Raw genomic sequence first — 255441 nt, 5'->3', positions numbered from 1 at the left:
TGTGACCTTCCTGGATTCTGCACCACTGCCTGCGGCTGTGGGAGTCTGAGGAGGGACTTTTGGACTAGTATCAGACTCATGGAGCTGAGCTGAACTGAGCTGAGACGCTTTCTTTGTACATAGTTACTTCTTTTTAGAAAGCTCCCTCGCAGACATGCCTGAGTGTCACTGGATTTGCTTCACTAGTCAACTCAGCTCAACACAGACCACTCTTTTATATGCGTATCTCACAAATCACTTCAACAAAAGAGACCTCACTTCAGCTGGGGTCAGTTTATCAGTGAGAGGAGAGAGAGATCATTCCGTTGCTGCCATGCACCATTGTGCTCAAGTCACCCCAAATCAAAAGATACTCCTATAAGAGTGATAAGCAAACCTTACTGGAAATTCAAGTCAAGGTGGGGGGAGGGGCAGGCATGTCTCAGAAGAGGTTATAATACTTCTGTTGGTGGGTAAACCATGTGAAGCAACCTCCCATTAGGAAAAATTGCTTAACAATACTTCCATGAAATCTAATGGGAGAATATGTCTTGTACTATGTTACACACGATTTTGTTTGTTTAATAATCACAATCCATACATACTTATCACAATCCATACATCCATCCATTGTGTCAAGCACTTTTGTACATTTGTTTCCCTCATCCTTCTCAAAACATTTGCTTTTTACTTGAGCCCTTGGTATCAGCTCCTCATTTCCCCTCCCTCCCTGATTCCCCTTCCCCCATGGACCCTTGATCATTTATAAATTATTATTATTTTGTCATATCTTACACCGTCCAATGTATCCCTTCACCCACTTCTCTGCTGCCCATCCCCCATGGAGGAGGTTATATGAAGATCCTTGTAATCTGTACCCCCTTTCTCCCTCACCCTCCCGCCACCTTTCCGGTATGACCAACTCTCACCATTGGTCCTGAGGGATTCATCTGTCCTGGATTCCCTGTGTTTCCAGTTCCTATCTGTGCCAGTGTACATTCTCTGGTCCAGTCAGGTTTGTAAGGTAGAATTGGTATCATGATAGTGGTGGGGAGGAAGAATTCAAGAATTAGAGGAAAATTGTACATTTCATCATTGCTACACTGCACCCTGACTGGCTCATCTCCTCCCTGTGACCCTTCTGAAAGGGCGTGTCCAATTTCCCACAGATGGGCCCTTGGTCCCCACTCTGTACTCTCTCTCATTCACAATGCTATGATTTTTTTGTTCTTTTATGCCTGATTCCTGCTCAATTTGATGCCTCGTGATCTCACATGTTGGTGTGCCTCTTCCATGTGGGTTTTGTTATTACTCAGCTAGGTGGCCATCTGTTTATCTTTAAGCCTTTAAGACCCCAGATGCTATATCTTTTGATAGCTGGGTACCATCAGCTTTCTTCACCACATTTGCTTATGTATCTGCTTTGTCTTCAGCGATCATGTAAGCACAGGCTGGTATGCTTTTACCATGTGGGTTTTGTTGTTTCTCAGGTAGGTGGCTGCTTGTTTATCTTCAGGTCTTTAAGACCCCATTAATTTGATAGAGTTTCTATTCAGCATTTGGTAACCCAAGCTGCATGCTACAGACTACTAGGATTTTAGATTTTGTCCTTTTGTGATGCACAACATGGTCCATAGGCCACACCAGAAAAATTTTGATGTGGAAATCCCACTAAGTGAACTAGGCTTTACCTCAAACTCACATGTAGCCCTCAGACTTCAGCCCAGTGTGAGAAGAAGCAAGATGGCTGCTATCTCACGGTTCTAGACTTTGGTTCAGATCTCTTATTTTGAAGGTGCTCAATGAATGGTGGCCCCAGACTACCATGTGTTTACCGTTTTAAAGCCCTCCCTGCTTTCTTAAGACATGTATTTATCTTGTGGTCATGGTTCTGCCTTGGTGAATGAGACTTATTGAAAGTTTTCCCCTATCACCAACTGCATTGTTTGTATAAATAGGGTCCAGTCCCTTAAGAGTTTAATCTGTACAAGTCAGTAATTCATGTATTTCTGTTTGAGCTGGCTATAATTGTGTAATTCCCTTTTATCAACAGTGTTTTAAATTCGATACCACTGGATAAATTAATGACCACATCAACAGAATTACTTTATGTCCCAGGGAGTGATTTATAATACTCTTTATAAAAGAATTATAATGATGTGAAAAATTAACCATAGACATATAAAAACATTTATAGATATGAATGGATTTTGTGTTTGTGCTTAATTCTTGCCCCAATCTGAGTAAGCTTTGGTCGTATGATCTGGCCCTACTCAATCCTCAACCTCATGAAAAACCATTGACGAGATGGGCGCTAGGGCAAAGTGTGACGGAGAAACCAGATGACGCCAGCTATCATAAAGAATGACTCCTCCGTTCTTAAAGGTTTGCCTTCCAAAAAGCAGCCATCCAGGTGAAGCACAATTAAGTCGCGTGAAAGGAGCACTCTTGCGTGTGTGATCGATCCAAGGATAGTGATCGGTCAGTCCAGGTCTGAAGGAAAGAGTGGCATCGGAGTTTCAACTGTGAGCACCCCGCTTTCAGAAGGCCATGGGGAGAGCCAAAGTTCCAAATCCATTGCAGGGTCCGCATAGGGACCACACTGACCACCGTCCAGCCATGCAAATAACCGCTATCAAGCAGCACTTTATAAAGTTGATTATAGAAGATGACCTTATCTTTGATCTCCGTTTTGAATTATTTTAAAGTTGTTTCAGTTTTTCATACTTTCTGCTTTCCTTTTCCATTGAGTTTGTTTTATGTTTTCGTCTAGTCACTGCTGCTGGTTTTCGTTCCTTTTCGTGTTTTGTGTGATTTTTTTATCTATAGATGATTCTATAGGCTAGGTTAATCTATAGTGGATTTTTTATTTATATATGATTTTTATATGTATAGGGTTTTTTATATATGAAACCCAGGATAGGTAAATCTAAAACTGGATTAAAAATTACCTAGAGGCATGGCAGAGGAGAATAGTGGGAGATGGGGAGCTATTATAAATAAATATGAGAAGAAAAAGTTCTGAACTTGATTGTGATGATGACTGTACAATAAGATTGAAAGATTAAATGGTATGATATGTGAAGGGTATGCCAATAAGATCCCGCCACACCGAGGCAAAGCACTGGGGAGTGCAGCGGAACAGCAAGGGAGTGGAGCGACAAGGTCCCCACGGAATGCTGAAGGTGGACTTTGGGGCCAGGGCGTGGTACCCCAACAGACTGGGAAATACTGGACTGGGAAACACTCCTAAAGGCCAACAAGCAATCCTTGAACTGACAAGAAAAAATAATTTGGGGAATGTAATAAGAATTATTAAGGTATCTAAATATACTTAATGATTGTGAAATTGAGTGCTATCGTCCTCTTTTCTCCTCTTTGCATCTTCACAACTTTTCCTTTACCAATGATGGACTCAGCGCACGTGAAATCAACAAAGCAGTATTGGATGCTTGCCTCCAAATGAACAAACAAGCAAAACAAACAAGTGAACAAATTCCTAAATTAATAAATCATTGGTAGAAATGAGACAGGGTAGTTAGGAAATACTATTTACTCTGAACAAACTTAAGATTTTATTGTGAAAGACAGAGAGCAAGAACTCAAATATTTCCATGTACTCCCATGGAGAAAAGTAATAGAAATTCCCAAATGACATTTTTGTGATTACAGCTTGCAGATATAAAATTGGTGGCTTTAAGAGATAGTGAGGATTAAGAGGATATTGTAAATGATTGGAAATGAACTCACTATTGTGAGATTAAGTCGGGAAAAGTAGGTCAACTGGAAACACCAGACCGTATAATGATATGACGTAGTTAGAAATCTCATGGCCATCGAGTCAAGGCTGATTCATTGCAACCCCTTGTGGGTTTCTGAGACTGTAACTGTTTACAGGAACAGAAAGCCCAGTCTTTCTCCCAAGGAGCAGCTGGCGGTTTTGAACTGCAGACCATGTGGATCACACCACATTGCGTAACTACTACACCACCAGGTGATCACTGTGATAATATTAGGCCATGCTAGACCAGGAGGGTACCAGTGGTGTATCCTACAGAGGTGGGTTGCTCAGGTGGACTCCATGGATGAAATGAACTAATTCTTCTGAAAAGAACTTTAAAAAGTGGGAATCATCCTCACATCCCTCCAATACACATTGTCTAGTCTGCTTGCCTGCGCCCCCCACCCCCACCCCCACCACTGCTGGGCTCATGAGAAGAAGCTCGTGCAGTGTAAGTAGGTTTGGCAATTGGGCCTGTTCCCAGGTTGTGAGATATTTAGCAAAAATCCAGAGTTATTATTAGATCTAAATGAAGGCTTTTGTCAAAAGGCCTCTTGAACTGTTAGGAAATCAGAGTGCAAATTGATAATGACACACAACACGTCCCTTGCCTGGCAGCTCCCCGAAGGTTGCTGAGACACCCCCAGGAAGAACTTGTGTGGCCTCGTGCCGACAGCATGTTGCTCAACAGTTTTCCTTCTCCCAAGTCAGCTTGACAACTGCATTCTTTCCTTCCTTATAAGAGGCAAGAGGAGTTGGATTAAAGAGGATGTTTGAACTGAGACTATTAATTTTCTTGCAGTGTGTATTCAAGTCAGAGCCCTTTAAAAGAAGCTTTTGTGGTTTCATAAAATTACAACTTTGGCTATTCGGCTGCCTTTTTCAATGTACAAATGTTGGCTTCTAAAGAAAATTTACTTTATATGAAGAAAGAGATGAAGTGAGTATGTAGTTATCTTAAATATATTCATTTTATATAATAGCTCTGTTACGCAAAGAAACAATTACAGTATTAACTTCTTATTAATAAAAGAAATCCTGAAACAGCCTTCACAAAATTTATAAGATTTCTTTGATTTTCTAGAATATATTTGAAAAAAAAGGATCACTTTATTTTCCCCTGAAACATTTTTGTCTTAAATATCTTTTATAGTAATAATATTTTAACAGTTTTATTGACATATAATTCACATAACACTCAATTCAATGGTTTAAATGTATTTTAAAAGAATTGTGTAATCATCACCATAACCAATTTTAGAACATTGTCTTCATTCTTGCATCCTTTACCCCCTACCGTCCCTGCTATAGCCCTAAGGAACTATTAATCTTGTTACTATTCCTAAGGATTTCAAATTAAAAAGAAATTATATAGAAAAAGATCGATGACAACAAAATGAAATACAGTAAAGCCTTTATCCAAAAGAAGAAACTAATAAAAACTAGAACAAATGAAAAGTGGGTTACAAGGTGTGGTAGTTACATAATCTGTTGTCAACTGGAGAGGATTTAGAGTGAAGGGGTGGAGTCTAGCCTGTCAATCAGGTAGTAGCTTGATGGCCTTATTTGGAGGTGATAAGGAGATAAATAGCTCCCTGAAGGTAGGACACACACTTATTTCCTGCAAGACATTCCTGATGAGAAGCCACAAGGAGCTACCCTGATGCAACCAGAGTCCTGGGAGCTGGAACAGCCACGTGGGGACCCCGGCCAGTGCTGAGATGCTTACAACGCCACAGGATCCACAAGACTCCCCCCACCTACTGGTCTGTGATCTTCCTGCATTTGACGTCATTGCATGTGTTTCGTGAGTCTGAAGAGGACTGTATAGATTGGTGTTGGACATATGGGCTAATATCAGACTTATGGATTTAATTTGGTCTGGGCTGGGAAGTTTTCTCAGTATTCAATTGCTCTTGAACATATAAAGTTCTTTCTTATACACATATGAGTGTCTATGAATCTGTTTCTGTAGTTCACCCAGACTAACACACAAGGGAAAACATATGATACTATGTTAAATTCTAAGCTAACTACATCTGCAGTAATCCACTTTCCAGTGCCCTCTGAGGGCAAGACTACTTATATCCCTAGTCAATGGTCTCTGGAAGCTTAATTCCCATGGGGACTCAATAAACGGATCGGGGGCTTTCACGGGGATATATGGCTTTCTGCAAAGCAGGTAGTCACAATGTAAGCTCTAATATACTTCCTTCCTCTGAATTTTGGATTTTATCATTTACAATTTTTGGATAACATGAGCTACTCTACTTTTTTCATATAGACTTAACCACCCCCTTCACCTAGATGGCTTTTGTTTTAAGAGAAGCTTTAAGATTATTGACACTTTTCTTTCCGATCGCTGGGCACTATCTGATTTCATCACCACGTTTTGCTATGACACTCATTTTTTCAATGATCACGTCACATTGGCAAGTATGGAATAAGGACACATTGTCCAAAATACTGGTTCTTAGGTTAGTGCTTACAATTAAATGCCAGCTCAAAATCAATTTGTAAATCTAATATATATATTAGATTCTCCCTGTGAGTCTGTATAAGTAAGGTCAAGCATTTTCACCTCCTTTACCCACCAACAGAAATGAAATCACCATTTTGGAGACAGATATATCAACCCCCAGCCCCCACCCCCCTTACTGATCATGGTGGCATAATGGTTACATGCTCTGTTACCTACCACAAAGTCAGCGGTTTGAAACCACCAGCTGCTCCACGGGGAAAGGACGAGGCTTTCTACTCCTGTTAAGAGCCACTGTCTCATAAGCCCCCAGAGGCAGTTCTACACAGTCCTATAGAGAGGCCATGAATCAGGATCGTCTCAATGGCTGTGAGTTTAATTTTGTGTTAGTTTGTTTGTTTGCTCACTAGTCACAAATTCCCTTTGAAATTCACTGATCACCATAACAGGCGTTTAATTTTCTGTGACCATGGAACAATGCTCTAAAGCAGGTTCGGTTTAGTCCTGACCTGTCCTCCCTAAATAAAAGCTGACCCTAGCTGAGGTGAGGCCTCTTCTGAAGTAGTTTTTTAAGATGTACTCATAAGGGAGTGATAAGTGGATCATGAACCTTAGACAGACGTCATAACATTGGTTGGGAGATCTAATTACATGAACTGGGAACAGTTGGCTGCCTTTGCCATGGTGTTTGTCCTTATAGCAATGGTCTCATACCATACCCGCCCCCTGCGATTTCTTAACGTCACTCGGCATGATATTCTCCAGCTCCCATCCATGCTGTGATGTGCTTTGCAGTTTGGTCGTTGCTTTTGAAACATGCATTGTGTGTATGCACCATCGTTTGTTTTTTTGGCTAATCTTCGACTAATGGGCTTTTAGGTTGTTTCCAACTTCTTGCTACAATGAACAGTGCTGTCAGGATCATGGGCGTTAATATGCCTGCTCATGTGCCTCCTAGTTCTTTAGGGCCGATTCTCAGCAGAGCCATTGCTGGGTCCCATGTGGTTGCCATTCTCAATGGTTTTAGATGGTATCGCATTGCCTTCCACGTTTGTCCGTGTTTAGAGGTCAACAGCAGGATGAAGAACGGAAGTTGGGGAGCCAATTCTGTCAGCATCATTTGTTGAAGAGACTGAGTCTTTCACAGTTACTTCTTGTTGACCCTTTGTCAAAGATCAACTGCCTATAGGTGGATGCTTTTGGTTTGCGGGTTGCCCTTCTGCTGCAGTGGTCCATGTTTCCCTCCTTGTACCGATAGGAGGCCAATCTGACTACTGAGCTCGTGCGATGGGTTTTGAGATTTGGTAGTGCGGGGCCTCCTTCTTTGCTCCTCTTAAGAAGCTCTTTACTATCTGAGGGCTCTTCTCTCACCATATGAAGTTAGTGATTTAATTTTCCATTTCCTTAAAGAGTGAGGTTGGAATAGGGATCTGTTTCTTTAAAGAATGCAGGTAGTTGGCAGGTATCTCGCTCTACTGTGTCCTGTGAGGCCACTATGAGTCAGAGTGGACTCCATGGCAGTGAGGTGTTTTGTTTTTATTGAAAAGTAATATTGACGTTCTCACAATAGTAAGCCTTTTTCCCAATAAACATGGGGTGTTCTTTCTTGCTGGGATGAAGGGATACCTAAGGTCTGCCTTCTTTCCTTGCCGGGAAGTGGGGGCATGTGGGAGTGTGGAGGCATGGGTGCTGGCAAGGTCACTGGCTCTCCTTGCTGCGGTAGGAGAGGGAGGGGGCAACTGTTAAGAATACCAAGTCCTTCCTTTCTGAGTATCAGGGACAGCTAAGGCCATCCCTGCTGTGTTATTATGATGGTCAGGCCCAGCCTTGCTGCAGTGGGGGTGGAGAGCTGGGACAGTAGTGCCCTGCCTGGGGGTGGTGACAACAGATCTTGGTTGGATTGCAAAGGTGGCCAGGGCCTACCTCACCAGGAAGGGGGGCAGTGGAGGCCTTCCTTGACTAGGGAGGCTGAGTCCTTTCTTGCAGGGTTACAGTGATACCTGGGGCCTACCTTGCTGGGTAGCAGGGACATCTGGGGCCTTGCAAAGGAGAGGGGACGCCAGCACCTTCTTTGCTGTGTTGTGATGGCTGGGCTCTCCCTTAAAGGGAGAGTGGGTGGGAACTAACACAGCAGGACCTTCCTCACCTGGTTCCAGAAACAGCTGCAGCCTTTCTGGGAGAGGGTGGGCATGACTGGGGCCGTCCCTTCTCAGCTGACACTTTGTGAATGTTTCAGCCTGCTCTTTTCAGCTGTCTGGTTTCATAATAAATGGCCCTCCTTCTTGATGTTGATCCCGTTAGTCCTTCGTTTTCAGGGGTTCGATCAAAGATCATGACATGCATGGAGGAATATAAGTGCTTTATTTGTTAGGCACGTGTTTGGCTAGTTTGATATGATAGAAAACACAGTCAAATTTAGGTAGCAATGAAGAATGTCAACTTCCATTTCATGTCTGAAGATGAACTCCAGACACGTGGGGGCACAATGAATTTCTACAAGGGCCTTAGTAGTGGCCTCAACCTGAGCTCAGTCCAGGGGCTGCAGGCCTCCCTTTGGTCTACTGCTTATCACCGTGGGGCTCTCCGTGTTCTCAGTAAGGCCATGCATTGGTACCACCAGTAAAGATGTTAAAACACCTGTATTCCCAGGTCCCAACCCAGAAAATCAATTTAGCCTTTCCACAGTGGGTGCAAAGAGTTCAGTAGATATCACCTTGGGGTGTGGACTGTCTGTGCACGTGCACCTTTATGAAGTTCTCTAAGTGATTCCAAAGTATCCCACTCCATTCCTGCTGATCTCACCGCGGCGTACTGTGAAATAAGTACTTGGGTCTTGTTAAAATGCAGATTATGACGGACCAGGTTTGCATAGCTAACATACTATGGATTGTGAGAAGAAGGAAAAATATCTGTCTCAGGAGAGGTAAAGCTGAACTGTTTTTTAGAATCGAGGATGGGGAGACTTTGTCTCATGTATTTTGGACATGGTATCAATTCTATCCGATCACTCGAGAAGGACATCATGATTGATAAAGCAGAGGGCCTGAGGTGTGTGTGTGGGGAGGGGATATAAGACCCTACGTGGGATCTACTGACATGGTGGTTACAGCAATGGGCTCAACATCAGCAAGGAAATGGACCACGACCAGGCAATGTTTCCATCTGTGTGCAAGGAGTCTCTGAGAGCCAATTAACTCTAAGTCATATAATTATAACAGATGACAGAACATTAATTATGATAATAATAACATACAAGAAGCTCCTGGGCTCTAACATACAAGTTCCTTCAAGGTATGGCTTTTCTACTTGTCTCATGATTTCCTTGATGTTGCCCCCACTATTCCCCAGGATAGCACGCTATACCCCAACCATTCTGCCTATTTGTAAGTGCCTTTATGCGCCTGTGTTCCCTGCCTTTGTGTGTTTGCATTGCCCGGCTTCATGTGCTTGTATCACAGGGAGGATGGTTTCCTTTATATGGAACAGACCCTTCTTATTGTATTTAAATGCACCTAGGGAATTACATAATAAGGAAGATGGGAGAGAATCAGTGCATTTGACTTAGGGTGCTGGTGAAGAACATTGAAAGTGCCACACACTGCCACAAGGGCAAACAGCTCTGTCTTGGCAGAAGTACAACTATAATACTCCCTCGAAGCACGGGCAGTCATACTTCAGCTCAAGCTCTTGGACAAGCTGTCAGGAGAGACCAGAGCCTAGAACAGGACACCCTGCTTGCTAAAGTAGAGGGCACCGAAAAAGAGCAAGAGCCTCCAGGAGTGGGCTCGATGCAGCGGCAACAACAACTGACCCAGATGTGAGAACGATGTTGAGGATGGAGTAGGGACAGGAGATGTTTCTGTTGCATGTGTGATCGCGAATGATTCCATGGCACCCAGCAACAGCCACGACAACAACAACAATAACACGGAAGCTACATTAGGCTCAAACATAACAATGATTTTGTGGATGGTACAGTGGGTTAGTTTATTGTGCCAACCTGGCCGATAAACACATGTGGGTTTAATTGAAGGGTGGAGGGATAAATGGCTCGGTGAGCCTTGCCCTTCAAGTTCTCCAGTCTCTTGCTTTGTGATGGTCCCACCAGGGTGCAGCTGCCATAGCAGTTCCCTGTCTCAGCTTGCAAGACTGACTTCCTACAAGACATCCCCAAGGAGAAGCCACAAGGACCTACCAGGATGCAGCCCTGGGTGCTGGAGCACCCGTGTGGAGACCCCTGCCAGCACTCATATGCTTACACATTCACTGACTCGGCTTTCTTCTTGCAGTTGGCATCATTGCGTCTGTTTTGTGAGATGGATGAGGACTTTGTGGATTGGTATTGGACATATGGGTTAATGGGTTAATGTTGGACTCATGGGCTTGGGCAGCACTGGGTTGGAATGTTTTCTTGATGCACATTTACCCTTTATATAAAACTCTCTCTTATACATGAGTTTCTGTGGATTTGTTTCTCTGAAGTACCCAGACTAACACACAGTGCTAGGCATCTTTTCTTCTGTTGGTTATAGGGTTGCAATGAGTCAGCATCGACTCAACAGCAATTAGCAACAGCAGCTTCTATGTCAAGTGTTCCTTCCTCCTGTATCCATTATGAGTACTGACCATACAGAATTCAAAATACTCTTTAACCTTTGATTCCCTTTCTTCACAGTTTGAAGATCCTTGTGTGTGCTTCATCCCAGTCTATATTGTTAATTTCTGGAATGCTAAAGGCATGTCCTGCTCAACTTTGTATCTCATTGCCTATCAACTGTCCATGTATAAAGTATATATTTTATTTTCCAATGTAGCTTCCAAATAGTATGGAGAATCCAGTTAGTCATTCTTGCCAATCTGCTCTTTCTGTCATGAGTCTTAGCAACAGATAAATATACAAGTACCAGTGAAGAAGGATATCCTACAACGGTGAGGTGCTAACTCTCTCTTGTGTCCTCAGAACACCTAGGACATGTGAGCTTTCGAATGCTCAGACCTCTCAGAATAAATTTGCTTTGGTTGCCTATCTTCAGTCATTGTAAGGTGTGTCCTTTACAATCAAGTACGACCCTTAGCAACCCCGTAGGACAGAGTTTGACTGTACCGTCGACTTTCCAATGTTGTCATCTTCTGGGAGCAAATCTCCCAAAGACTACCTGGTAGATTAAAATCACCTACCTTTTGATTTGTAGCTGAATGCTTAATCACTGCAAAACCAGGACTCCCTAATAATGTTGAGTAAGTGAACAGGATACTCACTCACTTGAGTTCAGTGTTGTTTACATTGTTGAAATAAATCAAAATTGCCATTGCTTCCCACAGGCCAAAGGGAAGAGAGACAAAATGAATCCTTTTCTTTTGCCTGGTGGCTCTATTAGCTGTTTCCCAGGCTGAGCACAATCTGCATCCTGTCCAGGCCCCATAATTTCTGGCAGTTAAAGAAAGACGCATGAGTATTGCCAAAGCCTGGTGAGACTTGTACTCAATGTAGTGTGACTTGCAGGATGTGGGAAATGTGAGAGGGCAGTTTGCTTTGATTTTTCTTCCTGTGTCCCACGCAGGAAATGTCCTATGTAAGGGGAGAGCATTGAGCAAGAGTTAGCACTCAGTTTAACTTTAGATAAAAAAATAGAGAACACGTACATTTAATCCAACTCATTTCTGTCAGCTATCCCTTGTGGGTGAGGACTCTGCGTTCCGTGTTAGGAAGATGAATTTAATGAGTCATAGATTTTTCTTTCAAGGACCTCAGAGATGTGGTCAAGGAAGGCAGGCAGTTAACAGTTAGCCAAAGAGTATGGTGCCGTGAGAACAGAGGAGACAAAGCCATTACTTATATGCTAGTGTTGTACAAAATATGATCGCGCTCTCGTGGCAAAGGAAACTTCAAGAAAAGGAAGACAATTTCCAGAAAATGGGCAAAGGAAGAGATCCAAAAGGAACACAGTCTGACAAGTCAAAGAGACAAAGCAGCGAGTGGTGCACCTGTAGACACGGTCCCCAGCCGGGATGCGGAAGGCATGCTCCTCAAATATTTGAATGTTATATTTGGAATTATTTGAAGCTGGCCTAAAAGTTTATGTCATTAAACAAGCTGTGCTTCGTTGTCTGACACCTGCGGTGCTCCTGCTGATCTCGAGTTGGTTAGGCTTGAAGCCACACGAGTCAGAAGAAGCCTCCAGCTTAACAGATGGCCCAGAGAACATGAATCGCTTATAATAAACCTGTACGAGCCATTTTCTTGATACGAATCTCTTTTTCTCTCGCTTTCATTTTGCTTCTGTAGAGAACCCTTCTTAACACAATTGCTTTTAAATTTTAGCCACCCTCTAAAGACACTTAGCTGTTGGGGTGCTAAGTAATGATGAATATTTATTTTGGTTTAGGCTCCATTCACAAGATGCTGTCACTGTTGTGAGGTTTAGTCGAGTCAACGATGAACCATAGCGACCGCTCATACAGTAAGTAACACAGCTGCTGCCTCCGCCCATGCCATCCTCACCCTCGATTCCATTCTTACAGCCGTGGTTTCAACTCACCTCATTGAGGGCCAGCTGCCCTTCCACTGCCCCTCCACTTTGCCAATGATGATGTCCTTCTCCAGGGCCTGGTATCTCCTAACAATAAGCTAAAAGAAATGTAAGACAAAGTCTTAATTCTTGCACCTAAGGAGCACGTGCAGTACTTCTTCCAAGACTGATTGGTTTGACCTTTAAACCGTCCACGGTACTCTCAATATTTGGTCTTCCCCAGAACCACAATTCAACATCCACACTCACATGCACGAAGCATGTGAAAATACCGTGGCCTGGGTCAAGCATGTCTTAGTGCTCAAGGTAATCTCCTTGCTTTTCCATACACTGAAGAGGCCTTGTCCAGCAGACTTATCAAATGAAACACTTCCTTTAAGAGTTTGCTGCTTCCATGAGCATTGGGTATGGATACAGGCAAGACAAAATCCTTGACAACTTCAAACTTTTCTCCATTTATCATGACGTTACTGATTGGTCCAGTTCTGAGGATTTGGGTCTTCTTTACATTGACCTTTAATCCATACTGAAAGCTGAAATCTTTGACCTTCACCAGTAAGTGCTTCAAGCTAATCAAGCATGGCTGTGTTATCTGCATATTGTACATTGCTAATAAGAATTCCTTCCATCCTCATGCCATAGTCTTCTTCATATAATCCAGATTCTCTAATTAGCTCAGCAGACAATTAGAATAGGTATGGTGAGAGAATAGATCCCTGGCACATATTTTCCTGAATTTAAACCATTCAGTGTTTCCTTGTTCTGTGTGCCCAACTGATTCCTGATCCATGTACAAGTTCTACAGGAGCACAATGAAGTGTCCCCAAATTCCAATTCCTCTCAAGGCTATCCATAGTTTGCTATAGGCTACACTGTTGAATGCCATTACAGAGTCAATAAAACACCAATAAACAAATTTCTGCTACTTTCTGCTTTCAGTCAATATTCACATGACATCAGCAATGTCATCTCTTGTTCCTTGTCCTATTTAGAGTCTGGCCTAAATCAACATCCCCTGCCATACTCCCAATGAACCATTGATCCGATTACTATCTCTATAGATTCATCCATTCTAGATTTCACATAAAGAAAAACATTTAAAAACTAATAACTATAACCAAGTAAAACAGATAAAAACCTCAATGGAAAGGAAAGCAGAAAATATTTTTAAAAACCAGAACAAATTTAAATACATCATAAGAGAGACTAAAATCAGGATGCTAAATTCAAAACCCCACTGCATGTGCAACACTCCTTCTTCTGTGGTATTCTGTATGATCGCAAGGTGGTTCACCTCCCTGGCTATGGACAGAGTGGTTCAGTACACTGGAGGATGAGTCCGTGTGTCCTTCCCCTTCCCGTGTTTTTTAAAACTGCAACAACTTTAAAATGGGTCAGAGGGAAATCGAATGAAAAGATATTACATTTTGACCTAGCTGTGTTTTCTGTAATGGACTTTCCAGCGCTCACTGATAACAAGGGTATTCACGTCCCTCAGCTGTGATCCGAGGAGGTTTACCAGAGGCTTAATCCAGGTGTGCACCCTGCAAACGGATCGTGAGCTTCTTCAAGCCAGGTGTTCACAATTTAAACTCTGACACCATTCCTTCCTTTAAACTTGGATTCTGTTAAGTACAATCTTTGAATCACAAATTCTGGTGTGCTTCTTCCATTTAGACTTAGTTGACATGTCACTTAGATGGCTGCTTGTTTGAAAGTAAATCTTTGACACCCCAGATACTGTTCATTGCATTACTCTCTTCATCACCCTTTGTTATAGCACCCACATCTTCAGTGAACTCTCCGTGAGAGTGAGCATTGAGTACGACCATGTCATAAGAAATAATTGTTCTGAGATTTGGACTAGAATTAAGTGCAAGCCCCAAATCCATTCATGCATCTGTGGTTCAAGTATGTCTGTGGTTCACCTTAGTGGTACAACTGCCATTTATGTTGGAGAAAATTGTCAATCAGCTAGCTGGGACAGCACTTTCATTGCTATCGGGTCAGTGCTGACTTACAGCAAGTCTGTAGGGCAGGGTAGAAATGCCTTAAAGGAAGCTCTTTGGAAATAGTTGGGTCCCTCCCTGTTATCCTGTTCTCTGGCTCCTATTTGAGGATATTATGCTTGCATCTATTTCATCCATCTGTGACCAACGTACAGCTGATAGCTAGCAAGAACAATAGAGCCTAGTTCATTGATACCATTATTTATCCTTCAGCGTAACCTACCTACAGGCCTCCTGCTCTTTGTGATGATTATCTTTTCTTCTTACGTCATTGTGGTTATGGTGTGTCACGTGCAGCAGAATGCATCATAGCGAATACACTGGAAGAATTAACCCCTAGGCATATGATGAAAGTATATTTTCACTTTAGGACTAGAAATGGTGAGACCTTTACTTCTCATGCACTATTTTGTAAAATTTTAATTTGTTTGTTTGTTTTGTTGTAGTTGCTGTTATTTTCTTAATCTGATTTTGGGGAATGCACCTGAGGCTTTATTTCAGTCCACTGAGGAAGACAACAGGAAAGGAAGTATTGGCTGTATCCCCGAGCAGTGAAGGAAAGTCTCATGATGCTGGTATTAAGCTCGGACATCACAACCTCTCTTGAAAACTATCTATAGAAGATTGAGAGTTTTCCGGGAATTGAATAAGTGACCCAACGATAAGGGGAAGTGAATCAAGAGAGAAAAGGGTGAATAGGAATATTGGGGACCTGAATCTCAGGGAGGGAGGTAGTGAACAAATAGGAAAGATTTTGTATAAATATAAAACTATATTGTTGTATGGTAATAGTTGAGACAAATTGAGGGCAGAGAACCTATTTTATCCTATAGGACTGTTCCCCACCTCAGAGTATTCCATACATCATACACAAAACACACATATATGAGATCACAACAGGGCAGCATTTACCGAAAAACAGAGGAAGAATGGAAACAGGAGTCATGGGAAGGAAATGGGATATGTGATATTACATTACGGGAATGGCAATTAATGATCTGAGACAAGGTGTGTATGAATTGTCATATGGAAAATGGATTTTTGTCTGTAAACTTCAACCCAGTTCAGAATGAAAAAAAAATCTTAAAACAAACAAACAAACAAAAAAGACAATGTAAACCACATGGATCCCAGGAGACCGTTGCCTAACTGACTTGCTTTGGAAACATCTTCAGAGGATTGCTATTGGTGCACGTACTATTTGGTGACGCAGCAGGCTAAGGAGGATGAAAGCATCTCTTACCAAGATGGATTAACACAATAGCTGGATGGATGTCCTCAAACATGCCATGATCTTGATGACCACACACTGGGTGGTGACACTTAATTCTGTTCTACATTGGGGAGTGGGGCATTGGAGGAGTAGAATTGCCTGCATTTACCTACCTATTTACCTAACTACTTGCCTGCCATCTCTCTATCTGTCATAACCATGTAAAACTCAACATACAAAATCAACCTTGCAGCAAATTATCAAATTTTCAGTTGTGGTTGCATGATAAGTGAATGATATGTACTGACAATGTAAAATCCGAACTCACAGTGGAGTAAACAACTGAGAGAAAAGAGAAAGGTGCTTGTAACCCGAACTTGTGATGTGGTGGTAAGCAGGATGCATGAGCACTGATTGAATAAGAAAGGGATGTTTTGTATGCGACTTCATGTGACTAAAAAAAACACAAAAGAAAAATACAATAGCAAATATTTGGAGGTTTAGGGATGAAGAATAGTTTACACAAGGGACTTTTACATAAGCATGTTACATTAAAATAGCTTATACAATTCACTGGCTTGATTATTTATCTTTTAAATCCCTCCTCAGATTGCTGTCAAATCTTTAAAATCTTCAAGTATTTTCTGCTTTCTGCTGCTCCAGATTGCATTAGTCCCTATGTTCCTGCATGTCCCACTCTGGGCATTATTTAATCCATCTGTCCATTCACGGAGCTTCCTCAGGTGCTATTCTGTTGTAGACTCCATGGTAGGAAGAGCTGTTTGGTGTAGTGCTGACATGTTGCCATCCAAGTGGCCAGCAGTTTGAAACCACCAGCAACTCTGTGGGAGACAGACTGGGTGGACTTTCCATTCCCTTAAACAGGTACAGGCTTGGCAGCCCATGGGGGATTACTGAGTCAGTATTAACTCAATGCCATTGAGATTGTGTGTGTGTGTGTGTGTGTGTGTGTGTGTGGTAGTTACCTCATCTGGCATCAATTTCAGGATTCAGAATGTAGGGGTGGAGTCTAGACTGTCAATATGGAGATAGCCAATGAGACTTCTGTGTGGGCATGACCTTCTCCTGAGAATTCTGGGAAATCTGGTGCTTCCTCTTTGGAGGCAGAAGGCACCTCTCTCTATATATTACTCCCTTGAAGACATTGCAGAAGACAAGCCACATGGATGCAACCAGACTTTGGAAACCCGAGAAGCCACAGAGAGACCCCTGCCAGTGCTGAGATGTTTGCAATGACACTGGATCCAAAGGCTTTCTACTCACTGGCCTGTGAGCTTCTGCATTCGGTATCATTGCATGTGTTTCATGAGTCCGAAGAGGAGACTCATGAACACAGTATAGATTGATATTGGGAATATGGGCTAATATCAGACTAATGGACTTGATCTGGACTGGGCTGGTATATTTTCTCAATGTTCAATTGCTCTTGTATATAAGTCTATTTCTTATACACGTATGTGTGTCCACGGATTTGTTTTTCTAGTTACCCAGACTAACACAGTGTGTGTGTGTGTGTGTTTTAGACAGTTGTAAGTGTTAAAGATACAATGTATATATAAATAACAACCTGAGTGTGCCACATGGGTTGTGGAAAAGCCATGTGGAAAAGCAGGCAAGCAGGGAAACTGCTCTCTCCAGGATGGACTGGCAGTCATTGAATGGCAGGGTGGAGGTTTGGAACAATTATGTGGTGAGATGAACAGAGTGCATGGCTGGGAGGTGTGTGCCATGCTAAAAAACAAACAAACAACGAAAACGACATGAAAGTCCCATGTGGTTGGATTATAGACTATGAGGAAGAAGAAAATGTAAGAAAATACTGGCCAGGGAAGCAAGAATAGCATCTTATGGGACCTTGAAGCCATGTTATGTATTTTTATTTTTATTAAGGTAAGAGAGAAGTCGCTAAGCATTAGTTTTAGTGAGATCTGTTTATAACTAGATCACGGATGAGAAAACTCTAATGTGTGATCAGATTGGCCCACTACCTCTTTCATCAGGAATAATGTTTCATTGGAACACAGCCCCATTTGGTTGCGTATGGCTTCTGACTGCTTTCAGACCAACTAAAGGAGCCAAGTAGTTCTGACAGAGACCCAATGGCCACAAAGCCTCGCATGTTTGTTATTTTGCCTTTTACAGAGAATATTGATTAAACCCTAGGATATTCATTTTTAGATAATGCAGATAGGTGTTTAGCATGTACTCTCAGACTATACTGTGTTCAAACCATCTCTAGACTTATTTACCTCCCATATGATTCGACACAGGAGCACTGGTGGTATAGTGGTTAGCATGGGGCTGCTCGCCACAAAGCCAGCGTTTCAAAAACACCAACTGCTCTGTGCGAGAAAGATGAGCTTTTTGCCCTAAAACTAGTGAGTCTCGGAAAGCCACCGGGGCAGTTCTGCTGTGTTCTGTAGGCTCACGACACGCCAGCATCAGCTTGAGGACCGTGAGTTTGGTTTGCAGTGTTGGTGGAACTAGGCTAAAGATGCGTGGTGGGACAAGGGCTAAGTGGTTCGGTGCTAACGGAAATGTCGATAGTTCATATCCACCACTAACTCCATCGGAGAAAAAATGCCAGCCATCTTCTCCCATGAACATTAAGCAGTTCTACTCTGGAAATCAAGATCCACTTGAAGACATGCAACAATATTATTAGACTGTGAGGCAGTATTAGACTTAATTTGCCTTAGTCTCTCCAGCTCCTGACACATTATTAGTATAATTATTCACTTATTGATTGAGTCAGTCTTGTTCATATACCTCATAAATCATCCGGTGCGCGTCTTAATATAACTGATTCAGAACTTAAAGCCAAGGGAGGTTAGGTCATCTCCCAAACACTCGGCCATTCGGTAGTCACATGAGATGTCCAGTCCAGGTCTCCTGAATCTCATGCGTGCCATCTTTGACCTTCCTCAGATTCAGTTGTCCAACTTAGTCTGAACAATTAAACATGACTAGAATCAGGAGGCCAAGAGGCATGGGTCTATGTATAGAATCATACTTTTAGAGCCATAGTGGCTTATCTCGGAGGAAAAAACAAATGTGCCCAGAAGCTTAGTCTCAATCAGTGTCCTAATTGCCTCTTTGTAGCAGAAGTTTAGCGAGCGGGGCTGAGAGAAACACCCCAGAACGCCGGAGACTGGGAGTTCTCCCCGAGGTGAGCAAGGGGAAGCGTGCTGCAGAAACCTCCTTATTGCAGCTCCACATGCCACTGCCCTCTCTATTAGGAGGCTCGAAATATAATTAGGAGACAAGCAGCACAGATGCTACAGTTTACAATATCCAGAAGAAACAGCCGAAATGGGTAAGACATGAAAGGATAATTTTGCTTATACAAAATAGCAGACTGAAAACTAAAACCAAGAAAAACAAACAGGCAGATGGAAAGAGAGAAGGCATTGGCACAGCTGTGGGCATGGTTTAGACACCCAGATGCGACATAATGTGTCGGTGGGGGTGGGGCGGTGGAGAGGAAGAGATTCTGAACAAAAAAAAAATTCTAGATTAAAAAAAAAAGACACTGGAGAATAATGAGTTCCTGAGCTCTCCACCTGCAAGTGGAGCTTGCAATCCTCTCCCCGCCCTCTCACTGTGGACGGAAGTCATTCCTTGGGGGAGGGAGGAAGAGGAGTCAAGGACAAAAAAATGCTAAATAGAGGCCATTCCTAACATAAATAGAGGTCAGTTCCAGGCAAGAAGGAAGCAGCCGTCAAATAAAACTTGCCACGGTGGAAGAAAGATGTGGCTGCTACCCAGAGAGAATGAATGGTGGGGTGTAGTTTCATTGTCAGCCTTGTGCCTTCCAAACCGGCCCACGGGCCCGGCTGTCTTTCCAAGCAGTGCTGTTGCATGGGGAGGGAAGAGAGAAGATCCTAACGCACTGAGAGCCGACCGTGCCTGGAACACTACCAATGCCAAAGACGAGCGGGGGAAGATTTCAGCGGTGTTGGTTCTCTGTGGTGAGCGGTTAGGACAGGGAAGAACTGAATGGAGTTGATAGTTGGGTCTTCATCATACCATAGAGAGTGTCCTTCCGCCCACGGAAGTACAGACGCTAGTTGGGTGCCATCTGAAGGAAGAAGGCCCCCCTGTTTCCTAAGATTAAAGACGCACCGCTGGGAGGAGGGGTCAGTTCTCTGGAAAATGGTGACACAGAAAGGGCAGCTGGGTGGCCAGAGGAGACACGGGACAAGGGGGGCTTAATCCTGCCGTGTCTCCATAGGACTCCTTTTGAACGTTCAGTATGTACCTGGGTGTTAACATCACACCTGGCTGGCTGTGCAATTTTATCCTCACTCTGTTGTGAGCGCCGAGGGGGCAGACCTTGCCCACCAGCCTCGTGTGTTCACTGGGACCCCTGAGAAGCCTGGTCCTGCTCTCGAGCTGCCCAGGAGGTCTGCTTACATGAAGGCAACGTGAATGGCTGCTGTTTGCCATCGATTCCACCTCATAGGATTCCTAAAGGTCAGAGCAAGGAGCCCTGGTGGTGTAGCGTTGCTCATATTGGGCTGTTAAAGCCAGCGCCTACAGTTCAAAACCACCAGACTCCCGTGAAGAAAGACCGGGCTTTCTACTCCTCCGGTAAAGCATTGCATTCTCAGAAACCCACAGGGGCAGTAGCCTGCCCTACAGGACCCCTAAGAGTCGCCATCAACTTGAGGACAGTGAGTTTTTATTGCTCTCCATATGTCCTTATCAATGAGAATAAATCGGGTTTCCACTCCCCCCTTCTCCCCCACCCCCAGATTCCCATAGTGAGCAAGTATGTCTATAAAGACATGTGCATGTTTGAAAGCATGGTCCTGCTCCAGCTAACAGTTTTCAAGATGTTCTTGGTCTGAAATAACCTCTCCATGTCCTATTTATCAGGGCACTCTGCTTGATGGGCTCCCCCCCCCCCCCCACTACACACTCGCCACAGGTCTATCTACCAGGACGGCATTCATCCCAAGAGCTATTTCCATCGTGGCTGCTCTTTCTCAGCTTCCTTTAAATGCGCTAGTCAAGTGAAGTGAGTGTGTGTCTCGAACAAAATAATTAGCTCTTTCTAAAATGAGATTTCCTTATCTATAAAGGCAGATCACAAAGCCATTTCTACACATAATAGAGACGAAGTATATTTTCTCCTTCATCTTTTTAAATTCCTTCCCCAAAGGCAGAGACTAGCACAGAGCTGAGCACACAGTATGAAGGGGGCATCTCTTCCAGGGCCCCCCCTCTGCCTGCTCCTGCCAGAAACAAGTCACATTTCCCACGTCGGCAGGATATGGCTCTTCGTGGGAAGAAAAATCCTAGCTGTGCATTCCAGTCCTGGGGTCTTTGCTCCGGCTCTTTGGGGGTAAAGAGAAGCCAGGTTTTACAACAAGTTTCCCAGGGAACTGATGGCAGTGTCAGCCGTTAGACTACGCACACTGTGACAGCAGACGAGACACGGACTGCAGGCTCTTTTATGAGCCCACAACACTCTGCATGGACGGTTTATGGAGACCACAGGAAACTCGAGAGACGATGGCATTTGTACCATTTTCTGACATGGGAGAGGAGCAATCATTGCATCATTTTTGACATGGGAAGCTACTGCTGGAAGTCATGTCAAAGTCAGCCTTGTTCAGAGAGTGTGTGACTGAAAAGAGAGAGAAAGCTCCAAGCCAAGTAGCAGTGGGCTTGATGCCCACTTCCTTCCAGAACTGCAAAGAAAATCTTCCTTTTTGATTCCAGGGTTCTCGGCAAACAAGCCTTTAGAGAACGCTGTTCTACTTAAGTCACTCAAGTTGCAACGTTGCATCGGAAATCTATGTAAACTGGGCTTATTCTTTCATCAAACGACAAAAATGAAGTGCAAAAAGCTTGAGAAACCTGCATAGACCCGCCAACAATAAGCAAGTGCAATGAGAATTGTCTTCTACTGTCTTTCCCTATTGCCCTTGTAGGTGCAGAGATGAGGATTTCAGGTTTGGAGAAGAAGAGGAAGGCATGTGTCCTAAATAAAATGAAATCTTGCAGATATTCATTTAGGCCTACTACCTGAGCAGAGAGAATTTTCACTGAAAAACACGGTGTTTTTTAAGGCATCGATCCACAGTGAAATGGAGGGAAGTTTACAAATTCCTGGTAGTTTGCTCTCTGCCTTCATAGGATTGCCTGTTTCCCCAGGAACCCTGGGAGAGGGAAGGGGCAGATGGTCCCTAATGTTCCTGAAATGCAGAACTTTCCTATTTACACTGACATCTCGTGGTAGTTCTTTGTAATTGCAGTCTTCATTGTTTAACATTCAGTAATTTCGATATTTATTTTTCTCATTCCTGCATCAGTAAGGATCCGTGTTGAATCAATGGGCTAAGCCTTGCACTGGTAACTCCAAGATTGGTGGCTCTCAGAGAACAACACCAGCCACAGGAGAAAGGGGAGCTTTTGGCAATTCTGTTCCGTTCAATTGGGTGGCTATGAGCCAGAACTGACTATATTGAAGTGAGTTTTTTTTGGGGGGCGGGGGGATGTTGGTGGATTATGGGTTAGTGAAAAAAAATTCGAAACACCTCCTAGGTGCTAGGCATTCAATAACACTAAGCCTTGCTTACAGAGGACCAAAGGAAAAATGGTCAAGATCAAAGGAAACATTCTTAGAATACCTCCACTGTGATGAATAGTGTAAAATCCACGACTGCATGACCACTTTTATCCATCCAACCCACCCACTACCTTCAAGTCACAGCAACTCTGTAAGACAGAGGAGAAGAGTTTCCCAACGTTTCAGAGACTCTGACCTTTATGGAAGCAGATTGAATCATCTTTCTGTGTGGAATGGTTGCGGGTTAAAGCATCAATCTTGGGCTTAGCATACTGACATGTAGCGCACTCCGTCATCAGCAGCCCACAGCACCTGGTGAGTGAGAGTCAATAATGACCGCGCTGGCCTGTGGGCGTGCGCTCTCTTACTGGAGCCTCACAATGGGGAATGGGCACAGTCTATTTTCAGAATTGTGAAAAGTAAAATCATGAAATCCCACCTGTCATCCAGGTTTAACTACTTCTTAAATCGTGAAAGTGGTGTTAATTCCTAGCTATGTAAACAACCATGTGACAAAAATGCAGGAAGAGGGGTGTGTGTGTGTGTGTGTGTGTGTGTGTGTGTGTTCATGCATGGATACCCCCTCCAAAGACATGGGGAAACGCTCCTCAGGGCCGAGCTTTCGTAGAATGGATTTTCCCCTCTAGGTGAGCATTGAGCGCGCGCTCTCAGAGCACCAATGGAGTCCCCTGGGAGGGTTTCTCTGGTCACAGTGAATTTTTTCCTAAATGCAGTTCACTAGAACCTCCTTGTTTGTGAGTGCCGATTTAAGAGCATGGTGTTCAGCTGTGAAAATCTGTTTCCGGCTCCGTAAAAATGGTGCAGAGACTGTTGTCTTACATGGACAGAGTGATGGGAGACACTCAAGCGTGTGAGTGGTTTGCTAGTTTCCAAAAAGGTGAAATGTCCGTTTATGACAAACCTCATTCTAGATGTCAGTCAACTTCGCCAACGGACGAAAATGTCAACAAAATCCGAGCACTGTGCCTTGAAGATAATGGACCAGTGAAGAGATGAGAAGTTGTCTGGGTTACTTTGGAGCTCCATTCAGCACATTGTAACGGAAGCTTTGGGAATGAGAAGGGTCGCTGCGAAATTTGTGCCTTGCATTCTGACCGACCAGGAAAAAGAGTGTCGAGTGGAAACATGCCATGCTTTGAAAGAACAGCCCTGAAGTGACCCAGACTTTTTCCCAAAGGTCATTACTGGTGATAAGACCTGGCACTATTCTTACAACCCTCAAACAAAGATCAATCAAGCCAGTGGAAGACGCCATCATCACCCCCCACCCCACCCCCAACCACTCCCCCACCAAAGGCTCATCAACTGGAATCAAAGATCAAGACGTTGCTTATTTGTTTTAATTTGTTTTTTGATATGAATGGGATAGTGCATTTGGAGTTTGTTCCAGCAGGTCAGATTGTTCATCAAGCTGTCTATAGAGAGGTTCTGAAAAGATTGTGTAACAGCGTTCGACAAACAAATGCCTGATTTGTGGCAGGTCGTCTTTTTGTTTCCGTGAGTGAAGAGGGGCACGAAAGGACAGTGATTTGATGACATAGAGGAGGTGAAGAAAAAAAGGAGGAAGGTGCTGTCAGCCATCCAACTAGATGAGTTTGAAAAAAATGTTTCTAGGAATAGAATCACTTTACAGGTTTTTACAAATGTATTAAGTGTAATGGAGAGAACTTTGAAGGTGATAAGGATGCTTGGTAAAACTAAATAAGTAAATAAATACATTGCTTTGAAAAATTTGTGTGTGTGTGGGGGGGGGCTACCTACTTGTAATCTTCTTGGAAGAGATGGCATTTGAAAATGCTTCTACGATTAATTACGTTTACTCTACATAATTTAATCCATTAAAAACCAGGTCATTGCACGCCAGATTCCTATTAATTCAATTATATTCCGTTCAATTCAATTGACTAATCCCAAACATGCACTACTGACACTATTGCTTATATTGCTGTTAGGTTCCTTTGGGCTGGGTCCTCTCTTGATGCCCCTGTGTTAACAGAACAAAGCACTGCCCAATACGACACCGGGGTTGTTGCACTTGGATTATATGAAGTAGCATGAAGTTTAGGATGGGAGAAAGGCTCATCCATAGCACTTGATATGCAAATGTCACAACCTTGCCTGCTGAAAGTCAGTAATTTAAGCTTTGGGTAATGAAGATCAAGGATTGCAAAAACCCAGTGTAAAGAATACCAGAATTCTTACAACTGGACAAATAGGTAACATCATGAGAAATGGAGAAAAGATTAAAGTTGTTAAGGATTTTATCTTGCTCTTTGGGATAAAATTCCAATGGGTGCTCATGGAAACAGCTGTCAAGAGGTCAAAAGATATATCATATTGTGTAACTCTTCTGCACAGACTTTTAAGGTGCTGAGGAGCCAATATGTTACTTTGAGGACTAAGGTATTGTATTAGGCCAGTTCATGAGAGAAACAAATCCAGTGACACTCATATATATATATTTTAAAAAGCTTCATATCAAGAAGTAAGTGTATGTCAAGAAAGCATACCAGCTCATTTCAACTGCATGAGTCTGTTTCTTCAGACTCATGCAGCCACTTGCATTGATGTGGAATGCAGGAAGATCACATTTGATCCATGGTCCCCTGGGAAACAACAAGTCTCCAACAGCTTTCAGGGTCAGTGGCAAGGACATGGAGGGGCAGCATGAGGGGCAGTTCCCAGAGACTGCCTTCTAAGAACATCACACCCCTAAGGAGACAGAATTAGGCCGTAACTTAAAAAAATCATTTTGGGGAGGCCTCTTACAGCTCTTACCACAATCCATCCATGTGTCAAGCACATCTGTACTTATGTTACCATCACCATTTTAAAAACATTCTCTTTCTACTTGAGCTCTTTGTATCAGCTCATTTTTCCCTCCCCCCACCCTCCCTCCCTCATGAATTCTTGATAATTTACAGTTTATTATATTTTTTGGGTGTTACACGAATCACTCTCCCTTCACCCATTTTTCGGTTGCCTGTCCCCTGGGAGGGGGTTATATGTCAGTCATTGTGATCTGTTCCCACTTTCTCCCCCCACCTTCCTCTTACCCTCCTGGTATTCTTATTCTCATTATTGGTCCTAAGGCGTCTCTCTGTCCTGGATCCCCTGTGTTTCCAGTTCCTATCTGTACCAGTGTATATAGTCTGATCTAGCCAGATTTGTAAGGTAGAATTGGGGTCATGATAGTTGGGGTGAGAGCATTTACCAAACTAGAGGAAAGTTGTATGTTTCGTCGGTGCTATACTGCACTCTGACTGACTCATCACTTCCTTGTGACCCTTCTTTAAGGGGATGTCCAATTGTTTATAGTTGGGCTTTGATTCTCTACTGTACCTTTCCCCTCATTCACACTGAATAATTTTTTGTTTTGGGTCTTTGATGCCTGATACCTGATCCCATCAACATTTGATTACACAGGCTGGTGTGCTTCTTCCATGTGAGCTTTGTTGCTTCTCAACTAGATGGCCACTTATCTTCAAGCCTTTAAGACCCCAGATTCTATATCTTTTGATAGCCAGACACCATCAGCTTTCTTCACCACATTTGCTTATGTGCCCATTTTGTTTTCAGGGATCATGTTGGGTAGGTGAGCATCACAGAATGCCAGGTTCTTAGAACGAAGTGTTCTTGGATTGAAGGAGTAATTGAATGGAGGACGAATCTGCGTCTGTTGCCTGCTGCCTTAATACTTAGCACAAAAATTTATGTACGAAGGTCTACTTCCCTATCATTTTATATACATATAAACTTATATATAAATTTAGACTTCTACAAATATCCTTTGCCTCCTAGCCTTTTCCTCTATTTCCTGTTACTTTCCTCTTGTTCCACCATCATGTTTGGCCTTCATTTGGGTTTCAGTCATTCCTCTTGTTTACGTTTCCTTGATGAAGAACCACCAGGCATCCACGCCCTCCTTTCCATCGAGTTTTGATCACTTGTGGTTCCTTGTCCATGGGTTGGTTGGCACCCCCTTCCTTTCCCCCGCCTCCCCCTCTCCTGTGTTCCCCTGGAATTGTTTGTCCCATTATTTTCCCCTCTAGATTCTTTATCCCACCTATATTATTTAGATAGACACGCAGAGACAATACTAAGCACAAAACAAGACACAGCAAAACAAAGGCACAAAAGAAAACAAAAGAACCAAAACAAAACCAACAACAAAAAAAGAAAAGCCTATAAATAGTTCTGGGTCTGTTTTTGACCCTTATGAGTATTTCCAGTTGAGTCTTATGGGGTGCCATTCCCAGGCCCCAAAGTCTATTTTTGGAATTCCTCAGGGTCTTCATTGCTTTGCTCCCCTTGCTGCTCTGTTGCATCCCCTTGGCTCTGATGTGGTGGTCAGATCCGGCACAAACCCTGCACTGGGTCTCCAGTGCTGTAGCTTCATTGATAGGTTGTTTCCATCCCTACATTTTTATATACCTTTGAGTTAACAACATTTTCTAGCTGCCACAGGTATGCTGTACCCAGCCATGGTATTTTCAATTGCTTCCTATGCACGTGGAAGTTGTACTTTCAAGGAAGAAGACTGAGGAATTGCATGTGAACTATGCTCCTGACAAAGAATATGGAAATTACCATGCACCACCAAAAAGCCCCAACAAATCTGTCTTGGGAGAAATATTGCCAGAATGCTCCTTAGAAGCAAGGAGGGCAAGTTGTCTCATGTACTTTGGACATGGTGTCAGGAGAGACTAGTCCCTAGACAAGGGCCATAGCGGTTGATAAAGGAGAAGGGCAACCAGAAGAGGTCGATTTTCAAGGAGACGGTTTGAAGCCATGGCTACAGCGATGGGCTCTAATATAACATTTGTGAGGATTGTGCTGGAGGGCGTGTGTTTCATTCTGTTATAAACAGGCTCACTGCTAGTTGGAAGCTAACATTTTATATATATATGTTAGCTTCCAACTAGCAGTGAGCCTGCATATATGTAGTACTTATAAAGAAATTACCACAAATATAATATATAGGTAAAACCAAAAAACTATGAGCTCAATAATATCCATCCATTCTAAATATTGGAGTGTTCACGATTTTCATACAATCCCTTCCCTTGAAAATAGTTGCTCTTTGAATTTATTTCTGTAGATTTCTTTACAGTTTATACATATCTAAATACCTACTATTTTTCCACTGACCTACTTTTCTACTGGTGCAAATATGTCCATGAGCAAATATACACACATTCATGGCGTCTTTAGTAGGTACAAATTATTTAAGTGCTTCACAGGACCCTGAAAGTTTGGAGGGTTCCAGCCATTCAGAAGTGCCCTGGAAGAAATGTCTGTTGATCTGCTTCTAGACATTCACCTATTGAAAACCTAATGGAGCCCCTTTCTACTCTGACAACCATGGGATACTCATGAATAAAAAACAACTTTATGCCAAGCCCATTTATATTTAGTTAAGTTGCTTACTCTTGTATATTTACTCCCAAATCATGATAGACCCAGTCGCATGCCAAACCAGCGATCAGTTGATTGCACTCCTTGATTTTCATATATAATTTGCAGCCCTCAATAGATTTCTACATAATGTTGCTACAAATTAATAGCCTGAGGTATTTCTACAAGGGTTAGACTAAATATCCTCACCAACATTTGAAAAAAAAATGATCAGGAGCACATTAGCTTGGTTTTGTAGAGCAAACCAGTGACATTCATATATATAAAATAGAAAAGTTGATATAAAGGAATCAATTTATGATAAGCAATGGCCCATAAATACATAGAGCATCAGGTCCAGTGCAGTTCAAGTCCATAGGTCGGTGGCTTAGCTGAAGGCCCTTCCTAACTCACACAGCTGAGTCAGAAATCCAGGCGATGAACCGGGAAGGAGGATCAAGAACCAGGATGTGGAAAGACCCCTCCTCACTGAAGGCAGAGCTGTGTGTATTCAATATTGTCAAACAAGGTGACAGGCCAGAGAGAGCTCACAGGGTTGCCAGGTCACATGCAGGCTTTGACCCAAGTCTTAAGAACTCAGACACTGGAATAAGGCCAGCCAAAAGGAGAAAGGCTGTCTCTGAAGCACCCGTGTTATGGATAGCAAACAGGCCACACCCTCAAGGAGACCTCATTCAGCTGCGACCTCAGTGAGACGTCTGATCTGCTCACACCTGCTTGCAGGTGCAGCCGAGTTGACAGAAAACTACTACAGGAATTCTAGGCAACTGATTTAAAAAAAATACTTTCTTCCAAAGTGATCAAAAAGGCAATCAAGATGCACAGACAACTATTGGAGATTGGAATGAAAAAGGTGGAAACAAAGTGGAACAGTAGTTGAGAAATATGACCTTGGAGAACAAGCACACCAGCCTGTGTGAGCATGAGGTATCAGGCATCAAAGAGCAAAAAAAAAAAAAAATCATATCATTGTGAATGAAGGGGAGCATGGAGTGGAGACCCACAGCCCATCTTTGGCAACTGGACATCATCTTACAGAAGAGTCACAGGAAGGAGACGAGTCAGTCAGGGTTCAGGGTAGCAATGATGAAACATACAATTTTCCTCTAATTCTCTAACGCTTTCTCCCCATCCCCATTGTCATGATCCCAATTCTATCCTATAAATCTGGCTAGACCAGAGCATATACACTGGTACAGATGGAACTGGAAGCACAGGGAATCCGGGACCTATAAACTCATCAGGACCAATAATGAAAATAGCGATACCAGGAGGATAAGGGGAAGGCGGGGTGGGGAGAAAAGAGAAACCAATCACAAGGATTTACATATAACCCCCTCCCAGGGCACAGACAACAGAAAAGCGGGTGAAGGGAGACATTGGACAGCGTAAGATATGACAAAATAATAATAATGTATAAATTATCAAGGGTTCATGAGAGAGGGAGGAGCAGGGATGGAAGGGGGGGATGTGGAGCTGATACTAAGGGCTCAAGTAGAAAGAAAATGTTCTGAAAATGATGAGGGCAACAAATGTACCAATGTGCTTGACACAATGGATGGATGGATGTGTGGATTGTGATAAGAGTTGTACGAGCTCCCAATATATCCATTCACCTACAATTGTGCATTCACCAAGTGGGGTTATACAGTCATCATTGCTATCAGTTCCCCATTACCTCCTGACCCACCTCATTCTCCCCATCATCCACTGTTCATACCCTCAGGGAATCATTGCTTCATTACCATTTCTGAAGGGTTATCTATCTTGGCTTTCATGCATCAAATTATCTTAATTATACAAATGAACATACACAGGTCTAAGAAGATCAATGAAGTAAAACAAAGACCATAATAATAGGGGGAGACAATACCAAAGAACTAGAGGATAGCTAGATGGCTCATCAGTGCTGTACTGCACCCTGGATATAGCAACCCTTCCTCGTGGCCCTTCTGTGAGGGGCTGTCCTATTAGCTTACAGGTGGGTTTGGGTCTCCACTTTGTCATTCTTTTTGACAATGAATGTGATGCTATTTCTCTCCAATTTGTCACTCCTTGCATAGCACCCACGTGATTATCTAATTCAAAATGGCCAATACCACTTACTTTTCAGTAAGGTCTAGGTTATATACTTTCAAGTATTCCATTTCACATTGGAAAACTCCCGCTTTCCTAGATTCCTGCTCTCTACATGAGGTGATGCGGTCAGTTTTCTAAGCGGAAGGATCTGTTTTCATAGAGTCATTGACACTGTCTCTAACAGTGCGCTCTGAAATTACTGTCATGTAAGGTAGGAACTGGACAGGAGTTTCTGTTGGCTGCCATCTAGTTTGTCCCCACCGACTTGGTGTTTGTCCTGCACCTCCTCGTGATAGTGGGCATTGTTACTGGTGCCACGCATGGTCAGTGTCATCCAACCCAGACGACTCCCCTCTCTGCTCTAAATTACTTACTACTCTGTTATGATCCATAGGATTCTCAGTGGCTAATTTTTAAACAAAGTTTCATTTACTTTATTTTTTGGCTAACTTCTTTAAGTAGATTACCCAGCAGGCCTTTTTCCCTATCGCCTACTGGTCTGAAAGCTCTAGTGACTTGTCAAGCGTACTGGAATTCAAAACAGTAGTAGGATAGTTCTCAACGGCATAGCAACATAAAAGTCACCACAGTAAGACAAACTGACCAACAGGTCATGGAGGTCCGGATATCCCAGTATGTATTTGCAGTGTCGTTGGACAATTGTGTGTGAACCGGTGGCAGCTATCATAGTACAATGAGAAGGGTGATGGACAGAGAAACAGGATTTGATTCCAGCAGAGGTGGGACCAGCTTGTCAACTAGCTACACATCAGCTATGTAATCTTTGCGCATCAGATTGTCTGTCTGGAAACACGGATAATATTCTGCCTGCAGACTTGATGTGAGAGTAAATGAGGTTGAAATAATATATTAAAAATGCCTAGCTCAGTAAGGGGCACACACAAAGTGCTCAAACTGTTTGGGTTTCTCCCTAAGGATTCTGAATGCCAAACTTCATCCACATTAGCGCCTCCCACTTAGTCGCTTGGGTTTCAAGCCTCTGAGAGCATTCGGGGTCCCAGGGCTCTGCCATCCTTAATGGTAAAGGTCCCGACTGAGCGTCAACACAGCCATTGGTTTTACTGTTCTGTTTCTCGCTAGAGCGCCTCATACTACCCCAGAGCCCCAAAGGACAGCAACAGCCAGCTGGAAGCTGCAATGCTGGAATTATATCCCGTTGTTCTGGTCATCAGGGTCATTCCCTGGCCCAGCTAAAACAGATGTCTGTCTGTACGAGGCATGGAGGTCTGAAAGAGATGCTGTCCCTGGCTCTGGATTGCAGCAATGGTTTAACGGCAGAAGCATCAGCGAAACACTGAACACCACTTTTTGTTTTCCTTTCTGTGGCAAAGACAGGCTAGGGGGTCCAGAGGCCCCACTCTGAACAAGGGGAAGAAAAAACAAAAACATGCGTACCCTGAAAGCTGACCATGCCGCTTTTGACATCAGCTTTCATTACACAGAAACACAAACCCGCAGGCATGCACCCATGCAAGACTCATAGAGGGACAGACTGAAAGAGTATACAGAATAAGTGATTTCATCCCAATCTTTCTTTTAGCTTTTGCGGATCTCTCATGTTTCCATGACAACATAGGGTGGCATGGATAAAGCATGATGTCAATTCCAGGGAGGTCTAAAAAGCCAGGCGGAGCATTCCCAAGGTTCCCAGTAACTTCCAGGAACTTCAGTCGTCACTGTGTTCCAGAAAGTACTACTGAATGTGAACTTGGACAAAGCCACTCTTTAGCCGGGAAGAAAGAGATTCCCAACTTCTTTTTAGATTTGGGATTCCAAAATTAGCAATTGGAGAGAAAGACTTAAAAAAGACCCACGCTATTTTTGCTTAACTGGTAAGATGAAATTTCCCCAAACAAATGACTGGTCTAGTTGTTAAAGGAGAAATCAGATTGCCTTTAAGAGCCATGATCTAACAGCTGGAAGAAGAACACAGAGACATCTGAGCTTAATTCTGTGTTCTCAATGTGATAATTGGCTCTCCATACTCTTTTCGTGCTCATGTTGAGAACTAAAGAGTGTGCCCTTGAGTGAATAATTCTATTTATGGAACATCCGAAAGGGTAAACTTATAATACTAGCCAGCACACTTCAAAGAATGCTATTGAAGGAGAAATTGGCTTTCAGAATACTAAAAACAAATTATGACGCTATCATAACTCAGAGAGTGAGGAGATCACCCTGAAGAACCAGAGCCATGAAATTCTATCGACAATCCAGAATAGAACAATTATAATCCCATATGATCCCTTATGATCCATTTGTTTTATCTTCCAACTAGTGACAGGTGAAATGACTACAATTGTGGAAAATAAAGTGAATCCTGAATTTATGATTTCCCAGTTAATAATTTCCCTTTTTTAATGGGAATTCCCATACTTAAAATAAATGACATACATAATATATAAAATGTAATATAATTATATAACATAAGTGAATAAGTTAAATTTAATTATAATGATATCATTAAGTTTAATTTTGGAAATCAATAGTTTTACTATGCAATATATATGTATCTCAAATATGTGCGTAGAAAATAGATGATTAATACGTAGTTATCCCAAGTATACATCAGAAGCAAACATTATAGAGTAAAGCAATAATGAATTGGATTTTAAAAGACCTTCCATCTAGTCAAAGTTGCCATAGATGAACTTGAATGACAAGGGCTGAATTTGAAAATGTAGCATATAGCATATAGCAATGTAGTTGTTTGTTGTTAGGTTCGATTGAGTTGCTCCATCCCACGGCAACCCTGTAACTGCCAATGGACACACTGCACCATCCTGAGCCCTCCTCACAGTTCTTGTTTCTATGTCTGAACCGTTGCTGCGGCCACTGTGTCAGACTCTCCTTAAGGGCCTCTCTTTCACTGCCCTTCTGCTTTACAAACATGATGTCCTTCTCCAGAGACGAATCTCTCCTGACATTACATTGAAAGTACGTAAGACGAAGCCTTACCTCTAAGAAGCTCTCTGACCTTCTTCCAATGCAGATTGTTCTTTCAGGCATCCATGGTACTTCCACTGGGCTCCAGCACAACAATTCAAATGCCCCGAGTCTTCTTCACTCTTCCTTATTCACTGTCCATCTTTCTTTCTTTCTTTTTTAACTTTTTATTAGGGGCTCATACAACTCTTATCACAGTCCATACATATACATACATCAATTGTATAAAGCACATCTGTACATTCTTTGCCCTAATCATTTTTTTCTCCTCTTTTCTTTTTTTACATTTTATTAGGGACTCATACAACTCTTATCACCATCCATACATATACATACATCAATTGTATAAAGCACATCCATACATTCCCTGTCCCAATCCTTCTCAAAGCATTTGCTCTCCACTTAAGCCCTTTGCATCAGGTCCTCTTTTTTTTTCCCCCTCCCTCCCTTCTGTCCCCTCTCTCATGTGCCCTTGGTAATTTATACCTCGTTATTTTGTCATATCTTGTCCTATCCGGAGTCTCCCTTCCCCCTTTCTCTGCTGTCCCTCTCCCAGGGAAGAGGTCACATGTGGATCCTTGTAATCAGTTCCCCCTTTCCAACCCACTCACCCTCCACTCTCTCAGCATCGCCCCTCACACCCTTGGTCCTGAAGGTATCATCCACCCTGGATTCCCTGTGCCTCCAGCCCTCATATGTACCAGTGTACAACCTCTGCCCTATCCAGCCCTGCAAGGTAGAATTCGGATAATGGTAGTTGGGGGGAGGAAGCATCCAGGATCTGGGGGAAAGCTGGAGAACACCAGGGTTGGGTCAGGTGCAGCTCAGTCTACAAAGTAACATCCTTTCTTTTCCATAGGCCAAAGAGGCCTTGTGCAGCACATTTCTCTAATGCCATATGTCTTTTGATCTCTTCACTGCTGCTTTCATGAGCATTGATTGTGGATCCAAGCAAGACAAAATCCTTGACAATTTTCATCTTTCTTCCATTTATCATGTTGTTACCTATGGGCCCAGTTGTGAGTGTTTGGGCCTTTTTAACATTGAGCAGTCATCCACACTGAAGGTCTCGATTCCTAAGACCATTGGATATTGTGTTTCTGATGGCCATAGGTGACCCTCGTGAAAGGGTCATTCAATCCCCAGAGGAGTCACGACCCACAGGTTGCGAACCTCTGTGTTAACTTAACGACATGCACCCTTCAAGGCAGAGGGTTTTCTCCAGTGAGTACCATAAGTGACAGATGAAGATAATTCGATAAGCATGCAGTTCTCCACTACAGATGTGGAGCCACAGTTGGCAAGGACTTGAGAGCAAATTCTAGGACCCGACCAGTTCCTGGTCAATATCCAGCAATTAAATCAGGTTCTGGCTTCTACAATCACACCCGTCCTGCAGTGTTTCCCCAGCCTCCATGCGCTTTGCAGGTGATTCTCCCGAAGAACAGACATGGTAAGAAGCAGTGCCAGAAGCTGAGCTGCCAAGTCCTAAATTACTTCACGTGGGCCTGACGGGAGAGCAGCTCTTTGAAGGTGGAGTCAATCATGACATGGGTAGAGTAAAGCTGTGGGAACGTCCCTTTGCTGATGGTTCGTGAAGCAAAATGAGAAGAAAGAGATGCAAATAGCGATTAGTACTTGGGACTTGGACTGTACAAAGAATGAGTCTAGGAAAATGGGAAACCTTCAGAAATGACATGGAACACACAAATAGGCATTAGTGAATGGAAATAGACTGGTATTGACCATTTTGAATCAGATAACTATGTGGTGATGACAAATCCAAGAGGAAAGGAGTTATATTCATCTTCAAAAAGGACATTTGAAGATCTATCCAAAAGCATAATGCTTTAAGTGATAGGATAATACACATATGCATGCTAGGAAATCCAGTTACTACAACTATTACTCAAATTTGTGTACCAACCACTAGATAAAAACAAAACAAGCAAGCCTCCTTCTAATCAATTTTAACTCATAGTGAACTTACAGGAGAGTGTAGAACTGCCCTTTTGGGATTTTTGAGATTGTAACTCTTTAAGGGAGTAAAAAGCCTCTTTTTCTGGTACTTTAAATTTCTAGAGAATTTTACCAACTTCTTCAGTCTGAATTTGAACAAGCATAATTAATATGCATTGTTAAATATTGACAGTTGGAATGAAAATGTTGGATACAAAGGGAAAGAAACAGAAGTTGGAAAATATGGTCTTGACCTTAGAAATGAAGCTAGAATTGTCTGATAGAATTTTTCAAGGTCAACAACATCTTTAATGTAAATATCTTTTTTCAACAACATAAACAGAGACTGTGAATGCGGATTACTCCAGGTGGAATACACAGAAATCAAATTGCCAACCTAAATAAGTAGTGTTTAATAAGTATAGATACAACCTTGGTCCACACCATTTTTGATTTTACTTCATTCAAACACTTCTTGATTCATATACACAATCTAGGCTATCCATAGTTTATTATGGTTCACACAGTCGAAAGCCTTAGCATAGTCAATAAAACAAAAGTCAAAATCTTTCTGGTATTCTCTTTCAGTCAAGATCCATCTGACATTAATATTGATACTCCTTGTTCTTCTTATAAATTTGACCTGAATTGCCCTTGAATTGCCATTGGCAGCACTGAAGTCAGGCATCATAAAATCAACAGCCTGGATATAGACAGATGCGAGTTAGAGAGGTGAGAGGTTGAATGCTGCTGGTTGACCGAATCTCGTAAGCAGTGGGTATATGTACAAGACATCTATTTTGCCTGGAGTTCATCTTCAAAATCCATGTCATTGAATCAATTCAGACTCATGGGAACCCCATAAGACAGAGTAGAACTGTCACTTTGAGTTTCTGAGACTTTAAATCTTGACAGGTGCAGATGATCTCATTTTCTACCCATAGAATAGCAGGAGGGTTTGAACTGTCCACCTGGCAGTTCGAAGCTCAATAGCTGATGGATTTGAACTGCTCACTATGTGGTTAGCAGCCAAATGCTCTACTATTAGGACTTTCTGGTGAGTGACTGTGGGGATACTGGTACAATTAGTTTAAACACGGTGATGACTGTTGGAATTCTTCAGTTAGTTTTACTAGGCAGTTATGGCTTATACCCTGGCTACCACTGCAGTTTGGCCATCAGAATTTTCTGCAATGAAATGTGCTCTCAGTTGCTTGTCTGGTAGCACCACGGACTTTAGTAAAAGTCACCTAGCTGTTCAATCATGGAATGACTTATTGATTTTTGGAAGACCTGCATTTCTTGTGAAAATCTCCTCAGGCAACCAAAAACATTGAGCACTGAAAAGCTTTTGTTTGTCATAGAGAGCTCAGCTGATATCAGAATTTCTTCACGATTTATTGTTTACTTAGGACCTTAAAGTAGGAAATAATTAGTTCTGTATATTTATATCTGAAGATAACATGGCACAGGCAGAGAATAAATCTGGAGTGGCTATCCAAACAGGCCCTCTGCCCTTGAGTAGAAAACTCCCCATAAATTATGCCTAATCCAAGTTACTTAAACTCTGTTAGGTGAGACAGGTTAGAACTCTGTTCCTCACAGGTGTTGGTGATGGAGTGGGTTGCTCTATATGAAGAACAGGAAGTGGGTAGGACTAACCTTTACATCTTGATTGCTATCTGTATAGGCCAGGTGTGTGAAGCACTCCCATTACACTCCATTCTCTCTCTCTCTCTCTCTCTCTCTCTCTCTCTCTCTCTCTCTCTCTCTCTCTCTCTCTCTCTCTCTCTCTCTCTTTTCCCACTGAGCCTGACTCACTGGTTCTTTAGGAGCACAGCAACCTATAAGAAGGTATCTCCGAGGTGTTATGTCATTGAAGGTCACCCTCTTAAAGTTGTGTTTTACGTTTTTCTGTGTGTCCACATACGAAATCCAGGATTGATGAACCCATAGGGAGAGCAATTTTTTAGGGGGGTACAGTGGTAGTGGGGGGGTTGTACATTGGAGACAGTGCCAAGGAGTGCATGTCGGTAAAAAGAATGGAAACTGATTTTGGTAGCAATTGTACAAGTCTGCTTGACATGATTGAACTGTGGAATGGTATGATCTTTGTATGAATTCACAACTAATCAGAAATTTTAAAAAGAGAAGGAACCCCAGGTGCTGATGAGTTATCCTATGCAGGCATATTGCTCGCGCTCTCCCTCCCTTCCCCTTGACTCCTTCTGTTGCCCCTTCTTCTTCTTGCCTCTCTTCTCCTGTTTCTTTCTGTTTACTGCTACTTCTGCTTTGATCAAAAGTCCTAATTATTCTGTTTGGATATCTTCTGCCTTGCATCATTTTAAGTAATTTGATATTTTTGGTATGATTCTTTGATTCCTCCAAATTATGAGTCTAATCTCCCTTATGAGCTCTTTTATCTTGGAAATATTCCAGAAGGATGATTTGCCCTGAGGTTGATTAAAGGTTCCAAGCTCTGGCTTATCCAGAGGCTTCACACCTACCAAGATTCCATGAGGGGATTGTCCCATTCTCAAGTGCAATACTCAAAGGTCTCATCTGAATTAGTAAAATGCATCTTTTTAAGAAAGTTCTATGTGAGATCAAACTGCTAAGGACAACTCAAAAGGTTAGATGAGAAGTTTACGGGGTAGTGAATTCAAGATAATGGTGATGGCATAAGATTGCAAATACTTGAATAATATATGTAACTGAACTCTGTAGAAATTGTTAAAATGAGGTATCTTTGGTTGTCTATACTTTCATGTGTGAGATATATATATATATATATATATATATATATATATATATATATATAAAATTGCTATCAAATTGATTCTGGCTCATAGTCTTTCTATGTATGGTTCCTAAGACTAAATCTCTGGGGAAGCAGATCACCGCATCGGGAATAGCTGGCGAGTTTGAACTCTCAAACCTGTAGTTATTTGTTCAGCACCTCATCACAGCCCTACCAAGCATGTATCCTTAGTAGGACCAGCTGGTTCATTATTTTTTCAAGGCTGTTAGCAAATCAAAATAAAACCATTGTTCTTTCCTCTTACATTAAAATTAGTTATTCATGGAATGAGTGGAGTCAGATTACTTCACCTCCCACACCCCCTCCACCCAGGAAACAAAGCAGAGCAAACAGAATGAACAATAGATGCGTGAATGTGTCCCTGTTCATTGGTGCACCTGGGGAATCACAGTAGCACTCTGTGATAGAGAGCTGTGGGCACATGTTAGAGATGAGGTTGGGGCCAGAGGAGCTCAGTGCTGTAAATGACAGTGACCTGATTGATGACTCTGTGCTGATGATTGTGACTCTAGTTGACCTCACTGCCCCTGGCTATGCAGATGTTAAAGAATGGGAAATGGCTGGTGGGAAGGTGGACTCATCAAGAGGCATTTCAATGGAAACTGTCTGAAAAACCATACTCACTGCTGGTGAGTTGGTGCTGACTGATAGGGACCCTTTCGTACAGGGTAGAACTGTCCCTGTGAGTTTGGAAACCTGTCACTCGATCTGGGAGGAGCAAGCCCCATATTCTCCCGTGGAGATGCTGGTGGCTTCAAACTCCTGGTCTTCACTTAGCAGCCCGATGCCTAATCTCTGGACATAATTAATAAAGAAACCCCATTAAAAATATAAAGTTCCAAATTCAACCCACTGCCATTCAGTAGAGTCTGACTCATAGTGACCCTATGTCGGATTTCCAAGGATATAAATCTTTCTGAGAGCAGAGAGCCTCACATTTCTCCCAGGAAGTGGCTAGTGGGTTTGAACTGTTGCCCTTGCATTTACCAGTCTAAGTCTTACTCAGTAGAACCACCAGGCCTCTATTAAGAATGTAACTTAAATAATACTTTATTTATTAGATGTACACTTTTAATACTTGTACATCTAATAAATAAAAGCAGTGGGAGGAAACAGATAAGGAAGAAAGAAGGTTAAGTGTGGTATGTGTTTTGAAGAAGATTGCCCCAGATGATGTGGTAAGAGGCCTTAAGGGTGGAACAGGGAATCACCTTACAGCCAGAGGACAGAGTGCCAGCTGCCGTTGAGAAGACTGCTTGTCTCTACATGTGTGCCATGAGAACTGGCCTCTGTCGGGTTCTCTTTCAGTGCTTGCATCTGGATTGCCAGTCAGTTTTCTGAGGTGCCCTGGAGTGACTTGAACAGACAAACTTTAAATTAGCTTCTGGGTGCATTAATCATTTACCCTACCAGAACTCCAGAAGAATAGCATAGAGCTCTTTTAAAAAAGGTAATAAAACCCAACCTTAGAAGAACAATGGAGGCCAAGACACGCTAATCTGAGGTCAAATATAGTGCAAAGACCACGGTTTTGAATCCAGCTTTTGAATGAAAGCTGAATTGCCTGAGGAAAATTGTATAAGATAAATGAGTCTTCCCCTCAGAATCCAAACATGGAGACTGTAAGGTAGGAAGTATAATGTCATAGGCAAGTAAACTAATATAATACATGAACAAAGACTTGGAGTTAGAAAATAAAAAGGAAGAACATATTCATTCTGTTGAAATGGTTCAGCAAGTCGATGAAGCACTGTAAGCACTTCCTTGGCCATGTCAGGAAAGTTGGAGCACAGCCACTTGGTCAGCTGACTGAAAGGGATCCATATTTGTACCCATTCCCCCCAAAATATGACCCAACAGAATGCACGGATTATAGAACGATATCATTGATCTCACATGCAAGTGAAATCTTGCTGAAGATCATTCAATAGTGGTTGTAGCAGTGCACAGGGAAGAAGCTGCCAGAAATTCAAGGTGGTTTCTGAACAGGATGTGGAACCATCGATATCATTGTTTCTATCAGATGGCTCTTGGCTGAAAGCAGAGAATACTAGAAAGAAAGATATTGATTTGGGTTTTTATTGGTTCTGTGGATCATAACAAACTATGAATAACATTGAGAAGAATGGGAATTCCACATCATTTTTATTGTGTTCTTTCAGAGTCTGTCCATGGACCAAGAGGCATTCTTTCAAGCAGAACAAGGGAATTCTGCATGGTTTAGCATCAGCAAATGTGTGCATCCGATTGTATCCATTCTCCATATTTATTCAGTCTCGATGCTGAGCTGGGTCACATCAATAACAGCTTGAGGAAGGCTTTTTAACAACCTGTGATATGCAGAGGACACAGCCTTTCTTGCTGAATATGAGGAGCTGACACACTTGCTGATGAAGGTGACGCATTGCAGCCTTCAGAATGGATTGCAACTAAATGTAAAGAAGACCAACATCCCCAACACGGGACCAATGAATGACATGAGGATAAACAGCGAAAACATTGAAGTTGTCAAGGATTCCATCTTGCTTAGCTCCACTAGCAGTTCTCGTGGAGGCAGCAGTCAGCGCGTCCAGCAATGCGTTCCAGTGCGCAAACCTGCTGGACAAGAGCTCTTGAACGAGTCGAGTGCAAGAACATCACTTTGAGGAGGAAGGAGCCCTTGTAAAGGTAAGGTGTTTTCCATCACTTCACAGGCAGGTGAAAGCTGGACATTGAATAAGGAGAACCAAAGAAGAATCAATGCATTTAAATTACGGCGCTGGCAAAGAATTAAAAGTACCACAAACTGCCAGTAGAACAAACAGAGCTGCCTTGGAAACAGGGCAGCAAGAATATCCTTAGAAAGAAGAACAAGGAGAGGCCATCTTCACCGACAGAGGAATGGATTGGCACAAAGGCTGCAACAATGGGTTTGGCGTTCACAGTGGTAAGGGGGGCACAGGGCTGCGCAGGGCTGAGTGCTGTTGTGTTGAGGGTCCCTGTGAGCTGGCACAGATCTTGCAGCACTGGACAACAACAATAAAGGTTATGAAGATAAAATGTAATTATAAATATTTGTATATTAATGAGGCATAACAAAGCTAGTCAGTACAAACTGTGGGAAGAAGATACTTTTGAGTATTGACTGTGTGTAAAATTTCTGCTCTAAGATTTGCACATGTTCATCATGCCCTTTAATCCTTTAATCGCTAAGTAATGCGGGTCTTATTTCCCTTCTAAAGATAAACGAACTGCTTATACTGGGAGGAAACTAAGAGACTGGGAGATCTGGCTTTTATTTCCCACATTACCGATTCTCCAATTCATTTACTGATAGATTCCGGACACGACTGCATCTGTAACTCAAGCATCCAACCACAAAGCAGCCTGGGGTCCATGCTCCATGCCTCTTTGTCTAATTCCTGTCCCTTCTCCTGCCCAATAGCTCACCTTCCTTCATTCCTTCTCAAATCCATAGCATCACCATTTTCTGAATCCTTTAACGTCCCTCAGGGAGCTGTGCATCTTTGGTTTAGGCAAATGAGGACCTTGATAGCTTGATTGCAGCCAACTTGTGGTGTGGATTGCCTGTGAGCAAGTTTGGGAGGTAGACACCGCTACAGCCCACAGACTGTGCCTCAGGTTCAGTGGCCGAGGGGGGCAGGTGTGGTCTCCCTGGACATTTGCTGAGTAACTGCTTTAGGCTGTTTCCTCGCACCATGCTGCATATGTCGTGCTGAAGGAGGGATCCAGCCCCAGCAACTAGCAGTGACAGCTGGTGGAGTAACTTTTGTTGACATTTTTGTGTTATTTGTAACTATTTTTGTATTTTTAAACTAGAGCTTTTGTGAAAAGATTCCAACTGAGTGGAGCTTGTTGGGTACATTTAACCACACACTATAGATCGCAAGCATTAAACAGAGAGGCTCATTCTACACTTTGCTTTACCCAAACCACTAAGAACCCTAAACCTTTCAGGCTGAACTGCTGCTTCTCATTCAGTCTGGTCAAGGTGGCTTTCCACCTGTTGTCACAGGAGGTCTCATCTGCACGAGGGCACAGGCTCCTGAGTTCAGGGACTTGAATTTTAGTTTTGCATCAGCATTGCCCATGGCCTCTTCTTTATGGCCTGTGTGCATTGGCTGATCTGTACTAAGCTTTGCTCTACACACTGTTCCTTCAGGCCTTGTGAAACAGCGACACACACTCTCTCTCTCGCTCTCTGTCTTTCTTTCTACCCCAAACCCTGAATTTTCTCTGCAGGATCTGTAATTTTGTGACCAGGAGCAGTAGGAGGGACATTTTATACCTCCCTCTGAGGGGAAACATCACATTATCCTAAAAGTCTGAGTAGGTGAGCCCCCGGATACTTCCTTTGAAGCATCATTAGACATTGCCCCAGCAGCGGCTGCTCAAGGGTAGTTTGGGGGTATTCTTGTTCATCTTTTCGTGCCTGCTACCATCTGGGCTACATTAGAAGCACTTGTAGCCTCCCCAAGTAATAGAGTCCATCCCATGGGTTTCTGGCCACCTTTAGGCCAGATGTCACCGTGTCATCTAATTCTTATGTGGTACAGACGCAAGCTAGGCTGCTGTGAGTTGCAAAACTCCAGATGATGGACATCTGTCCTGTCTTGGTGAAGATGCTATGTCAGAGAGAGAATGAAGCAAGCAGATCTAAAAAGTGACTCCAGACTTGGGAGTTAGGCTGAGTGTTGCCCATGTGGGCTAATTATCTTTAGGGATCAGTCACTTCTCCCGTGCCTGACAGCTAATAGACTCAGACTCACTTAGCGGGAAATGGCTGGTCCTCTTGTCTTAGGGCCACAGTGCCCAGGGTGGCTGAACTAGTCAAGGTCCTTACAGACCATCTGGCATCTGCTTAATGGTTGAGCATTTTCCTTTCAGCCTCACTTATCTCCAACTAGTTTTAATCTTAACATACAAAAGCTGGCTACCATCAGTTGGACTACTATGGACAGAGTCAGCAACGCGAAACCTGCTACTGCTCCACAGGAGAATGTCGAGGCTTCTCCTCCAGTAAAAAATGTGCAGTTCCCAACCTCATAAGACCAGTTCTAGACTGGCCTCAGGCTGGTGTGTCTCAGATTGACTCGATGGCAGAGTTGGCTTTTTTTTTTTAACATACACACACACACACACACACACACACACACACACACACACAGAGAGAGAGTCCTTTTTCATGGAGGACGTTATTTGGGTGCACTTGTGCAAATAAACACAGACCTTTGAACTCTTTAAGGTGTTTGTGTCTTAAGAAGGGGTGGGATGTGTACATAGATGATATATTGAAAGAAATGTACATTTGCAGTCCTGTTAATTAGAACATTTTCTTTGGAGGCTCAGCTCATTCGGATAACACCAGATAAAGGAAAACATCTGAAAGAGTAATGACCTTCTTCTTTGAAAGTCTGGCCAGAGAGAAAATAGGAAGTGCATACATCATGCTTATTGCGTCGCAACGTGTTTGGCTTCCGTGGGATTGCATGTAATTTGATTGTTAGCTGTTCCTCTGCATCACTCTGAGTCAAGAAACACAGAGCTGAGGTGATGGATGTGATAATTTTCTCCCCATGTAGAATTCAGCTCAGCCTTCATTCTTCATCTAGATTAGGGGATGATGTGAGTAAGAGGGAAAAAACTCTATGAATTTTGGAATAATCAGACCTTGGTTCAAAATCTCAACTCCCCAGCATACCTCAGGATGGTTAAATTATTTATATTTTCTGAGATGTTATTTCTGCTTCTATAAAATAGAGATATAATAACACTTAATGGATTGCAATGACTATTAAATGAGGTAAAATACTTAAGAGCCAACTATAAGTATGAAAAGAGTAAGGATTTTTTTGCCTCCCCAGACATATCCTAGTGCTCTATTGCAGTTTTGCTTTGAAGCTTCTCTCCTATACACAGTTAGAAACCTTGGCAATGCCCTGGTTTAAGTACTTAGCTATTAATCCAAAGGTCAGTGGCTTAAAGCCACTAGCTACTCTTAGGGAGAGAGAGGTTTTGGCCTATTTCTTTAAAGATTACACCCTTGCAAATGCTATGTAACAGTTCTAAGTTGTCTTAAGGAGTCACACTAGAGGGTTTTAAATATATATATATTATTTTAGTGACTTTCAAAATATTTTAAATCTTCCATAAGTTTTGCTTATTTCTCAGACCTTACATATTTGGAAAAATCTTGCTAGCTGGCTTTTCAACTTTCCCTGTCTACCACCACCAGACCATCCTTCCAAAGATAGAAACATTAATTTATTATATTCTGGTCCAAATAGGCTCTGGTCCTTGCCAACACTAGCAACTTTGGAAGTGGTCATTATTTCATTCTCTGATTCATTAGACCAGTGGGCAGGGATATCTTAAGACAAACACACCCGTGTAAAGTACTGCTTGAAGCACAAATAGGAAGATTATAAGATTACAATTTAGTGGCAAAACAACATGCAAGTGACTAAGAATAACATAGTGGGATAAACACTAGGGAGGCAATATTCTCTCCCCAACTTTCAATTCCCTGCCTGGGAAATTAGAGTTTAAACTACTTGATTTCTGCCAACTTTTCTCACTAAGAAGAGTCTGGATCGAGGTTCCAGAAATACTCCGAATCAATGACAAGCAACTATCAACAACTGCCTGTTTGCTTTTATTTTTTCTATAATGTGCAGGTTTTAGGGCCAGTCTAAATGCTCAGATTGTGCTGGATTTTTCAGGTGAATGAATGCAGAATGGTGAATGGAAAGAGTTGTAAAGACAAACGTTGACTTAAACCCCGGTTTTGTCAAGTTCTAACTGTACGACCTTCAAATGTCCCTGACATTCCATTTTCTTCTGCATAAAGTGAAGCTGATAACCTACTAGTCAGGGCTGTGTTAGTCATTAAATGACTGTAAGTTAGGTAAGGTGTCCTGGGTGGTTCAGACAGCCAACACCCCTGGCTTCACACTGCAATGTTGGCAGATCAAATACACCCAGAGGTGGGTTCTGAGTGAGACCTCAAGATTCAATTTTGAAATGTCAGCCTTTGAAATCCCATGGAGCACAGTTTTCCTCTGACATCTAGGGGGGAAGCTGAGTTGGAATCAATTCAACAGCCACTGTTGTTTAGTTGGATTATTTCTTCTTCTTTATTTTATTTTTTTAGGTAGGTCTCTAGTTCAGGGCTCAGCACACAGTTGGGACTCAAACCTCATCTGTATCCTTCATACTCTCTCCCATGAGAAAAGTCAACAAAGTAAAATAGGTCAAACAGAGATCATAAAGCGTAGTATGTAACTAGGAAACTATTCATCACGTCTTTTCTTTGTCCACCTTGGATGGCTAGATTGCTAGCTATCATCTGATGAGAATGCATTCAAGGACGTTTATCTAGGAGCTCTGTGTACCTGAAACTCCAGACCCCGGAACCAAGAATCAGCAGACATGCTGGTCTGATCTTCCATTCGGTGGCAGTGAGCCTGGTTTTCTTTTCTTTTCTTTTTTTAGTTTTTTGGTTTTTCAGTTGTCCTCTGAGGGAAGAGGATATCACTTGACCTAGTGGTATAAGGGATTGTTTAATTAAAGAATATTAACCATGTCCTTTTTCCTGCATGACCTTTTCCACTTTGCTTTTATGCCTTTTATAAAAAAAGATTGGGTGAGACTGCCTGTTGAGCCAGGTGCACACCTCTTTTGTGCCTTTCTTCTGATTTCACTGAAATGCTAACTTTGCCTCAGGCATTCCAATAAGTTAGCATTCTCAGGAACCTCACATTCCTTTCAGCACAGGCACGAGGAAGTGACTGCACTGTGTATCTAAGGAATTTTAAAAAGTGCTTTCCAGTCAGGGGGCCTTCAATTCATCTGGGAGCCACAGAAGAGGATGTGAGACCGGATGGGCCCTGATCCTTTTCTAGGAAGTAATTCAACCATTCTATACCATCTGCAATGGAAGCAAGGTATTTGGAATTTCTTTATCAAACTGGCTTTTTGCTATTAAAAGCATGTGTATAAACAAGGAAACCAGGAAGTACATATTTTTATACCTTACCTTTTTCTTTAAGGTTCGTTCCCAGAGATTCAAATATTAAACCCATAAATTTTCAAATAGAGACAGGATGAGGCCCGGGGCTAGAAGGAAATAGACTGCCACCTGGCTGGAACGGGGGCTCGTCTGACGAATGAGTTATTTCTCTGTTGAGTCTGGTCTCTGTAATGTATGGTTGAAAGTGAAGTTAAGCAAGTCCAGAGGGGGGGAAGAACATTTGGTAACTCTATCTGCCCCAAGTTCATCAGAGATGACCTAGAAAACATGTCTTACCTTTTATCTATTCCCTCCTCCTATAATGACCACCGTGCTTTCACTCTACGGCAGGCACTACTGAGTGGCACGCACTCTGCTGGGGAGCGTAAATGCAAGGAGGGACAAAGCTGAGAGACAAGGCTTAACACACTCAACTAGGGCCTATTTTCATTTTGAGATCTGAGACAAGTGATAACAAAGAAGTAGCTCTCAAAGGCACCTATAGTATATGGAACAGGGGCACTAAGATGTAAACATATGGAGAAATTCAAGACAGAACGGAAGAAGGTCCCTAAGAGCGAGCTCACGAGTTTGGAGACTTGGCGTGCTTTGACTTCCCAATCATTCCAAACTAAAGTAAAATAGCAGGGCTCTTTGCTGAGCTAATCCTGTGTAGCAGAATCCCAGCCCACACAGGGGTCTGGCCTGGGGTCTGGGAATGGGTCTTTAATGGGTCTGTGTCTTTATGGCAGCACTCACTAGCTCGCTCATTGCCATCAAGTCAATTGTGACTCATAGCGACCTTGAGGGCATGGTAGAGATGCTCCTGTGACTTTCTGAGACTGTCATCTGAATGGGAGGAGAAGCCTTGGCTTTCTTCTATGGAGCTACGGATGGATTCGAACTGCTGGCCTTTGGGTTAGCAGCCCAGTGGGCTACCACTACACAGTGTCACCTGGTGAGCTGTAAATACTCACCTACCTTTGGAGGAATAGCCTTTGCCACTCAGTGTAACATACTGAAAGTCTGCTTGATACCAGTCACACCAGAGTTAAAGTCTGATCTTGAACTCTGGCTTAATTCAGTTGTTCCTTCCATATAATATTTACATCATTCTGGGGGGACAATGTTTGAACCAAAAGTGAGAATACAACCAAGTAAGGCCAAGTTAGTGGAGTTTAACTGCAGCATTTTAAAATTTAGAAAAAGATGAACAGCTGCCGTAACCCTGGTACCTTAAACAGGGGATGTTCACTAACATACTCTGATACACAGAGAAGTCTTGGCCGCCGTGATGTGGAAGAGAATGAGCCAAGGGAAAACAAGAAGAAACAGAAAGAAATTTCAACTGGCAACTTGCTCCTGGCTTCTGCCCTGCCCCAGACCAACACTAATTATTGACTTGTATTTTTTCCCCCACTCTGAGTCAGGCTTGGAAAATGCACACACACAAACACATGTGCGCGTGCTGGTGCACACTCACTTTTGAAAATCAATTGTTGATCCTGAGTTAAGCTAGTCTTTGTCTCTCAAATTCCAAGCTTGACTTAGTATGGCAGAGATGAACTTTTCTTTCCCAATGTGGACAATTTTGTACTTTGCTGTAGGTAGACTGTAGGACAGTCCATATTTTTGGTTCACCTTGAATGCTGGTTAATTAATTTCATACAGTAATAATCATATGATCCCAGATAACTACAAGAGACTGGAAAATATAGTCTGTATTAAAGAGCTAATATTTTAAATCTAAAATCAACAGCCTTCTTCCTTTAATAATTAAATATGGTATTATGCTATTTCATAGATGATCTGATAAGGAGAATCCTTTGCATGCCAAATCTTTTGAGAGTTTAATATGTTGGTTTTTTTCAACTGTGATTTGTCTTGCTTAGTAGTAGAGGGTCAGTGAAAAACGGAGATCCCCAACAAGATGGGTTGGCACAGTGGCTGCAACAATGGACTCGACTCCTAGATTTTGATAGGATAGTGTTGGGCCGAGCAGTGTTTTGTCTGTTCTAAATACCTTCACTCTAAGTCAGAACCAGCTTGAGCACCGAACAATAATGTTGAACCAATCTTGGAATTCTGAGAATAATCGTCATTTCATCTTGATGATTACATCTTGATATTTTATCTAATATATCCAACACCAAATTCACTGCCATCGAGTCAACTACGACTCCTGGTCATGCTGTAGGAGAGAGCAGAAATGTCCTTGTGGGTTTCCGAGGCTGTAACTCTACTCAGGAGTAGAAAACCTCATCTGTCTCTGCAGAGCAGCTTCTAGTGCCGAACTGCTGAGCTTGAGTTTGACAGCCCAGTGCATCACAACTTCACCACCAAGCCTCCTTAGAGATATCTTGATTTTACTATTTTCTTTGGTAGAAGGCTTTTCATCAATGTCCAGTTATGTCTGAGGGTGGGTTCTCTAGAGGAGCCTTTACAGGTTTATATACAGAGAGCTTTCTCTCAAGGAAATGAATGTCTCACACAGGAGTAGATGTGGGCAAGTTCTAAGTCTATTGGTCAAAAATCAGACTGTAGGTTTCTCCTGACCTGTTTTTCTATAGGAACTAATGAACCCAAGATCAAAAGGTCAGACTTCTGGCGGCAAACACAAATAAATGCAAGATCCACAAGCATGGCGGGAGGCTGATGACAATGCCTAGGATCAGCAAGCAATATGGCAGGTTGCTGGTTCAAGTAAAAACAATAACAACAACAAAAATCTGGAGGTCAAATGACAAGCCATTTGCAGATTCTAGATCCAGTAAAACGTAAGCAACCTTTCCCCAGCATCCATGTCTTTGAAGCAGGACACATCACTGGGGGAACTTCCTTTTTATTGATTGCTCATGGAAGTGATTAGATTACATTAGGGTTCACCATGGAGAATTACTATGACTTAACTGACAAATCACTGAGAATATTGGCCTCTTTAAGTGGACATTCAAACTGGGTTATTTTCCTTCCTTGAAATAGCTGCCTAGTTTTCTTGTCACAGTAATGAAGGCTGATTTAAAAAATATTTGGGGGTTGTTTCACCTATTATAATTTATGGAACAGACTTGATAGAATTATTTTACGCTTTCATCTTTTGGTGAAATTCAGAAGAACTACCTGGGCATGTTGTTTTCTTTGGCGAAATAGTTTGTTCTTCTTGTATTCTTTATTTTTAAATCATTTTATAGGGGGTTTGTACAACTCTTATCACAATCCATACATACATGCATTGTGTCAAGCACATTTGTACATTTGTTGCCATCATCATTCTCAAAGTATTTGCTTTCTGATTGAGCCCTTGGTAACAGCTCCTCATTTTTTTCTCTTCCCTCCCCACCACTCCTCCCTTATGAACCCTTGAAAACTTATAAATTATTATTATTTTACCATATCTTAACCACTCCCTTCACCCACTTTTCTGTTGTCAATCTCCCAGGGAGGAGGTTATATGTAGATCCTTGTAACCCCTTTCCACCCCACCCTCCCTCCACCCACCCGGTATCACCAATCTCAGTACTGGTCCTGAAAGGATCATCTATCCTGGATTCCCTGTGTTTCCAGTTGCTATCTGTACCAGTGTACATCCTCTGGTCTAGCCAGATTTGTAAGTTAGAATTAGGATCATGATAGTGGTGGGGAAGAAATATTTAGGAACTAGAGAAAGTTGTATATTTCATCGTTGCTACACTGCACCCTGACTGGCTCATCTCCTGCCCGCACCCCTTCTGTAAGGGTATGTCCAGTTGCCTACAGATGAGTTTTGGGTCTCCACTCCGCACTCCCCTCCCCTCATTCACAGTGATATGACTTTTTGTTCTTTGATGCCTAATACCTGATCCCTTTGACACCTCATGATCACACAGGCTGGTGTGTTTCTTGCATGGGGACTTTGTTGCTTCTGAGCTAGATGGACGCTTGTTTACCTTCAAGTCTCTAAGATCCAAGGTACTGTATCTTTTGATAGCTGGGCTCCATCAACTTTCTTCACCACATTTGCTTATGTACCTGTTTTGTCTTCAGCAATCATGTTGGGAAGGTGAGCATCATGGAATGTCAGTTTAATAGAACTTGTAATCTATTGAGGAATTGATGTAGTATATGGATGGATGCATGCATGGATGAATAGAGAGATAGATGAGTGTTTGGATGGATGCACATATAGATAGGCAAGTTTGTATGTATATATGCATGCAACAAAGAATCTATCACCAAAATCAAAATAATGAATATATTCATTGCCCAAAAGTTCTTCACGACCCCTTGTAATCTCTCAAGTTCTAAAGAGCTTCATTTGTAGAGTCAGACCATATGCACTGTTTATTTTGTATCTTTTTTGACCAATTATAATTATTTTGAGATGAATTCATGTTGCGTTCTTTACCAATTATTCATTTTTAACTGCAGTAGTATTTCCATTCACTTGTTAGTGAAAGCTTGTATTCATTCCAATTTTCACCTGTTACAAAAAAAATTGCTGTGAACATTCTTCTAAAGGTTAGTGGTGGAGCACATGCTTTCTATTCACTTGGAGAAATTCTTGGCAGTGGAATGACTAATTTGTATGAAAAATGTATTTTATTGTTTAAGAGATTTGCAGCATCTTGCATTCTTATTAGTAATGTTTCCTATTTTATACTAGAAGTTTAATAATTTTATGTTTTCCATCAAGCTCATTAATAATGCTTGAATTCTATTTTGTATATAATGTGCTGTTGGTGTTAGGTACCACTGAGTCAATTCCAGTCTATAGTGACCCTGTGTACAACAGAATGGAACACTGCCTGGCCTTGCTCCATACCTGAAATTGTTCCTGTTCTTGAGTCCATTGATAACCACTGTGTCAGTTAATATCCTTGAGAGAATTCTTTGTCAGTCTCTTTACTTTACCTGGAGAAAGCATGATGTCTTTCTCCAGGGATTAATCTCTCCTGACAATGTGTCCAAAACATGTAAGATGAAGTCTCACCATCCTTGTCTCTAAGAAGGACTCTGAATATACTTCTTCCAAGAAAGACCAATTTGTCCTTTTAGAAGTTCATCATACTTTTGATATTCTTGGACAGCACCACGATTCAAAGGCATGGATTCTTCTTTGGTCTTCTTTATTCAATGCCTAACTTTCACAAGCATGTGAAGCAATGAAAATACTATGTCTTGGGTTACGTGCATGTTAGTCCTCAAAGTAACATCCTTGCTTTCCAGTGCTCTGAAAAGGTCTTGTGTATGAGATTTACCTAATACAACCTGTCGTTTCTATCTCTTTCACAGCTATTTCCATGAACATTGATTGTGGACCCAAGCAAGGAAAAAATCTTGATAACTTAAAACATTTCTACATTTATCATGTTAACTATTGGTCCAATTGTGAGGAGTTTGGATTTTGGTATTCTTTAAATTAAGTTGTATTCCATACAGAAGACTGCAATGCTTCATCTTTATCAGTAAATGCTTCAATTCCATCTCACTTTCAGCAAGCAAATTTGCATCAGCTGCATATCGCAGGTTGTTAATAAGCCTTCCTTCAATCCTGGTGCCATGTTCTTCTTCAAATAAGCCAGCTTCTCCAATAACTTGCTCAGCATACAGATTAAATATGTATGGTGAGAGGATACAACCCTATCTCACACCATTCCTGGTTTGAACCTGTGCAGCATTCTTTGTTGCATTTACACACTGCCTCTTGATCCACGTATGGGTTTAGTTTAAGCACATTGAAGTGGCCCAGCATTCTCATTCTTCTTAAGGTTATTCATAATTTGTTATGATCCACAAACAAGAATGTCTTCGCATCGCCAAAAGCACAAGTAAATATCATTTTGATACTCTCTGCTTTCATCTAAGATCCATCTGACATTAGCAATGACATCCTTTGTTCCACATCCTCTTCTGGATCTGGCTTGAATCTGCCAGCTGCTTGCCATTGTTCAGCTGTAACCATTTTTTGGAGGATCTTCTGCAACATTTTACTTGCATGTGATATCAATGATATTGTTATCTAGTTTGAGCATTCTGTTAGGTCTCTTCCTTTGGAATGGGTAAAATGATCTCTTCTGGTCAAGCTTCCAAAATGCCGGGTATAGATGAGTGAATGATAGCAATGCTTCATCAGCTTGTTGAAACATTTAAATTAGTATCTATCAATTCCTGGAGCGTTGTTCTTGGCCAAGACCTTCAGTGTAGCTTAAACATCTTAGTTTAGCACCATTGCTTCTTGCTTGTGTGCTACCTCCAGAAATGAAGGACTGTTGACAAATTATTTTTGGTAAAGTGACTCTGTGCATTCTTCCTATTTTCTTTCGAAACTTCCTGTACCATTCAATGCATTGCCTACAGGATCTTTCAATACTGAAACTTGAGGTTTGAATTTTTTCTTCAGGTTTGTCAGTTTAAGATATGCTGAGTGTGTTCTCTAATTATAAGTATTTAAACATTTACTTATAATATTTGTGCACATCTTCTAGATTGTCCTTTTGGAATTTTCTATTCAGCTTTTGACTTCATCATTTCTAAATTAATTAATCTAAATTAGTTTTTAAAACTAATTTAGGATTATGAGCAAGTTTCAAAGTCTCTTCTGGCATCCATTATGATCTTTTATTTATTTATTGTCTTTTTAATACCTTTTATTTTCTTCATGAAGATGTTCTCCCAAAGCTCATCAGGTCTTCTGTCATCAGTGCCCAAGGTGTCAAGTCAGATCTTAAGATGTTCTTGAAGTTCAAATGGGATAGACTCAAGGTTGTATGATGGCTCTGGTGGACTTATTTAATTTTCTTCTGCTTTCTCCTGAACGTAGACATGAATAATTCCTGGTTTATTATAGGTAAGTGTTACATGTGTCTTAGAAAATTAGTATTCTGCAAAAGTTAGTTAATATGTTAGGGTTTTTCATGTCATCAATATCTTACTGAGATTCTTTCTACCCAGATTATAAATTACTGAGATAGGACTGCTAATGTGTCTAACAGTGATCAGGGATTTGCTCATTTTTGTTTGTTACTCAACCTCTAGAGTCTATATTGCAAACTTTGTTATTAAGTATGGCAATATTGAATATTATTTTCATTAGTTTATTATTTTGTTATTAACCCTAATACATGGCATGAGGATCACTTGTGGTGCTGTGGGTTAATTATTGGGTTTCTAACCATAAGGTTAATGGTTCAAATACAGCAGTTGTTCTATGAGAGAAAGTAAGTAAATAAATAAATATTTTACATTACCTTTTATGTGTATAAATATGGTTCTAATTTTACATGACCTTTTATGTGTGTATGTGTGGTGGGATCACAAGGAGGCAGGAGGGAAAGGGGAAGTTCAGAAAAAAGTCTTAGAAATAACTAAACATGAGGAAATGAGCCATAGAAGATGAGGACATAGGACCAAGGTCAATGGCATCATATAGACCAGGAAGGCAATGTTCTGTATATTAGGTTTATGAATAGCAACTGTGACCTTAAAAGTATGTGAGCAGCCATCTATAATAAAACTCTCGGTCTCCTCTGGACTGAGAAAAGCACAGTGAGTGAAAGGTAAAGATGCATGGAAACAATTGGTTCAGTGGATCAATGGGCCGTGGGAGCATCAGTCCACAAGCCTAAAAGTGGGAGACCTAGACAGTGGCTGACTCTCACTATGAGCTCCTCTAAAAGGAGTCACAAAGGTACCTGAATGAAATTTGAGAAAATTTGGGGTGAGTTTTCAAATTTAAAAAATTAAGATTATTCAACCAGGCTTACTGGTTTAATAGTAACTGGTTAAATGTCACCAAGGATATTGCATTTATTCACCCTTCAGTTTTTGAAATGAACTCAACCTCAGGGCTCACTTTTTAATCAGTCAAACAATAGAAAGATATAGAAGCTGAACAGAGGTATAAAATAACACTAGCGAGGCTTACCTAACAGAATAATCAACAACTTGAGATAAAAAAGGGAAGCATTTGCCCAAGACAAAGTTTAGAAAAGCAGAAAAGAGTGAGAAATGGAATCAAGGAGCACAGAGTGGAAGTGAGATAAGGGAGAATACTTTGGGAATTATTTAATTAATGATATAACACATACTGGTCACTGAAGACAAATGTGTGTATAAGCAAATGTGGTGAAGAAAGCTGATGGTGCCCGGGTATCAAAAGATATAGTGCCTGGGGTCTTAAAGTCTTGAAGATAACCAAGTGGCCATCTAGCTGAGAAGCAACAAAGCCCACATGGAAGAAGCACATTAGCCTGTGTGACCACGAGCTGTCAAAGGGATCAGGTATCAATCATCAAAAATAAAAACTCATATCATTGTAAATCGGGGTGAATGCAGAGTGGAGACTCAAAGCCCATCGATAGACACCTGGACACCCCCTTACTGAGAGGCTGTGGGGAGGAGATGAGCCAGTCAGAGTGCAGGGTAGCAACGATGTAACATATAACTTTCCTCAAGTTCTTAAATGCTTCCTCCCCCCTCCTCTCCCCACTTTCATGATCCCAATCCTACCTTACAAATCTGAGTAGATCAGAGGATATACATTGGTACAGATAGCAACTGGAAACACAGGGAATCCAGGACAGATGACTCCTTCAGAACCAGTGGTGAGAATGGTGATGCCTGGAGGGTGGAGGGAATGTGGGTAGAAAGGGAGAACTGATTACAAGAATCTACATATAGCCTCCTCCCTGGGGGAGGGACAGCAGAGAAGAGGGCAGGGGGAGATTTCAGACAGTGTAATATATGACAAAATAATTATATATGAATAATGAAGGGTTCACGGGGTGGGGAGAGTGGGGAGGGAGGGGGAAAATAAGCAGGAGATATTAAGGGCTCAAGTAGAATGCAAATGTTTTCAGAATGATGATGGCAACAAATATATATATGTTCTTGACACAATGGATGTATGTATGGATTGTGATAAGAATTGTGCAAGCCCCAAATAAAATGATTTTAAAAAGTCAGGTTATATATATATATATAGATATAGATATAGATATAGATATAGATATGGATATGGATATGGATATGGATATAGATATAGATATAGATATAGATATAGATATAGATATATATCGATATATAGATATATATATAAATATATATATTGATATATAAAATAATTTTATTGGGGGCTCGTACAACCCTTATCACAATCCATCCATCCATCCACACACATGTGTGTCCATGGATTTGTTTCTCTAGTCTACCCAGACTAACACAGTAACTCACCAGAGGACAATGTTCACTCCAGGAGCAAACTGAGTCCAAGTCTGATACCAAGGGTTTGGAAAAGCCCTTGCCCTTCACAATGTGAATGTGTCTTCGTCTCTCAGTCCTGCCTGCAGGAGGGCCTTCAAGGTCCCCTCAGTCTCACTCCTTCTCTGTAAAGATCTTCACGTTGGCTAGGTACCAGCTCTCTAAGCACCTTCAATTGTCTCAGCAGGTGGCCTTCATTCAGGGAAGAGCTACCTGGCATTTGCGGGCAGGGGAAGAACCATGCCTTTATTCCCCATCTCTGCAGATAGCTTGGACAGCTGGGCAAACTAGGATACCCAGGAAGCACAAAGGCAGCCCCTGGACTAGGGCATATGGCCCAGGTGCTCAACCTTCCATTTGTTCAAGCTCCCCATCACCCGCCACCCCCCCATCTCCACTCGGGAGCCTCAGTTCACCCTGGGCCTGTGGGTCACAACCCCCCAAAGGTTGGTTGTAGGTTCAAAGGAGGCGCCAGTAGACTTCAACCTTTTCACCCCACCCTATTCACCCTGTCCTGATAGACCTTTGTATCAATAGTGTCTCTAAGAATTCACTCCTTCTGAGCTTCATAAACTAGGAAACTTAGCAGTAACCATAAAAACAAAGACACAGCAAACAAAAAGTAGACAATAATAATAATACAATATAAATATTAAAAGCACCAACCATGTAGGTTGAAACCCATGCTTCACTACTAAAGCACCAGGGTTCCATCAGTGATTTCAGACAATAGATTCTTTGTCCTTAGTATCTTGGTTTCATCGTAAACATTGTCTTTTTTCTCTCTTGTCTTCAAGGTGTTCTTTTTATATTTTGTAAAAGTCAATTTTAATATGAGATACTTTGGTTTTAATCTTGTTTGAATTCTCCAAAGGTCCTCAATCAGTGGTTGGATATTTGCCACAAATTTCTGAAAATTCTGGGCTACTTTTTTTTTACATAGTCTAGAAATTGTCTCTCAGCGGTCAGCTCTTGGATACTTTTCTCTGCTTCCACTTTTTAATGAATTCTTCTTTTTGCTCCAGTTTCAAGACTTTCTTTTGGCCTAACTTCAAGTGCATCAACCAGTTCCTCAGCTGTATTGAGTCGACAGCATTAATGTATTGAGGATACAGATTGATTGACACAGGGCTTGCAACCATAAACTCAAACATGGCAACCATTCCGAGGATCACACATGTCTGGGCAGTGTTTCCGTTGTATATACAGTCCCTACCAGAGAGTCTGGCGCAACAGCTCCTAGCAACCCTGAGTGTACTAATCCTCTCAGCAAAGCCTTTTTCATCTTGCTTACTATATTTTTATTTTTTTGTTTGGTATTTTATCAAACATCCATATTTCTGCTCAAATTAGTCATCTGTCTGTTTTTATTGTTGTTCACCATTGCCATTATAACCTCACTGCCACTGAGTTGATTCCAACTCAGAACGACCCTATAGGACAGGGTAGAACTGCCTCTGCCAGTTCCTGAGGCTATTGCTCAGTACAGGTCTCAAATGCTACATCTTTCTCCTGTGGAGCATCTCATGATTTCTTACCTGCCCACCTCACAATAGCAGTCCACCATGTAAGCACTATGCCACCGTGTTCACCTTTGATTCCATGTGTGAGAGTTCCAAATCTGTGTGATGAAAGTGCCATAATCTCTGTACATGACACATGTCCATGACACACATTTGGAATGCCTTGGTCCAGGAGACAACTTTGAAACCAGAGGAGGAGCAGAAGATCAGCAACAATACAACCAGGAGCAGAGTGAGAGACAGAGTATGAGACTTACCAGGCCACAGGGCGAGCAAAGCTGAGTGCTTTGGGGCAGGAGGCTGCCTTGTGCAGTGTGGTGATTGTGCCCACTTAATTGGAGGGTCTGGGTTTGATGATCCATGGAGATGAAGTTGAGTGCCTTTGAATTGAAGTTTAGAGTGGAGTGGAATGCCCTTTGGAGATATATATATATATATCACCTTAAAAGAATTTTACAACATTGTCAAAATAGGGCAGAGGCTAGGGTAAGTGGTTAAAGGTCAGAAGACCTCAGCCTGAGCAACTGTATTCTGAACGTTTCTCATCTCTTAAATCTGTTAGTAATCCCATAATTGTGAGTTTTATGTGCCAATTGCTATAGATTTTTTAACCCAGCCACACAAATTGATGATTTTGTGGGAGGGACAGTCAGCGTCCGAATTGGTAAGGATGGTTGGAGAATGGGACAGGTTTGACCTTAGCCTTAAAGGACGTGACCTTGACAGCTGATGCTGGTGGTGATTTCACTTCCCTGTTGTGAAGCTGGGAGAGGTTAGCTGCCACCCTGTGTCACCTTCACTTTTTACAGCCTTTTAATTATTTTTTTCCAAAATCCAGAAATCTTGTATAGATACTGAAGTGAATAGTTTTATTGCCTTGTAATGAACACTATTTTCTATCTGTTATGCTTTAGTGTGGGAGTTTGAGAAAATATAGGCAAGAGTTGAACTTGGTTTTATTTTATTGTTGCTATAGCTACTCTCAGTGTGCCACACTCAGGCTTCAAATTCCTATTGCAATGCTTTGTATTTATGATGAGATTATTCTCCATGTCTTATCCTCCCTCCTCTATAGGAACTGCTTTTATACTATACCTCATAGGGCTTTTAGTAACCTGGCACTGTTACTTATTACAAGTGGAATGATAGCTTGGGCAGAAGGAGAGGGAGGATTTATCTTTGATAGGAATTGTGTCCCTCTGTTTTAGGAGTGTGGCCATACCAGGACTCTAGATTACCCTCTATTGGTAATGTAAGAACAAGTGTATAATGTTTTGCCTTCTTACTAGGTCACAGTGTTTTAGCTGTTGTAGTAGTTACATAATTTGATGTCAACTTGAGACTAGTAAGAGTGAAGGAGTGGTGTTTAACCTGTCAATCAGGTTGCAGCTTGATGACCTCATTTGGAGGTGCTATGGAGATAAAGAGCTCACTGGAGGCGGGACATACGTGCTCTCCCTGTGAGTCATTCCTGTTGACAAGCCAAATGGAGCTATGCTGATAGAGCCAGAGCCCTGGAGCTGGAAGAGCCAGGTGGAGACCCACGCCAGTGCTGAGGTGCTTCTATCACCACTGGATCCACAAGACTTTCCACTGACTGGCCTGTGTACTAACAGATACACTCAAGATTTTGGATGAAACCCTGACCAGATTATCTTGAGTAAACAGGATAAATTTTGTTAAGATAAGAGAGACGGAAAAAGTACTCTCTGTGACCTTAGCAATCTTTATTTTTAATCATAAAATTTACAGTAATAATAAAATTATCATAAATAAAACCCAGTAAATGTAACTGCTAATAATTTTATTATTTTCATTAATATTATGAACAGACTATTATTAATTATTTAATAACAATTTCTTATTGTTGAGGGGGGATCCAGAGTATGGGGGGCATAAAGTAGTCCTGCCAGCGCTGTGGTTAAGAAGAAATTGGGGTCTGCTCCTTTAAAGATTGCACGCTCAGAAACCTGAGGGTGCAATTCCACTCTATTCTAATAGCCTTTGCTGTGGCTACTTCTCTCTCTGTCTTTCTATGGGTGAGAATGGCGACGAGGGCATTCCTGGGCCTGCTTCCGAGAGGCCCTGCCATGTGTCTTCTGGTACAAGGAGGCCATTGCTCACCTGGGGACACACACAGGGTGGAGCCTAGCCCAATGGTGAGAAAGTGTAGGGATGGTAGTAACCTTTGGCAATACCACTCTGAGTTAGAGAGATCTCATTTACAAACTGATATTGCTGTGAAACTAAATGGAATGAAGCGTAGAAGCATGATACCATACTGGAATATAAGAAAACGGTACAATTGACATGTTTCAGTAATAGATCTCTCACATGGAAAAACGGCCACAGAGTAAGATAATGCGCTTCTGAGGATCATCTGGCAAAAATTGGGAAGGTGGTTGTGATACTGAAGAAGTATAGTATAAGTAGTATTAAGTATAAGTAGTATTAAGTATAAGTAGTATTAAGTATAGTATAAGAGAGTATTAAGTATTCTCTCTCGATCTTACATCTTGTGATATGACTGTGTTAACAATCATGAGAAATATAATGCGGCAGCTACTATTTACTTAAAGGTCATCTGCACACAGGACAATCTGCTGGGCTGTATGTGTGTGTATCTATCTAGAGCCCTTACATGAAACTTATCAACACGGTGTTACTTTATTTATTTATAGATAAAGAAATTGCTTCAGGGAGACAAATAAGCAAGAAATGATGGTGTGGGGAAAACAAGCTCCATCTGGCTTTCAAGCTCCAAGTAAGAAGTAGCCACCAAATCCGATGCTGATTACTTTCGCTCTAATTCAATTCTTTCAGTTGCTACCAAGATGTGATGTAAAGATCTCTGACAGGGAGGGAAAAAAATACTTAATTCAACCACATAGTTGATATAAATAACTATAGTGCAAGTCTCATAAATATGGTCAAAAATGACAAAAATAACAACTAGTGGATTCCACTAATTTATTTTTTATATATTTAACCATTAAACGGACTGAATTTAGCCAATATTTCCCCATAAACTTAGCTTAGAAGAAACACCTAAATGTCAGAACATGTAACATCCAATACTGATGTGTTTTTGTTTTCAGATTGTGTGCATACGACCCTCACAGAATTAGTGAGACAACTCTGAACTCGTTACCAATCATTCTGGGAAGTCAAGGGAAGCATCATGGAGGGGGATCTTTGTTTTGCAGGTTAAACAATTAGTCAGTCAGGTAGGGGGTATAAATTTGGGTAGGGGGTATACATTGGAAAAGGTAGTTCTTGAGTCTTTTCAGCTGTGGTGTAGGTGACATACAGTCTAAGTTTACAATCCACCTAAAGGGACCTCTGTGACTAGGAGACCCACAGGAAGTAGTGTCGCCTCTCACCAATGACCCAAAGTGGCTGAGCACAGAAGAGTTGCTGCCCAGACAATATTAGTTCGGTCACCACACATTATGGAATATTTCTGGTTTTTTCACTGCTGTGTTCAGGCATAACGAAGAATCAGAAGAATGTATAGTTTTTGGGAAAATCCCTAATAGTAACTAGTGCCCTTATTCTAACGGCCTTCTGGCTATCCAGAAATTGAGTACAATCTATATGCATCATTGAGATTTGCAGTATTCGCTTACATTTATGTACTCCTCTCACTAGAACTCCCAGTAACACTGCCCACTCTGATCACCAGAGAGCAAGAGAGAAGGGGGTGGGCCTTGCAGCGCCATTTATCTCTGTGTCCTCCTATCAAACTGTGACCTGATTAACCCCACATGTTCCTCTTGGCCATGTTAGCACAATCAACTTATCACATTCCTTCATATAAGTTGGGGCTTTGTTAAATGCATGTATGTTTAAAACAATTATATATTCTTGAAGAATGAATTATGTTATCAATATATACTTTTTTCCTTTAACTTTTATTCATCAGGGAATATATTGATTTCACCCTCATTTTTCAAGGACAGTATTGGCAGACATAAAAACCTTGGTTGATTTTTCTTTTTCCCCAGTATTCAAAAATACCATCTCATTGGATTCTAACCTCTGCCATTTCACGTGAAAAGTTGATTGTGAAAAGTCCTGAGGATTCCTTGTTTGTAATTAGTCACTTCTCTGATTTCCAGATTCTAGCTCTTTAACTTTCAACTGTTTGATTGCGATACGTCTCAGTATGGATGCCTGGAGTTCATTCTATTTGAAATCTTTTGATTATGCCTTTATATATACAAGTTTTATCAAATTTACAAATATTTAAATCTGTAGTTTCTGAAACATTCTGATCATTTCTCTTTTTCTTCCCCCATAATGTATGTGTTTTTCTATCATTGATAGTGTCCCATAAGTCCCTTAGGCTTTGTTAGCTATTTTTTCCCCCTATGTTGCTCTGACTGCTTAATTTCAAATGCCCTGTTTCAAGTTAACTCATTCTTTCATCTGCTGAAATGTTTTATTGAATCCCTTTAGCACATTTGAATTTTGTTTCAACTCTATAAATTGTGTTTTTTCTTTTACATATTTATTTTTCTTTGTAATACTATTTTGATTTTGTTATTTTCCTGAATTCTTGATTTGTCTATGATGCTTTTTATTTTATGTATTTTGATATATTTCAGAGAGTGGTTTTCAAGTTTTTGTCTAGTAGGTTGAGTAACTGGAACTCCATGGAAACTGTTTATGTCAATATATTTTGTTCTTTGCAATGGGTTCCGCCTTTTTTAGTGTATGCCTTGTGATGTTGTTGTTGGAAACTGGATATTTGAATATTGTAATGTATTATAATGTGGTAGCATTGAAAACCACATCCTTTCCCTCCTGTTTTTATTGTTATTATTTTATGGTTCAGTGTATCAATAGCCTCTCAATTTGGTGACCTTTTGAACTCTCTTTTGAAGAACATACTCCTTTTCTGTATGACCACTGAAGTTTCTTCTCCTTTTACTTGTGTTTGTGAAATGTTCTGAGTAAGAACCAAACACACAAATCACAAAAGCCCCCAAAAATTAAACAGTAAAAAAAACCAAACAATAACACCTGCACTTTTCTCAGTCTTTGAGAATTGTTGTGCTTCCTTCAATTATTTTTCAAATTAGAGGTGGAAGCTGAGGGCCTTCTGAAGCCTTCTCTGAGCATATATCTTTGGCTCAGGTATATGAGCATGACACAGGGCTTTTGAAGGCATTTATTTCCTAAGAAGCTGTAGCATCTGCGTGCTCCCCAAAACCTTAGGTGATTTGTTTTTCAACTCAACATGTTTGCTACTGGTGGCCACAGGTTGCTCCTTTCCATTACAGTATTTTTGAAGCTTATTTTGCTTTCATGCTCTGAAAAAGTCCCAGATTACATGAAACAGGGATGGCAATCTTGTTTCAGGCCTCAGGTGGCCATTATATGTGTTAGAAAAGACATATAGGACAATTTTCCAGCAAGGTCTGCTCTGGTCCATCTGAAACTAGGTAATAGGAAATATAAAGCACTACAGTTTTAAGAGTGCCACCAGTTTAGAGAGTGAGACAACCACAAGTCTTCCTATCATTCTTAAATTTCCAGTTCCTTGATTTACTGTTGTTTTGGTCGCTGTAAATCTTAATTGCTTTCCAGAGTTTTAAAAAAAATTAGTCCAGGCAGCTTCTACTTGTTTTTCAACGTTACTATTCAGTGCCGGAAGATTGTAATTGCTCACTTGAACATTTAACTGGTATGATGTATGCTTAATGCTAATGCTATATCATAGGTATGATATTAAACCAAGTACAATCTGAAATGTACTTGTAAATCAGTCTGTAGCTGAGACATATCCTATGATATGGAGATTCTAGAAGCATGCAAAGTTCATATTTTGCTCATTCCATAAAAAGTGAGTATTACCACCTATTTAGAGAGGGAGTGGCCAAGTGTATCAGCAGCAATGATTCCATCAAGTTTTAGAAATCAGATATCCTAGAAAAATTTGGAAATTGTCATGAAAAAAACCCACCTCTCAGTTCCTGTTCCTGAGTAGACATGAAGTAAACTACTAGTTTATAGGCTCATGCAGTGTAAAATTTGGAACAATTTAGTAATAAACTACTAGTTTATAGCCTCATACAGTATAAAATCTGGGACAATTTTCAGAAGGAAAGTAACTATACTTTATTGCATGACAGAATTAAAGAAAATAAAATTGCTTCTAGAAAGAGATATATACTTCCTTTTTTCAGTGTTCTTGTGGGTGGCTGCGTTAGTTACATAATCTGGTGTCAATTTGGGACTTGAGAGGATTAAGAGTGAAGGGGTGGAGTCTAGTCTGCCAACTGAGTCATAGTCAATGAGGCTTCTGTGTGGGCATTGCCTTCTGAGGATTCTGGGAAGCCCCAAATTTCCTCCTTGGAAATGGGAGACATTCTCTCTTGTTTCACTCCCTGAGAGATTCTCTACTGACAAGACACATGGCACTACCCTGAGAGACCCATGTCCTGGGAACTGGAGGAGCCATGTGGAGTCCCTTCCAGCACTGAGATGCTTCTACGCCCACTGGATCCAATAGAATCTGCACCCACTGGCCTGTGGTCTTCCTGCTTTCAATGTCATTGCCTGTGTTTCATGAGTCTGAAGAGGACTTTATAGATTGATATCAGAGAAATGGGCTAATATTGGACTTATGGACTGGATCTGAATTGGGCTGGGATGTTTTCTCAATATTCAACTGCTCTTGTATATAATAAAGCTCTTTCTTATACGCATCTGAGTGTCCAGGAATTTGTTTCTCTAGTCGACCTGGACTCATACAATGGCCAATGCAGTATTAAATATTGAATGCCCCTGGCTGTTACTTTTAACCTATCACTCTATGAACTCATTTTCAGTCTTAGTAAGCAAAGCAGAGGGAATTCAGAACTGGACTTGGGAATGATGATTGGCAGGAATTGGAAATCGTAGTGTCTATTAGATTGTGTGACTTGCACAATACACTCCTCCACCCTTTAAAGGTGCACTTCATTAATTTCAACTTGAAACAGACTTATTTATATTCATATGCTCCAGAACATGCTAGTGGAACTTTCCTTCATTTTAGCCAAATTCTAAGTGCTCTTTTCCGTTTTAGTGGAAAAGAATCTTGAGAATCTGGAGCCTATTAGAGGAAAAAGAAAGCATCCTTGATGTCCGCTTTCCTTTCAGCGACCCTGAATTCAAACAGCCAGTCTGACTCATCCTTCCTAGAAGTACAGCAATGAGCTCAGCATGCCTTCTTCCTCCTCACTCACAGTGCAGCTGAATGGGTTTCTTGTATATTCAGTGGTTCTTTCTTTTTCATTCAGAAAAGTCCATTACTTATTTTTTAAGTCCATTGCTTATTAGTACACAAGATCATATAACTAGAACATATCAAATAAGGAAATGAACAGAGTTTAATACATTATTTTTTTTGAGTCTCTCAAGTTAAAATGGACACATTGGAAGTGGCATCAAAAAGTTCATGGGGAAATGAAATCAAAGGATAATGGGCTTTTTATAAGGACTATTTGAAGGCTTCTTCATCTGTCAATAGCTCTGTGGACTGCTACCTGCAAGGTTGGCACTTCATACCCAGCAGTTGCTCTGTGGGAGAAAGATAATGTGTTTCCTGCTCCTGTACAGATTTAAAACCTCAGAAACATATGCCCCAGAGGGGCATATACACTCCATCCGTGAGAGTGGCTGTGAGTGAGAATCAACTCAGTGGCAGTAGTTTTGTTATATGTGTTAATCTCTCATATGGGTGTGATTATTTACCTAATAAGACACATCCAGTGACCGCACTTTTGAGGTATTATACCAGACTTTGACGATGCAAAGTTAAGGGTGAACATTTCTGTAATCACAGAGAACAGACACAGCTTTTGAAGAAACTGTCATGCTACCAGTTGAGTGTAATCTAAGGAAAACCAAAGCTTTGAATAGTTCTGCCTAAGAGAGGCTTTTACTAAGGAAGGGGATTTTTGAGCTCTAAACTGAAGGGGAGATATTTCTTTACATTAAAAATATTTCTAAATGGAAGAAACAGAATTAAAAAAAATCCAAGCATGGTGAATTTAGGAAACTAGAATTAAAGTAGAGAGAAGCCTCTATCAAAGAACTAGAAAGGAAGATGAGACCCTGATCCCCCCGGGGCACTATCTGCCCCTCCAAACACCTGTCTGTAACTTACAAGAATTGAAGTGAGCTAATATAGTGAGAAGACTGTCCCAGGATAAACTACAGTTGATATAGAAAATCACTTGAGGAGGAATCAAGAGGATAAGTTGACAAGAGTGATCACTTATGATGATAATTGGGGGGAAATGAAACACAACAGCTGAAATGCATGCAATATGTTTTGCAGTGTTCCGCATGTTCAACAAGAGAAGACTACATATGTAAATCTGAATGTACAATGAGAATTTCAGTATAGAGAGAAGACCATCTGAACTGGAGGGGCCATGCTTCTGATATTGTCAATAAAAATATAGCATTGTTAGAGGTGGTGCCAGAATATGAGCCCCTCAGGTCAAATGCACCCAAAACAATGAGGAAGCGCTATCTTCTCAAATTAAGAGTTGATCACTGTAGGATGGATTTGGGGACAAACCTTCAGGATGTTCACTTGCTAGTGCGCATGGCTCAAAATGAAAGAAATGGCTTCAGTCATCTATTAATAATTGGGACTGGAGATGTACGAAGTATGAATCTAGGAAAAGTGTAAGTCATCAAGAAGCACCATGGAGTGCACAAAGGCCACTATCTTAGGAACTAGTCTGCTGAGATGGATTGGTATTGGGCATACTGACTTAGGCAAATGATTTACCATGCTAGAAATGACAGATTCAAAAGAAATGCATTACAAAGATCATCAAAGAAAAAAAATAGAATTTAAAAATCTATCTTGAAGTGCAATGCTGTCTGTGGAAGGAGCATATCTATCCTCATACAAGGAAATCCAGTCAATAGAATTATTATTCATTTTTATGCACTGAGTACTACAGCTAGTGATGACACTGAAGGATTTTATAAATGTCTTCCAGCTGAAATTGATCAAGCATGCAATCAAGATTGGAATGCAAAAGTCAGAAATGAGGAGGAAATAATAGTAGTGGGAAAATATGTCCTTGGTGATAGAAAGGAAGCTGGATATCACATGATATTATTTTTCTTTTTTTTCATGTGTTTTTTGAAATGTTTTATTAGATGCTCATATAACTCTTATCACAATCCATATGTACATCAATTGTGTAAAGCACATCTGCACATTCATTGCCCTGATCATTTTCAAAGCATTTGTTCTCCACTTAAGCCCTTGGCATCAGGTCCTCTTTTTTCCCCTCCCTCCCCGTTCCCACTCCCTCATGAGGCCTTGATAATTTATAAATTATTATTTTGTCATATCTTGCTCTGTCTGATGCCTCCCTTCACCCCCTTTTCTGTTGTCTGTCCCCCAGGGAAGAGGTCACATGTAGATCCTTGTAATTGGTTCCCTTTTTCCAACCCACTCTCCCTCTACCCTCTCAGTATCGCCACTCACAACCCTGGTCCTGAAGGTATCATGATATTATTTTTCAAGCCAATGACTTCTTCACCAAACATACCCAAATGGACTACACACATGGATTTCTCCTGAGAGAATACACGGAAATCAAACGGACTACATCTGTGAAAAGAAATGAGGGAGAAACTCAAAACCAATGGCTAAAACCAGTACAGGGTTTTTCATGGACCATCAATTTCTCATATGTAAATTTCAATTTAAATGGAAGAAAATTAGAACAAGTTTACAAGAGCCAAGATATGACCTTGAGTGAATTCCATCAGGATGGAGAGACTGTCTCCAGAAGATATTTGATGCCTTGAACACCACTGCCAGGAGACCTGATGAATGATGGGTGACATTGAGAACATCATACACTAAGAAAACCAAAGATGATTAAAAAGAAAAGAAAGAAAGAAAAGATCAAAGTGGGTGTCAGAGAGACTGAAATTTGCTCTTAATCATAGAATAGCTAAGGCAAATGGAAGAAATGAAGTTAAAGAGCTGAACAAAGGATTTCAAAGGGCAATTTGAAAAGAAAAAGTAAAATATAATAACAAATGTACAAAGAACTAGAGTTAGAGAATGAAAAGCAAAGGATATACTCAACCAAAGAGAATGAAGTACATCTTAAACTGAAGGAAATGTGGAAAAAATCAAGCTTTGAGTTGCAAGATTGAAAAATTCTATGGGAAAATATTGAACAATGCAGGAAGCATCGAAAGAAGATGAAGAAAATATAGAGTCAATATACTGAACAGGACTAGTCAACATTCAACCACTTCCAGAGGTAGCATGTAATCAAGAGCCAATGGAACTAAAGGGAGAAATCAAAGACACACTGAAGGCATTGGCAAAAGACAAGACTCCTGGAATTGATGGCATACCAATTGCAATGTCTCCATAAGCTGAAGAAGCCTAGATTCCCTCACAATTGTCAATGCCAGGAAACTTAGAGGAGAGCTACATGGACAACTGACTAGAAGAGCTTCATATTTGTACTATTGCAAAGGGCATTGACACAACAGAATGTGCAAATTATAGAATGATGTCATTAATAATCACATGCAAGTCAAACTTCATTGAGTATCATCCAAAAAGGGTTATAGCAGTGCATTAACAGGGAGCTTCTAGAACTTCAGGCCTAATTTAAAACAAATAATATCATTGTTGATGTCAGTTGGATCTTTGCTGAAAACAGAGAATATCAGCAAGATGTCTACTTGTGCTTTACAGTCTATGCAAAGACATTCAACTGTGTGGACCCTAATAAACTATGACTAATTCTGAGAAGAATGAGAATTCTCAATCACTTAATTATACTCACGGGTCACCTGTACATGGATCGAGACATTTATGTGAACAGAACAAGGGGACCCTGCAGGGTTGAAAGTCAGGAAAGAGGTGGTCAAGGTTGTCTTCTGGCACTTTATCCAATCGGTATGTTGAGCAAATCATCAGAGAAGCTGGATTTCACAAAGAACCACACAGCAGGATTGGTGGGAGGCTGATTAGCCGCCTACCACAGGCAGGTGACGTAACTTTGCTGAAAGAGAGGAGGAATTGAAGAACCGCTGAGGACGATCCAAGGACCGAAGCGTTCAGTGTGGGTTGCAACTCAATGTCAGGGAGACAAAAGTCCTCACAACTGAACTGAAAGGTAACATCGTGATGAACTGAGAAAACCTGGAGATTGCCCACAATGTTCTCGTTTGGATCCACAATCAATGCTCTCTGAAGCAGCAGCTAAGGGGTCAAAGGACACATTGCATTGGGTAAATCAAGGCCTATTTAGAGTACTGTGAAGCAAGGATGTTACTTGGGTAAGACTTGGGTACCTAACCCAAGCCATAGTGTTTTCGATCACCTCATATTAATATGAAATTTGGACATTGAATTAGGATGACTGACAAATGATCCATGCCTTTGAATTATGGTGGTGGCAAAGAATATTGAAAGTGCCATGGTCTGCCTGAAAAGCAACATATTTGTCTTGGAAGAGGTATGGCTAGAAGGCACTATAGAAGCATATTTTATACATGTCATCAGGAAAAGTCAGTCCCTGGAAAAGGACATTGTGCTTGGAAGAAAAGAGAAATGCACTCAACAGGATGGGTTAACACAGTGGCTACAATGGGCTCAGACATCAGAATCATTGTGAGCATGGCACTGCACTCTGCTGTGTTTCATTCTATTGTACATCAGGTAGCTATGAGTCAGAACAGACTTGGAGGCATCCAACAATAACAATAATAACAATAACAATACTTATCACTCACTGTCATTGAGTTGATTCGTACTCATAATGAACCTGTAGGACAGGGTAGAAATGCTCGTGTGGATTTCTGAGACTGTTACTCTTTCCAAGAGCAGAAAGCTTCATCTTTCTCCTGGGGAGCAACTGGTTGTGTTGAATTGCTGATCTTGTGGTTACCGGCCCAACATGCAACCACTATGACAAAGACTTACTGAATAATACATATAGAATTCTAAATACAAACTGAGTATTTCAGTATAAGTAGAAAACTTTGTGACCTGGAGAGCCTATACTTCATTTCTGAAATTGTCAATGAAAATAACATGCTATTTTACCCTGAACTCTAAGACACATTGAATAAATCATCTTACTTCATTAGTGTCCTCCCAGATTATTGTTTAGTAGATCTTTTTCTTTCTTAGTCTCTTAAAGACCAATTTTTCCTATGAGGTGTTTTCCCTTTGCCCTTTTCTACACTAGTCCTAACATATGGATACTTAACTGTCAATCAAATGATATTTGGGAAGAGAAGACTGTTAAAGTTCCCTTAATGGGATCCTCTTTGTTATATTTCATTGGCCATAGGCAGGACATTGCTTTTCTCTCTTCCAATCCTGTTGTCATTCATAAATGGCAAAACCAAGCATTAGTTGCCAATTCTTCAAAAGAATCACTACCAGATGTCCCTAGTATTTTCCAAACTTTCTCCAAAAGACTTTTCTTGCATTGATTTAGTCTTTCCTTATTTTCTTTTTTTTTTAAATTATGGGCTCATACAACTCTTATCACACTCCATACATATACATACATCAATTATATAAAGTACATCTGTATATTCTGTATATCCTTATTTTCAATAGGTAGAGTAGACAGCTGAGTGATCTTGAAGTAGAGTAGACATGTGTTAATCTAAATAAGATATGTTGCTGTTAATTGCTATTGAGTTGTTTTGGACTCATGGCAGCCTGTACACCACAGAATATAACACCTGAATAACAGAGCCGAACAGTGGCTGGCCCTGTGCCATCTTCGTGATTGTTGGTAGGTTTGAGACCATTGTTTTGGCTATTATGTTAACTCATCTCACCAAGGGCTTCTTGTTTTGATCACTTGCATCTAAACCAAATATCCTGTCCTTTTCTATCAACTGTCCCTTTCTGATAACCTGTACAATGTAAGGAAGGTGAAGTTCCCCCTCCTTGCTTCTTAGAACCTTTCATGTAAGGCAGATTTGTTCATTTGACTGATATTTTACAGTAGAGTCAATGTGTTTACCAAAACGACTGTCTGAATGCATGAGTTCTGTGTTCCTTTTTTGTGCGGTTTTCATGTGCATGTGAAACAAAGATAAAGCAGCTGTAAAATCAACAGTGATTTCACACATAGAATAACTGTCTTACGGACTACCATAAAGTGGGTGTAATGGAATGTGACTCCTTAAACCAGGTCATGAAAAGTTTTGCAGTGAGCACACATGCTGGATAGTCTCTTTTGACAATTTCAGATACAATTCCCTCTTTGTCTGGATCATTGATTTTGACTATTTTCTCTGTCACCACCTCCTTTCCAGTCAATCCCACAGTGGGAGATCTCAGCAGCATATTGAACCTGGTGAAGAGATTTCTAAGGATTTACCCTTAAAAGTAGTTATATGTCTCCATTAACATTCAAAGCCCCGGCATGGCAACCCTATGACATAGCAGCATTACTCATGGGTTCTATAGTACTGCTTCCTCTTCCCTGATGACACAGTTGTAACTCATTGAAATCACCTGCTGTTCCTCAGGAGAGAGATGAGGCTTCTACTCTCTCAGAGTTACATTCTCAGAAACCCACAGGGGCAGTTCTTCCTTGACAGGGCTGCTATGGGTAAGCTTGATGGCAGTGAGTTTGTTTTTTTTGGTTCTAGTCTCTCCAAGTAATGGCTTCCAGGTATGTCAGATGTTGAGGCTGAGGTGGCGATTGGGCTTCGTCCCTTAGCCTTACCCACAGCTCAGGAGCTGAGCCCTTCATGAAATACTTAACTTGTTCCTTTGACTGGCCATCTGCATTTTGTTTGCATGTTTTTTTTGTGTGTGTGTGTGTATGTGTTTGTCTTTTTGCTGAGACACTGATATAGAGCTATAGATGTCAAGCATAGGAAAGCATTTTGTAACAAATGCACAAGTTCAAGAATTTTGGAGTTCTCATGCATAATTCACTAGACTCAGAACAACACTGTCAAGATTTTATATTATTCTGCCACATACCGCTTTGTGACTTCACCAAAATTAATTACTCTCTCAGATATTGAATGTCCTCATCTGCAAAATGAGATAATACTGAGCTCTCAGGCTTATTACAAACATTGTTAGTCTGGGTAGACTAGAGAAACAAATCCATAGACACTTATGTGTACAAGAAAGAGTTTTATATACAAGAGCAGTTGAATATTGAGAAAACAGTCCAGCCAGATCAAGATCAATTCCATAAGTCAAAAATTAGCCCATATGTCCAATTCCAATCTATAAAGTCCTCTTTACATCCATGAAACACATGCAATGATGCGGAGTGCCAGAAGATCACAGGCCAGTGGGTGGAAAGTCTTGTGAATCCAGTGGCAGTGTAAGCATCTCAATGCTGGCAGGGCTGTCCATGTGGCTTCTCCAGCTCCCAGGGCTCTGGTTGCATCAGGGTAGGTGCATGTGGCTTCTACTCAGGGATGTCTCACAGGGAGTGAGCAGAGAGAGAGAGAGTGAGTGTGTGTGTATCTCTAACCTCTAAGGAGGAGATACCAGCGTTCCCAGAATCCTCAGGAGAAGGCCATGCCCACACAGAGGCCTCATTGGCTATATCTTGATTCATAGACTGGACTCCACCCCTAGACTCTTAACCCTCAAATTGACACCAGATTATGTAACTTCCACAGGTGCCCTGGGGTCAGTCCTGACTCTTAGCAATCCCATGCACAACAGAAGGAAACGCTGCCTGGTCTTGCACCATCCGCCCCTTTGTTCCCATGCCGGAACCCACAGTTGGAGCCACCATATCAATCCATCTCAGTAAGGGCCTTCCTCTTTTTTCGCTGCCCCTCAACTTTAACAAGCATGATATACTTCTCCAGGGACTGGTATTTTCTGATAGCATGCCCAAAGAATGTAAGAAGAAGAAGTCTCATCATCCTTATAAACATTAAATGAGGTTGGGGGGTGGGGGTCAGGGGGGGACACAACAACAGCAAAACTATGGTCCCACGGGGCATCATCTGGAATTTCCGTTTTGTTTGGTCTCTGGACCACGTTTGACATTAATGTGTAGGATGCTTCTACCACCTATGTCCTACTACACAGTTTCACAATATCTCCTGGGTCTTCTGTTTACTTTCATTTTTTTACCCCCCCTTGGGCCCCAAAAGATTATAAAGAGCATCGCTGGTGCCCAAACTAAGTGGCCCAGAACTCAATAGCCACGTTTGTGATGGACCACCCAGGTTGGAAACTACCCACTTTGGGGAAAATATATTTCCACCCACCCTCACTCCCCCTACTTCTCCCTTGCCTCCTCTGTAACCACTTTCTTTATACTCCTTTTCTGAGCTGCAATTAAATGACTTGGTCTAAGTACCTTGTTTAACTTTAAGACTTGCCCAAGTTTTCCAGGAGTTTTACAGGAATACCTTTTCTAGCTGCCTTTAGGTTGAGTCACGGAAGAGTTGTGCTTGCATATCCCCATGCGGACTGATCAGGCTTCCTGCTTCTCTATTCCGTTTACTTGGAGACATCGAAGGAATCCCAGCCTAAGCAGTCTCTCTTTGTTAACAGGAAGACACATAGACATGTAAAAGGCAGTATGCACTGAAGCCCTTTAATAAAAATCCAGGGAAAACACATGGGTTTTGATCAAAGTCCAATGTTCATATTGGAAAGGCCTTGAAATGCTATGGGATTGTGGTACACATAACCACTCTGGGTTATACTTTGTGTTTTTATTTTTCATTTACAAAATGGTAATAATAGGGTAAACACATATATGTATAAGCACACAGCACTGTGACACCTAGTAATTCCTCAGGAATTCTTTTATTAACTGTGTTAGAGTTTTCCATTTGAATACCTTTTCTATATTTGAACTATATTTACCAGAACTTGGTTCTTAATATTCAATGCGTTCACTGAGTATAAATGAATTGAGGCCTTAGATTCCAGCCAAATTACAATTACAAATGGGGGGCGGGGGTGAGGAGCATGAGCGCTTTCTTCAGAATTCAGATCAAGCATTTAGGCTGGATAATTGACTCTGATACAGCAAGCTGAATGAAAGAAGACTGGTCATGAGAACAGTAAAATCTATTACTCATAGGGAGCTACACTGTGTCAGCCATTCTTGTAAAAACTCCATAGATTTAACTCATTGAACATCATAGAAACTAATGAGAAAGCTCTAGTTTCCTCCTTAACAGGTGAGAAAGCAGAGGTTTAGACTACGAGTTGATCAAACATGGTAGGCAGAATAATAATCCCACGTCCTAACCCCTGACACCTGTGATTCTGGTACCTTCCATATAAAGAGATGCTGCAGATACGATTATGCTAAGCATCTTGAGATGGGGAGACTATGCTGGATTACACAAAGGGCCCAGTTTCATCATTAGGATTCCTGTGAAATCAGTCATCGTCTGAAGTGGAGATGTGACAATGGGCACAGAGGTCAGAGTGCTGAAAGGACAACTTGGGCAATACAGACAGTTTTGAGAACAAGATAGACAGTCAAAGAAAAAGATTTTTTTCTCAAGTTTTCAGAAGAAATTCATCCATGTTAACACCTTGATTTCAGTTCACTGAGAGTGATCTGGGACCCTCACAAATGTTAAAAGGAGAAGAAGAAGATGATGATGAAGAAGAAGAAGAACAAGAATTTGAAATTTTATATTGTGGTAAGCCATCAAATTTGTAGTGATATTTTAGAGCTTGGATATTAAGCTAATATTCCAAATGAACCACTTATGATTACACAATTAGATTAAGAGGGGGGACAGAAGGAGTTTGAATTTAAACCAATGCATTGTGTATCGAGAATCATTGACCTATTAGGTATTCTTGTCTTATAGATGTGTTAGCTCAGAGCTCTGGTATGCGGTGGGGTTACTATCAGGCTGCTAACTGCAAGGCTTGGGGATTCAATCCCAAGCCCCTCTGAGGGAGAAAGATGAGCTTTCCTACTCCCTTAAGAATTTAAAATTTTTGAAAGCTTATATGGTGTTGTCGCTATGAATCAAAATAACTTGATGGTGGTGAACTTTTTTTCTCTTTTTTTAGTGTGTCAGCTAAATTTTAATTAATGCAATGTGTTTATCTCACTAAGCAGATAAGTAAAATCATTAAAAGTCTAGAACTTGGAGTATTTTTTTAATCACCACAGCATTTCTACCTGGATTACCACTTTATATTTTTGTTTGTTTGCTTGTTTGTTTATTGAAATTAATTGTGTCTCTTGTTTTTTTAAATAATAATTTTATTGGGGGCTTATGCAACTTTGATCACAATCCCTATATCCATCTTTTGTATGTCAAGTGCATTTGTACATATGTTGCCTTCCTCATGCTCAAAACACTTTCTACTTGACCTCTATATCGACTCCTCATTTTTTCCCTTTTCTCCCCGCTCCCTCATGTACCCTTGATAATTTATGTTATTATTTTGTCATATCTTATACTGTTCATTGTCTCCCTTCACCCACGTTTCTGTCCTCCATCCCCCAGGGAGGAGGTGATGTGTAGATCCTTGTCAGCAGCTCCCCCTTTCTAACCTACCATTTGATTTATTAAAGGATCATTGTCACAGTAAAATTTGCATCTCAGAATCCTTTGGCCACCATATGCACAAGCTCAGTGTGGTCTGCTGGCACATGAGAAGACATCTGGAGAGAATGGCAATGCCCAGCCAAGCATCAGCATCACATATCATATTTTTAAATGCTGTAATCTTGACTATTTCTGCCCCAACACATCCTCTGCATAAATGCAGACACAAGGCCACTGGAGTTGCTCAACCAGCCCAGAGAACCATTAGCAACAGACTTATTATCTGTACAAACTCCTGAGGATGAATCTTTAATTAGAAATCAACAGGTAACTAATAAACATATAAAATGCATGAACTCTAATTTATTTATGACCCCAAAAATAATTCAGTTTCTAAAAATCCTTGCCTTCAAAAGACAATTTTAAAACAGCAACAAATATTGGTTTGGTAGCAACCAAAATGAATTTCAGGTCATGGAAATATATTAATAAGACAGGTGAAGGTCCTGGAAATATAGTAGTCAGACAAGGTGTAGCATTTATTTTTCCAATAAGCCTCTGAGAACTCTCATTTTCAGATTAGGAAATAAGGTCAAAGAGGGTTGGTCATAGAACTGAAAAGAGGCAAAGGAGGATTGAAACCTACATCTGGTGGCACCAGAGACCCTTAATTTTCCAAACCTAGAATTGGACTGCTCCTTTGTGTTTTCAAAACTGTAGATACTTGCGGAAACAGCCAACTTCCTCTTTCTCCCCCAAAGTGGCTACAAACAACAGTAACAACAACAACAACAACACTCTCTATCATGAAAATCGATTCTGGCTTAGAGCAACTCTAGAGAGGCAGGAGGGTTTCCAATGCGGGTTTTCCAGCGAGTCTCCATCCTTACCCCGCACCACCAGGGCTCCATGAATAGAGTCTTAGAAGCCCAGCTCTCTGTTGACCTTGTTTCTGCTCTTATAATGTGTCCCACTAGTTTTCATCAATAAGTGGAAAATAGCCAAGATGAAATATTTATGAAATAACCTTTACTATGTACAACCGACTGGTACCAGTTGACAAATAAAAGGCCTTAAGCTCAAATCACATGTCTTATGAGAGGAAGTTAACAGCATTTAAAAGTATTCTCAACACGTATTACATAGCTAACATTGGCCTCTCTGAAATGCATTGTGAAGGAAATCTATAACTTACATAGAAAGCTTTGAGATTATAAATTACAATTGGAGTCTAGAAAGCAATTGGTGAAAGAAAGGTAAAAATAACTCAAGATAGTCTACTATGCTTGTAGACTGGATTTGGAAGGCCTGCGTACACAGCCCCCCTCACTGTTTTCTGTCACCTAACACAACAGCAACAACAACATCATAACATAAACTTTTCAGACTTTTCATAGAAATAATTGTTTGTTATAGGGGTAGATGACACCTCTCTGCACAAGTGAATTTGAATGATGTGAGAACATACTTGTCCATCCCAATGATTGGGATGGACAAGGATGTCCAAAACTTTTCAAAACAAAGAACTGCCTCAAGCAAGTGTCTTTAAAGTTCCAGTTGTTAAATATTGAATATAGAATATTGTTATGTCTCTATAACTCCTTCATGGATGGTAGAAACACAAAATCATATCAACATTTTGAAAGAGTCTATAAGAGAGGGTTATAAAAGGTTCATAGATGACCCCAGGTCTGCATTTCAGTTCTGGTTACCGGAGCACATACACTGGTACAGATAAGAGCTCAGGACACAGAGAAGCCATGTCAGATAAACCCCCCAGGAACAGAAATGAGATACCAGGAGGGTAGGGGGGAAGTAGGGACAGGATATGAGGAAGGTGATTGACGTATACCTCCCATCCCCCACCCCAGGGGGAAAAACAACAGAAATGTGAGTAAAGGGAGACTGCGGTTGGTGCAAGATATGATAATAATAATTTATAATTCATCAAGGGGTTATGAGGGTAGGAAGGGGGGGAGGGAGAGAAAAAGGTGAAGCTGATATCAAGGGCCCAAATAGAAAGCAAATGATTAGTAAATGATGGTGGCAACATATGGAGAAATGCGCTGACACAATCGATGGATGGATTTTTATAAGAGCTGTAAGAGTCCCCAACCAAATGATCTTAAAAAAAATAAAGACGCTCATGGAAAATTCCATCATTTTTTAATCCTATTTCAGAATCTCAGGATTGGCACTTCAGCTTCTCCTGGGTCCAGGGTGATTGTGATTGATGATTGATGGATTATGGCCAGCCCATTTGATGTCTTGGGCTGCTTTCATGGGCATTGATTGTGGATCCAAGTGAAATGAACATCTTGATTGCATCAATATTTAATCCTGAAACATGATATTGCTTCTTTTTTCCAGTTGTGGAGATTTTTATCTTCATTTGTTACTGAAGGTGATAATCTTTCATTAGCATCCTCTTGGCTTCCTATAAACCACATTGTATCATTTACACATTGCAGGTTGTGAATGAATAGGTAGCTCCCTCTGATACCACATTCTTTTTCACACAGTCTGTGTTGTTCGATTATTTACTCAGATAGAAAACAGGTGCAGTGTAAGAACACAAACTTAATGTATACTTTCCTGATTTTAAATCACCTTTTCTGTTTAAGGAACTTGGTCTATGTACAGATTCTATATGAGCACAGTGAAATGCTGTGGAATTCCCCTTCTTTACAATGTTATCACAGTGAGTTAGATTCACCCGGTCATTAAGACACAATTAAACATCTTTCCGGTAATTTCTGCTTTCATTCACGGCCCATAGAATGTCAGCACAGTACATCTTGGTCCATGTCGTCTTCTGAATCCAGGTTGACTTTTTTTGGCAGCTCCTTGAAACTATTTTATACTCTTGAAACTGTTTTAAGTTATGTTCAGCACAATTTTGCTTGCATATGATTAAAAAACAATCTGACAATGTTTGCAAGCATTGCTGTGGAGTACATTAACTCCTGGTGACGCTGCGTGAACTGCACCATTGGGTTTTCCTGGCCGCAGTCCTTACAGGTAGCTACGGCTCCTTTTTCATGATCCCACTAGCTGGGTTTGCCATACTGCTCATTATGGTAGTGGTGACGCTCAAACCGCATGTGCCCCTCAGGGACCTAAACTATATATTACAAATATGGAAACTAAATAACTTCATTGAAGGTATGTGTGGGGGAAACAATGAGGTAAGTCACTTTGTAGATGAGCTCAGCATGTAATGCTGAAGGCAAAAGAAAGGAAACGGACTACAGAATTACTGGTCTTGGGGTGAGAGTTTCCCACAGAACTGAGTTAATAATTTTGTTACCATTCCATGCACATTTATACTGGGATTGATCAATTGAGTCCATGGATATGAATGATAAAAGACAAGTACCTCTGTTGCAGTGGGAGGGTGTAATTAAAGACGAAGAAAAGGAAAATCCATCTATGGTAACAGTCATCAGTGAGACTCTATTTTAGCTCATGTTTAGATTAACATAGATATATGTGATTTTAAAACACTGTTGAAAAAAGGAATCTATATATGTGTAGGGCATCTTCTTAGACGACAGTACTTGAGTTGTTAAATTGTACAGCTTTAAAACTTAGATGACTAGGCGCTAGTTACCCAAACCATGAGCGTTGGAGCTATGGAAATATTTTTAGCAGCACGCATTCACAAAGGCCAAGTCACGCCTGGGAGGTTAACACATCATAACAAAGCAGAGAGTACATGGAAGCAACAAGTTGGTCATCCTCAGAGAAATAGGTCCAAATATGTACATATAGATGAGTATTAGTGCCTGGTGACATAATGGTGATGTGTTCCGTGGCTACCCACACGTTCAGCAGTTCAACTCATCAGCTGTTCCATGAGAAGAGGTGAGTCTTTCGACTCCTGTAAAGAGTTGCAGTCTAGAAACACCCAGGGTCAGTTCTTCCCTGTCCTAGTGCGTTGCTATAGGTCAGAATCCACTTGATGGATGGCTACACAGACCTATGGAGGGAAATCTTTAGACGCTGTATCTATGCACATTCGTGTAGCCCCTGCACCACATCCCTAGGAAAGGGACCTTGACACACTTGGCTGTTAAAAGAAAAGCAGACTGGTGACTTGACTCACCGGTTATAGCACTTAAAAACAAAAAACAAACTTTGAGTAGCTTCTGCCTCCTCGTGAGCCGGCAGGGCAGAGAGCAATTCCTCACAAGGTTTTCCGTGCTGTAATCTACGAAAGCAGCCTGTCCCCTCTTTCTCCCAAGGAGCAGTGGGTGGGTTCAAACTACTGACCTCACGGTGAACAGCTGAGCGCTTAGCCATTGGGTAACTTAGTGTGATGTCTTCTTACCTCTACATGGGACTTGGTGACTAGCTGTCTGCCCTGAAATTTTGCAAATTGGAAGGTTTTAGTTACCTTCTTTCCTGACTAGGAGCAGAGCATTCCATGAATGTTGGGGATGGATTTTCAACACGCTCACAGGAATTTAAATAATAGAATTACTATGAGGAAAATTCTGACCCCAAAGAACATCCATATGGTTTTGATCAGGAGAGGAAATAAACTTCTATTGAAACTTGGCATTTTGTTTTGTTTGCTTTGTCATTAGAAGGACAAGTATTATCAAATTAATACAGAGAATCTCAGATTCATCCCTTGGATAAGTTACTTATTAAATTCATGTTCATTTTTAAGAATCTCTGTAAGGAGGCTCAATGTGAGTCCTACATAGTTGTTGTGAGATTAAAGTGGGATCATATTTAGAATAGCCCACTTTATTTTCTATAATTAATATTCCTTTTGTCTCTTGACAAAACCAAATTCCCATTTCAACTTGACTACATACACTTAATTTAACTCCCAGTATTCAATAATATGCTCTCTGGTCTCAATCTAATTTAACTCAGATCTTCTAGTCCAGAGATTGCGAGGCCAGGTCCTCTTCATCCATATTAAATATGCAATTTGAAATACAGATTGCCATGACTTTCACTCTCACCAAGTGGCACACTAGGAACCCTGTTGGATATTTTGCTTCATTCATCAGAAGAGTTTAGCATGTATTCTTGACCATACCATTGTTTATTGTTAATGTGCATCACATTTTACCAACGTGTTGGTAATTTGCATTATAAATGCAAGTTCAAGGTTCAAATCCTGTTTCAACTCCCATGCGTAAATTCCCGGAGGAGATTCCCGATTTTGCATTTTCACCCTTGATAAAATATGGGCATTTGCATAAAAATATCATGTAGAAGCGATGAATATGGAAATGCTGGTGCTAATGCCAGTGGCTGCGTCAGCCACTCAATGTTTCATTCAGGGCAAGGCCCTCAGACCCAAAGCACTGCCCACAAATCCTTCCCTCAAATGCCATGCCACCTGTAGGCAAGTGGCAGCAAGTACTCTCAAATAGAACACTTTGTTTCCCCAAACACCTTTTTGAGGACTTCTCGAGCTACTAACTTTTTGAAGAAAGACACATTTCCCAAATTAAGGAATCTGTAAATCTGACCAACAATCTTTACATTCTTCTACTTGATCACAAAAAGTCATGTTCCTTCCATCACACGCACACACAATTGCATTATTCACATTGATGACATGGAGAGCACATGGTTTAATTGCATGCCAAGAATTTCTGAAGCATTGCCTTTATCATTTCTTGGAAATTTACAATGGTAGATTCTTGCCTAGAGAAATGTTTTCAAATAATTGAAGGTCAAGGTTTCTTTGAAAGTCTTATCCCAGTTACATAGCATTCCAACCTCTTCCAGTTCCATATATGTATTAGCAGACAAAATATATAATGTTGCAACTAGCTTATGGATAGCTAACATTAGTTCCTGGAGTCCAGAATGAATATTAGTAGTCTTCAGGATTTAAGGTCACCTACTTTGCATGCTGTGAAGCCCTTTATAAGCCTTTTTGTCTTCTTCTCCAACTTATTCTTCCACTGTTTGTCGCACGAATCTCCATAGGCAATACAGTACCTTTTTTTCAGGTTGTTAACACACATGTCTTTAAAAAAAACAATACTTTATTAGGACATAATCTAGATATCATAACATTCAGTAATTCAATCATCTCAGGCAGTACTGTACAATCACTACCACAGTCAGTTTCAAAGTATTCTTTCTTTTTTTGTACTCCTCAATACTAGCTCCCAATCGCGCCCCTACCTCCACTGTCATACCCGCTAGGAACTCTTAATGTAGATATTGTCTCTATAGATTCGCCCATCTTGCATTTCATATACTGGAAAACAAAGAAAACACATAGCAGAGCAAAGATGATGACCAACAATAACAAAATACAACAGAGATAATCCCCAGCTTTTAAAAAAAGAACAAAATCAATATAATAGAAATCAGACCAAGCACAAAGTAACACACATGGGTTTTTCATGATGCTTCTGAGCCTTTGCACAATCTGGTCCCTGGAAAACTCATCCTCACCACAAAACCCATGAATTACCCATGATTCTTCAAAACTTTAGTTTGCAATCCATCTCTTACGTGAAATCTAATTTAGGGGGGATATTTTCCTGATATCATCTCTATCCCAAGAGAATCGACAGACTTCATTAACATACTCATCATGCTACAGATATTCATCTTGCCTCTTCCTATGCAAGTACTGAATTCTATTAAATATTTGTTTCCCTAGACTGTCCAAAGTCTAGTATAAGAGAAGTGTTCTGTGAAGTTATGTTGGATGGATGGATGGATGGATGGACAGGTGGATGAATGGATGGCTTGCCTGCTTTACATTTTAGTGACAGGAGTAAATTTAAATTTGAGTAATGGTTCAAATACTACAATTCAGTGTCAAGAGTTTGCTTTACCATAAAACAGTGATTTACAAGCTAATTTAATTTGTTTACTTTAGATCTAATAACAGACTGGGATAAGAGACTACGCAGAAACACGCTCTGCTACTTGACAATATTGTGCCATATAACATCTTCAGGTGAAAAATGAAGAGGGATTTTAATGACTTCACACATTATTTTTATGAGATGGAAACAAATTACAAGCTAAGCTGTTGGAAAAGCATGAAATCAGAACCCAAAGCCCTAATAATCAGACTGCTTTAGCGTCAAACTTCCAAAAGGAACTGAGGTGTTTTATTCATTGGTATATAGAAGTTGGTTACTATCACATATTTTCATACTATTTGCCTGACTTCGTTAATCAGAGTGAGAACTGTAAAATATAAAAATGCAACAGATCTCCCTTGCTGTGTCCCTTGCTATCTTCATTAAGCTTCTAACTGTGCTAGGTCAGGCATACAATATTGTATGCACATAATTTTTATTCCAGAAGGTGATAAAAAGTTTTGGGAAACACTGGAGAAGGAATCAGTAAACCTGCATTACATTATGTTCTGCATCTTATCTCCTTCTGGGATGTTTGACCTCCAGTTGTTAGCCATTAGGATTTCCTTATTAGACTGGATGAGTGAAAAGATAGGAAGCTTTGAGCACATTAGGAGACACTGAGCACATGTATGACATCGTATTGTGCTCAGTTGGATCCATATGTCCTCTATGATCATTTGAACTCATTGAAGGTGAGTATCTTTGACATTTATTTTTATTTCCTGAAAACCTGAAATATGATAGTACTAAGTGTTCAATGAAAAGAAACAGATATTTATTGAGCACAAGAATATTTAGGGAACCTCTGGCTTTAAAAATTAATTACTTATTATTCTCTGCCATAATAGCTCTTAAACATTATAGAAAAAAAATTAAGTATGGAGGACACAAGATGAACCACAGCTAACCAAGAGGTTGAGGTTTAAATCCACCAAGAGTTTACAGTTTACTTTTTAAAAATTGACCTTTTGAAAACCTTGTAGCACACAGCTCAACTCTGATAAATAAGGGGTCTCAACTGGACTGGCTCTTCTAAAGGCTAACACCTATGCAGACAAGATATAGCTCATAGGTCACATGTAAGGCATCATCAAACAATATGAGAAAATATGCCCCTAAATTCTAATTATATAGAGTCACAGATGTTGTTACAATAATTAGGCAAAGGGGAATCTAATCGTTGTCCATGCAAGTCTTTCCACAGACTCTTATAAGTACAGAAAATATTTTCTAACAATAATATATATATAAATATATATATTTCTTATAACAAGGCTGTTATTCTCCTGGATCATTAGGAATGCTACGTAGATTAGATAGCTCTGGTTAGCTGGATAGAAGTTCTTTCCAACCTTGAAAACAGAAGCACAGTTAGTAGTTTAGCTGGAACATCTGTTTCTAACTTCCTGAAACAAAAAGTTGAGGTTACCAATGTATACACATATTTGAAACTAGGTTTGCACTTCACACATGGATACAATATGCGTTTGTAAAAAAATTTCCAAATGTCCTATTGTCATATAAGATGATGGAAGCATGTGATATAAGAATATGAGTAAGTACCACAACTCCTCCTAGGATTTCTAGGGTTTATGAGTTCCTAGGCTACTGTTTACTGGCCAATGTACCCAGATTCTGGTAACAGGATCCGATGCTTACCTGCTGGGAATGACCCTTCCGGAAGGCCATCAGCTATCAGCTAGGACCAACAGCTTCTAACTGGTTTGGGAGAAAGGGGTTTTATGTAAAAATCTATTGTTCTCAGTTCCAGGGCAAGCCCTCATTCCTATTTGCTTTGTAGTTTTGGGAAAGACCCCACGTAACTCAGGGTCTCAATTCCTTCATCTGAAACATGAGAAAAATGGACAGGAAATGGGAAAAGTTAGCTGGACTCCCAATCTCTAGAAATGCCACTATCTTCTAAGCCAGTAACCAAATAGCCAATATCTATGTGCAATCCCAGAACCTGATTTAAGAGAGCATTTCAGTCATAGCCTTTGTTACTCTTCCAAAACAACCTCTATTTTCCGGAAGGGTCTGGGTGAGAAGGTGGGAGGATGACACTGAATGGTTGATATGATTCATCTGAGAGTGATTGTTAACAGGGCTAATTTGTGATTGCCCATTCTGCTGAGTATAAAATGAAATGCCACCACTAGCAAAAGAAATGAGCTATGAGTGAACACCTAGACTCCTGTGCATGGAACCCCCTTGGTCTAAGAGACAGCTTTGACACCAGAAGAGGGGCAGAGGGGCAGCAACGGCAGAACTATGGTCCAGAGTATGAAACAGCAACAAACCTTCCAGCCCACAGAGCAAGTGGAACAGAGTGCCTCTTGGCAATCGCCTCGCTTGTGTTGCTGCGGTCACTTAATTGAGCAAGCTGGGCTTTACTGATCCATAGAGCTGAAGCTCAGTGCCTTCAGGTTGAGGCTTACAGGGGAGTGGTAAGCCCTTTGTCAATTCCTTGGCAGTGCTGAAAGGGCTTTGTAACATTGCCCAAGCAGGGAAGAGGCCAGATCAAAGGACTGAGGGTCACATAGAAGCCTACCTTTGGTCATGACAGCGGCCTATAAACCAGCTGTATCTGGAGCATTTCTCACCTGAATTGTAACCTGTCAACAGCCTAAACTGATCATAGTAAGCAACTAAGCTATCAAAAAGACAAAATGGAGATTACTCTGTGGGAACAAAACTGGGAAGAGAGAGTATGAGGAAAACCCCTGAACATTCATATGTTAAGGAGCCTGGGAGGTCATTTCCCATGAAGGAAATGTTCACATTCAAGGGTTAGAGATGCATCCCACTCACACTCTCCTTTTAAAAGTTATTCCCCACAATGCCACCTCCCATAAAAATGCCACATTTAAGGTGCTGTTTGCAAACACACGGGCACTGACTATGCACTCAGAGGTCAACTGCTTGAAGGTCATCTATGTGAAGGATGTTGGCTATCTAAGACAATCAGACCCTATTGTCTGACCCACCCTAAGTAGGGCCCTGCCCCTTCTGATGATAATTGATTGTGCCCCAAAGGAGAGCTTGAAAACACTTAAGCTCAAGCCAACTCAGATGACCAAGGTTCAACTCAGATGACCAAGGTTCAACTCAGAGGATCAAGGTTCAACTCAGATGACCAAGGTTCAACTCAGAGGATCAAGGTTCAACTCAGATGACCAAGGTTCAACTCAGATGACCAAGGTTAGGCTGCTGTCTTGACTCCAAGTCTGCCCATCTTGTTACCTATGTGCTGTGTATTGCAGGTTGCTAATGAGTCTTTCTCCAATCCTGATGCCAATATTGCCCTCATGTAGTCTGCTTCTCAGTGTATTTGCCCAGCTTGCAGATTGAATAAATAGCATGAAAGGCTCCAACCCTAGTGTTAAACATGTGATATCAAACCGAACCACCCCCTTGCCCTGTTCAAGTGACTGTTTCTATCTCTGTGTACAGGTCCTGTCAGATCTCTTGTGGGAGAAATACCTTGCCTTCCCATGACAAAGAATTCACTCTGATGCCTGCATTGTGATCCAAGTGAGTTTTACAAAAGATAGAAGTTGTTTCCGGTTTACACAGGCACCCTCAGGGCCCTTCACCCCCCCAGCCTGCTGCACAGCCAGCCATGGAGCTGCTCTAGAGACCAAAAAAGATGCAGCAGGCTCCGGACCCCACCTTTTCAGTTTCCCCGTCAGATGGCATGGTCTACGTCTCCACTGGCTGACTTGAATTCACCTGGCCCAGATAGGCCAATCCAGGTGTAACGCCCACCTAGGTGCACCACCACTTCCTGGCTGGAAGCTCAAACCTCTGAGCATGCGCGATGGACACCCCAGTCCCTGTGCTAGCTACCTAACAGTTCTGCATAAGCCCAAGTAAGTCTTCCTGAATTCCCATTCCTTGTCATGCTATCCACAGTTTGCAATGAGCCACACAGTCTAATTTATTTTTCATAATCAATAAAACACAAGCAAGCACTGTTAGGGCTCTATTTGTCTTCAGCAAAGTTCCATCTGATGTCAATAATTACATCCTTCTAAGTCCTCTTTTAAATCTGACTTGAATTTCTGAAAGCTCCCCGTGGGTGTACAACTGCAGCCATTTTTAATTGTCTTCTGCAAGATTTTACCTGAATGTGATATTAAAAATATTTAAGAAACAATTTCCACATTCTGTTAGGTCAACAGATTTTTAAATAGGCAGAAATGTGAATCTTCTGCAGCCAGTTTTTTTCCTAGTGTTTTTCCATAGGCAGTGACTGCTTCCAATGCTGCATCAGTTTGTTGAAACATTTCCCTTGGTGTTTTGTCAGTTCATAGAGCCTTACTTGTCTCCAATGCCGTTAATGCCATCTGGACTTCTTCCTTCAGTATCACGGGTCCTTGACCATCTGCTACCTCTTGCAATGGTTGAATGCTGACCAGTTATTTTTGATAGAGTGACTCTGTATTTTTTCTATGTTCTTTGGATGCTTCCTGGATCATTATATATTTTGCCCATAGAAGTCTTCAGTATTGCAGCTCACAGCTTGTATTTTTCTTCAGTTCTTTCAGAAGTAGGTTCTTCTCACCTTAATTGTTAGTTTTTAAAATGTTAAACAAACAAGCATCTATTATAGTACCTAGAGTAGATGTCATTGCTCTTGTCAGGTGCTGTTGAGTCAGTCTCTATGTCTAGAGCTCTTGTGTATGAAAGAAGAAACTCTCCTGGCCCCGCAACATCAGCACAATCATTGCTATGCTCGATCCCGCCATTATAGCGGCGGTGTCAATAATCTGGAGGATTTTCCTCTTTTGTTTTTGCTAGACTTTCTACCAAGCACGATGTCCTTCACAAGGACTGGTTGTTCCTCCAGGAAAATACAAGAAATATCTCAAAATGGTGAATTAAGGAGCCTTATGGCTGTACTTCTCCCCAAACATATTTCTTTCCTTCTAGAGTATACATACTTAAATTTTATTTTTAAGACTATCTTTTAAAAACAAGACATGTCGATGAATGACTAGACAGCATGGCTAACACAGACCACGTCCACACTGTGAAGTGTGAGAACCATTCAGTGTGTTGATAACCATAGTGGTTCAGGCAGGCAGAGCAAGTGTAGGTAACAGAACTTTGGGGAAAACAATAGTGATCAACAGGGTAGCTAAGGAGGGGCCTCATGTGGATGCTAATCCAGGAACAAGTCCCCAATCCTGACATTTGCAAAGTTCAAGATCTCCACACAGAGACAACCCAACCCCTCCCAACTGTTTCCCACCTTGGCTGACAACTGCAGGGTTGGAAGGGTTTGGGCACAGTGCGCAGAGGGATCAGGGTCCTGGACCCACTCTAGAGTTCAGCCCATCACACGCGTTCATTCACACGCACATACCCCCATCGAGGGCATGGCACTTATTAACACAACTGTACACACTTTTCACAAAGGCACTCCCAGCTTCCCTGTCACTTTTTTTGACAGATGTCCGGCCACGTCCCCTTCTGACCTACAGCAGACATCAGAGGGGCTGTCCTGAACAGTGAGGATAGGCCTTCAAGTGAAAGCAGAGCTAACAGCTGCCTCATTGGTTGAACATCCCTAACCAAAGCAGATGAATTTGGAACTTGATGGCAGCTTCCTGAGCCGCGGGGACCCCGTCTCGACACCCCTCCAGAGGAACTTCAGTCTTAATCATGCTGCCAGCGACTATTCTAAGTTTGTGAGGAACTTCCAAAGGCTTCCGAATCTGATGCTACTTTGTTCATCCACAATTCAACCACTATTCCGTCTTGAGGAGCCCTCATCAGCCAGCCAGCTGTGGATCCTGTGCCAAGACCGGACGTAATTATGCTGGAGAGGCTTTTGGTACCTCTACTCCATGTTAGCCCTTAGAGCTCTTCTAGGGAATTTTCTTTTTTATAATCATTTTATTGCGGGGTTCATACAACTCTTACCTCAATCCATACATCCATCCATTGTGTTAAACATATTTATGGATTTGTTGGACAGATGTACACCATCATTCTCAAAACATTTTCTTTCAGCTTGAGCCCTTGGTATCAGCTCCGCATTTTTCTCCCTCCTTCCCTTATTCTCCCTCCCTCCCAAACCCTTGATAATTTATAAATTATTATTAATTTTTCATATCATACAGTATCTGATGTCTCCATTCCCCTACTTTTCTGTTGTGTGTCCCCCAGCAAGGGGGTTATATGGAGATCATTGTGATCAGTTGCCCCTGTCTCCCCTACCTTCATCTTATCTGCCTGGTTATTACTACTCTCATTATTGGTCCTGAGGTGTTTATCTGTCCTGGATTCCCTGTTTCCCACTGCTATCTGTATCATTGTACATCCTCTGGTCTAGTTGAATTTGTAAGGTAGATTTGGGATCATGATAGTGGGGAAGAAGAATTTTCAAACCCTTAATTTCGTTTATTAAATCTCTTTTTGATTTATGTAGTATGAGTTCTATTTTCTCCCACTGAATCCTGATTCTTGAAATACAATACTTCCTATCCTAAGCCTCCTTCTTTTCATCTATCCATTATGTTAATAAACAGTAGCATCAACCATAGACACAGAATCATCCAAATGGCATGTTTGCTTTCAGGGCTGAACTCTGACTCTGCTCCCTGAAATTAAAATCATCTGCTGCTGGCCTCTAACATGCAAGCAGCCAAGCTATTTCTGGGCCAACTGTAAAGACCTGCTCCCCAATGTTGTGATGATACTTATGTGTTCCCACATCCCCCTTTTCCCTTTCACTTTGAATGAGTCAGGCCTGTTGGTGGGCAAACGAAGTAAAACAAACTTTGACCATGGAAAGAATGTGACAGACTGAGTTAAAGTAGACTTACACTTCGAAGAAGTACTACAAACATGAATCTATTCATATGGAAGTATTTTCTATCTCACTGATTTTCTCTACAGCCATCCTACTATTTTATTTGCGTATTTCAACTTTCCACAGACAGAATCAAGTTCCATGAAGAAAAGTAATATCTTAAACTGCTGTCTTCTGAGCATCTGACAACCATTATGCATTTTGAGTTAATAACAATGCTTCCAATTTCCAAGAGGATTTACCAGTTAGATGTTCCATAAAATCCTTAAAGTATATGTGAGTGTAATTTAAAAGAAAAAAATTAGGGTAATTTGAATATATAATGTTTGTGGTCATCAGCTTCTGACATGACCTCCCATGAGCCGCACCTGCTGCGAGTGAACTCCTGACAATCCCCTTTCTTTAAGAATTGGTTGGGCAGAATGATTTGCTTTGTTTTCATTAAATGCAGCCATGTTTTTCTAATTTCTTTCTAACATTCCAAACATTGTGCTCAATGTAATAGGAAGCATGACCTTACAAGGGCAAAAGAATGAACGTTAGAATAAAATGATTCTCCTACATTGATTTTGTGAACTACTTTTTGTTAAACAGTTTTATTGACATATAATTAATGTATCATGCAATTCAGTATTTAAGTCTATTAAAGATCCTTTTATGTTCATCATCCCAGCCATTTTATAACATTTTCTTCATTCTTCTATCCATTATGAATAGCTCCGTGGTTTCCCCAACTTCCCTGGTCATAACCTTAAGAAGTTATTAATTTAGTTGTTATCTTTACAGATTTTTCTCTCCTGAGTTTCATATAAAAAAAGTCTTTTAAGGAAAAATACAAACAGCAACTACAAAAGAATAAAAAGCAGAAGAATTTCAACCCAAAGATGACAGAATGTAAAAAAAGCTGGAACAAATGGTAACTGGGTTAAAAGGAAAAAGCAAAGAGTAAGATGTTAAATTTTAGCCCAAGAATATCTGCAATGATCCAAATTCCAATACAATGAAGTCAAGACTATTTCGATCCTTGGTAACTCAACCTAAAGAATCCAGTTGTGTGTGTGGGCTTTTTAAATGGATTTTAGGCGTTCACTGTCATCCCCTAGCCTTCTGCATAACAGATGCTAAGAATTTAAGCTCTGATACAATCTCCTCCCTTGATCGTGAATTTTATTGTTAATATGTTTTTGATCAGACTGGTTGGTGTGTTGCTTCTTCTTTGTGGGCTTTGCCGACACCTCCCTTAGCTAGATGCTCATTTTGACACAAACCTTTAAGACTTCAGATGGTATTGTTTCTGGCAGCTAGGCACCATCTGATTTCTTCACTGCACTTGGCTGTGCCACCCGTATTTTCAGCTATATCTTCATGAGGGCAAACACTGAGCAGGACCACATCATAAGAACTAGTTATTCTTAGATGAGGGTTTATGGTTAAATGTGAGCTCAAAAGCCATATGTATATACGTATGTCTTTCTTGTCTAGTTTGGAGACAGCATTATCATTTTACTGGATGTTAGTATAAATTATACCTTAGAGTAAATGCTAATTGTATTAATAATATTAATGGAATTAATTAATTAGTTGGCAATTCTAATGATTCTAATGATAAAATATCATTAATTTTGTCAATGACATATTTAAAATACTGTTGAGAAAAAGAAAGTCTACATGTACAGGTTAGTTTTTTAGACTAAAACGCATGTATTGCTGATTTATACAAATTAGATGCTTAAGAGAATGGGATGCTATATAAACAATGAAGTTTGGAAAGAGGACAGAATTCTCAACACTACTATGCACTTTGGTGGAACTCTGTAATACAATGCAAAGAGAGTATGAAAATACCAAATATATGGGAGTCTTAAATTGCCAGTTTTGGGCACCCTCAGAGTAAGAGATTAGGAATATTGAGGGTGAGTTCTGTGTGGACATGGTGATGGATTATTGAAGCCACCAGAGAAGTTGAATCCCATGAGGCTGGGAGATTTGGGAAGGGTAACTAGTGTCAGTTTAGGGCAAGCAAAGTTGGGTTAAGTTGAAGGCCTATCTGGCCACAGCATCACAGGGGTAACCATTAGGCAGATGTGGGGTTCGATTCAACTTCCTAATTTTTAAGGCAGAGCTCAGATATGCCAACCCCCACCCGCCAGCCTCTACGGTGTCTTTAAGTCTTCAGTCTTACGGGCCCTGGAAGAAGATTTTCCCAACCACAAAGGAGGGATTTTAGGAATATCATCGATTGCATCTTCTGTGAGAGACAAAGAAGTAAACTCAGCCAAGTTCTGATTTCCAGATCCGCAGAAATTGTAAGATTTAAAAAAAAGCGTATTGTTTTAAATCACTAAGCTTTGGGCCAATCTTTTTGGCAATATGTACCTAATAAAGGGTTCATGTATTTTGTCTATATAAAAAGGAATGCACAAGGAAAACTATTTTTAAATATCTGACATGCTAAATGTGATGTATGGATTCACTCTTTGTGGAAACACATGGATTTTCAGCATGGTGTATTGGAAAAAAATTCCTTTTTAAAAAAAAGTAAATCAAAAGATCTTGGTGCAAATTGAGTTTCCCCATTACTGGACCATGTGAGTTCTGACGGAATTTTAAACTGGTTCATGTAAGAACTCTGTGTCTCTGCACTCTAGGAATCACTGTGTGGTGGCAAACGTGAGCATAATTCTTAAATGCGATTTATAAAGCATCAAAAATGACAGAAATAGTAGGTTTTTAATTTGAGATGAGAGGACCCTGAAAGTCCATGTACATTTTTAATGCACAGAATGAAAAGCTACTTTCTGCAGATTCAGTCCATAATTTTAAAAAAATCCACAAAGAACTATATGTCTTCCAAACATTTTAAACTTTTATTTTCCAACCACACTGTTTTGTAGATGGAGAAAACACTTCCGACTCTACAATTCCAGCGCATCGTTACATGTTTTCTTGGCATGTGGAAAGCAACTCTTAAAATTGAAATGACTTGCATCAGAACACGTCGTTTGTTGGTGACAGAGGTAACACAGGTCTTCAAATTTCTATTCTGTTTCTAGCACATCATGAAAATTTTCTTATTATTTAAATTTCTAATCTATTTCTAGCACATCATGAAATTTTTCTTATTATGCTCATCCAAATGATAAAAGACAGACTGCTGTTAGCTGCCATCAACTCAGACCCCAATGCATGGCGACCCCAAACACAACGAATGAAATGCTGTCATTCTCGCCATTGAGGGCTGGATCACTGTCATCCATAAAGTTCACACTGGCTGATTTTCGGAGGGAGTAGATTGCCAGGCTTTTATTCCTCGGTTACTTGGTCGGGAGGTTCTACTGAGACATGCGCAGCAATCGTAGCGGTGTGCACGCATCTATGGGCAGAGGAGTAGTGACCATTCATAGGGTGTGTAGACCAGGAATAGAGTAAGCCTCTGGCAATAGAAAAGCCTACTAATGAAACATCCTACATCCCCACTATTGTCTTCTGACTCTGGCCAATAATTTTACTACCCAACCATACATACTTACTGAATTAGTATTTTGTACCAAAAGGAGTGCCTATGTCTACCACAAAGGCCCTGGAAACACCACGGTGGAACACTTTGTGATCTGCTAAAGGTTTGTCCGTGTGAACCTCTGTGGGGAGCAGATGTGGCCGATTGCTTCTCTACAGATTTCGGGCTGAGAAACCCTATGGGGAGCTCCCATTTGGGGCAATCATGAGGAGTCAAAGATGACTAGACAGCGACAGGCTTGCTTCTGCTTTCTCACCATGTCCAGACAGTCTTCTATGTCCTGAGAGGACAACACAAATTCTAGCAAAGGGGGCAGACAGAGAAAAACAACAGAAACATTAAAATACTATACATATATAAATATATATAACAGGCATGAGGGTGCTTCAAAAATTTTTGAAGTAAAATTGTATTATCTTTCCTTTCCAATTTTCCAAAAACTTTTTTAAAGGCCCATATACCTTTTAAATGGTATTTGGTCATCTGTGTCTTATTCCATGTGACATTGCTCCTCCATTGTGATCAGGGTTACCATTTATCTTCCTGAAACATGACTAAGAAGAGCCTTTTAGCTGTGAGATTGTCCTCAAGTCAAACTTCTTCTCTGATACTGAAGTGGAGAAATCGAGTGGCCAAAGAGAACAAAGGGATGCACTTTTTTAGGAAATGGCATTTAGAAAACCAGGCTTGCTCCAAGAAAATATAAGCGTGTGTTTGAACAGTGACATCAATCCAGCTCAGGTCTATGTGATGACATTTTCTATTTGCAGTGTCTTCTAGGGTTACCATGAGTCATTTGTTCAGATAATAAGTATACCTGAAAAGTAGAGACTAATGTGTTTGTATGGCCTCTTAAATATTCCCAAGAGAATAGTTTTACCAGCTATCTGTACTATTAATAATTGATTTTACCTCTTAATGCATAAAATGCTTTAAAATAATTCTCACTTATTGTCATTGTAGACAAATATAGTTTAACTGAATGTATACGACTGAGTTTCCTAGAGAAACAAAATCTGTGGCACTCATAGATGTGTAAGAAAGGTTTTATTTCGTGAAATATTTTTTTTATTAAGACAGTGGCCCAGTGTGTTAGGTTAGGTTGACTAGAGAGACAAATCCATTGACACTTATAAAAGTATAAGAAAGAGCTTTATTTTAAGAGGTAGTTATCTATCAAGAAAACATCCCAGCCCAGTCCAACTCAAGTCTATAAGTCCAATACTAGGCCATAAGTCCCTCTTCAGACTTACACAGACACAGTGATGCAGAATGCAGGATGACAGGCCAGTGTGTGCAAAATGGTGTGGGTCCAATGTCCATAGCTCTGGCAGCAATCAGGGTCAGCTAGCTGAAAGGTGAAGGCAGAGAGAGAGCGGGGAGGCCACGCCCACAAGAAGTCACCATCAGGCTGTGACCTCATTGACAGGCTAAACTCCACCGCTACACTTTTATATCTCTTCAAGTTGATATGAAATTATGTAACTACCACATCCAGGCTCATCCATGAACTGAGTCAAATTCATGAGTCAGATGGGGGCTGGAGACTCTCAGACTCATGCAGCTGCCAGCGGATGGACAGGAAAGCAAAGTGGGGAGCTTGGTTATCACAGGCCTGTGAGTCTGGAGTCAGATGGAACCAAGGTCAACAGGAACATGGCAGGCGTCAAGGGCTCCCAGTGCAGCAGGCTGCCCGGAAGCCAGATGCAGAATCCAAGGAGCCAGGTAGGCCAAGAACAAGACAGAGACAAGTGCTCAATGCCTCTCTCATAGCAAGCCTGCACCCTGAAGGAAGCATCATAAGTTGGTGGTAGGATTTATAGATTGGACTCCTCTCCTACCTTTACACAGGAGTGTTAGACTGATATAAAACTAACCTCACAACCAATTATACTCATGGAAAAGAATGAAACAAATTTTTTTTAAAAGGTAGATAAATGTACTAAAGTGTCTGTGTGGCAGCAATACAGTTACTTGGATTTTAAATATATAAAGATGATGAGATATACAATTAAAGGAAAAAAATTAAGTATGAAAATAAAAATCAGTTATATGATAGATGCCAGATTAAAAATAATACAAACCAGATTAATTGGTTTAAAAATTTACTGGAAATAATATTCCATTAAAATTTACAGACTAAGCAAATAAAATGAGGACATTTGCTATTTAGTGATGAAATATATTTGGGTACACTACTATAATATTGGAAAATAACAAATTATTATAGAAAACGTAACTTGAAATTAGCTAACAGTTCACAAATGACTTGGAGACAATACCTTTCAACACACAGTGGATACTAAAGAATAGATTGGCAAAAGAAACAGTAATGAGACTGCAGACGATTCATGGATGAAACTCCTGGGGAGAGTATCATGATCAAAAGGATTATAATTGGAACAAATATTAAAATACAATATAATTATTTCACAGCATATAATTGGTATCTTGGTGATACACATAAATTGCACATGTATAAATACATTAAAAAGAACTTTCATATTCTGTTATATTTTGGTATACAACAACTAACTATTCAAAGCAATAGTGCTTGACATGTCTAAGTTAAATATTACAACAAGAATTGTTGTCAATGATACAATTTTCCAAGAGTGACTAAATCTTGGTCAGAATCCAAAGAAAATGAAATAAAATGTTCTTGTGGTGAATTAAATTGTGTTTTCCCAAATACATGAGTTGAAATCCTAACCCCCATAGATAACCTTAGATGGACTCTCCTTTTGCAAGGGGCTGTTCTTTGCTATGTTAATTGGGCATATCCATGTACGGTGTGTCCGAAACCTGATCACGTCTGAGAGAGAAGAAAAACAAATGAGACTCCAAGAAGAACACAAACTGGGGCGGGGGGTGGTGTAGGGGCTGGTAGATGCCAACTAGAGATCACATGGGAACCAAGGAAGTGGGACCTACAATAGCTGAAGGATCTGAGACTAGGCTCTGTCCTTGGATGATAGCTAAAGAAAGCCTTCCCCTGCGGGTGGTTGCCTGAACTTGGACTTGGTGCTCCTGAACTGAGAGAAAATACAAATCTGTACATTAAAGCTGCCCACTTGTGGTGTTTGTATTAGAACAACCATAAAAAACTTTGTTCCTTAAGAAGCATAGTTTAATTCTTGGAAAGCACAATGCACATTATACAATTGTTCAGAGTATAATTTGTATGAAAAATTACTTAAGTTTTATTTTTTAAAGATTGACAATAGGTGTCTCCACCACATTACTGCCCAGCAGGTCATCTCTCACGTTTCACCTTTATTCATTATATAAAGTTGAAATTTTCATTTCCAACCATTGCGATGACAACAACCACCATAAACGCCCCCCATAGTTTATTTTTTTATCTAAATATGATGTAGGAGATATATGACAATCCACCTGAGAACTTCTATCTAACAGGCTCTTGCTAGACATCATTTCCTTCCTTGTATTGGCATCTGTATTTTGTTCACATCTATAGCTCCAGCTTAGAATACTTTCTTCCATTTTAGATCTAGAAATCTCATTGATTATTAGCTATAGCTATTTCAATAACTGCAGTGCAAAAATTCATCACATCAGAAATGAAGCATCCTTGCTTCTTCTTGGCGTTTGATCACCTATTTTTATTTATTTCCTGTTTTAGAATGCAATTTCCCAAACTAACTGCCATGAACATTTTAATTTAATTTATTTTTAGCTTAAAGTCCTTTTCCGTCTCCCAAGCCCATCAATTTGATAAATTCCATTTGAATCACCTTTACTGAAATCTCTCTCATCCTCTTGTTCATTGGTATCGAATTGATTCTATTCTCTGCTTTTCCATAAATACAGTATAGAACTTCTCCATGGGGCATGTGGCTGTGACCTGAGGAAGCAATTTGCCGTACCTCCCTTCTGAGGTGCCTCGCAATGGATTTGAATGACCACACTCACTTTGCTTTTTCCTCTAGTTGTTCCTTGAGTGCTTCATTGTTTCAGCCAACCCAGGACTCTTCCAAAGCTTCTTACTTCCCCCAATTAGCCTTGCTGTTGTGTAAGTTAAAACTGGTATTTTTTATTATTTCAGAAATCAATTTTAAAAAAATCCTCCAAATGTATCTTTCTTCATCTAATTTTGCCTCCTTTCTTCCCAAACAAATCCATGGGTATTTTGTTTATTGTCAGAGTAATATTATTCTAAAACAGCAGTTCTCAACCTGTGTTCTCAACCCAAAGGGGTTGAATGACCCTTTCACAGGAGTTGCCCAATTCATAACAGTAGCAAAATTAGTTATGAAGTAGCAACACAAATAATTTCATGGTTGGGGGCTCACCACAACATGAGGAATTCTATCAAGGGATTGGAGCATTAGGAAGGCTGCGAACCACTGCTCTAAAGAGGAATTTAATATTGATTTATTTCTGTCTTCTTTAGTAAGACATAATGATGTTCACCTGTATTAAAAAGAGAACTACCTGGTCCTAGCCCTTTTTGTACTTGGAGCGTGTGCAGAGGCTGCCTGCTACCTGGGCATCCTCATTCTCATATGTCTACTTCTTGTGTCTGGTTCAACAAATCTGAACTTCACTTACTTTCTACAGAGTCAGAATTAACTCACCAGCTAAAGATTTATTTCTACTTGGTGGTTATGTGATCTCAGTTTGAGTTCCTGAAAATGACACCCTGATACAAGACTTCACTTCAGTGCCTGCCCTTCATGTGGCAGCAATCCTAGGAGACGCTGGTAAGGGACTGAGGGCCTGGCAATGGAATGCAAGGTCCCCCGGTGATGTCGCCACTCTTCCTAACCCAAATTCAATCCAATTGAGGAATTCCGTAGGCAAGAGATCTAGGGTATGTGTACACTGAATCCTGGTGAGATTGCTAATCCCTTGCCACTTTGTGCATGTCTTCTTCCTATGGGCAGAAACAAGGGAGAGTCCTCAGGTAAAGAACTACAGGTGTCACTGTTCTGGGAAGTCAGTCGGATCACTGGGATTTTAAAGCGTGAATGCTGAGGGCCTCATCTGTTCACTAAAGGTTTTTCTTTTGATTTTGCTTCTGTGTTTGTATATCGCCCTTGGGTCGTGTGCCGAGTGTACAGTTTCCCTTCATATGCTGGTTTTGATAGAACATATTCCTAACACAGTTTTACTGTTTTGGTCTCTCAAATCTGGGGTTGTGATCTCACCTGGGTTTACTCCTTTCTTCACAATTTTATAATTGATTCAACAGTCTAGTGAAGGCATAAATAGAAGTGTGCATGTGTGCAAAGGTGGATACATATGGGGGGATACCCCCAAAACGATGCTCTTTTGTTTTTGTTTTATGTGAGCGAGATAGTGCATTTGGAGTTCATTCCACCAGGTCAAGCTGTTAATCAAACTTTCTATCTAGATGTTCTGAAAAGATTGCCTAAGACTGTGTGACAAAAAAAGGCCTCATTTATGGGAGACAGGGACCGGTTTTGCCACCACGACAATGCACCTTCTCACTCAGCCATCTCAGTGCGTTAGTTTTTGGCTAAAAAAGGTATACCTCTCTTGTCCTACACACCTGACTCACCTCACTTCATTTTGTTCAACTTCTTTTTGTTTCTGGGAATCAAGAGGGACATGAAAGGACAGCTATTTGACGACTTAGAAAAGGTTAAAAAAAAGAGGGAGGTGCTGTCAGCCATCCAAACGGATGCTTTTGAAAACTGTTTCCAAGAATGGAATCACAGATTTGACAAATGTATTAAGTGTAATGGAGGGTACTTTGAAGGTGATAAGGTTATTTTGTTAAAAAAATTTAAATACATATCTTTCAGAAAAAAATTCTGGCTTTTTTTTGGGTAACACCTTACATTGTCATGGGTTTATTAGCAATCAAGAGAATAATTATTATCGTTCAAGGTAGGTTTATTGTGCCAACCTGGCCAATAGGAACATATGGGATTAATAAGGTCACTGGTTGATTGGGAGCAAAGAGATAAATGGCTTGGATAAGCCCCACCCCTCTCTTGCTCTCTGGTGATCAGACCAGCTTACAGCTGCTTTAGCTAGTTCTCTGCCTCGATTTGTGAGCTCCACTACCTGTGGGACATATAACCCACTAGAGCTTGAGGTTCCTTTGATACCTGCTTCACCATGCTGCTGGTGTATACATCACTTGAGCTCAAGGCTGTTGGATCCTGTTGGCTTGCATTGATTGAGTTTGATATCCCACTAGGGCCTGCTTTGCTAAGCTCCTGAGCTGCTGACTGTTGGTGATCCACCCTACTCTTTGTTGCCTGTGACCGGACTACTTGCATTGCCTAATTGAAGACTCAGCTATCTGCTTCCTTGACCGGTGGACCCAACAGCCCTTGTGAGTTGAAGGACTTTCAGTATATTAACTGTTTCAATACTCAGTGAGTTGAACTGAATCCTCTGTACTCCTTTGTGGGATAATTAGCTGTTATATTCCATTGTTCAGTACCTATCTATCTAATCATAAGTGTCCTGGTTTTGTTTCTCTGGGGAGCTCTGTCTAACACAATAGGTACTAAGCATGGTTCTAGAGAAACAAGATCATAAATACAGGCTTCTCAAATTGGCTCTCCAGGATGATTAGCCGTGACAGCACTACTAATGCTATCGCTACTCCTAAAGGCACAGACGAGTCTCTTACTCTTACTAGAGTGGGTGGCGTTAATCCATGGTGTGAGGTGGCAAAGCCAGCATTCACAGTATCACCACACATAGATGAAATGCTGGGAGAGAAGAGGCTCTGGGTGACCGTGTGTTTGATATTTTCCAGCAGTTCTGTCAGGATGAGGAGTATGGGGAAGCTGGTTGGCTGGTCCTTACAATAGAAAATGTGATCAAGGAAAGAGATCATCTCTGAACCTCAGAAGCACGTTTCAAGTGCTGACTCACAGACTAGAAGCATCTGCATGTGCTACAAAGGGGAGTCTTCTCTCCTCCAGTAATAGAGCTGACAGTGCCGAAAACCACATCCCGAGTGCCATAATCTGAGCAGCTGCTGAATTACAGCATCAGCTGAATTACAGGACTAGAACTGTGTCTGATATTAAAGTAAGGGCATTAATCAGAAAGAATCAGGACCCTGAAACATGGGATAGGAACATATGGACTAATGATCCAGAGAGAAGGATATTGAGCCCCTAGAGTTGATTAAGCCACCCCAGACAGTATGTCCACCCCCTCCCACCTGAAGGGATTGATCCACTCTCAGTAAAACAACTCACACCTGAGCAGATTAGCCAAACTGTTCAAGCTGAAATGTCAAGTGGGGCTGCATCTGTAGCATAGCCTGAGGGAGATGCCTTACAAGATATTGCTGAGAGCACCCTGGGAACACCTGCACCACCCACTATTTCCTCTAGACCTGTAACTAGAATTAAGTCTCAGAAAGTTCCTAAAGGTGAGGTTCAGATGATGGCTCAGAAAGAAGTTCCCCACACTCCTAAAGATCTGCTTGAGTTTTCGAAGGTGTGTAAACAAAAGCCTGGGGAATATTTCTGGGAATTGTTACTAAGGGTGTGGGATACTGGTGCAAGGAATGTAACATTAGACCAGTCTGAGTTTCTAGATAGGGGCCCTTAAGCATAGATTCTTCTTTCTATGTCTCAATGAGAGAGTTTAATAAAGGATCTAATTCCTTTAGTTGATTCACTGAAAGCATTGGCTGCCAGATAGCCTAGATTAGACCAACTTGGGGTACCTGACCTACCTTGGTACACTGTAGAGGAAGGCATCCAAAAGCTAAGGGAAATTGGTATCTTAGAATGGATCTATCAAAATACTCCCATAGACCCAAAAAGGGGGTGTGCTGATGACATACCCTTCCCACAACCATAAGGAACAAGTTTGTGAAGTGGGCCCCAGCATCTCTGAAGACTCCGGTGATTGCTATTTTATGTGCACCAGGATTAACAGAGGGAACTGCCCTAAGTGAACTCCAACATTTGCCTACCATGGGGCTGATTGAGCCCCGTGGTGGTAGCGGGCAGGTGTCAGCGCCAATCAACAGAGACAGGGTGGGCGTGGTTACGGTAAGGGACAGCAAGATTTCTGCAGTAATCAAAGCAAGCTGTCTCATGTGGACTTATGGCACTGGCTAGCATGGTCTCCCCCTTGGAGTGAAATAACATGGGGAATCTACATATTTACATGATCAATACAGGTGGAAGAGCCCTCTGTACTCCTGTGTAGACTAATTAGCTGTTATATTCCCTCCTGCTGCATGTATCTCTATCGTTATCTTTATCTCTATATCTCTGTCTATCTAGAAGTGTCCGTGGTTTGTTTCTCTAGAGAACCCTGTCTAACACAATTATATTCAGAAGTATCCAGGAAGCTACAAGAAGAACAGAATATTTTCAGTGATCCTAGGAGATTTCAAAATAAAAAGGAAAAGCTTTATCAAAGGTAAACTGGTAGCTTCTGTTTTTCATTAAAATGATGAGCAGTGCCAATAGGACTCATATAAAATTGTATGAGAAAGTGGGGCAGTCAGAAGCACCCAATGGCCGGCCAGCAGGATCAAAGGGGCCCTGAAGCCATGGCTGCACTGAATCTCCTACAGATTGTGTTGGGAATAATGAAAAAAATGACAAAGCACTTACCAAGTCCCGTGCATTTACCTAACAAAGATATCACATAGCTCAGATGTCCAAAACACACTAAGAAAATTGTTGGCATGGAATTGACCTTTGCAAGTGCACATGACTACTGGTTATTTTTCACCAGGCACAAAGCTATGTTGTCCAAAAACAATCAAAGATGAAACTTATTCATGAAAAAGGGGGATTTTGCCTTACAGAAATGCAGTATGTAGCACTTTCAATTACCACGTGTCTGATTAGCCAGCTGTTTTATCTTTTTAAAAAAATTAAAGTTTTTTTGTATACAATAGGCATGACATTTACCTTTTCTATTTCATTGAAAAGCATGTTATAGAAGAGAGAAGTGAGTATCCAAAGAAAGGAAGTATGCAGCGATGCATCATATATCATTACCAATCACTTTTTGAAAAGCTCATATTGATGTATAGACACAGAAGAGATGCCATCCTGAAAAGTCAGGGACCAGTCTAACTTCCAGTAAAGAGCGATTGCTTCAAGACATAGAGGAAAGAAACTAATCATCTTGACATCTTGCCAAGGGGTGTGGTAAGGGGCACCTGCTTGAGTCTCGGGACATACCCTGGAGCTGAGGGAAAGAAGTCTTCATAAACAGAGTGTGAGGTTAAACTTTACATTGAACCAAACTGGTTACAGATGGTGGTTTGCAGAGAAGTCTGAAAGAAGTATTCGGCAGATGGCTGAAAAGTCTCCTGGCAGACATACAGATTCAGAGGAGGACAGTGTTTTCTTGAGAAGCACCAGAAGTTACTTTGCAAGATGATTTATAATTTTTGTATTAAACTTGGTGAAGAGATAACTAATTAGCCCCATTTCCCCTCAATCAAAGAGGGGAGTGGGAAAGCTTAAAAACATTTTTAAAAAACATCACCTTTCATATTTGAAATTCTTTGTTTAGTATCTTCAGAGTAGCAGCAGATTTATTTTTCAGGATTTCATTGATACATATTAAGTGGTCTCACATTATTAATGGATTTATTTTTATGATGTGATTTATTCATCATCTGTGGCTTCATCATAGATGGGAAGAAACAAAATGGGAAGCAATGTAAAATATTATAGGAAATGACAAATGAAAACAAACAAGATGACACAAAATTTAGGCAGGAAGTTTAAAGAGAATTTAGGAGAGAGATTTTCATGAAGAAACTAGGAGAATAGAGTTGGTTCAATCAGAGAGCACTTTCCCCCCAAACTTCCTGGGAGTTGAATTGAAAAGAGAGCCCACGAAAAAGATAAGATCTACACCAAAGAACAAAAACCATCATTATGTGATCACCTTCCCCACATAAACGCTGAAGATGAATGTGTACATAAAAAAGTGTGGTGAAGAGGGCTGATGGTGCCCAGCTATCGAGAGGTATAGCGTCTGGGGTCATAAAAGCTTTAAGGTAAACAAGTGTCCATCTAGCCCAGAAGCAACAAAGCCCGCATGGAAGCAGCACACCAACATGCGTTAGTCCAAGGGGACCAGGTTTCAAGCACCAAAGGCGGGGGGTGGGTGTGGATCATATCACCATGAATGAGGGGAGTGCGTGATGGGGAGCCAATGCCCATCTGTAGACAGCTGGACATCCCTTGCAGAGGGGTAGTGGAGAGGAGATGAGTCACTCACGGTTCAGTGTCGCAACAATGAAACTTACAACCTTCCTCTAGTTTTTAAACGCTTCCTCACCCCAACTATCATGATCCCAATTCTACCTTGAAAACCTGGTTAGACCAGAGGATGCACAGCGGTACAGATGGGAACTGGAAACACAGGAAATCCAGGACAGATGAACCCCTCAGGACCAGTGGTGAGAGTGGTGATACCGGGAGGGAAAGCGGGGAAGAAAGGGGGAACCGATCACAAGGATCTCCATATAACCTCCTCTCTGGGGGATGGACAACAGAAAGGTGGGTGAAGGGAGACGCCAGGCAGTGTAAGATAAGATAAAATAATAATTTATAAATTATTAAGGGTTCATGAGGAGGGAGGGAAGGGGTGGGAAAGGAAAATGTGAAGCTGATTCCAGGAACCCAAGCAGAAAGCGAATGTTGAGAATGATGAGAGCAATGAATGTATTAAGTGTGCTTTACACAATTGATGTATGTATGGATGGTGATAAGAGTTGTATGAGCCTCAATTAAAAATCAACAACCATGTTTTAGACTTAAAAAAGAACAAATCGATAATTAAAATACACTTCAGTTAAATAAAAAGATAAAATCTATGGCAATTTAGTCAGCGATTCTAAAAACCAATTTCTTTTTATTAAAAGGGAGGTAATAGCTCTCTTTTGCATGCTGTGGTATGAGTATAAAATGAGAAGGCACGTGAACATTGGCACCTGGCATGAGAAATGCTAAATACGCAAGAGCTAGTAGCCCCTTGTTTCTTCTCCTTTCTGCTGCTTCTCTGCAGTCTCCTTTTCCTCCCGTAACCTCTTCCTCCCTTCCATCCCTTCATTTCTCCCTCTCTCTTCTTTCCCATACTACTGTTCTCCGTAATAACACACATGAGTTCTTTGTATCATCTACGAGAGATATTCAATGCGAGGTGTCATCAAGTTGATTTTTGACGCATGGTCGCGGCCCCTGTCGTGCCCTATAACATTGGGCTGTAAGCTGCACCACAGCAGAGAGATTTCCACAGTTTCCGCTGCAGACCCACGAGGTAGGTTGCGGCCAAATCATCACATGCCCCTTTTAATTACTATTATTAGAAAGCCAAGAGACTATAGTTCTGAGAATTAAAATCCCTCTTGACCAAATCTTGGAAATTTAAAATCCTTTTGATTGTGGTAAAAATATCCAGGGAGAAATGTCTGAGGATCTCAAACATTTACTAATTACCCTTGAGTGAGACGGCAGGATCGATCTTCAGTTCCACACACCTGTTGTTGCTATTGTGCTCAGGCACCGCCCAGTCAGTTTCATCTCAGAGTGACCGGAAGTACAACAGAACGAAGTGCCGCCGTGTCCTGCATCCTCCTGGCCGTCGTCCTTATGTCTGACCCCATTGTTGCAGCTCCTGTGCCAAGCCATCCTGCTAAGGATCGTCCTCGTTTTTGCTGCCCCTGAGTTTTACCAAGCATGACGTCCCTTCCCAGGGACATGTCTTTCTTGGTCACATAGCCAAAGTCATGAGGCAAAGTCTGGCCATCCTTACCACTAAGGAGCATTCTGGTTGAATTTCTCCCAAGACAATTTGTTTTTTAGTTTTTTTGAGATTTTTTTTGACAGTCTATGGTACCTTCAGTATTCTTCACTAATACCATAATTCAAGTGTATTAGCTCTACTTCTCTTTCTTAGCCAGTGTCGGACTTTCACCTGGATCGCTCTTTTCATATATTTTCACATGTAGAGACCTTTTCACAGATATAAGCCTTTTAATTTCAATCCATGAATTTAATTGATGGTGTAAGGTTCCACTGTTAGAAGCCTGAAACTTCTTTAAAATATTGTTACTAGGTTGGTTTTGCAACACGAGTGACTAAAATCCCATTGCCATCCCTCTTTCCCCGTTTGTTCATGAAGATTACCCAAGGTGTGGGTGGAGGGGTAATGCCACTCCTGCCTGTGTAGTTCACCTGAGAGTAGCTCGTTCTCCTGTGAACATGGCATTTGGTTAGGATTTCTAACCCTGGCTGCTGAAACTAACCTGTCCCAAGACAGGAATTACGGGAGAATTTTCTGTAGGCAAGTGAAATCAACATGTTGGTTCTATGATCCAGGCTCTGATTTTTTCTAGAATTTCCATCAGGATCACCTACTAGACTGTCTGCATGTGCAAAGAGCTTAGCAAAATTACGAAAAGTGAGACAATTTTACATGGGAAGTTTTTATGATTCAGGTTTGGAGTTGTAATTGCCTAGCATTTAGGCACACACATACATGTGAGAGTTGGGGTAATTATATCTCCTAGGTGGTTATCCAGGAATAAAAGACAATTTTCATCATAGTGAATGATGGGGGGAGTGCAGAGTGGAGACCCAAAGCCCATCTGTAGGCCACTGGACATCCCCTTACAGAAGGGTTTCGGGGAGGAGATGAGCCAGTCAGGGAGCGATGTAGCAACGATGAGACATACAACTTTCCTCTAGTTCCTAAATGCTTCCTCCTCCCCCACTATCATGATCCCAATTCTACCTTACAAATCTGGCAAGATGAGAGGATGTACACTGGTACAGATAGGACCTGGAAACACAGGTAATCCAGGGCAGATGATCCCTTCAGGACCAGTGGTGTGGGTGGCAATACTGGGAGGGGTAGAGGGAGGGTGCGTTGGAAAGATAGAAGCGATTACAAAGATCTACATGTGACCTCCTCCGTGGGGGACGGACAACAGAAAAGTGGGTGTAGGGAGATATTGGACTGTGCAAGATATGAAAAAATAATAATTTATAAATTATCAAGGGTTCATGAGGGAGGGGGGGAGCAAGGAGGGAGGAGAAAAAATGAGGAGCTGATGCCAAGGGCTTAGGTGGAGAGCAAATGTTTTGAGAATGATGAGGGCAATGAATGTACAAATGTGCTTTACACAATTGATGCATGTGTTGATTGTAATAAGAGTTGTAAGAGCCCCTAATGAAACTATTAAAACAAACAAAAAAGCCAAAAATAAATAAATAAAACCTTTACTCAAAAAAAAAAAGAAAAGAAAATTGCCATCACATATAAGTTCCATGGCATTATAAGGAAAAAAATATTATTCCCTAACTTAAGGAAGGCAACCCAAAGTTAAACACATTCACTGTACTCAGATGAAAAACCAGGATCTCTGTAAGATAATCAATTCTATTCATTGGGTCTGTATACAGCGCCTCTTAGTTTAGCGATTCACAGAACCCCAGGAGGTCAGGTTACCCATCTTTCACCACCAACACACGCAGTATGCAAGATGAGAAAGGAAACCTGATAAAAGCAATATATACCACATTTGTCAAAAATTAAATAACTAAAAAGTTTAATCTTTTGAAGTATTAAATCTTATAAGGTTTTATAAGAATGTATAAGATTTTGTAAGATTTACTATAGTCAATCTGATGGTTGAACATGATAAGGGGATAGGAAGAAAGTAAAAGTAAGTAGAGGAAAGATCTAGGAGTCAAAAACATTTTAAGGTATATGTAAGCATGTATATATGTAAATATATTAATATATAGTGATAAGGATATAGGTATATGTACATATATTTATTATGTTAAGTATCACGGTAGCAGGTGAACATTGGGTCTGTACTTAAGTCCTCCCTCAAGACAAAGAACATTTTGTTCTAATAATCTGGTGTTCTGTGATACTCACCTTCCTGCCATGATCGCTGAAGTCTTAATGGGTGCATAAGCAAATTTGTTGAAGAAAGCTGATGGTTCCTGACTATTAGAAGATAAAGCACCTGGGATCTTAAGCTTTGAAGCTAAACAAGTGGCCATCTAGCAGGGAAGCAACAAAGCCCACATAGAAGAAGTACACCAGCCTGTGTGACCAAAAATAAACAATCATATTGATGTGAATGAGGGGGTTCAGAGTGGAGACCCCAAACCCATCTATAGACAATTTGACATCCCCTCACAGAAGCGTCACAAGGAAGGGACAAGCCAGCTAGAGTGCAGTATAGCACCAATGAATCAATGAATCATACAACATTCCTCTAGTTCTTAAATGCTTCCTTGCCCCTCAGAAACAATAATGGGAGTTGGGATACAATGAGTATAGGGGGAAGGAGAGTAGGGAGAAAGGGAGAACTGATCTCAGTGATCACATATAAGTGCCCCCCACCTCCGCCTGCCTACGGGGAAGAGTAACAGAAACATGGGTGAAGGGAGGCAGAGGACAGTGTAAGATATGAAAAATAATAATTTATAATTCATCAAGGGACCATGAGGATGGGAGGGTAGAGGAGGGAGGTGAAAAAAGAGGATTTGATACCAAGGGCTCAAGCAGAAAGACAATGTTTTGAAAATGAAGATAGCAACAAATGTACTTCATACAATTGATGCATGGACTATTATAAGAGCTGTAAGAGCCCCCAATAAAATGATTTTTATATATACATACACATACATACATATACATTTAATCTATTAGTCTGAAACAAATCACTATTCTATCGTGTAGCTGTCTGAACTCTACATTTGGAAGAGAACCTGTTGTTGGGATGAAGCTAGAATTCAGTTTTGTGACCATTGAGCATGTTGGTAGAGAGTTCAGAAAAAAAAAAATTAAGGGATCCTTCATGACCAAACAGGAATTGAAGGCATTTTAGTCATTTCACCAAAGCAGTTGGTCATTTTACCAAAGAAACAGGCTGACTGAGAAAATAGAAAAGCTGTTTTAAAATCTAGAGGTACACTAGAGGTTAGTTAAGAGCATAACAGAGGGGTTAGACATGGAGGTAGGGGACAAGCATGGACAGAATGGCTGCCATATTGCAATAAAGCTAGAGGCCATTTTCCCTGGTCATTCTCCAGAGTCTGTTAAGGCTAGTAAAGGAAGGGCTCAGGACTCTGACCTGACAAATATGAATTGTAAGTGACAGAACTTTGTGTATCTCTTTGTAAATTTGAATACTTCCACAATGTCCCAAAAGAGGGAATTTTCTAGAACAAACATGGCCTTTGTTGTCACATTTTTCCAGGCATTGCAGAGGTTCCAAGAATGAGTATATAGCACCTTCCAACCGTGGAAAATGGAAGCAATCAAACTGGCCCACTTCCCAGGGAAAATGTGAGGTCTTACTGAAACCTGAGGTAAGGGGGGAAAGAGTATTTTGAAATTTAAATTAGGTTTAAAAAAATCTAGATACTCTCTGACTAGGGACTCCACTGTTATTTCGGGATGTTGATTTAGTCACGATGTTTCTTTCCAATGAGCCAGGCTGTAGTCTCCCACTCAGATGGAGAGCAGGGACATAGTTCCCCATTCTGTGACTCTATCTTAAGCTATGCAGACATTCAGAAGAGATTCCAGAAACCCAGAGAAAGAAGAGTCACTCACTGAATGTGGGTCCTGAGGCTGCAAAACGGAGTGGAAAGGGCACTCTACCTGGAGTCCATGCCAACCTTTATGCGGCCTGTGGCCAGTCACTGGATCTACCCTGCTTTGAGCTTCAGTTGGTCTATTTCTAAAATGTTTACAGGATATTGCTCAAGAGCAAGGATAGTTTAACCCTGTTTATATATCTTTCTGATGGGGCCACCCTGGTGAAGTGGTCACAACCTGTGACTGCTAATCAAAGGGTCAGTGGCAAACCAGCTACGCCAAGGGAGAAAGATGGGCTGTCTGCTTCTGTGAAGATAAGAGCCTTGGGAACTCTAGGGGCCAGTTCTAGTCTATAGAGTTGCGATCTGTCGGAATTGACCAGATCACAATGGGTCATGTAGATGCATCGACTCTCTGAGTTGTATAACTGACTAATGAATAGGCTGATAACACAAAGATCGGAGGTTCAGGTTGACCTGGGGTAACTTAGAAGGAAGGAAGGCCTGCCAATGGGATTTCTGAAACTTAGCCACTGAAAGTCTGATAAGGTGCCATTGTACCTTGACATGCATGGGAGCACCATGGGAGCACCTTCGATCAGCTGGTTATGTGTCCTCAGGCATAAAATAAGTTCACAATGAATAATGGTGTAATATACTATTATTTATTATTAATAGACTATTACTTATATTAGTAGCCACATCACAGTTTTAACGGTCAGATTTTAACAAAATTATTCATAAAAGGTTTCATAAAACTATCTCATCTACATTTTGAATATAAATCAGTATTTGATGGGATTTGGTCTTTAAAAAGGCAGATTCCATGGACCATATCTCTATACCTGATTTACTTATTCCTACCTAGGACTTGTATCCTCAAATAATTACTTAAAGGACACCAATAGGCACCAATTGGATGGCAGGGAATAAGGCCAAATGCTATAAGAGGATTATGTTATATATATAATTATATATTTTATATATCACATATATAGTATAAATAAATGTATTATATATAAATATACAATTATATAAATTTAATTATATATAATTATAATATAAAATGTATTATAATATAAACTATTGTGTATATTATATAATTATATATACTATATAATAATTATATATAATTACATCATATAATAATAGTTTAAGAGCTTAGGACTGAAGAGTAAAATCATATGTATCCCTTTGACAGATGACCAATCTTTCTCCAGTAGGCAATTTATTTTGTCCTCTCTGGTGAACCACACAACCCTGAGACAGACACAACATGATATATGAAGTTCTGACTGCCCTCATAATCAATAATTCCAGAGTTCCCAACAATATTGGCCTTAACCCTCTCTATTTAACCAGAGGGCATGGTGAGAAAGTACGCTTGCATGAATAAAAGTATGAGAGACGCGGCAAAGAAATGTCAGACTGGAGGCAGTGAGTAGAAACACGTGATTGGGCAGAAAGAATCTCTGTGCTCTATGTTTAGAATCACGGAAAATAGAAGGTTACTATTGTCTGAGCATCCCCCCTAGATGTAGACCCTCAACACGGATCTTGAATGATGCTTTATATTAGGACAGAATGGGGTTGACTTAAAATTAGCTCTGGGGACCACAGGTGAGGGAAGGAGAATGGGTGGACATATGGCACATGCCTGATGGGTTTGATCTCCAAAGGGTGATTGTATAGGAAATGCGGGCAACGATGGGGTCTCAATGAGGTGTTCCTCCATTCCTAACAGAACTTCCATAATGGCTCTACATGGGAAAATGCCAACATCTTATTAGTGTTTTAGAAAACGGATTCTGGTAAAGCGCAGTGGGAACATTGACTGGATAGGAAAGGACAGATGCAGGAAACACAGTTGTGTTGTGAAACCCATTTCATTTCTAGCTGCTGCAATGATTTCTGGGACTAAAATATCCTTGCTATCAAGATGGCCAGGTCAAGGCTTACGGTCAAAATGTGCTCATATTATACGGCAGCTGTTTGGGAAGCCAAACGACCAATGAAGGCTGCAAGGAGTGCCAGCGAGGATGTTTCGGAACATTTCTGTGTACACAATCGGTTTAAGGAATGAAAATAACTTAATACTTGGCACTCTGATAGGAGAGTGTATAGGAAGTGGTCCGGAAAGGTGGCGCTAAGGGCCTGAAGGAACTGCCTTTCACTCCTGGGTGAACCACCTGGATCAAGTGATCCTTCACTGGACCGATCTGGTCTACTGCTGACACACGGACAGATGTATTGAACGGTGACTGGAGTAGATGTGTTTCTTTGTCATCCTTTGGTGACTGTGTACACACAGCTTGTGTCGGCCTCCTCACTCTCTACTTCTCAAGCATGGTTTTGGCTCCAGGTACATTCTGGAGGAATAAACCGGGTCAAGTGAAGGGTGTACTGTTGTGTCTGCTAAAGAAAGCAAACCCCAGAGCCAATACCAGAAAAAAGACCCTCCTGGGGTGGGCACCAATGTCCCTGTCTTTGCATGGAGAAACGGGCCAATCATTACATGCGAGCTGTGGGATAGACTTTTTTTTTTAAATCTCTCCTCCAGCTGGCAAGGGGATTTGGACTACGTCTGTTAAATATTTATCAGTAGTAGATATTAGTTTATCTTTGTTTTACTTTCATGCACTGATCACCGCAATTTTTATCTCATTAAGGTAGAAAATTGCTTGTGGGACTCACTTGCTCTCATGGAGTCTGCATCAATTGTAAAAGCGGGTGAAAGAGCAGGTGACCTTTGAGCAGAAAAATCTGTTCATCTACAATTCCTTCCTGAGGAGATTAGCACTCAATGGCTGTATCAACAGTTTCATTTCCCCCTTAAGTTTCTAGTGATTGATGTGGTTATTTGTAGTCCTAAGAAAATTTCCAAGATTTCAAGAGGTAATATAAAAGGAAACCTTTTCCTGGAATACATTATTTTTCATGATACAGGCTTATGGAATTTCTACCTCTTCTGGCTTATTACTTTTGATAAAAGAATTCTGGTAGTGATTCATGCTCAGTGAGGTCAGCGCCATATCCGAAGCTCCCGAATTGTCCCTAAACTTTAAATATAACTAAGGCAGCTGCAACCTTTTTTAAAATTTTAATTTACTGTATTTATCTGTTTATTTTTTTAAAAATATACCTGTTTGATTTTTGGCAAGAATAGGATTCTAAAGGAACATCAACGATTGTCTTTTCCTTTTTGCCCATCTAAATGATCCAGTTCCTCACCTTTTTCCTGCCACAATGAAAGAATCTTCTGTCATGGATATGCTGATACATGGTGTCAAAGATCGGACCAATGTAAGAAGGTAAAGATCTATATGTTTGAAATTCTTGGGGCTATTATTTTATCCTGGGCTTTAATTTCCCTCTGTAAAAGTTTGATGTTCCCATATGTCTTGTATACTTTATCAGGGTCTTATGAAAATAAAATGATAAAACAACAATGGTGGCAATACTCTAGAATAATACTTATTAATGACATACATTGTTTAGGGAGCTGCACTACGACCCTTGCACTGAAATCTATTAAAAACCTATGAAATGGTTAGTAAAAACTGATCACATTTCCACGTGGAGAAGGTACCTGTCAACTGCCAACTACGATAGCTTGAGAACATTCTTGTAAACTCTGAAAACAAAGAACATAATAATTCTTCCGTTACAAGCATGATCATTCCTTGTGTATGTTCACTTTGTATGATGCATCTGTTTTATACCAGTGGAAAATGTCATGTGTTTAGTGTGGACATAGTGAATGTTGTTGATGGAGTGAAGAAAAACCCAACACTTTCAGAAAGGCCTTGATGTGGAGAGCCAGCAGTCAAGTTCAGATTTCTTCTGTCTAATGCACAGCAGATTTGTTCAAGAAACTTGGGAAATCTCGATTTGTTTCTGTTTGTGTGCATGAATACAAAGGCATAGCCACCGCCGTCAAGTGGATTCTGACTCATAGCAAGCCTCTCTGTATGACTTTGGAAACTGTCGATCGTGGTAGTAGCAGACAATCTTGCTTTTCTCCTGTGGAGCAGCTTGTAGTTTCAGACAACTATAGTCTTGTGATTAGCAGCTCATGGCTTAGTCCCCGGTGCTTAGAGCTCCTTACAAGGGCATGTAGAGTCGCTTCAATCGTGGACTCTCTAGTTACTGTGTGTCCTACTTGTCTCTAACTTGTTCAGAAAATAAATAAATGAAATGATGTCAGCAACTCTTATTTGGTTGGATTGCTTTGAAGGGCAGAAGTCAAGAAAACAAGTACATCTGTACAGCAACCGTGAATTTGTGGAAGCAGCCAACTCAGAATTTTTGTTCAGAGTCACAGCATAAGTGTAAGAACTGGGGTCTTATTATAGAGTGCCCCAAATCAGGTCTATTTTTCCATTGTGGGGTGGACCTTCCTGTAAGACTTTGATTCAGTCAGCCCCCCAAGGTGAATTTTTCTCTGTCATCCACAACATCAGTCTACAATTAGAGATGTCCTCTTTCTGTATGTTAAAGTAATCACGTTCTGGATTGAGGAGAATGTGGCCGGACATTATTACAAAGCACACTTTTAGCTGAATTCTGCTATGTATTTTATCTCTCCTTGTTACGACCACACTCCTTTCTGCTTCTACGCCGCACCATTGACAGTGGAAGCACCATATTTTTGTTCTTTCTGTCCCCTGCCACTTTGTTGGGGACACTTTTGGTTGGTGGTGGTGTTCAGAAAACGTTCTCTTTAATATCTTCTTGAGCTCACCCACCACATGCAATCCCTTCATCTTAGAATTTTAACAGAATGCTGTTTCTCTCATGCATTTACCAATTGCTTTCTTCCACTTGGCTGGCACTTTAGTTAACGGACTGGACAATAAAAGTCTGAAAGTAGCAGAGGCTGCTTTTCCCATTTTTCTCTTCGCGATTCTACCGCTCCTGCCTCAGCTGCATCCGTGGGACAGCCACAGAGATGCCCATATGCCTTTCTTGTTTATAATGGATGTTTTATATTTACATGATTGTTGATGTTATTGATAGAGCCTAGTAGGTATCGATTTCTTAAGGTGATGGATGACTTACTCATCCTTTTCTCCATAAGTAAGCACTGAGCTGGATAGAATTGGACATTTGCCTAGAAGTAATGAGGACTTGGTGGGCATAGGAAGTTCACAGGTGGCCGAGAAGATGGAGGAATTGACTCTATGGAAGTCGGAAGTACTTCCAGGAAAGTCTCCAGGATGAATGGCATCTCAGAAGATTTCCCAAGGAAGACGATGGATGTGCACATGGGCAGTAGTGAGAAGAGCAATGCAATCCAATCTAAAGCACATTTACCTTGTGCTCAGGTCTCTGGCACGGACACCACAGTGGGTTTAAAGAATGAATGAGACCACACAGGTCATCAAGTGTCATGGGTTGAATTGTGTTCTCCTAAAATATGTGTCACTTGGGCTGAGCCAGGATCATCACGGGTTGGCAATTAGTCATGATGTAATCTGACAGTTACTAAATGAGGCAACCACTCCCCATGATGTGATCCGCCACTCCATTGTAAGAGAGCGAGGGTTGTATTCAACACCTTCCCTCCGGTCACAACCTCGGGGAGGTGGAAGGGGCATTTTCCTGGAAGGTGGCTTGTAGCATCTTTGTATCATAAGGGATTAAAAGAGAGGGGTTGGAAATTAGGAGAGCAAGGGGAAACTGACTGCCCCCCACCCCCCGCCACCCCATAAAGAAGAGCTGCAGTAGAGAATATCTTTGCATTCAGAGTCCCTTTGCTGAGAACCTCTTAGACCCAAGGGGAGATCAATGCCAAGGCAGATGGAGATAATCAGGAATTTGGGACCAAAGACATTGAGAGAAAAAAAGAACCCAACAACAGACTTTTCTCCCGAGCTGACACAGGTACAAAAGGCCCCCTGTAGAGCTGGCACTGTGAATTTGAACTTCTCACCGTGTAAACTGTTGGCAAATAAACTTCTGTTTATCGAAGCCAGCCACGTGGTGGAACTGCTTTTGGAACTGAGTAAGGCATAGAGGCTTAAATAATTTTAAGGTTCCTGACAGTCAAAGAGAAGTCACTGAATGAAAGATGACGCGTTCTTTCATAGTTGGAACCCTGAATGCAGACATCTAGCTAAGTGAGAGGTCCACGTGTTTTTTAGAGTGAGCCCTTTGTAGTTCTACAGTTGTCGTACCAAATCACTAACGCTGACACCAAACAATGTGAATAATGAGTAGTTTGATGGAGGGAAAGAACTGGAAAGCTTTTTACAGCAGACTGGGTATCGTTTATGATATGTGTAATGAAGAGTGTAGTAATGATGACAAAATAACTAATTCCCAGACTTATTAGGAAGGTAAACTATAGAAAAGAGATGATGTGCTTCAAAATCAGTTAAAAATACTGCTTCTCGGCCAGAATTGCCCTTATTATTATCCAAAGACTGTCCATTTACTGTGCATTTCTTACATACAATAATCTTTTAAAAATATTAATGGCTGTAAAAGACCTGTGGCAGGTTCTGAGGGGAACCAGCAGCAACTTGAAATTATGAATCTAATACAAGAAACTGAAAGATGAATGGCTTGATGTTCAGGGGCTATTTATAAAAAACACGGGGATCTCATTTGGGTAGTAATTAATTAAAGGTGCCTCAATATTTCCATCTGTTATGATTTACTTGGCTTGGGTGATCCATCTTGGTTGGCAGCTCCAGGAGACAGGTGGGATTTCCAGGGTGAGATGGAAATTATTTAGATTTTAATCAATCTTTAGACATTCCCAGACAACCGTCTCTCCTGGTTACCAGCTGCTGAAGGTTGATTACGACGCTGGATATTTTTAACACTTTCCATAAAAGCAAACAGCACACAATGGATTAGTTGATACAAATTTAACCTAGTACATAGACTAAAAGCAAAGTCTCCTTTACTCGAGACGGTAAGCCTCTGTGACCATCTCTGTTTTCTCCTGGTCACTCCTTGCACACATCTTTCTGGAAGCATTGCCCTCCCTCTCTAAACATATTGGGCTTACCCTTCTCTTGCTTCAGTTCAGAGAACCCGTTTGGGCAAGTGTCCCCTGTATTGGTGAGGCCTTTACTCTTTAGGGCACTTTAAAATGAACGCACCCCTCCTTGCTTTGCTGTCACTCCCACATGCCTGCCACAGCCTCTCGGCTCTGGAGCATTCTCATTATCTAGCATCGCAGGTGCTTTGCTTCGCTTATTGTTTATCATCTGTCTTCACCCATCAGGATGTACATTTGTAAAAGCAAACGCTTCCGTCTTTTCTGGTCTCTTGCACCCTGGAGGTCAGAGCCGTGGAGGCTTTCCCTGGCCTTCAGATGGATGTGTTACACGATGCTATTGCACAACGTGGCAGTGTTGTAGGAATTAAACATAGACTATGGCTGATAGTGTACAAGTATCAAGAATCTTAGGAGACAAAAACACTGACTGTGAAATTGGCTTCAAGTCATGGTGACTCCATATGTTTCAGAGAAGGCTTATGTCCTGTCGGGTTTTCAGTAGTTGATTTTTGGGTAGCAAATCACCAGACCTTTCTTCCGAGGTACCTCTGGACAGATGTGCCCCTCTAGTCTCTTGGTTAGCAGTCACAGCTGCTAATCATGGGCACCACCAACCCAACGAACCCATGGCTGTTTGCTTGATCCCATTCATATTAACCCAAACAGAATGTGCCAGACTGTGCATCTCTATGACGACAGAGTACCTCATGATTCTCCCCGTCTACGGGGAGTGTGTTTGAATCACTGATGTAATTGTTAGCAACTGAAAGACTCCAAATATAGACTCTAAAATATTATTAGACTATTATAAATGACATTTTTCTCCTCTCTAAAAAAAAATTGACTTGGATCTCAGATTCAGAATATCCCCGAAGGATCAACCATTTTTGGAATTTCCAGGTTACCACAATTCTTTTATGTCAGAATAAAATATAAATAAAGCTGGTCAACCAAGTGTTATATCTTCTGGAGCACCCTCACAAATCTTCTCACTGTGTCAGGACCTGAAGACGGCATCCTGGTCCATACGTCCAAGCCCCTTCTACTCGAGTGCCTTCACATGACACTGGGAACTAAAGGAGGTGATGGATGTTGGATTCATGCAGCTTGGTCTCTAATTTCATTCCTGCTGTCAACTCTCTGGCCACCTTTTCAATTGAGCCTTGGAATATCCCACTATCCTATTGGGTAGATGAAATCCTAATTTCCTTCTAGTTGTAAAATGTGAGATTTTGAATCAAGGTGCAGGCTAGTGTTAAGCACATCTATGACTTCAAATAAATGTATCTTGGTCTAAAACACATAAAACACACACAGAGAGACATCGTCTATTGTCTTCATGTTGATGGAAGGGAGAATTTGAGCAGGTGTAATGTAATGAGGGCTAGATAAATTCAACTTTGTTTCTTGGGATTTCTGGGGTAGGTGAGCAGTCCTCAACCCTGCATGGAAGAAGGTGTAGAAAGGAGGCACAGCTGACTTCAGATGTTTGAAGACTAATACCTTGATTCTGGGACTAGATGTTGAGGCTGCACTGCTATGTAGCTCTAGTGCCACCTGGTGGTTCTTCTCAGAATTTCCCCGTGACTCCAAGAACCTGAGCAAGAGACTTCTTTCTGGAACACCCTCTGTGGAAGATTCATTTGATGATGCCATGGGATTTGAAAGATCCACTGATGTTATTGAGTATTTAATTCAGGGAGCAGAATGAGAATAAATAAAGATAAAAGAATAAATTAAAAATAATAACAAAGTTTTTTAAATGCCTAGATATTTTTACTTGTAAAGAGCATTCACACAGCAACCAAATTAACTGAGATAACCTCTGCCTAGAGGAAGGTGCTCAGTCATTAAAATTACATATATTTATTGGTGGTTTTATTCAAAATTAATTCACAATTCATAGTTACGGTGCAGCTATGCAAGCTTGGCACAGAGTTAAACCAAAACCAAACCAAACCCTTTGCCACAGAGCTGGGTCTGACCTACCGCGAAGTCAGAAATGCACATTGTCTGACCAGCCCTCAGGGAGCTCACCTGAGGGTAAGTTTTCCATCTAGTAACTTGAGAACCCCCTAGATATAATAGTTCTATTGTGATCTATACTGAGGGATTGTTATACATGTGTATCCATGAAGGCGACTAATTTGAGGCTTAGGGGAAGACATAGATGGAAGACATGAATGACTTTGAGATGACTTTGAAGATTTGTTAAGATTTTGACGACCAAATGTGTAAAAAAATCATTTATGGTATATATGAACCAGTATGAAAGAAGAGGGAATTGTATACACCCTGGTACTCACGATGAGTGTTCGGATGGTTACATGAGATACAACAACCAGGGCTACTAGCGTGGTCAAATGGGCACCATGAGCACTCAATTCCAAGCAAGGAGCTGGTGAGTTTATTTTTTTTAATGGTATTTTATTGGGTTTTAGGTAAAAATGTAGACAGCACATTAGGTTCATTCCTGGTTATATGACTTATAAACCAACCTATTATTTGACTGAAATAAAAGCTGACAAAATACCTTGAATTCCAAGCTCAAGGGTTTTTTTGGTTTTTTTTAGGGTAACAGTCTCGTGGTACTTCTAGTCTCCATCAGTTCTGCTGGTCTTTTATAAGGAGTTTAACTTTTGTTACACGTCTTTGTACCATTTTATCTGGGACTATTTATTGTTCTCCTGGTCTAAAGAGTTGGTAGTGGTAGCTGGACACCATCACATTGTTCTCCCATCAAGTCGAAGAGGCTATGTTGGTCCTGTGGTTATCAACTCTGTGGATGAGTTTCTTCTTCAGCTTTTGAGTTATTTCCATATCTTTGGCATTCTCTGTATGAGGAGAGGTCATATCTATATCTCATAGTTCCAGTCATACATTTTATAGATTACAGATGCTCCTCACCAAACTAGGATGTTGAACATAGATTCCCTTGCTTATTTGGTCTACAGCCTTCTCTTCATTGAAAAAAAAACATGTACTCACTGTCCTCTGACAATTCAAATGTTCCATGTCATTCTCTTTTACGTCAGGTCATTAGTCGAGTTGGGTTATTATAAGTTGGGCCACTTTAAGTCGGGTCATTTTGTCAGACCATTGTAAGTTGGGCCATTATAAGTCGGGTCATTATAAGCCGGCCCATTATAAGCCGGCCCATTATAAGCTGGGTCATTATAAGTCGGGCCATTGTAAGTCGGGCCATTATAAGTCGGGTCATTTTGTCGGGCCATTGTAAGTCGGGCCATTGTAAGTCGGGCTATTATAAGTCTGGTCATTATAAGTCAGAGCAGAGGCCAGCTAACAGCGACAACACCTGCTCTATGATGAAGAGCTTCAAAATATTTTATTAGGTATTCTCAAAGAAGAGGTTGCAGAATTTGTTTTACTAAATCTCTGATTTGCGTGTGATGGTTTTTTCAATATAATGATATTTGTAATGTGTTCCCATGCTGGGAGCAGCACATGCACATTTTCATCCCAGCCCCAGGTTTCAGGAGACTTGATGCATACAAGAGCCCGATTGCCACGGGCAAGCAAGACTCAAGATAAATGACAGTAACATATCTGTGATTCTTACTGTCTGGCTATTTCAGATCTTTTTGAGTGTTTTGGCTTAGGGAACTCTGTTTTAATTTTCTTCTGCCTCATGATCAGATATTTCTTTTTAAAGGCCCAGTTCAACTTAACTTTTGTGGTCTTCTGCTCTGGGAGTTAATGCTATAAATCACCTTGGGCAGGCCATGATTCTCAGTGGGGTGGCAGCCATTACTCGAGCATCCTCTGTTTTGTGATGTGCAGTGAGCAGTTGGCAGGGGAGAGAATCGGTTCCCTCGGGTGTAGCCTGTATCCAGCTTACAGAGGTGGTCTCTCAGAAGGCATTGTCTCTCTCAATCCTGCTTCTGTCTCGGTGTTCTGGGGCCTCCAGTGCTGGGACGGGAAGCCCAGGTCTCCTCTGACACACTGGGGGTCTAGGTAAGTCGTCGGCAACTAAATTGCAACTGATTTAGTAGATATTATCTGTCTGTCTGTCTTTCTCTCTTTCTCCCTCCCTCCCTCCCATGGTGTCAGTCCGGGTAGACTAGAGAAACAAATCCAGAGACACTCATATGTATGTGTATAAGAAAGAGCTTTATATACAATTGAATATTAAGAAATCACCCCAGCTCAGTCCAGCTCACGTCCATGAATCAGATATTAGTCCGTATGTCTGATACCAATCTATAAAGTCCTCTTCAGACTCACAAAACAAATGCAATGATGCCAAATGCAGGAAGAACATAGGCCCGTGGATGGGAAGTCTTATGGATCCAGTGGATTCTAAATTCTAAGCACCTCAGCACTGGCAGGGGTCCCACGGGGCTTCTCTGGCTCCAGAGGTCGCAGGCTATATCAGCATAGTGCCATGTGTCTCGTCAGTAGAGCATCTCTCAGGGAGTGTTTTCCCCTCCAAAGAGGAAATACCGGAATTCTCAGAATCCTAAAGGGAAGGCCATGCAAACACAGAGGCCTCATTGGATTGACAGGCTAGACTCCACCCTTTCACTTGTAATTCCCTCAAATTGACAACAGATTACACAATTGCCACATCACCCAACCATCCATACTCTCTCCTGATTCATTCCGTCCTTTCTCCCTGTCTGTTGTTACCTCCTTTCCATTTTTGAACCCTGTGAGGAGTATTTTCTTACTTCTACACAGTCAATAAATTTCCATCTTTAAGGAGACCACCGAAAAGTCTCGGATCCCCACAGTCAGGAAGTTGTGCCCCTCACAGTGTGCTCTACAGGACAGAGTCAGAGGACTCTGGTGCACTTCTCAGCCTGCACACCTGTCTTTAATCAGGAACTCTTAACACACGTCTGGTGGGATTGTCCTTCCTGCTGTCTTGTACTTGCTGTCAGGTCAGTGTACTGAAAGCTGCTCTTTGGGGTCTCTGCCCATTCCTGGGTTGTTGTCCTAAGCAATGCAGTGGCTGCAGCCTCGAAGTTGTTGCTTAGCGGCCTAGTGGTCAGAGAGATGTGAAAACTGACCGGAACTCATTTCTTCTATGGGAATGGTACTGAAATAAATATTTACTGTCAACAGCCTTTTGTTTTCTACCTTTACGAAAGGTTGTTCTTATTAGTCCTATTTTCTTAGTTTTAATGGAGCATATCAATCAATAACAACTTGTAAGCAATGTAAGGTTTGTTTATCTGTGAGGTTCATATTATCTACATTTTAACCTTCCTTTCTTTGCAACAAGGATACAATATAAATATGTAATTGGGTTTAGAAAACCCTACATAATCTCGCCTCTCATCACTTGCTAGCTGCACATTTCAGATATGTGAGGTTTCCTCTGTAAGATGACGTCCTTTATGTTGCTCTGTTGTGAATGTGTTGACACACTTTTTTCTTTATTTTTAATTTCCACATAAGTATTAAAACAGCACTTCCTCCAAGGTACCTGACGTGAGCCTCTATGCACTTACGTCTAGCACGGACCTCAGTGTCTAAGACCACCCCCCCCCCCGCCGCCCCCCATTATGTTTGTTGCTTCAGTCTCAGAGAACACAGCAGTGCCCTGCAGGGCTTGATAGGAAGACAATCCTTATTTCTGCATCTGCTGGGGAGCAACAACTAATGTTACAGAGTGAGTAATCAGTCTGGCATGTGAGTAATGGGTTCATGTGAGTGCGCACCACCAGGCCTGTGATCTCTGACATTCCCCTTGTACCTTCATGCTTCACGTGCTGACACCTGTGGGAGGCAGAGGGGTCCCATTGGACTTGGCCGGGCTAATTTCTTGTTAAAAAAAATCTCTCCTGATATGAAGTTTCTTCTTTAACATAAATGAGTATCATTGTTTTTGTTTTCTCTAGAAAATTCAGCCCAGTACAACCAGTAAGCAAAGAAACAAAGCCCCAAAGGACAGGGGAACTTTCAGCAAGTATTTCCATTCCTGCAGGGAATGAGAATCATCTTCCAGCAGTCGCACAATTAAATACCAGGAACATGGGGCGGGGGGGGGGTGTTTCCAAACACATTTCTATTTTTATTGAGAAGCCATGTAAATTTGGTAGCAACCCCACCGCCACCCCTACTTCCACCCCCAGGATTTAAAAGGAATCGATGGTCCAAGGAAGAAAACCAGTAGACTAGAACAAGAGTGATGTGAACTACTTGAAAACCCATGTCCAGTCAAATCTGAATGTTCCCTTTTTCATTCTCATCAAATCATTTGTGGCGTGTGTGTGTGTGAGTGAGTGTGTGTGAGTGCGTGTGTGTGCATGTGTGAGTGTGAGCATGTGCATGTGTGTGTGTGCATGTGTGAGCGAGTGTGTGTCTGTGTGAGTGTGTCCATGTGAAAGTGAGTGTGTGTGTGTGAGTGTGTCCATGTGAGAGTGAGTGTGTGTGTGTGAGTGAGTGTGTGTGCATGTGTGAGTGTGAGCATGTGCATGTGTGAGTGTGTGCACGTGTGAGCGAGTGTGTCTGTGTGAGTGTGTCCATGTGAAAGTGAGTGTGTGTGTGAGTGTGTGCATGTGTGTGTGTGTCTGTGTGAGTGTGTGAGTGAGTGTGTGTGTGTGAGTGAGTGTGTGTGTGAGTGTTTGCATGTGTGAGTGTGTGTGTGTGTGAGTGAGTGTGTATCTGTGTGAGTGTGTCCATGTGACAGTGATTGTGTGTGTGTGAGTGTGTGCATGTGTGAGTGTGTGTCTGTGTGAGTGAGTGTGTCCATGTGACAGTGAGTGTGTGTGAGTGAGTGTGTGTGTGTGAGTGAGTGTGTGTGTGTGAGTGAGTGTTTGCATGTGTGAGTGTGTGTGTGTGAGTGAGTGTGTATCTGTGTGAGTGTGTCCATGTGACAGTGATTGTGTGTGTGTGAGTGTGTGCCTGTGTGAGTGTGTGTCTGTGTGAGTGAGTGTGTCCATGTGACAGTGAGTGTGTGTGTGCGAGTATTTGCATGTGTGAGTGAGTGTGTGCATGTGTGAGTGTGTGCATGTGTGAATGAGTGTGTGCATGTGTGAGTGAGTGTGTGTCTGTGTGAGTGTGTCCATGTGAGAGTGAGTGTGTGTGGTGTGTGTGGGGGCTGTGAGTGTGAGAAAGCAAGCACGTGTGCGACAGTGAGTTTGGCTTCTTGGTTTCCTGAGGCAGAGATGTTTTGGAGAAATGAGAGCTTCCGAAAGGCAGAAAGAGGTCACTGACAGATTTCTTGCCTTGGGACAAAAAAGCAGAGAGTAATTCCAGATGGCCTCCTGGAGATGGCAGAGATATTCACTAATAATTATAAATTAAAGAGATAAATGTGGACCCTGCTAAATATCTTGGAAATATATTTCTTCAGTAACTATTGAGCGATGATCACTACAAATAAAATGATTCACACACACCTGAGTAAAACATACAAAGAAACACTGGAGAAAAATTAACTTTCTATCCCGAGTAACAGCAGAGAGAGACAATACTACAAAATTGAGGTTCAAGTGGAGATGAAAAATGAGGGCCTAAATGTATAGGGAATGGGAACATCTTGAAGAAGCCGGCAGGTCAAGCAAAGCGATTTAAAATGTCGTATCCTGTAAACCCAACGCGTCAGCATTTTCTGGGAGAAAGAGGGTACTAGAATAGCTGAGACTTTTTGTTTAAAACTAGCTCTGATGTATTCTGTGTGGTAAAATTCATAGGTCCTCACGGTCTCCTAGGAAATACTAACAATTGTTAAAAGGATTCGGTTCTTGTCTTTTTCCAAGAGAAGGAATTAGTCCAGTCAAACATGGAGGCCACAATGGAGAATTACAGGGAGGCAGGGCTCGGGTCTTTTTATTAGAGGATCCTACGTGGAGAGCTATGGCTGATAGGATCAAGAGCATTGGCTTCTTCCCTGGCACATGTATCCAGAGGCTTTTAGGAGTTCCCCAGGGGTATGAGGCTTTCTGGGAATTTCTGTTCAACATCCGTGCTCCATTAGATGACATAGGTACCAGGGATCCCATGGACTCTAGCTCATGCGACGGTACTGATACTCAGTCTCTGGGGCAATAGCTATAAAAATTAGCTTAAAGACTTCACTCAGAGAGAGAAGGCCTAACTCTCGAAGTTTCTTTGAGCACTCATCCCACTCAGTCATGCACCTGTCTCTGCCCAGTCACCAGGTTTTCTTTCCTGCCGCATGTCATCATTATGTACAGTGACCCCCACCCCCATTTTAAATGAGACAGCATCAGTATTGCCTGAGATGGAATTAAAAACAACCACCACCAGGTTTTCCAACATTATAGCCTCATCTTTCTACGAATGCATGGACAGAAGATTGAGCTGAAAAAAATATCCTACAGTGAGAAACATGTTTGATATAAGCTTTGAGTTGATTTGTTTCTGTTATACAATTCCTGGTCTTTAAAAATAACTAAAACACTGTTTGGGAAACTTCATTCAATTTCCACACATGCGTTTGCAAGCTGCATAACGAATAAGGAGGACCAAAGAAGAAAGGATGCTTTTTCTGTATGATTTTGGCTAAGCGTATTCAATATAACATAGATGGTTAGAAGAAGCGACACATCTAGGTTTGAAGAAGGCGAGCCACAATGCTCCTGAGAGGTGAGGGTGGTAAGACTTCACTTTCCATACTCAGGATATGCTACTAGGAAGGATCCGTTCTTTGAGAAGTCCCTCAACCTCATTACAACCAGAGTCTATTTCAGTTCAGCATCCCTGTGAGACAGAGTAAAACTGACCCGTAGGTTTTCCTGGGCTTTCATTTGTACAGCAGAAGCAGACTGCAAGATTCTTCCCCAGTGGAGCACCTGCTTATAATTAGCAGCCCAATGCCTAATCCACAGAGCTACAAGGGCAGGTGGAAAGAGTGTTATGTGAAAAGTATGCATTTCATCCTGAAGAAATTCAGCTAATTTACCCACTCCAAGTCAGAGAAAAGACATATTTACAATGTATACCAGCAAAGAGACAACCAAAAACAAAAACAAACCCCCCACAAAAAAAAACCCTTCAGAAATGACCAAAACAAAAAAATGTAAGCACTGATAATGTCAATTATGACACATGTCAACCTTAGAGGATTGGGTACAGCTGTCCCTATGGTTTTCTGAAGCTGTAACTTTTTACAGGAGTAGAAAGTCTGTGTTTCTCTCTTATGCAGACTTCATGGATTGCAGCCCAACGCATAACCTCTACGCCACCAGGGTTCCTAAGGAGACCAGCACAGTGCGGGATGGAGTGTCTGTGGGATCCTGCTTGAAAACAGCACATGGAGATTATATAATGTTGGCTTTTTTACACGTTAGAGAGTTCCTTATAGATGGTTTATATTAACTCAAGTTCTAGGATAATCACAGGACACAACTAATGACCATGAGCATGTAAACAGAACAGTAAGGCTCATTCAGTGCCAAGACAGCTTTGTTGACTCACCAGATGGCAGGCCTCGCTTTCCATCATGCACCATCGTGAACATGGAGAAGACCTTCAGAACCCTCTTCAATGAGCACATCACCTGCCTGCTTTTGAGCGATGCAGCAAATTAAACACGTTCTGCATGGATTGAGTTACGAAAAGGGCAACCTCAGAAGCGAGTCATGATTTCTGGTAAAGTTACTTGGAATGGCGATGCCTTTGCTTTTATGAAGCACCTGGCGCCTCTCAAATAAGTTTTATCGATTTACTTTGATCATCACGGTTATTTCTCCCTCTCACAAATTCAGAAAGGGAAGCACAGATTTAGCCTCCTGGCAATAAAACCACTACTTAGAAAATCGCTTAGGTAATTAAAAATGTCTCAATGTCACCTCTTGTTCCAGGAGAGTTAGTGAGCCAGAGGCAGAAGGTAGGGCAGGGCTGCCAGGAGTTTTTCCTTAAGGCAAGTTAATGAGTCTCCCAAGACTGGGATTTGGGTCAGACAGTTCGGAGGACTCACGCTCAGCATAGCAGATCTGCACTGCAATGGTTCTTTGAGGCTGGACTCCGAGCACTAGGATGAAGAGCGGCAGGTGTCCAGCAAATCCAAAGTCACAGTGATCCCACACACTGACAGTCAGGCTATGACTGCAGTTGAAGGAGGGAGGGGAGCTCTGGAATCTTATTAGCAGGCTGTAGGAAAAGCAATCAGGCTGTCTTCAAAACGCTTGACGAAAATAGAGGCCCAAATCTGCACACAAAAAGGGTAGACCTGCCTTAATTGTCTGCCTGCCGTGGAGGAGTCCGTTCTGATGCACAGAGACCCTGGAGAACAGAGGAGAGTTGGCCTGGTGGGTTCCTGAGGCTGTAAGTCTTTACAGGAATAGGAAATCTTCTCTCTCGCCAGCCATGGACTATCTTAGGTGATTTTGGTCATTAGCATCCAGAGGGAAGAGTTATCCTATTTGAGGAAACAAATGGTATTTTCTTCTCATGCCTATTATAATTGTAATTATATGTCTGATCAGATATTGCTATAACTGATAAATTATAAAGTAAATAAAAGCATGAAAAACGTGGCCCAATGTTAAGTGTCAAAAGAACCATAACTAACAATGACGTGGGATATTTGGGAAACAGTTATTTTTAAATACCTGCAACAATTATGTTAATAGATACCATAGAAAAGGCAAAACCAGGAGTGAAGGTGTAGGTAACTTCAGTATCCATGAAAATGAATGAACTAGGATATTTGAAATGACACAATTTCACATGAAGAATTTATATGGTAGATAAAAAGGAGACTAGACCTGAGAGAAGATGGGAACTTAAAGATAGTTCCAGAGAAACTAAACTGAAGCAGAACAAAATTGACTGAGAAACCACAAATGTGTGCCCAATATTGGTGACAAAATGAAATGATTTTATATACATTCAATGGAATCAAGAGAGAAACTAGGTTCCAAGTAACAGTCGAAGAAATAGAGCCTGAATGGTTGCAAAACTGAGACACCCAACTAGAGATCTGGGATACTCAGTTCCTAAGAGTTTGATTAACACAAAGAAAATTACAGTCAACCTGGGATTTATGCCGTAAATCACAAAAGATAAATACATCTTAAAACAGCCAGAAGTTAAAATAAGTGTGATAGCGATAGATGAATTATTATGCAAATAACGGTGACCGGAAGACCATGGTGTCTATCTTCAAAATTGCCTATGGTCTTTGGTGTCATTGAGTCGATTCTGACTCTGACTCATCAGTCCTACTGAGAACAGAAGATGACGTGGCTACTTTCTGTGCTGTGCTCATAGTTGTTGGTATGTTTGGGCCGCTGTGGCAGCCGCGGTGTCAATCATCTTGCTGCAAGTCTTCCTCTTTTTTGGGCTGATCCTGTACGAGGTTTGATGTCCTTTTCTGGGACTGGTCTGTCCTCACAATATGTCTGAATTATGTGAGAAAAACATTTCAGCATCCCTTTAAGAAACATTCCAGTTGTGCTTCTTCCAAGAGCATCTGTTTGTTCTCCTCTTCTGTCAGCCCATGCTTCTTTCAAAGTTGGTCCCCAACCCCATAATGCAATGCATTCATTCTCCTGTCATCTATATTATGCCTATACTCTGGCAAAAGGTATCATAAATTAAGAAAAAGAAAGGGCAGAACTTGCAGACAGGAAAAAAAAAAGCTGAAATATCTATGCCTAGTTGAATGAGCAGAAATTGTATCATACACAAATACAAAGATAGAGTTAACATCACCAATAGATGAGATAAAATATACCTTTTTTTTTCAATTGAATCATGGGCATATAAAAAACAAGGGAGAGCACAATGATTGACAAATAACCCCTCCCTGGGTGACAAACAGCAGAAAAGTGGGCAAAGGGAGACATCAGTCAATATAAGACATGAAAAATTAATGATTTATAAATTATCAAGGGTTTGTGAGATGTGGGGGGGCAGAGAGGGAGGGGAAAATGAAGAACTGATACCAAGGACTCAAGTAGAAAATGTTTTGAGAATGATGACAACAAATGTATAAATGTGCTTCACACACTGGATGGATGGATAACCATTGTGTGAGCCCCCAATAAAATGATTTTTAAAAATCCCCCAAAACTAAATGACAGAGAATGTAAACCATTTAGGGCAATTATAAAATGACTGTGAATATCATAAATAAATTTAAATTGACAGGCTAAAATTTCATATGAAATACAGAGATAATAACAAGCTGACTACAATAGGCTTATGAACTACACACTTCAAATATAAAGGGACAAGTAGAATTAAAACAAATGAATAAATGGATAGAATAAAAAGAGGTGATGTTAAGCAGTAAGGATAAAAATGGTATTGCCAAGAGACCGAAGATACTTTGATATAGACTCTTCTTAGATAGGCGCAACGGTTGCTGTCAAGTTGATGCTGATGGAAGGTCATCCCTATGTGTCAGAGGAAAACAGCCCCCGATAAGGTTTCCGATGTCTGATGCTTCAGAAATAGATTTCCAGGTGTTTCTTCCAAGGTGTCTCTAGGTGAACTCAAAGCTCCCACCTTCCAGTTGCCCCCTGAGCAAGCTGAGTGTTTGCATCACCCAGGGACTTCAGCAGAGATAAAGATGATAAAATAACAATGGCAAAACATGAGTTAACTGAATTCGTTACTGAAAATGAATCCACACTAGTCTGCATGCACATGCTCATGATAACTGATATTCAAACTATTGGGGGAAATAGTGAAAGAACACAGAGCAAACAAGGAGAATCCACAATAGTAGAAACATTTTACACAAATCTTTCAGTAATTGTTTGGACAAATTGAAAAAATGCATGCTAACTAGGAGGGAAATTAATATTTTAATTTTGCTAAAAGGTCCCCTTTGAGCAGCACGTGGACAATTGTACCAAGGGCACCTTACTGGATAGGGCATAACACCACGAGGCATGCCTTTGATTTATAAGCCAGTGCGACATCTGAAGGAACTGGGGCTCAGCGATGCAAATTGTATGCTCCAGTTTTCCTCAGGCACATGCTTGGAAAGTAAATTAGGCCTTCATTTCCAAAGACAAAAACCAAAACTTTTTATCATGAATTGGGCGAAAGCTTATAGAAGAGGTCAGTTTCCCACTCAACAATTCATACACGTTTTGTGACATGCCATTGATTGCAATCAGCACAATGCAATCACGTAGCCCTCTTCTCTCTTGTGGCTCTTGTTGCCATCCTTCCTTCTTTCCTAGCCCTTCTTAACTAAGTCTTTGGGTAAGTGTTGCCTTTGTGTTCTCAGATGTTAAATTCGGCTGAGGTGTGCGTACCTAATTAGAGATATTGTTCCCCTTATAGAACGATCGATTATTTGACTGAAGAGTGATACATGAGGGTGAGTTCATTTCTGGACCTAAAGGTGACCAGGGGTCATAGTCTCAGGAAGTAAACTTTTTGACTTCAAATCTTCTGAGGCTCCCTTTTGTGGGGAATGCGTCCCATGGTACTGTCCAGATGGGTCTGTGTCCCTGTGTGGCTGTGGCAAGGGAGCTGAAGCTGATGCTGCAGGGAAACTTGTTGGCTTCTCGCAGGTTCTCCATGAAACCGACACCACCCGAGATGGATGACTCTGAAAGCTAAACATTTTCTGGAAGTCTTTTCAGCCAAAGATAGCACCAAAAGCTAATGGCATCTGAGGGTATGAGGTAATGATTTGTAATGACAAGTTTGTCTGTCCATTTCAACATGCAGGCGGTTCACATCCATGAAGATACGTGCATAGGGCTTCTCTGTTCCGTCCCTGGGGCTGCAGATAAAATACTTTTAATTATATTATGCAATCATCCTAAAGAAAATAGATAGCTTTCAGCTGCAGAGTTTCCTTTCAATGACCTGATTAACATGCATCAAGGGAGACAGGACCCAGCTGTTCTTGTCATTATCTGATAAGCTAGTGCTAGTAATCTTTACTGATTTCAGAAATAATGGGAAATGAAAACAACAGGAAAAGAGCAATGTCTTAATAACTAAATATAAAGAGCTGATCTTATTAGCTGTGTCTGCTGAGTTTTTATCTACCTTTACCTTTTAAGGGGTATACTTTCTCACCTAAGTTTTGGCAGCCACACTGTGTGTCACTGGGGAAAATATATTAAGGTGGCAGATCTACCTCAGATCTCCCCAATTTTTTTTCTTAGAGCAATTGTTTTTGCGTTTCATTTGGCAAATCTGCTAGGGGAAAAAACCCTCTTTAACACACTAATGAGCAAAAATGTCCCTTGGAAGATTAAGAGCTAAAGTGCACCTGACCCAGGCCATATTCTTCTCAATGACTTCATATGTATTTAAAGTTGGACAATGCCCAAAGAAGATATCACACTTCTAAGTTATGGTGTTAGTGAGGAGAGTTACACTCTCACTTACCAGAACAAATGTGTCTGTCTTGGACAAATTACAGTCAAAATGTGATTCAGAAGCGAGGAGGGAAATAATTCAACTCATGTACCTTGAACGTGGTGTGCAGAGCGATCAGTTCCCGGAGAAGACATGATCCTTTAACCAGAGGTCAACCAAACAGACGAAAAGTTTTGATGAGAGGGTTTGACACAGTGGGTGCAAGAATGGCTTCAGACACAGCTATGGTTGTGAGGATGGTGTGGAGCCTGGCACATAATGTTGCCATTTTTAAGTTTTTAAATTGAGTTTAATTATCAGATTTTGTGACAAAAGTTGTCATCCTAATCCATCCTACCAGCTCCTGCTCACATCTATCCATCTTTTAAACTACTACCAAGCTGCTATTTCTAGAATAAGGGAATGGTCATGCCTTAACTCTGCTCTAACAGCTTCTAGTGCATTTCAAACCTACAATATAAATCCATAACATCATAGAACTTTAACAAACAGGAGTGGGGCAATATTTAATGGTTTGATAGAATAAATGTCACTAGCAGTTTCTGCAAAGAGACAAGAGATAAACATGTAAGCATCTCTAGTCTCTATAGTCTGTCACTGAATGTACACAAGAGAACCTACAAATACAATGTACACAAATTGATGTGGCACTTTTTCCAATAAAACTTTATTTAAAAACTAGACTGGAGGTCAAATTGGGTCCACCAGCTAGTTTGCTTCTAAACCTGCAAAATATCCCTATAATCCCATAGAGAGTGGAGTATTTAAGATGTTGGAGAATATATTTCCTCTTTCTTTAGACACCTCTTTGGCAGCTCGTTACATTGGGATAGTTTGTTTGTTGCTGTGATATTTGAAGATCTGCCACTGGTATTGGTATACAATGAGGGTCACCAGCTCTGAACAGGTTTACACAGTTTCTGCACTAAGAACAGACTAGGCAAAGGGAAGATGGAGTCCACATTTGAAAATATTATAAACAGCAGCAGAACGTTGTTGGATGCAGCCCACAAGGTGAGTCCCTAAGGTTCATGAGCACTTAAAATACAATTGGGGAAGAAATGCCTGTTCAAAGTAGCATTGATTTTAGTAAATGCGCGTGGAGCAAACCTTTAAGAACCTTCATTTGCAAGTGTGGAAAGAATTAAAAGGAGGAGAACCAGCTGCTAATACCTATTAGTAATTGGAATGCAGACTATGGGGAAGAATGAATCTAGGACAATTTGAAGTTGTCAGAAACTATATGGAATTTGACCTCAAGCTGCATACTGTACTAGAGTGTACTGGGCAGACATACTACACAGGACCACTGCTAAAAGACATGGGGGACCAAATGAAAGAGCTCTAGATGAAACTCCTGCAACCCTGCGAATCAAAAGAACACGAAAGGAGCCTAAGAGAAACCTGAACTACAAAGGAGAACCAACCAACAGTACTGAGTTCTGATTTCTCAGCAGAATACACACAGGCAAGAACACAACGGGATTACATATATAAAACTGAGGGGAAAAGAAAAGCTAACTAACATATCAAGAAGAATCTCTTGCAATATTTTCCTTCCAGTACGATAGTTAAAATAGGACACTTTTTAAAAATAAATTTGCTCCTGGGGAAGGAATCAAAATGAGAAGAAGTAAATGCAACCATGCATTCAGACTTGAAATGTGGGAAGAATGAATCTAGGAAAATTTGATGTATTCAAAAATTAAATGGAATTTGACGTACAGAAAGTTGGTGTAAATTAAAGCGATTTGTAAAAACCATACCCATCTTACTAGAAAGACTAAGGGGAGTTCTTAGGACAGAAAATTGGCACCAGGACAAAGGAATCTGATATTAACATACATACATACATACATACATAAAATACCACCCAGAAGTAAACCCAGATATATAATTATCCAAAGTAATAAAGCTAACTTACAAAACCAAAATAAGGAAACAGATATCAATTTGTAACCAAGAAATTACAAAGTAAAAAGAGGAGCTAGTGTAGTCACAGAAATTCCAAGTGGATAGGAAGTAAAATAAAATGTAAGGTAGAAATCACTGTATAAAGGTTAGAACGAAATAACTTCCAGGACAATCTTAAAGACAGTAAATAAACATCTACATAAAAATAGTAAAATCATGGAGATTTAATAAACAACAAAACAATGGAAATGTTAAAAGCGGCATAAAAAGCCATAAATACATTGAAGTCAGCACAGAACTGTGTGTGGAACAAAGAAAACACCAGCCCCCAAACAATAGTAACATCAACCCCTGTAATACACACAGAAAAATAACAGCAAAAAAATGGACACTTATCAATAATTACATTAAATAAAAATGGATCAAGTGAACCAATCAGGAGACAAAGATTACCAGAATGGATAAGATAACGGGACGCATTAATAGTCTCTCTACACGGGATGAGCCTTTGACACAAAGACGAAAGTAGACTAGAAAGCAAAGGATTTTATTTCTTTTTTTTAAATCATTTTATTGGGGGCTCGAACAACTCTTATCACAATACATGCATCCACCCATTGTGTCAAGCACATCTGTTGCCCTCATCATTCTCAAAACATTTTCTTCTACTCGAGCCCTCGTTAACAGCTCCTCATATTTTACCCCTTCCCCGTTCCCCGTCCCCTGCTCCCTCATAATTCACAAGTCATTATTGTGTTTTATACTGTCTGACGTCTCCCTTCACCCACCCTTCTGTTGTCCATCTCCCAGAGAGGAGGCCATATGTAGATTCTGAGGATTTGAATTCTAGGGGACAAAAAATGATGACGTTACTAATTAGGCCTATGATTTAACTCTAAAGCAGGCAGTTCAAAGCCACCTGGGTCTCCATCAGAGAAAGATGCGCTATCTCGCCCTGTAAAGATTTGCATTGTATAGGAACCTATATAAAGTCATTATGAGTCAGAATCAACTTATTGGCAGTGGGTTTTAAAATAGCAAACGAAAAATGAGACAGGGCTGTGTACTCCCTTAAAGAGTTACAGTCTCAGAAATACGCGGGGCAGTTCCATGCTGTCCTCCAGGGTCTCTGTGAGTCAGCATTAACTCAATGACCGTGAGTTTGTTTTATAGTAGTAACAGAATAAAATGTTTCTTGGTCCTAGAGCATCCTCAGAACTGTTCTTATCTTTGAGACCATAGTTGACCCACCACCCACTGTGCAGTCCATCTCGCCAAGAGCGTTCCTCATTTTTTGCTGCCGCTCGGCTTGACCAAGCATGCTGCCCTTTGCATGGACTGGTCTCTGCGGGGACATGTCCACAGTACACGAGAGGAAGTCTCACCTTCCATCCTTCTAAGCAGGACTCTGGTTGTACTTTTGTTTTTCCCTTTGACAGCTTCAGGTACTCTCATTATTCTTCACCGACGCCATAATTAACATGTGTCAATCCTTCTTCAATACTCCTTATTCAACGTCCATATTTCATATACACATGAGGGAAATGAGAAAAAAAAAGTACCTACGGCTTGGGTTAGGAACCTTAGTCCTCAAAGTAACATCCTTTCTTTTAACATTTTAACAAGGTATAAAAATCATCAATGTAAACATAGGAACAAATTTATGGACTTTAATGCAATATACTATCAAACATAACTGAAAACACATAAATAACAAATCAGATCACTGGAACCTCCTAAAAAAATAGGCCCTTACCTACATCAACAGTTTTCACCCCAAAAGTAAAAGCCCAAAAGATGATACTTTTTTGGCAATGTCATATTGGACTAGGTACTGATCTATAAAAGGTATAGAAAATGCCAACACTGCCACAAGAGAATAAGTAATTAACAATGGCCGCAGACGTGCACAGGATCTTCCCCAGTGAAGAAACGGAGGCTGTAAACACCTGAATGGAGGCTCACAATAGTTTTTTATTAGAGAGGTAAAAATGAAAATAACAATGAGATATTACCCAACCCCAGTTTTAATAGCAAATTTCACAAAAATACAATGTTGTGTCATTGGCCTTTGCCTACTTGAATCTGAAGACGTCTCTGACTAGCAGCAGACGGTGGACTTGAATTGGACTGGGCTGTGCTGTCTCATTCATAAAAAATGACTTCTTGATATACAGTTCTTTCTACTACGTGCATGGCTGCCACTGCTTTTGTTTCTCAAGGCAAACTAGCCTAGCACACCTGCTGGAGACATTGAAAGTCTCATGCACACCTGGGGGACTGAGAACCACTCAACCGCTGTGGAAAGTGGGATGTCTTTGCTCTAAAAGCTGGAGTAGAAGTCTCACGTGACCTAGCAATCCCTCTCTTTCCTATGTATCCTAGAGCATATTGGCCACAGCATGAATAGATACATGCGCAGCCCTATTCATCCAAGTACTCTTCGCAACAGGAAAAAAAAATGCAGCCACTAATTCCTAGTCAATGGCAGAATTGACAAATCAACTTTGATACATACATGCAAGGGAACCAAACACACAAGGTGAAACAATAGACAGGAATCTGTGAAACATCCCATCATATGGATTAGTCCATCACAAAAGGACAAATATTGCATGAGGTCAGTATTATAAAATGTCAAGGGAAGGTTGTACACCAAAAGAATCATTAGTTGAGGGCAAAGGGCAGGCTGAAAGAAGGGGGCTTAGCTAGTTAGAGGCTGTAAAAGTATCAGCTTGGGAGAAGGGGAAGGAGATATGCACTAAGAGAAAGGTTGGCAATCAAGGATGAAGGCAGGGGAAGCTGCTGGGAAAGTTGTAGGGTTAGAAGGCAATAGAGCCAATGATTCTGACCCCCTGCATGTTCATTGCTTCTTATCCTTTTACAAAGCCATTTTTATAAATGGCTAAGTTAAACATATGATCAGATGCATTTATTAAAATCTTCCCAGATGAGTTGGTTAAGCTGAGTTCTCTAGAGAAGAAAAATCAGTAGCATGTATATAGAGAAGATTATAACAAGAAATAAATTTATATCAAGAAAGCAACCCACACTGCTGCCGACCACATGAACTTAGTCCAACTTAAATCTGTTGGACACACATAGTGGCGGATTTTATGTCAATTGGCACATGTGTGAAAGTGCAGGGGTGAAGTCTAGCCTGTCATTCAGGTCACAGTCTGATGATGCCTCCTGGGAGAGTGTGGCCTTTTAGAAGAGAGACCCCAGGCAATTCTCCCTCTGACCCTTGGCCTTCACCCTTGCTGGGATGCATTGTCTGCCTCCAGGGGTGGCTCCATGTTGGGGGCTTACCCCAGGACCCAGCCTCGGAGTTTTCAGCATCCTGACATGTGCCCTCTGCTCTTGGATCCACAAAACTGCACGCACCTGCCTGTGGTCTTCCTGCATGCTGCTTCATCATTCTGTGCCATTGGCCTTTGCCTACTTGCGTCTTAAGAGGGCTCTGGCCAGCACCAGACCCTTGGCTTTAAGTTGGATGGGGCTGGGATGCTTTCTTGATATGAGATTACTTCTCCATAGAAAGTTCTTTCTTAATTAATTATACATGAGTGTCACTGGTTTTGGTTCTCTCGAGAATCCAGTCTAACACACATGCTAATTTGTTAAGTTGGAGGTCTTTCCTGACTTGTTTGGTTGCTGATGTTGGAAACCCAGGAATTCGGAAAATGACATTCAGAGGCAGAAGGGTGAAGCTGGAAAAATCACAGCTGGGAGATGCAGAGAGAGAGAGAGATTGGCAATCAGATGTTGTAGCCAGTAGTTACCATGACAGGCAAGCTAAGTCTCTGGCAGCCAGCCAATATGCCAAGAGACCAGAAGCAGGATCCAAGACCTTGGGAAGGAGAGGAAGTGGAGAAGAGTTCTTTGATGTGCCTCTTTGGAGGCTGTTAAATAGGTCAGCCCTCCAAAGAGATCATCACACTGTGCCCTTAGTGAGGTGCTGCATTGCTACGCAAAGCAGCCTGGAATTGTAGATCAGATGCTAGCTCCAAACTGCCAGGGACCCTGGCCAAGCCAAGTTGGCACCCAACCCAGCCATCACAAGTAGGTTTAATTTTTTTTATGCAAAAAAATACCTTGTTCTAATTCTATGTATTTGTTCGGTGATGTCGTAAGGTGCCTTCAAGTCAGTTCTTAGTCATATGTGCAACACAAGGAAACACTATCTGCTCCTGCAGCAGCCTCACAGTTGTCATCTTTGTGTCCATTGTGCCCACAGTGCTTCAGTTCTTGCTTTTGCCCGACCTTGTATTTTACAAAGCAGGATGCATCTTTTCACGAACTCGTCTTTCCTGATAACATCGCTAAAGTACTTGCCATCCTTGCATTCTGCCCGTGTGTCCTTCTAGACAGATTTATTTGTTCTTTTGACAGTCTATGATACTTTCAATAATTTTAACCAGGCCTGTAATTTGAATGTATCCATCCTTCTTTGCTATTCAGTGCCCAAATTTCGCCTGCATATAAGGTGTTTGAAAAACCACCGCTTGGGCTAGGCTTACCTTAGTCTTCAGGGTGACATCCTTGCTGTTCAATACATAGTTGCTCAGTGAAATGCATCATGTTTTAAAAAAGTGTGCAGTATAATTCTCACGCAGAGCCATTGAGTCAATACTGACTCATAGTGACTATAGGACAGGCTAGAACTGCCGCATGGGACTAGAAAGCCCTTTCTTCCTCAGAGTGGCTGGTGGTTTCGAACTGCTGAGGTTTCAGGTCGCAGCCCAGCATGTAACCATGACATCACCAGGGTCCCGAGCACTGAACCCAGACCAGGACAGCATGCAAAACACAGATGCACAACCTACCTCACCAGCATGCTGACCCTATCCCAGAAAGCCCCCTGTGGCTGTCGCCTTGTCTTTGTTCCCCCTCTCTGCCTCTTTCTTCCTCCCCCATCAATCTTCCCAGCATCCTGTCTGTGGTCTTCAAAGTCTGCTTCTTTGGGTTCGGACAGAATATTTGCTAGTTTATTTTTAAAATAATAGTGGTGTCATGCAGCGTCGATCTTTAGGAGATTGACTAACGCTGAGCAGTATACTGTCTTAAACATGCATCTATGTCTGGAGGTGGTTGACAGTTTCATTATTGTCTTTCAGAAATGCGTAACATTCTGTTGTATATACGGACCAGACTTTATGTATCCAATTTTCAACACCCAGGCTTTTTTGGTTGTTTCATTTGATTTCTTGAGTGCTACTTCCGACTGTGGATCCAAGCAACATGAAAGTCTTGGCAAACTCTATCTTGGTTGTGCTTACCATTGCATCTATTGGGACAGTTGTGGGGATTTTGGTTTCTTTACATTGCTTTGTCATCCATATTGAGGGCTGTAGACTTTGATTTTGCCAGTAAGTATATCAAGCCCTCTGCACTGATAGCAGGTGTAGCAAAAGTTGTTAATGAACGTACCTCCAATCTTTAAGCCAAATTCTTCTTCATATAGTCTGGCTGCTCATTTGTTTGCTCAGCAAACAGAAAGAATAAATAAATTTAAAAGACACAACACTGATACTGAGCTTCCCTAATTGTAAACTATGCAGTATTCCTTTGCTCTGCTCAAAGGATTACCCCGAAGAAAAAAAATCAATTTTTGAGTGAAATATTAATATAAACTGTTTTAATAATTTTATATTGTAGATATCTACTTTGTTATTGTTAATGACCTTGGATTCAGGTCTTAGATTTTAAATGGTTACTATTAGTTGCAAATACCTCAGCTTCCATGTCCTTTTCACCAAATGAGTGCCGTCATTTTCTTCTATTATTGCTTACCTAGTTCTATGTCTATAGGGCAGTAATTGTGTAATAAAAATCCTTCCATTTTTAACACTCTCATGCTCATTTCCTATTCAATTTTCTTTCATATAAAAATTTTGACTCTTTATTTAAATTCACTTCCTAAGATCTACTCTGTCTGTCAAAATAGAAATTTAAAGTATTCATTGAGAGAGAGGGAAAGTGGGTGAGATTCCTGAAGCTTTATTCCAGTATGTGGTTTTTCAGTTTGGCTTCTGCTTCATAAATGCAGCTTGCTTGGAAGAAAGTTCAGGGAAACTAGAGCTGTACTTGAGATAACAGATGTCACTTGAATCTTTGTATCATCATCACTTGGTCCTATTGCAGAGGGTGGTTTTGAAAATCAAATTCCTGCTTGCTCAAGTTTGAGAAGATGGAAGTGTGATCTGAATGCAGTTTCAAGAACCATAGTTATGTTATAGGGCTAAGTATTTTTCTGCTAGTTCCAAGTTTGGCAGACCAGCGACTCTACATGAAAAAAATCGAGGCTCTCAGCCCCTGTATAAATTCCAGCCTCTGAAACCCAAGAGATAGTCACTGTCAGTTGAATTTGAGTTGCTTGTGGGTTGGGTTGGCATAGACATGAATTACTGATATGTGTAAAGCCAATCTTTGCACTCTCTGACCCGGCACAATTTCTGTTTTATACTGGAAGATTCCTTTGACGTAAACATCATGGTGGGAATTTTAAGCCATACCTTGGAGGAGAACATTTCTGAATCAACCAAGGCACCCTGCTGACACAGGGTTACCTGGGGGGTGGCTGCTGACCACACGGTCAGTCCTTAGAAAGGGGTAGCTTCTCTTTCACTGTGATGATGCTTTCTACTCCTGTATGAGTTACAGGAGTCTTAGGAATGCACACGGGGCATGCTCCCCTGTCCTGTAGTGTCTCGATGCGTCAGAATCAATTCAATGGCAGTAGTTTGCTGTTTTGATATGATGTCTTTATTATAACATGTCAAATAAAGTCATTCAACTATATTTGACTAACAAGAGAGACAGTCAGCTTACTTTGAAGATACTAGACTGGAGTAAACTTTAAAACGTCTGAACCTCACAACCAACCTTCATCTAACCCAATTCAACAATCCTCAAAGGGACCCTTCGCCCCTCTTAAGTTACTAAATGTGGGGTTCAAGAGAATAGACACAGAGTTCAGGAGAAAGGGAGGGGAAGCAAGAGAGTAAAGAAAGTAGAAAGGGGCGGGGGGAGAAGATAGAGAAAGGAAGGAAGGAAGGTAGGGTGGGGGGTAAAGACTGCACTGGTCCATAAGACTCAGGCTGGACAGGGTTCCAGAGCAGATTGCCTCAACTTCCTTTGATGGAGCCACTGGAGGATTTCATCTGTGAGGAGCTTTTGGATGAGGAGTTTAGCACAATAGCCACTGGGACACCAGCACTCTACTAAAGCCAGCTGAATTACACAGGTGAAATAGTTGTGGCATACAATAACCATCAATAGGAAGAGTTCTTTCAGTTCAATTATGCATTCTATAATCATACATCCTGACTAGGAATAGACAATACTTTATTTCTGACTTGTTTTTGGTAACCCTTAGCAAGCTTTTTAAAATCTACCAATACCAACATTGTCTTCAAAAAGTTACCTTGGGTAACTGCTTGTTTATTTGTAGTCACTTGACAGTTAAAATTATTTTGCGTGTGAATCTTTCTTTGTGTTACTGGAAGAGAAAACAGGATCTAGCTCAGTGGTTCTCATCCTTCCCAATGCTGCGACCCTTTCATACAGTTCCTCATGTTGTGATGAGCCCCCAACCATAAAATTCTTTTCATTGCTACTTCATGACTACAATTTTGCTACTGTTATGAATCGGGTGACCCCTGTGAAAGGGTCACTGACCCCCCCAAAGGGGTCACACCCCACAGGTTAAGAACTGCCCATACAGCTGATCAGCAGTGGCCGGAGGCATATTGCCTGTGCCCGGACAGAAAGATCACATCCTAGTGTCATTCTGAAGGGCAGCTGTGGGATGGAAGGACAGTGAGCCGGGAAGGAGGTGACAGAGGGTAGGAGTTAAAGTCCACTTTACTGAAGAAATCCCCAAGCTTCCTTCAGGTCACATCTCCTGGCAGAGGGCATATATATATATATAGGCATGGCTCAGTCAATATGATCTTTTAAAATAATAAAAAGAGCTGTTTTATTGCTGCTGCTAACTTGTTGATTCTTATCCATTTAATAAAAGTTGTTGCTAGTCAAATTCTGTTGGTGGCTTTTGAGACAACAAAAGATATGATCTTGAGCAGGTGGATGTTTAAAGAAAATCTTTGGAAACAGTCAACACTGTTTATTTTGATAGTTTGCCTGTTTTATAAATACCTTTGGCATATGTAACTTATTGTGATATCAATTAATTGTCATTAAAATTTATATTTCTAAGCAATAAAAATAGCTGACTATAAATTATATTTGATGAGAATACTTTTTTTAACGAGAATACTTTGATACAATTTTCTCCTAGGAATTTCTATTAAAAACTGGATCCCTATGAAATTAACATGCAACTATATTCCCTAGAAGGCAGATGGAAAATGTTCTCCTCTAAAGTTCTTGGAAGAAGTGATTGCTAATGCAGAAGTTTTCAACATTCTTTAAAAACTATGTAATTATGAGGTAATTTAATTTTCTGCAGGGATATTCTTTGAATGATATGTAGGTAATGATAAAGTCATGAGGTTGTAATCACAGTAACTACTAATTGGTCTTTATCTTCTGGGGTGCATTGTGCCAGTTAATTCACTTTTCTGTTACACGAGTTCCTTAGAACAACCCTGAAAACGATCTTCATCTTATGGGAGATGCACTATGTTTGGTTCTTGCAGGGGACCGTGTCCCTTGAGCTCACGTTCTTCCTTGTCTTCCCAGCTGGCCGGCTTCAGGCCTTTCACCTGTTCTTCCAAACTGCTCACATACGTTCATCACATACTCCTGGTTCAGCTGTTTGTTGGTTCGTTACTTAGAAATGAAAGTCCCCAATTGTCCTTCATGGGCCATTAAGGAAATACACCTACATGTGGTACTCCATAATGAGCTCTATTATTATAATTGATGCCGTTTCCATGGCTGATGCCAAGTCTCATCTAAAAAGAGGGAGCTCTCAATGTTTCATTCATGTGAAAAACTTTGGATCAACCAAACTGTATGATTGACTATGTCCACTTACCTCCAGAGTTGCCTAATCTGTGATTATTCTATCATTGTATCTGGTATTGACTAAGAATCTTTGAGCTATATCTGTTAGGTAAAATAATAAAAGACATAAACTAGATCTTTGGTTTCAGGGGAAAACTAATTTTCTGTGGCTGATACAATTGAAGAATTCAACTATGTTAGAAAGTCATACATTCAAAGATACATTTAAACTGGTTTACCACTATATTCAGATATGTTTGTGTGTGTGTGTGTAAATCTGGCTGATTGGGCCAACTGAGTCTTCTTCAGGAAAATTATAAAGTTGACTCAGAAAGCTTTCTGGGTCTAAGGAAGGGGGAAAGAAAATCAAGTGCACAGATAATTGTGCTCTATCTTTTAAAATGTAGCTATTGGAGAATAAAACCTCACTGCTGGCTCATACCAACCATCTAAGGCAAGGTAGAACTGCCCTTTTGAGTTTCTGAGGCTGTAACTCTTTAGCCATTGGAGAAGGATGGGGCTCCCTGCCCCATCAAACATTTACAGTCTTGGAAAGTCACAACGATTGTTCCACCCTGTCCTACAGATTCGCTGAATCAACATTGATTCTATGGCACTGAGTTTGCTTTTGGTATTGCCAATATTGACTCATGTTTGAATGTAAAACAATGTATATAAGTAATGAAGAGTTCAATATTTCAAGTGTTGACATATTAGAATTAATTAAATTCATTTTTGTTTTAATTGATTCCATTATGTTGAATAGTCAGTAATATTAAAGTGGAAATTTTATTATCTAGATTGGAAAGATAAATATCATTAGTTGACTAAATATAATTACAAGGTCGCCCTTCATTTTACAAAAGTTTACTTATATTTCTCATTCTGAATAATGCATGTGATCATTTCATTTTGTGGAAGAATAAATTAGCTCCTTCAAAATATTTGTATTTACAGTCTGGTATGACTGGGAGTCTGTGTTGACACTATTATTTTATCTCTATTAAAATAATATACTTTAATATATACTAGATTCTCTCAGCACTTGTTTTAATTGAAGATAATTTTATAATAATCTGCTAAGAAAATATGAGCATTATAGTTAAGTAATTAAATATATAAAACCCTGAGTAAGTATAGTAACTCTTATTAAAGATAAAAATTTTACTCACATTTGAATTAAATTTTTCTAAATAAATTTCTTTAAATATTTTGCATAAATACATTTACCCAAAATAAGGAAACCATAGATTTCTTCATAAACATGCATTTTTTTTCAAGAACTAAAAGAAGATAGTGTGTATGAGGGGACCAGCACCTGCATGTCATTGGTGGTGGTGGGGTGGTGGGCAGTTGCACATTAAAGTCAGCACAGACTTACTTGTACTTACTCTGCGGTGAGACTCATTTGCCATTGTTGACTACAGATTAGTAAGTAAACAGAAATTTGTAAGTGCTTACCTTGCTGACTGGGTACTCTGTCCTGTAAATTTGAAAAGAAGCTTGAATTCTGAGGAAAGTTGCTGTGGGTTAGAGACAGAGATACAAGCCACCAGAAGTAGAGCCTTTGATGTGATGGAAAAATGTCAAATTAGTTACTGCAGAGTAATAAGTGATGACAAAAAAACCCGTACTTACATTGCTCAGCGGATAATTCAACACTGGATGCCAAGATAGGTCTGAGCAGCTTTCTAGTAACTTAGACTCTGGGTCCCTCTCATTGAATTATAAGGTGGAATAAGTCTAGGGCATGCACTATTTTGTTTGGCTTGCCAAAAATATAAATAAAGCTTTGATGTCTAAAGTGATATATCTGGCTTATCACTGTTGTTGAGTTAATTCTGACTCATAACAATGCTATAGAAAAATGTACAACTGCACCTGTGGGTTCTGGAGACTGTAACTCTTTTTGAGAGTAGAAAACTCCATCCTTCTCCTTTGGAACAGTTTATGGTTTTGAACAGCTGAACTTTCTGTTAGAAGTATGATGCACACCTCACGACACCACCAGATCTCCTAGAATGGGACATAGAGCATAAGAAGTACTTGATCTTGATTATGGAATTTGTGGATTCAATTATGTCTTTTAATCTAACCATTTTCTGGTCATCCACAGAGAAATTGAGAGTCAACTTGAATTGTCCTTGTATCTATCAATCACACAAATGTTTAATTTTTTAATGTTGATATGTTCAAATTGATATCTAAGTTATAATTACTGATTAGTAATGCCATCTTACTTTTAATAGAACTACCCAGGTAATGGCTTTAACAAATAGAATTATATTCTCTCATAATTTAGGAAGCTAAAAGTCAAAGAAGGTTTTTTCTTGCTAGTTCTGGGAACAGTCCTTGTCACTATCAACTGCAGGTCTAAGAATTTCTAAAGACAGGGACCCCAGGTCCAAAGGATATAGTCTGCTCCTGGCTCTTCTTCTTTGGGTATAGAAGGACCTTCCATCTCTGCTTGCTTCTCTCCTGTCAGCTTCTGTAAGCTTGTAAGCTAAAGCACCATGCAGGTCATGCCCTAGGAACCCATCTCTTGCCATTGATCAGCACTGTGATCTGAACAAGGATGTTGTCCCACATCTTCATTCCTATAAAACTCAATGGCTAATCACACCAGATCACATCATGGGGTAACCAATGTTATATACCTGCTGAATCACTAATATGACTGAGCCAAATCAGTATTATATTTTAAAATTACTTTTATTGGGGGCTCTTACATCTCTTATCACAATCCATACATTTTTCCAATGTGTCAAGCACGTTTGCACATATGCCGGCATCATCATTTTCAAAGCATTCTCTTCCCACTTGAGCCCCTGATATCAGCTCCCTATTTCTTCCCCCTCCCTCCCCTGCCTGCCTTCCCTCATAAACCCTTGATAAATTATAGATTATTTTTTCCACATCTTACATCATCCTCCACCCACTTTTCCATTATTTGTCCCGCTGGGAGGGGGGTTCTATGTGGATCCTTGTGATCAAGTCCCCCTTTCTCCTCTCACCCTCCCCTAATCCTCCTAATCCTCTACTCTTCTTGTTGGCCCTGAGGGGTTTATCTATCCTGGATTCCCTGTGTTGCAGGCTCTTATCTGTAGCAGTGTGCATGCTCTAGTCTAATTCAATTTGAAAGATAGAATTGAGGTCATGATAGTGGGGTGAAGGAAGCACCAAGGAGCTAGAGGAAAGTTGTGTGTTTCATTGGTGCTATACTGCACTCTGACTGACTCATCTTTTCCCTGTGACCCCTCTGTGAGGTGATGTCCAATTGTCTACAGATGGGCATTGGGTCTCTACTCCTCGCACCCCCCCATTCACCTTGGGCATGGATTTATTCTGGGTCTTAGATGCCTGATACCTGATCCCATCAGCACTTCATGATCACACAGGCTGGTGGGCTTCTTCTATGTGGGCCTTGTTGCGTTTGAGCTAGATGGATGTTTGCTTATCTTCAAGCCTTTAAGACTCCAGATGCTATATCTTTTGATTGCTAGGCACCATCAGCTTTCTTCACCACATTTGCTTATACGCACATTTTACTTCAGCAGTCCTGGGTTGGTTTCCCACCACCATCTCCCTTCTTTTCTCCCACCTCCTCTTCTCTCATGCACTCCAGGAACCATTGGTCCATTCTTTTCATCTCCAATTATTTATCCCGTCTATTTTATCTAGATAGATATGCAGATACATTAATAAGTATCTGCTGATACAAAACCAGATAAAGCCAAATAAAACAATAAAGGAAGTCAAAACAACAAAACATTAACAACAGCATAAAGCAGAACAAAATAAGAATAACAAAAGGAAAGCCACTGACAAAAATGGAAACGCCTATAAATAGTTCAAGGTCTGTTTGTTGGCCTTTACAAGTGTTTTCCAGTGGGGTGCCACCTTCTTTGTCAGGTCTATTTTTGGTATTCCCCAGGGATTTCACCACTCTGCTCCCCCTGCTGTTCTGCTGCATACCCTCCGTTTCTTGCCCCAGCGTGATGCAGGAAGACCGCGCACTATTCCTGCACCGTGTCTCCAGTGTTGTCACCCACAACACCATGGTTCAGTGTGGGATGCCATGTCCCATGGTTGGGCCAGCCCTATGGTCCTTCCTGAGCATTGTCTTCTCCAAGCATGAAAATCAGTTCTATTTTTATAGGAAACAATTCAGTCTATGACAAGGAATAATGAACCTGTTAGACATTCAGGAATAGTGCCAAACAATAAGAAAAATGTAAATCATAAATGTACACCATATTAAATTCTTTGACATTAATACCGAAATATGCAGTAAGATACAGAATTATTAAACAAGTAAGTAACCTGATCAAGGCAGGTAATGAGGGGAAAGCTAGAAAATTCAGAATGATATCAACAATGTTCATGTGGGAAACTCTGTGGATGTTCATGGCATTTATCAGTACATGAAATGATGATACAGGAAAGGTTTGAGAAAAACTAATGAATAAAATCTTGAAAACTAAAATTTGAAATCCCAATGAGATATCAGCATGAAATCAAGGACTTTCTTCTCTGAAACTCTGAGAGTATGGAAGAGAGATGCGCAATAAATCAGTAAGTTGATGAAGCAGATGACTGAACCTTTCCAAATAGCAAAATTGCCAGAATAGAGTAAAAGAGAGAATAGCTAAGGATTTTTTCCCTGAAGAATGCCTGGTTTTAGATATCAAGTACATTGAAAATGAGAATGGCAATTGATAACAAAATAACAATATTAACCCAATCCCCTCTCTCTTACCCCCTCAAACAACAAAAATAAACAGGTAGCAACAAAACTCAGAAAACTCTCATAATGCTGAGTGAGGCAGGATGCCAGAGGACTTCCTTTATAACGTGGATCTAGTCAGTGGTAGCAGTCCTCCCTCCTCCTATAATAACTAGGCAGGGGGGGGGGGAGCTAGAAATATTTCAGAAAGTATGGTTAAAAGATAACCCAAAGAAATGGAAGTAATAGAGGCTTTATACATTTTAGTGCAGGTAGAAATGAGGCCCATAGGTCAATGATTTTCTTCCGTGGGTAAATTTGCTGCTTGTAGGCGTTTATAAGATTTGGGTTTGCCTTCATACTGCCTGTCTCTTCCAGGGAAGGGAAGCCTGGTGGAACAGGGATTACCCATAGGGCTGTGATGTACAAAGTCCTCAGTTCAAAAACACCAGCTGATGATGGGTCTTTCTACCCTTGTAAAAAGTTACTGTCTCGCAAACTCAGAGGGGGCAGTTCTACCCTGCCCTATAAGGGCATGATGTCAGCATTGAGGTTGAAAAAAATAACTTATTATTGTTCAATATTCATTTATGTTATCTTCTCAGTAAATTAAAAATAGAATAGAATTTAGATTGATAGACTAAGCAAATAAAAATTTTAAATGAAAAGGGTGAAAAAACAGCACAAATCTTTTATTTAATCATGAAATCACATACACTTTTCTTCACTGAGTTTGAATAATACCAGGGTGTTAACTATTTTTCCATTTAGTTAATAGTATACTAGAAATTTTACTTAGTGTAAAAAAAGACCAGGGAAAAATATAAATTTGGAGCCAAGGGAAAAACTATTATTTTTTCATAATTTAAATGATTGTATATTTTAGATATAAAAATTCTACAAATATCATTAATGAGTAAATTTGGCAAACTAATCAGACATAAATCATAAAAATAAATTCTATTTTAAAAATACATTTCTAACCTCTAATACAAAAGTAAAAAATGTAAAAATACTCCACTATTTATAGTAGTACACCAAAATATAAAATACCTAAGAACTAATATAGTACAGGTATTATTAAAAAAAAAACTACAGGACTTTGTTGTCAGATATCAAAGGAGGTTTAAAATGTAAAGCATATGCCATCTTCAATGGTCTGTGTTTTATCGTAATCCTAACTGCAATGGCTGAAGTTACTCAGGTTGATCTTTGTAGAAATTGAAAACCTGGTCGTATCAGGAGCCACTCAAAGTTTTAGAAAAAGTAGAAATCCTGAAAAGCACCAGGTTTGAGACACCTTACTAAATATCCAGACAATGTGAATCTATATTAATTAAGATAGTGGCATATTGTTGTAAGAACTGACAGATCTTTAAGTGAAATATAATTTAAATTCACACATAGAGGCACATGCTATTGCAAATACAATCCTGCAATAGTGGTGTTCTACGAATACGTATTCGGAGACACATAGAAGCTTAACAGGTAGGGACAGTGTATCCACAAGTATATGTAGATTTGACAGAGAGTATTTGTATGTGGATATTTATCTTTGCTGTAAATATTTCTATGAATGCGGTGTAGCATACATTGGGAAAAGTTAAAAAAAAAACTTCTTAAGAAATAATCAAATACCAAGAAGGAACAAGTTGCTGCTTCTAAGAGCTCAGGACCAACCATAGTCTGGGGAGGGCTTGGACACCAAGGTCAATTGGCATAACATCGTTCACAAACACATTGTTCTACATCCTAATTTGGTGATTTGTCACTGGAGCTTTAAAAGTCTGTGAGCCACCGTCTAAGGTAAAAAAGGTAAAAAAATATTGGTCTTTCCCTATTCAGAGGGCGAGTGATGGAAATGGACAGGCACCTGGAAACAATCTTTTCAGTGGGTTAGTGTAGCATGCAAACAAACATCTGTCTCTCCAACTCTGAGACCAGAGGGCTAGATGGTGCCTGGCTCTGACTAATGACTTCTCTGAAAAGGACCACATTAGAAGGTCCAGAATAAAATGGGAGAAAAATGTGGAACACAACTCAAAATCATAAAATAGATAGAGACTGATGAAACCTTGATGACGATGGCCTTAGTCAGTCAGGTCTGCAGTTGAACTCAGAGTGTTAGAATAATCAACCAAGGAAGATCCAAAGGGCAGCCTTTACCCAAGGACAGGGAGTCAGGAAGGAAAGAGGGAAGGGTACAGGAAGCACAGGGAGCTACGGGGACAGGCAGTGGGATATTGAGGGGATGGAAATGGATGAGTTGAAATAAAATGTGTGTGAATTTTTTAGCGTAAACCAATAATCTGCTTTTGTACACCCTCACATCACAATAAAAACGTTTTTAAAAAGAAATAAATTTCATATAGAGACAATATGTCATTTAATCTCCATGAAGAGGGTATGGCCTTTTTACTACATAATAGTGAGTCAAATGAATATTTATAACAAAATAAAATCTTAACCTTATCATATTGTCCACAAAAATTCTTTTAAATTACATTGTAGATATATGTAAAAATGTAAAGGGTAAAGCTATAAAGTTTCTAGAAGAAAACATATGAGAATATTTTCATGATTACAAAGTAGGCAAAAATGATTGGTGTTTGTGCTTAGATGCAACCCAGTTGGTTCCCACTGATAGCAACCCCATGTACCAGAAAACAAAACACCACATAGACCTGCTCCATTCACACACTTGGTCTTCTCATCTCAGGGAACTTCCTTATTTTTTGCTGCCCTTCCACCTTACCAAGCATGATGTCTGTGTTAGTCTGGGTACTTTAGGAAACAAATCCACAGAAACTCATGTATAAGAGAGAGTTTTATATAAAGGGTAAGTAAACATCAGGAAAACATCCCAACTCAGTGCTGCCCAAGCCCACAAGTCCAACATTAACCCATATGTCTAACACAAATCCACAATGTCCTCCTCCATCTCCCAAAACACACACAATGATGCCAACTGCAGGAGGAAAGCGAATCAGTTGAACATGTAAGGATCTCAGCGCTGGCAGGGGTCTCCACACGGCTGCTCCAGCACCCAGGGCTGCATCGGGGTAGGTCCATGTGGCTTCACCTTGGGGATGTCTTGAAGGAAGTGAGCCTTGCAAGCTGTAGCAGGGAACTAGCTAAGGCAGCTGCACCCTGGTCCGACCATCACAAACAAGAGACCCGAGAACTAGAAAGGCAAGGCTCACTGAGCCATTTATCTCTCCACCCACATGTGTTTATTGGCCAGGTTGGCACAATAAACTTTATATCAAGGTCCTGCAGAGATTTTCTTTTTTGATAACATGTTCAAAGTCGGTGAGGTGAAGTCTTGCCATCCCTGCCTCTGAGAAGGCACATTCTCATTGCACTTCTACAAAGACAGATCTGCTGTGATTTGTTTGGCAGTCCACAAGACTTGGAGTATTCTTTGCCGCCACACCAGAGTTCAAATGCATCGATTTTTTCCTCAGTCTTCCTAATTCAATGTCCAACTTTCACATGGATATAAGGCAATTGAAAATATCATGGTTTGGGTCAGAAATACTTGAGTCCTAAAAATAACCTTTTTGCTTTTCAACCATTTAAAGCTGTCTTGTGCAGCAGATTTACCAATGTTTCCTTTGATGCCTTGACTGCTGTTTTTGTTAGCACTGTTCTACATCCTATTTTGGTGAGTTGTCACAGGTTTTGACTGTGACATAAGCAAGATGAGATATTTGACAACGTCAATCTTTTCTCCATTTATCAGGTTTTTAATAAACCACAGAAGCACTCCACCTAAAAGGAAACATTGTCTACATAAAATTAATTGTATGTACTTCTTAAAAGACAATAAGAAATCACAGACCAAAGAAATGTATGTTCAATATGTATGACAAACTGCTTACAGCTAGTAAATGCATATATGCACATGTGTGCACAGGTGTGTGTAAATAGACACACAGATATAGGTGTGTATACTAAAAATAGATAAGAGCCAATTTAATTAAAAAGTGAAAATGAACAGATTTGAAGAGTACTACATGAGAGAAACCATATGGCCATGAAGTATATCGATGTATATGTCAATATGCACATCTATATATAAATTAGCATGTACAGTGTATTGAGTTAATATATTTTAGATAGAATATGTAGCACAAATATAAGAAAAAATATAGCCTAGTTTGAAAAAAAAGTAGGCAAAATGAAAATTTTCACAAGGTCTAAAGACATGTGAAAAGCTCTCCCATATAATTAGTCACTATATGAATGCTAATTAATGTCTCAATTAGATAATATAACTATGTAGTAGGTCACTCATTGCACTGCTAACTGCAAGATCAGCAGTTTGAAAGCACCAGCGGTCCCTCAGGAGAAAGATGAATCCTTTAGTCCCTCGGTGACAGTCTCAGAAACCCACAAGGACACCTTTACCCTGTCCTATTGAGTCCCTGGGAGTCAGGATTGACCCTACAGAAGTAAATTATTGTTGTTATTTTTATCAGAATAGCTAACATTCAAAGAAGAGAAAATATCAAGTTTGGGTTAGTATAGATTGCAAATAGAGCTTTTCTATATCACTGATGCAAATTAATTGGAGATAACCACTGTAAAACACGTACTCATTCCTGTACACTAAGCAGAAGTAAAATCTATATCTCAGCCCTCCATTACTGAAGATGTGTGCTCTTCTCTATGAAAATTCTCCCAGAAAACCTTTGAAGGAGTAGTAGTCATAAAGCAAAAACATGGAAGTCTCCATCAGGTTTAGATTGGGAAAAGTATTATATTTACATTGCTTACAATGAAAGATGCTTGTCTATGAAATATCATATACTATTTCTAGATGGAGCATTATGAATGATTGTCAAAGTCTCCTATTTTACAAAAGAAGCCAGAATATATCCACATGAAAAGTGAATATTTTGTGATTCACTAAATATAAATTTCAAAAGGAAGGTAATTAATCTAGTGATATGGAGGTCCTTATAGTGTGACAATTTGGTGATAATAATCTAGAATGGGGTATACAAAAGTCTAACATAATGCTGGAAATGTCTCATGTCTAGAATAGGGTGATAATTTGATAAGTATATCCCATTTTATATGTGAAGGTTTTTCAACTTTGTAGATGGTAAGTAAGTTTTGATCTCAATAAAAAGGGGCATTTATTTTCAGGAAAGAGAGAGTTACCAACTCATAAGAAACACTAGTTAAATATTAAAAGATAAAGAAAGAAGATTCCTTTGGATTTAATGATGGATGCTCATTATTTAAGAGTAATTTGAGAGTAATAATGAATTAAGAACTTCTGTTAGTGGTATAGAAAATAACTTTCTGTGTCTGGCTCTATGGCTCCACAAGGAAGGATAGAGGTGATAGGGGGCCTATCACATTGGAGGGGAAAGTGAGATTCCCTTGTTTGTTTTGTGTTGGATAAAATGTAGCATATTTTCATAATTAAATATCTGTAAGAATATTTTAAAGGATAATCTGTATGAGAAGAAATTGACTAATATATTGCAAGTAATATTCAACCACAGAAAGATGACAACATTTTGACCTAAGAAGATCTGGATTTACAACTTGCATCAACCATAGAGAGATGCACTCTTTGATATTTAAACAAAACAGAGAGTCTTACTAAGCCCAAGCAACCTCTTTTATAATATTTGATCTCAACTCTTTTCTTGGATGAGCAATATTATGATAAAACAGGTGTGTGAGGGACAGAGCAGGGGCTTCGGCCCTGACTGCGAAGAGAATGAACAAAGAGCCCTGTGAGACAGGCTATGATCTTCCCATGATGGAATTCATGCTTAAATAAGAACATGCCTATCAGGCATAACTGTGATCATTACATCACCTGCTATTGTTATCTCAGAATTGCTGATTTCCCATACTGAGATCTAGAGGCGTAGAAAGGACAAGGAATTGACTACAGATCTCATGATAGTAAGGTACACTTTATACTAGTGAGGTGCAATATATTTTCTTATTAAATATATTTTGCTGTCATAGAAAAAAATCATTACACGGAAACTCAATTTATATTCAATGATTAAATTAGCACACATAACAATACAATTATAAATATGTGTAAATCAATTTTACATAACTTATTCAAATTTAAAATAAATTGATTTATGATTTTTAACAAGTAGTTCTGATGTTCTCATTTTAACCAGAAGAGGCCACTATGACCCAATTTAATGAATTTGATCATTTTGAATAATTCCATTTGCGTATTTTAAAAAAATGTTGTATTCTCTAAAGGGTGATGATGAAGGACCTGTGTTTGTTTTCTCTTTATTCTCATGTTTTTGTGTTCCTTTTTCCTTTTAATTTCTTCCCTATTACGCCTTCTCTTGCATCCGAAGGTAGTAATTGTAGACCTTTTTTTCTGATTTCCTTGGAAAAACTTAAGATTTGGGGGCTAGGGAGACATTGAATCAAATATTGGATTTGCCACACACAAAAACTGTTTAACAACAGTAAGTAACAAACCTTTTAATTTTCATTAAAAAATAAAATAAAACAAATGGACACATCTAGCTTAGTTGTTTTGAGAAGATTAAATAGGCTATTTTCTGGAAACTCCTTTACTGAGTCAATTCCTCACAATAAGATAAATATTTGCCCCTATATCTTTAAAATATTTAATATGGTGTTGTTCATACCGACTGCCTTGTCATTAAGTATTTCTTTTTAGGAATCCTTAAAAAAGGCTTATGTACATTTACCTAAGAATGGATAAGTGAATGGGAGGATATATTCCAGGTTGTTTACAGGTTGATGTAAGAAAATATGAGTAGTGATCAATAAAAGGGCATTGAATGATCTATTGAGTTTCTTCTTCTATTTCATTTTTAAAGCTAACATATACTTCCCTTTAGATGTAAGTTCCCATAGGAACTTATTGCTTCCTTTGTTTTGTTACAAGAATGAATATTATTCCACTTAAAATGTTTTAGGTCATTATTTAAAAACGTTAGTCATATTGCCCGTTGCCATCAAGTTGATGTCCAAGTAGCACAGTGTAGAGCCCATGCGGAAAGCTCCTGAAGCCGTGCGTCTTGAGTTCAGCAGGCTGCCACGTGTTCTCCCGTGGAACCACAGAGCTGTCCATGGACAACCCAATGCTTACCCACCGTTTCACTGGGTTTCTTCTAATATTCCGGCTCTGGCACGCCTAAGTATTCACCCTTAAACTGCTAACTTAGTATTTTAATTGTAAAACTAACCACAAGTAGAATGTATTATCTGTCATTATTAGATACCCACCACTGTTTATTCAAGGATCACCGGTGCTTCAGGGGTTAACGTACCTGAATGCTAACCCAATGTCAGTGGTTCCCACTGGAGAAAGAGGTGGCATTCTGCTTCCACCAAGATCTACAGCCTTGGAAACCTTCAGGGACAGTTCTCCTCACCTCATCACTGCCATCGCGTCATAGTGAGCCTGCCAGAAAGAGTAGGAGTGGGTTTCTGAGACTGTACCTCTTTAGGGGAGATAGCTAACGTGTATTGTGCCAACATAGCCAATGAACACATATGGGATGAATTGAAGGGTGGACAGATAAATGGCTCAGCGAGCCTCTCCTGTCTTGTTACTTGTTCTTTGATCATTGAACCAGTGTGCAGCTGTCCTCTTGTTCTGTGCCTCAATTTGCAAGCTACACTCCCTATGGGACACCTAATCTGTAGACTGTGTCGCTGTAATTTGAGGTTCCTTCAAGACATGCTTCACCACATCATTGGAATTTACATCTCCTGAGCTGGGGACTGTTGGACCCTGTCATCTGGCTAACTGTGGGTGACTTGCCTTGCTGTTTGCTGCCTGTGCTGGGATATCCTGAATTCCTCTACAGAGGACTAGCCAGTGGCTCTCAAGACTTGAAGGACTGCCCGTGTCTCACACTGTCTCATGGGAGTGAGATGCACTGAGCCATTTTTACTGCTTTATAGATTTATTGACTGTTTATTTCTTATGTTTATCTATGTATCTCTGTATCTATCTATCATCTATCTATCTATCTATCTATCTATCTATCTATCTATCTATCTATCTATCTATCTATCTAGCTGAGAACCCTATCTAACATGTAAGGGAGTAGAAAGCCCTGTCTTTCTCCCTCAGAGCTGCTGGTGGTTTTGAACTGCTGATCTTATAGATTACAGCCCAACATGTAACCACTATTAACACCAGGACTGCTATAAGTCAGAATCAACTTGACGACCATGGACTTGGCCCTAGTACTCAATGAAAAAATAAATGACTAAGTTATTCTGTAACATAGGAAGCTTTCATATTTTGATATTTATTTCACTCCTTTATATTTAAAGTAACTGTATAAACTGGATTTTTTACATTTGTTTTATTTCCTGATACTCTGTGTATTATATATTTCTTCTTGGATGAGTTTAAGTTTATTATAATTGTTGCTATCAATAGTACATTTTTAATCAAAATGACAGTTACTATATTTGGTAAATGAATATGTAAATCTATCCTTTAATACAATAAAACATTATAACAATTTTAGTGACTAAATAGAGTTATATAGATAAACCTGATTCATCTGACAGGAACTAAGTTCTCTCTTCTTGCAAGTATTAAAAATAATCAAATTTAAGAAAAACGAATATTGACTGTAATTTGAATAAATGTTTTATGAACAGTTTTGCTTTGTAATTCCTTTATTGCAAAATACCCAATGAATCTGATCATAATAATACTTAAATTGTATCCATGGGTACTAAGAGTATAATATAAAATTTGGCAGTCCCACCCACAAAATACTACTACTTTTAAACAATTCCCCTGACAAAAATATGTCTGCCTTGGCAACTCAAAAGAATTATTTTTAAGCACCAATGGGCACAAGAGTGGATGGAACATTCATGTTATATGCAAATGCATAAAAACCATCTATAATAACAAGATTGTCATAGCATTTCTTAGAACTCTTTTTGCTTGCTCTTAGTGGTAACCTCACCCTCAAACTTTTTTTTTCCTTTGAAAAAGTTCAAGAATTTAAGGTGGGGAAGTCTTGAAATGAACATTAATAGTTCTTCTTCCCAGCAGTCTAGCCTAAGTTAACATTCTGAAGGACAGTGTGCTCACAAGGCAGAGAGGTTTGGGAACTACTTCTAGGCCACTTTCCCCTGTCTATGGGAACTAATGCTCCACTGAGCTGCATATGGATCTTGCATGTGGACATGAGAAGGCAGTCCTTACTAGTACCACTGCCTCCTACATCCACAATACAATCTGCAGACCACGACAGGGAGTTGCTATTATTTGTTAATGTGTGCATTTCCCACCTCTATAACACTGGGGTCGAAAATAGTATTTCTAGAGTCCCTGTCTTGTAATGGAAGTCATTATAGTGTTGGAGGGGAAACACCTCGCTGGTCTGCATCAGCTATGGAGTGAATTAGCTTCATCATAGGCCTCATTTGCTTCAGTTGCCTACACTATGCATTTCTCAATAGGGTATAAGAAGGTTTAATCTAAAATCAGAAAATGCACTACAAGGCTTCCTTTGTATCTTATCATGATACCAGAAAAATATCCAGCTAAGGAGAACCCTGGGTGTGTTAAAAGTTGCATGTTGGAAGTATATGCATTGAGCTGCAAGGTCAACAGTTCAAGCCCATCAATGCATGCTTTTAGCTTTTTTTGTTGTGTAAACCTTTTCTCTTTTAGCAAGCACTTTCTTGGAAAGAGATACGCATTTTTTTTTAATCCTCTACTCATAGGGTACCAGGGAAAAAAGACCCTCAATGGCTGCATGGGAGAAAGATGAGGCTTTCTACTCGCCTAGGGATCTGTGGTCTCACAAACCTGTATGGACAGGTCTACTCTGTCCTCCAGCATTGCTGTGAGTCAGCAGGGACTTGATGGGCATAAGTGAGAAGCACACCTATCATCCCTTTGCTTCGACATTAAACGTACACATCCTTGACCAAGCCTTTTAAAACGAACAGTTTCATTGGGACATATCCAAATAGCATACAATACAGCCTTTCCATATGTCAAAAACATTGCACTTTCATTACCACAATCAATTTTAGAACCTTTTGCTTTTTTCTTATATTCCTTGTTATTGGCTATCCATTTCCCCCCACCTCCAACCCTCTCTGTAATACCCCTGAGGGATCATTAATCTAATTACTGTCCCTATAGATTCACCTGGATTTCATATACCTAAAAACATACAAAAATATACAACAATTTTTTTTAAAAAGCTAACAACAACAAAATACAACAGAGGAAAAAACCCAGTTCGGGGAAAAAACAAAACCCCAAAGAGGAATTAAGCTGAAACAACTTAAAAATGGGTCAAAAGGTGGATCAAATGAAAAGGTGTTAGGCTTTAACCTGGTTGCATCCACTTTGCAGTGTATGCGGTTTGATAGCAAGGCCATTTACATCCAAGGTCTATGTTCAGAGAGTAGTCACCAGTGGCACCCTCAACATGTATTTTCCCTTTTCCCTCTCTTTTTTCAAACAGCTAGAATTTTGAGGTGTGTCATAAAAGGTGATCAAATAAGATGTCAACAGTTTAACCATTTAAATCAGACATTCCATTTTAATCTAATCGTCTCTACAATAATCTCTTCCTAATGGTCAGAGTACTCATCTCCCTTGATTGTGGTCAGAGGAAAATCAACTGAATTGAATCTCTGTGTAGATCCTGCAGATGGATTTTGGGATTCCACTGTCACACATAGCCTTCTGCAAACCAGGAGTTCACAATTTCAGCTCTTCCATTCCCTCCTTCAGATTTGAAATATATTGCTTACCATCTTTGGACCACAACGTTGTGCTTCTTCCATGTGGATTCAGTTGACACCTCACTTAGTTGGCTGCGTGTGAAGAAAAACCTTTAAGCCTCCAGACACTATTCTTTTGGATAGCCTGGAACCATCTAGTTTCTTACCACACTTTTCTATCACACCCATATATTCAGGGATCTCTTTATGAGGGCAAGTAGCAAGCAGGGCCCATATCATAAGAACTAACTGTTCTTAGGTTGGGACAAGAATTAAGTGCAAGCCCCCAATATTTCTATGGTTTATATGGGCCTCTGTTTCACCATAGAGACATCATTGTCATTTTATGTTAGAGAACATTATCAATCATCCCCCTGGAGCATAAGTTCATTCTGTTGATCATGTCATTAATTTAGACAGTGGTAAAGAATTTAAAACATGGCTTGGAAGAGGAGATTATTCAAGTGTAGACTGGTTATAAACCACAACATAGGGAGTATTAACTTTCACAGAGTAAATCCTTAAGTGGCTGGACATTATTTATACACACTGGTGGTTGGTGGCAAGGCAAATTTTTCATCACTATTCATTGACAGTGGCAGAACCAGGCCTGCCAGATTAATACATAATGTTATCAAGTAAGAAGGACATTGAAGTAGTAAGTCTATGGTAGTCTGAAGACCACCAGTTCCATACCCTTGGTATCACTTTCTTCTCTTTCTTCTCATGCCTATGTAGTTTCAGCCTCATGTCCAAGGCTACAGGTGAGTTTTAGGAGGGAATCATTTTAATTAAGGGGGGTTTCTACATTAACTCCTTCTGGTGTGGCTTATAAAGAATGTTGCGTGTCTCAAAAACATGGGCACGTGGTCTGGATCCCTAGGGGATAAATAAAAACTTGGTCAAATTGCCCATTAATAACATAATACCAAGCATCTTTTCCCCCTTGGTTTCCATAAGCATTTGTTAAGCAGGTTTTTCCCATTGCGTGGTTCATCCTCCCTTTTTTGCTACTAAAAGAAAGACACTTGCCTTCTCAGACACGGCCATTCTCTCCTCCAACCCCCAATCTTAACTTGAATTTTCCATCAAGATCACTTAACACTCTGGTAATGGGAGTCAACTGGTTTGGGATAACCTTGCACAATTTTGTATGGCAACAACAAAATTCTCCTCCTCCTCTCCCTTTATCTTGATAACGTGACCCCAGTTAAAATGAAGTCTCTTCTGTCTAAGTGATTTTTTTAGGAAATACATATAAGGAGGGGGTTGTAAACTTCTTGGGCATTAGTCAAGTTTTATGGTGGACAGACTTGGAATATACCTTTTCAAACTCTATCTCTCCTTCTAATAAGCAATTTTGGTGATTTTCTCAAGGCCAACGGATGGAAGAGTTTCGAACTTTACTCCAGTTGAAAGGGGATACTTAGCCCAATAGATGGCACTGTGATATAAAATAGTGAAGTTATGGAATTAAGGGGAACAAAGCACCCCACATAAAAAGCATATTCACTATTTTTTTCTCCCTCTAGCAGACTTTATGAAGCATTAATCAATTCATAGAAGCTAATAAAAAGCCTAGAAAATGAATCCCAATGTTATTTAAATTATAGTTGTTTATCAGTAAACAGAGGAAAGTTATGGGCCAGCTATTGGAGTATTCCGAAAAGCAAGCTGGTCAAAATAGGTTTGGAATCAACAAAAATTGGGGCATAGCTTTTATTAATAAATAAATATGCAACAAACAAGCAAATAAGACTTTTATTTGTCGTTGTTTGCAAAGTGAATCCTATGTCAGTTTTCTTTTAAAGAATCAACCTCGAGAGCCCCCATATTGAAGTCAAATTCCCTGCACAGCAACTGTGTGTGTGTACATCTTCAAGTCATGTGACCTCTTTCCCTGAGATGATGGCTTTTCAATATACCAGAAGAGCATTTAGTCTGAAACAGTGAAATAACATTTTTTTGGGGGGGGTCTAAATTAGAAAGCAGTGGGACTGGATTGGCTTGCAATGACATTGAGCTGAACATTACCGCAGAGACTTTTATTGGTGAAGATGGAGAAAACATTACAGAAGAACCTAATTCTGAATGATCTCAGAAGATTAAGCTTGCAGTACTCTCAGGAAGGAGTTTTGTAAAGTGGAACTGGTCAGAAGCTGGGAGAGTATATTCCGATCACCAAAAGCATGTGATAACAATAGATTTGGACCATACAAAAAGCATTCATTGCCACGATTTCATTTAATTTTCAATAATATTTTAAGAAAAAATTGATGAAGAGAAGAGTTGATCATTATGAAATTCTGGTTAGAGAGCTGAGTGACATGGGAATTGGTCTTGTCTCAGCTCAGTCAGGATTTGAGAGAAAAGGGCTATTTGTTGTTGTTTTCTATGCTAAGAATCCCGAATCATTTGAGTTCTCTATTTTGCTTAGTGGGATGACATAAGGCTCACAAGTTACATTATTTTTTAAAGTGGGTATCCTTGCCCATCACATTTGATGCTATGAAAGACAATGTGATATGTGGGGAGAAAATCATGGAGTTGAGATTTAGCAGTCATGAATCCACTATTTTAACTCTCTGTGACTGTGTTTTTATCATCTATCACAGAATAGATAATGTTTTTTCTGGATCCCCAATCAACACTACAAGTCTATTTTTATTTATTCTTTTTGAAGGCTTAGTAAGTGTAGGTGCTATACATTTTAACAACCTCGTTATCACAAATGATAAATTTTATTTTAGAATAAAAAGCCAAATCAGTCATTAGCACTTCTATGAATACAGCAATGAAATCTTTGGTTTTCCTGTCATTGCTAACACTTTTGAAATTAGATTTGATAGAAAGATTTATTTTAACTTCATTTGTAGAGTCTGATTTCATCCCATCCCTTCTTTTTTCTCCTTTTATTTATTTATTTATTTATGTGATAAAAATATATGTTTCTGATATACAGAGTACTATGTAACGAATGGATAATTTGCATGGTGCTAGGGATAGCGAAATTACCAATCAATCATCAGCACAGCATTTTAGAGCTTCTATCTTGTTGAAATTCAAGTTAGCAGTTACTACATAAAATACTCTGCTAAGAAGGGTTAAGGAGAATGCGTTATACAGAAAAATGTTTCAGTCCTTATGGGTTAATGAGTATTTAATGGTCTTTACAGAAAAATGACTAGAAGTAAAACCTCAAGGTGTCAGCATGGCAATATGGACTCCAAATTTCAAGAGGAGAATGCTTCCCTGCATTATCTTATACAAGACATCATCTGGGTTATGGGTAGGAATCCATCTTTGGCATTTATCAGCATAACTCTAATCTCTGCTTCTTCCTTCACATTGCTTTCTTTCTTCTCTCTCCTCTGTGCCTTCAATTCTCTTTCTCCTGATAAGAATAATGCAATTTGTTAGAGAGCCCACCCTACATTACCTTGGACTCATAATAATTAAGTCTGTGGGTGTGTTGGGGTTCTCTAGAGTGACAAAACCAGATCGCTAGTAATTATATACATAAAGATAGATATATAACACAAGAAATGAACCATTAAATTATATACAGATAGATAGATAATCCAAGAAATGAACAGTTAAATTATAACTTATAAAGCAGTGAGACACTAGCAGTCCTTTAAGTCTTAAGGGCCACCAGTTCCTCCTCTGTAGAGAGAGCTGGGCTATATATACCCAGGCAGCAAACAGCAAGGCAGGTCACCAACTGTCACCAACTGTGCGTCTCCAGCTCCAGATGTACATTCCATTCCTGTGGGCTTAGAGGGACCTCAACTTACAGCGACACAGACTAGGTGTCCCAAGGGTAGTGAACCCTTTAAATTGAGGCTCAGAACAAGCAAGGCAGCGGCACGCTGGTCTGATGATTAACGAGTGAGAGACAAGAAAGGCGAGACTCACCGATCCATTTATATCTCCACCCTTCAATTAATCCCATTTGTTTTTATTGGCCAGGCTGGCACAATAAATGCAACAGAGTGCATAAAGATCAGTATTCTAATTGTCAGTGAGCAGAAATGGACTGATATGGGCTATTTTAACCAGAAAGGCATATGGTCTACTATGCCATGAATGACAGGATCAAGAGCAATGGTGTTACATTCCTTGTTCAAAGAACATTTAAAGATCTGCCATTAAGTATGGTGCTAACTGTGCTAGTATAATATCTACCGAAATGCAAGGAAATCCAGTCAATGCAACTATTATTCTAATTTGTGCACCAATCACTAAAGTTGGTGATGCAGAAATTGAAGTATTCTCCCAAGCTCTTCAGTGAGAAATTGATTTTTAAAATGCCATTAAGTTACATGGACAATTATTGGCAATTGGTATGCAAAAGTTGGAAACAACAAAAAGTAATAGGCATTAGAAAATATGCTTTTGGTGTTAGAAATGCAGCTGGAGGTCCCATAGTAGAATTTTGCAAGACCAGTGACTTCTTCACCATGGTCATGTTCTCTTTTCGGAAGAACACAACACGTAACTACAGATGGGGACTTCTCCAAATGAAACACTCAGAAATCAAACTGACTACATCTGTGAGGAAAGACAATGGAAAAGCTCAATGTCAGCTGCTAAACCAGGGAAGGGGCCATTGTGGGCACATCATTAATTTCTCATAAGTAAGCTCTGTTGAAGTTGAAGAAAATTTAAACAAATCCACAAGAGTCGAAGACTTGAACATATCCCAACTTAATTTCCAGGACATCTCAATAATGCGTTTAATGCATCCATCACTAATGACAGAAGACCCTATGAGCTATGGGATGACATCAGGACCATCACACAAGGAGAAAGCATGTCAAATGTCATTAAGACAGGGAATGAGTAAAACATCAGTGCGATGTCAGAGGCGTTTCTGAATGTTGCTCTTAATCAGAGAGTAGCTAAACAACTGGAAGGGATAGGAAGTCGAAGAGCTGAACAGGAAATTTTGAAAGTTAGTTTGGGAAGACAACCTAAAATATTGAAATGAAATGTACAAAGACCTAAAGTTAGAAAATCAAAAATGAAAAACATGCTCTTCATATCTGAAACTGAGAGAACGAAAGACAAATTTGTAACCGATTTTCAATAATGAAAGATTCTACAGGAAACATATTGAACAATGCAGGGAAGCATCAGAAGAAAATATAGAGAATACGCAGCATCACTGTACCAAAAAACCTATTCAACATTCATTTTAAAAGGCAGCGTATGATAAAGAACCAATTATCCTGAAGGAAGAAGTACAAGCTTCACTGAGGTTACTGATGAAAAAGAAGTTTCCTAGAATTGGTGGAATATCAACTGAAATATTTCAACACACTGGTGAAGCACTGGAAGCACCCAGTCATCTATGCCAGACAATTTGGATGAGAGCTATTTAGCCACATGACTAGAGCACATACATATGTGTACCCATTCCAAAGACAAGTGGCCCAGCAGAATGCACAAGATATAGAGTATATCATTAATATCACATGCAGGTAAATTTTTGATGAAGCTCATCCAAGCACAGCAAAACAGTACAGTGAAAAGGGGCTGCCAATGGTTCCAGCAAGAGTCAGAAAAGGACTTGGCATGAAGGATGTCAGTGCTGATGTCAGGTGGATCTTAGCTGAAAGCAGAGAACACCAGAAAGATGTTTCCTTGTCTTATTGACTGTGCCAAGGCATTTGATGATGTGGATCACTGCAAACTATGGAGGCCTGGGGAAAAGGAGAATTCCTTTACCCTTAATGGTGATACTGGAAAACTTTTACATGGAACACGAGGCAGTTGCATCAATGGGATTAAGGGGCGCTATGGTTGTTGCTGTTGTTAGTTGAAATCCAGTTGGTTCCGGTTCACAGCGAACCTCTGTGCAACAGAAGGAAATGCTGCCCAGTTCTGCTCCATCCTCACAGCTGTTTCTGGGTCTGAGCTCATTGTTGCTGTCACTGCGTCAATCCATCTCCCTGATGGCCTTTCTCACTGCCCCTCCACTTTACCAAGCATGATGTCCTTCTCCAGGGATGGGTCTCTTTACTGGATGATTTAAACCCAGGAATGGTTTAAATCATGCACAAAAGGGACCACAATGCTGTTTAAAATCTTTTCCAGAAAGGTGTGCATCAGGTTTGGATCTGCTCACCATCCTCACTCAATCTATATGCTGAGAAAAATCATCAGAATATCTTGAGTATATGAAGAATGGACATCAAAGTTGGGGGAAGGCTTATTAACAACCTATGATTTGCAGATGCATAATCTTGATTGTTGAAAATGAGGAAGACTTGAAACATTTACTGCTAAATATCAAGGATAATAGTCTTCACTATGGATATGACTCAATGTAAAGAAAACCAAAATCCTCACCACTAGATGCATTGGTAACATCATGATAAATGGAGAAAAATTGAAGTTGTCAAGGAATTTGTCTTGGTTGGATCTCCAATCAATACTTATGGTTATAGCAGTCAAGTGATCAAAGGGTGCATTGCATGGGGTAAATCTGGAAAAGACCCTTTTAAAACACTGAACATGATCTTGCTTTGGCAACTCTGTTTCAAATTGTTTCATATGTATTACAAGTAGAATATTGAATAAGAAGTTTGAAGAAGAATTGATGCATTTGAATTAAGGTGTTGACTAGGACTTTGAAATTACCATGGACTGCCAAAATAACAAACACGTCATTCTGGAGAGAAGTACTGTATATTCTCATGTATAAGCCGAGTGTTTCAGCACAAAAATGTGCTAAAAAATGGCGTACGGCTTATATATGGGTCAGTGGTACCCCAGTGAGGTGTAATATCTCGCTGCCCGTTTCGCTCCAGGTAATGAGCGCCCGTCATCTCGCGGGTTGTTGCCGTTGCCATTTCTCCTCGCTGTTCATTCAAAGCCCCCTGACACTGCAGGGCTTTGAATGTTTGTTTACTCTCATCTAACCAATCAGAGCCATCCTGTGACTTGGACAGTTCCAATTCACAGAAGCACCCATAGTGATTCACTTACACCGGCAGCTGAACTGTTAAGGATGTGTCTGTGGCTGCACTCTGTCTCTCCCCTCTGGTCTTTGTGTCAATTCACATCCTGCATCCTCCGCCCTCATGGACTCCCCCCACCTCCTCCTGGCTAACACATCGGGAGGTGGATGGGGGGAGGGAGCATTACCATGAAAGTTCTTTTTCAAAGTCTTGTTTTTTCATTCTATTAGAAATTGATACTCTAGAACCAAAACAAAAACACTGATCATATGAGGCTGGTTTCAAAATGAAGGTTGTGTCAAGACCAGAAGAGAGCAATAACAGTATTGCAAGTAGGGAATTGTGTGTTGACGAAACGCAAGTGAGGGAGTGGTGGAAAATAAAGGCTGAGTTGGAACAGATTCCAAAAGCTAAAAAAAGCTCATAGTGGTTTAACATCTTTCTATGGGGTTCTAGAGAGTGAATTGCATAAATGAGTTATGGAGTGTCGTCAAAATGGTTACTGTGCAACACGCATGGGAATCTGCATATGTACTCTACAAATGGCTAAGGATGACAAATATAAAGCACCACCAGGCATTGAAAAATTTGCTGTGTCAGCAGAATCATGTACCTGCTTCATGAATAGGTTTGGCCTACTATGTTTGAGACAAAGAACAAAGATGTCTCAGAAATTGCCACAAGACCTTGAAGAAAAAATTATGTCATTCCAGCATTTATTATAAAACAAAGAAGGATTTATAATTATGACCTGGCAGATATTGGGAATATGGATGAAACTACCATGGCTTTTGATCTTCTAAGCAACAGAACTGTGGCAAGTTTAGGAGAAAAAAAATCATTTTTCTCAAAACCACAGGAAATGGAAAAAAAACAAACACTTTACAGTTATTCTATCATGTTTGACTAATGGAACTAAGCTGCGTCCTGTCATTATTTTTAAAAGAAAGGCCTTTCCTAAAAAGATCAATTTCTCACCAAGAATTACTGTGCATGCACATGTTAAAGGCTAGATGGATGAAGACGGAACAAAAAAAAAATGGCTGGAAGAAATTTGGAATGGACGACCAGTAGCAGCCTTAAAGCAAAAGCCATTGTTACTTGTTTGGGATATGTTCAGAGTCCAACTATCAGATGACATGAAAAAAAATTGGCAAAATCTAGTAAAGTTACTTTAGCCATAATTCTAGGTGGACTTATATCTGTACTGCAACCTCTGGATGTATCTTTGAATAAGCCTTTTAAAGACTGTGTGCAAAGGATGTGGCATGAATGGATGTCATCTGGTCAAGCCCAACTAACAAAAGGAGGAAATCTCATGAAGCCTGACATAGAGTTAATAGTAAAGTGGGTTTGAGATGCATGGGAAGACATTCCAGAATACACAGTGTGACGTGTCTTCCAGAAATGTAGTATTAGTAATGCTATGGATGGCAGTGAAGACTGCGCTCTGTATGAAAATGACAGCAGTGATGGTGATGATGGCGATCTCAGTAAGGACAGCGTCTGTGATGACCTCACACCAGCTGAAGCTCTGCATTGGGATATGGATGATGATGATGAATCCAGTTTTGAAGGATTTTAACTCTACATTTTAGCTTGGTTGCTGATTGAGCTCAGGGAATAGTACTCTTAAGGTATCATTGTTGATACCTTATTATTTTTGTTGGACCTATTTTCCATTTACCATGCTGGTTTACTAATATTAAATGACTTTTTGTCCTTTTATTTATGTTTTTTATTTAAAATAAATATTTAAATGCATTACCCCACTGATGTCTCAATTTTTAGTAATTTTATTTTCATTTGTTTTTATTATTGAAACTCACCAATAGGTTCTGCATTTTCCACCCTAGGCTTATACTCGAGTCAATAAGTTTTTCTGGTTTCCCAGGTGATAATTAGGCACCTCGGCTTATACTTGGGTCGATTTATATTCGAGTACATATGGTATATTCAAAATAGTTCTGAGAGGTCAAGATGGCTAGACTTTGTCTCATATGTTTACAGGAAAGAACAGGCTCTGGAATAAAACATGATGCTTGGTAAAGTGGAGGCCGATGTAAAAGAAGACCCTCAACACGATGATGGACTGACACATGACCTGCAACAACATAAGAGCAATTATGAGGAAATAAATAAGTAATTTTTTAAAAAGGAAAATCATGAGGCCAGCACAGAACCACGTGGTGTTTCATTCTGTTGTCCACAGAGTCATTGTGACTCAGAACCGGCTCAATGGCACCGAACAAAGACATGCACGCGTCTGAAACCAGGTTACTAACGAAGGCTCTGAGTGGACATACATTTTTGTGGGGTATTATTTAACTCAGGACACTACCTATTTTGGAGGGTGAGCAGCCTAAGGGAAAAGGAAATACAGAAGAAATCATAAGTAGAAACAATTTTTGCTAACACATTTACATATGTGTCTAAGGTCAAAAGTATGGCTACAAATATTTAGAAATCATTATTAAACAAACATCTCAATGTGCACATAAGCTAAACCTAGGTCTAGACACCACACATTGGTTCTATCTCTGTAACTCTTCTCTGAAAGAATCTATAGTCCTTGATTTGCATCCCATCAAAACAGTAGTTCTGGTAGTTTGGGTCTCAAACATATTCCATTTGAACGCTCCTTGAGTTGTCAGACAAGGAGAAGACTAAAGAGGCAAGAACAAGGCCAAGGGTGGAAGAGGTAAGGTTTTCCAATGGAGTTCTCAGAGGACAGCTGTTCATTCTGCCAAAGAATGAATATGCGCATTGTTGTGATGTGAAAACAAAAATTCTAGTAATCCTCTGTGACCATCCTGTGTTCTTCCAGAAAGTCTATAATGAATACCCTTTTGCAATAAAAATTACAAACTGACCACAAATCACTGACTGAGCTCTCTGCCTTGAATTTAACTAGCTCGGTAGATACCCTCAGATGCCACCATTTTGATTGTACCCTTTTCTCTTGGTAAATCCAAGACTTGTCTCCAGTTACAATTCATTTCATAAAATCATCATCAGTAGCTTTAATCTTGCTACAGAAGGCATATGGAAGCATCCGCTTTTTAAATGAGCGGACCTTTGCTCAACACGTTGTCACCTATTGAAAGTACTCTCTTGGTGAAGCCAAGATATGCACTTAAGATGGACAATGCCTATACATGTAAGCTCTCAGCTACTGTGGATATCTCACAGATGGTAATTCTGATATTCCTCCATTAATTTCTGAACTTCAGTCAGTTTCATCACTCTTTGAGGTTAGCAGTCTGTGTTAGTCTGGGTACATTAGAGAAACAAATCCACAGAAACCCATATGTATAAGAGAGTGTTTTATATAAAGGTTAAGTGCACATCAAGAAAACATCCCAACCCAGTGCTGCCCCAGCCTACAAGTCCAGCATTAGCCCATATGTCTGACACCAATCAGTCCTCCTCCATCTTACAAACACATGCAATGATGCTGACAGCAAGAGGAAAGCTGAATAAGTGAGCCTGTCAGCATCTCAGAGCTGGCAGGGGTCTCCACATGGCTACTCCAGCACCCAGGGCTACATCAGGGTAGGTCCATGTGGCTTCTCTTTGGTGATGTCTTGCAGGAAGTGAGCCTTGCCAGCTGAAACAGGGAACTGGCTAAGGCAGCTGCACCCTGGTTCAACCATCAGAAAGCAAGAGACTCGAGAACTAGAAAGGCGAGGCTCACTGAGTCATATATCTCTTTACCCTTCAATTACTCCCACATGTGTTTATCAGCCAGGTTGGCACAGTAAACCTTAACTATCTCAGGGATGTTAACAGGTGGCCACAGTCCATATCAGAAAGCAGTCCTTTGTCCACAGGTACTCTTCTTCTCAGCAGTGTCAGTAGCTACTGCTCCCTGTGGTCCTCCTTGGCTCAGACAGACAGACCCTTGGCCTCTGCTCAACTCAGGCAGGTGCTGCAATGCTCCCGTGGAACGAGCAAACCATTGTGCAAACCAGCTTCCTGTGTGAACACACTCTGCCTTAACTCCTGGTTCAGACCTCCGGTGCCGGTGCTGGTGCTGCCACTGCCACTTCATGCCGAGATCCCCAGGCCGCTGCCCTGAGTGCACTTATTTCATGGTGGTCCTAGGATTCTTCTGTTCCAGCTTCTGGGCAGGCTCACTTACATGCGGTGCAATGACACCCTGGCCAATCCACACCTTACAGTCCCATTCCCATTATTTTTAGGATCTTATCAGTCTTTGTGGGAGACGACAAAGGCAGTGAGGAGAAGAGCCATACCTAGCAGAGTCACTTAAGACAACATGCCGCAGAACAGCAACAATTTTGAGGTCAGGGCTTTTCTAAAAATGTTGTCAAAATGAAAATGGACATAGTCACAAATAATTGAAACTTCATAACACATTTATGAGAATTTTGCTTCACTTAAGACTACAGCTTTTGGTGGGATGTGCATTTAAGATGGAGGCTGGAAAAACTTCAACTTTGAGCCAAGGGAGGGAAGACTGGGAGAGAGTTAAAGATTATTGTGCCAACCTTTCCCTTTTTTATAAAACTCTCTACATATGAGTTTCTGTGGATTTGTTTCCCTAGTTTATCCAGACTAACACAATCCCTAATAAGCCACCACCAATATTATCTGTGAGTTATTTGTGGCCAGTTCACGGCATCGGATGGTGTTGGAAAAGAACAATGAAGAATAGTGTATAAGGAGATGCCTGCATCCTGTCTCACAGGAATCATCCTTGGGGAGATATGGTGGTGGATTCTCCTTCTCCTGTGCAGACACAAAGTACCTTTTTTTTTAAAGGCTGCCTAACAAGACTAAGACAAATCTATTCCTGAGAGAGCTTATCTGAATCTATCCAGCCACCATAGAGACATATTTGAGTATGTTTTGTTTCAAATAATAACTGGGGTATGGAAGAGCTGGTATACTAGTAGCAATACTTTTCTACTTACTTTTATAGATGAATGAGGGCATTGTATGTGCTTATTAAGAGAAAAGTGAAACATGGTTTCCTAACAATGTTCATCTATGGATACATACATACACATCTATCATATACAATGCAATAATTGTGTTGTTATTAGAAGCCATCAAGTCGACCAGACTCATAGTGATCCCATGTACAAGAGAACATAACACTGGTCCTGCACCATTCTCTATTTTTTTCCCTGATCTTTGAGCCTATTGTTGCAGCTGCACTGCCATCAAGTCAAGGCGACTCCAAGTCAGACACTGTCCTTTCCACTCCCCAGCCCATCTTTCTGAGAACACACCAACTGGGTACTAAAAAGTGCAAGGCCACAGGAATTTTGAAATACTGAGATGGGAAAATATGAGTTGTTTTTGGTGGCAGTGAGTGGGAACCTATTCCTGGAGACAATGTGTGAAATAGGACAAAATATTACCAGTCCTATGCCAGCCTTAAAACGCTTCCTGTGTCTCATCCAGTATCGTAGCCTGTGTCAATCCATCTCACTGAGGATCTGAAAACTCTTGTAACAGAATAATAAGCTTCTGAATTGTTGAGGATGCAAAGAATTTTTGACAACATAATGATTCTTCTAATTTTTCTTCCAATTTTCAATTCAAAATCAACTGGCCATTTACTTGTCTTACCATCAGGGATGACATGTTTAATTGGAAGAGCTTTAAACAATGACGACGGAAAATCCTTTTCTGATAGATTTGTTGCCGAGCTCTCCAGTCACAAATCAAACTTCTTAAGACAAGCTTCATAATTCCTTTCCTGTTTTCAGTCCTTCATTCTGCCAAAGAAAATGGAAAGGAGCCATGAAAGGGTCGATATTTTTCCAGCCTGCGTAAGACTGCAGTGCAGGGGCCATGGTCAGTGAGTACGGTCTCCACTCCAGGGCTTATGTCGGTTAATGACCTGCTTTCAAATCTCAATGCAATTTTTGCATGAAAAAATATAGTCCATTCCTACATGCTAAATATAGCATCTAGAATCAAACCCTTGGACCCCAAATTGGGCAGAAGACAGTTAAACGAACAAAGAAACAAACTGGGACATTTGACCTGTGATTGCCTCGCATGTTTTTGGCATATCTGCAGGTAGAATGGAGATCTCTACTCGGACACGTGCAACAGGATGTTCAGTGAATTTTTAAGACTCTCCATTTGTCCATTTGCAAGGCCCTTCTGCACCCAATGCATCAGAGAAGGTACACTCTCTTCTTGCGGACACAGTGTGAGGAAGGACTTGCTAAGTGAGCAGGACACCCTTCATCTTGTGTCACTCACAGACTCAAGGGACAGCACTGGGTCTGACTTGTAAGACATGGTCCTCCTTTCACATGCTGTTTTCTTTCCCTTTAGCAACTGCATTTCATTTGCTGAGATGCCTAGTTCCCCAGATAAAGGGGAAATATATTTTAGAATTTAGAGAACTGCATTCAATTCTATTTAGCAAGGAGTCTCAGGCGATGCAAATGGTTAACTTCTCAGCTGCTCGCTGGACGATTGTTGGTTTGAATCCACTCAGAGACACCTGAGAAGAAAGGCCATGCCATTGATTTTCAAAAATTCAGCCAGTGAAAATTCTGTGTTTGGGTATAGTCTACTGTGATACACATGAGGTCTCTATGAGTCAGAATCACCTGGGCAACCACTATTTTCTGTTTCCTTTGTTGTATATTTATTAATGATGATGGGACACATGCTGCGTCTGGAGGAAGGGGCTGGACACATTGAGGCAGTTGAAAGCCGGTCGTTAGGAGAGGATATCACCCAGCCTAACAGGGTGTGGATGCTGATTCCTCTTCTACCTGTTGGCACGTTACATGACAAGTTATCGTTTCCTCACCAGAAAGGATGGTTTTAGCAATTAAGACTTCAAATTACATAAACTAAAGGATGAGCACATGCGACGTATATTTTTTAAAAAAAGAAATTTAGTTTGACACACAAATGATGCTAGAGTTAACTATTATGCCTTTAAGCAATGAAGTATAAGAGTAACAGGAGACTTGAGTGATCACCAGGAACATATCATTTCATGCAACCTGCTTTAGATTGTTTTGTTATAAAGTATTATGAAACCTCTCAGGATTATGATCAGATTTTATTAATGACATACAAACGTTTGTCCCTACCAATGAGTCTTTATTTGTAGACACACAGGTATATTTCTTAAAATTGATTTTGATAAATTGAGTGTATATATTTTATGTCCAAGATAGGGAGCTTTCCATGGATTTGTAATTTGATTCTAATAGGAAAAATCTAATATTTCTTGTCTGTGAATGTGTGAAAGACAAATTATTTTGAAGGTCTCATTTTAATTATTGTCTTGGTCATTCTCATAGTTAATGAAGGACTTGTCTTCTACAAAACAATCTTTGATGTGCTGATAATTGCTACACTCAACTCATTAATTATATATATATTACCGGAAGATTAACATTTTCAAAAAACAAATTAAAATACTATAAAATCTCAAGAAGAAAAGTTTCCATTAAGAAAAAAAGGAAATGAAGCAAATAAACAATGAAAAAACCCAGATTGTGTCCTATCCCCTTGAAATATTTTTTGAAGTAAATATTATGTGCTGCCTACATGAAAGATTCACATGGAAACTTAGAAACTTCTTGAAGAAGCTGGCCATTCAATGCCTGTCTGGCTTCTGAGCATTCTCTAGGAGAGAGACTGGTTACCAAGTTTTCTCACTGAGTACTGTAAGCTTAGAGACATTTCCAAGGCCCTGGTTCTATCATATATCCTTGTGGGATTAGAAGCTTGCTTGCCACTACATGGTACTCTAAACCAGCTCTAGGACAGCTTTAACATACTTGTAGACTGGCCTGAGGAAGATGACCTTTGGATTAGAATGCCAAATTCTTCATTGGCTATGAAAAAGAGAACGACTGCCCAGGACATTGGGAGGCTGGCATATACATGACCTGACCTGTCTTTAACTATTGGAAAGTTGTCCTGGAAAGTAAATAATAAGACAGCAACTTGGTGAGCTCAGAATGCGAATGAGGGAAATCTCCCGTCTTCTGGATTGCACAGCAGTTTCTAATAAGTGCGTTTACTCTATCAAATGGAATTAACTTGCCTCAAAGAACTGTGTGAAAAGACCAACACTCCTTTCTTAGGAATGTTGTTTGGGTGACATTTCCAAAGCAAATCAGTTTTTCATTCAACAATGTAGCCACATTTTAATTTGTGACATTGGTTATTATGTTTGTCCAGGTTGACTAGAGAAATAAATCAAGGGAGACTCATATGTATATAAGAGAGAGCTTTATGTCAAAGAGCAACTGTACATTAAGAAAACATCCCAGCCCAGTCTAGATCAAGCCCATAAGTCTGATAGTAGCCCATATGTCCAGTACCAATCTATAAAGTCCTCTTCAGACTCATGTAACACATGCAATGACGTCGAATGCAGGAAATTCACAGGCCAGTGGGTGGGAAATCATCTGAATTCAGTGGCAGTGTAAGCATTTCAGCACTGGCAGGGGTCTCCATGTGGCTTCTCCAGTTCCCAGGGCAAGGGTACAGGTTCTATCCGCATAGTGCCAAGTGTCTTGTTAGTTGAGCATCTCTCAGGGAGTGAGCCAAGAGAGAAAATCTCCCACCTCCAAGGAGGAAATCCAGGACTTCCCAGAATCCTCAGGGGAAGACCATGCCCACACCGAGGTCTCATTGGCTATGACCTGATTGGCAGACTCAGCTCCACCCCTTCACTCTTAATCCTCTCAAGTCCCAAACTGACACTAGGTTATGTAACTACCACAGTTGTAATTCACTCAATAGAACAGCACTTGCCCCACTTCCTTCTTGAGATATTCATTTTATTTTTTCTTCTTTCCTGTAAATTCTGACCTTCTGAGTTTTGTTTTTGTGCAAAGCCTGCCCTGCCTATTTGGTCTCGCATGCTGGATTGTACACTCTCCCTCCCTCATGTTACTATTCACATTGTAGGTCTGTCTATTGCTGGGCTGAAAATTGATCCTGGGGCCTCAGTTCAATTCCTGGCCTGAAAGATGTCTAAGCTCCGCAGTCTCAGGGGCACTAAATCTGGTCTCTGCTGTACATGCAGAAAACGGAGTACCAAGAACAAGAAGGACTCAGCGAACCTGGCTCTTGGTAGCATTGAGCACTGTCATTCATCCTAAAATTGATGTCAACAGACAAATAGAAGAGGAGTTATGGAAAGAGGAATTTTATTCAGTGCTGTTTCTAAGAAATGCTGGAAGAGGAGAAAGAACAAGGGTGGTTTATTCCAGTTCGTGATCTACTACAAACTATGGACCAAATCCAGGACCAATTATGTAATAATCTTGTTATCAGTGCAGGCTCTTCTCTGGAAGAACTTGTGGTCAAGAGTAATCTGAATTGAAATGCAAAGGAGTTCCTTCCTGGGGTGAGGTAGTAAAATGGTTGAGTCGATGGGGCCCTCTTTTGGTCGATGCAGCACAATTTGTACATTGTGCAGGCAGTATTAGAAGACGACATTGTAAAAGCTCTCTCATCACTGTGCTACACTTAGGCATTGCCAACGTTTTGTTATTCTTGTATACTTAACAAAAGTGCTGAGACTGGTATTAAGTGAAAATCTGTCAAACATTTACTGATAATAGAATTGTTCCCATGGCTTGATGTGAAGACAGCAAGGGAAGGAGCATCAGTCAAGTTGTGGTGACAAAGGACCAAATTAAATGATCCCTAAATCTTATCTTTTTGTCAGTTTCGATGAGGAACTTGTTCCGTAGGGTGAACTAGCAACTTGTTAATGTCGACATTTTTTTAATTAAAAAAAATCTAAATTAATTCTAAATGCTAAGGATATTTCCTGGTTTTCAATTCAATTGCATTTTCCCCCATCAAAACAGAAAACAAAGTCTCCTTTATCTAAGAAGACCAGCTAATTAACTTGAAATAATTTAGTAAAGACATGTTTTTGGTTATTGAGTTGAGAGGTAATGAACAGAAAATTATCGCTGACTTCTGTGGAATGTTATTGTGTCAGACATTTCAAATTCTGCTCATCCTCCTGTGGAGATATGTGACTTAGACTTGTATATTCTAAGGAGTGTACGGAATCATAGCAATGCCTGTGTGAAATAGAACATTTCCCCAAACCACAAGCCAATTGAACAAAGAAACTGTAGCATGATGACCTGAGGGGTGCTCTTCCGTGCTTTGTTACTGTCACAGCAGTCTACAGCATGACTTTTCTTTTAACAAAGCTAGAATAGGCTTTGGCACCTTGAACTTCATATTTGGGTGGGGTAAGCTGCCATCAGTGTTCAGCATGACTAGTGTTTAAGTTGAAAATATTGTTAAAGTCATATATGTTTAAAACATTAAAAATTACAGTTATCCTGAAAAATATATAAAATAAAATTGCCTACAACTAACACACCTGTATGCAGCTACAAGTAAACCTGAAACCACCTGAGTAAAATCATCACATTATGGCAATGCCGTGTTTTTGGTTATATATTACACTTTAAAAAGGTTATTACTAGGAAATACTGGGTAAAGAGTACACAAAATCTTTTGGTGTATTTTTAAATCACATGTGAACCTACAATTGTCTTAATATTAAAAAGTCTCATTTACAAAAGCCAATGGAATTTATTATGCAATACTAATACAATTATATTCATGACACTAAAGATATTAAAATAGACATACAACAGACGATATTTGGAACTCAATTTGACTCACTGTCGCTGAGTTAATTCTGCCTCTATAGGATAGAGTAGAACAGCCTCTTCAGGTTTCTAAGACAGTAAATCTTTCTAGGATTAGAAAGCCTCATCTTTCCCCTGGGGGGTGGGGGTGGCTGGTGGTTTCAAAGAGCTGACCTTATGGTTAGCAGCCCAACATGTCACCCACCACATCATCAAGGCACTCTTTCCAAGTCTGAAGTATATACAAATTACTTTTTATATTGTATGTAATGTAGGGTCATTCTGAACCATTAGAAATTTCAGAATAGCAGAAGTTCTCTACCATCTAATTGCTCACTTTTAGCATTTTGGTGTACATCCTTGTCAGAAAATCTCTGCATATTGGACATTTTTTTAACATTATAAAATATGTCACTCATTTTGACAAGAACTTTTTTTAGTTAATAGGGACTGCAGGAGCATTTGTTTGTATTATGTAAGCTTACAAACTCTGTACAACAGGAAAGTTAAACACAGATGTACTGGAAATCGATGCAAATTTGCGATCAGGCCGGCCAGGTTTCACGTTCCAGGGCAACCACATGCTGATGGAGTGATCTGGAGAAAGTCACTTTATTTTTGGAACCTCAGTGTCCTTATCTCCATTATGTTCAGCTGCTGGCATTTCCACTGTGGCTCACGCCTTATATATGACACACCACCGTGTTGCCTGGCCTCACATCAACCGCACAAACACCACATTCTAGAACCCATTGTTGCTGATAGTGTGCCGGTCCGTCTCTCTGAGGGGTTCCTAATCTTTGTTGACTCTCTCATGAAGTTCTCCTCTAGTAATATATCCCTCTTGATGACACCCCTCACCTACAAAGAGTAAGGCCATGCTCTGTCGTGGATAGTTAAGATTTTCATTGGCTACTTCTTGGAAGTACATTACCAGGCCTTTCTAACTAGTCTTAGTCTGGAAGCTCCTATGAAAATAGTTCAGCATAGATGACCATAATGATATTTCAAATATCAGAAGTATAATTTCCAGGATCAGAGCAACCTGAAAGCTATCCTACTATACAGCAAACTAGGAATCTCTTGTCTTTCACTCACTGTCATTGAGTCAATGCTGATTTGTAGCACAAGGTAAACTTACAGGACCTGTACGACAGGGCAGACCTGCCCTTGAGAGTTTCTGAGATGACAACTGTTAAGGAGAGTAGAAAGCCCTGTCTTCCTCCCTTGGTCTGCTGGTGGGTTCAAACTGTGGACCTTGGGATTTGCAGCCCAACTGGTCACTCCCATTCCACCAGGGCTCCTTCTCTTCTCTAGCTAGGGGCTAATAAACACTTGCACATTTGTTATCAGGGTGTATAAACATTTGGTATATATAAGTGCTCAAAAACTCATAATTACCACTGCTAGAGGCCAGCTATTTTTTGGATATATGTAGGGCTTCCACTACCATTTCGTATTTGTAATGAGAAAAGAGATGTGATTCCCTAAGTTCCAGTATTTGTCCATCACAAACTGTAGGTCATGATGGTGTTACTAAAAATTGAAAGACCAATCAGCCCGAAATCTCGTTATAATCCCAACCACAGTTGGGAGAGATTTATTCCTATGTTGACATTATGATTAAATGATTCTTTTGTACTTTCACTATTCTCCACTAAAAAGAGAAATGCATTTTTACATAATTTCGAGGGTTGCTATTGAGAGGTACCCTTCGTTAATCGATTCTGTGGCAGCAAGTTTGAAAATCTTCTCTTCAGATTTCTCTGCAATTCTCTGTCTGAGCCCGGGACCTCATTAATTTTCATGTGCAGTGTTCTACCAGCCAACTAGCCAACCTCTCTGGCTCCACATTCTTCCTGCTCAAGTTTGTCCTTTGCAGTCGTCATGTCATAATGAACATTCTAAATATAAGGATGTCTTTATTATGCAGATTTGGATATTGAAACAATTATCCCAGTGAGTAATGAGATGCCCTACAGGATGGCTGTTTGAAAAAGAGGCTCATGAAAAACTGAGCAAGGATTAAATGGCTTTAATGCCGAGATATGGGGCGTCTTTTACTCTCCATCCAATGTAAACATTTCTCAATCCCATTTTACAGGAGAAATAAAGGAATAAATCAATAAATAAACTAAGTTTGGGAGTTTAGATATTTCTGGCCAGCTATCTTTTCCAAATAGCCCATGTCTATTCTGGCCACCGGAATACCTGTGATATATGCACATAATGAAGAACGGAAGGTATAATTCAGTGTTAATCAGCCTGAAAGGACCCAGGAGTTGATATGGATACTAGAAAATAAGACAACGGCAAAGCCTATTTCGAAGCGCCAGCTATGGGTGGATTGCACCTTGGTTGTTTCATTTGATCCTCACTGTAATTCTATGAAAGAACTGAAATCACTGCCATTGAAATTATGAGAACATTGAGATTCAGAGGCAGCATATGCCACCTTTAATCCTCAAAATCTTTTACGAAGGATGTGCCCTCATGGTCGTGTTGTTAGCTGTCATTGAGTGGCGAGGTTCTGATTGGTCTCAACCTTATGTCCCATGAGACGAAAGACTGCCTGATCCCGAGCTATCTTGACAATCATTACTATGAGTGACCCATTGTGGAGACACTGTAGCTGCTTCTGGTATATCGTTGTACTCTGTTCTGAAGACTACTATCCTTGAACTTCATCAAAGAGGGCTTCAAATCCTCCCCACTTTCAGGGAGCAAGGTTGTGTAATGCGCATAGCGCAGGTTGTTAATAAGCCTTCTTTCAGTCCTGATACCACATCCTTCTTTATATAACCTAGCTTCTCTGATGATTTTTTTCAGTATAGAGTTGGAATTCATGTGGTGAGAGGATACCACGCTGATGCATACCATGCAGTATTCCCTTGTTCTGTTCCCACAAGTGACTCTTGATTCACATACCAATTCCAAAGGAGCACAAGGAAAGTTTCTAGAGAACCCCCATTCTTCCCATGATTACCCAGAGTTTGCTATGATTCACATGATTGAATACCGTGACAGTCAATAAAATTCTCTGCAGTCAGCCAAGATCTGTCTGACACCAGCCATGCTAGCCACATTCCATGTACTCTTCTGAATCTGTACTGAAGCTCTGGCATCTCTCTGTGAATGTACTGCTGCAACAATTATTGCATAATCCTCAGCCAGATTTTGCTTGCATGTAATACTAATGCTATTGCTCTATAATTTGAGCATCCTATTGAATCACATTTCTTTGGAATGGATACAAATATAGACCTCTTCCACCCAGTTGGTCATTAATGTGGAATGCATCAACTCTGTTCTTGAGATGTCCTCAAACTTCAGGTGGCATATACTCAAAGTCATATTGTGGCTCCCATGGACTTGTTTGAATATCTTCAGCTTCCATTTGAACTGCAGCTGAGCAGTTGTTCATCTGCTTCACAGTGAGCCCCGGACTCATTGTAGCTGCTAGTGTTGAACTTCTTTATCATATGCTGCCACAGATATAGTCAGTTTGCTTTTTGTGAATTCTAACTGGAGATGTTCACTTATATAATCCCCTTTTGTATTGTAAAAAAAAGATATTTGTAACAAAGAAATTGCTGATCTTACAAAATCCTATCATTTGATCTCTGGCTTAAATTCTTTGACCAAGAAGGTTCTTTAACCAAGACCATCTCTTCCAATTTCTATTTCTTTGCTTCCAACTTTTGCATTCCAGTTACCAATACTGTTTAGACTTGAGTATAAGCCAACCCGAATATCAGCCAAGGCACCTAATTTTACCACAAAAACTACATTAAAATATGCTGAAACACTTGGTTTATACACAAGTGTATATGATAATTATCACTGAGTTTTGACTCCATGTTTGATCAATTTTAAATTGAAGATGTTGGTAGATTTCATTAACTTTTTAATCATTAGCTTTTGTAACTATTCACTAATTTTGTATATTTTTGGAGACTTGGTAGTGTAGTAGGTTATATGTTGGACTTCTAACTAAAAAGTCAGAAGTTCAAAACCACTGGCTACTCCCCAGGAGAAAGTTGAAGCTTTAAACTCCCATAAACATTCTTTCAGCATATTCAATAATATTTGCCAACCCCATAACTCAAAGGCATCAATTCTGATTCAGTCCTCCTGATTGATTATCCAGATTTAACATGTATATGAGGCAATTGAAAATATCACAACTTGGGTAAATTGTGGTATTCAATCCTTTTTGTTTTCAAACACTTTAATGAGCTATTTTGCAGCAGATATCCCTATTTAATGTGTCCTCTGATTTCTTGACTGCTCTATTCATAATGTTGCCTGCAGATCCAAGAATATGTGAATATATGAAAATTTAAATAGTTTCTTCTATAATCATAATGTTGCTTATGGCTGCAGTTGTGAAGGTTTTTGTTTCCTTTTGCTGGGTTGTAATCCATGTGAAATCTACTGCCTTTGATATCCACCAATAAAGGTTTCAACACCTCTTTGCTTTCAGTAAGCAAAATTGTATCTTTCTGAAATTATCTGTTTTTAACCAAAACCCATGTAACATCAACAATTATGTACCTCATTCTACATCCTCTTCTGAATCTGGCTTGCTTTTCTAGATATCAGTTGTCAAAATGTGACTATAATTGCTTTTGAATTACATTCAACAAAATTATACTTTTCTGTGATGTTGGTAATATGGTTTGATCATTTTCCCCCTCCTGTTGGGTTACGTTTCTTTGGTATCCACATGACACCAACATTGAGTTCATTTTCTTTGGTCTGGCTCTCTTCCACTAGACTGGCAACTCAGCTGTCTTCCAAATTTCTGGCAGAGACGAGTGAACACATCCAGTGTTGCCTAAGCTGGTAGAAATAATTCAATTGGTCTTAAATCAATACCTGGGTTTTATTTTCCTTCAATATCTTTAGTGTAGTGTGGATTTCTTCCTTCAGTATCATTGGTTCTGGAACATATGATACCTTCTCATGTGGTTGAACCTTAAGCAACGTACAGCACCAAACAACAAAAACAAAACTCACTTACTCTTATTGCATCAATTCTGACTCACCGTGATCCTGTAGGACAGGGTAAAACTGCCCCGGTGGTTTCCAAGATTGCAGTTCTTTACAGGAGTAGAATATGTCATTTTTCTTCTGAAGAGCCACATTTCACTGATCTTGAGGACCTAGAAGTTAGCATCCATTATGCCACCAGGAGCACATTTTTAGTACATTGACTGTCTTTCCCTCTCTTCATCATTTTATAATTATGATTGTACCTATTGTATACTGAGTAATTAGAGGTTAGGGCATGGACAGTTACGTTCCCAAGAAAATCTTGCTACTAAATGTCAAATGCAGGTGTTTCCAAATTGGTAGCCCTCACTCCTTCTTTTTCATCATCCTGCTTCATTGTCCTATAATCCTGTCTCATCATAACCTTTATGCAATCTTTAACAATGCTGCTTTATAAGCAAATATATACTTCAGTTAATTATTATTCATAGTCATGTGATGCGTGTCTTCCTTTCAAAATGTTAATATTACATAGTTGTTGCATTGATTTTTAATCTCTAGAATAAAAATAGTCGCAGTCAATCCTCCTCTTACTCTTGACACCCCTGAGTGTCAGTGTAGAGCTGTACCTCATAAGACTTTCATTGGCTTATCTTGTGTTCTGAAGGCTTTCAATGGCTTATCTTGTGTTCTGAAGTGATGCCCCAGTGCTTTCCTTCAGGACACTCAAGGATGGATTTGAGCCTTCTTCAACCTTTCTGTTACCAGTTGAGCTTGTTAATCACATCTAACACTCAGGGACTCCTTCCATCTCTATAATTAAAGACCAAATCAAGTTGTGGTCAAATTGATTCAGACTCATAGTGACCTATAGGACAGAGTAAAACCCTCTCATAATGTTCTCAAGGTTGTAATCGGTCCAAGAGGAGATTTTCACATCTCTGTTCTATGAAGTGGCTGATGACTCCTTAACCCCTATGGCACTAGGATGCCTGTCTTGTGGGTCCCTTACTAACTATGTCTCTGTTGTCAAGCTCCTGTGAATCCTGGCTGAGAATCATAAGAGAAATGTCTCTGAATCCCAGAATAAGCCTATGGGGTAGTTATGAGGGACATTTCAAATGATCTAGTCCAAACTTAAAAACTTATGCTAGGAAATTCAATTTTCCTCCTAGGCACCACATCAAGTTAAAATAATGAATTCTATAATGCCAATAATGGAAACTACTATTTAGCACACAATTAAGCAATATTTTATTTTGCATTTAAATTCATTTCAATCTTTAAATTTAATTTTCCACAGCGTATGAGTATATGAGGTATTTTTAAAAAGTTCATGGCCAACAGAATTAAAAGATAATGGAATTTTTTCCCATGAACTGCCTAATGCCTCACTATGTGATCTAAGGCACAAGGACATATTTTGGTTAGTAAATGTCAGAACTGAATGAAAGTAGGTGTCTTAGTGTTTTTGGTTGATATATATTCCTTGTATTATGTGATTATTTACTATTTATGATTAATTCCAGATAACTAACTGAAGGGTAAAAATAATGACAATATTTGTCTATTTGCTAAGAATTCTCCACACCCTACCTGCTCAACCATTACCAAAAGAGAAAAAATGAGATTGTTTATGATAATGTGGTCACGCATATATCATACTAGATAATTACGGCCATAGGGAAGCATAGTGTAGACAGTGGAAGCATAGTCATCTCATTTCGTTCTTTTAAATTGGGCAAAATGAGAGTTCGACAAAGGAGTAGTTTGAACATCACAGTGACGCTTCTTTTTAAGGTTATTATGTCTGGTTTTAAACCTTGTATTTTTCTCGAGATAGAAAAGAATACGTTGAGTTACCACATTTCTTGGGTTTTTGACTGGGAGAAGAGGAATTCATTATAACCTCTATATCTCGTGTGCTTTTACACAAACATACACCATATATTTTAAACATGTTTTAAAGAGATCTTTTTCTTTCCTTAAAAAAAACAAGCTGTTAGCTTTAAAGACTTTTTGAAAAATAATCAAAATGTATTAAAGCCACATAAAAATTATTCTCATTCTTCCACCAGATTGAACAGCAAATTTCTTTAGGATAAAAGAATAGAAATGTTTTTAATGCATCTTTTTATTGTAGGTTATAACCACGCTCTTATTCAGCACATTTTTAATGAGTTACCGGTAGTTTATCAAGAAGTTATACCTGCATGCTCTGAGTTTGACTCTTGCTTTTATGCTATTCCAATTGAGTAGAACCTTTTAAAATGGAAATGAGACCGTTAAGAAAGATGCAAAGACTAAGCCTATAAATCTCTTCTCTTGAGAATTAATCTCTATGAAGCATAAATTTCACATTAGTGTCCCTCTCACGCCCACAAATACTCAGAGACCAAGTGCTCAGTCAATGTATTTTATCTTTCAAAATTAAGTCCTCCTGCAGTGAACCTGATAAAGATGATTTAAGTTGTTGGAAAACTTTGATTTTATCTCCATGCTCTAGGTAATATTTTATTCAAGTAATTGTTCTTTGCCTTCTTACTTTTCTTTTAATTTCTAGAACCATGTTTAAAAGTTGATGAATCACCATTATTAGACTAAAGTACATATGAATGGGAACAGATTTTCTTTGGGGAGGAAATAATTTCAAGTTTTAAAGGAATAAAATAAAACACATACTCTCTGCTATTTAGGTCCTTTGAAGGGGCTCATAGAAAGCTGACCTCCTCTCCGTTGTGAGTCAGAAAGGGATGCAAGTTAGGCGTGCCATAAGAAAGACCAGAATGTTTTGTAAATGACAGAACATGTAGGAAGGAGTCTCTGCATGTTACAAAGAGTAATACTCTTGATTGTTAACTGAAAGGTTGGAAGTTCAAGTCCGCTGTGAGGTAGGTTGAATGAAAAGCCTACTGACATATGCACTTCTAAAATATCAGCCACTGAATGTCCTGCAGAGCACAGTTCTGTACAGAAGCATGCAAAGTTTTCGTGACTGATTTTATGTCAGCTAAGTAATGTGAGTGACTAACTCATGAGTCAGAAGCAATGGGAAGCATCAATTTTAGATTTCATAAGGGGCATTCATGGAGTTACAGAAGCTGGGATCTGGGTAAAGCGATTTGGAGCCTAGAAAGTCTGCTGGTCATCATTCACTCACATGTTTGGCTATTAAGAACTTTTACAGTAAGTGTTATGATCTGGTGAATCATCATTAATTAGGTGAGGGAATTGTTAATTGTCTAATTTAAAATGAGAAAATCCAGCAGAAAATCCGGATATTAAATGGTTAAAGCTGGATGTGGGGATAGGATAATTCAGTCATTAAAGGGCAAATATTGATGAAAAGATCCCACTAAGATGAGATATTTACAAGCAAAATGTGCAGAGACTGTTATTTTTTAGTGGGTACCACGTTTGGAAAGTAAGAAGGAGTAACTCACTGAATTAGGACACATTTGGAAATAGTGAAGATTATTGCATAATGTGATGGAGATAAGAAAAGTCATTAAAATGTGTATGCAGGCCATGTTAAATGGACAAATGGTGTTTGGCATGAAATGTCCATGGGATTCTTAGGATGCAGGTCCATAGACCCATCCACGGATTGCCATAAACCAAGGTTATACAAGATTAGATGTATAGCTTCCCTTTTGTTTCCCTCAGCAGTGTCATAAGGCACAATGCCTCAGAGCGGGCTGAGTTTTGTTAAAGTTCCCAATTTTGAAATATGACCGGTAGGGAGGCATGATTGCCCCACTCCCCAAAAAATTCCTGGCAACAAATGATATCCTTTTTGTTGCTCTGAGGAAGTACCAGCAAGTACAGACAGCGGTGATGTGACAGGGCTCGACATGCTAAATGCTATGGTTCTTTTGGACAAGGAGAAAACAAATACTGGAGAATCAACACAGACTTGCCAAAGCCCAAAGTCTCAAGTGTAACTATAACAATGGAGATAGCTTTGTCTGAATCCCACCTTGATATTTTGGCAGAAGCAGTCAGAGAGAGTAATTTTAAGAGTTGACTTAGTAAGGAGTGAAGGTCAAGGGCTAAGACCAGATGAAATTAATACAAATTTTTATAGTTTATTTTAATTCTTCTCTATGTGCTTGGGTTTCCAAAGGATACTGAGGTGTGTTTCCTTTCCTTAATTGGAGAGTGAGTCAGGTTTGGGGAGTGAACAGTGGTTCTCCCTGCTTTGGAAAATTAGCAAGCATAAAGCCGCCATGCTCTTCTTTCATGGTCTACTTCCTAGTCTGTCAGAATTCATTAAACTGGTCATATCAGACAGGCCATTTTGAAATAGAGTATAAAGACCCAGTCTCCAGGCTTCAACTCAAACCTTGGGACTAGATTTTAGATGATTCAAAGTTCTATGCCAATTTAATTATCACCATATAACTGAAACACACATCTGTAATGGAGATTTTACTCATATATTTCAAAATTAGGGGAAGACATCAGAGACCAGAGTCAGAATGAACATCTTTAATGCAGACATTCCAAATGGAATTTGAAAATAAAGGGAAAGAAAAAATTTCTTCTTATATTAACCACCCCCACCCCCACCCCCATCGGTGGTGATTTTGCTTTCTTTTGTTATAAATCGTCTGGTATTCTTTTAATAAATGTATGCTTTTTACGAGGGTTTCTGGCCTAAAATCACATAAGCATTTACTAGAGAATGTGAATTTATAAGAAACCACAAGCTCTTGGGGTTCAGGGTCCTGCATATGCTTCTCCGATGTCCACAGTGCTTGGTTCCACCTAGGAGAAAGACCAGGCTTTCCATCCCTCAAGAGTTACCCTCTCGGAGACTCACAGAGGGGCAGTTCTGCCGAGGCCTACAGGGTGCCTATGAGTCAGCCTTGATTGGTTTTAAATCATATTACTTTGTCAAGTTTCTACCCAAAAGGAGACCAGGGGTAAAAAAAACAGTAATTCACTTTTTTAAAATTCAGTAATGCATTCTTAAAGAAGTTTCATGGTGATTGATAACTTGTATTATAAAGAACAGGGGCCTTGGGATGCTTAAGCAAAATTACTTGATGAATGACTGAAGTAATCAATTAATTAACTACTGTAGTCATCTTTATTGTATGTAAAAAGATTTCTGAGCTGAACTAGGATCATTAAGGGATGTCAGTATTTTAAATTTATGCCCTTCAAAATCCAATCAAAATTAGATAACCTGCTGACAAAAAATTAAAATATCACTTTCTCATATGTAATGTAAAATAATCATAATATATATGAAATTCAAAAACATATAAAATATTTTAAATCACTCTAGTTAAACTATGCATAATTTTGTTAAAATTTTGAAGGTATTTTCTATTCTGCCCAAAATATTTAACTCATTCTTTTGGAATATTTTTTTGTGTAAACTTTACTGCAGAAGGTATCCCTGAATGGAGTGGTAGGTAGGTAATTAGATAGATAGATTAACTGATAAGACTGATATTGATTTCTTAATAGAAAGAGGTACATATTTTAATAAGAGATTTAGACCAGTTTTCATAAACCACCAATATATATTGGATAGCAAATTTAAATTTCAGATCAGTATACATCAGTCTATTTTGCAAAGGACATCTATCAAGATACAGTCCACAGTGCTAGAAATCTTCACACCACTTACATAAGTTTTGGGGGGAGTGGGAAGAGTGGAAACGCATGCCTAGGTTTCCTGGGAGCGACCGCTATCTGCTCTGGTCAAAGACATCATCTTTTTTGCTCTATGTTTAATGCATGTCTTCAAAGAGACAACTATGAGAACTTAAAAGTCCCTGGGAAGATTTTCTGGACTGATGATTGGTTAATATTTGAGGCATTAAAGCAGATCTGTGGAAGCAAGATAGAAATGATTGTAATGGCATTGGCCGAGACTTCTGGAATTGTAGACTCAAAACCTGAGAATACGTTTTCTAGACTCATATCTAAGCCCAAATTCTGTCCACAGAGTCATATAGAGGAGCATGGAACATTCCAAGTCAAGAATTTATAGGAAAACACTCAGTTAAGGAAAAAGGAGCATTAGAAATAAAGACTCTTACCTCCTTTAAAGTGTTCATCTTGGATAGACAAGCACAAGAATGGGAATCTTAAAGGTATTCATAGAAATGTTCATGAAGATGAAAAGGTGGTTCACACCTAGTGTCCTCCAGTCAAGTAAGGAGGCATTGTCATCCCATTTCCCATACTAGAACCACCAAGTCCAAAAGAACAGGTACTAGAGTGGAAGGAGTTGAGCAAAGCAAGAGCAAAAGACAATGAATCAACTCTTTCACAAGAAGATAGAGGAAAAAGGGACAAGAAGTCATGCTAAAAGCACAGAGCTTAAATTTTCTTTTAATATGTGGATTTAAACAGAGCTTGAGCTCCTCCGTTTCAGAGTCAATCCAGGAGAGATTTAGGATATAAATTGGGTAATATTTTTTCTCAAGAATTTTATCTGTGACTCTAGAAATATTTATATTTGAAATAAAAATATTAATGGAGTCCATAATAAATAATTTATCTAGTAATTCAGACTCAGCTTTTCATGTCAGTCTGCATTGAAGGAAACCACTTTGTATCTACATTTCATACATTTGACTCTCATTAGATTGAGGAAGAAATTAGATGAGGGGTATGTTTATTCTTTAAAAACCTCATGTCTACTTCAATGTACTAAAGTATGCTGTGTAATAAGATACAGTATTTTACAAGAAACAGAATGATAAGGCCTTATCTTTATGCTGCTAAAGAGACTATAGAAAAGTTAGGGGAAACAAAGATCCACTAAGAGTCTTCAAAGTGTGTTGAGAATGATGATGGCTAAAATGTACAAATGTGCTTAACACAATGGTTGTAGGTATGGATTATGGTTTTACAAGCCCCCAATAAAATGATTTTAAAAAGAAAAAAAAAGAGTCTTCAAAATACTTGTGAAACAATTCCATTATATTCCAGCTCATTTTTCCCCCTATGATCTTTTGAAATCCTCTCATGTGTTTGTGTAAAATATGTCCATGAATCAAGAGGTAGTCATTTAACAGCATAAAGGCATACTGAATGGTTTAATATTGTCTAGGTATTCAGGGGTCTTGTATTCTTTCACTTTACTTATTCAATATATGATAGGCAAAATAATCCACAAATCTGATTTACATGATGAAGAACATAACATCGAGATTGAATAAAGACAAAAACCCAAACTCACTGGCATCAAGGTGACCCCAAATCCTAGTGACCCACTCTGACAGGGTAGACCTGCCCCTGTGTTCCCAGACCATACCTCTTTACGGGACTAGAGAGCCTCATTTTTCTCCCTCAGAGCAGCTGGTGGCTTCAAAATGCTGAGCTTGCAGTTAGCACCGGACCTCATAATTACTATGCCATCAAGACTCCATCAATATTGGCTAGAATTACTAAGCTATGATATGCAGATTATACATGAGATACAACAAATAGACTAAAACGACCTTTATAGCCAGAATAGCTTAAGCCATAATGCATATTGCTATGTATTTTAAATTTTCGATGCTTGTGGTGATAGTTCCTTTTTGACGGGAATTCTCTGTTAGAGAATTAAGGAAGAATGTATCCTTAGTTTTACTACAGGGTGTGATTTAGTCACTCTTTGTTTTCCTTGGGGAATAAGATCAACTGAAATGCCCAAACTACACCTGCATATAAGAGTTATCATCAGAAAGAGAAATAGAATGAGGAATCCTGGGACCACTGGAAAGAATGTGTTGAACAACTCTGTCTGAAATGCAAGGGACTGAGACCAGAGGCACCAGAGACGGTTGCATGGAGGCTATGGGACGGAGCAAGGGAAAATAATGTCCAGAGTGCTTCTTAAAGGGATGGGTGTGCAACAGAATGAATACTGCCCGGTCCTGTGCCATCTTCACAACTACTCATGTTTGAGCCCACTGACACGACAACTGTGTCAATCCATCTTGCTGACGGCCTTGCTCTGTTTCACTGCCTCTCTATTTTACCAAGGATGATGTCTTTCTCCAGACAATGATGACTGCTCTCTCCTACAACATGTCCCAATCAGGCGCGACACACAGAGCATGAGCAACATCAATGAAGGGGATTGGTCAGTTTTAGTTATCACCTCCCGGCTATGAGGATGGGACATTATTAATGCAGGAGCAGAAGGAGAACTTCCCGAGCCATTGTAAGAGGAGAAGATGCAACATCTCTTTCTGAAGTGACAGAGACCATGACCACAGGCACAACATATCAAGGCCAAGAGATCATGAGACTGACTCAAGGAGCAACACTGAGACTAAGAGACTGTGAGGAAGAGCTGCCTTCCTGCTCCCTGGAGGCAGAGGCCAAGATCCTAAGGATGAAAGAGAAAATGATGCACCGGACACAATCCATGGTCTTTCAGATTCCTCCTCTACATCCCAAAGCAGACCAAAGCAGAAGACCAAATAAGAATCGACCCATTTGTATTTGGGTGTTCTTAAATCAATAGTTAAATTATTGACTATATCACAAGCTTCTAGAAAAACAAATTAGTTTTTCTTGAAGTATAGCCAGCATGCTCCTTTGAAATTAATTTGGCCAGACCTTGTCTCACGCACACTGAGCATGTCATCAGGAGAGATCAATGGCTGGGGCAGCACATCTTGCTTGATAAAATAGACGATCGGAGAAACAGATTAGTGACCCTGACGAGTTGGACGGGGTCAGTGACGTAACAAAGGGCTGAAAGGGGCACAGAGGAGCGGGGACGGGGGCCGTGGCTTATGTGTGTTTTGTTCTGTTACACATGGGGCCACAGTGCTTTGGAGTGAGCTCTCTGGCAACTTACAACACCATGTGTTGTTAGTGTTTTCTTTCTAGATATTTGTGTGGGAAGCAAATAAAATGTTGAATGAGGTTGGGTGTAAGAAGAACAGGTAAAAGGGACTAGGATTTGCAGAGTTCTAGAGGTTTTGTGGTGTGTGTGTTTTTAAAGACTGTCTAGTTTAAAGTGTTATTATGCATGCGTTAAATTCTTTGTTCAGTCTTCATACCGAAGGTGACTTGATCACGGTTCCTTCACATTTAGAATTTCCTAGAGGCAACATACTGAAGTACATGACATCAATTTCCACCAGGTCTCTGATAACCCTATCTGCACCCCCCTTTGTATGAACATAGAGCAGGCTTCAAAGTAATAAAGACCTTTAGCATCCATTCCGCTTTTCCTTTCACCCGATGCCTGGGGTTTTAGTCAGGAGGCAGATGTGCGCACTGTGTGCTCTCTGAACAGTCAAGCTGAAGAGTTCATCAGGAGTGATTGGGTAGATATAGAAAATAAAGAGTGAGGGGGTGTCTCCTGTTTGGAAATGTGTGCTTGTATTTCGGAGAGAACCCTGGAAAGAGAAAAGCAGCTACATTTGGTTCCCTCACAAGGAAGAGCTCTAGTCTAATCAAGGAATTGCAATGGTAAGTGAGAACTGGCTCAGAAAGTGAGGGATGTAGGAGGGGAGTCAGAAGAGAATGGGGATCAGAACAGAGTGGTGTCCAGTCTTGATTATTGTCTTAGTCAGTAAGATGAATTCCAAGGAAGAATGCTGGGAAGGGGTTTGTCATACACTCTTCCAAGACCAGGATAGATCAGCAAGCTAAGCTACCATTGCCACAGTGAATTGCCATGAGAAGCATCTTATAAAGGTTAATCGAATTCAATTTTACTGTAAATTCACTTAGAAATTAAAATCAATTAATAGATGTCTGTAGGTGGTCATGGATTTGTGTGCAGGTGTATTGAAATGAAGGCATGCTGGTGACACAGTGGTTAAAGGTCTTGCCTACTAATTGAAAGGGTAGTGGTTTAAACCTGCCACTCCATGGAAGAAGTATGCGGCAGCCTGCATCCATAACTATTTACAGCCTTGAAAATCCGATAGGGCCGTTCCATTCTTCTCCAAGGGTTCATTTGAGAGTCAGGATCAACTGGACAGCATAATTTGTTTCTTGTTGGTTTTTATGGTTTTTTTTTTGGTGTGGGGTCTGGGGTTACTTACACAATGAGGCAAATGCTAGATACAGGTGTGTCTTGCCCCCACTCTCCTGATGCATTCTTCTTCTCAAGATTTCAGCTAAAAAGTAAGTTTCTAAAAGACATTTCCATTCTTCCCCAACCTCTTGCCCCTCCTTCTGCACATTATCCTAAATTCTAGGCTTTTGGGGGGCCTCTAGCTTCAAATTCTCATAGCAACATATTTTCCTCATTCAAATTACTTATAACAAGTGAAATTAAATTCGTACTTTAATGTCTGCTTTATTCATTCTACGTGCTATGCTTTAATAGAGTCGACTCTCAGTTTTCTTCATTCTTCTGCCCCCAGCACTGTTCACATTAAAATTCTGTTAAAAGTTACTGCAAAATGAACTAGCCTCTTTTTTTTTTCAGTATGTGACTGGTTTTCAATTTTTCAAGATGATCATTTATTTCGTTAGTATCTGCTATTCAGCTGGAAGGAAACTGATTGAGGACAGTAGTGGTGAAGTGGTGAAATTGTAACCTTTCAGGCAGGGGCCCTGGGTTCGATTTTACAGCCAGTGCGTTTCTCTGATGGAGCGTTTGAACTAATTAACAAGGAAGAAAGGCCTGATGATCTAATTTCAACAAATCAGTCAACAAAAACCCTTGGGGAATCACTGTGGTCTCCATAGTACAGAGTGGGGTGAGGGTAGGGCGGACTAACACCAATGCCAAAAACGCTCAGTACTCAGCCTCTTTGACTTTCAATTTCCTTACCTCTCAAGGATGACTGATCTCAAATTACTTCAAATAAAATCAACGGAATTAAATGATAAGAGGTTCTAATCACATCATAAGGGTTCAATGTATATGGGTGCGTCTCATACAGGCTCATATCTGGAGAAGTCCCCAGCGACAGTAGCTGCATCTGGGTTTCTTCTACTGACATGGTTCCACAGATTCTCATTTTGCTTTTTGGGTCTTCTTAGGGTGACTCTGTGGTTTGGCTTCAGTTGGTCTCCTGCCCTCTCCCAGAACCTTCCTAGTTCCTCAGTCTCAGCTTCATTTTCAAAATTGTAAGATCAAACACTGTAACTTTTCTGTGGAAGAATGTGACTTAGTATAATGAGTTTATTTGACATGCACATATGATTCTATGATTCCTCTAATAATTCTGAGATATGAAGCCATTTCTTTGCAAGGTTTCCATGCTGTTCTCATTGTTCATTTTGTCTTTCATATTGAAAGTCAGAGTGGCTTTTGTGGGACATAAATGTTCCTTCTGAACTTGCGTAGTAAATCTCTAATTTGTTTTTACAAAGAGAAAAACATCAGGACTGTCAGCCTTCTTTAGTCGCACCCACCTGACATCTGTCATTTTATATGACTATTTCTGGAGTTGGAAAGATGACTTCATGGCCCTCAGGTATTTTTTCAAGGGCTCATTTTTGATCCTATGTTTTATATGGCACTGTTTTCCAGGTATTCACCTCCCCATTCTGGATCAGTTCTCTCCGTGAGCCCCATGGTGTACAAGATGTAGCACATTCTGGGAAGGAGGACAGGAGGGCACACTGACACTGTTGCCAAGACGGTTCTAAGACGTCCTTTGCCCTTCATTGGGCACCCTCAAAGCAATAGGTGGGAATCAAGTCCAGGTTCAATGGCCACCATTTCTCCAACCTTGGGCTAGAAGCCATCTGCTTCTTCTCCAATTAGGGCAGTGGCTCTCACCCTTCCTAATGCTGTGACCCTTTAATACAGTTACTCATGTTGTGGTGACCCCAACTGTACAGTTATTTTCGTTGCTACTTCATAACTGGAATTTTCCTACTGGTATGAACTGGGCGACCCCTGTGAAAGGATGGTTTGAAACCCCAAAGGGGTCATGACTCACAGGCTGAGAACGACTGAATTAGGGCTTTTCAGTTTTAAGTACAGAGGAGTGTTTCATTTCCTTAGATCAGTTAAAAGTGAGTTTAAAGTCTAGTTCTCTTGGAGATGTTTCCAATTTGGGTTCTTCTGATGTGTGAAAGTTATTATGCACTTAAAAAACACAGAGTCTAATATCCCAGTTTTCTACCATTTTGTCTGGGTCATCATGGGCTGAATAAAAACTAAGTTAAATGCCTAGTTTGGAACATAATACCAGTCATATTTTCCCCTTGGGGTCAATATAAGTAATATTAAGGGTTTTTCTCAATGATGGTTTACCCCCCCACACACACACCAATTTACTCAACATCAGAAGTGATGCAGAAATGTCACTCTCTCCTCTTGAATTGAGCTTCCGATAAGGTTCATGAATTACTCTTAGAAATGCCTATTCATTTGCAATGGCCAAGTGACATTGCTGTTGTACGGTAAGAATTGAAAGTCTCCCTCTCCCCACAACACGGGAGACAAACCCCATATTGGGTGAGGCCACCTCTCTTGTGGTGGTTTTTAAGATATTAAAATAAGGAGCTGATATAAGAAGCCCTGATGGTGCAGGCTGCTAACTACAAGATTATCAGTTCAAAACTACAAAAACCTGGTTCTCTACTCCCACAAAGAGTCACAGTCTCAGAAACTTACAGCGGCATTTCTACCCTGTCCTTTAGGACACTTTGTATTGGGATCAACTTGATGGCAGTAAGTGAGTTTCAATTGGCTTATGTAACTAGGCAGGTACACTACCTCTTTGTTCGCGGGATCATGTTAGATTCCATGACATGAGATCAGAAGTCGACTTTTGTCTTGGGTTTTAGTCTTATAGTAGTAGACTCATACAATATTTTCCCTTTTGTAGTTGACTAAAACCACTCAGCAAAATGGTTTCCAGGTCCATCTATGTCATGAGGCTGTTCATGATTTTATTTATTACTAACTTATACTTACTGTTTGCACACTCTCTGTGTTCCTTTGTTACATGGGCTAGCTTCCCAGGCACGATCATGTCTTTCTAAATAGCCATTACCAAAGTATTGGACATTCTCTAAATTCATGGTTTGTTTAACTAGTGCCTGGTCTCCTATGATTTGCAATTGTACAAGCTAACAATTCATTTATATAGTCTAGAAGATGTCCTAGACATGTATAAATTCCTTTTCTCAACAGATTTAAATCCCATACAATGACTAAAATAATGAATTAGAACCATGAATTCAACAGAATTGCCTTATGTCCCATGATGATGCGTTATGATGTACTCCAATAAAATGGTAAAGATGTCTCTAAGTGAACCTGGGAACTATAAACCATAGATATATGAATGAATTTTGAGGCCGCAATTGATTATAGCTCTTGTATAAGAAAAAGGAGTTCTTGTGAGAGGTGCTGCTTGAGATTAAGTCTTATACGAAGATCACTAAAGATATGGGTGATATAACAAAGTGAAATGAAGAAATCAGACAGTAACCAGTAATTAGGAAAAATAGCTTCTGGGGTCTTGTCTCAAAACATGTAGCAATCTGACTGAGAAGTCAGCTAAATCCACATGGAAGAAGCACACTGATGTGATCCAAAGATGCTACATAATAAAATCCAAACCTGAAGGAGGGAACGATACAGAACCTAAATTCAAAATACCCAATTTTCAGAATGGTACTGAGGATAGGATAAAACATGATCCTTATGCATTGGACTGATAATTGAAAGATCAGCAGTTAAAATCCATCTATCACTCCAACAGAAAAAGATGATGCTTTCTACCGCAGTAACAAGTTAGTTTCGGAAGCTCTGCCTTATGTGGTAACCATGAAACAGAATGAGCTCGATTGCAGACCATAGAGTCTGTTCCAACTGATAGGGACCTAACTATGCACAACAGAATGAAATGCTGCACATGATCTTGCACTTATTTCTATGCCTGGACCCATCATTGCAGCCAATGTCTCAATCCATCTCAGAGGGCCTCCTTGTTTTTGCTGCCCCTCCACTTTACCACACAAGAAGTCATTCTCCAGGCACTAGTCTCTCCTGACAGCAAGTTCAAAATATACAGGACCAAGTCTCCCCATTCCTGAGTCAAAGTACACTGGAGAGGTACTTCTTCCAAGACAGATAAGTTTGTCTAACAGTCGATGGCACTTTCAACAATGTTCTCCAGCACCACAGTTCAAATCCATTGCTTCTTCTTCAGTTTTCCTTAGTCATTGTCCAACTGTCATGTGGAGCCACTGAAAATGGGGGAGGCACACCTTAGTCCTCAAAGTAACATCCTTGCTCTTTAATACTCGACAGAAGTCTTGTGCAGCAGATTACCCGATGCAACTTGCCTTTTGATCTCTTAACAGCTGCTCCCATGAGCATTGGATGTGGATCCAAGCAAAACACAATCCTTGTCAAATTCAAACTTTTCTCCATTTGTCATGATGTTGCCTATTGATCCACTTCTGAGGATTTTGGTCTTCTTTGCATTGAGTCTGATCCACACTGATGTCTGGAATCCCCTGTCTTCATCACCAGTGTTTCAAGTCCTCCTCACTGCCCGCGAGCAAGGTTATGTTGTTAGCATGTCGCACAGCATTCAAAAGCCTTCCTTTCATCTTGATGCCACGTTCCTTTTCTGAGAGTCCATTTTATCTGGTTATTTGCTCAGCATACAAATTGAACAAGTGTGGTGAGGCAATACAACCCTGAGGCACACCTATCCTGATTTTTAAACCATGCTATGGAATCAATGTTAGTGAGGGTTTATTTGGTTGATTGTGCTGATGGAACCCTTCTTAATACGAATGAACCATTGAATTGTATAATATGTTAATTATATCTCAATAAAACTATTAATAAAAAACAAACCAAATCAAGAAAGAGTCCTTAGCAGCTTTTAATTTAGGTCTCAGGTAGAGCTGTGGGGAGGCGCACATGATTGGTGTAGAGACTGGCCCTGACGGGCACTTGCTGGGTGATTTCCTTCTCCTTATGCTTATATCACTCTAAATAATAAGATTTTTAAAAGCATGCATTGCTATGTGCTTTCACTTTTATTTCTGTTCTATGCATCTATACATATATATACACATACCTTTAGTTATGTAAATAAGTACATGCTCTTTTTCTGGGTCTTATGCTATTTGAAAGTCACAATTTGTACTTTCCATAGGTTCAGCAGTGTGTGACGTAGACAGTAAAGCCTAGCATTGTCAAACAAAAGTGCTATTTGCCGAAGAGAAATAGAAAAATGCTGCTCACGCCACAGCAGCGTGCCCCGAAATCCGAGAGGCGCTTATCATTCCACTACACAAAAGGGTAGCTCAAATGTACATGCATTTCTTAGTACATGGAGATATGAAATGGTTATTGAAGGTAGCCGCTTGCTTGGATGGAATTATGCATGCACAAAGAAGAAATACAATGGACATAAAATGGCAAATGACAGCTGAGGGCGAGAATGGAAAATATGCTGGTGTGCCTTAGCCAATGAAGATAAAATGCAGCGATTGCACGCTGTAGTGAGCATCAGTGGAGTAGAATGTCCACATGATTTAAATCTGTTTTTTTGGCAGGAGCTAAAAAGAAAGCCCTGCACAGAACAGTGTGTGCTCTGTAGAGCAGGTTTTTCAAGCACCCTGATTCCTTGATTTCCTGTGACTTCCAGACAGTGGCCGGGACCCGGACATGGTGCTCTAGGGAGGAAATGGGACACAGCGGTGCACTCTGTTGATGTATAGAATGTGCTCTCGAAGTAGTCATTCTCCCCAGGACCCCAGGCCTGCACTGTGGCCTACAGAATGGTCACACAATGACTGACCAAATGTCACAAAATAGGTCTGAGAAAGTGTAGGACAATGGAAAGCAAGCTTGATTTCTATTGATTGTGAGCTGTGACCTTTGGCGTATTTCAGGCACTCTCCTAATCAACGTTTCTTCATCTTCAATGGTGGTTTATTGCTCTGCTCTGTCCTGAGGGTTAAATTTCTGCTCTGTGAGGATCTTTGGTGGTGCAGCGGGTTAAGTGTGGAACTGCTAACCCCAAGGTCAGTGGTTCAATGAATCAAGCCCGGTGAAAGGCGGAGCTGTCTGTACTAGTAAAGATTTAGTTTCATTAACCCTATAGGCAGCTCAGGGACTCAGATGGTGTAGTGGTTACAAATAGGGCTGCAATTTGCATAGTTGGCAGTTTGAAACCACCAGCAGCTCTGCTGGAGGAAGACTGGGCTTTCTACTCCCCTGAACAGTTACAGCCTCAGAAACCCAGAGCAGGTCACTGTAAGTCAGCATTGACTCAACGACAGCAAGCCTGTTTGCTTTGTTTTATTTTTTTAGGGGGAAGTTATACTCTGTCCTATAAGGTCACGACGGGTTAGAATCCTCTTGGTAGCAGTGGGATTGGATTTGGGCAGAAGATTTTGTAGATGGTCTGGAATTTACTGAGCCCTCTGTAATGGCTAGCGGGTGGTGGTGGTTGGGCGCAGAATAATTACCTTTATGTGGGAGACTCAGGCTGTCTTCTAGTACATGTGTCACCTGGCAGGGGAGGCTCATAGGCTGCTCTGATGCGGAACTTGCTTCAGCGGAACTTCCAGATATTGATGGACAACTTATATTTTGATCAAATTTCAATTCTTCTACATTAAAATTTGTCCATCCTCCCTCATTTACTAATGTGGTCAATTATTTGTTGACATGATTGCAGACTTTTCACAGATATTTACTTCTCTTTTTGAGTATAAAGCAATATCATTTTTACTTTGCTGTCCAGAGTTTCCAAGGTTTGGCCTATGAGAAGGCCTTCCCATTGGTTACTTAATTTTTGTATTTCCTTGATGTACACTGATCAAACTTTTGGAGGAGGAGATGATTTTGTTTAGTTGTTCATTTACTTCTTTACTTTCCGGTTCTACAATATATTCCAGGCTCATCTGGTGCATTTTTCCCCCAGGACAAACCTACTCTTTTCTTCCAACACCTACCCTTCTGTTACTGGTGACTGTGAATTATAACTCAGGTCTGCAGCAAGGTCTGCTCTTCCTACAGAAGGCCAGGCTTCTAGTCTCTTTCAACTCTCGGTGCAAAGAGATGTGTGTACTTGTAATCACCTTGACAATGGATTTATACTATGCTGTGCATATACACATATGTATGTATAAATGTTTCTATATATGGCCCCAAGTCACTAAATTAAACAACTGACTTCATACTTAATATCTTAACTCTTACTCATTAACATACAATTATAGTCTCTTTTCTTTGTTTATCTGCAACCTCCCACTCCATCAATAAGAAATCGGGCTCCCATTATTAATAATTTATTCACTTTATTATTTAATCTGGTATACAGGAAGAGTGGTGACAGAACTGTTAAAATGATATGTTTAGCCAGGCAGCATTTGGTTCTGTTGTATACAAGGTCGTGGATTGAGAATGAACTTGAAGGCCCTTAGGACCATGCTCACAGGAAATATCACCTAGAAGACAGGGCTTCTGTACCGTTCCTTTGTTTTCAGTTTCTTGATGCCCATGTATTTCTAAAGTTACTTAGGTCAGTACATTTTATCTCTGCCCTTTCTATGAAGTTAAAAAAATAAATTTGTAATAAAGTTCACTTCCCCCATAATCTGCATTCAGTCCTGAAATCCTCTGATTTTCTGACACTGTACGTATGGATTTGGACAAGCCTAGTGTTATATGCTTACCAGTTCACTATTACAATATCACTGAGAATACTTTCATTGACAACAATAAACCCTTATGCTTTACATAATTGATCTTATTTTTCTTCCTAAGCCCAGATCTGTGTATATCTCTAGACTTTTGTCTTTCCTAGAAATTATCATTAAAATAAAGTTCATAACCTTTTTTATTTCCATTTAGCAGTAAGCATGTTTACCCCTGTCTTTTTGTCACTCAATAGTGAATTTTTTTTAGTATAATCTATAGACTTTTGTGTCGGCATACGTTTTTAATCATTTGCATTTCACACTGTTTCATACACTACACAGGCATGATCAACTTATATATGAATACATTGCATGGATTTAGTAGAACTCTTGTCATTATTAAATGACTTTGAGTCAGTTCTGATCCACGGTGACTCCACTCACAGCAGAAAGGAAGGCTGTCCAGTGGGGCACACTTGCATTATTGTTCTTTCGCTCATGTCTATTGTGTTTACATGGACTATTGTGAGTGCCTCTCAACTTAAGATGCTCATCTTCTCGCATGATATGATTTTATTCTGTTGTGATTCAAGCACTTTCTTTCCCTGATTTTTGAAAGTAGATCACCAGAGCATTATTCTTAGTCTTCTTAGACAGAAAGCACTACTGAAACCTGTCCTCTATGATTAATATCATTAGCATATGAGAAAATGGCAACCTAGCTTTCAGCCTCTTATCGACATGTAAGTCACCTCAGTACAAGGAACAGACAGATGGGTGGGGGCAGACTCTCGGAGTCACTCTTACTTCTTGCTCAGAGTGCAGAGTCAGAAAGGCATGATTAAGTTTTCTTTTTTGTTTTCCTTTCTTCACAGGGGAGAGCATGAACGCAGTCCCCCACTACCACAAATTAGACAGTTGAGTTTCCCACATTTGGGGAACTTGCAGAGGTCAGCACCTCCGGAGTGCAATGGGTGAGCCTCACCCTGGGAAAACCACCTTCGTGATCATGGTATCTCCCCTGCCAGGTAAGTATGATTAGGTTTTCTTAATAGGACATTTCATGTTCCTTTTGCACCATTTACCCTTAGCCTCTTCACTAAGTTCCACTGAAGAGAGTTGGCTAATATTAAGAATCTAACACTTACTAATTCTGTGTCCTTGAGTAGCTTAACTTCTTCTTTGTATTTCTATGTTCATATTTGTGAAATTAAAGAATGATAATAGTTCAATTTCTTGTAGGTGTTATCAAGATGTTATAAGTTGTATTCCTGAGGACATGGCGAAGGGATCTTTCATGTATTCCACTGATGGATTTTCCTGATGGTCATGGGATTCTCTGATTCTGAGACGACTCATTCTTATGGAATGACCAATCCTTGAGTTAGAGTCTTCTACTCCCAGTCCGGCTCCCACCTAGTCATTTGGTGGGAATTACCAAGACTATGGATAGAAGAGCCTTCCCGAGTAATTTTATATCACTGTAATGCCCTAACATAACTATTTAAACAAAAATACAATCAGGGCAGCATTTCTTTACCCAATAAATAATTCTGTGTTTTTATGTTAACATCGATTTCAAAAGGGGATAATTGATCAATGGCACATCCTCACAGTGGACTTTGATGTACCTGGAGGGCAGATTTTAGCTAACTCTTCCTAAATTGTGAAGAAAAGGAAGCCAGAACAAGTCCAGGTGTACTGTGTTCCACTACATCTCCAGTGTGCTGAAAGACTTTAAAAAATTATAGACATATGTTTTGCTTGGACAGAAAGTTCATTGAAAGGCCGTCTTGGAGTCATTTCTGTTTGAATAAGCCATCCATCCATAAACTGTGTACTTCAGATGGTTGCTATGGAGTTCAAATAAAATAACACTGATAAACACTCAGGTCACTTTTAGACACACAATAAGTAGCATGCTCAGGGACTTTTTGTGTCTTAAATTAGATCTTTGTGGCTATAAGAAGAAAAAAAAACTTTCCATGTTGATGCTGTTACTCAAAGTTCCCTTACATGAAAATTCATTATAGAGATATTATTTCCAGCTCTATGTGTGTTGGATTGCCTGCCTCAGTGATACACTGCTCTGAGGACAATGTGCTGAATGTGCCCTTTTGAAAGAAAAGTAAATTCCAGATTGTGCTGAGATGAAAATATATCTATTCTTCACCACCCCCCCCAGGTGCCATGTGTGGACAAAAGCATGCTCATCATGGTGTTTTCATACATCCCTCCTGAGTGCATTAGTTCCAGGTACAGCCACAGCGCCTGCCTCCCTGTACATGCACCACATGGGCAACAGGGGAATGGGGTCACATGAGGGGAAGGGAGATATGGGAGGGAACTGAACATTTATGCATTTATCAACATATGTTTATGCAAGGAAGATAGTCAATACAATATTTGACTGTTTCGCCCATGAGTAAGTGTCATCTTTGTCATTGTTGGGTTACGTTAAAAATTAGACATTGTATTTTACTCAGGCCAAATGTATAGCAGAACTGCTAATAAATCTAATCATCGAGACGTAGGTTAACATTCTAACAGTGTCTAACATGTTAAATTGCCAGTCAACACATTTAAATGTGTATTAAAATGCTATTTTTCAAATAGCTAATTACATGAAGAATAAATTCCATGAAATCCAATTTGGAAATTGTTGAGTAAGAGGCTTTTCATAGACTGTCTACCATCGTGCAGCTTGTTATGACTGATGTTTCCAGGAGCACCGATTGGGGTTATGTTGGAATTGGTACAGGCCTTGAGTCTGCTGTATTCAGTGAGCTGGGGCCACAACAGTGTCAAGGGTCATGAGCCCAGCTTGATCTCCTATGTGAAAAGCCCATCAGTGTGGCCAAGCTTCTTCCTGGTGTCTTTGGAGTTATATCCGAGAGAGATGCGTTGAGTGTTAGATATGATTGTTGTGGTAGTCATGTAATCTGCTAACAATTGGAGGGGATTAGGAATGGAAGGGTGGAGTTTAGCCTGTCGGTCAGAGTGCAGCTTGATGACCTCATTTGGAGGAGACACATAGCTCATTTGACACGGAACACAGACTCACTCCCTGGGAGATACTGCAGTAGCCTACACACAGGGACCTTCACTAGTACCCTTAGCTGGAGGAACCATGTGGAGACCCTGCCAGCACTGAGATGCTGACAGTGCCACTGGATCCACAAGACTTCCCACCCACTGGCCTGTGATCTTCCTGCATTCGGGGTCATTGCATGTCTTGCATAAATCTGAAGAGGACTTTGTAGATCAGTATTGGGCTAATATCGGACTTGATTTGGACTAGGCCAGGATGTTTTCTTAATGTACAATTATTCTTTATATAAATCTCTTTGTTATACACATAGGAGTCTCCCTGAATTTGTTTCTCTAGTCTACCTGGACGAACACAGTGAGCATCACAGAATATCAGTTTGTAAGAACAAAGAGTTCTTGCATTGAGGGAGGGTATGAGCAGAGGTCAAAAGTCCGTCCAGTACCTCAGTGTATTGCCATACAAATATGTGTACATAGGCCAATATCTCTATTTTTATGGAATATCGTCTATCCATAGCTTTGCTTCCTCGATCCTTCCTCTGTTTCCTTTTACCTTCCTCCTGCCCCACCATCACGCTCGCCCTACTTCTGCCTCTTAGTACTTTTTCTTCACGAGATTGCTGTTGCTCCAACACCCCCAGGATCTCCATGTGTCCTCCTTGTTGTTGATTTAATTCCCTAGTTGTTCCCCTGTCTTTAGCATTGTTTGCTCACTAGACACTTCCCCTGTCACCTTCTCCTCCCAAGTCCCTCTGGGATTATTGTTCCCGCTGATTTCTCCTCTAGCTTGCTTCTCAAGTCAGGGAATGGTGTGGAGATCCCCTGCAGCTGCAAGTGACCAAACATACTGCGGGTGGATTGCAGGGAGACCCTGGGACCCTGGATGGGTGGTGGAAGGGATCAGAGCTCAGCGGTGGCTCCACCACCATGTGGAGATAGGGGAATCATGGGAGAAAGGAGTAGCTCCCTGAGGGAAGTGCTGTAGACAGACAGATGCTGTGTGGTCAGCAGCAGCTGTGGGGACTCAGCAGGGCAGCCTTCCAGCTCCTTGCATGGAGACCAGGCAGGAGTTGTGTTGTTGGGCAATTGGTGCGTGGATGTTGCATGTCTGGTACAGGCTAGAGAATCCCTGGGATCAGGTTGCAGACCTCCGGGGCTCTGGAACAAGGCAGATGGGAGCAGAATCACCTCCCAGCCTGCAGGCTGAGGAAGCACTCTAGGTTGTCCTTGGGGAGCCCCTCATGCATCCTCCTGGACACGGGGCTCATGGATTGCCACAGAGCTCCCAGTATGCGCTGCTTACCTAGGCAACACCTGACGCTGTCCCTGATGTACATTTGTGCCAAAGTACATTGAGAATGCTCCTGGGAGGTGAGGATGGGGACACTTCATCTCAAGTACTTTGGACTTGGTATCTGGAGAGACCAGTCCCTTAAGGACATCATGGTTTAGAAAGAGAAAGGTAGAAACAAAAGAGGAAGATACTTGATGAGATGGATTCTTGCAATAGCAACAATGGACTCGAACCAGGCAGCAGTTTTGAAGATGACAAAGAACTAGGAAGTGCTTTCTTCTTTTGATCACTTATCATAATTGATATAGTGCTACCTGACAACAAAACTCCAGGCTCTGTAAATCTTTGCAGGGGCAGCCAGCCTCATCCTTCTCTCAAGAAGCAGCTAGTAGGTTTAAACCACTGTGGGGGACTCAGCAGGGCAGCTGTCCAGCTCATTGCATGGAGACAGGGAAAGGGGCTGGGGGTGGGTAATTGGCGGGTGGTGACCATGGCAATGTGTAGAAGCAGTATGGCTGGCACAATTTAACCATGGATTTTGGGTTAGCAGTTGGATGTTTTCTTGAAGGGTTACTAGTGCTCTTTTGGGGTATATCTGAAGGTTAAAGTGGTAAAAAAGAAAATCGAAGATTTCTTTATTTTATGTCCAGTAATCTTAAATACAGCTTTCTTCCCTGTCACATTATTTGTGGTAGGATAGACAAAATCCCAGAATCCAGTGCAGCTCTGTTCCTATTTTTTTTTTTTACCATTGGAGTGATTTCACCACTGAAGTGATTTCTCAAATGAGATGTTAGGAGGAGCTATCTTGGTCCAGGCATCCTATAATAGAAAATTGCACTCACAATTCTGGATTATTGTAAGGTCTAATGCAGGATATTTTATCTGAAAAAAATTAAAAGTTCCATAATTATTTTTGGTTATGGTATATTTTTACTATATCCTACTTAAATAACCCCTTTGCAACTTTATATTTTAATGATCTTTAGTGAGTTTTTAAATTCTGCTAGTTTCAGTCAAAAGCCTAATATGCTTAAAGTCATTTTGTGTAAAATTCCTAATTGCATACCATAGCTGTACCACCTTTAACAATGGTACATGTGTAGATGCTATTATTAACACATTTTCAGATGAAGAGGACCAGAAATACACCAAACTCCATGCATTCTTTGCAAATCTCGAGTTCTTTTGAATTTCAACAATTCTGAGCTTAATTGGGATGAAAAATGGAACTTATATATAAATATCTGACATCAAATAAATTGTATTATTTGTACAAGTTAGTCATCTATTATCAGAATCTGAAAAATACACGAAGTTCATAGAATCATCTCCTTTTCTGGAAAAGATGCATGGTATTATTAGGTTTTGAATATGGACATATTTTGTTTTAGCACCCTTATGCAAAACCCAGTTTAAGTCCTGTACAAAATAGAAAAGCTAACTGGTGCTTAGTTAGTCAAAAACAGTATTTTGAATATGAAATTGGCATGCTAGTTGATTAAATTAATTTGATAATCACTGGCACAAGCAGTTAATACTAGACTACAAACTGAAAGGTTAGAGGTTAGAACCCATGCCAGCAACTCCTGAAAGGAGCTAGCTCTGTGGAGCAGTTCTCATTCACACTCATGGGGATACCAGGAGTCACAATAACAACAACAAATCAAATTGAATAACTCCTTTTATTTATTTATGTTTTTCACTCAGTAGGCATTTACTAAAAAATGTCTACATGGGCTAAAGTATAATGAATCCATGAGTTCATTTTTGAGAGATGAACAGTCTATAAAGATAAACAAAATAAAAATTAACTATTATGTAAATGGTTTACCCATGGCCATTGAACCAATTCCAACCCATACCAATCCTAGAGGACAGCGTAGACTACCCCCTAAAATATTCGATGCTGTAAATCTTTACAGAAGTAGAATGCCTTACCTTTCTCTTAAAGTGCAGCTGGTAACTCCACATAGTTGACCTGTCAGTTAGTATCCCGGTGCTCAACTCACTGTGGCAGCAAATCAGCTTCATTCATGTTATAGTGACCATAAGAGCAGAGCATTATGAGAACCAAGGGTAGGGCATTAGAGTGTTTAGAAGATATGCAGCTAATTCTTTCTTAGTGACTGAAATATGATAGGCAGACTTAACCCTTGTACATTTAAAACTAAGTGACCACTTGAGGAAATGGCATGAGTCCATGGTTCTCTTTCTCTGGAAAAATCCAATTTCCCACCAGTCCAAGACCTAATTGTTACTGCACGGGAATCAGACATGGTTCCACCTTCCAATTTCCTTTACTGGTTTCTGACATCAACCATTCCAACCGGGGCACTCAGTTTCTCTGTGGGGTTCAGTAATCCATTGCAAGAACATGAAAAACTCACAGACAGTGCTCATCATGATGGGTTTTATTAGAGAACCGAACAAATCACTACAAGTTAGGAACAGAGAACATTAAGGATGCAATACTTCTGTCTGAAGCAGTGCCTCTTCTCAGCCATGATGGTCCATCAATAATGTGGTTTCTCAGTAATGTGGTCCCCTGTCCCTTCCCTGCTCAAGTCGATTTTACAAAGTACCCATGGGACTCATCAATGCCCAAAGGTGACCCTACCCCACTAGCCAGTGTTTGGCCTGATCGTCAAAGCTTTACTAGTTCATTGACTGGGAAGCCCACTCTCTGTGGGCTCATGGTACTTGGCCGGCCATGCTCTGCTGTCTTCTGGGCTTGTGCTGTAGCCTCTGCTCTCTCTGCCACTTCAGGTAAGGATCTCACCTGTGCTCTGCTGGTAGCTCTCCTTTCTTGGTGATCGTGGAATTACATGTTTCTGCTTCTGGGATGATTTTCTTTATGTCAAGCAGAATGACAAAACTGACCAGTCCTCGAGTTAGAATAATCTGTACCTTGTTTTCATGCCTCTAAACAAACCTGGGAGATACTGTATTCAGAAAATGTAGTCAATTTCAGTAGCACAAATACTGCACGAGACCACATATATATATATATAATTTAAATTATATACATATAATTTAAATGGTTTTCATACCAAAAGAATCAGAGAGAAAGAAAGGTAGTGGTAACCTGGTTATTTACTTTCTAAACACGAATTGAGAAATATCACTGTGTTTTGTGTACTTTTTGCCACATGCTCATGTGCCAGCATGAAATAATATGCCATAAGGAAATAAATAGGAATTTAGAAAGAAGTACGCAGACACCAACAATGAGTTCAAGGCCCCAAGGGTGGGGCTCTTCAGGGTTCTGGCACCAGTACTTTGGTCATCTGGTTTGGGTAGATGGGCCCCTTTGATCGGCACTGCTGCCATCTTAGCACAAGGAAGGACGGAAGGTCCTCTCTAAAGGATGGATGTGTGACTGGGGGATTTGGTTGCCCATATCAAAGGGCAGTACTGACAGATATACAATAACTAATTATTATGTTATTGCTGTACAACAATTTGCAACCTTCCACAATATATGGATTAGTGGAAGAACTGAGGACTTCAGTCAGTCTTACTTTACACTTGTCTCAAGGCAATCATCACACTTTCCCCCAAATGAAGACATGAACCTAAAGAAAAATGCAAAGCTTTTCTCCCTTTGTTCAGAATATATAATTATATAGAAATCATAAAACCTCTTTGAGCCTCACTTTGTCACTTCAGTAATGAGGATTCAAAATTCTTATCTATTTTGCATACCGTTTGAGGTAAAAATAGGATAATGTACATTAAAATGTGTTATAAAGGATGATTCATACAAAGAGTAAGATTTGCCTTAGCTCTCTTCTAGCACCAGAACTAAAATGAAAGTTTTATAAGAGGTGTTCATGTGTATGAAGAGCCATTCCCACTGCTCCTTTGGCATCCCATTGGAAAGGTGGCTTACAATAGCAAAAACCTTCCCACAGTTGGCAGCGTCCTCCCCATCCCACCAGACCCCACCTGCTCCATCCGACCTCATTCCTGTTAACCCAGTCTGTGCTACTTGCTTTGATTTGCTGGAGAAAATTACGCTCCTTAGGTCTCAAATACTCATAGAAAATGAGAAAGCCTTAGTTAGGACTCTCTATAGATAAAGAACCAATCAGAATAGCATGCATTATGCAACAGCCATTAGTTTCTTGTTCATCCAAACTATTGACCTAGCGAGCTTGACATGTAAAATTAACTGTCACAGGGACTCTAAATATATACAGCAAAGGACAGGGGACTTAAGGATAATAATGGTATAATTTTAAAACATTTAGTGACATAACTGCCACATGGTATGCTCCGTAAATGGTAGATGATGGGCTAAGTCCTCTATCTCTCTTTCTTAGCAAAACAATTTAAGTTAGAGTTTACAGAAAGTAAATAAGGAGAATGTCTTACAGCTGTATTTTCTCTGCTCCCATGTAGAAAAAGCCTGAGGAACTGTTCCTCTTTGCCTGTGTGTCCGTTCCAATGCTAGTCAGAAAATTTGCTAGTTCCTCTCTAGCATAAACCTATTCTCTCTCTTGCCTTCAAGCATAAAAACTCAATGTTCATAAAATCTGTTAGAAAATTATCTGAAAAAATGTTTTGCTACCGTGGGTTTGATGCAATTTTGTCACAAGATTGATAGGATGTGCTCAGTGCATCAGGGGTCAGTGTGGTTTCCCAGCTGTCTGAGAAGGAGTACTAGCATTAGAACATGGGGGAATCAACAGCCACAATTTCTATGTGTCCTTAGGAAATGTGCCTTATTTCCCAGAATGCTCTTAATATTTGAAAAATAAGTGAAAGGTAAGTACAGAGGTGTTTTTCTTTGACATTAAATCAAAGTACTAGTGAAAACACCAGGCTCTGAAAGGGTTTTCTTGTCCCATATAAAAATGAATTATTAGTGCTATGGAAAAATATACTTCTATCCTTAGCAACAATAGGAGCTAACCATCAAACTGTTATAAAGATAAGAGAGTGTATGTCTTTGTTGGTGTTAAGGAAACAAAAGTGTTTACTAAAAGTATGTGCTATGTTTCCAGCTTGTTTGTTATTCGATAGTCACAATTTATAAAATAAATTCCAGAGCTCTTTACTCAGTTAGAAATCTTCACAATAAAATATAAGGTTCATTTGTGGGTATAGAAAATAATCTCAGTAAATTCATAGGTAATCTTTGAGTTTGATAATTTGACATATAATCTTAAAAATATATTTTAGAACCAAAATATTTGTAAAGATCTGCTTAATACAGAATTAAGAAGTTGATGTTGTTTGAGCAGTGACTTAACACAAAGCCTTGCAGAATCAATATCTAGTCAAACAATAAAAGCAGCTAGTCTCTGGGCAGCAGATAACTCCAAGGAATAATCGAGCGGTGTATCCTGACCAAATGTACTATCATGATGCTAACCCTGAAGCTAGAGTACTATCAAGATTCTAACTCCTGAAGCTATAGCACTATCAAGATTCTAACTCCTGAAGCGATAATACTAACATGATTCTAACTCCTGAAGCTATCATAGGAGCTTCCAGTAAAGTGGATTGATGAGGCTCGGGAAGTATAACTTGCTTAATCAAATTTTTAAAATTAAAAGAATAGGGACACACACACGTTTATACACACAACATTCTGAACTAGTGAGGACAAAACTGATCTAGTCATTGTCCACAGGACGAGTGTATATCAATACATTCTAATTATATTATATATACTTATCAATATGTTCAGAGTAGTATAAGCAATTTATATTTATGTTACATTTATATATATGCAATTTACATTAGTGTTGGTTAGATACATATACGCACTAACCAATCAAATCCCCTACTATAATTGCATATGGATTTATTTTATTGTAGTAATTTCTCTTCTTTTGATTTACTCAGCCCTCACCACTGTCACTTTCAGCATCTTCACTTCATCCCTCACCACAGGAGTAAGTGATGTATGTCAAGAAATTACATATACTCTGACGTGTATATGCTAGGAAACTTAAAAATGGAATTAGCATATAGTGGATAATTTCCATGAACTTTCCAAGCACCCCCATGTGTATAACTACACTGCCACCAAGTTAATTACAATGCAGTGAATATACTTAGTGTTGCCAAGCATGTAAATCTTGGAGCCAACAGCCTCATCTGGAGCTCCCTGAGCAACTGCTGACCTGTGGTCAGTAACTCAGTGGATAGCCGACTGTGCCCACAGGGATCCTTTTGTACATGTTGTATATTGCCCTTGTGTTGTTTCCCATTCATAGTGATCATCTGTACAACAGCATCCTCAAGATTGTTCTTAGGCTTGAGTTGATCCATTCAATCACCGAGTCTACCCATCTTGTCAAGGTCTTCCTCATTTTCACTACCCCTCTCCTTTATCAAGCTTGATGGATGTACTTCTCCAGACACAGGTGTCTCTGACAGCTCTCCTGACTGTGAGGCAGTCTCGACATCCGTACCTCTCAGGAGCATTCCAGCTGCACTTCTTTAAAGACAGAGTTGTTGATTCTTTTGGTAGTTTCAATCGTCTTCACAACACAATAGTTCACATGCATCAATTTTCCTTCAGTCTTCCATATTCAATGCCTAAGTTTCACATTTATATGAGGTGATTGAGAATTTTATGGCTTGGGTCATGCACACCTTGGTTCTCAAAGTAAAAGCCTTATTTTTCAACATGTTGATTCAAGAGCTCTTGGGCAACAGATTTACTAATGTGATGCATCCTCTCACCTCTTGGTTGCTGCTTCCCTGATCATTGACTGTGGATCCGAGCAAGATAAAATCATGGATAACTTAATTTTTTGCCTGTTTTCATTTGTAAGCATTTCCTTGGGACTCATAATTCTTATCACAATCCATACATACATACATCGTGTCAAGCATATTTGTTGCTTTTCTGGTTTTTTACCATTTTATTGGGGCTTGTACAGCTCTTATTGCAATTCATCCAGCTATCCATTGTGTCAAGTACATTTGTACTGCATATGTTACTATCGTTTTCAAAACATTTTCTTTCTACTTGAGCTCTTGATATCAGCTCATTTTGCCCCTCCCAACTCCACCGTCCATCCTTCATGAACCCTTGATAATTTATAATTTTTTCCCTGCCTTACACTGACCCATGTCTCCCTTCACCCACTTTTCTGTATTCCACCCACCTAGGAAGGGGGTAATATGTGGATCATTGTGATTGATCCTCCCTTTCTCCTCTCACCTCCCTTTCTCCTCCTAGTATTTCTACTCTCATTATTGGCCTTGAAGGGTTTATCTGTCTTGGATTCCCTGTGTTTCCAGCTCTTACCTGTACCAGGCTACATGCTCTGGTCTAGCGGGATCAGTAAGGTATAATTGGGGCCATGACAGTGGGGGGCGGCAGTAAAGAACTAGAGAAAAAATGTGTATTTCAGTGATGCTATACTGCACCCTGACTGGTTCATCTCTTACTTGTTAGAAGACAATGGAATGATATATTCAAAATCCAGCAAAATTATTCATCAACTATCTGAGAAACAAAAACATTTACAGACAAGGAAAAAAATAAAATAAATTGTAAAAACAAAAACCACTTTTCAAGAAATCTTAAAAGAGATTCTATGGACAGAAAATCTATAGCAACAATAGACAAGAACTTTAAATATTAGATAATACATTTTTATGGAGAAAATGTTCTACTGAAGAAATACTCAAAGGTAAATGGAGCTAAGTAAATTAAAATAAAGCACAGGTGACATTCCACTATAAAGATAATAATAAGCAAACAAATAAGAGCAGAGGGGAAAGAGTAGATAATAAATACTTGCACAGAGAAGGTATTGAATTATTCACAAAATGCAAAAAACTACTTGGAATTTGCAAAGGATACCACAAAAACAAGCCACAAAGAAAATATTAAAAGTTCAACAAAACCAATAAAATGAAGACAGTATGAACTAGACAAAAAATAATATAAAACAAACTTAAAAAGCAAAGAGTAATAAGAACAGAAAACAACAACAGAAACACAACTCAAAAACCATCATCAAAACTGAAATGAGCAATGCCAGAAAAAATACATCAAACTGACATAAAGTATAGTTATCAATAATAACACTGAATGTAAAAGGACTGAATTCACCAGTTAAAAGATACAGACTAATAGAATGTATTTAAAAAAACCCACAGGATTCCTTATTAAGAAATGCACCTCTTAGATATAATGATAATTGCAGACTAAAAACCAAAGGATGAAAAAAAATATATCAAGCTTGTTGTAGTCAAAAGAATACTATAGAAGCAATATTAATCTCAGACCAATAATAAGTTATAAGCTATCAAGTGGTCATGAGAGTGGTGGAGGAGAGAGGGGGGAAAATAGGAGCTGATACCAAGGACTCAATATAAATTAAATATCTAGAAAGGACTGATGGCAACAGATGTACAAATGTGCCTGATACAATTGATGTGTGGACTGTAATAAGAATTGTAAGAGTCCTCAATAAAATGATAAAAAAAATAGACATCACATTTCATGACATAATGAAAGACAAAGGCCACTAGATAATTACTAAAGCTTTAATTGAACAAGAAACCATAACCAAAATTACTATATATGCACCAAATGAATGACCATCAAAATACTTTATTCAAAGTCTTATAGAAATGAAGGGACAAATAGATCATAATTCCATAGTACTAGGAGACAATCTATCACTTTCAAGTAAAGATTGATCAACTAGAAAGGATAATCAACAGATTAAAAATATTGAATATCACAATCAATTTCATTTCATAGCTATATATTTAAAAAACACTTCACCTAACAAAAAAATCATTTCACTTTTCTCCCTAATGCTCACAGAAGCTATTCTAGAATAGACCATATTTTAAGTCAGAAAGCAAGCATCAATAAATTTTTAAATATTGAGATAATACAAACCATCAGATCTTAACATTGTAAAATTATAGAAGAGAACTGTCTCAACCTAATAAATATATGAAATCCATAACCTTACACTGAATGGAGAGAAATTGAAATCATTTCCTTTTCAGATAGGTACTTGGCAAGGTCCCTTTATAACCACTTTTATTTAATATATATGTCAGGAAGTTTTAGCTAGAGCCATTATATAGATAGATAGATAGATAGATAGATAGATAGATAGATAGATAGATAGATAGATAGATAGATATAAATTAAAAGTATCCAGGTAGGTACAGAAGAAATATAAATATAAATATATTACAGATGATATAATCCTATATAGAGAGAAGACTCCCAAAGATTCTATTTCAAAATGCTCGATTAATTGAAAGATTTGGTAGTGCAGCAGGCAGTAAGATCAACAAACAGAAATCAGTTGGATTTTTGTATATTAAACATGCTGATTCAAAAAATGTTATCAAAAGAATAGTACCATTTACAGTAACTAAACAAAAGATAAAGTGTTTAGGAATAATTTTAGCAAAGAAACAAAAAAACTTATACAAATAAAACTACAAATCCTTCCTTGAGACACCAAATGGAACTTACACCAATGTAGCAAGTAATCAGCTTCCTCGGTCGGCAAACTAAATATTGTGAAAATGTGAATAATTCCAAATTGAAATGACACATTAATTCGGAAAGACAGACTTTTCAACAAACGGTGCTAGGGAAAAACTGGATCTTCACTTGCAAAAGAAATGAAGCAAGACCCATACTGCACACCACGTACAAAAGCAAACTCAATATTGATCAAACACCTAAATGTAAGTCAAATAATTATTAAGACCATTGTGGTAGTTAAGGTTTATTGTGCCAACCTGGCTTATGAACACATGTGGGCTTAATGGAAGAGCAGAGAGATAAATGGCTCCTCAAGCCTCACCTGTCTAGTCTCTCGCTCTCTGAAGGTGGACCAGAGTGCAGCTGCCTTAGCCAGTTCCCTGCTGCAGCTGCCAAGGCTCACTTCCAGCAAGACATCCCTGAGAAGTCACATTGACCTACCCGGTTGCAGCCCGGGGTGCTGGAGAAGCCACGAAGAGACCCCTGCCAGCGCTGAGATGCTTACACCCTTACTGATGTGGCTTTCCTCCTGTAGTCGGTGTCATTGTATGTGTTTTGTGAGTTTCAGGAGGATTTTTTAGATTGATATTGGACATATGGGTTAATGTCGGTCTTATGGGCTTGGACTGGGCCAGGTTGTGATGCTTAATGTACAATTACCCTTTATATAAATCTCTCTCTTATAAAATATGAGTGTTTATGAATTTTGTTTCTCTCTAGTCTACCCAGACTACCACAACCATTAATGAAAAAATATGGACAAATTAAGGACCATAATAAAAGGCATAAGCCCAATAACGAACATAATGAAAAATATCCAATCTGTGGAAGACAAAATAAAGAACTGGTGCCTACTAAAATACAGTTGTGCACAACAAAAGACTTGATCAAAAACGTCATGAGAGAATCCATTGATTGGGGAAAATATCCAATAATAATACATTAGATAAAAGGCTAACCTACAAAACCTATAAAAAATTACATCTTAACAAGAAAAACACATCCCATCCAATAGAAATAAAAATGGGCACAAGGCACAAAAAGCAATTTACCAAAGATGGCATACAGGCAGCAAAAAACCATATGGAGAAATTGAGATCCTTAGCCATAATAGGAATGGAAATGAAAACAACAATGAGATATTACTTCTCACCTACATTTTTGGCAAAATCCAATGAAACACATAATAGTAAATGCTGGGGAGGATGTGGAGAGTTAGGAGAACTTTCACATTGCTGGTGGGACTGTAGACTTGCACAACCATTATGAAAGTCAGCATAGCCTCTCCTTCAACAAATGGCAACCCAGGTAGCTCAGATCTAGCCAACTCTCACCTCGGTCTATACCCTACAGAAATTACAAGTATAATGTAAACACACATATGAAAGCGTATGTTTATTGTGGAAAGTCACAGTACCTCAAATATGGAAACAACCCAAAACTCTAGAGGAATGGATAAACAAGTTCTGCTGTATTCGTACAATGGAATTTTATTCATCCTTCAAAAACAATAACTCTCTAAAACCCCATATGACAGAGACAAAACCAGACAACATTATGCTTCTCTAACTCAATCCATCTTTTAGCCACCATCCTTTCATGGCTGACTCACGCTGACCCCTTGTCAGTAGCCCATACCATTTACTGGAGTACAAAGTGTATCCTCTCACTTGCTCATTCTGAATGAAGCCAATAGCCGCCTTGTGAACTGCTCAACCGAGAGCATCACTCAGCAAGAGGTTCTGAAAGAACGCTTGCCAATAGCTTGAGAGCAAATGAATCTTACTGACAACGACAAGAATGAGATTGGAATCAGACCATCCTGGATACCATTTGGATTACCATTTTGTAAAGGATGTTGAATCTGAAGCATTCAGTTTAGGCTGTCCCAAGCCCTTGATCTTGACCTCTGTAAACTATGAAAATTTAATTTTATTAGGTTGATTTTTTTGGTAGAACTACTTTGTGCATTTCTGCAATTTTATCCACTGCCCACGCTACCCCCCCACCCCCGCCAATAGTTTTATTGGCACATAATTTACATCTCATCCAATTGAATAGTTTAATTGTTTGATCATATCAAGGGGAATTATACAATCCCCAACACATTTATTTTAGATGATCCTTACCCTCCCACCTTATGGTTGAAATCAGATTCAAAAATTGTTGTTCAATTCTGATCAGTTCTAGTGATCCATCCCACCTCCCACCTCCCACCTCAAACCTTCTTATTTACTCAAGAAATCCCCTTCCCCTGCCTATCACTCTGGGGTGATTTTTAATGCAGTAAAAGTTAAATTTTACAAATATACTTCCTTAATTTAGTTTTGGCTTCTAAGTACTCTTTTGTTTCCTAATTTATTCACATAATTGAAGTAGAATTTAACTCTATATTAGAGAATTCTGAATTAACTGCGTTTAAACTATACATTTTTTCAGATAAGTATATATACACAGAATTATGCAAACTGGACTTGTGAATGACTTCGTAAATAGTGATTCTTCCACATTTGCGTTCACTCCTTTGGTATCCGTGTATTTATTTCTTTTCCACAAGTCAAGATGGTTTCAGACAACACAACAGTGGGCAAGGGGCAAAGAGAGTGACTGACTCTAAGAATAGTTTTCGTATTTTATTCTTATTATTATATTTACAGTGTCACTTGCTCTAAATCTGGGAGATTGAGAGACATGTGCAGCTTTTGGCTGAATAGTCATGCACCCAGTAGTTTTTTGTTGTTGTTGTTGCTTTGTTTTGTTTGTGTGTGTGTGTGTGTGTAGCCAGTGGTTTTCGTGTCACTATAAAACTTAGTGAATGGGTCAATTCCAACTCATTGCCCATGTCTATAAATACCTTTGTATTGGCTCACATTTAGCACCATTTACTGATTAATTTTCAATAGCTGCTTTCAGATTATAATACCAATTTTCTCATTGTGACAGACTGATCATTTGTAGACCTAAGATACTTACTAGCCCAGCTCATACAGAAGACATTGGGCAAACCCTGGGATCAATGGGCAGAATAAATATGGAAACCCGCAGCAGGAGGAGCATATAAATCCAGTGTTCCTGTGAGAAAAGTACAGACAATACAAGTAGACATCAACCAAAGGGGTGGCCCATCTTTCTATCAGTTAACTATTCACACCATTGTGCTGTTAAACATGCTCACAGGATCTCTCTGATGACACGAAAATGTGGGATATTAAAACAATAGCATGCCTAATTTAATCATTAATATGGCCTAAGACACCAATAATAATATGATTACATAGACCTTATCTCATAGTACTCTCTGATAATGTTAGATATGGCTCTATCTGAGTCCTGTCCCCAAAGAATTCAACAGTGCCGTTACCCATGATTGGACAAGGGGGCATATCTTTTTTCCTAAATAATTTCCATGTATGTCCAATCAAAATCTTTGTCACATTCAACAAACAAATTGTAACATCTGCAAAGAGGACTTAAAACATTAGCTGAGCAAGATCAAGGATTACAGCCTATAATACGGGTTGAAACTCAATGTAGAAAAAATTCTCATGACTGGATCAGTAGGTAACATCGTGAGAAACAGAAAACAGATCATGAGAAGCTGTCAAAAGTTCTCTTGTTGAACGTCACAAAAAACAAGGTTAGAGCAAAACTGCTTTTACAAAAAAATTCATTGTTCAGAAAGAACCTTCCCAGGTGACGCTACTGGATGCACTAACTCAGAGCAAGTTGTTCAATGCTCACTTAGTGGGAAAAATTCATACTCTGAAGGCTCCACCCAGCGGAGCTTTTTCCTGTTTTTATTTTGAGCACCTCCTCGTGTGTTCCTACCACTACAGAAGACATGATGACCTGTCACTGAAAGGCATGCGAGCACCATGGACGGCAGCAGCCACACATAATGTTATTTCCCCATATCTGCTCTCTCCCCACCCCCTTGCCTTAAATTGTGTAACAAAAAGAGTAAGGCAGAGAGATAGATGAACAATAAATAGCATAAAAGTCAAATCTTAAGCTTTAGCTGAGGGAAAGTAAAATAGTTGAATGTAAACTTAAATATTTGGATTTTACTAAGACTGAAGATTGTTTTACTAAGACTGCAGACTGTAAATTTTACTAAGATTTTATTGTAGATTGCTTTACTTTTCAAATGAGATTTTTATTTATAACAACAAAAAAAGTAACTGGGAACTTATATGGCATGTCTGAAGTTGAATCAGAGGAAAGGAAAGAGACTCTGTACTTATAGAGATTGTCTCAAAATAGCAGTAGTAGATAAAATAACCTTTTGTTTTTATAACTCGGTTTGCTACAGTCCCTTCAGTAAATTAATCAAAGGATTATAGTACATGGTGGCTTATAGCCATGTCTTCTAAAGGATAAATTTAAATAGATCCAATGATGTGGCAACAAAGAGACACTTGATGTATGTAACTTCAGAGCACAGTTTCTTTGTTTCATCAGATGGGACCTTGCCGATTTACGTAGAACCTTTTCCCCACTTGGGCCACATTTCTAGACTCCTTCCACCTTCCTTTAAGAAAGCCACTAAAAGTCTTCACTTTGAATGTGAAATTAAGGGAAGAACCAGGTGATTGATCCCACAGATTCGCTCATACATCATTGATCTTGTGATCACAGTGTTTCATTTGATTATCGGTGTGGTAACAAAGCAATGCTAGAGTAATTCGGTGCCATCAAGTCAATGCTCACTCATAATGACCTCCTGCAGATGTCCAAGGACCCCAGCCTGTCTCCCTCAGCTTGCTGATGGTTCCGAACCGCTGATCACGTGAGTCACAGCCCAACAGGTCTATGCACTCCACCACCAGGGATCACCCTCCCTAATCTATACCCTGGACTGGTCTTAGTGCTCTTGTCTTTCTCAGTTCTTACTTCAAAATTTTGTGGCAAGGTTAGTGACAACAGATGCGAAAGAAATTATTATCATCACTACCAGAGTGAGTCACCTCCACTGTCCTCAGATTAGGATTTGTTTAAGAGACCTGTCACGATGCCGATAATTTCTTCCATAAACTTCCTTGAGCAAATCCACAGAGAGAAAGGAACTAGAGCTGTATGGACACAGTTGAACATACAGAGACTTAATGAGTCAGTTAGGCTAATGAATAGACGAGGGCGATCAAGGTGACACTAAATCCAAGCCTCCTTCCAGTTTATGGCTCTGTGTACAGTTCCATTTAACATTTTCCTTGTTAACAAAGGGGTATCCTCACTCACTTCTGTTTCACTCTCTTGCCCCATTCCTGTGTCTCAAAGAGTTCAAGGTGCAATGGGCATTAGCAGACACGTAATGAGAATGTTTCATTCCTTCAGTTGGAGTGGTTACAGCTTCACTGGCTAGCCAATTCTTTGCTGGTTCGCAATAAGTTACCATCTGTGAGGTCTGTGAAACCATTTTGAAGTTTAACATCCTACTGATGACAGCTATGATGATTTGTACTGAGCTCTGGGAACGAGGCTCTAGAAAAGCCAAAGGACTTGATTGTTTACTTTGTAAACTTTTGATCTTAATGCTGTAAAAAGTGCATCTTTTAAAGTATTCTCTAACTAGGAAAAAAAGTGGGGGGTGGATTATAATGTATTAAAAAGTGCCTTGGTATGTAATTCAAGCAAAGCTCTGTATGAACCTCTTTATTCTCCTTAATTTCCATTTATTTCACTTTTCCCCCTATACCCCCACCTGCTTTCTATTTTGTAGTACCTAATATGCACGAAGAAGCATAGAGTTGTTTGTACTCATCATTTTGCATACAGTACTCCACCATAAAATTATAAAACTAGATTTGGGAAAATAAAATTCAGATGAGTTAAGCAATTTCTCTAAAACCTATAGCTACAAGTAGAATTTTATAGTGGGTATAGCCCTGATGGAGAATCAAATTGCTATACCAGCTTTATGTAGTATATATTAAGCTTTTAAACATGTACTTAGATGTTATGGGCTTCTAAGACAACACCAAATCACATAAGCCAAATCACACACAAATAAGAACCATCTAATTTCCCTTTTATTATCATTGAAAACAGATAATAGTGGTGTTACCAAGGTATGGCTGGAGCAGGAAGTTTATGTATTAGATAATAGTGGTGTTACCAAGGTATGGCTGGAGCAGGAAGTTTATGTATTAGTCTCCAAGGTTTCAAACATCCTCTCTAATTTTTAAACATATAAACAATTGATGTGTTCTCAGACTGTGTGCTTGCAGATTAAACACCCAAATTCATTCTACCAAGTAAATGCTCTTAAGCCTCTCATCCAATGGTATTCTACTTCTACCATTGCTAATTTTACCAATCTCGGAATTCGGGCGCACATTATTCAGGAGCCCATTGAGCTGCTGGGAGCAGGACCGGGAGATGTCAACATCTGTCAAGCACACAGAGGCTGCCAGAGGCTGACGTGCAAGCTTGTTTCTGAAGTCGGCTGCTAAACAGCTTACTGGAGTTTTGTTTGCACAAAGATTAATACTGAGATTAACCAGGTAACTTGGCAGAAGCCTTGAAGGTTTTTAGTGAAAGCTAGTAAAACATTTTGCATGAAGTTGTTAGTGTGTGTGTCCATCAGATAAAACGTGAGAACATTGTGAAGAGAAACAGGAATATAAAATTGCATCCAATCAAGAATACCTGCAGCAGACCAGGTTATTGGATGCAGGATACTTGTGCTGAGAAACTCCTAGTACCAGGAGGGCCAAAACACCAGGAGGTCTTCCAGGGGTTCTGGGCGTCCAGATATTGAAAGAAGTGGAGGAAATTGCCCTAAAGTCCATACAGAGAGAAAGGTGTGTACTAAAGCTGTCACTCTGCATTGAAAGCTCAAGTTTCCTAATTATGAGAGATTAGACTTCTATTGTCTAAAGTCATCCACTTACAGGAGAGCTAGAGACACAGTGGACTGCCAACCTAACATTCAGCAGTTCAAAACCACCAGATGCTCTGAGGGATAAAGATAAGGCTTTCTGTTTCCATGAATGGTTACACCCTTAGTAGCCAGTGGGGAATTTCTACTCTGTCCGATAGGGTCTCTATGAGCCAGAAGGGATCTGATGGCAATAACTGCGAAGGCCATTCACTGATAACCACTGGTTACCACAATGCTAGGTAACCGAAATACATAAAATATAGTTCACTCATGACAGCAGTTCTGATAACTATATTTTTCATCATTACTGTTTGTCCTTGAACTAATTTGGTAATATGTAAAATAGCAATAATAATAGTGAAATCAATAACCCTAACAAAAATAGTAATACCAATGCTAATGCCAAACATAATACATAGATTTTGGCAAGTACTTTTCTAAGCACTTGTCACAGATTTAATTAATAAAGTAAACATATCCAGTTTTCAGAATAGGTATTAGGGAGGACTATTCCCTACTTTAGGTTACAAAGCTGGAATACAAATAAATAGGACCTGGATGCCATAAATTTTTGTTACTAATAATTATAATGTGATAAAGATCAGGCTTTCAATTCCTGTAACCAGTTACAGTCTCAGAAACCCAAAGGAGTAGTTCTACTCTGTCCTATAGATTAGTTATGAGTTGGAATCAATTTGCTGGCAGTGAGTTTGTTTGATTTTAGCTTACACATTATACTAAACTTGAAATATTTTGTAACAGTGATCAGCATGTATCTAAATATTTTCAAACACTGTATAAATCTGTAATTTTTACATTGCAGTGTGTGATTTATATTATCTTCCCCATTTCCATTTAGATTAAAAGAAGTATATGAGGAAAATTTAACAAGTATGATATATTATATTTCCCTAGGGCTAGTATTTTATATATCTGCTACTAATACTTATCTTTGCCCCTTTCCTTTTACTTAAAGGGATTTATATATGAATTTAGATTATATAGACCTTAATATTTATATGTAGGACTAATTTTCTCAAATGCATATACTTCATTTGCTGGTTTTTTTCTTATTAAAAATGCTGTACTTCTCTTTATATAACTAGCTCTGTGAAGATATTTTATCCTCATTATTGTGGTTCATACGAGGCCTATAAAACATGCATACAATCGCAATGTATGTATGTTTGTTTATTTTTTATAATTGAATTTATACTGGGGCAATGTAGACTTTTTACATGATTTCCTTGGCCTTGAGTGTAGATTTTCCAGTCCAAGGTCTAACTTGCTTACCTGGAAGCTGGTGGTAGAAGGGACCCTTAGTGCCACAGTGGTTACATGTGCGGCTAACAGCAGCATGTGAAATTTGAAACAACCAAACGCTGGGGGAAAGGCAAGAATTTCTACTCCTGTAAATAGTTCTAGTCTTGGAAATAAAGAATCAACATCGGTGTAGTGATTATAATAAATGACCCCATACTATAAAATACTAAAAACTCAGAGGTTAAATGTGAAGAAATATGTAGCGTTATCTTTATAATTTTTCTACAAGTCTAAAACTATCAAAAATAAATAATCATGTTACATGAAAACATGGGAAAAACGCAATGGAAAAAGAAGAAGACAAGGAGATACCTGCAAGATATCTAGCATCTGAGTTATTTGCACACTAGAAAGGAAATATATATGATGAGCTGCCGGGAGCATGAACAGATCTGTCTTGGAAAAAGTACTACATTCAGTCAAAAAGTATCACTAAAAGTCCCAGTGAAAGGAAAATATTTCTCTGTCAGCTGGCTTCACGTTCGTATCATTTACAACCTCAACACTGACTCCTGACTCAGGCACATTTCCAAACAACAAGCTTTTACCTGTCCATGTAGCCTCTTTCTATTAGTCTTTTAGGTGAAGGGTTACCATCTATAAGGTGTGAAAGACCAGTGTTTGTCATTCAGATAGAAGCATCTGTCCCAGTTTGTCTGACATCATTGTCACCCTGTTCTAAGGACAGATCCTAAAGCTCTGATGGAATTACCAAGTGCACAAGGCACACACATGACATCGCCTTTTCTGTCACTTTTGCTTTTTTTTTTCTTCCTCCACTGAGGAATATTACAATGGAAATAAGTATCATGCTATCAAGTGATACCATACTAGAGATTAAGTAATTTTATATCTGGAATAAAGTCTCTACCTTTGGGTGGAAACATTTCTAAATATTATCAAGTTCTGATAACCAAGGAGGAATATATAGGAGAAATAGGATTGATAAAAAAGGAGGAAACACATTTGATAATATGTTTAAAGGGTCGAAGCATTTACTATGATTCTTGAAATACCTAAATCTAATCTTGACATTTTTATCACAGAACAATATATTTATTTACCCTTAGAAAGATATTATTAGAAAAGAGGGGGGCAAAGAAATATCAGGTACAGGTTGCTTTTATGAATATAATTATGAATTTTTAAAGATGTTCCTTCTCCTCATGTTGTATTTTCTATAACAGCTAAATATGTGAGTAATAGATAATTCACTCAGATACTCACAGCCAATTCAAAGACCAACATTTGCATGGCTTTTAAAAAATGGATTTCTAGATGAAAGCCAAATGTCACATTTTTTTAAAGTTTCACACAAAAAGGTGGTTCCGAGAGACTCTCTACTGCTTTAGTGTGTGTTTGTAACTTTCTGATGTGTTAACAAATTAAAATTAGCAAACTAAATTCTGAGAAATGAAAGGCGAGGGGACAAGCCAGCAGGGAGAAGAGATGAATCAGAGTGCCCCTCTGTGAGAAAAATGTCTAAGTTGAAAGCATTACAAAATGTCAATAGTCTCACAAAAATAGGAGCCTGCTCCTTGCGATTATCCTGGCAAGGCTGTGCAAACAGAATAGCCATGCTTAGCACTAGGCAATCGCTTATAATAAAAAAATGTATTAATATGATTTAAAGCTAGACAAAGCATGCAATATCGAATCTTTTTACCTTAAATATACTAAATTTTCCAGTGCCTGTGATCTACCTAGCTCCAGGGACCCACCATGTCACGGCGTTTAGCTTGTCTCTGGTGCATCATAGAGGATGACAAAGCAAGCTGTAGTCACTTGGGCCAATTTGGGAAAGTTGTTTACTCATTAGCAGCCTTCATCCTTCACTTGCATAGACTGTCTCTATTGAGTAGCACATGAATAAGAAGATGGATTGTGTTGAGAGCGGCTGTTACACAGTCTGCAAACACAGCCATTGCATCTTTCTGCGATATGACTGCACTGTGGGGTTGTTATGAATAAGAATGGACTGGATGGCACGCACTGGTATTTTAGTGGCAGAGTAATGATGAAGGTTAGGGCCATGTGTCTTGAATTTTTTTTTTACATAGCAACTGTATCATGTGTCTTAGTTTCTCAGTGCGACGGCACAGAAACACCAAAGATAGTACAGCAGTTTTAATGGAGTGGAAGGCCCGATGAAGCTTCCCAGATGTTGATTCCTCTCTTATTCCTTGTCCGGGGCTTCCTTAGTTCTTTGTTGACCTTTACATGACATTAGTCTACCACCACCTGTGCTTGTTTCTCTTAATTCTCCCTTTTCAAAATAAATCAGAAGTGATTACCTTTAGGATATATCCCACAGGTATATGAATTAATTAGCAGAATGCATTTAAATCCTATTACCAAAGAGTATTGTTTCCATAGGTACATAATTAACTGTGATCCTGGGGTGATTATATGTCAGGGAGACCTTCCTGGCTAGGGGTGGAGTCAAACCTGCCAATCAAACACTCCTTGGTGGTGTGGCCTTGTATATGGAAGTGACCAACTGGGAGGTGCCTCTCACTGCCCCATTCACCTTCCTGCTTGCTTGGACTCTGCATCTGACTCTGAAAGGCTGTCAGCATCCTCCATGTTGTCACTGACTGCACCCACATGCCTGTGGTCTTCCTGCTTCCTGCTCAGTTCTCCTTTCTGCTTCACTGGCTTGCGTCTTCACGAGTGTGAAGTCAGATGTATGGCCTTGGCCTGGGCTGGGCTGCGATGCCTTCTTATGTATGCATACCCCTTCATAGAAAGCTTTCTAATTCCTATGTGAGTGTCCCTGAATTTGTTTCTCTAGACGACTCAGACTAATACACTAACTGAGCCCAGCGCCCCGGCTACTTCTAACTCATAAGCACCATATAGGATGGAGCAGAACAGTTGCCTAGAATTTCAAAGGCTGGGTGACAGGAGATTGCCACCTCTTTGTTCCATGGAGCACTGGTGAGTTCGACTTGGTGAACTTTTGTTTAGAAACACAGAACTTAACCACTGTGACACCAGGGCTCCCTATGCAAAGGTATATGGGTGAAGGTGCCAACATATATTTAGGGCAGAAATAATCTAATATATGACACTAGCTGTGCTTACATTGTGTGCTTTCTGGCTAGCTTTCAAGGTATGCTGAGGGGGGATGACAGAGTTAGTTAAAACTTCCCATGAGATTCTTGACTCTGCCACTTTCTCTGCCCTTTCCTTCACTATCTACGGCTGGACATTTGTTTAGAGAATAAAATATCCGAATATATGTATTCTTAAAAGCCTCATTCAATCTGTAATCTCAGGAACACAGGTTTTCTATATCATTATAAAACATTTAATAGAAGATGGAATATCTAATGAAATATTATTGGTGGTGGAAAAAAACTATTTTTCCCAATAAAATACTCTGTTAAGGTTTTCTTTTGCTTGCATCTCACAAGGTCCTTAAACCCTAACAATCAACTTCCTGACTTCATCAGCTATGCCTCCCAATTCCTCTATCAGCTTTGCCCGCCCATTTCTCAGCCTGAAAGAGTCATCTCCTGACCATTCTCTACAACTACTCAGACAAGCCAGTCACAGCCTTTCATGGGGCCAGAGGACTCAAAGTCTGCTCCCCACTGACTCTCCTAGTTCCCTCTGTCCCAGAGTGCGTCCTGCAGCTTCAGTCCTCCATTATGTGTAAGCTTCTCCGACCCTGGTCCAGGATTGTGTGCGGCCAGTAAACCGTTTGTAATCGTTATCTGTCCAATGTTAGATATTGTGTATCTAGCCACAGAAACCTAAGTACACCTAACTCCCTTCATATCTTCCTCCCTTCATTTCCAAACAGATGAAGAGGAATAGACAAAACAGATAGTTGTATGTCTCAGTTTATTTAAAACGATGTTGTAAATATCAGCTATGGAATAACAACAAAACTCAATATAAAATATCCATAACCATATTCCTGTCATTAAGTTTGCCAGGAATATCTAGACAACTATGATTGGTTCACAAGAACCTTGTCTTTGAGATTTAGCACCCAAGTGGAGAAAGCAGTCATGTGTATGCATAATGTATCATGTTAAATGTGTGCAGTTCTGAGTGATAAAACACTTAGAAGCTACTAGGAAAGCATACTGGATCTATCGCCTGCTTATTCCCCGGGGTCTGGGAAAGCTTCCTGGACAGCACAGTGAATGCAATAGGCCAAATCCATTGTAAACTTCATCCCGCTGCCTTATAAGGATCAGTGTTACAGTCCATCCATCATATTCAATGCAGACGGTCCATCCAGCATATTCAGTGCAGACGGTCCATCCAGCATATTCAATGCGGATGGTCCATCCAGCATATTCAATGCAGATGGTCCATCCAGCATATTCAATGCAGCTTCTTCTGGAGATGTAGTGTGTACTCTTCTTCACTGTTTATCAGGCCCCTCGCACTTACCTGAAAGACATAATCAAAATATTCATTCAATGTGTAAAAAGCGTGGTGGGGGAGAGGAGACTATTTAGTTGGATTTACCCCAAAAGGAAAGTAGAGAGTGAATAATTCATCCCACTTGAGAAATGATCATGAGTATTTTAACAAAGATATGGCATAGCATATTAAAGATGAATATATCGACTTTTCAAAGATAAAATAAACAAGTGTCTGGAGACACAGATAAAAAATGTAACAGAAACAGATAATTTTTCAAAGTGTGTTAAGAAGACTTGTTGTGGGCTAATGGAGAAACAGCTTGAGTTAGTAGAAAGGTACATGTAGTTTTCAAATCTTACACTACTACAGCTTCACTGTGGAAGTACTTTAAAGCCTCTAAGTGGTCTCCATTTATTATAAAAGGGTGGACACAATGGTTTTTGAACTGGAGATAAGGAGAGAAAGAGAGCCATGTAAGTAGGGGCTATCAAGAGTTTCTCTTAATTATGAAAACACATTTTTGAATGACTTGTATGTAATGCCAGTTTCCTCAGTACTCCTCAGAAGTCTTGGAGATACGGATACGTAAGCAGTGCCGAGCCCTCGAATCTCAGGCAGAAAGTTAGTGAGGAATGGCTAGGGATAAATTCAGAATTCCTGGAGAATCAGCCTTCTTTTAATTACTTTCTATCCATCTTTGCAACCACTAGGAGGAAGGTTTATCAGTTAGGGGCCCTCAAACTTTTTAAACAGAGGGCCAGTTCACTGTCCCTCAGACCCATTGGAGGGCAGGACTATAGTTTAAAAAAACGAACTGTGAACAAATTCCTAGGCACACTGCACATATCTTATTTTGAAGTAAAAGAAGCAAACAAGGCAAAAACACCTGGTGGGCCGGATAAATGTCTCAGGTGGGGGTGGGGGGCAGTAGTTTGAGGACGTCTGGTTATCTAATACAGTTTTGTTTTTTTCTGGCTTCTGATTCAAAGTAAAAATACAAGTTTTCACACCTACAATTTATAACCATTTTAATATAGTAGAAATAGGATCGAGAATATAGATTCAAGAGAAAAAAATCATTAACACCAGTTATTGAGAAGAAAGAAATTAAAACCGTTGGCCTGTGAGCCATGCCATTCTCACGTTAGGAGATAATTCTGGGAAAAAAGGCAGATGCCCCAATTTAATAACTTTAAAACATAGCATCAACATGTTGTTGATGTTAGGTACCATTCAGTCAGCTCCAGTTCATAGCAACCCTGTGCACAAGAGAACAAAACACCGCCCGGTCCTGCACCCTCCTCACAATTGTTCCTATGTTTGAGCCCATTGTTGCAACCGTAGGGTTAATCCATCTTCTGGATGGTCTCCCTCTATTTTGTTGCCTCTCTACTTGATGAAATATGATGTATTTCTTAAGGACTGACCTCTCCTGGTATGTCCAAAGTATTACCATCTTGCCTCTAAGGAGAACTCTGGCCGTACTTCTTCCAAGACACGTGAGTTTGTCTTTCAGCAATATATGATATTTTCAATATCCTTCACCAGCTCCACAAGTCCATTGCAGCTGTTATTCTTCAGTCTTTCTCATTCTATGTCCAACTTTCATATGACTAGGATGCAGTTGGAAATACCATGACTTGGGTCAGGTGAAACTTGGTCTTCAAAATAACAGTCTTACTTTCCTGATTGTGGACTATGTGTAGTCTTTGTTCTGTTCACACAACTACCTCTTGATCCTGGTACAATTGTCTCATGACTACAATGAAGTGCTTTGGAATTGTCATTCTTCTCAAAGTTATTCATAATTTATTATGATACATACCATTGAATGCCTTGGCATAATCCACAAAGCACAAGTAAACATGTTTCTGATAATCTTTGCTTTCAGCTAAGATCCATTGGGCACAAACAATGATATCCCTTGTTGCATGGTCCTTTCTGTATCTGGCCTGAACTTCTCTGTCAAGAAACTGCTATAACCACCTTTGGATGATCTTAAGCAAAATTTCACTTGTGTAAGATATCAAGGTTACTGTTCCATAGTTTGAGCATTCTGTTGGGTCACTTTTCTTTGGAATTGATACAAATATGGAAATTCAAGTGGGATAGACTAAGGTTGTATTTTGGTTCACATGGACTTTAAAATTTTTCTTCAGCTTCAACCTGAACTTATATATGAGCAATTGATTATCTGGTCCAAGAGAGCCCCTGGCCTGGTCGTAGCTAATGATATTGAGTTTCTCCAGCATCTCTTCCCACAGATGTAGTCAATTTGGTTTCTGTGTATTCCATCTGGAGAAGTCCATGTATATAGTCACCATTTGTGTTGTTGCTCTGAACAACTCACTGGTTTTACAAAATTCTAACATGTGATCTCCAGCTTTGTCTCTACCACCAACTCCATAGTTTTCAACTATTTTTCCTTCTTTGTTTCCCAGTTTTGCATTCCAGTTGCCCATAATTATCAATGCATCTTGATTACCTGTTTGATTGATTCCCAACTGAAGATGGCTGATTTCTTCAATCGCTTCATCTTTAGATTTTGTGCTTGATGTATATATTTGAATAACAGTCATATTGAATAGATTTCCTTGAAGGTACATAAATATAGTCCTAGAACAGACAGCATTGTACCTCAAGACTGATTTTCACAATGTCTGTTATGACACTGAATTCTATGCCTTTCCTCTTGATTGTATTATTCCCGGCATAATAAATCATACGATTTTCTGATTCAAGATGACCAATACCAGTCCACTTCAGCTCACTTTTGCCTAGGATATTGATGTGTATTCATTTTATTTTTCCTCACTTCCGATTTTCCTAGAATAATTGCTAGCACATTCCTGTTCAGATCAATTAGAATGTTGTGGCTCTTTTGTCTTATTTTGAGTCCTCCCCCATCAGGAAATAGAGATCCTCCTGAAGGCTCCATGCCCACGTGCTTTGCTCCAGTCATGTCGCCAAAGTTGAGTCAATGCAGAGAATGCAGCACCTGCTCACTCGCATTTTTCTCTCTCTCTTTTGCCCCCAAACCATTTTATTGGATATTAATACTGACATCATATCGTTCCATAATTGAATCCCATCAAGCAGTCTTGTAGAATTGCGGCCACCATTAGTTTCAGATCATGCTCTTCCTTCTCAAAATCCTTGACATGAGCTCCCGTTAAGCCCCTCCACCCACTGCCCCTTTTCCGCCCCACAGAGACCCTCAATCTTCTTGCTGTCTCTGTATGTTCATCTACCCTGGGTTTCATATAGTGAACAGCGGTAAAAACATGCAATAAAAATTCAAGAGGCTCACCCTCAATAACAAAATGCATCTGAGATAAGCCCCAATTTGAGCAAACAAACACCCCTCCAATACCCACAATTTTGAAAAGCCACATCAGGCCCAACATGCATCCGAGGGAGATCAAGTGACAAGGTCTTAAGCATCTTTGTCAGGTTTGTCATTTTGATCTCCTATAGTCATCTCTCTAATGCACTCAATGCATATGAAACAAGCAGTCTACTGGATTGATAGACACTGGAAACCGTAGCCAGCTGTGCTCTGTTTTGGGGTACATGAGCATGTAGGGTCACTGGGAGGCAGAGCCAACTTGATGGCACCTCACAACAATAGTGAACACAATTTTCTATAAAATAATCTCAGTTGATCTGGGGTTAAAAATTTTATTGCTACAATTTAAGAGGAAATGGCAAATAAGCATGTGCAACCATGAATCATTACAAAGGAAATAGAGAGGAAGGAGGTGGGTCTTCTCTTTGGAGAATCTGGGACTAAGAGCATCCATAACCTCTCTTTAAGGGTCATTGGCAGGACAGTAATAGGTTAAAAAACTGAGACCATTGCACTTCTTTCTATTTTACCTGATATTTACGATTGGTGATTCTGAGGTGCTCCCTTCATGTTAGTGCTTGTTTGTTCTCACCTGGAGTGAAAACTCTTCATTTAAAAAGAAAAGAAAGAAACCCTGCAAAACCCAAAAATAAGGAGGCAGCAACACCGGGGCTAAATAAGAAGCATTAAGCTTCGCCAATTCATAATTCGCAATATTTTATTTCAGCCTTTAAAGAAATCCCCATTACATTTACTCTATGTTAAAAAAAATCAATCAAAAGACATGAATGTGAGTGTCTTGGAACATAGTAATAAATATTATCCCTTTGGGACACATTTCCCACAATTTTATCGCCAGTTTTATTCATCCACCATCTTTATGATTTTACAGCAGTGTTTGTTCCCTCAGAATCTCTGTCCTGTTTATAATGGTATGATGAGATACAGCTGTGTTTGTTAAAGGCTTACAACCATACACATTTATGTAATTTGAATGAAAATTTTGGCAAGGCTCTATAAAATTAGTGAGCTTCTTTCAATGATGTCTTTTAAAATCGCATTAAAAAACAGAGAGAGAGGTAAATCATTCCAATTTCTCTTGAAACAATATACTTTAAAATGAGCCCAGTGCACACGCAGACGAATTTTGTAATAATCTCTTATCCCTGGAAGAAAAGAAAATTAAATAACCCATTTATTAAAAAGAACGAAACACAAGGTTTCTCTGCCCTCCCTAGAAATAACATCAAGTTCCAGAATTGATTTAATACCATTTCATCTATCAGCTAGAGTGGCAGGAAGATGCTTCCAGAGAGGAACGCTCCATCTTTCCAGCATCGGCCATGAAAATGCTATTCCTCAGGTATTGCCAGCCTCTATCTTCCCGGGTGGCACTGTCCTTTGAGTGACTTTTGCTAACTTCTGCAACTTCATCCGATGATCCTCTTTCCTCTTTTCTGTAGGTCAGAAGTCTCCTGCGGGAAGAATTGAGTTGCCTTTTATCAAATTTAGAACCATGAGAAGGCCAGGGTATGGGAGAACAATGTTCCATCGTATAAATCCGCAGACATCTTTCTGCAGACAATAATCAAAAGCTAGAAGTTTGCACTGAAACCTCTGCAGACCTTTCTATGTTATCAGAAGTGGTTTGTTACTAGATGGTAGAAAACTAAGAACTGATTTGCTTCTCTGACTACAAAAGTAATTGGCTGTTTACTGACTCTGATACCTACTATGTGCCTGAGATAATTGGAAGGGACTGAAAAAATCTCACTGGAATCTCTCTTGATAAATAACTCTCTAAAATATGTCAGTTTCTTTAGGCATGATCTAAATTAAGTTAAATATGTTCATGATCATAATTTGATTGATAGGGCCCATGCTAGCCTTAAAAAAAAGGATATATATCTCCACAAGAAATATCTTTCTGAGGGAACTGAAGTCTTATTTCTTGATAATGATGTCAATACTGCAGCGAGTCTGAATTGTGATGCTACATAAAGTTTTGTTTTAACAAAATTATACACACACACACATGTGCTGGGATATTTGATTGGCAAGAAAACAAATGAAATGCTACTCAGCCTCGTAGTAATAAGGGAAAGAAAATGAATTACTAGTGGTTCTACTTATACACATGCTTGTTTTGTAGCTCTGAAATGTTTGCCATCAGTTAAAAGTCGCAGAGACGAGGACAATTGCCAACTAATACTATGTTGTTTGGAAAATCATTTTGACAAACATTAAAAAGGACAATTTTCCAAAATGTGATAAAGTTGATTATACACCTAAATTGTTAGCTGATGGATGTTACTACTGGATATTAATTTATTCATTCATTCAGGACCTGCATATTAAATTTACATTTGGAATCAAAGCCTTCCATACATGGTAGGGCTATCATATTTAACAAAATGGAATTATTTCTGTGCAAAATTATGAAAGCAGCATAAAATAAACATAAGCAAACGAAGCAAACACATCACAGGCCAAATATTTTAAATCTTTTCTCCTCAATAACAAACTTTTTTTTGTTGTCTCCATCATATTGGTAAGATAACAAGATCGCACTGTTTTTTTTAAGGAAGTCTTTGAATCTTTGTTTTTTTTAAATAGGAAGAAAGTATTAGGTGAGCGTTGGTCTTAGTTGTTGGAGAAGTGAAGAGGGCAGTGTTATTCAGTTGAAATTTGAATAGAGACTAAACCAGAAACCAAACCAAACTCACTGACATCTGGTCAATTTTGACTCATAATTAAACTAAAGGGCAGAGTAGAACCTCCCATTGGATTTCTGAGGCTAGAAGCCCTTTCTCTCTGAATCATTGGTGAGTTTAGTCAATCAGGAGTTCAACTCATAGCCCATTATGCCACCGGGTTCTTAACTGGATAGAGACTAGCATGGGAATGATGCATGGTTCAGACGGGAAAGGTACAAGGTCAAAGGCATATGGATTGGCTAGAGAAGAAATCATAGATCTGTGTTGTACTTACAGCCATTTTGAGGCAATGGTGCATAGATCACTTTTTATTCTAAGTTTTTGGGAGAGACTTAATTAGGAGGTTATTTTACACCAGGCAATACTGAAAAGCAATTTAAGTTAAGCTCACTCTGGTTTCTCTTAGATATTTGTTGAAGGGGCCTTGGCAGAGTAGAAGGGAGATCATTTAGGCAATTAATCAAGTATTGCATGTATTGAGGTGGGGTGATCACTGTGAATTTCAGGACTCGGGCCAGAGTTCTGGAGATTGTGCCATGCTTCTTGTTTTAGTGGTCAGTTGCATGATGTTGACATTTCCCGAGTTAGAGTAGCCTATAGGATATTCTGAAGAAGCGTGGCATTTAAGATTGCCTTTCATAATTGAAGTCTGGAATATGCTTTACATTTCTAAGTGAAGAGCAGCAAGTAGGTAGGTGGATATACGAGGTTTGGGAAAATGTCATGTAGTATGTATTGAGGAGCTGTGAACTATAAGAATGGGCTTAAAGTCTTGAATTGGATGAATTCTGAGTTTCAGAAGTGGCTTGAACTATAGAAGAAATATTCAATAATAACCTCAAAGCAGGGAGAGTAAGCAAATGAGACCGAAAACAAGCAGCCAGTGAAGTATGGAAATCACAGAATATACCTAAGACTGAATGAGGAATGTGTCTAAGAATGTTAACCACTGTTTCACATTTTACCAAAAAATTTTTGAAAAAAAACCCAAGGTACTTTAGGACAAAATTAGAGAAAATAAACATAATTGTTCACGCCGGTAGTTATTCAAATGACCTATTATTTTGGATAGACTTTGAAAACTACATTGAATTTTTTGAAAACTTTATAAAGAGAGCTATGCAAATTATATTCTCCTAAAATTAATACTATATGTTTCTGTCATTTCATATGTTCTAATTACTGTAAAAAAGTACAAGAATTAAATAAATTCAACAAGAATTAAGAAAATGCAGCTTCAGAGGAGTGACTACCACCTGGTTGAGAAGAAAGGAAACAAAACGGAATGTAGAATTTCATTCATTTTAGAGAAACATTAATTTTTTAAGGACAGATGAAATGATTATGGAAATTATTAAACCTACTGAATTTGTAGATATATTCTAGCATATGCAGAATGTGGCATCTGGAATGGAGGAAGGCGTGCGAACCACCTATAACCCACAGCTGACACTGCCTTGCTTGCTGAGAGTGAGGAGGACTTGAAGCACGTGCTGATGAAGATCCAGTATTGCAGCCTTCAGTGTGGATGACGACTCAACGCAAACAAAATCAAAATCCTCACAACTGGACCAATAGCTGACATTGCAACAAATGGAAGAAATATTGATGTCGTCAGGATTTCATTTGGGACCAACAATCAATGCTAGTGGAGGCAGCAGTTTAGAGATTACAATTATCCTGTTGCATTGGGTAAATCTGCTACACACGACTTCTTTAGAGTGTTGAAAAGTTAGGAGGCAACTCAGAGGATGAAAGTGCACCTGACCGACCCCGGTATTTTCCATACCCTCCTGTGGCTGTTATCAAGTCCGTTCTGGCCCATAGTGATCTCATGGACAACAGAACAAAACTTGCAGCGCCCCACGGCATCCTCACAACTGCTCTTACGCTCGAGCCCTTGTTTGCAGGCAGCATGTCAATCTTATCGAGAGCCCTCCTCTTTGCACTGCTCATCCGCTTTCCCAGGATGAGGGCCTCTTCAGGTCCTGGCCTCTCTTGATAATATGTCCCAACACATGTCAGACGAAGCATCCTCCTCTGTACGTGTATGTTGGACATTGAGTAAGAATGACACTGCAGAATCCGTGCAGTCGAATTACGGTGCTGATGAAGAATGTCGAACATAGTGTAGCCTTCCGAAACAAGTATGTCTTGGAAGAAGTACGGCCAGATTGCTTCTTAGGGGCAAGGATGGAAGACTTCGTTTTAACATTCCTTGGACACGTTGTCAGGAGAGACCAGTTCCTGCAGAAGACATCCTGCTTGGCAAAGATGGAGCAGTGGGAAAGAGGAAGATCCCCTACAAGACAGATGGACAGAGTGGTTGGAACCAGGGGCTCGAACATAAGAACCATTGTGGGGATGGGGCCGGACAGGGCGGTGTTTCAGTTTTTGCACATATGGCTATAATGAGCTGGAATAACATACTAATAGATCTGTTAAATTACATTGTTGTCTATCTAAATGTTTTTACAAATAAAAATAGTCCAACATCAGGAATGGATAATCTATAATACAAAAGCCTTAATGGTAAAAGTAGAAATCAATCATAGTGAGTTACTTGTGAACTAGGATATTTTACTTGAAAAAATAAAGAGGATGTGCCAAATGATTATGAGAGAAATTGCAGGATGTGGCAACTACTTAGGTATAGTCCTACAAGTTTTACTATCAAAATGAAGAAAATATTTCATAAGTATAGCTCATACGTCAAGGAATAGAATGGCACAGTGTTAGGGCTAAGCTTGTGTATCTTCTGAGGTGAGATGTAGGTGTATGTTTTGTATTCCACAAAGTTCTCCGCCAGGAGGTCGTTGGGGCCATAAGTAGTGAGTGACCAGCTATGATTCTGTTAGTGACCCTACCCACAGGCACTGAGAAAGAAAGGCCCGGTGTGGAGTTCCTGTAAAGATTGCAGGGCTGTATGAAAAAGAACGCTCTTTGCGAATTACAGGAAGTCTCATTAGCACTCTGCTGGCTGAGATAAGAGGCCTGATATCAGTTTGCTACTCACTGGGCTAGCAAATGGGGCTGCAGCTCAAACTCCTACATTGCTCCTCAGGGCAAGTTGAGGCTCTCTGCTGTGATAAAAATGCACAGCTTTGGAAACCCAATAATGTGGGTGTTCTCTGTCTTATAGTGTCACTAGGGGGTTACTAGGAAGCAGAATAGACTCAGTGGTACTGAATTTCCATTGGCATGAGGGGATGGCACATCCTTGTCTGCTGAAAGTAAAGAGGAATAGAGCCACTTGTGAAACAACATCCGACAGTATGCAGGAAGCCTCCATGGAAAATGAGCAAAACCCCTCACAACTGGACCAAGAACAGCATCGGCATAAACAAAGAAGACCGAAGCTGTCAAGGCTGTAATCTTACTCGGTTCCTCATTTAACACTGTGGAATGGTTAGGTAGCCAGAGACAGAAACCAGGTGTTGTTCCTCTCCATGCCAAGGCCCTCACCTATAGGAATTTGGAAGCCAATAAAGGCTAAGGGGCATATGCCAATTCAGGGAGGCGGTGCACCTGGGTGCGCGCAAACTAGGCCAGGTGGGCTTAATTCAGCCAGTGGGGTCAACTAGTACCCTCGACCACACCTACTAGCCAAAGGTACTTAGGCCAGAGCCTTGAGACCACTGCTCTCTTTCCCTTCGGCACCTTCTCGGCTTTCTGCTCGGCATTGCTGGGTCTCTCTCTCTGATGCCAGTCCGCCACGTGTGGGTGAGAGGTCCCATGAGGTCGCTGTGTTCGTGACTGTAAAAGCTGGAACTTCTGTCCTTTATAAACACCCACAGAGATCGCAAACCAGACTTCGGCATGAATTCTTCTCATGTGAAGCCAAGAACCAAGGTATTTCCCACCTGAGAAACTTAACAGAATCACCAGTCAAGATCTCAAATGATATATTTTGTTAGCCAAATCTATAAAATCCATTTGAATGGATTAAAGGCAACAATGTCACTTTGATGACTCATTTGGTGCACCTGACACGAGACATTGCATTTTCAACCAGCTTGTATCCTGGGAAAGCTCTCTGCTCAATACGAAAGACTGGAGACATGATGTAGCTGAATTATGGGTGAAGAATACCCAGTCTGCCGTGGACCCCAGAAGAACAATGCTTCACAGATGATTATGGTGAGTTCTTTGTCTCTTGTACTGTAGACATCTTAGAGAAGGGCATTATTCATGGTAGACTACAGAGACTCTCAAAGACATTCATTGACACAGTGGCTCTACCAATGACCTCAAACATAATGATTGCGAGGACTTCCCGTGACTAAGCAGTATTGAGTCACGCTGAGAAAGGGTTGACGTGAGTCGGGATTCACCAGGAAGCATTTAGTAACACCCACCACAGCATTTTCCAGTCCCTTTTCCTTTATAGTTCCATCAGCATATGATTCACAATTCATCTGAGTGAATCGTTCAATCATATTTAAAAGAGTTGTGTCATCGTCACCTCCGTGAATCACAGAACATTTTCTTCTTGAACTCATTGTTGTTAGCATCCCATACCCCCCAACTTGGCCTGCGTGTCTCCAGGTAGTTCACCCAGTTAGTCTCTGTAGGTTTACCTACCTGGATTTCACACTTAGAAAATCACGTGAAACAAGAACAAGAAGCAAACAACAAAAACAGCAAAGCCGATCAGAGAAAAAACTCAACTGAAAAGAAAGAAACAAGTAAAACATTTGTCCAAAGGGAGAGTTGATACATCCTATTAATCTGTTTATGAATATAAATTTCTTTAACAGCAACATTAATGTCACATTTTTAGATTGTGCAAAAATTAAAGAAATATGAGGATAACTCAAACCCTAATTAAGCTTAAGTATTATCATATTTTTAAAAATAGGTATGCAAATTGAAAATTATTTAGGATTTTAATACTTACAGGCAACTATTATGAAAATTAGAAACCATAAAGCCAAACATGATTACTCTCTACACAAGTGATTTACAGATTCAGAGGGACTTTGCTAATTCTCACCAGATTTTAAAATATTATTGATCAAGTGAGTTCTGTTGGTCACTTCAAAATGGAGTGATTTGCTGCAGAAAAAAGAACTGCATTTTCTAACACTTTCTTCAGCCAGGACGACACACAGATGATTGTCTAAAACAGTTGGGCATTTGTACTAAAGTGTGAAGTATTTAGAAGTATGTTAAATCACTTTTTCTGTTGTTTTTAAAATCTCTTTTCAGCTATATTTTTAGTCCTTCATCATAAAGGTAACATAGCAGAAGCCTTTTGAGCTTTCAAAAGAAAAATAATTATATTACTGAAATTGTCTGGGGAAGGCCCTTCAAGGGCAAGCATTTTTATTTTCTAAGGAATGAAGTTGTGTGTTAATTCGAATTGCACATGAGATTTCATCGTTTCTATATAAGAAAGTTATTTATAGAGTTGACACCCATGTTCTTTATCATTTATGTGACCCTTTTCACAATGTAGGTTTATTGTGCTATAGTACTCTTCTTTCCATTACTGCACTACCTACAATCTCAATATGGAGAGAGAAAACCAGAATTGCACTTATCTGTAGGGTAAAAAGTTAAACTTATTGTTGCCATGTTGACTCTGACCATGCAGCCCCATATGTTACAGAGTGCAGTGCCTTCCCCAGAGCCATGTACTCTAGTCTGGACTCTGATGGTTGTAGAAGTTGAGGAGATGCTTCCTGGGGCCAGACGGCCCCCCCTTGAAGTTGGTACTAGAAAGAAAACTTTATGTCACCCACCTCTCTCAGGAAACATCAAGTAACAACATTGATAAATATTTCAAGAGTTCAATATAGTCAAAGTCATTTATATATATAGTACAAAATTATGTTACTTAAATATCTATATCTATATAGATATAGATATTAATTGAGTAACCATAGAGAGCAGAGGAAATTCTTATTACTTACAGATACAGGGATTGAGTAAATCTATATACCATTCAGCAATAATACATGAAATATGATCTTTTAATATAGATAAAAATGACTGACTCCTAGCCTGAGGGAATAACATCATGAACGGTCTAGAAAGCTAAAAGGACGATGAAGGGTGGAGCAAAATGCGGGGGGTTTGCACGTATTTCACTGAGGCCAAGGGATTTGCCATGTGTCTAGACAAGTCTATACAAATTAGTACAGATACAATTTTTCCAATGGGATCGTGCCCCATCACTTTCATTTTTGTAGCTCTACGTTTGGGAATGCCTCCTTAGAAACACAATTCGAAGAAATTCTTTGTTTGTTTTTCGTTGATGTAAAGGACCAGAAAGCTTCGGTGCTGGGACTATGGCACACGGCGGAAGCTGCCATCTGTTTTATGAGTCTAGGAAATGGCACTGGGATTCTCAATTACAGAAACACTGCTTCTGCACTGGCATATGACTATTCACTCTGTGAGCACAGCGGAGGCCTATTTCAGGCTAGTTATTCTGGCAGACTGAGACCTCAGATTAGAGATGGGAGGGCTAATAACGTGGAAGGGAGTAGACGAAATCCTGATTAGAGGAAAGGGAAGACACACCTTTTGGCTCCTTTTGGCAAAGGAAGTCCCCAATGGAAGATACAGTTAGGGTTTTACGATCATTTTCTGCTTCTTATTCCCAAAGTATACAAAACTGCCCTCACACAGAGTGTGAAGCAACATTAACGAGTCTCTTTCTTTATGAGAGAAATTAAAAAAAACTTACTTAACGCTTTTTCAGCATGCAAAGTGCTTCGAAAATATAAACCCATTTAATTCTGAGGAAAACACTTACACTAGAAATATCTGAGGCAGAAGACTTGAATATAAGCTCTTCCTCATTAAATGCATTTAGACAATCCCTTCATGTTTTAAACAAGAATATTAACCTACGCAGTCGTTTCAGGTTTATTTAGAAAACTTTATGAGTTTACACCCATTTAAATAAGCCACAGTTTGGGCATGTTGTCAGGAGAGGCCCGTCCCGGGGGAGGACATCAGGTTTAGTAAAGCAGATGGGTAGCGCAGGAGAGGAAGACCCTGACGGAAACAGGTAGACGCAGCGTCGGGACAATGTGTCCAAGCGTAGAACTCACTGGGAGGGTGGCCCAGGACTGGTGTTCTTTTCTTCTGTTGTGTATAAGGTCGCTATGGGTTGGAACCAGCTCTTTGGTACGCAATAATAAGCAATAAAATGCCTCAAAAAGTGTCAGTTATTATTAAGGATCCATTAAAATCATGGCAAGTATTGCCAGCGCTATCAATATCCTGCTCTCTTCCAATGTTGTATTCAGAATACTCAAAGGTCTCGCAGTCAAACACGGACACAGCCTCGTTCTGGTGAACGGTATGGGAGTAGAAGTTGCCTGCCCTACCGTATATGAACGGCAGTGAAAAACTCTCTTAGGAGTCCCTCATTTGTCTCTTGCCCTTACTACACACCAAGAGTCCAGACTTCCTCCATGCTTTACCTGTAAAACCGTGCTACCTGCACCTGCTACGGTGTCGGACTGACTATGGGGCTATTTTCTCATTTTAAAACTTTCTATATGAATAGCACATAGATATTAAACAGCAGAGAGAATGTAATAAACCTAGGTACTCCTTGCTCAGTTTTGTAACAATTATTAGCTCTTGGCTACTCTTGTTTCCATGAGTTTGCTCAACACTCCCCAGATTAATTTCTAGCCAAGTCTTTAAACTACCTCATTTGATTTGCAAATGGTTCTCTGTGCATGTGCAAAAGATGACTCAAATCATGATTAAAATACTCCACCATACCCACAAATTGTAATGCTTCTTTCATGTAATCGAATAAGCAGTGAGTGTCTTAGTGCTCTGAGGAGCTCTTATTTTATCTTATTTCATTTTCAATAAAATAAGATACATATAGCGCAATTATTAACATGTCTTATTGGTGTGCATTTTCTCTTTTTAATTTTGCATGTATATTTATGAGAGAAAATTGTCTTTAAATTGTGTTTTCTTAAAATATCATTTTTAGATTTTCATGTCAAGCTTCCTAATACAAGCTAGAGAGTATTGCTGTGTTCTGTGAACGTTTTCTTCAACATTTGTATAATTACTTCATTAAAGCGTTGCCAGATATATGAGATTAGTATGGAAGACCTGCAGCTTGTTTGTTTGAAAAGTGTGTAGGTTTGTTTTGTTTTGGTGTTACAGAGTAGGGCATTTTGATATCAAATAATACCAATTTTATTCCTTATTAGGTTATGATGACTATCTGAGAGTGGAATATTCACACTACTGTAAAACCCATTTCTCTGAAAATGGCATGTAGACCAGCTGTAGTCTTAAATCCAGCAGGATTTAATGTAGTAGAAATTGGCACACTGATTCCCCACTAGCTTTTGCCCCATACTTTCTCATTTTCAGTTGTGGATTTTTCCAGTTTCATCGATGTAGAATCCTTTATCAAGTTTTTTTTTTCTTCTGAAATTCCCCAGATGGATAGCCAGACCTAGAAGCTCAATGATATTCCACTTAGTATATTTGGATTTATGGCTCCTTAGCTGGTCCGTCTGTACGTAAACATTGTCTGGTCACCTAAGTATGCATGACATTAGCAGTCATTTGGTGAATATTGTCTTGATGTATTTCGTCATTTGGTTGTTGCCTACCACCAAGCTGGTCTTTGAGCCTTCCTTATCCATAATGCATAACGGAATGAAATAGTCCCCAGTTCGGAAGAAGCTCTGTGATCAATGGCATATCACACTGCATATTTTGTAATCTGTAACTGTTTTTTTCCCCCAAAGTTTTGTGTGACTTTTACCCTTTGCAGGTCTGTATTTCTTCACACTGATTCATTTTACTCACTCATGACTACATTTTTCAAGCTGCAGGTCTATGTCTTCATTTAGAATTTTTTAGAGCAGATTGGTAATAATGTACTGTTTTTCTTATTTGGGAATGTCTTAATTCCATTCTTATTAAGAAACTTCCCAAGTGTAGGATTCTTGAATATCATGTTTGTTTTTTTTTCAAGACTGCCTGTTAACCTTAATAGTCGTTTGAAGTAAAACAGTGCTTAATCCTACTGGAGATCTTTGGTGTACCAGTTCATCTTTCTTTCACTGTTTTCAGGATTTTTTAGATTCTGTTTCCAGCAGTTTGGATATAAAGAACACAGCATGTTATGCCTCTTGTTTATTTTACTTAGGGTTTATTGAGCTCCTTGCATGTGCAAATTCACCTCTTTAATCAAATTGGGAATGTTTGGGCAATTATTTCTTAAAGAATTTTTTTCTATCCTTTTCTTGTTTCCCTCTCTTGGCACCCCCATAGTGCATTTATTGGTCTAGATCTATGAGGTTCCTATACTTTGCTATTTATTTATTCTACTGTTCCTTGAGCTGATTCATTTCAGTTCACTTCTCGGTCTTCCCTGGGATGGATGGGCACAGTAGCTTTAACCGCAGATTTAGACAACATGTATTATTATAGAGTTGTCACAGATCCAGGCAACATTTTGACCTATTACGGTTATTTCCATTATTTCATACTTTTCTTTATTTATTTGTTCATATTGTCCTTTACTTCGTGGATTATATTTAGAGCAATTCTTTTAAAATTCAAGTTGATCAGACCCAATCTTTAGTCATTTTCATGGATGGTTTTGGTTAGCTTATTTTGACCCTTTTGTTAGCATCTTTGTCCATTTGTCTGTTTGTCTTATGATTTGCTGCTATTGATAATGGGACTTATGAATACTTTAATAGAGTTGTTCTAGGACTTAGGTCTTTCCCTTTGACACTGTTTGTGATATTTGTTCTTTCTTCCACCACCTCATTCTTGCTTCCTTTCTTCTCCCTATCTTTATCTTTCTCTCCTTCCTTTCTGCTTTCTCTCCTTCCTTCCTGTATTCTCTCCCTGTAAAATTTTGAACGATGTAATAGTCCATTACATGTTTTTTACATTTCTATAATGTTTGAGAAGGAACTCTATTGGAGGAAAAGAAATAAAAGCAATGCTTCAGTCTTTGCAGTATGATTCTATGCTGGAACACTTCATAACCCAGCTGACCCTGAGCCAGTAGATCTAACGGAGAAAGTCTTAGATGATCTCAGGCCTTTCTGGACATACATATTGTCCTAAAAGGTCACATGCATGTTTAAGTTATGCATCATTGAGAATTTTGTAATTCCATTTTCACCAAGAATTTTCCCCAGAATATTCTCAGAGGTTTTATCCAGACATCCAGATGATCTTTTTCTACCAGGTGGCATTGGCTCCACAGTTTGCCTATCCCAGGATGGATGTAACACAAACAGAAAGCTTGCTTCAGGCCATCCTTTAAGTAGTGATTTGACTGATTTAGTCTGGCAAGCACTTGGAAATGTCCTTTACTTACTCCATAACCAAGGATTGAGATAAAAAATGACAAACGTGGCTACTCCTTCCATTGGGAGGCCAAGTGTGTGAGTGCGTGTGTGGATGTTAAAGTTGGTAAGATGAAAATTTCCTCTACAACTCTAGTAAGCCTTCTCAAAACTAAACTTCTACTATCACGATGTTCCATGGGAAGGCATTGGGTTATACATAGGTGACTGTACACCTCATTAGATGGAACACACAGGCCCCTAGGAGAAGAGATGATGGATAATTTGTCAAACTCCAAAAGAAGGACAGGAACACACGACCACTTCAAGAGGTGGCATGTGATCAAGAACCAGTGGTCCTGAAAGCAGAAGTTCTAGCTGCAGTGAAAAACGCAGCACCAGGAATTGACAGAATATCTATTTAAATGCTTCGACAAACTGGTGAAATAATAAAAGATTGGGTAATAATCTATGCCAAGACAGCTACCTGTTAGAGAGAGAATAGGTATCTATATGCACCAACTCCAAAGAAGGTGACCCAAAAGAATGTATTGGTAATGGAACAATATAAAGAATATCACATGAAAATACAATTTTGCTGAAGACCATTCAATAAGGGTTGTAACAGTACATTGTCAGGGAGCTGAAACCAGAAGAGGACATGCTACTAGGGATGTCATTGCTGATGACATATGTATCTTGGTTGAAAACAGACAACACCAAGGAGATGTTTGCTTGTGTTTTATTGACTATGTAAAGCTATATCTGTGGATCACACTAATAAGAAGGCTAGAAATTCCAGAGTACTTCATTTAACTCGTGTGGAACCTGTGCACCGAATAAGAGGCAGTAGTGTGAACAAAAATTGGTAATCATATATGGTTTAAAAGCAATTTATATTTAATTCATATTTGGAGGGAATCTTTCCAGAGCTGGGTTATATGGAGAGGAATGCAGCATCAGAACCTCAGGAAGACTTATTAACACCATATCATATGAATATAACTTAAAGCAAGAACTGTTAAAAGTTGATTGATATGAGGAAAGTATATATAAGAATTATTTGTCATCATTGAATACTTAATTTACACTGATGTAGGGTTTATTTTTACTTGTTATTGTGAATTGGATTAGGGTTTAAGAGTACATTAGATCAGTTTTCCATTTAATAGCTCATACACATTTGTTCCATCTCATTGATTGCAATTGTTATAATAAAGCATAATTAATCTAAATAAAAAGGAGGATTTGAAATACCCACTGATGAAATTCAGGATTGCAGCCTTCAGCATAGATGGAAATTCGATGCGAAGAAAATCAAGATCCATATAAAACTGGACCGGTGGACATCATGATAAAGAGAGAAAAGATTGGAGTTGCCAAGGATTTCATCTTACTTGACCCATAGTCAATGCTCAGGACAACTGCAGCCAAAAAATCAAGTGACAGTTCACTGGGAAAATCTGTTGTGCTGACCACTGTGACGTTTGAGGCACAGAGGTGCCACTGTGAGGCCTTAGGTTCTGTTGACTCATGCCACAGTATTTTCAGTCACCTCACTGCTTGTGAAAGTTTGAAAAAAATAAATAAGGACGGCTCAAAACAATTGATGTGTTTGAATTACGGTGATGTTGAAGACTGTTGAAAGCACCATGAACTACTAGGAAGGAAGCACATGTGTCTTGGAAGTACTGCTGTCATGCGTCTTCGAAGGGAGGCTGAAGAACCTTGACAGTGCATCCTTTCTCCATGTCTTCAGGTGAAACCAGGCCCTGGAAGAGGCGATAGTGCCGAACCAAGAAGGGCAGCTGAGGCAGGTCAATTCTCAATGAAATGGATGGACACAGTGGCAGTATATTGGGTCGTGAGTCATTGAAATCCATCACCAACAACATCCAGTGAATGGAAGGATCCTATTGACCCATTCGGAAGAATGTCTGGGCTGTTATGTGGAAAATGGTTTTGAGAGAGACAAGACTCAAGGTAAGTTTGTAGGATTTCTGATTGCTGCTATAAAGCATTTTCAATGCCTATTGTTAACGAAACTATTATTTGAAATACAGAATAGGATAGTAAATTTTCTTGACCATTAAAATGACTAATGCTAATAAATAGAAAGTTTGTGAACAGCCTATGATGTAATTGAAGTGAGTTAAATGTAAGATCCATCCAAGAGAAGGAACTCCCAAGACTCCCGTCGTCAATAACTCTAATATTCTAAAGACTGATAAAAGTGCCAATTTTCTGTCAATTTTAAGTCACAATATAGCTTGTCTACTATTTATTTTATCTCCCTTCCATTGATATCTCTAAACCCTTTTATTTTTACTTAGATCATGGCATCATCTGCAGAAAAATGAGATTAAGTAAAAATCATCTAGTCTATGCTATTGTGCTTAACTACATTTTCTATTAAAATTAATTTTATAAGGAATGTTGTAGTCATATACTCCCTTGAAGATTGACTACTCTTTTCTAGAATCTAAAATATCTGTAGTAAAAGGACTAAGATATACAGTCCTATTGGGGCCAAACAAAATGATTTCGGTAATACGGAAGTCGTTATGACACAGAGTTCATGTTAGACCAAAGGACTCTTGATTATGGTGGTGATCATGTTTCCTGAAGTAATTACAGTAATAGGCAACTCTTATCAAACCTGGGCTATGATCTGAGTTGAGGGACAACGATGGGTCAGTTGTAGCCTTCTCACTTTCTACGTAGAGTCCTGGTCTGATTCTGGCCAGTGCGTTGCCTGGGCATTGAGGCCTGTTTGTTGCTATGATGCTAAACAGGTTATAAGCAGACTCACACAAAATTGGTGGTCTTCCAGTAATTAATCAATGTAAACGTCATGAATCACAACTTATCACAGGGATGGAGCAGAGCCTGGTAACTTTTTAGTTCGTTGTGTATAAGCTATCATGAGTTGGGGGATAACTGAATGACAGTGAACAGCAAAAACGCCAGTGGGTTTATAATAAAGGCCAATGCATGGATTTTTATATTTGTTTTACACTCTCAGAAATCTGAGGATATAGGTTATATTATTAAGACTCTAAAATAAGCATTCTGGGGTAAAGAAAAGGAAATCATATAACTCAAATTTCATACAACGAGAACCATGGCCCAGCTTGTTTTGAATAAATGTTGGTATTTTCCAAACCTGCCATTGTTTTCTTCATTAATTTGACAGATAATTAGTTACCTAATGCTTTGTATGTTCCAAAAATGATACTTTGTCCACATAGAACTTGCCATCTATTGACATTATGACTCCACTCTGATGTGTCCATTTTCAGTGTTATATTTAAAGGGAGTATTCATGAGTACATCTCTGTACAAATTCTACGGTCGTTTAATCCATCTATACAACTCTATTTAGTTTTACTTTTATTATTTCATCAAATTGGATATTTTTGCCTTTTGCATTTCCAAATAAATTTCACAATGAGTTATAGGTTTCAGCAAAAGTACATTTTAAGATTTCATTGAATATATGTGCTAATTTTCAGAGACTTCATGTTTTTTTACAATTTTGTATATTATTTTATCTATATTTTTGTTTAAAATTGGATCTAAGCAATAAAATCCATTTGTTATTAAAAGAGTCTACTCAATAAACAAAATAATAAACCATCACCATTCTAAACAAATATGCCCCAGGTCTCTGGGTCACATACTAATTCCCATGTATCCATCACACACTAAAAGAAGTAAGAATAAAACATTTTAAACAAAATATTTAAAAAAACAAAACAGAGGTAACACTTCCTAGTGCACATTATGAAGTATGATATGAAAATTTAAAAAGATTATTATACTATAAATAACTTACACACCAATTTCTCTAATAAATATTGATACAAAATGTAATGAGGTAGAATATGTGAGCAGATCATGTTTGCTTGATAAAAATATAGCAAAGAGCAATTTGATTGCAAACCTAAATAACATGAAAACAGAATATGATCATTTGAATATTCTATTAAATAATATACCAATATTTTCAAAAGACATCAATTTTTTTAGGAATAACTAATTGACAATTTAGAGAAAAACTTAGATGCTGTTATGTATTCCATACTTCCAGTTTTATGAATACAGTAAAGCATAATTTAGATAAATTAAAGAAATGCTAAATCCAGATAGGTTTACATCATTTTCATGGATTGAATGACTCATTACTTTTAAGATAAACATTTTCTCCACATTGGTCTATAAAGCCAATGTGATTTCATCCTAAATACTATCACACTCACTTTATACAACAGATGTTACAAACTACAAACACCTGGGTTTCTCTGCCTAAGAAATAGTTGCCAACTTTGTGCAGCTAAATTAAGATATTTTTATTCTTTGAAGGGTCTCAGAAGACCAAACATGAGAACTTAAAGTGAAATACCAAGGGAATTTCTCAGGCTGATTGAGTTAAATTACCTTATTTCTATATAATTTTAGATGATAAAAAATGTTGGGAGGAAGTGATTTGAAGCCACCTACTTTTATCTTTTTCTCATATGGAAATAGCTCTAAAATGGCAAAAATTGAGCATCCCTGCCATTTCTCCATGTGGGCAAACTTTTTAATCAATCTGGTTAATAAGATAGACTGATAACCCTCTGAAAAGTGCTCTAGTTCGCTTATGACCCATGAATTTTAATTAGAATGGCTTGGATATCTTCTTGCTTCAAATTTACTTCTTGATAGAGTTTTTTTTAATTTTATGTATATGAGTTTCACTGGTTTTGTTTCTCTAGATAAATCACTCTAAAACAAATACTTATCTCAAAATAAAACAATTGGATCTCTGGTGAGGTCACCAATCACAAGTCACTTCAAGTACGAAAGCAAAGGCTGTCTGCTTCCAGAAAGGTCTAAAGTCTTAGAAACCCCAAGGAATGAGGCCCTTATAGAGTCACTATGCGTTGGAGTAAAAATTAAATGAAATTGAATCATAAATGCTAGGATAGTCAATGTATGCGTGTGATAGGCTTTTAATGAAAAGTTCATGAAATACATTCAAAGTGAAAGCATTAGCGCATTCTTTACAAATGAAAACTCCTTTCAAGAGAAATCAATAATTCCATTTTAAAATTAGACACGTATAAAAGTTAAGTAAACAACATCATCAACCACAGCCTAACAATTTATAATAGAGTTTGAAATAAAATTAGTATTTTCCTGGCTGAACATCAATAACCAAAAACATACATTTCCCATCCTCATTACATCACATTCAGATTAAGTCAAGAAATTTGAATTTTAATTAGCACTCCATGCTATAATAATAATAATTATAATTATAAAGGCAGCTAATGTTTATTGAGCCTCACACACACGTTCTTATCTAAATTTAGAACACTCTAAATTTTATTACATGTTTCAAGGTTATTTTCAGATGAACCAACTCAAGGTCACATAGCTATGAGTCCACCTTAATGAGAACTACATGCAATAAGACACTGCGCATTCATTAAGAAACACTAAACTCTCGCTGAAGGCATGCATAGGTAAGAGATCACTTCCAGTTGGCTTTATAACTGCTCCCTAACCCCACAAAACAGATAGACAACAACCTACCCCCCTCATTTTCATCTTGTCAGTGCTGTCTCATAGTGACCCGCACCCCCCTGTTGGTTTCTGAGGCTCTACCTGTTGACAGGAATACAAAGCCCAGTATTTCTCCAGCAGAGCTGCTGGTGGTTGTGAACAGCCAACCAGGGAATGCCTTCCAATATGTAACCACTACACCACCAGGGACATAGAAACAAGAGAAACAAATACTAAAAGAAACAGTGACACTTAGCTTGTTTTGATTTATTAATATTTATTAGTGTTTCAATGTTTATCTGATATGGTTGGGCATTATATGAATGGATTTTTTTTCTCATGTGTGTGTGTTTGTAAATTTTATTGATTTGTAATTTTAAGGATTGCCTTGGGAATATCATTCTAGTCCAATATCCTGGCCTCTTCACAGATACAGAAATACAGACAAAAAGAATAAAATGACTTTTAGTATTCAATTGCTATTATTGTTAGGTGCCCTTGGACGAATTTTAATTCATAATGGTCGTACATACTTGGGCTAAATAGGCTCTCTAGAGAAGCAAAACCACTGATTATATCAAGTGGCTCCCAAAGTCGCAGAAGGGAGTAAGTGAGATGGTTCCACTCTATCATCAATCGTTAAACTAGAGGCTTGCCCTGACATGTGGCTGCCAGGATTGATGAACCAGGAATAAGGAAGACCATGGCATATGGACGTCGAATTGGATGTGTCCAAAGTAGGCAGGAAAGATGGCTCCCTGAGTCAGCAAGAAATATGGCTGACTATTGGCTCAAAACCCAAGACCCAGAACTGATGAGTCAGAGTCACGGTCCAGACCACCAAGAATCAAGCTAGCTTCGCCACAGTGTACTTACATATGATGTAGACCACGCCCTGAGGAGGCATCATTGGGTTTTGACCTGAGTAAGGTGTTACACTCCTCTTTCATCTTCTCAGAACTGCTTGACTTCTCATGGCATATCCCACTATTTTATTGATTACTTATGCTAGATGGCATCATGGGGGAGGTCTCAACTGCCAAGTTACTGAGACTCTTTTCCTAGTCAAGTTGACACGAACCTATCCCTGTATCTCAGAAGAAACACTACCTGGTCCTGTGTCATTCTCATGGTGATGATGCTGGAGTCCATTGTTTCAGCCGCTGACAGAGCTTTGTTTCTATAAAGAAACCAGACCAAGACGTTCTCTAGTCACTGAAAACAATGTAACTTTTGATCTTCATGGAATTATTTTATAGGTTCGATTTTACAAGTTCTAATGCAAATACCAATTTTCCAAACAATGAGTATAACATTAGAGGAGAGTTACATAGAAAAATAGATAGCATACATGAGAAATATATAAAATATCACTTGCACTAACCCATGTACTTACTAAGTTAAGAGATGCTGCATTGCCTTACTATTTACATATTACTACTCGGGGAGAAAAATTGGCTAATAACTGATGTGATTTGGAATACCTATATATCTTCAGTTTCCAAATATGGTTTTCCTTTTAGTTTCATATTTTAATTATCAGGAGCAATAGCACTGCTGGGATTGTAAAAAAGTATTTGTGCCAATGATTTCTGAAAATTCCTCCTCTCAATGTTCAAATTAATGAATGTCAAAACGGTCATAAAATTGCACATTCATATAAAATCATTCAAAGTGTGCAATTAGGGCTGGATTAAAAAATATACATCATAGGGATTTACCTGGCGGACATCAATCTATAGTTTTACTTACATCTGTGCTATTTTTACTTATTGTTCCCCCAGAAAAAATATTTTTAAAAAGCTATTTTCCTCACAGGAGCTGTTTATAATGAATGTGTCAGTACAAATGAGTTTTTAATCTACATATTTTTTTCCTTTTTCAATGACAGCCACTGCCATTCTAATTCACAGCAGAAATTAGAAGTGACATTTCCTGAGCCCAAATGCTTGGAATAGATTTAGGACACTGCAAGTACTCCTACTACGCTAACATAACGCCGTGTTTGCTGTATCTTCTTTTAAAAATACTTCTAATTTGTTATTTTTAATTTTTAAACCATAGATATCAAATTTTATTAGTGGTTACTAGGGTCAGTATTGAGAAAGGGGAGGATGGAGAATAGGGGCGATAGAAAAACTACATGGCTCATGGAATGGTACGCTTGCAGACACATTCTTGTAGTTCCTGTCCGTAACGCTTAAGCCTGGAAATAACTGAATGGGCAAAAGTTGTGTGATTGCCATACAAAGGGAGCTTCAAGAAGTTTGTGGGAAATTTCCATTATTTTAAAATTTATTAGCAGGCAACCCTGGGACTATTTCTTATTGGTGAATTGTTTGCTGACTTGCTCTTCCACCTGCATGGCCAGGCTCAGGGCCTTCCTGAAGCCTGGCATGGCTGAGAGGTACTTGGTAAAGTTGGCGAGGGTGGATTCTGCTTTGTTCTCAATGTTCTCCATCCAGGTCATAGTCAAGCTGTTTGGTCATCTCATGAGAGCTTAAGTCAGATTGGCCCTTGGTCAGGAGGAACACCTAAAGGTTTCTTGCTCCAAACGTGGTTGCTCGCTTTCTGACGAGCGTTCACTTCTTCCGAGTGAGAGAAGCAACAGATAGGGCATGGGGCTCACCTGGAGCTGAAGAGGTGCAAGGCCTTTCGGGGAGAAGGCACCACTGAGAGCACCGGCTCCGAGGTTTTCAAGCTGCAGCTTCTTCCCTGGTCTTCTAATTAGTTACCTAATAAAAGGTCGTTTCAGGAAATTCTTCTTCTCAATCATAAATTCTTTATCATCATTCCAAACAGGCACATACCTTACAATTAAAATATCCTATTAGTTTAAAGGTATCAGGGCAACTATTACACTTGAAATATAAATATGTATCATTTTATATATATGTCAAAATATGGGAAATAACATTTTGGGAAAATATTATATGCCACAAATACTTATAGCTTTAATTTTAATATCTGTGTAAGTGCCATGCACCAACTGATTGCACTGCGAGTGTTCCCATATTTAATCTAATATTAATAACAACTTACTGATATAAAATACTAACTGTAGTATTCTGATGTTCTATAATATTATTATGGCATACTGTTGAGAACAGTTTCTTTAACAATAGAAAAGTATAGAAAAGAAATAGATGTTTTAGGAATTGGTGGAAAAATAAGAATGTTGATTCGTATTTCCAGAAAATACTGTTTCTTATATGGTCACTTAAATGACAAGTTTCATGTATGATAAATATGACATAAGTGGCATTTCATCTCCAGCAAGAGCGAAAAATGTACATACATTTAAAAGAATACTCCAGAAGCAAAAATGAGATCCTCACAATAAAAATGTAATAACATGAAGCTTACTTAGGGATAAAATTATAAAAATTATATCACATATTCATTGAGGAAATTCTACATGAATAAAGGGGCATATTAGGTTTATGCAAAGAAACACCTGATTCCATAAGCATACTAACTCCTCCAAAAAGCTATGTAGATAAATGACAATAAATTAAATACTGATTTTTATTTGTTATGCATCTTAACCAGCCCACAAAGGCATTTTTAACTAGGATTTTGGGTGATTCATATTTACTTAATATCATAAAGCACATAGCTGAGTTTACTTGCGAGCTACCAAAAATCTATAACAAAGATATAGTAATTAATTGATGTTGCTATATATAGAAATAGAAATTGAAATAGAAGGCATAGAGCAGATCTGTGTTTGAATTTTAAAAGCTTCTGTATTAAATATTAGTAAGTTATACAGTAGAATAATGGACCATATATATGGGGAGAGTAAAATTTTTTCTTACCTTATTGTATATATAAACATAAAATGTAAATGATTTAAGGACTTAAATACAAAAGAAAAACTTTAATTGATATAAGATAATACATTTATGACTTTGTATTAGAAACACATTAAAGGTGGAAGTTGAAAATCAGACATCAGAGACACTAAAATTAGAAAAGTATACTTATCAAAAGTCACCAATAGAAGGTGTGAAATTAAAAAGCATGAATTTTGAAGATATATTTATAACATGCAAACTTGGCAAACCAAACAGAATGAATAATGGCGTCATCTAACCCAATGAGAAGTGAGAGGGTCTACACAGTAGGAAAACAGATGAAGTGCTTACACCATAACTTCAAGGAAGGGAACATACAGCAAACATGTAAATAGGAAATTTAACCTCACAATTCAGAGGGAAGTTAAAATAAATTTTAGAGTTATACATTATTTTACTCTGACCAGCTTAAGATGTGAAACCACTGAGATTCCGGAATGTAATAATTTTGGCAAAAATGTAGACAAATGAGAATACTGCTAGGATACTAAAACTGTATTTGAATAAGCATTTTGGAAAGATAATCCAGGTGGAACTTCTTTCTCATTGGCCAGGTGTAGCCCAGACAGTTCCATGCTGGTCAGTCCCCTAGATGGTAGGAGGCGCTGGGTAAGCGTTTGACAAGAGGGATGTTCAAACCAACCAGCCACTCTGTGAGAGAGCGATGAGGAGATTTCTTCCAGGAAAAGTTTACAATCACAGGAACACCATACAGGGTAGGTTTGGGCCCAAATTGCCTCTGTGAAGTTAGTCAAATGGAGAGTTGAAAGTCTGGGTCCATTAAGAAGCACGTTGGAAGACAGGCATGGTGAGTTTTCTTCTCAAAAAACAGCCATTACAAACTCTAACTACTACAGTTCGATTCTGAAACACATGGAGTCACCGTGAATCGAAAGGAACGCAAAGGTAGCTCTTATTTTTGTTTTCCAACCCAAGCCCCCTATATATATTCTACATATAATAGTCAGAAGAGATTTTTTCCATGTTTACCTGGGACATGTGTCATGTTACAATAGTAAAAATCACAAAATGTCTGGGACAGAAAAGCATAAATAAAGGACAGCATATTTAAGTAGTGGAAATGTATACAACAAGAAAAAGGAGCTAGATGTATGACCCATGAAATAATGTGCACTTAATTTAAAATATTGGGGACGAAATGAGTAATTTTGAATAGTGATTTTATTTATATGAATGATAACTATATACAGATTAGGAATATATATATTTGACATAATTTCTGAAGGATAAAGAAGTCAAAATAAAGACACAATTACTTTTCTGAATTGAAAAGCAGGGTTTGTGATTAGCAGGAAGTTCATAGGAGAATTCAAAGTTTGTGATAGTTTTTTTTTTCTTAATGGGGTGTTATGTATATGGGAATTTTATTTAGTCTATGGTGGTTACTTAATTTTGCATCACATTGAAGATCTAAAAGTTCACCTTCCTGTTGATGAACCACACTGAGACCTGTGCCTGCCCTGTGAAACTTCCACCGCCATTGTAAACACACGAGCTTGCCATCCGTCAGCCTGTGATCTTCCTGCATCCTGCATCGTTGCAGGTGACTGTGTGAGTCTGAGGAGGGACTGTGGACTAGTATCAGACTCATGGACTTGAGTTGCACTGGGCTGGGATGTTTTCCTGATATAAAAATGTTCTGGATAGAAAGCTCTCTCTTATACATATATGATTGCCTCTGGATTTGTTTTCCTAGTCAACCTGGACTAACACAAAACCTATAATAAAGTGATATAGCTAGGAGTATGATAGTCATGAAGAGATTAAAGAAAATAAAGTAGGCATTCAGTTGGCAATGATATGAAACAGAATTCAGCTTCAAGGTCAATTCTTACCATGATAGTAGAGCCATCATCTCCCTGGAAGATGCATCAGGCATTTTTAGGTAAATGCTACTACACATTTCTAACTGCGGATCTCCTAAAACCTCCTGATTAGAAATATATAGTTGTAGCAAGGATTTCTTAACCTGGATTACATGGATAGGATTCCGGTCATCTGTAAACCAATTGTGCTTCTGTGGCTGCAGATGTGCATCAGACTTAGGTCTGAGCAGGTCAGGTATTTTCTCATGTTCCCATATTTAGTCCAATGTAAGAGAGAATCGGAGAGATCGTGAATCAGTGTGAGTAGCATTACCAAATTGTCTCATCACCTTTCCTGGTCAACCTTGGTCAGCAACTCCAGGCAGCATTTTCTTTCTTTCCTCAGCCTCTTCCTATACTTTCTGTCTTTCTCAGTTTCTGATTCATCCATAATTGTTGTGAAAGCACCATCTAGCTTTGTTTGTGCTTGTTGACACCAGCGCCAGCAGGGCTCACTACCAGGCAGTCCCCTCTGACTCACAGCAACATTATAGGACTGGGTCGAACGAGACTAAATCTGTACAGGAATAGAAAGCCCCATCTTTTCCATACAGAGCGGCTGGTGGTTTTTGAACTGCCGACCTTGTTAGGCACCGTTACATTGATTCTGACGCATAGCGCCCCAAGCACACCAGAACAAAACTCGGCAGGTGTGGTGGCATCCTCCCAATTGTTGCCTTTCAGCCCCTGATTACATGCACGGTGGAGATCCGTTCTTTCATTTTTTTCTGTGACATTTATATACTATATATTGTATTTTTAGGTTCACATAATATACATTAAATTTTTGCAAATGCAAACATAAAGAAATTAAGTTTAATGTACAACCTAAAATGTGCAGAGACTGTTATAGAAAGAACATCAACTACAAGTCACCCAAACACTCAATAAAGTAGCTTGCTTCTCATCTGATCAGAGAAAGAAAAGAAGGAAGACAAAAAAACAACAAAAAAAAAACAGATGGAAGAATATTCATGAATTGCATTCTGTGCAAATTTTAAAGCTTACACTGCTATGTCCTGGGTAAAAACAATTGATGTAGCTTTTTTTTTTTTTGGTCTGATCAGAGCACCTCTCAGCAGAGTTTTTCCCAGGCTGCTTCACATCTGGCTTTTCTCCTCTCACACGCCTCTAGCAGTAAAAATAGCTGGAGAAAAATGATACACAGAGAAGAGCAAGAATCTCTGATCATAAATATGCACTGTAATTTATTTTTAGTTTATGTTATCTCATTTTACAATTGATATTGTAGAAAGAATGTTACCTAGATCTGGCTAGATTGTCTAAGCTTTTAGAACAACAGAAACAAAAATAACACCCCTGTACTTAACTGCACACTAGACATAGAACTTGAGGGCCCCGAGAAGAGGAGGAGGGCTTTAGAAACCAGGGCCACTTGTCATGTGAGTTGCTGCTGCTGTTGCTATTGTTAGGAGCCGTGGAGCTTCCTCTGACCTAGAGCAGTCCTACCCACACCAGAGCCAACCACTGTCCAGCCTTGAACATCTGCACAATTGCTGCTCTTTTTTTTCCCATCGCTTAGCCTCTCAGCCACGCCATCGGAAGAGCCTCCCTCTTACGCTGACCTATTTTACCAAGCAGGGTATCTTTTTCCTAGGAAAGACTCTCACCACCCTGACTTCTAAGGACCATTCTGCCTGTACTTTCTCCTCTACGTATGCATCTGTCTTGGTGTTCCATGGAATTCTCAGGATTCTTAGATAGCATCGTAACCCAATGTCTACTGCTATCACAAACGGCTTTGTCCATGTGAAAACTGGAGGTTCTGTTAAGATGCTTTTCACGGAATAAAATCTTCCACGATTGGGCAGTGCCTTGTAAGGATTCACCAAAGTACTCTTCTTGTTGTGGTTAGGTGTGTCAATTCTGACTTATAGACCCTGCGTGCAGAAAATGAAATGTTACCCAATTCTGTCCCATCTTAACACTTTTTATTTGTAAGCCCATTGTTGCAGCCACTGTGGCAATCTGTTCCTTGATGACCTTCCTCTTTTCTGTGACTCCTATTTTAATCACCATGACGTTCCTTTCCAAGGCCTGCTCTATCCTGATAGCATGCCCGAAGTGTGTGAGGTGAGGGCTCGCCATCCTCACTTCTGAAGAGGATTCGGGCTGCACTTCTTCCAAGGAAGTTTGTTTTTCTTCTAATAGTTCATCATATTTTAAAAATTCTTCAGGAGTGCCATGGTTAAGTTAATTATTTTAACTTCCTTATTCATACCAGGCAGATGAAAATACCATGATTGCATTGTAGTGAAAGGAAATTTATACTTTCCTTAGATAAAGAGGACCCAACAATTTCTAACAAGAAAATTTTTATGGGTTTATATTTACAAACAATGCTTTAGCAGACAAATGGCAGTGGTGATAGAGTTTTTATTTGTACAACCATAAAGTTTATGTCATTGAACAACTTATTCTATGACTATTTTGACTTTTCATAGCTTATAATAAGCAGTAAATAGTTGGGGAGAGGGAGTCTAGGTCGCATCTTTTAGAGAAACTTTCTTTATGCCTAGTTTTATTGAGTTCTTTCAAGATGCCCACTTCTGAATGAACATTCCTATAAAACTTTCTGATGACGATTTTAACAGTATATTCTTCTTCTGCATAACTTGTTATGAGAGTAGAAAGCATCAGCTTTCACCGATACAGAGGCTGGTGGTTTGAAACTGTTGACTTTGCTGTTAACAGCCCAATACATAACCACGACATCACCAATAGGTAACCCCACGATATGTAGAGAAAAGTTTGAAATTGTCAAGAGAGTTTTCTTCTTGGATCCACAATCAATGTTTAAGGAACCAGTGCGGGGATTGACCAGCTATCCCGCACCAAGCTACATCTGAAATGAGGCATGGGGATAAACGAAAAAAGAGACATGTACAAAGTATATGGGATTGGGAGGACAACAGTCTGATGGACTGAAGCACTGAGTATACAAAAAGCTTGGTTTTTATACTATTCATACAAGGGAGTGGTTATAAAACAAATAGTAAAGCACTGCTCTAAAACCATTCTGAACCTCTTATCTGTGCAAACATTACTTAACTAGGCCCATTGTGTAAATACTTGAACAATAAAAGCTCTACATTCTAAGATAAGCACAAAGACATACAAAGTTCAAAATAATCTTAAGGAGGTCATAAAGAACTGAGTTATCTCGCAATGAATGCATTTAGCTACAAGGTAAACAGAGGCATGGGGACTAATTAGTCACACACTAAGAAACACCTGGACCAGCCAATGGCCTCCTACAAACCAGCAGTCAAGAGATTTTTTAAAATGCACTGTATTGCATAAATCTGCAGCGCAAACCTATTTACAGTGTTGCAAAGCAAAGATGTTACATTGAGGACTAAGGTATACTTGACCTAAACTATGATATTTTCAAATGCCAAATATGCATGAAAAAGTTGGACATTGAAGAAGGACAACTGAAGAAGAAGAATACATGCATGTCATTATAATGCTGACACAAAGTATTGAAAGTACCATGGACTTACAAAGGAGCAAACACATTTATCTTGGAAGTAGTATGGCCAGAATGCTCCTTAGCAGCAAGGATAGCAGGAATTTGTCTCACGTACTTCAGATATGTTGTCAGGAGAGACCAGGTTCTGGAATGGGACATTATGCTTGGAAGAGTAGAGGGCCAGTGGAAACACTGAAGGCCCTTCACAAGATCTGATGAAAGAGCGGGTACAACAATGGTCTAAAGCATAAAGATTTAGAGGGTGGTGCAGTGATGGGCAGTGTTTTGTTCTGTTGTACAGAAGGTTGCTATGTGATGGCACTGACTCTAGAGCATCTACCAGCACATTCTTCTCATGAACTTCTCACCTTGTCACCTTGGTACCCGTGGAGCCTCCTCTTCAGTACAAGCTGACCTTAGGTTCTGGCACACTATGGAGTATCTGATCTTCTGCAAGGAATTTCTGTGTTCATTCTGTGGCCAGCTTTTCCAAATAGGCATGTACGACCCTGATAGCTCTTATGTAGTAAAATGTCTCTACTACTGATAGCCTCATCATGCCATAGCTTGAACTTCCTCTCATTAGTATGTAGTTAAATGACCACACCACTGATGTCTTCATCATGTCATAACATGAACTTTTTCTATGATCTGGGTCTCCCTGTCTCTCTCTCATTCTCTTTCTTTCTCTCAAGTGTGTAGAAGGGCATGGTGGAATTACTATTAGTGTGAGTAATTGGCAAACGCACATTGGCCAAAGTGAAGATATAAGAAGATAAAAGCTATTCCCTAAGAAATATTAGTGTTTTAAAATGCATGGTCTTTTACACTTGTAGTGCTATATTATTTATTTTTCAAACAATAGTTATTAATTCTTAAAATAATTATTATAGTGATTTTCAAATTCATACAGTTGGAAAATTAAATTTTTCAAAGTGCCAAATTTAGTAGGTAGAAAATGTAAAATATATTAAAAATGTGAATCGTATAAAGAGGCTAGTGATTGTAAATCAGATCAACTTTAAGGTAATGGTTTTTGAAACATAACGGTTAGTCATTCAATTAGGAAGAGATGAATCTGAGCCTAGGTGTTCAGCCTCAGCAATTTTGGTTAGTTATGAATGTAATCTTCTGGAGGAAAAATACCATAATTTTATATGAAGGATCAAATGGTTACAAAGCATACCATTTTATATTTAAAATGTGGTGAACTTAAGCAAGATAACATTGAATGTAACAACAGAAACAATGAGGCATATAAAGATTCCCAAATAATGTAGCAGTTTTCTCCTATAGTTCATCCTAAGAAGGAAAACAAATACTCCACATGTCATTGAAGGGTTGTGAAGGTGAGGTACTAAAGGTTGCACCTGCCTGATTTAGTGTGTGACATTAATACTGTTGTCAATTACATAGGAACACCCATCCGATTTTGCTGTGGCACAAGGATCCCACGGGCTTCAGTGAGGGTGTGTGTGGAGTCGTTCTGTTTTGGAGGCCTACTTTTCCATCGGGGTCCTTGGGGCATGGTGGCTATGCATTGGGCTATGGAAGGTCAGCAGTTAGAAACCGAAGCAGCTCCTCTGGAGAAAGGCGGTGCTTTCTACTCCAATAAACAGTGACAGTCTCAGAAACCCACTGGGGGTTGCTATGAGTCAGCACTGACATGATGGCAGTGAGTTACCTTTTTCATGATAGTTATTTTGGTATTAATCTCTTGAAGTTCATGACCGTCTTCTAGGATGGTTTGCACATATTTAGTTAAAAAGTCTCTATATGCTCTACATTTGTTAAGTTTTATCTGAGGGATACAAGGTACCTCTGCCTGTTCATACTAATGAAACACTGATTGTGACCATCTTTAACATGGGTGCCTAGGTTGTTAAAGGGGATTCCGTTAAAACTCATCCTTAAACCCATGTCAGGTATAGCATACATGTCCCAATCCAGCCTAACAGAAGTCAGGAACACAGACTGGTTCTATATAACCAAAAGGTGGCATTGAGGTAAAACAACAGATTTTTGAGCACTGTTGCCAGGCAATGAAAAACAAATCAGTAGTTTGTAAGGTTATAACTGATGCACATTCAAATATTACAAGTTACCCCATAGGTTTGATGAGGGCTGGGTTATTCATATAGGAGCAATCAGATTGTTCCCAGCAAAGTGGGGTAATCTGACTTAGTAGCCTAACTTGCATAATTGTAAATCATTGGTCCATTTAGACTATAGACCTTTGCCCAAAGAGTCAACAAGTTCATCATAGTGAAGCAAAATGAATGTGAATGTTCAAAAAAGAAAAATAGGAACATATTTTGAATGAATTAAACTTTCTTCTATATTTGTAACTCTAAAAGTTTTGAAGTTTTAGGACTCTGTTATAGAGTCAGTAACTAGAGTAATGGTTTCTTGGAGGCATGGCAGGAGAAATTTGGGGGGAAATAGGGAGTTAAAATAGTGAATATAAGAATGAAGAAAAGGTTCTACAACTGATCATGGTGATGATTGTGAAATACTTCTTGATGGATTGAGCTATTGTCTTGTATTATATGTGAATTATATGCCAATAAAATGTTTGAAAATATTGGAGTTAATTGCACAGAGTGTAACACTACATTTAATTAGTAATTTGAGAAGTTCTTCATTACTATATGTGAGAGTTTCCTCATGCCAACACAATAAATGTCCCTGTTGGGTTCCCAGAGACCCTCAGTCTATTCTATACCTTATAGAAGGGTCACTGACTTAAGCTGTTTCTTTAATCACAATACTTTGTCTAATTCCTCGGCCTTGCAATAATTGCAAGCGTTAGGTTAAATTTGTTTGATGGTTGGGAGATTTCACTTATTGAAACTTCAAGGACGTTCACTTATTTGTCTAAGGAGTGTGTTTGATCTCTACAATTTGAGAAATTTCATATGCTGCATTGAACAGGTTGACAGTGGGGTCTACTTTCCATCCTCGTCAGTACCATTTCATTAGGACTGAAA

The 255441-nt window shown here is 39.7% G+C and overlaps 1 long non-coding RNA gene and 1 other non-coding gene across 10 annotated transcripts; one reads left to right on the top strand and one right to left on the bottom strand.

Moving 5' to 3' along the window:
- Window positions 1-45636: 45636 nt before the first annotated feature.
- Window positions 45637-197148, top strand: LOC142455321 (uncharacterized). 9 transcript variants are annotated; one of them, XR_012785766.1, is made up of 10 exons: window positions 45637-45803; window positions 59310-59392; window positions 73212-73311; window positions 84498-84578; window positions 90762-90884; window positions 97581-97718; window positions 106620-106731; window positions 110186-110273; window positions 195714-195866; window positions 196081-197148. It is a non-coding gene; the product is annotated as an uncharacterized LOC142455321 (long non-coding RNA). The 9 variants fall into 9 exon arrangements; XR_012785773.1 differs by lacking the exons at window positions 195714-195866; window positions 196081-197148 and adding exons at window positions 48439-48645; window positions 138492-140945; XR_012785770.1 differs by lacking the exons at window positions 195714-195866; window positions 196081-197148 and adding an exon at window positions 157826-157938.
- Window positions 195711-195874, bottom strand: LOC142455944 (U1 spliceosomal RNA). Its single transcript, XR_012786048.1, has one exon. It is a non-coding gene; the product is annotated as a U1 spliceosomal RNA (small nuclear RNA).
- Window positions 197149-255441: the final 58293 nt, after the last annotated feature.

Source organism: Tenrec ecaudatus, chromosome 8, assembly GCF_050624435.1.
Source record: "Tenrec ecaudatus isolate mTenEca1 chromosome 8, mTenEca1.hap1, whole genome shotgun sequence".
NCBI classification, from domain to species: Eukaryota; Metazoa; Chordata; class Mammalia; order Afrosoricida; family Tenrecidae; genus Tenrec; species Tenrec ecaudatus.
This window is presented reverse-complemented; position numbering and strand designations above follow the sequence as displayed.